Source organism: Castor canadensis, chromosome 4 (genome assembly GCF_047511655.1).
Source record: "Castor canadensis chromosome 4, mCasCan1.hap1v2, whole genome shotgun sequence".
NCBI classification, from domain to species: domain Eukaryota; kingdom Metazoa; phylum Chordata; class Mammalia; order Rodentia; family Castoridae; genus Castor; species Castor canadensis.
Window position 1 is genome coordinate 104083945 of NC_133389.1, and position 207858 is coordinate 104291802.

At 42.4% G+C, this 207858-nt stretch overlaps 1 protein-coding gene and 1 pseudogene across 1 annotated transcript; one reads left to right on the forward strand and one right to left on the reverse strand.

Annotated features, from left to right (window-relative positions):
• Nucleotides 1-36136: 36136 nt before the first annotated feature.
• On the reverse strand, nt 36137-37010 carry LOC141422371 (protein tyrosine phosphatase type IVA 1 pseudogene; annotated as a pseudogene).
• Nucleotides 37011-52963: 15953 nt separating this feature from the next.
• On the forward strand, nt 52964-201378 carry Kif5c (kinesin family member 5C). Its single transcript, XM_074070719.1, has 26 exons — nt 52964-53474; nt 101873-101963; nt 109147-109220; nt 115718-115822; nt 119885-119933; nt 120208-120263; nt 121118-121205; nt 125322-125446; nt 127984-128088; nt 128410-128558; nt 139227-139375; nt 149941-150116; nt 154862-154930; nt 156508-156714; nt 158790-158936; nt 165106-165294; nt 168835-168952; nt 170956-171032; nt 172127-172236; nt 174167-174268; nt 174489-174549; nt 180509-180580; nt 182762-182866; nt 184943-185159; nt 186280-186393; nt 197672-201378. The coding sequence occupies exons 1-25, from the start codon at nt 53349-53351 to the stop codon at nt 186384-186386; spliced, it is 2874 nt and encodes a 957-aa protein (XP_073926820.1). The 5' UTR covers nt 52964-53348; the 3' UTR covers nt 186387-186393; nt 197672-201378.
• Nucleotides 201379-207858: the final 6480 nt, after the last annotated feature.

Here is a 207858-nt window from a genome sequence, read left to right on the forward strand (position 1 = left end):
CAGTTTTTTTTTTAGCAAATATTACATTGTTTGCAGCTTATGTTTGACACCATTTCTTCTAGATGTGGCTTAACCATGAGTTGAATTTATGAAAAATGTCTTTGTTCACTAATTTCACCTAATCTCATTATTTTCATGTATTTAAATTAGCTAGACCTAACTCATGAGGCCACAACGATAAGGAGGATCATGCTTTGAGGCCAGCCTGGACAAAAGTAGCAGGACCCCATCTCAACCAACAAGCCAGGTGTAATGGTGAATGCCTGTGGTTCCAGCTACACAAGAGACTGTAAATAGGACAATTGCGGTCTGAGGCCAGCCCTGGGAATAAACATGAGGCCTTACCTGAAAAATAAATAAAGCAAAAAACAGCTGGGAGTATGGCTCAAGTGGCAAAGTGCCTGGCTAGCATGAAGGAGGAACTGAGTTCAAACCCCAGTACTGCCAAAAATAAATGAATTAGATTCACTTTTCAAATTATCAATTTCACTAAAAAGTGATAAATGTTTGGAGTTGTGAGCTCCTGCTAATGACCCTCAAGAATCTTCATAAAAGTATGGCATGGAACTCTAGAGCAAATGCTTTCTTTTTCTTGTTTTTATTTACTATTTTTTTCAGAATAATTCACTTAGCATTTTATTCAGTAACTCACTGTGTTTGAGATGCCCTGTGGAATTGTTGGGGATCTAAAACACAAGTGGTACGGCTCCCGAATGGGGAGGATGGGGACAGGAAGCAGCTGGCTTTGGTCATCGTCCCAACCTGCCATCTGCCAGATGTAAAGTTGGAGTCCTAACACAGCTTACAGCTTAACAGAAACACACTGCAGGCCAGATTTGGCCAGAGGTTCACGCTGTTTGTCATCATCATCGCCATCGTAATGTGCTCACACGCACAGGTACATCTGGGAACGTCCCCAGCATGGAATTAACAAGGTAGAAGATAAATGCGCGGGAGGAGGGGAGCGTTTGTACTCCCACCGGTGATCCTCGCTGTCCATCCTGCCCAAGAGAAGGTTAAACTTTGGGAGTTTTGTCAGCCTGAGAGGTGATAAAGGTTATCCGTGTAGGTTGATCTTCTTTTATAACGAGAAAGCTTATCTTTTCACATATTTAAGGGTCACTTTTGTATCTCTTCACCAACTTTCCCACTGACCTCTTGGCCCTTTTGCTTTCACTTAGCACACTGTTTTTAAGGTTTAGTAGTCAAAGCTATATTCCTTTTTGTGACGGCACAAAGTATTATTCTACTGTATGTAAATATCACAGTTAGTTTATCTGTTCATTTGTTAAGGGACATTTTGGGTCGTTTTCACCTGCAGGCTGTCGTGAGTAATCTGCTCCCGATGTGGGTGCGTGTGTCTGTTTAAGCATCTGATTTTTCATGCTTTGAGGTACATGACTAAGAGTCACTTTTTAAGATCATATCATAATTCTAAGTTTAACTTTTTGAGAAAGCACCAAAGTATTTCCTACCATGGACAAACCATTTCACATTGCCACCAGCAATGTACGAAAGTCGCAGTTCCTCCACATCCTCACCAACAGTTATTTTCCTTAAAAAAAAAAAAAAAGTGTAGCCATCATGAGTTTCCATTTCCCTGGTGACTAACGAGGTTTTATAACTTTTAATGTGCTCATTGGCTACTGCACATCTTTTCTGGAGAAATGCCTATTCAAGTCCTTTGCCCATTTTCAAAATTGGATTGTCTTTTTAGGTTGAATTGTAAGAATTCTATATACATTCTTGTAAGTGATATGATTTGTAAAGGTGTTCTCCCATTCTGTAGCTTCTTTTTTCACTTTCCTGGTAATATTGATGCCCAGAAGTTTTTAATTTTGAAGTTCTATTTATCTGTTTTTGTTGTTGCTCATGCTTTCTGCATCATATCTAATGATTCTTTACCAAGTCCAAGGTCAAGATCTTATCCTCTGGTTTTAAATAAGATTTCTATGGTATTGAACGCATTTGCTTAGGTCATTTTGAGTTAGTGTTCGTATAAGGTGGCGTTGGAACCACTTCATCCTTCTGTATCTGATATCCAGTCATCCCAGCAAGGAGGCCAGCTTGCTTCTCACACCCTGACAAAAGCGTGTGTGTGGCTGGCTGCCTGCTGTTGCTCTTCCTCTAGTTACCATCAGGTCACCCTTCCACTTGGTGCCCACTCTTGCCCTGCCCAGCCTGGGGACAGCTTTGCCTCTGCCCTTGGTTTGAGAGCCTTGGCCCCCCTAACACCCCATCCTCCTCTCCACCCCTCCATCAACTGAGAACCTTTTCTGCAGCTGTCACAGGGCCAGGGCTCCTGGATCCCATGCCAAGAAACATCTTGTACTCATTTATAACCACAGTGCCTGGAACATCTAACCTTGAGGACATCTGTGAAACACACTCAAACCCAAGGCTGGCTGCTCAGGGGTGGGTGCTCAGCACAGAGGCACTGGGTCCATGGTGGAAACCCCTGCTCTGCGCCTCCTTGCTGCTCCTTGACTCGGCAGGGAGCACCAGCAAGGGCCAGGATGAAGAAACAAGGTTTTTCTGGGCAGGCTCGGGTGGCCTGGTGGACTGCTGCAGCCTGGACATGCCATAGATTGCTTCGGGGCCTCGCTGCTATTGCTGGGCTCTGGGAAATGAGGTGGAGTTCTTTGTTACCCAGTTGCTGGAGCATGAATTTTTCTTTTCAGTCTTGTCCACATCTTGTGTCTACCCTACTGCCTTCTTCCAGATCCTTATCCTGATGCACATGTGACAACTGGGAGGCACCTTGCAGGGCTGGCATGTGATGATCAAAGGCCTGGCCCTGGGCGGTGCTGGCCACCTCACCAAGCTCTGCCCCAGCCCTAGATATCTTAAACTCTTGTGAGTTCTGCTTAATGAACACTACCATGCACTACTTCTGGTTTCAAGTTTCTGTTTATAAATTGAAATGTAAAATTCATTTTCTTGGTCATACTGGCCCCACTTCAAGTTCTTGCAGCCTCAGGTAGCAAGGGCCACTGTACTGGAACTGCAGGTAGGTCATGCAGTTGGTGACAAAGCGATGAGATCACCGAGCAGGCAAGCTTTCAGCATCTTACTTCATTACCCTGTGTATTAACCATGCCTTTTGTTTTCTGTAGGAAATAGAACTCTGAGGCTCCAGAGATAGTCCCATGTCGCAGAGCCTGCCTGGCCAGTGCAAACCAGCCACGCATAGCCACCCACTGCCGACTCTAGGAGGCTGTCATACTCTGGTCACCTTCCTCTGCCCTGATCACCCCTAGGCCAGGAACCAGACAGCTAAGGGGTCCCCTGTGCCCAGAACAGATGGAATTATTCAAAGTACCCAATTCTAGGCTGCCAACCCTGCTCCACCCACTCCAGGTCACAAAACTCACAATTAAGTTTCTTCATTTTTTTTTTTTGTCTTCTGGTTCACCTCGGTGGGTGCTTTTTCCTGTGGTCCCGTCTTGCGTGCCATGCTTTCTGTTCTAGGGCTGTGTGAGCATAATGAACTTCTTCCCTCATGACGGTCATTTCCGTGTCTACATGTCTTTCCATATCCGAAGACAACAAATCCCAGGTATCTTCAAAACACCCTTATCTGGGGCTCATTTCCCTTTTCATCTACCCAACCCTGGCATCCTCCATGTCTCCTTTTTGCTCTGGGGATGAAGTTCTTGTGTGTTTAGGCTCCTGTTTCCTGAGCAGGCTGACATGCACAGTAGTACAGGTTGTAGAAAGCAGCCAGGTAGGGCTGGTATTCAGCCTGCCCACACCGTGATGGTCTCGTTCTAAGAGTCGGTGACTCTGTTCCTGACATCCTTCTTCTCACCATCCCATTCCCCTACCTCCTGAGCATCATGTGGCCTTTCTGGACATGTTTGCAGCCCTGATGTCTCTGAAACAGAAGGTCCCCCTTATGTAGCTGCCTTCTTACTGCACCTAAACACTCCCTCCTTCCACAGAGAGTGGCCCGAGCAGCCCTGGAGCAGCCACGTGAACTCAGCAGAGATTTGCAGCTCTGCCTCTGCTGCTAATGGAGTTTTCTCCCCACCCCCACCCCAATATACTAGGGAGGCCATGATTGAACACAGCTTCCCTGCTGTTCCCTGCCTGTGATTCACTAGGGCTCAAATTTTCCAAGGACTCTCTGGAGTCAGGACTCCATCAGCAGTTCTCAAACGTTAAGGGACATCAGAATCACCTGGAGATCTTGTTCAAATGCAGATTGCTGGACCCCAGCCCCAAGTCTAGATCGGGCTTGAGTCTGCATTTCTTGCACAGATGCTGATGCTGTTAGTCCAAGGGCCACACTTGAGAGCCGCTCGTCCAAGTGTAGCATTCACTACTACCTGAGGGCCCCTGGCCCCTGCCTCCACTCCTGACACTCAGGTGTCTCTGTTGTGTAAAGCCTGGGCTGAGCTTTCTGGAGAGGTTCTGTCCTGACGTGGATCATTTTGTTTCCCCAGAGCAAGTCTTACATATTGCTCTGTAAAAGCTTGTTGGCCAGGGGCAAACATTCAATATTATTTTGCACACTGCGTTTTTGACACGTAAGTGATGACAGTAATTTTCAATGTTCCATAATATTCATGAAATTCCTCCTGTCCCCCACCATCCACAGAGCAAGACCAGGGTTTTATTTGAGAATAAGGATCACTGGGTTCATTGCTATGAGCCATAAACATGACAGGGAGAAAAATCGAGAAAGGTCTTTTTTAAGAGAAATCTCTCTGCTTGACTCCGCCTCCTTTCCTTCCTGATAAAAAAATGTTGGCTTTTCAGGAACCCCATTTCAGCCTCTGAAAGCCACAATTATGTCAGTGGAATACTGCAAAGAAAAGCGGGGGCCCCTCCCCCACCAGTGCCAGTGCGGGCTTTCCTTGGAAACCTCATTAAATGACAGCAAGTTGAAAATTGTCAGCTAGAGAGCAATTGGTATGCAACATTGAGACCCCTCTGCAATCATTGATTCTGAGTTGTGACTGCCTGCCTGCAAGGACACCTTGGATGGTTCCCCAGACTGCTGCAGCGTCCAAAATTGGACCTGCTTTCGTGAGCTGACGTCTGGCTATACTGCCTCCTGGGAAGGTGGGGGTGGAGGAGAGAGCCAATTTTAAAGCGCTCCTTAAAGTAAAACCCAAAACATCTCCAGTCTGCACAGTGAGAAGTGCGTCAGCCAAGCGTGCTGTCTCTTTGCGCAGCCTGTAAGTGATGCTGAGATATGGCCTCAGGATGGCTTGTCTTTTAACTCTTTCTGCACTGTTGAGCAGGACGATCTTTAGTAATCAAACCCTGAGCAGTACATCTAGGGACTCAGAGCCTTTTTTTTTTTTTAAATCCTTAGACATTTCTGGGTTTTTTTTTTATTATTATTCATATGTGCATACATTGTTTGGGCCATTTCTCCCCTTGCCCCCTGCCCCCTGCCCCCTGCCCCCTCCCAGCCCCTTCCCTCTTCTCCCACCCCTCGCTTCCAGGCAAAACCTGTTCTGCCTGCTTCTCCAATTTTGTTGAAGAGAAGACATAAGCAATAATAAGAAAGACAAAGCGTTTTTGCTAGTTGAGATAGGGATAGCTATACAGAGAGATTCCTAGCATTGCTTCCATGCACAAGTGTATTACAACCCGAATTGATTCATCTCTACCAGACCTCTTCACTACTTCCCAGTCACCTTCCCATAGTGGCCTCTGTCGTTTTAAGATTACTATATTAGCTTCTCTGCAGTGGGCACATCAAATACTTTCAAGTTTTGGGTTTCCTACCTTTCCCTATTCCTTCTGTATGTGCTCTCCCCTTAGTGTGTGACCCAAGGCCAACAACATTGCTGCATTTGTTTTAGATCTAAAGTCTGCATATGAGGGAGAGCATATGATTTTTGGTCTTCTGAGCTTGGCTCAAGAAAATGTTCTCCAGTTCCATCCATTTACTTGAGAATGACCATGGCTGAGTAGAATTCCATTGTGTATAGATACCACATTTTCTTAATCCATTCGTCAGTGGTGGAGCATCTTGGTTGTTTCCATAACTTGGCTATTGTGAATAGTGCCACAATAAACATGGGTGTGCAGGTGCCTCTGGAGCTGGCAATAAAAGAAATGCAAATCAAAACCACCCTAAGATTCCACCTCACCCCTTTTAGAATAGCCATCATCAAAACACCACCACCAGCAAATGTTGGCAAGGATGTGGAGAAAAAGGAACCCTTATACACTGCTGGTGGGAATGCAAGCTAGTGTAACCACTCTGGAAAACAACATGGAGGCTTCTTTAAAAAAAGTTAAACGTAGATCTATCATGATCCAGCAATCCCACTCCTAGAGATACACCCAAAGGAATGCGACTCAGGTTACTTCAGAGCACGTTTTGAATCAGAGCTTCTGATCATGAGAATCAGTTGAAGCACTTTTTAAAAATATTCATGCCTGGTTCTTTCCAGACCAGTTAAATCTGAATTTCTGAACTTGGGACCTGGGCATCGGTTGTTTTACTCACCTGTACCTTGAGTAGCTCAAATGTTCAGTCAGCATCAATACCACTGCTAAAAGGCTGTCTGCCACTTACTGGCTGGGTGATACTGTGAGGCAGTTTACCTCCTGCTTTCTTACTGATCCCATGAGTGGATTTGCTTCCCCCAAGAAGTGTGCTGAGTATCAGGGTCAATGGACAGAGAGAGCTTAGCACAGCAGAGGACCTACAGTAGTTCAATAAATGGTGTATTCTTCTTGAGTTCGGCTTACAATTGAGGGAAGGCCCTGAGGTATAGAAATCACACGAGAAATAAATTAAAAACAGGGCTGGAGACGTACTTTAGTGACAGAGCTCTTGCCAAGTATGTGTGAGGCCCTCAGTTTGATCTCCAGCCCTCCCTCCCACCCATAAGAAGGAATGAAAAGAAGCCAATGCAATAGCAGAAAGTGTTTATAATACATACATTTGATGGAGAATCTGTGCTACATTATAGAAATAATTCCCATAAATCAGGGATAAAAAGACCATCAACAAAGGGCCAAAAGACTTAGACACATCACAAAAGAAAAGACAAAATTGGCCAATAAGCACATGAGAAGATGTTCCCTATCGTGACTCATTAGGGAAATACAAATTAAAATCACAATGAGAATCACTCCATGCCTATTGTAACATCTGGAATTCAAAGGATTGAGTCATGAGGATGGGGCAATTAGAAAGTTCATACATTGGGAGTAGAAATGTCCAGTGGTATAATCACTTTGCAGAGCTCTTTGGTAGTTTCTTATGAAGTTAAGTATTTAGAACTGAAAAACTCAACCCAAATTCCCACCCAGGAGAAATTCAGACATATGTCTATGAAAAGCTTTGCCTGCCCGTTTATAAATGCTTTATTTATTATAGGAAAAACTGGAAACAGTCCAAATGTCCATCAGTTGGTGAAAGGATTAAGAAATTTTTTTGTTTTTATTTCTTTTATTTTATTTTTATGCAGTACTGAGGCTTGAACTCAGGGCCTACACCTTGAGCCACTCCACCAGCACTCTTTTGTGATGGGTTTTTTGAGATAGGGTTTCGTGAACTATTTGCCAGGGCAGGCTTTGAACCGCGATCCTCCTGATCTCTGCCTCCTGAGTAGCTAGGATTGAAGGCGTGAGCCACCTGTGCTTACAGGATTAACAAATTCTGCTGTGCTGCAACTCTGTGCTAAAAATGAATGAACTACTGATACAAGAACAGAAATGAATCTCAGAAACATCATGTTGTGAAAAAGAAGCCAGAAACTGAACAGTTGATTCTGAATGATTGCATTCATGTGAAGCCCAAAACAAACAAAGCTCTTCTGCTTGAAAAAAAAAAATGTCAGAATGGATGAGGAGGAATGACTGGAAAGACAGTGGGATGAGAAACTTCCTTGTGGGTGGAGATGTCCTATTTCCTGTTGTTGCCACAGATACACAGGATGTGCATTTTGTTAAAATTCACCAAACTGTACAATCAAGCCTGTGCATTTTATTGTATATAAATTATACATCAATTAGAAACAATGTTTGAGGAAAGAAAAATCTCACATGAGTGATTCTCAGTACTTGGGTGTAAAGAATGGATATGGGAAGATGAATGACTGCTTGGCTGCCAAGTTCACTACAGGCTGCCTTCCTGGATCATGGAAGTGTTGTGCCTGCAGGAAGACATGAAATAGGTTGAACATAATGTTAATAGAGGATGTGTGCCTCCACGAGGAGTATGGCCTGCTCTCTACTCATCTAAGACTTCTTGCCAGGTTAAGAAATTTTTTATTCTTCAAGGTTTTTGCAAATGAAATCTTTTAAAGGAGTAAAAACGTTCCATGTGGATTTTTGTCTTGGAGCTTTACCTCACAGCCTGATGTTGTGATGTCTTGTCTTCAAATAACCAGTGTTAAGGAACAAAGCAAGAGTACCAGCTGGCTAAAGATCAGGTAATCTGGGCATCACCAAGGGTGAGAACTTCAAGTATAATAAGTGATAATAAGAATAAAATAGCAATGACAATGGAAATAGATCTAATTGGTCACCAATGGAAGATACAGAGGAATAAAGTCATTATTTTGAAAACTGGTAAATGAAACAAAAGAATTAAACATAGATCTAGACTTTTCTTTACTAACTGTGCCACAAAGCAAAACAATAATAGGTAGGAAGTTTACTTTCATCAAAGTGTTCCAGCTATTCAATGAAGAAAGAATAGTAAATTTTGAACATCAGAATTTTAGATATAGACATTATGCATAATAGGCTATTTAGCATCACAAAAATAAAGACAGCCAAACATTACATGCCTCATTATGGAAGTTCACACTACCTTCTATCAAGTCATCCTACCAAAAATATCTGGCCTGACTCTGATCAAGCCTACAGGTCTACCAATGCAAGGACCATCGGGAGGACCTTGTTAAATGCCATCCATGGAATAAAACCAGCAAAATCCAAACTTGAGAAACTATAGGACAAACAACCTTTTTTTTCCTTACAAATGAATTATAGAGGTTAAAAAAAAAGAAGAAACCTAAAAATTAAAGAGATTTTAAAGACATAAGAACCACTTGCCATGTGTGAACTTTGTATTCCAATTCAAACAAATTGCAGGAAAAAGAAAACATTAAAGACATTCATGAGAACGTAGGAATTCTTGTTATTTGCTATACATATACAACATTGTGTGCATATAGATGTATCCTTTAATGTGTAAATACTCACACACATATATACAAGGGTCCATATATCTTTTTAAGATATATTGCAGTTTTTACAGATGAAATCTAAGACATCTGTGATATGCTTCAAAATAACAAGAGAGGAGTGGATGAATAGGGGTAGTGATGAAACAAGATAAGCCATGAGTTGGAACACACGCCTCATGGTTAAGGAGTTCACTATACTCACTGGTAAACTCTTGTCTGTATTTGAAAACCTCCATGATAAACAATTTCTCTGTGTGTTTGGTGCTGGGGATCAAACCCAGGCCCTCGTGTATGTAAGGCAAGTACTCAAGCAACTGAGATACTTCTCCAGCCCCTCTCATGACAAACAATTTTAAAGGGGTTGTAATGAGACAAAATTTTGATACCAGCATATCCCTGTTGGGCATATAGAAGTTATTAGTGCTGATTGAGTCTCAACACTGCTAGGAAAAATGCTTAAATATCATTGTCAAAAGTGAAACATCATATAAATATGTAATTTTCAAATAATTCAGGGAGAGAAAAGATCTAAGATACTTGAAATCCAGTAAAAGGCAAGTACAGGAACAACACACAACACAGTGAGAAAGTTTGTTGTTTTTGGCGGTGCTGAGGTTTGAAATCAAGGCCTTGTGCTTGCTAGGCAGGCACTATACCACGTGAGCTATACTCCCAGCCCTTACTGCTGTAGTTCTTTTGAGGATAGGGTCTAATATTTATGTCCAGGCATAGCTGGGATGACAGGGGAGCATCTCCACCCAGCTTTTTATTGGTTGTCATGGGGTTTCTTGACTTTTTGCCCAGGCTGACATTGAACCATGATCCTCTCTCCAATAGATCTCTGTACCTCCTGAACAGGTAGGATTACAGGCATGAGTCACGAAGCCTGGCAAGAAAGCTTTCTTGTACTTAATTAATTCCAAGTGACTTCATCTGTGTAAAAAAGACCCTGGGTGTTATAAATGCTTTGAAAAAAATGGAAGCCCAGACCCTTAATTCCAAGGAGAGGAGTGGGAATAACGGTATTCTCTCATCTTACTTTATATGCTTGCTTGAGAGCAAATCTTAGGTGTCATCTCGACTGAATTAAGGTTCCTAGAGATCTGGTAAAGCATTATTTTTGAGTAGGATTGTGAGAGTGTTTCCAGAGGAGACTGGTGTGTGAGTTGGTGGACTAAGTGGGGAAGATCTATCCTCAATGTAGTTGGGCACCATCAAATTGGCACTTGGCCTGGTAGAACAAAAAAGACAGAGAAAAGAACAATTTGCTTTCTCCCTCTTGGAGCTGGGACACCTTTCTCCTGCCCTTGGACACAGAAAACATAAGTTTTCTGACCTTTGGACTCGAGAACATACAACAGCCTTCAGATTCTCAGGCCTTTGGCCTCAGACTAAGAGATACACCATTTGCTTTTCTGGTACTGAGGCTTTTCAGTCTGGATTGAACCATGCCATCAGCATCCCAGGGGCCTCAGGAGCTCCATATTACAGCCTCCATAACCTTGTTCCATTCACTAATAAACCCATGTCACCTATCTGTCATCTGTCTAAATATTCATCTATCTATCTTCTATTGATTCTGTTTTTCTGCAGAACCCTAATACAACATAACGATATTTGAAATTTTAATATATGTATTAGTTTTGGGAACTTTATTAAAATATGAAAAAAGTGATGAGAAATTTTAGCCACTCATAGGGACTGGTTAGCCTTGAATTTCAAACTGAATTTCCTAGAGTAGGGCCCATGTGCCACTTATGTCCTCCACCACAAAAATAGTATTTAGAATTCCCATTTCCCAAAAACCCAGCACCCAGTTTCCCCTATTGTGAGTATTCATCACAATTAATGAGCAAGTACTGATATATTATCGTTAACTAAAGCCAATATTTTACTCAGCTTGCCTTACTTTTTACAAATGTCCTTTGTGTGTGCTGGGATCCTGTCTGGGATATTGCAGGACATTAGTCATAATGGTTCCTTAGAATCTTCTTGGCTACGACATTTCTCAGACTTTCTCTCTTTTGGATAGCCTTGGCAGTTTGGGCATTGATCAAAGTATTTTGTAAAATGTCCTACAATTTTGTTTCATGCTTTTCTCATGGTTTCACTGTGATTAAGGGTTTCTGAGAAGACCACAGAGCTGAAGTGCCAGTCTCAATACATCATATAAGTCAAGGGTATCAACTATCAGCGTGACTTATTACTGATGATGTTAAACTTGATCATCAGAAGTGTTTTATGCTATGTAAAATTGTCCAGAATATATTTTCAAAAGAGATTCTTTAAAATGTTTATTAGTAATGTTACAGTGCCTTTTTAACAAGACAAAAAAAGAAAATAAATACTCCATTAAGTCTGATGCAGTTATGATAGTTTGTGCCTTCACAGAACCTAAATATTAAGGAAGAATTTATCAGGGTGGGAACTGTGTCCCTTAACCACCCAGCCTGACCCAAGCTGTTTCCTGTAGGCCCACAGCCTCTACCCCATTGGGACATGAAATCCTCCAGCATGGGGACCATGTATTTGGATTGATTTGCACCTCAGCACCAACCTAAGCTGCTTAACCCCCTACACACAGTAGGTGGTCAATATATGCCTGTGAAATGGCCAAAAGGTGCTTCACCTATGGTCTGGAAGGAAGCTTCCTCTCGGTGCTCCTCCCTGCACTGTCAGGCACATTTTTGCAGGCAGGGGTGAAACTGAGCCTTTGTTGAAAGACCACAACCAACTACTGGGTGTTTACTAGAAGAAAGAGTTATCCTTGTAAATGTGTAGTTTTAGCAGCTCAGGACCTCAGCTCTCAGCTCTCAAGGACCTGAGCGCCTTTCTCAAGAGTGTGACCATCAAAAGAATAAGATCACTGTCTCCAAGACTCCATAGGAGGACAGAACCCTGACTTTGATTATTACCAGCCAACAAACACAGCTGATCCAGTCTACATACACCACCCAACCCTTTGTATTTTTTTACTTCTCTGACTCAGATCCCCTGTGCTCCTCCTTAGTTACTTTAGCTGACTTTAAAAATCACTGATTCTATATCCCTATTTGCAGATGACATGATCCTATACCTTAAAAACCCAAAAAACTCTACTCAGAAGCTTCTAGACATCATCAATAGCTATAGCAAGGTAGCAGGATATAAAATCAACATAGAAAAATCATTAGCATTTCTATACACTAACAATGAGCAAACTGAAAAAGAATATATGAAAACAATTCCATTTACAATAGCCTCAAACAAAATCCAATACCTAGGTGTAAACCTAACAAAAGATGTGAAAGACCTCTACAAGGAAAACTATAAACTTCTGAAGAAAGAAGTTGAGGAAGACTATAGAAAGTGGAGAGATCTCCCATGCTCATGGATTGGTAGAATCAACATAGTAAAAATGTCTACACTCCCAAAAGTAATCTACATGTTTAATGCAATTCCCATCAAAATTCCAATGACATTCATTAAAGAGATCGAAAAATCTACCGTGAAATTTATATGAAAACACAAGAGGCCACGAATAGCCAAGGCAATACTAAGTCAAAAGAACAATGCTGGAGGTATCACAATACCTGACTTCAAACTATATTACAAAGCAATAACAATAAAAACAGCATGGTACTGGCACAAAAACAGATATGAAGACCAGTGGAACAGAATAGAGGACCCAGATATGAAGCCAAACAACTATAACCAACTTATCTTTCACAAAGGAGCTAAAAATATACGATGGAGAAATAGCAGCCTCTTCAACAAAAACTGCTGGGAAAACTGGTTAGCAGTCTGCAAAAAACTGAAACTAGATCCATGTATATCACCCTATACCAAGATTAACTCAAAATGGATCAAGGATCTTAATATCAGACCCCAAACTCTTAAGTTGATACAAGAAAGAGTAGGAAATACTCTGGAGTTAGTAGGTATAGGTAAGAACTTTTTCAACATAACCCCAGCAGCACAGCAACTAAGAGATAGCATAGATAAATGGGACCTCATAAAGCTAAAAAGCTTCTGCTCATCAAAAGAAATGGTCTCTGAACTGAAGAGAACACCCACAGAGTGGGAGAAAATATTTGCCAGCTATACATCAGACAAAGGACTGATAACCAGAATATATAGGGAACTTAAAAAACTAAATTCTCCCAAAACTAGTGAACCAATAAAGAAATGGGCAAGTGAACTAAACAGAACTTTCTCAAGAAATTCAAATGGCCAAAAACACATGAAAAAATGCTCACTATCTCTAGCAATAAAGGAAATGCAAATTAAAACCACACTAAGATTCCACCTCACCCCTGTTAGAATAGCCATCATCAGCAACACCACCAACAACAGGTGTTGGCAAGGATGCGGGGAAAAAGGAACCCTTTTACACTGTTGGTGGGAATGTAGACTAGTACAACCACTCTGGAAAAAAATTTGGAGGCTACTTAAAAAGCTAAATGTTGATCTACCATTTGATCCAGCAAAACCACTCTTGGGGATATACCCAAAAGACTGTGACACAGGTTACTCCAGAGGCACCTGCACACCCATGTTTATTGCGGCACTATTTACAATAGCCAAGTTATGGAAACAGCCAAGATGCCCCACCACTGACGAATGGATTAAGAAAATGTGATATCTATACACAACAGAATTTTATGCAGCCATGAAGAAGAACGAAATGTTATCATTCACTGGTAAATGGATGGAATTGGAGAACATCATTCTGAGTGAGGTTAGCCTGGCCCAAAAGACCAAAAATCGTATGTTCTCCCTCATATGTGGACATTAGATCAAGGGCAAACACAACAATGGGATTGGACTTTGAGAACATGATAAAAGCTTTAGCACACAAGGGAGGGGTGAGGATAGGTAAGACACCTAAAAAATTAGCTAGCATTTGTTGCCCTTAACGCAGAGAAACTAAAGCAGATACTTTAAAAGCAACTGAGGCCAATAGGAAAAGAGGACCAGGAACTAGAGAAAAGGTGAGATCAAAAAGAATTAACCTAGAAGGTAACACACATGCACAGGAAATCAATGTGAGTCAACTCCCTGTATAGCTATCCTTATCTCAACCAGCAAAACCCCTTGTTCCTTCCTATTATTGCTTATACTCTCTCTACAACAAAATTAGAAATAAGGGCAAAATAGTGTCTGCTGGGTATTGAGGGGGTAAGGGGGGAAGAGGGAGGGGCAGAGTGGGTGGTAAGGGAGGGAGTGGGGGCAGGGGGGAGAAATGACCCAAGCCTTGTATGCACATATCAATAATAAAATAAATAAATAAATAAATAAAAAATAAAAACCTAAAAAAAAATAAAAATCACTGATTCTGGAGGTCATACAGCTGAGGCATATATTATTGGTCTCCCATAAGCTTTCCTGCAGCGTACACCACTGGCATTGGGTTATGAGGATAATGGATACCTTGACTACATTTTAGGGGTTTGAAGACCATTTTTGATGATACCACCACCAATTCACTTGGGCCCATGCAAGTGTCTAATGTGTGACCTTTAACCTCAGAAGGCCTAAGACTCCACCTCAGATGGCAATGCTGCCATTTTCTGAACTGGTATCTCATGAAGAGTCAAAAAGATTGATAACACATGAGTAGACTGCTGGCTACTTCACCTTAATCACCTTTCCCCATGCCTTAAATCACAATGCTTTTCTACCCCAAATTCTATCCTCAGTGAGGAAGATTCAAGACTTGGGTCTTCCACCTCCACGTGTGGCCGTTTTGTGAATGAACTCATTCTCTTGGCAAAACTTGGTGCTTCAGTGATTGGCATAGTATGGTGGCAAAATGGGCCTGATCTGGTGATAAGGGCATCTCAGAAAGAGGGTGAGAAAGGACCTGGGGACAGAATTCAGGCTTTGGTTGGGTAATTAGAGAAGGGTCAAGGATGTGAGACCTGGATGCTGTCAGCAAGTAGGACAGTTCTATGAATGGGAATTAAAAAATTGTATATATTTGAAAGGCAGACTAGAGACAGGCTAAAGCTGTAATTAATAAAGAAGCAGAAACAAAAGGGAGGGAGGGGAAGAGAGAGAGGGAGGGAAGGAGGTAAGAGAAAGAGAGACCCAGAGAAAGGGAAGGAGGGAGAGGGGGAGGGAAGGAGGAAAAAGAGAAAGAGAGAGAGAGAGGTGGAGAGGTTTGGCATTTCGTGATTTCACAATGAGCTTGCTGTTGTCTCACTGTATCATGGTATCAGTGATCATGTTTGAGGTTGTTGATTTGTGAGGTCATTTACCTTCAGCAGGAGAACAATGTGGCCCAGCTGTGAGCATCAGGGGGGCATCTCACAACAGAGGGGCCATCTGTGAATGTCAGACCAGATGGGTGTCCGGCTGCTTTTTCTCTTGGTCACTTGGGTGCTCTTCTTCTCTTCAAAAGCTCTACATGGATTTTCTCCTCTGGTCCTTACAGCCACCACAAAAGAAAAATATTTATCTTTGTTTAAGCTTCCTAGAACACAGAGCCTAGATCAGATGTTAGCTAGAACATGTTTATGGGAAAGTGAGCCCAGAAGCAGGAGAGAGGGGGCAGAGAGAGTGAGATAGAGAAGGAGGACAGTCAATCCAGAGACTGTTAATGGAGGATGATGTTGCAGGCAAGAGAGGCCTGGCTCTCCAGGACACTAAGGAGCACATGGAGCTCCCCCAGAGCTCCTATCTCAAGCTGAGAAGGTTAATTACCTCCCAACTGACCCAGCAGCTCTCTGAGGCTCTTGGTTTCAGCTACTAACTGACCACATTAACTCGAGCACTCATCCCTCTGCTTGAAGGAAGCTCTGCAGCACAAGGCCAAGGCATCCTGGCCAGCTCTGGCTGGCTCCTCTGGACAGAACAGAGGAGCTCACCAGCTGCAGCTCAGTAACAGACTGCTCTCAGCATCCACAGATGGGGACTGAAGCTTAGAAGACGAATTCATGTATCCAAGGTCTCACAGCTAGGAGGGTGTATAGCGAAGATTGTCACTTAGATGGTGTGTATAATTCATCCTATTTCTTTTAACCATTATGGTCCTCTGTCCAATGTTTTGGCTGCACTTAGAGCAATAGTGAGTATTGCTGCTGCCTTATGGATTGCATTCAACACCCTCCCCTGGATGCGCTTTCTCTTGGTCCTGTGCCATTATTTCTTATGTGGTCTAGGCCCTTCTGCTTCATTCATCAACCTTTGAACCTCTACAAGCTGTTACCCTATGCATGAAGTGATCTTTCTCTACCCCTCTACCTCAGCCAGTTCTTTTTCCTGCTAAGGAAACAATTTCCGATATATCACTCATAGCTTGCAGTTTGGATCTTGAGTGTCCTACTCAGGCCCATATGCTAGAGGCTTGGTCCCCAGCCTGCAAAGCTACTGGAGGCGATGGAATATTTAGGGGTGGGGCTTAGTAAGTTAGGTCTTTTTTGAGGGAAATACCCCAGCCCCTTCCTGGCTGCCATGAGGAGAACAGTTTCCTCTGCCACATGCTTCACCATGATGTGCTGCCTCTCCACAGGCCCAAAACCATGGGGCCAGCTGACCATGGACTGTAACCTTTGAAACTGTAAGCCACAATAAACCTTTCCTCCTTTTGAAGTTGATTTACTTCAGGTATTTGTCATAGTGATAGAAACCTGACTAACACAGGACATGGGCTGTTGAGTTTGTGGGAAGGAAGAGGAGCTCACAGCTTCATTCATCAGGTCATTCTCAGGACCTCATTTGTCAACAGCCTGCTCCCCATTCACGCACATTGCTGACCATTGGTGGTATCGAACCTCATGCCTGCTTGACCTTGGGCTAATGGTTTATTCAACTGGCCTTTATTTGCCTTTCTATTTTAGATTCCAAACTTCTAGAAATCATGGGTCACCTCTGTGTACCTGTCATAAGAGTCGAGGGAAAAGAGTTTTGCTAACTGACCCTGAAGCTGGACAGGTTTTCTGGGTTGAATCAAAAGACAGTGGACAGAAGGGCAATACAGAAGGGCTATCTTCATGCAATAAAGGTGACTAGGTATTGGTTTGTACACTACTGTGTCTTGTTAAGTTTTTCAAGGTGTGTCCAGTTACCACATATTGTCCTTTCCTTTTTTTTCCTGCCAAAATGTGACCACTAGAGAGATGTGGATATGTGTGGGCAAGGAGAGGAATGGCAGCCTCCTGCGACACAGCCACTGGTCGAGAGGTTGAACAACGGTGGATTGTCCCATCCAGGGGCTTCGACTTGGATGGTTAGTTGGGCAGGGGAGAGACTGATAGCCTGAGCACTAAGGTGTTGCTGTGGTTGTCTGGAAACTTAGACAATGATATACCGCTGAACCTGCAGGTTGGTTCCAGGACTCCCATGGATATTCAAGTTCACTATATGAAATGGCAAAATATTTGCATATAGTCTATACAACCCTTCTGTATACTTTAAATCATCTCTAGATTACTTATAATACTTGATATAATGTCAATGCTATGTAAATATCTGTTCTACTATATCGTTTAAGGAATTATGACGAGAAAAAAGTCTGTACACATTCATTACTGAAACAACTTTTTCAAATATTTTTGATCCATGGTTGGTTGAGTCCATAGATGCAGGAGTTACAATAGGCAGGGCCAGTGGTACAAAGCTGTGTAAATCCTAACGGCTGAGTTTAGAATCTGAGTTCAAGAAGGAGGCGACAGAGAAATTGCAAGGGCTCCGGCCACAGCAACATGGAGAATCAGGAGCTTTCTAACCCAGTTCCACATGAGCAGCAGAAAGTGGGACACCAGGGCTGCACACACCGAACCCAGGGCAGAGGCATACTTATTCATGGTGGATCCTTTGCAGGGGTGGGGACAGGCTGTCAGGCATGTACCTGCAGTCAGAAGAAGAGCTCTGGGAACATTCTTGACTCTAACAAAGAGGGCGTGGGCTGGGCATGAAGCTGTGTCGGTCTTTGGTCTTCTTAGTCATCTGGTCTGACCTTCACGCTGCAGAGAACTCCCCAGGATGGAAGCTCTTCCTGGGTAGCTCACTGTGTGCAGGCCACACTTCTGCCCAGAGGTGGGCAGAGTTCACTGGAGGGCAGCTGACAGGTGTACGCAATGTGTAGAAGCCAAGCCTGGGGGGCTGAGGTAGAAGGGAGTGGATGCTGGTGCTCTGTTGTGTTCCAAAGCAATTTTGCTGATTCTCTGAGGCTCAGCTGCCCAGTATCCATTAGAGCTCAGAACCAAGACACCTTGGCTGCTTGAGCAGTAGTCATGGTATTGAAGAGCCAGGCTCAATGCAAGAAAGTGGGGAGCTGGCACACTGGCCAGCACTCCTGATAAAGAACTTGGAAAAGCCCAGGAGGTGCTTCAGCCTTGAACATTTTGTAATCAATTCTAAAGGACAGAGGATTAAAAAATGCATGAGAGGAAGGGAGGGCTGCCTGGGCAAAGGCATGGTGGAGGTTGTTCTCAGTTACCTCCTTCCTGATGCATCTTTCTCCACCCATTAGCATCAGTTTTACAGCAGAAGAGAACTGAGCACTAACTGTGTGCCAGACACACGTGCAGGCACTGAAGGTCAAAGAAAGAAGTGAGAACATCTACCCCTCATGGCAACCACAGGAGAGGCATGGATACCCTCTTACAAAGGAGCCCAGACCAGGGCTAGGTGAGAGAGTCAATGCTGCTGCTATTCCTATGTTGGCCTTGTGGCAGATGGACAGTGTTTTTCCTTTCATTTCAGTGCCACACTTGATTGGCAACTCCTGTCATGTGACTGCCTTTTCTGACCACAGCTGTACCCAGGGCCAGGGTCCTCAGGGACGGTTCACAACGTTGCTAGGAGCATTGAGCCTGGAACACTGGACAACTTGCTAGACTTTTCTGACCCTCAGCTTCCTCGTCTGTAAATAAGGCAGTTGGGCTTGGAGGGGATCCTTGTCAAAGGTAAAAAAGGTAGTATAATGTTAGCAGGTAGCAAATAACCAATAATTGACAGGCTCTGCTAGCTACTTTCCAGACACCCCCTCTACACCTGCCTCCCCCCAACAACAAATCAAATTAACTTGGCAGGCCTCCCAGGGGGAAACTGGTGCAGCTGGGTGATGGCTGTTGGCTTTGCATCAACAGGGTTGCTACAGAGAAGCAGGATCTGCCTGAAGCTCCTTGGGATTAAATGTCCCAATATGGCTAGGGGGGCTACCTTCTCATGAGTAAAGACAGGCATGGTTGCTGTGGTGCCTATGCAGGTGACTCTCACTGTCTGTAACCCCTGTACTTTCGGGATGCCTTTCAATCACAGCGGTGGCAACCGCCTTGGGCAACAATTCCGCCCACAGTGACACTCCTGAATGTCAAGACAGGTGGGTGTGCTCAGCCCCTGATGTGCTTGTGGCTAATTTGTCAATTTATTTTTAGTGTATTCCAGACTGGCCTTCTTAATACTGCTCCACACAGGCAAGACACTTAGCAGCTGGTTGTTATTCCTGGGCCCATCACCAGGTCCCATCACCTCAAGAGATGGACTGATCTCTTCCCTGTACCCTCCAAATTTAAAGACTTCTTCTTTGGTCTTAGAATTCCTTGCAAAGTGTTCTTCAAGCAAGTGTCTGGTCAATTAATTCCATTTTGCACCTGCCACCCCAACCCAATGTATTAACAATTTCTGTTAGATCTACTTTCAAAATACTTCAGGCACCAGACCTGGTCTTGCTGCCTCCCTGTCCAAGGACCTTCTCTTGTTTGGATCTCTGCAATAGCTACCTTGTTGGCTTCCTTGCACTTTCAGCAAACAAAATGCTACAAACTGTGGCTTTAACAACAGAAATCTATTGCCTCACAGTTCTGGAGGCTGGAAGTTCAAAATCAAGGTGTTCGCAAGCCATCTTCCTTCTGGAATCTGTAGGGAGAATCCTTCCTTGCCTCCCCCAGCTTCAGGTAGCCCCTGGCACTCCTTAACTTGCAGCTGCATAACTCTAAACTCCTGTCTTCATGTGACTTTCTCTTCTCTCTGTGTCTGTGTCTTTATATTACATTCTGTCTGTGAGTCTGTGTACAAATTTCCTTCTTCTTACAAAAACACTAGGTTGGATTAGGGCCCAACCTATTGACCTTATTTTAACTCGATTGCATCTGTAAAGAATTCCTGTCCAAATAAAGGACACTTTTTTATTGGGACACTCTGCTACCATAATTACCTAATATCCTTCATTTTCCACTCCTCTTTTTGTAATGCAAATCAGATTATGTCACTCCTGTTTAAAACCTTCCCTCATAGCTTCCCATTACAGGTGCCACAAACTTCACACTCATACTGCATTTTTTAACCATGAGCCTAGTTCGTAACCTGGCCCCTGCCAGCTTCTTCAACTCCATACCTATCATTCCCTGCCTGCTCCACTCATCTTCTTCCTCAGGCCTCAAGTCCATTTCTACCTTGAAGAGCTCCTCTGCCCAAGATGCTCACACCAAGCATCACAGAGTTCATACTTTGAGGCGTTCAGGTCTCTGCTGTCCACCCGCCACCTCCTCAGAGCAGTCTGTGTTATGTGTAAGATCACTCCCATGTATTTCCCTCACTGGCTTCATTTTGTTTATAGTGCTTATATCTCCACTGTGGCTTTGTGCACCTGTTCATGTCTGTCTCCCCTGCTAGACTGGAAGCTCCACGAGGACGGTTCTTAAGAACTGTGTATTAGAAAATAAACCACTAAGAAGTAGTGGTCACAGAACCAAAATCCAACTCTTGCAGAACAGTGAAGGCACTCTACCACTTGAGCCACTCCTCCAACCCAGCTTTAGTTATTTTTGGAATAGGTCTCACATTTTGCCCATGCATAACTGGACTGCAATCCTATTTATGCTTCCCCTGTAGGAGGAATGACAGGGGTATACCACCATGATCAGCTGTGGGTTGAGATGGTATCTTGCTAACCTTTTTGCTCAGGCTAGCCTTGAACTATGATCCTCCTTATCCTGTCTCTTAAGCAGCTGAGATTACAGGTGTGAGTCACCAAGTCCAGGTGGACGTTTCATATAAATGAAATTATATAGTATATGGAACTTTGTGCCTGGCTTCTTTTTTTAGCATAATCTTTAGAAGGTTAATACATGCTATAGAGTTTGCCATACTTCATTTCTTTTTTTGGTGCTGAATAATAAATTTGTAGATACACCACACATTAAATTTTTTTTAAATTTATTCATATGTGCATACATTGTTTGGGCCATTTCTCCCCCTGCCCCCTGCCCCCTGCCCCCTGCCCCCTCCCAGCCCCTTCCCTCTCCCCCCACCCCCCTCACTTCCAGGCAGAACCTGTTCTGCCCTTTTCTCCAATTTTGTTGAAGAGAAGACATAAGCAATAATAAGAAAGACATAGCATTTTTGCTGGTTTGAGATAAAGATAGCTATAGAGAGATTCCTAGCATTGCTTCCATGCACAAGTGTATTACAACCCAAATTGATTCATCTCTACCAGACCTCTTCACTTCTTCCCAGTCACCTTCCCATAGTGGCCTCTGTCATTTTAAGGTTATTATATTAGCTCCTCTGCAGTGGGCATATCAAACACTTTCAAGTTTTGGGTTTCCTACCTTTTCCTATTCCTCCTGTATGTGTGCCCTCCCCCTAGCGTGTGACCCATGTCCAATAATATTTCTGCATTTGTTGTAGATCTAAAGTCTGCATATGTGAAGAACACACGATTTTTGGTCTTCTGAGCCTGGCTAACTTCGCTCAAGATGATGTTCTCCAGTTCCATCCATTTACTTGTGAATAACAAGATTTCATTCTTCTTCACGGCTGAGTAAAATTCCATTGTGTACAAATACTACATTTTCTTAATCCATTCGTCAGTAGTGGGGCATCTTGGATGTTTCCATAATTTGATTATTGTACCACATATTTTTAGAATTTTTCTTCTTGGATCAGTTTAAGCAGTTTGTGTTTGTATAGGAATTTGTCCATTTCATCTAAGTTATCAAATTTGTTGGCATACAGTTGTTCATAATATTACATTATATTCTTTTAAGTTTTTGTTTTTGTTTTTGTTTTGTACTGGGGCTTGAACTCAGGGCCTGCACCTTGAGACACTCCGCCAGCCCTTTTTTGTGAATGGTTTTTTGAGATAGGGTCTCACAAACTATTTGCCTGGGCTGGTTTCAAATTGCAATCCTCTTGATCTCTGCTTCCTGAGTAGTGAGGATTACAGGTGTGAGCCAGTGGTGCCCAGCTCTTTTAAGTTCTGAGAAGCCAGTAGTAATGCCCTCTTATTTCATATTTAAATAATTTGAATCTTTTTTCCTCTTTTTTATGGTCATTCTGGCTAAAGGTTTGTCAATTTCGTTGGCCTTTTTGAGGAACTAACTTTTGGTGTCATTAATTCTCTCTACTGTTCTATAATTCATTTATCTCTGCTGTAGTCCTTAGGCCTTACAAAATTCAAATTTTTTTAACTTACCAGAATTTGATCCAGTAAATTGTAGAAATGTTACTCCTATATAACTCTATTTCTTGTTCTCCATTTTTGGGCTATGATTGTTATACATGTTATCCTCTATAAATGTTATAAACCCAACAATGCATTGTTGAAAGTGTTACCTTAATAATTTTGTCTACTAAAGTGGCTGTGAAAAGAGAGGAAAGCAGGTATATTTTTATAGTTTGTGATATTCACCTTCCCATTTACCTTTCTGGTTCTCTTTGTTTCTGAAATTTTGAGTTAACTTCTGGTATAATTTCTTCACTCTACTATAACTCTGCTGTTACCCACATCCCCTATGTTATTATTGTCATTTCTATATTTTAGAAACATATTTTATAGGTCTGACAATATAGTTATTTACAAATTATCTTATACAATTATTTCTTAAATCGGAAGAAAAATATAAATTTTTACCATATCTTATAATTACATGTTTGCTTTTACTGATGAACTTTATTTTTCCTGTGAATTTAAATTTCCATTTTGCTTTACTTAGTTTTGGCCTGAGAAACTTCATTTAGTATTTCCTGTATGACAGATCTGCTGGGAATAAAATCTCTCTGTATCTGTTTATTTGTATTTTTTTTCACCTCCATCTTTAAAATGTACCTTTGCTGTTTTTTTTTTTTTTCCCTTCCTCAATATGTTGAAAATGGCATCTCATTGCTTCTGGTCTTCATCCTTCCTGCTAGTATGTCTGCTGTTAATGTTGGTTTTCTCTTCCTTGCAAGTTGTTTTTCTTACACTGCTTTCAAGCTATTCTTCATCTCTGACTTCCAGTATTTTTACTGTGCTATGTCTGCATGTGGTCCTTTGTATTTATCCTGCTTAGAATTTGTTGAGCCTCCTGGATGTATAAATGAATGCTTTTCAGTAAACTTGGGAACTTTTCAGCCATTAGTTCTTTGAATACTTTTTCTGCTCCTGTCAATTTTTCTTGTCTTCTTGTACTTCTAACAGACATATTAGTGTGCTTAAATAAAACCCATGTTTTCTGAGGCCCATTCATTTTTCCGCACTGTATTTTCTGGTTTGGGATTATACATTCTGTCAATCTGTCAGGTTCAGTGTACATGTTGGTTGTTTGGTCCAGGGGATGTTGCCTCACACTTTCCTTAGGCTTGGCTCACTTTTTCAGCCTTTTTTCTTTTGTTCCTCAGAATCAGTAAGTTTTTAACTGTTCTATCTTCACATTCATGGACCCTTCTGCCTGTTCAATTTGCCTTTGCCTCTAGTGAATTCATCATTTCAGTTATTGTACTTTCTGACTCCAAATTTATTTTTGATTTATTTTTAATGTCTATCTCTTTATTGATACTTTCATATTGTTAATACATAGTTTTCGTGACTTTTTTCATATTTTCCTTTAGTTCTTTGGGCCTCTTTTAAGATGATTGCTTTAAAGCCTCTGTCATGTAGATTTTTTTCAGGGACAATTTCTGTGGACTTTTTTTTTTCTTTGAATGAACCATACTTTTCTGGTTCTTTTCACTGTTGTTTTTGTCTTTTTAATCGTTGTAGACAGTCTGTGTGCTGAAGTGTAAACATACATTCTCTCTGAGTGTTTTCTGAGCCTGTTTCTTTCCCTGGTATGCATGGTGACTTAAATTTTCCATGCATGTGTGACTGCTATTGAATGTCTTAGCCATCAGAGTCTGGCTCCCAAAGGAGAAAAAGAAAAATGAAGGGGGCTAGGAACTGGCCCTTTAAGTCCCCTAGAAGTCACTTCCGCCAGAGGCAGGGTGCAGGTGCTTGCCACAGTTGGGAAAGCTGCAACAGCATGGTACCTGCTTCTTAGTCTGCATCTCTGTAGTCAGAGAGCACTGGTATCTGGAGGGCAGCCTCCTTTCTGCCCAGCCTGCCCCCCACACGCTGTGTGCAAGCTGCTCCAGGAACATGTGAGTGGCTGCCTGCCACAGGAGTGGAGGATGGGTAACTGCTATTGTGCTAACGGCTGAAATTGACCAAAATTAGCAGTCAATTAATTTACCCTCCATGTCTTCACCTGAAAGTGAAAAAAGCCTTCTACAGACTCTGGATTCCAAAATAGTACAGCAGACAGATTCTGAGGGAGTAATTGTTGACTGGGCATAGAGACAGATTTCTGGTGCCCCCTTCTCCAGCACCTTCCCAGAAGTCCCCTGGGAGTTAGTTTGAGGCCAGTCTTTGATGCTCATTCTGACCCGAGGAGGACTCTTCTTCGAGTGTCTTTCTTAGTTCCCTCTGCTGAACTAGTTAGGCTGTGGTTTTGCTTATTGCTCTTGTTTGTTTCGGAGACAGGACCTCACCAGGCAGGCTGTCCAGGAACTCACAATCCTCCTGCTTCAGCTTCCCAAGTGCTGGCATTTCAGACATGTGCCATCGTGCCCAGCTTGCTTATCACTCTTTCTAGAACATTCCTGTGAGAGTAAACTACCTCTCACAGTTTGAAGTAAAATCAGTTCCTTCTACCAAAGCTTTGAAGTTCTCTGTCTCTCTCCGTCTGTCTCTCTGGCAGTACAGAGGTTTGAACTCAGGGTTTCATACTTGCTAGTCAGATGCCCTTCCACTTGAGCCATGCCTCCAGCTCTTTTCGCTCTGGTTGTTTTGGAGATAGGGTCTTACTTTTTGTCCAGACCAGCCTGGACTGCCATCCTTTTATTTTACTCTTTCCTCTGTAGCTGGGATGACGTGTGCACCATCACGCCTAGCTTTTTCTATTGAGACAGGGTCTCAAGAACTTTTTTTTTTATCCTGGACTGGCCTAGAACCATGACCCTTCTGATCTCAGCCTCCATGTAGCTTGGGATGAAAGGTGAGCTGAGTTCTTTTTCTTATGCAAAAATCTCTGAGCCACTGCTCTGACAGCTGGGTAGGTAGTTGGTAGCCTCTACTCTTCTTGACTTGGTTTTGTACTACAAATGAGCAAAGTAGGAAAAAAAGTGATTGAGGCTCTGGCATTTTTATTTTGTCATGCTTGGGAGAAACCCTTCATCCTATGGGATAAGAGTCAGGTGGGGGGAGCGGGAAGAGCTCACCATGAAACTGGCCATTTCTACTGAGAAATGATGGTGTCCTGCTTTGCTCAGTGAACTCTGGTAACTTGATTGGGAGAGGGAGCACTGTCTTCTTGGCCACTCCTACTTGAGGCTTCCATTAATCAAGAAATGGGGTAAAGAGAAGGAGGGAGTGGGTCATAGTTCAAATGAAACAGAGGCTTGCTCTTTTTTTGTTGTTATTTTGTTTTTGTTTTTGACACAGAAGTTTGTTGTATTGTCCAGACTGATTTTGAATTCAAGATCCTCCTGCCTCAGCCTCCCAAGCACTGGGATTACAGGTGTGCGTCACCACACCCAGATGTGCTTACTGTTCTTACAGAGCCTAATAGATGTACTTGGATAAATGTTTGCTTGTTTGTGGCATGCCCTTAGGACATCTTCCAGAGACTTTAAGTGGGTGTTTTCAAAACAAAGGCTTTCATCAGCTCTGCTTGTGTTGCTGGAGAACAGATCTGCAGAAATCCTTGTACTATCAAACTAGAGATGGGTTCCACCTAGTCCTCCGTTTCATTCCTGGCCTATGAGGGATCTTCTTTGTGGCATTTTGCTTGATACTGTTACTTGTTTAGAAATCTTCAAGAATTCCTGGGCCAAGAGCCACTGGTTGAGATTTTGTGCCCATTTCCCCTTCTCCCTCAAGCACAGACTCTCAATATTATTTGGGGCCACAATATTATTTGGGACCCCAGCTAAAGACTCCAGCAGCTCAGTGTGGTTGTATAAATGAGTCTAGTTAATACATTGCAAATAAAGTGTTGCCTGTAGCTTGAAGGAAGCTGCTTAAGGGAATTATTCAGTAAGGAATATGAGCCTTTGCATTTCTTCTTGTCTAGAATATGGCCTTGAGGACTGGGGTGCTAGCAATCATCTTGACAATGAAGCAACCTTGAGGATGGACGTCACATACTGAGGCTGGCAGAGCAGAAACAGAACACTTTTTCACTTCATTACTAGCTCCTTTGTAACCTCCTGAAGCTACCATCCAGTGCTGGATTGGCCTTCTTATAAAGACCGTAAATCCTTGAGTATTCAACCCTCTATTTTTTCCCCTCAAACATTACCTTTCCTGTAAATCTTGCCTCATCCTTTAACAAATAAAAATGGTTTCTTTTTCCCTTGAATTTTCGTAACACTTACCCTTGACACCCTGTGGTACTGATTCATAACACTGTCCCTTGTTTGAATGCTATTTGGGTTTGTGCTGTAAGGGAACCAGATGGTTGCCTAATAAAACCTAGCCCAGATCCTCTAAGGCTGGCTAAGGGGGAGGAATGGCTGAGAAGGGAGAGTTGGCTGGACCTCAAAGCCCCGACTCCTACTAGAATTCACTTTCCTCCTGGGGCTTTCTTACCAATTGCTGTTCTCACCTACAGGCGGCTGCAGGGGCCTCTGCTTTACTTTTGAGTGTTCAGCCCAAAGGTGAGGACAGGCAACCTTTTGCTTAATTCCTTTGGCACAGCTGAGAACAGGCTGGAAGATTATTTTTAAGTTTAAGGTTATCAACAGCTCAGGATAACAAAAGGGAAGTAAAGGAAGAGAGAAAAACAGCACCAGGCCATCTATCTTACTAGTCATCTTTAGCTTGGGGGTCCCTCTGCATCCTGACCTGCCTTCAAGTAGCAGATACCATCAGTCCCTTGTCATCTTTAGATTCCAGGAGCAAAACTATCCTGACATAGTCATTACATTACCCGAAAACCTTTGGAACAGGAAAGCAGGGGACACCTGTGTCTATTGTGCCTATGCTGAAACCTGGATCCTAACAGCTTTGAAAGCTTGATAATTAAGAAGATAAAAAACAAACAGTTCCTGTCATTTCCAATCTGCCTGTGGAGTAACTGTTTTGGTCCTGGAGTTACACTAACCGGAAATTTTCGTTGAGCACTTATGAAGCAAAGATCCTCTCCTGTCTGAGACTAATTTGAGTGGCTGAACTGAGAATTTGAGACTCCCAAATGTGGTGTTTGGTGGGTGCTGAGTTGCACCTTTGAGTACCTTGATTGCTTTTGGAGAAAATGCTCTTTACTAAGGAGGGGAAAATAATAAGGGAAGAAAGCTGGGCCGTGGCCTTGACCTTGGCCTGAACCCCTCTATTAATCAAAGGGATAGAGGCCAGGAGACAATGAAACGGGTTTCATAGAAGAATTTGTGGCACTGAGAGACTACGGTAAATTTTCAGGACAGGTGACAAAATATGGTTGAGGGTTGACAATAATAATTAATAATAATAATACAAAACACTTCTATAGTGCTTATTCCCTGCCAGGATGGCTCTGACGCTGTGTGCATTTATTTCATAGTAACTTTAAGGTAGTACAATTCGTACCTTCATTTTACAGATGAGGAAACTGATGTAGAGAGAGCTAGGTGGCCTGCCTCAAGTTCCTCAGTTATGAAGAAGGGCAACCAGGACTTAAACCCAGCAGTCTAGCTCCACAGATCAGCTCTTTACTCACTCTGTCCACTTCAGGCAAGTGTCCACGTCTCATCATCTCCGCATTAAGGCCTGAGTGCCTCAGTCAGTACGAGCTGCTATACCAAAATACCACAAACTGGATAGTTTATAAGCAGTAGAAATTTACTGCCTGAGAAGTCCAAGATCAAGGCACCAACAGATCCTGTGTCTGGTGAGGGCCACTTCCTCATTCACAGCGCCTTGTCTCTCTGTGACCTCACTGGAGGAAGGGCAAACAAGCTCTGTTGGGCTTATCTTACAAGTGCAGCAACCCCACTGCTGAGAAGTCTGAGACCTCATCGCCTTCCATGGGCCACACCTCCTAACCGCACCGCGTTGGTAATTAGATTTCAAATATGAATCTGGCGGGGGGATGTGAATGTTTAGACCATAGCCCTGAGTACTGAGCTCTTGTCAATGGCACTCCATCTCCCTTACGAAGCTGAGTATTGCTGATGAACAGAACAGTGTGCGATTGTCCTCTACTCATTTTCCATCTGGTCACCTCCCTGAACTCTCCTAGTAGCTGTATTTGCTTTTTAGCTAACTCTCTTGTGATTCGTGGTGGAGGAGGAGAGAATCATCTTTCCTGCAATTATGTGTAATTTTGTTTCCTCTCTTTCTGTAGCTATGCCTCCATTTTTGTTTGTTACCTGACCACATTGGCTCTAATTTATGGAATAATAAAAATGGAATGGAGTTTTCCAGTGGCTGTTAGAAGGATAAATATGAGATAAGACAACACGGGGACAGAGTGAGTCACAAAGGAGCAATTGCTATCGTTTACTGTGACATCATATGGTACAGACCAGGATAAATGCTAAGGACATGCGGGGAAAGGTGTTTTAGATAAAGAATGTACTGAATTTATGATGTGGGTGAACAATAAAATAAATACATCTTACTTGAAACCTAGTGATTTGCATGATGGTGGCAATCTGTAACAAATGTTACTATCTATTGAAAACATATAACTGGTCATCCAAAAGAAGGTAAGAGGAAGTAAATGAATTACAAGTCTCCATTTAGGACAGCATTATCATGTAGGTTTTTTGTTTTATTTTGTTTTTTGAGACAGGGTCTCACTGTAGAGCCCAGACTGGCCTCGAACTCATGAACCTCCTGCCTCAGCCTCCTGAGTGCTGGGATTACAGGTATGTGACACCAAGCCTGGTTCCAGGTACTTTTAAAAATCAAGTCTCTATAGTTATTCCCTCCCCATCTGCCTGCTCCAGACCCATGAGTTTCCCTTTCCTTCAAAACCACTGACATCCTTCCCAACTCATGGCTTCCATGAATTTTGTTACTTTATTCTTCTACCTATCTTGGTTTAATAGCTCCTGCCCAGGGAGTCCTTCCCAATAGCTCCAGCCCTGGGCCCAATCCCACCATGCTACTCTTGCATCCTGCTCTTGCCTTTCCAAATGTTCATCATGGTTGCAGTTGGTATGTATCTGCATGATTTATGTGGTTGTGTAGTGTTTGTTTCCCTTACTAGACCTTTTTTTTTTGTCTTTTCTTTTTTGGTGCTGGGATCGAACCCAGGGCCTCACGCATGCTAGGCAAGCGCTGTACCACCGAGCTACATCCCAGCCCTGACCTTTTTTTTTTTAGCTGTACTGGAATTTGAACTCAGGGCTCATCTCATGCTTGCTAGGCAGGCGTTCTTACCACCTGAGCCACTCCACCAGATCTCACTAGCCCTTGAATTTTTGTGAGGACTGCTTATCCCTGGTGCATGATGTAATCCACAAATGCTATTTTAATGTACCCGTGACCATCGAAAATACATCTTAGAGAATCTTGTGTAGGCTTTCCTAGTCTACACAGTAACATTTTATGCCTGGAGTACCTTACATACTCTTATCATCAACCCTGTGAAAAATATAGTCAGGGAACTATTTTTTTTTTTAAGACAGGGTCTGACTATGTAGCCCAGGCTGGCCTCAAACTCACTATGTAGTCCAGGTTGGCCTTGAATTCTCGAACTTCCTACCTCAACCTCCCGAGTGCTGGGATTACAGGCATGTACCATGATACTTGGCTAGACATGGAACATTTCGATGGTGCCTCATGACTGTGCTGTATTTTCAATGGTATCATTTCACTTGGTACTCAGTTGTACCCAGTGTGAGGGCTCTGAACATGCTGTGTGTAGTAGATTTGGGGAGCCACAAGTTGGCAAAACAATTTACTGATACAGAGAATGGGAAAAAGCAAAGATGTATTAGGACACCATTGAAAGGGGATAGAATGATGGGAAGCTATGCAAAAGAGCATGGTACACCAAGGCAGGGTTTAGAGTTAGTTTCATACAAGTTAGGCCACTTTTGATTGGCCATCTCCATTTTTGTGAACCTTACTGATTGGTTATCTCTTTCTATGATCATGGTTTGAATTTCTCAGCCTCCCAGGGGGCTGGATCCAGCCTCATATTCCATATATTCTTTGGTGTTCCTTTCTCTGCCATATTTCCTTAAAATGAGGGCCTCCCCCACACTGTGCTCTTTCTACATACAGGTCCTTTTCTCTGGTGACACTCCAAGGGCCCAGAGTCCCTTCCCTGCCCTATGCCTTCCTCCTCCAGCTGCTGCGAACAGCTTCCAGCTTCTCTTTTCTCCAGGGAATTCCCCCCCTCCAGAGAACAGAGAATGGTGTCTCCTGTCTGGTAAGGGGTAGCACACAGCACTGACTGACTGGCCCCAGAGTAGAGGGCCACCACCCCTGGCCTCAAGGTGGTGCAATTTATGCACTGCAGTGTCTTCCTGACCCAGGCTGAAACCAGAGTCCCGCAGAGCCCCTTGCTTAGCAGGCTCTCTCTCTCCCTCCCCGCTTTCACTCTGTTCCTCACTCCTGCTTCCCTCCCTTCCCAGTAAGTCACTTCCACAGGAATCCCCATCTCTGTCCCTCCTATGCAGGAGTCCAGCCTAAGACTTGTCCACCTGGCTGTCTTCTGTCTTCCCTACAAAGCTTTCCACCCCAGGAGAGCCTCCTCTTCCCCGAGGTGCTAAGACTGGTGAGTGCAAGCAGCATGGCCCCCAAAGGAAAAGCCCAGGGGCCAGGGGCTGGCAGGTGTGGAGGAGGCTCCACAACAAGGGCATTTATGACAGTGACTCTGCCAGTGCCCCGGGCTGGCTCTTCTGAGAAGAGGTGATATGCACTCCTTAGCCTCCCTGCAAAGGGAGGAAGGGAGTCTCGGAGTTACACTGGGTGTTATCACAATGAGACTCTACAATCTCAAGTACACTGCCACTGGACCTTTTGACGTTCAGGCTTCCAGAGAAGCCAAGGAGAACTGGAACCTTCTTCCATCTGCCTAAGACTTGCCTTCCTCTTCCAGGATGTTAATTGTGGGCCTATCGCCCTCCCCCAGTCCCAGACCCTACCTATCTCCTGCCAGGGCATGGCTTCACTCTGTGACTGCCACAGGTCCACTCCTCTAAATGTATAGAGGAAAGGCCAAAATTCACCTCAGAGCTGCACACATACAACTCTTTTCCCCATCTTTCTTCCTCCATCTTTGTTCCTTTGTTTACTAAACAGTAAACTAAAGGAGAGCACGAGCTGTGTCATGCTTATCTTAGCTGTCATCGTAGCAGGGATATAACATTGTGTCTTGAGTCTGAAGAGTCCTTAGTGGGCTGGTGGAGTGGCTCATGTGGCAGTGTTTGCCTAGCAAGCGAACAGCCCTTAGTGATATGTGGTACAGTTTCTTAAAGCACTAACTCAAGCCAAAATATATAAAGATAGGTTTTGCTTATGAGAATCAATTTGTATTTATATTTTAGGACAGGGAGATGTACAAGTATCCTCAAAGTCTATTAAACAAGATGCCCTTTTTAAAAATCTGCTCTTAAAGCTTGCCTGACATTTTATGGTAGGAAGAGAGTAAGCTATGATGAGAGTCCTCCAGGCAGAACCAGAGCCTTTCACACAATTTTTTGTTCCATGCATGGAAAACCTCCAAATCATTTCTATTTAATTTTGGAATAAAATGAGCCTTGGTCCCAATGCTCTTTCTCTCCTGATTGTTTCTGGTCACAGATGGAGACTGCAGAGAAGTCACAAAGCACATGACCTATTTTCTGATAAAGGAAAGTGGAGTTTACTCATGTTTTCAACTTAGAAAAAAGAGTCAACTGCCTCTTTCTTTCCTTCCTTCCTTCCTTCTTTCCTTCCTTCCTCTTTGCCACCCTCTCTCCCTTCCCTCCTTCCTTCTTGAGGTGGATGATTGCATGATTGTCTCCTATAAATGGCCTCCAGGTGTTCACACATGTCTTAGTCAGCTTAGGCTGCCATAACAAAATGCCTTGGACTGGGTGACTTCAACAGCAGCATATATTATCTTCTTACAGTTTTGGAAGCTAAAATACCAAGATCAAGATTAGTTGAATTTGGTGAGGACTTTCTTCCTAGCATGCAAATGGTACAGGAGTCTTTCTTTCTTCTTTCTTTTATAAGGACATAATCCTATTGGACTAGTCACCCAGTCTTGTAAACTCATTGAAATTTAATTGACTTTGTCTCCAGATAAAGTCACATTTTAGGTTAGGATTTCAACATATGAACTGAAGGGAGAGGCACAGTTCAGTCTATAATAATACTTTGGCAGATAATTCTTCAATCCCCTGACTCTGTCCCTGGTCCCAGCAATGTGACCCAGCTTGCCAGTGGTACCAAATGTGAGGCAAGCGGAAGTGCAAAGGGTGTGTGCACACTTGCACTTAATCTCTTGCCCGGCTGGGTTTGCTCCCTCTTGAACCTCTACCTCTTCCTGACAATGTCTGGTCTAGCCTGCTGGAGTGAAGTGATGCGCACGTAGAGAAGACTCCAGACCCTGTTAAAACCAGCAGGTGACCAGCTGATCCCCTGAGATGTAAGCAAGCCCAGCCAATGTCAACTGAGCCTGCCCAACTTCAGCACTACTGACCAGCTGCCCAGAGGATGGGTGAGAAATAACAAATGGTTGTTGGTTTAGACCACTAAACTTCACACTTGCTAGGCAAGTGATTTATCATTTGAACCACTCTGGTAGCCCTCTTTTTCATTCTTTAATGTGTATGTGCACTTCTTCTGTTGCAATTTAAGAACCGAAGCATATCTCCCAATTTCCTTTGATTCTTGATCACTTGAACTATTTGTCCACAGTTCCTGCCATCCTTTTCTAACTTTTACCCTCTTTATGTGTTTGCTTTTTTCCTGGCCCTTATTACTGCTTGACACATCATGTCCTATAGCTATTTACTGTGTAACTCCTCCAGTAAGCCACATGAGGGCTTGGATTGTGTCTGTCTTGTCACTGTTGTATCCGTGGTATGTACAGCAGTGTCTGGCACTTAGTAGGCACTTTATAAATATTTTTGGAATGAATGCATAAGTAAAATTTTCCAACACTAGAACAATGAATAACCTCTATCTTGTACATATATGTGTGTATATCTGTGTCTACATTTATATATATATATACACATACACATTTATACATATAAACACAGTGCTTGTAGCATGGAGTAAATACAGTAAATCAGAACCTAGGAGTTCATTTTGATTCTACCATTTTGCTGAGGTGGCCAAATGAATGTCAATAAAAGTGGACAGAAAAAGTACAAATTGTTAGTTTTCATTAATCAGAATTAGGAGGCTGAATGTTGCCAAGATGTGTACTGTAGGAGTAAGCAGTTCTTCAACTAGGATTTGAGACTGATTTGCCAAATGGGTTCAAGCTGTGTACTGCCCACAACTATGTGCTTATACTAACAGAGTCTGGAAGCTTCACTGGTGACGACAGGCTTGGGTTTTTTAAGTACCATACAAATTCATCTCTTTTCTGGGTTAGTTTAAAGTGTCTTATTCAGTTAATTTCTTAGTAATTCAATTGTTGTCTTTGCTCTCAAAAGGAATGGGTCATTTACAGAAACAATAAAACCACATTCAGCATCCTTAGTCATCCACACAGCAGCTGGACCAAGTGAGTCAGCTGGCTTCCAAAGCAGAGTCCACTGGCAGCAGGCTGCCCAACAGCCGTGTCGGGGCTCTATTAGCCCTGAGTGTTCCTGACTGCTATTCAGGGTGTGCATGGCAGGGTGGGGTGGAGAGCGGTTGTCAGGGAGGAGGAGAAAGTGGGGCATTCCACTCTGGTAGAACTGAATGTGCAATGGATCACATCACAAAGGACACACAGCACTCAATGTTGGGACGTTGGCATCTGTCTGAGACAGAATTGCAGGGGAAAAGATGGGGTCGTTCTCTTGGCCTCCATTACTTGCCAAGTTTCATTTATAGTAATGTCATTGTAACAGGTACTTAAACTGCCTTTGCTGAAAAACGCTGACTCCTTACGTGGGCCCATAAATTAACTAAAAGCAGCATAAAAGCTTGATATCCCTGTCTCCACTTTGGATCTGCCTCCTTCACTCTGAGTCTCTCTCTGTCCTGTAATCACATTGGGTTTCAGGAAGGACAGGACTGATCTGATAACATCTTTACAATGGAACTTATCCCCGAGGAGAGGAACACCAGGGCCTCTGCTGGACAGATCTCCTGCCAGACAGCAATGACTCTTGCAGTAACAAGGCTCTGCCTGACAGATCATGAGACAATGAGCTACCCAGACCAAATGTGGCCTCCACCAGAATTTATCTATGACTGGGACTGTAATAATTCTGCGTGCCTCTCCCTCTATCCCCACATCTTCCCCCTCTATTTAAACCTATAGTAAATGTCTGTAAGGGGAAGATGAGTTGAAATACATACTTTTCCTCTTCCTGGGAAATGCCTGTGCTGCATTAATTAGATCTTTCTCTGGCCTCCACCATTACTTGTCTCTTTCTTTGCAGATTGGGTGAGTGACCAAATCTGACCTATGGAATCTAAAACTCCTTTTTTTTTTTTTAAATGCATTTCATTATTTATTTAGATGTTTAAGCTCTCACACTAATTTTTTACAAGCTGGTGAACACTGACAATTTATTTCTCCCACAGAACTATAACCACACATTCCCAGACTGTTTAAATATATGGTTGAACTAACATTAATACATATCACCATTTTATCAATTACATAATAAAACAAATTATCAAGTATCCAAATATTAAGTTACACAACTCAAAAGGCATATAAAATATTAGATGTCTGCCCAATTCATTAGCAGAAGCCCACTTCTTTTTTTGCAAGAGAGGTTGGGGAGGGAGGAAAAGAAAATCACAATTCAAACAAAAAATAAGTTGGTAAACAACTTCTGATGAGCATGAAAAAAATTACAAGAATTTCAGAAATGTTATGATTAAGAATTGTTTAGCTACAATAACAAAGCGTCTCTACCTTTAAAAAATATTTACTAAATTAAAGATACTCTACATGTTCTGCACAAGACAGAGGCAATGCTACTAAAAATATTTAATAGCCCCTCCCACTCTTTCAGGCTCCCCCTAAAGATGCACCTCAGAGTGCAAATATTAAATTAACTGTAGGGCTTTTTGTCTGGAGACATTATTAAAAACATGTGCTTCTGTAACAATGAAGATTTTCAAAATGAAGGTTTCCCCTACTGCAAAAACAAGACATACAGAAAGACATTAAATAATCACCATGAGACTTGGTAAAATTTAAAAAAAAAACCTGATGTTTGTACTGGTACAAACATGGGAGACGTAAACATAAATGAGCAGGCAAATAACCGTATAGGCCCTACACGTTTGAAATGACTGAAGGGATAAATCACATAAAGTCTAGAGTGCTGTTAGTTCCTGGAAATTTGGTTCTGTATGGTACTAAAAATATACAAATATTGTGCTGGATATTTTGGCCTAATCCCTCTAAATCTCTTACATATTGATAAAATTCTGACATGGGGATAGATTTAATGACAAGGCAATGATTTCAGGAGAGGTCAGTTGGGATAAATGATAAGCACATTTCAGATGCTCAATAGCAGGAATCTTTTGCTAATGGTCATAACCCAAACCACTCTTGTCAAGTGTGGCCTGGTAAAACTGCTTTTCAATACTCCTGTGGAAGTTCCACTAGACTTATTCACCAAGCCAATGTCCACTACTACGTACGACAAATTAGGTCCATCTCAAGTTCCATTTGCAAGGCGATGGCATCAGGCACTCCAGTTTTATCGAATGCAGCAGTTGTTTCTATTGACCATTGGAGTGTTTGAAGCGCAGCCGCATTTTAGGACGGTATTTCTCCAGATACAAAAGTTGCTTGCTGTTAAAAGCTCCTCGCCGCTTCTGTCTAATGAACTGCACTGCATCTTCATACTTCATTCCACCCTCAATTAATGCTGGGGCAATGAGCCTGCAACACAATGCACAGTATACAATAGCCAGGTTCTTCACGAAATTTAATCTTCACAAGACTTAACCAGTCATCAACAATCTGGTCGGATGGTGGTGCACCATCATCAAAAGGCCAATCGACAACATGGATGCCTTCTTTTTCCACAAGAGTAGTATCATAAGTTGCCTTACAAATTCTTACTTTTGTAGTAACTCCATACTTCTTAAATTCCTCTATAAATTTGTTCAAGGTTGCATTGGTTGGGTTATTGTGTAATAAGGAATCTCATGTTCTTGTACGTGACTTCCACAGGAGCAGGGTGGTTTATTCGAGCCATGTTAATTTAGTTAAAAGCACTCAAGAGGGTTATGAAAGAATTTAAAAGTTGAATACAGAAATGATGCAGAAACTGAAGTCTACTTCAATATACTCCACTTGAAATTCTCAGTGCTTTGCGTATGAAATTGGGAGCAGTGGTAAATGAAATAACTCCTAAGGAGAAGCAGCAACTCTTCAATCCAGTAATACTGAGGCAATAAAAGGAAGGGCACTGCGGTTCACCCCATCCAGGTCACAACGCTTGTAAAAGGCTTCGCAGATTTCAAAACACTTCTGTGTCCAGGTTAACCAGTCTCACGGGGGGTTTTGGTGAAGTAGTAATGAGTTCCTACAGTTCACTTGTCTGCATACAGGTCGTGCTGTGCCTAGCAGTAATCTCCACTGCCCTTCAGAAACTCCATAACTATGTGACCAGGAACACCACAGAACTGAGGAATACGTCTACTCATTGAAGATTGTGTCCCGAGGCGGTGGTGACACAGGCGGCGGCGGCAGCTGCAGGGCAGAGGGCGGCGGAGTTCGTCGCGAGGCGGCGGCAGGGCACCAAGACTACCGTGCAGTGACCCTAAAACTCCTTAACACCATCCTTGTTTTCCCAGGGCTTCCGCTTTCCTGAACCTACCTGCCCATCCTTCCCCATCCCAACTCACTTGGTTAAGCAATTGCTTCTGCCAACCGTGACTGTTGAACATGATATTGACCTTGGTCAGAGCTGATTTGTCCAACGTTAGCAAGTCCGAGCTTGAGCTGAGTCTGTGCATCCTTCTCTGGAAACTGAAACAGGGAGAGAGCTTTCAGAATTCTCCAAGTACTCCGACATACGAACTCTTTTGAGCTGGCAGAGCTCAGACTTCTGTGATAAGGCCCGAAGTAGGTAAGGAGCCCAATTTGCAAAGAGGGAAAATAACCAAGCATGTGGCCAGCAAGGAGCAAAAACACTACAAAGAGAAGTTTCACAACATTCAGGTCCCCGATTCCAGTTCATTTCTGAGCTCAATTTAAGTCCAGCCTTATAACGCTACAAGAATAAATCTTTTTCTGCCTTTTGTTTTAGATAACATAAACAGATTGGAGCCCAAAGAATCCTAACTCACAATCCTGTCTTGTGAACCTCCATTGTTGCTATTCCTGGCAACTCCAGTTCCATGACCTAGGAGAGATGATATTTGGCTCACAAGCTCAAAGGCCTCAAAGACTCAAGGAGCCCAAAGCCTGGAGCTAGTCATCCCAGCCTCCACTGATAAGACAATGAGGTCAAAGAGAGAGGGCCAGAGAGCTCAAGGAGAGAGTGAGGAGTCTCCATGTTTCTATTCCTGGACTCCCAGTATCCACTGGTGCTTCTAACTGTGCGTAGGACTCCTCTTTTATCTGTGTTCTACTTACAGGCTTTCCCTGAGAGTGAAGGGCACCCAAACTCTACGACCTGTTGTTCAAGGCTCCCGATGACTTGGCAAATTCTCCAATTATATTTTCCATATGTCTGCACATAATTTTTCAATTCTTGTCCCCTGAAGCTACACGTGCTTGTGTACCTAGTGTCACTGCCTCATTTGGCAGGAAGTCTATACCTACACACTTTTCAGGCTTAGATTTATGTTGCCCTCCCAGAAACATTCTACAAATATACCCTCTTGCCAATAGAGAAGGCTGCGTTCCTATGTACTTTAAAACATGGAGGAACTATTATTTTTTGTCATCTTTGTCAATTTAACAGGCATTTCCTTGGTTACTAATGAGGCCAAACAGTTTTTCATGCATCTCAAGATAATTTGTAATTCTTTTGTGTATCCTGTTGTAATGCCCTTGGCTAGTTTCCTACAGCACATTCACAACTGTCACATTGATTTGTAAGAATTCTTTATTAAAGATATTGACTTTTTGTCATATATATTGCAAAAACCTTCCTTAGCTGATCGTTTCATTTCTTATTATGTATGGTTTGATATAAAGGTTGTGGTGTGTAGCATATTGCTTTTATCCTTTGATGGTTGCTGTCGTGGATTTTTGCTTAGACTGGCTATTTCTCTTAATTTCTCTATAGCTTACTTTCAATTTAGACGGAAGGGCTTCGAGGAAAGGATCCATTTTTCTTCAAAGTTGTATTTCTTGACTCTGTTGACTGACTTATTTCCATGGAAGTGATCTGTGAATAGTTAGTTGTGGCAGGCAGCTTTCTAAATGACTCCTGATGATCCAGGCCTCCTATAGTCACGCCCATGCGTGAACCTTTCCCTTTGTATGTTGAAACTGTAGCTTCAACTGGAACATGGCAGAAATGATGGATAGAATCAAGCTGTGAGAAAAGACTAGGTGCTGTCTTGTTCCTGCTCTCACTTGTTCTGATGATGCCTACTGCCATGTGAGGCCCAGGTGAGGAGAAATTGAGGGCAGCCTGTGGCCAACAACCACATGTGGCAGCTTGCAAGTGGCTCCTTCTGCGCCTGAGCCTTAAGGGGACTGCAGCCCTGCTGCATGACAGAAAACCTGAGCCACAGGATCTAGCTAAATGGTGCTCAGATTGCCAATTTTGTAAAATAGCAAAGGCTATTTTAAGTGTTGGAGTGATTTGTTATACAGCGATTGATAACAAATACAAATGTTGAAAAAGCTTCTAGTCTTTGGGTACTTTTCTTGACTTCTGTTGAACAAAGTCCTATGGCACTTACTGCTTCAAAAAGAAAAGGAGAATGGTTATGAGATTCTTCCATCACCCTTGGAATATGTCTGTGACATATTTACAAGGAATTGAATTGCTGAGGATGCTACAGTGTATCTCCTTGTGGAGTAATAAAATACATGCTTCTATTCATTCTTCCTTCCCATGGTCTCAGAAAAGGATGGAGAACTGACCAGAACCTCAGCCTATTTTGTTTCATAGAGCACAGTGATGGCTTTGGGGCTGCAAACCTGGAACAGAACTGGACAACCATGGACTGACTGAGCCAGTAAGGACAAGTCTCAGGAAATAAGGACCAGAAGAGAGGAGTCACATAAGGTGCCAGAAGTGGCAGTATGATGCAACTAGGACTTCAGAGACTTAAATTCTATTGGGTGATTTTAAAGCAGCTCAGTGTGGGACATGCAGTAGAAACCCTAATCTATGTTTCTTCCTTCATTTTACCAAAGGTTGCGGTATGTACATCAGTGCTTTCCTATGAGTGGATTTCAAGAGGACCCATCAGTGTTGAATTCTGTATCCAAATGGGGCTTGAATGAATTAGACACAATTTCTGGAAGATGAGGAAATAGCTGAGGTTGTAATGGTAGATGGATATAGGGTTTTTAATCTTTCCTTTGGGTGTACTGGGATTTGAATTTCGAGGCTTGTGCTTGTTAGGTAAGCACTCTATCATTTGAGCCATGCCCCCAGTCTTTTTTATGTTTTAATTAGTTTTCAGATAGAATCTCATGTTTTGCTGGGGGCCAGCCTTGGACCAAGATCTACCTCCTATGTAGCTGGGATTGTAGGCCCAAACCACTATACCCAGATTGTTGGTTGAGATGGGAGTCTCACTAACTTTTTTCTCTGGACTGTGAGAAATTGTGATCCACCCCCCCCCCCCACTGCCCTGTGCTCATTCACAGGTGCCTCACCCTATGCCCAACTCATAAGAGCTTGACTTTTCTCTCTTCTTTTCCTCTCCTTCCTTACATTCATAGCTCCCTATCTTATTCTTCCAGATCCCTGACTTTTTATCTGCAAGAATTAACACTAAAAGTTTAATCCAGTAACATGAATCTCAGTCAATGTGTCAGCTCTCCAGGAAGAGAAAAATCTTTCTCCTTCAGATCAGCTAATGTCAAACTAACAGGATGTGAGAGTCTTTGCTTCTCCTTACTGAACTGGGTTATCTAGACGTCTTGAACTGAGACAATTGCTTTTACAAGACATCTAGATTTTCTATTCCACAGTAACAGATTATTTTGCAAGTCTTAAGGGAAATTTTTAACATCTTTAAAAACATCTCATCTGCTTGTTTGGTTTTTAATCTTCAGTTCGGTCAAAAATTTTTTTTTTGTAATTGTAAGAATAGATTTGCGCCTGGGCAATCAGAAGTGATTAGACCCACACCGTAACCCACAGATCCCAGGGTTTGAGTTAAATGGTATCCCAGGGACTATAGAGGCTGACAGGAAAATTGAAGCAATTATCTACATCACTCAGGCAGAAGAATTTCTGAGGCTTTTTTCCTTGAACAATCCAGATAATTGCTTCAATTTACACTTCTTACTGGCAGTAGAGACAGAGACAGAAACTATTCTCTAGGAGTACTTGGCTGAATAAAGGGAGAGTGCTTGGAAGTGATTCTGATAACTCAGGAAGGAAAAGGTGCAAAGAATTCACATGGCTTGATTTCTATCAGGCTCAAGAGCGTCAGAGTGAGACTGCCCACTGTGGCCTGAGTGAGTCAGCTAATTCTCCATTTTCTCTTTCATCTCAACAATGAAACTTTAGGCTGGGCAAGAATTGCTGGTGAAATTGACCAAAGAAATTGTGGCTGGGGACCTTCAGGTCCATCCAAGTTCTTTCCTATGTATTAGCTGGTGAGTTCTTCACTTCATTAATCCTTTTCAAAGGACCTGCAAAGCCTTGCTGTGAGAAGTTCAAGTGTGGGTAGACATCCTCTTGGTACTGCCTGCTGTTCCTGTTAATTTAACCATGAACAAAAATCAAGGCAGTATGACCTTGTCACTCCCTGAAATAAAATTTCCCTTTACTAGGACCTTTGGGACTCATTTTTGCAACTGAAAAATCCACATTTGTTGAAATGTGACTTGCTGTAATGATGGATGAATGCATAAAAGATATTTATTGAGTTGCTACTTTGTGCTTGGCATTAACCAAGGCCTTAGAATAAGAGTGTTGACTTTATGTTAATATAAACTTTTTGGTCTTTGGCTCATGTTTTTTGGGGAGGGCTGATTGCTGTAATTGCTTCATTGCTTTTTCCAGATTTTTATGTCCAAAGCACTGTTTCGTTGTTTTCAATTCTTATATATCCAGAATAGATAATATTTTTAGCACCATTTCACCAGATGGGGTAAAAAACCAAATATGAAGAGAACTCCTCTGGCTACATTTCCTAACGTGTTTTTTAGTGGCTGATCTGGAATGAAAACCAAAGGTTCCATCTACAATGCAGCATCTTTACCTTGAGGCTCCTGTCTTCACCCATTTGTCCTTGTACTATCATGACTACAATGCCTGTGGGTTGCTCATTCAGAAAATGTTCATCAAGCATGTGATTAATGCATGATTCCCACATACAGGAAAAGAAGCAAGACCCAAACACACAAAACGCATCGCATGTGAAGAACATGACTGTGAAGTGGAAAGAACGAGAAAACAGACTCATACCCAGTATGAAAGTTAGTGGCAAGGCAGCCAATGACGTCAGAGGGACATGGCTCAAGAAGACCAGAGCCATATGGGCTAGAGCTGTCCAGGGAGATTTAAAAAAAAAATACACACAACGTAAGATTTACCATTTTATTTTATTTATTTATTTTGCAATACTGGGGTTTGAAGATCTGCATGCATATGCTCCCCCCTTCTTTTTTTTTCAGCACTGGGGTTTGAACTCGGGGCCTCATGCTTGCTAGGCAGGTGCTCTACCCCTTGAGCCACTCTGCCAGACCAAAAGTTACCATTTAATCATCTTAAGTTCCACATGCAGCAGCATCAAGTACAGTTGCCATGTGTGCAACCGTCACTGCTAACTAGAACTTTTGTATCACCGCAAACAGAAGCTCCGCATTGGGAATTTTTAATAGAAATGGAGTAGGATCATAAGGGATCGCTGGGACTTAGAGAGGCACAGGGGAGAGGGAATGTGGAGGGCATGTGAGAAAGCGAGGGCCAGGAGGAGTGCTGAGCGATAGGCTGGGTAACCCGAGTCTTCCCTGCATCCTGGCTGGCTCTTTCCCTTTTGCTTCCAGAGTCACCTTCCTCTGATATGTTTGGAAGAGAGGTATTTGTCTTACATCCTCCTCTAAGGGAAGGCTACCTCTCCTCAGTGGTTGCCTTCCAAACCCTCTCTCAGCCCTGCCCTGGAGAGTCTACTCTGATCTTAGCGCTGCCATTTCTCCTGGATTTGGTCTTCTATTACATGCTGCTGCTGCTACTGCCACCACGCAGGGCTCGGCAGGTGGTCCTTCTTGTCCTTGCCCTGGGTTACAGTTCCTCCAGACATCTTTGACATAAGACTGAGGGGATTAGAGTGACTAAGGCACACTATATTTACAGATAAAATGCCAAGGCAAAACCCCCTGAACAATGAACAGACACTTAGGCGATGAATGACGGGAATGTAAAACTAGTCATGTTAAGGGAGAGTACTAGTGGGGAGGGTAAAGGAAGAGGGTAAAGGAGGGTGAATGTGGCTGATGTACTTTCGATACGTGTATGAATATGAAACTTTTAAACTTGTTGAAGTCATTTTAAGAAAAGGAAGGGACAAGAAGGTGAGCAATGTAAGGGATGAACCGAACCAGGGTACATTATATGCATATATGGAAACGTCACAACAAAATCCCGGTACAACTATTATAAACTAATAAAAATTTTTCTAATTACTTTTATGTTTATTTATTGTTGTGCTTGGGGGGGAACATTGTGGCATTTACAAGAGTTCTTACAATGTGTCAAATATATCATACTTGAATTCACCCCCTCCACCCCCTCCTTTGTCCCTCCTCCCCCATCCTTAGAATAATTCCAACAGGGATCATTTTTGCATTTATATATATATGTGTTCACAGTATTTGTACCATATTCACCCTTGTACACCCTCTGCCCGCCACCTCCTCCCTCCCACTGGTACCCACCCTTCCCTGGGCAGGACCTGTTCTGCTCCCCCCCGCCCCCACCCCTGTTCTCCAATTTTGTAAAAGAAAAAAACATGACATTTGTGCTTGTTTGAGATAAAGATAGCTACACAGGGAGTTTCCTTGTGACATTTCCATGTATATATGTATTATAACCCCAATTAGTTCATCTCCTCTGTTTTTCTTCATTCTACCTTAGTCCCTTTCTTATGGTAGTTTCAACTGGTTTAAAAATTCTATACTCATTCTTGTATAAAGAGTACATCAACCAAAAAAAAAAACCAAACCAAACCAAAACTAACAAACAAAAACCTGTTGGATGCAGAGTCTCACTGATGGAGAATTTCTCCATGGAGGTGCTATGGGTTTGGAGGGGGATCGCCTCCCAGGCTTCATTGTTGAAATGTGATCCCTACTGTAAAGTATTAGGAGGGCAGAAACTTAATCCAGCTGTGGTGTTAGGAAGTGGGGTCTGTGGAAGGCACTGAGGGTTAGATTCAGTCATTAGGGAGGATACCCGGTGACTGAATTCTGGTGGCTTTAGAAAAGGAAGCAGACATACAGAAGCACTCTGCTTCTTGCCATGTGATGCTGGCACAGCCTCAGGACCCTGCCAGCAAGAAGGCCATCACAAGATGTGGCCACTGGACCTTGCACCTCCACAACTGCGAGTGAAATAATAAAGTTAGCCACCTTAAGTACTTTGTTATGGTAATGCAAATCAGACTGATGGGAAAGACACTTGAAGCTAGATTCTAATTTTAGAATCTTTCCCCAGAACTAAGTGACCAAGACCCAGCAATCCTCACCAGTACCTTTGCTGAATCTTATTTATTGACTGAATTGAATTGGAAGTAGTATCTAGACTACTGCCATTTATAAAAATGTCATGTGAGCCATAAATGTACTTTCAATTTTTCTAGAAGCCAATATACAAAAGGAAAATAAAGGATAATTTATTAATTATTGAATATGTTTTATTTAACCCATTATATGTAAAGTATTTTCATTTGAATATGCAACTGATAAAGGAGAATTATTAAGATATTTTACATTCCTTTTCACACTACCTTCAAAATCATGTTTGAGTTTTGCACTCACAGCAAATCTGATTTTAGCCACTAAGTTTTCATCAGAAATAGTTAATCTGTACTTAGGTTTCATTACATTTACAGCTGAAAATATAGATTCACATAGCAAGTTGTTCCAAATATTCCAAATACACTTAATAGTTTCCAATAACCGAATCAAGTATCAGTTTCCAAAATTAAATTTCAATGAATTAAAATTAAGTAAAATTAAAATTCAGCTCCTTGGTCGTAATGGCCACGTTTCAAATGCTCTGTAAGCCACCTTTGACACAGACCTGGAGAATCTAAGGTCAACATCATCAAATGTTAATTGCTACACTTACTTGATTTGCTGTCAGTCCAAAGATGGTTCCATGCTAGCCCAGAGATAAAAGTCCTTAGCTTGACCACCAAAATGTTTCATGATTGGATCCCAAATTGTGTTTTGATGTAATAATCTCTCATTAATTCCACTCTGGTCACTTAGGTTCCCTAGCAATTTCTGAGCATATAAACTTAATCTCACCTCTCTACTGTGTCTCTTGCTGTCCTTCCTAAATAACCGTTTAGGACTTTTTCAGTGACAAGCCAGAAACAGGTGATTTTAAGAACAGGCTGGTTCACAAAGAAGAAATCTAGAGTAAGATGGGCTTTGGTATTGGACTATGAGCACATGATAAAAGCGAGAGCACACAAGGGAGGGGTGAGGATAGGTAAGACACCTAAAAAACTAGCTAGCATTTGTTGCCCTTAATGCAGAGAAACTAAAGCAGATACCTTAAAGCAACTGAGGCCAATAGGAAAAGGGGACCAGGAACTAGAGAAAAGGTTAGATCAAAAAGAATTAACCTAGAAGGTAACACCCACGCACAGGAAATCAATGTGAGTCAATGCCCTGTATAGCTATCCTTATCTCAACCAGCAAAACCCCTTGTTCCTTCCTATTATTGCTTATACTCTCTCTACAACAAAATTAGAAATAAGGGCAAAATAGTTTCTGCTGGGTATTGAGGGAGGGAGCGGGAGGGGGTGGAGTGGGTGGTAAGGGAGGGGGTGGGGGCAGGGGGGAGAAATGAACCAAGCCTTGTATGCACATATGAATAATAAAAGAAAAATGAAAAAAAAAAAAGATGGGCTTTGGTTTTGGCTGATCCCAGTGATCAAGAGCATTCTTTGCTCTGTTGTTCCCACCTTGGCTTCTCCATGGAGTCACAGAATGTTTCCAGTAAAAACTGGTGCTCAATGTCATTCTCTAGCTGGGGAGAAAAGGATTGGGTAAGAGAATTTCTTTTAAAAAATTTAGCAAACTCTTCCTTTTGTCTCCTTGACTTCATTCTTCTTGTATCTCAACCAATTACCAGAAAAGTTGATGAGATGGTCATGCTTAACTCATCCCTACACTTGGGGACAATTCCCCAAATTATGTTCCTGTTACTCAACAGATAAGGTGAGGAGTCAGGGAGTCAAACCCCAGTGACCAAAATACTTCCCTTTCACTTTTTTCTTTTTATGTTTTTTGACTGTTGTGAAATTGACCATTTTAACCATACAGTTAAGTAGCATTGGGTACATTCGTATTGTTTCTTAGCAGCACTACCATCCATTCCAGAACTTTAACAAAATCTTCCTTAACTGAAATTCTCTAACACTGAGGATGTTAAGGAAAACCAAACTCAGCTTCTGCTATCATGTCTGTGATCCTAAAGTATGTGGGAATTTCTCTCCACCAGGAAGCAGCAGTCAGTTCTGCAGTCTCAATTCAGTTCTGACACTATCGACCTGGAGATAGCACCAGATCCCAGAGGTTGGGGGTTCAGTTTTACCAGCACTGCTTCCACTTCTGATACCCTTTGCCAACAGTATGTTGTTTTATGTGTGCTTCAAACTGACAAGCTATGCATCAAAGAATAGTCATCCCCTCCTCAGATTGGGCTACTTTGCTAAGAGCAGTTCACAGAACTCAGGAAGACATGTTTACTACTTTATTGTAAAAGATTTTTGAAAGAAGATCGATAAGCAGTTAGATGAAGGGATGAAAAAGGCAAGGATAGAGGGGGATGAGACCAGTTCTTTTTTTTTTCTTTTTCTTTTTGGTGGTACTGGGGTCTGAACTCAGGGCCTCATGCTTGCTAGGTAGGCACTTTACCATTTGAGTCAAGCCCCCATCCCTCATCACTTTAGTTATTTTTCTAAGAGAGTTTTGCCTTTTTATACAGGCTAGCCTGACCACGATCCTCCTGTTTACACTTCCTGCCTAGCTGGGATGGCAAGAGCATGCTACTATGCCCAGCTTTTATTGGTTAAGATGAGGTCTTGCTAACTGCCCAGGCTAGTCTCAAATTGAGATCCTCTTGACCTCCACTTTCTGAGTAGCTAGGATTGCAGGTATGAACCACTGTTCCCAGCTGAGTTGAGGATCTTAGTCCCAAGAAGTTGGGGTGTACCACCCTCCTGACACATGGGTGAGTTCTTGCTCACCTTCCTGTAAGCCTCCAAGCTTCCATGCATGCAGTTGTTTGGAAGCTCTTTGAACACTTAAGTTTTTATGAAGTGTTCATCGCACAGGCATTATTGAAGCATGCACAGCCATAGCGAAATGTGATTTGAGGGAAAGGGTATGATCTATGCTAGTAGACTAAGTGGGAAAAGCCAGCAAGCCCTGTTTGTTCAGATTCTTTCTCTGTGTGGTGTTCTTTCCTCCAAGGTACAAGGCAGGACGCCCTTCTGAAATGGGAGTCTTATCACAGAGGATTTCTTTATGGACAACTTCAAGACAGAAAGATGGAGAAGATTAAGCATATCTTTAGTTTCTGTGATCCACCTTGGGGAAGGCAATAATAGTTTCTAAGAGTTACCTTGGGGAGAAAAAGGAGCAAGTAAAAGAACAGAAGAAGGTCAGAGAGAGATATCTTGCTTTCTGAGGTCTTCTGAGGCTTACAGTGCCCCAACATTATAACAAAAGACCAACTTTCTCCTTTATCACTCTGAAGCTGTTCCAAAACTGCTTCAGGATTCAAGGACAAAAGAAAATAACAAGGGCTATGGGAGTTATAAGCCAGAAGCTGTGAAGAAAAATCAAAGAAAATATATCATAACATCATACTTACCTGTTAAAGAATAATTCCCTTTCCGGCCTCCCTCAGCCACTGGCAACCAACACCGTAATTCCTGTGTCTATGAATTGACTATGTTAGGTACTTCACTAAGTGGGATCCTGCAGTTCTGTTGATCCTCCCAGTCCATGGCTTTGCATCCATGGACTCCCCATCTGTAGATTCAACCAGTTGCAGATGGAAAATGTTTGAAAAAAAACCTTGAAAAAAATGTGTGTATATCAAACATACAATTTTTTGTTGTTATTATTCCCTAAACAATATAGTCTAACAACTACTTATGTAACATTTACATTATATTAGGCTTATAAATAATCTTGAGATTACTTAAAGTACATGGAAGGATGTGAGTAAGTTATGTGCAAATACTGCTGTTTTCTATGAGGAATTTGAGCATTCTTGGTTTTTAGTATCTTAGGTCCTGAAACCAATTCTCCCACAGATACTGAGGATCAACTGCATGTGTTCTTTTCTGATTGGCTTATTTCACTTAATGTAATGTCCTCAAGGTTCACTCATGTTGTAGCACGTGTCAGAATTTCCTTCCTTTTAAAGGCTGAATAATATTCCGTTCTATGTGTACCTCATTTTGTTTATCCATTTATTGGCTGATGGACACTGCATTGCTTTCACTTTAGGGTATTGTGGATAATGTTGCTTTGAATGTGGATGTACAAGTGTCTGTATAACGACCTGATTTCAATTCTTTTGGGGGATACACACCACGAAGTGGAATTGCTGGGTCATATTGTAATTCCATGTCTAATTTTTGAAGAGCTGACATACAGCTTTGCATAGCAGTTGAACAATTTATGTTTCCATCAATAGCAAACAAGTTTCAATTTCTTCTCAACACTTGTTATTTCCTGTGTAGGTATGTGTTCTGATAGTAGCCATCCCCAAGGAGAGTGGAGTCTCCTTGTAGTTTTCATTTGCATCTCCCTGATGATGCTCACTAATTGATGTGTTGGCTATTTGTGTATGTTCTTTGGAGAAATGTCTATTCAATCCCTTTGCTTATTTTTAATCAAGTTGTTTGATTTTTGGCTGTGAGCTACAGGACTTCTTTATATATTTTGTCTATTAACCCCTTATCATATATATGAGTAGCAGTATTTTGTCTCACTCCATGGTTGTCTTTTCACTCTGTTGATAGTGTTTTTGATATGTTAAAGACACCTAAAAAACTAGCTAGCATTTGTTGCCCTTAATGCAGAGAAACTAAAGCAGATACCTTAAAGCAACTGAGGCCAATAGGAAAAGGGGACCAGGAACTAGAGAAAAGGTTAAATCAAAAAGAATTAACCTAGAAGGTAACACCCATGCACAGGAAATCAATGTGAGTCAATGCCCTGTATAGCTATCCTTATCTCAACCAGCAAAACCCCTTGTTCCTTCCTATTATTGCTTATACTCTCTCTACAACAAAATTAGAGATAAGGGCAAAATAGTTTCTGCTGGGTATTGGGGGGGGGAGCGGGAGGGGGCGGAGTGGGTGGTAAGGGAGGGGGTGGGGGCAGGGGGGAGAAATGAACCAAGCCTTGTATGCACATATGAATAATAAAAGAAAAATGAAAAAAAAAAGTTTCAAATTCAGGGATAATTAAATATTTTCTCTTGTCTTTTGGCGGCCCTTTAATGTATTTGTTTTGAACTCCACTGATCCTGTTTCTTCTATTAAGTCTCTCAGACACCACTGAACACTTTGTCCCCTGTACTCTGACTTGTTTCTGAGTTTTCTGAGGGCTTACCTATTTTGCAATTTCCTCTCAAATGGGCATACAATGCTAACCACCTTGATAAAGGTTCAATTAATAAATCTAAATTTACAGAGTAGTAGCAAATGTCATTTGTTAATAGTGAATGAAGAGTGAGGCCAGTGACATACAGGCAGATATCTGTCCACCCCAGGTTATCCATGGTTCTGACCTCCTCTGATAAACCAGTGTAGGTGGGTTTCTGGGTCTACTCTGATGGGCCCAGAGAACTGTAATTGGACTGTCCTCTATAGCATACTATGATGTTTTAGTGTGTTTTCTGTTGCTATAACAAAATACCTGAGACTGGGAGACAATAAAGAAATAGGTTTATCTTAGCTCATGGTTCAGGAAGTCCAAGAGGATGGCACTGACTTCTGCTTGGCTTCTGGTGAGGGCCACTTGCTGCTTCTTATGTGGCAGAAAAGCAGAAGAAAGTGAGCACCTGTGGAAGAGATCACATGGTGCGCTAGGAAGCCAAAAAGAGAGTTGAGGCAGCTGCACTTGCTTTATTATAAACCACGTTTATGGTGACCAGACCAGTCCCTTACAGTGAGAACTCACTTCTGTGAGAAATGCATTAATCCCTTGATGACCTAATCCCTATTAAAGGCCCCACCACCTCTCAACATTGTTACACTGAGGACCAATTGCAATAGGAGTTTTCAAAGAGACGAACCACATCTAAACCATAGCAGAAGTTGATCTCTGAGTCAGAGCCTGAGAACTACTTGTGAGAAAACAAATGAGAAAGTGGCACTGGGGCCCTTTAAAACCTACTTTCACTGCATCTGAGGAGAGGAAATCAAATTCATACTGCTTCCAATGGTTCATAAAAGTTCATTTAATGGATCTGTCTTCTCAGCTAGGCAGAGCACTAGTATTCCCAGGTATACCTGTATTTAAGCAACAGGTATGTTTCTAAAGTTAACTAAATGGCCAATTATTTTACAATCATTTATCCAACACCAAGTAATAGCAATACTACCTAAAATTTAAGAGCTTATACCATGTGTATGCCAAGCACCATGTAAGGTACTTTAGAAGCATTATTTCTTTTAATTTGCCCAAAACTTCTGAGATAAGATTGTTATTCCAATGATAGAGATGAGAAAACTTTGTCTTAAGGACATTAAACACATGTGACGGGCCATATATCTAGTAAGTAGGAATCACACCCAAGTATAACTTCATCTTATGGTGGGTTCTTTATTCAGTATGCTATCTTCTTCTATGTACTCACTGCTAGAGACACAAAGGTGAGAAAAAGTTCACTGTCCAAGTGTAGTGATAGATATATCACCATGTGGTGTTCGGGAGCCAGAGAGGGCTTCCTGAGGAAGAAGGGTTGAGATGCGTCTTGGAGGAAAAGGCAGTTCTGGAAAGGCACAGTAGACACCCACTTGTCCTGTCACCATGGCACCACTCTCTTGTGAAAAGAGCATCTTTATGCTTTCAGGAATCTTCCCTACTTAGAATTCCTTCATAATCTTACAAAGTCTCTGGCTGTGGTTGATTGGCCTACAGATATACAGCAGCCTAACTAAATCCAGGCCATTCATAGACTTTCTCTGAGATTTTCCAAACCCCAATTCTGATAAAACATCTATCCTTCTCTAGTGATAGAAATTGAAGAATGAAACTCAGAGGCTGTTGTCGTCTAGGTTTTCAGATATGTGGAGGATTCATCTTCAGAACAAGATAGGCCAGTCCATAGAGAGAACAGGCTACCAGATAGAGTCCTGGTAGCCTCCCTTGCTACAGTTCGGCTGTTGAATCACGTATTGAATAAGCAAGACCATTTTGTATTCAGGTAAGTTCTTCTTTGGTCTCAGTGGCTCTAGTCAGGTATCCATCACATTCTACCACAAGAACCCTGATACACTTACTAATGGGCCTGAATGGGTGACTCCAAGAGAGCAAATGGCCTAAATGAAACATTAGAAGAAAGCAGAGCAAGAGTTTTTTTTTTCTTTTATTATTCATATGTGCATACAAGGCTTGGTTCATTTCTCCCCCCTGCCCCCACCTCCTCCCTTACCACCCACTCCGTCCCCTCCTTCTCCTCCCCCCAATACCCAGCAGAAACTATTTTGCCCTTATTTCTAATTTTGTTGTAGAGAGAGTATAAGCAATAATAGAAAGGAACAAGGGTTTTTGCTGGTTGAGATAAGGATAGCTATACAGGGAGTTGACTCACATTGATTTCCTGTGCGTGGGTGTTACCTTCTAGGTTAATTCTTTTTGATCTAACCTTTTCTCTAGTACTTGTTCCCCTTTTCCTATTGGCCTCAGTTGCTTTTAAGGTATCTGCTTTAGTTTCTCTGCGTTAAGGGCAACACATGCTAGCTAGTTTTTTAGGTGTCTTACCTATCCTCACCCCTTCCTTGTGTGCTCTCGCTTTTATCATGTGCTCATAGTCCAATCCCCTTGTTGTGTTTGCCCTTGATCTAATGGCAGAGCAAGAGTTGAATGGAAGAAGTCACAAGTAGCTTGGTATTTGTCAGCTGTAAATACCAAGACAGGAAGTGGCAAGAGATAAGGATAAATGAGTAGGCAGAGATATATGAGTTCTCCTGTCCTGTGGAGAACTCTGGGCTTGATTTTGTATAGATTCCATTCATTCTGTAGGATTATCAATAGCATTCTGTGGAAGATATGCAAATTGATCTGTGGTTAACAGAAACTGTTCATTAACAGTCCTTTGTTTAAGACAGGGTTTCCCTGTGTAACCCAGGCTGGCCTCAAACTGGTGATCTTACCATCTCAGCCTCTGGAGTGCTGGGGTTACAGGCGTGTGGCCACACCCGCTAAGAGATTCTTAACTTGGGATTCACAGTCAGGACTGAGTTGTTTCTGAAGTCTCTGGAATATCATGCTCAATATGTGGGTTTGTATGGATTTATTTGATTTTTGGTTTTGTTTTGTTTTTTTTTTTTTGTAGCAGAAAATGTCCTTATCTTTATCAAATATGAAAGGAGTCCTTGACCCCAAACATATCATGAATTGCTGTCTATGACAGGCATTTCCAGGTATAACTGGCTTCCAAATATCCATGAAAATCTCATTTCTCTCCTGTTTTCCTCAGAACTCTTACAAAACTCTTCAACATAGAAAATGCTTAATATAATTGTTGGGTTGTACACTATCTAAGAAGGGATTCTCCTGTAGGATTAGGAAAATACATGAAGACACGATACAGACCTACTGATGTGTAGAGATTTTAAATAGGAATATTGAATAATATGACCTACATTCTCTTCTTGGCTTGAGCAGCCAGATGAGACCTGCAGCTCCAGGAGGTTGCAACTAAGGTAGCTCTGTCCCCACAAGCCAACAAGCATCCTTGCCTTCCAGGGAGAACGACTACAAGTCCCGGGATGCGCCGGGCTCAGAGCTGGGGCTGGGAAGGGCGGGGCGGATGGCTGCGGTGACGTCACCGACCCCGGGCGCGCGGGCGGGGTGGAGGGGCGGGCCGGGAGGCGGCGGGGCGCGCTGGTGCTGATGCAGGATGGCTGAGCTCGCAGGAGCCCGGGAGGTCTGAGCCGGGTGAGGCTCGCTCCCTGCGCATCGCCCCGTCCGCCCTCCGCGTGGTCGCGGGCAGGTGGGCCGGGAGCGCAGGGCAGGCCCAGGGCAGGAGGTCTGGAGGCGGCGGGGCCAGACCCTGATTAGGCTGCCCACCTTCCTGGTCTTGGAGGTGCCGAGCCCGCGGGGTTCGCCATGACCTGCTGAGAAGCGTGGTGGGAGGCTGCAGGAGGCGGCCTAGTTGCGGGCGGTGCGGTCCGCGGCCTCCTTCCTCGTGGTGCCCAGCCCCGACCCCCCCACCCATCCCCGCGCCCCCTCCCTGCCGCCGGCCGAGATGGCGGATCCAGCCGAATGCAGCATCAAAGTGATGTGCCGGTTCCGGCCTCTCAACGAAGCGGAGATCATTCGCGGGGACAAATTCATCCCCAAATTCAAAGGCGACGAGACCGTGGTGGTCGGGGTAAGTGTCCGGGCAGTCTGGCCTCCCCTCCTGCTGCACGCCGCAGCCCAGCGCACCAACGCCCCAGGCACAGCGGAAATATTCCGGCCACCCCTCCGGACATCCCCGCGGGGCTGTCCTCCCGAGTGGGCAGGACGAGAGAGCCCTCATCCCTCGCCCTACCGTCCCTTCCCCTGAGGGTGGAGGGGAGACTGGGGACTGCTGGGCGAGCCCTGGGTGGCTGGAGTGGGGGTGGGAGGCGAGGACGGGCTGGGATCCGCCATTGTTCGCGGGGTGGGGGTCCGGGTGGACCTATTGTTCCCCACATTCGCCACCGCGTGGGTAGTGTTGCCCTCAAGCCCGGGTGCCCAGGCTCCCCTTAAAAGTATAAGTTCTGCAACCCACAAATGCTTCCAGGCATTGGTTCAGTTTGTCTCTTCTCAAGACCTCAGCAAAAAAAGAAGGAAAAAAAAAAAAAAAGGGAGCAGGAAAAATTCTAGCTTCGGCTCAGAGCTCCAGCGGCCATGTAGACGCAGTTTCACCTTGCTCCAAGCGGGGAAGGTGGAGGGGAGGTGTCGCTGGTGGTCTTGGTGTTCCCGATAGCCTGGTGTCTCTCCTGTATCCTGTTACTCCAGGCTGCCCTAGATCGGTGCCCTCCCTGCTGGGATGGCCTCCACTCCCACCCCCTCCCCGCTGTCCGCGGACCCTCTGATGTGCTCTGTGCTGGGTGGAGGGAACTGTGGTCACATCTGGGGAGCGGGGGAGCCCAGAGCGGAGCCAGATAGCCCTCTCTGTGCCAAGAGCAGAAGTTACTTTGTGTGGCGAGGGTCACCTCTTCATCACCCTTCCCCACATTTCCTCTCCCACCTTCTCTCCCCCAATTTAGCTCCCTCTCTGCAACCGGGACTGACGGTGGGGGAGGGAACGCCAGTGGCTTTTAGTTCTTAAAGGAATATGTCAAATGAAATAATCCAGTCTTGTCCCCGGTCCCGGACTATGTGGCTCATGGTGCCCCCTTTGTATGCAAGTTGTGTGGGGAGGGAGCAAGTGAATGCGAGCCTCCTGGTCCCCACTGACACGTTCCTGGCTGCCGGCTCCAGGCTGCTGATGCAGCCTTCCAGTCCCCAGCATTGATTAAGTGATGTCATCCCGATCACTGAGCATGCTCCGACTAACTCTTTTCCCCTCCATTCCCCTAGTGACTGGTGTATTTAGGTCAAGTGATTGACAGGTGACAATTTTCTGAGGGTATTGCTGAAGAGCTCCAGGCCTTTCTTAAGCACGAGAGCCCATGTTTTCTGGCTCAAGCTGTCTCCAGGATCTTTGCCAAGGTTGTCTGCCGCAGTCCCTGAGAATGGGCCCCCTGACCAGCAGGGGCTAGCTGTATTGGTATGCAGGTGCTCTTCTCTCTAGGGGCACTAAGGCAAGACTCTGGCTTTGGGCTTCATCCTGTACCTCACATAAAAGGGCAGTTCCCTTTGACAACTCCCTCCCTCCCCATTTCCATAGTCACCAGGAAACCCTGACCTCCAAGTGCTATGTGGATGGGCATTTGTTCTGAGACCTGACTGAAGAGGCCAGGAAAGGGGTTTTCTCTCTACTTACTGTTCACTGGCAGAGAGGATATATGTTGTAATTGTTGAAGAGGAGGCGAAGTCTATAGTTAATGGAATGTGTGGACTAGCCACATAGCCATGGAAAGTACCTGGAGCAGATAGTGGCTCCCACCCAGGATCTGTCCAGTCTGATCTACAGATCCCTGAGCCAGGCTGTGGTTCACACAGAGTGGGAGTTGCTGGGACATCTAGTCCCTGCCCCTTGTCTTGTAACAGTTTTTTAACAAAAAATTGTGCAGCACTGGTATATATTCTGATGACCCTGTTTTTTTCTTCCAGAGGTTTTAAAGAGGCTGAAATTCTCCTCTTCCTGCTTCTTCTACTTCCCTTCCCTCCTACTCTTCCTTTCCCCTCTTCCCCTTCTCCTCTTCTACTGGGACCAATGAAGTAGAGTAATAAGTCATCTTTGATCTGTGTGCAGAGATCCTTAATGTTAATATTACCCTTCTTTAATATTATAACATTACCTTGAGCTTATGTTTATTCATCACCCAAATATATGTCATTGACTAATTAAAATATATTTACCTACAAATAAGAAATTTACAGAGGAAGCGTGGATGTGAACTCACACATTGCTCCTCAGTTGTGGAGTGGTTTTGGCTCATCCCACTATAATCCTTATTATGAGAGTCTTTCTTTTTTTCCAAAGATAAACTTTTTATTGAGATAAAGCATTCATGTAGAAAAACAGGACCATTAAGTGATGACCTTTCAAAGTAGAAGCTCCCTATAACCAACTGTACAGATGAAGAAACAGATATTTTCAGTACCCTAGACATCCCCCCCGGTGACCCTTCCAGTTCTCCAGTGACCAGTATTCTAAATCCTGATGCTATAGATTAGTTGTGCTTGTTTTTTTAAACTTTCTATACAGAAGCCATGCAATCTGTTTTCTTTTGTTTCTTGAAGTCAGCATCATACTGGTCAGTTCATCTTTGTTCTGTAGTATTTTGTGATATGAATATTTCACAATTTATCCATTAACTGTTGATAGATAATTGGACAGTTTCCACTTTAGGGCCAGTTTGGATAGTGCTGCTGTGAACATTCTTTTACTCATCTTTTGGTGAGTGAGTGTGTATACCAGAACACTGCCAGATTCTAAAGGGTTTGAGACATGTGTGGACTTGTGCTAGGACCCTTTCCGATCTTAATTAATAGTGTGGCTTTAAATACAGTTCTGGAAGCCTGTATTATGTTCTGTACACTAGCTAGAAAGGCTCCAAGTCAATTCAGCTGGGACTAGCCCACATGGCTCAATTGTATGTGGAGACTGTCTCAGGTGGCTACAACCTTCCAGGGGCGCACACTGGGTGAGGATGACCACAGAATCCAGACCCTTTCAGAAATGTAGTCCTTTTCACTCTTAGCAGAGACAAGTGAAGAATGAATTTTGGTGGAGTTAGCTGTTAGTCCAAATTCAAAATCCCAGAAATCCTTTATTTTTGAAACTCAGTTCACTTTTTCCTTAAAGTCCTATTCAATTCTTATGGAGGTAGATATCAAGAGAAATTTTGCTGGTGGGGTTTCTAGATTTTTTTTTTAAGAAAACGGGCTGTCTTGGATGAATCATTTCTACCATTTTTTTTGTGTTTTTTTCAGCTTTCATGAAAAGCTTTTCCCCGATCTTTCCAGTCACAAACTTTGAACTCCTGACACATTTGTTTTGTATACAATCTCATATTTTTTTCCTTAGATTATTATTAGTTCTGATGACATATCTAGTGATTGTAAGCCACGTGTACAGATAAGGACCATCCTTGTTTTACTTCTTTGTACTTAGCCATAGAAAGCGTTTAGATATTTTCGATCTGTGTTGATTCTGGAAATCTTTACTTTGATATATTTAACCTATTTCATGGAGTTTTGCCTGATTATAGGCTGTGGGGAGTAGTTAAGAAAACAATTTTGAAAAGAAGCACCTTTCCTCTGAGCAGGTTTGATAAGAGAATATCTGTTATACTAAAAATGCCATAAGACAATTGTGAAAGAACTACATTCAGGTTTGTTGAGGAGAACTGATGTGGTGAGCTAGAAGTGGAGAGTTGGGTGGGTTAGTGATTAGAAAAGTGGCTCCCTCCAGTAACACATTAATTTTTCAGAGAAAAAGGTTGGATTGATAGCACTTCCCAGAGTACATCCCCGTTAGCTGCTCAAAATCCTGGCGTGTCATCCATATCTGTGGGCTCTGCCTTTTGGTTGTGAAGTGGCTGCATTGATGGAAGATCTCTGACTTGGCCAGTTCTAGGTAGTTGTTTGAGACTGTCTTTCCTACTTCAGTTTCTTCTGGGGTTTTTCTCCTGTTTGCAAAGTCCTGAGAATGCAAGTCCTGTTCTAGGTGCTTTCTCCTCAGACAGTATAAGTTCTGACCTGTCTGAGAGCCAAAGTAAAATGTTAGCCATAAACCCTGAGCTGGTCAGTGATGAGAAAAGTGGCTTTGGTCACCAGGAAGCTTAGATCTGGACAGTGGTGGACAGGGAAGGAAGAGGTGGGACAGAGATCAAGTCCAGGCTTGAGTTAGTGTTTTGGAGATTAAGGTCTGAAGAAATGAAGAAATATGTTTGTGCCCTAGAACTTTTCCTTTGGTCAGCAGTAACTACTGGTGTTTCAGAGTAAGAGCATAAACTTTTTTTTTTTAATTTATGTTTGGTAATATCACTTTTGGAATATAGTTCTATGGTTTTGATAAATAGAGTTTGGTAACTTTCCTTATTAGGTTTTTTTTTTTCTTTTCCTTTTTATGGTGATAGGGGTAAAACCCAGGGTCTTGCACACATTAGGCAAATGCTTTACCACTGAGCTACACCTCCATTTGTTAGTTTTCTATTGCTGCTGTAGCAAATTATCACAAAGTGAAAGACTTAAAACAACCAAAATTGTATTATCTCACAGTTTCCATAGGTCAGAAGCCCAGTGGCTTCTCTGTTTTGAGCTTCAAAAGGGCACAGTTCAGGTGTTGGCAGGGCTATGTTCTTTGATGAATGGCTAGGAGGTGAACACATTTCTTTGCTCATTCAGGTTGGTGGCAGAATTCAGTGCCTTGTAGTTGTAGGTCTGAGGTCCCCTTTTTTGCACTGAATGTTAGCCAAAGACTAGTCTCACTGTTGGAAGCCTCTTTCGGGTCCTGGCCACCTGGCCCCTTCCTCTGTCTCAAAGCCAGCAACTTTGGTTTCACCCTCGGGCTCTGAACCTCTCCTGCACTGACTCTTCTGCCTCACTCTTCGTTTTGAGGACCCATGTGAATACATTAAACTTTTTCCCCTGATAATCTTGAGTTAATCTTATTTTCAGTTCAGCTGGTTAGCAATCTTAATTCTCCCTGGAATTCTGTGCGCAAAAAATCACACTTACTGTGCAACATTTGTGGACATCTTCTATGGTCATTGTTCTGCCTGCCATACATGACCCAAATCAGCATACAAAATAGTTTCATCACTCCTCAACAAACAAGTAAAACCCTCCTGCCATCCTCTGGCACCCACTCACCTGTTCATCCTCTCTGCAACTTTGCCTTTTCCAGATTGTCATAAAATGAAATCATAAATGAAGTATCTTTTTGAGTCTGAGTTTTTTCACTTAATGATTTTTTGTGTTTACTTATGTTGTATGTATCAATAGTTTTGTTTTTTTTTCAAGGTGGTTTTCCATTGTGTGGATATGCCACAGTTTGTTTATCCACTCACCTGTTGAAAGACATTTGAGTTGTTTCTAGTTTGGGGTGATTCTGAAGAAAGCTGCTATAAACCTTTGCATACATATGTATTTTGTGTGAGAATAAATTTTTGTGTCTTTTGGGTAAATGCCCAGAAGTGGGATTGCTAGATCATATGGTAACTATATGTTTAGCTATATATGAAACTGTCAAACTGTTTTCCCAAGTGGTTGTACCACTTTGCATCCCATCTAAAAGCAGTAACATTTTAAGCCAAAGTTTTAAATAGTTCAGTCAGTCATTTTGTGTAAATGCATTCTAATCTAGCAGCATCAAGATGTGTTAGTCCTTTATTCCTCTATGCCTAAATTCAGAGATGTTTCTATCCCTGAAAATAGATTAGTGGTTTCCTGTAAGTGTACCTTAAATCCTGGAGTGAGTGAACACAGGGAGTTGCTATATTCTGGCACATGTCCCTTGGACTACTCACTACAGCAAGCACACAGGTGGGCTACATAAATGAAAGGGTAGGTAGAGGTAGCTGGACTACATGGACAAAACTGAGTATGGATTCACTAGCTAGCTTTGGGACTTTTTTTTTCAAGTTCCTTAGCATTTCTAGGCCTCACCTTTCTCATATTTAAAATGAAAGGAATTACTTAGCTCCCAGGGTCGTAGAGTGAAATAAATGAACTGGCTGAACAGTGTCTGGCACAGAGAAAAATGTTAATTAACTCCCATGTTTCCTATTCCCCTTATGATTGTTCTCATTTCCAGAATTAGCTTTGTCCCCCAAATCACTGCCCTACTCTGACTGCCCCCCAAAAACCCTTCATGCATTCCCATTTAGGGGCATTTGTTCACCCATTCTTCTGCTTGGAATAAATAGCCGCTTTTCATCTTGTCTGTGACATTGAAGCCAAGCTCAAGTTCCACTGAGTTATAGACTACATTAGCTGTTCCTTTATCTGCAGTGATCTTGTATAAGCTTGTGTGTGTGTGTACATATGTTGTATGCGTCCCTCTGTGTGCATGTTGTGTGTTTCTGTGCGTCCCTTCCCCGTATAAATTATAAGTTTCTTGGACAGAGTTTTTTTTTTATTGATAGTTTTGTCTGCTTTACTGTAGTTGTACAGTTGATTAGTAAGTGTATCTTGATTGAAGATTCATTTTTTGCCCCCCTGCTTGGCATCAAGTCTTTATAAACACCAATTTCAGCATTTCCTTAAATAACTCAGGTATCACTGGAGATTTCCCTCGGCCTCCACCTGTGCTTGTTTGGCTCCGATCCCCAATTTAATGATAATGTTTTCCATTCTCAGTTCTTCTCCCCCATTTAAAGTTAGACCTCCCCCACCTGTGTTTTCCCTTTAGTCCATGCCTTAGATTTCTCACCTGTGTCTACTTATTAAAAAAAGCAAAAACAATGACCTATTCCCTAAGGGTTTCTCTTGAGTTAAAGAAAAATAGCTCCTTGACAGCTCCAATTTCATCTTATTTCTTCCAGTTTTTTTTTTTTTTTTTTTAGTCTTACTTTTGTGGTGGAGAAAGCTCTCCCTTTAACTCACCAACCAAACTTCCTTTAGTAGGACTTGACTAGTAAGTCTATGGTTATTTGTAAATACCATGGAAAGCTTGAGACTCATCCTAGCATCATGAAGCACCAAACCTAGGTATGAGTCAAACAGCCCAGGATGAACTCCCAGCTCTGCTTATGTTAACTTTGTGGACTTTGGGAAATTGCTAAGCTGTATCAGGTTCAGCATCCTCACCTGTAGACAGGGGTAACAACAGTCCCCTTTTGGGGTATCATGGTGTTTCAACAGCTAATGCACATAGAGTGCTGAGCACAGCAAGCTGGCCCACAGCAGATGTTCAGATGTTTGCTATTACAAGGCCCACGAGTGGCTGTGGGACTGACGCCCCTTGGGAAACCCCAAACTCCAGAGGTTCTCTGGTGCCCTCAGGTTGGACCCCAGGTGTTCTGTGGGGCATTTGACACCCTCTGTACTGTGGGCATGCCCAGCTCCTTAGCCTCCCTGCTATGTTTCATCTTTCACTTCTCCAAAAGGTTAGGAGACGCTAACTCATGAGGGTAAGCTGCTCATACTGTCCCACGTGCCTGGGGTGATTGCTCACAAAAGTCCCCTGCATGGCAGGCATCTATTTGCCTTTCGATTCTCCTCCCTCAGTGCCATCTCTGAGACCTTTTTGGACTAGCTGTTCTCTCCCACTTCTGCCAGTGGCACTTCTGCCAGTGGAGTAGAGTTAGTCCTTTCTCTGTACCCCCTGGTGGTGCATTTCATTAAATAAATGTTTGGGTTAGGCCGAAACCCTTTGTGGGCAGGAGACTGTGGTCCATTCATTCCATCGTCAAGGCCTAGAACAGTGCATGGAATAGAATGATTGCTCAGTATAAAATAAAATGTCTTTGGGAAGAAAGGACAGTGCTGAGTCTCTTTGGTTGTCAGAGCCTGAGGTTTTTTGCTTGGATTGTCACCTTGACCTCTGTCCATCTCTGAAAACTTGTCTTTCCTACTTGAGGCACCTTCAGGGTTTTGTGGTTATTGCTTTCAAAGAAGTAGTTTTCTTTTTGAACTGGGTGTGATAGTGCACACTTGTAATTCTAGAACTCAGGAGGCTGAGGCAGGAGGATTGTCTGTTCGAGGCCAGTCTGGGCTACATAGTGAAACTGTCTCAGAAAGCCAAAATCAAAATAAAATACACAAGCAAAAGAAATAGCTATTTTTTTGGAAGGAGATTCTAATATCTCATGTTTATTGAGAAAAATACAGGCCATGTAGAAAATCAGGAAGAAGATAAAAGCCACTTAATATTACTAACCAGAAACACCACTCTGTTAGCATTTTGTTATCTATCAGTTCTTTTCTATTCTTACCACATATACTTTGTTTTTAAAATGAAGTTATGATTTTATAAGACCTGGTATAAAACTCATTTTATTAGATGGTATGTTTCAGACATCAGCATTTTTAAAAATAGCTTGTAATTTCATCATATGCCTAATTAATACTTTGTTTCTTACAGATGGGCATTTGGGTTTTTCTGGGGTTTTGTTCAATATAATAAACAAAGATGCCACACACATTTTGTGTGTATTTGCCTAATTACTTTGTTAAACTATGTTCCTTGAATTAGGTGTGCTGGGTAAAAGATTATCAATGATCGTAAGGCATTTACAGATTTGAAGGAAGCAATTTAGAGTTAGGGAATTGTCCTTTGTTCTATAGACTCACTTCTCTGCTTACCTGATGGAATTGCTGCCAGTTTGTCTCATAGGCATCCATGTCTGCGCTAAATTAAATTCTTACCAAGAGAGTGTCTTCGTCATGCCCTGTTAACCTCTCGATTCAGAATTCCACTTTGCCTTCAGACTTTCAATATAAACCTTAGGATTTCGTGTGCTGTCTCTTGTCAGTTTCAGTACCCCAAAGATGTTGTTTCTTGGAGGTGATCAAAAGCTAAATCTCTCTCTCGAAGCAGACAGAGACAGAGGCCAAAATTTTAGTTAACGAGAATAGGATGATGCCCCTTGACTTCTTGCTGACATTGAATGGCCTGTGATAGCTCTGGGCAGTGGGGTGCTGCGAAGGGACAAAATACGCTCACAGAAAAGCCCTAGAGAGAGGTGCTTGTTTCCTTTTTCCTTGATTACTAGGTGCTCTTTAAAAAATTAATGTAAAATTTCATATATACATGAAAGCAGAAAGAATAACGAAATGTACCCCCATGTACCTATCATTCCTTTAAAGTAAAATCTCACATATAATATCATTTGATCCAAACTTCAATATGGATCTCTAAAAGGTCAGACTTCTAGATTATTTTGTGTGTGGCACTACCAGGATTGGAACTCAGGGCTCATTCTTGCTAGGTAGGTGCTCTACCACTTGAACCACACTGCCCACAGGCTTCTATTTTTAACCAAAAACCATTACCATAACTCAATTATTAGTACTAATTCCTTATTGACAAGTTTCCATTGCCTCATAAATTTCTTCTCTTGGCTGGTGTGTTCAAGTCCAATGTCAGGTCCTTTTGATTTCCAGTGAGGAGAAAGAAATGACTATGCACATTAACCTTGAGACAACAGGAGGTAGCTTTTGTTGTGATAGACTCATTATCCACTGCGGGCTCATTGTGGCAGTAACAATACACATGGAGCAATCAGGGCTAATCAAGATTCCTGACCTATCTCCCCTAATGGTCATCATGTCCCATTTATCCTTTTGAATCAACCAGTGCCAGCCTTGTCCTGTCACCCAGAGGCTAGCAAAAGAGCTTCATGCTGACATGCTGTGTGGCTTTTCCTTGCTGCTGCTCTCCCTGGCTTTAGTCAGCTTGGGTAAAGTAGGGAAATAGGCAGATGTGTCTCATTCATCTTCCAGCTTCTGTATCCATCCTTAGTAGGTCAGCACCAGCTATGTTTGGAGTGATTGGTTCTCTTAGGTGTGTCCGGGTTGATATTCCTTGATATGAACTGAATACTGGAAAATACATCTGTGAAAACAGATTCAGTGCAACACAATAAGGAAGAAGAGTTGTAGTTGTTTTTTTGTTTCTTATTCCTTTTCTTGTTAAAACCAAACCAAACCAAAACACAACACCCTTTGAAGGGAGATGGGGTTGGATTAAAAGTGCAAGTGAAAAGCAGTAATTTATGTGTTAACACTTTGCAGGCCACCGTCTTACATTTTGCAGTCCAATAATATTATTTTAGAAGCATTTTATTTGTAGATCTTGGTTACACAGCTCAGGACTGACAAATCTCAGGGACTCTTCTTTTCTCTGACTCTTTCACAGAGACTGCCCCCATTTCCACATCTCCAATTGACACTCTACTATTTGAGCCACTCCACCAGCCCTTTTTTATGAAGGTTTTTTTTTTTTTGAGATAGGGTCTCGAGAACTATTTGCCCGGGCTGGCTTCGAACTGTGATCCTCCTGATCTCTGGCTCCTGAGTGTTAAGGATTACAGGTGTGAGCCACCGGTTCCTGGCATCCAGCTCTCCTTTTGTTTCCTGAGGAAGCACAGAGCCGTCTGCTTCAATTCTCTGAGGAGGGTGAATCATAGTTTTTCTCAGAAATGACCCGTCTGGCATCTCTTTCCTCAGAGATTATTGATTTTCACCTGGGATCACGGGTAAATAACAGCTCCCTGTGGCATCAGAAACTTTGGATATTCGTGGGGGAAGGGACTTCTGTTTCCCTATCATAGCTGCCTTCTGCTCCAGAGAAGGACAAATGCCAGTCTGGCTGGTTTCTTTCTGTCTAGACCTCCAGTAGCAAGGCTGTCAGTACTTCCTGTGGCCGGCCTTTGAGCCAAGCTCTGCAGGGGCTGGCCTCCAGGGCTGGCCTCCAGGGCTGGCTTCCGGGGTTGTTTCTCTCATTTCTCAGTAGGCAGCTGTGTGGCTCACACATGCAGGCCAGCTGAGCCTGTGTCAAGTTCAGGACAGGTTGGGCTGCAGGATGGCGGGGTGAGAAAAGTAGGAAGAGCACGTAAGCCTCCTTACCAGGGCCTTTGGCCAGGCTTAGTATTGGGATGGTTGGGTGCAGGTGCCTTACCTACTAGGTGCTGGGATGTGGGGGTCACCACTCCTATTATAGGACAAACTCACCCACTCAGTGGATGGGCACAGGAGCAGAGGAGAAGGTTGATTGCTGGGGGTGGACCTGGCATCCCTGGTCCCTGGTACTGATGTCATCACAATCTCATCAAATCCTTCTTAACTACTAAGAGTTCATTTCTACAATATATGTGAAAAGTAGACTCAAGTAGGAAAATTTTGAGGTTTTTTTGGCAATTATTACTGAATAAAACAATACAACCTACTAATTATCTGTCCAAACAAGAAGGGAAAAAACAGCCAAACAGCACTTGCTTGTGCATATGCTTGTAAGATTTTCCTTAGTTTATATAGCTCTTGGTGAGGATTGGCTTGAGAATCTATTTCAAATGATATTTTCTTTTTTTTTATTATTCATTTACTCATACATGTGCATACATTGTTTGGGTCATTTCTCTCCCCCTGCCCCCCTCCCCCACCCTCTCCCCTTCCCCCTTCAGTTCCAGGTAGGTCCTGTTCTACCTTTATCACTAGTTCAAATGATATTTTCTGATCTACATTTATCTAAAAGAGTTTGCAAAGGGAAAAATAGGCATCTATTTGGCACTTACTTCCTTCTATTAGAAACAAATCTAAAGTGGTACCCTATAGATTCATGCAGATTTAAAAGTAAGCGAGTTCAGCTATTACTACAAAAAATGGTTCCTGTTATAAAGGGGTGTTTTATGCACTGTAGAGTTTTTGGAGCTTCCCTTTGAGCTGCTCAATCTGGTAGCCACAAGTCACATTTGTCTCCCGAGTACTTACAATATGGCTAGTCTATATTGGGATGTTTGGTAGATGTAAAATTTACACCAGACTTTGAAGACTAAGAACAAAAAAAGGGATGTAAAATATTTCATTAATATGTTTCATATTCACTACACATAGCAATGATAATATTTTGAATAAATTGAATTACATTGGCTACTAGAAAATTTAAAATTGTATTTAGGGCTGGCATTATATTTCCTTTGGACAGCATTGCTCTAACATTTAGATCCAGCGTACTGATTTTGCATTTATTAATTTTAGTTCCACTTCTGTATATTGAGGGTCTACTGAGTGCCTCGCCTGGTTAAGCAATTGTTATGGATTAATAACAAATAACAGTCCTTATGGTTCAGTGTCTGCTATGGTAAGACATAATCCCTGGCATCAGCATGAAGGAAGAAGCAAACCAAAGCAATAACAGTAAACCTGGAATCTACTGTCCAGAGAGACGTGGAAAGAGTCTTCAATGAAAGCACCTCAGTTCTGTTGTGAGAGTGTCTGTCCTTCCCCTGCAGCTGGGTAGGAATCCGCTTTGCAAAGGTAAAATTTGCTTCAGTTTCTTTGCAATTCAGTGTAGCTGCTTTCCGTATTTCATCTTTGACTATTGTTGAGAAGAGATGTGAGAAGGACTGTGCACTGCCGTCTGACTCTGGCCTTTCCTCACCATCTCACTGTCCCCTTCCCTGCCTTGTCCCCTTGCAGATGTTGTGGCACTGAGGGTTACCACTGAGAACTCCTGGAGGGACAGGGCACCTCCCCTGCCCTTGTAATTAAGGACAGGCCACTTGAGGCAATGGGTTTGTGATGTGTTTGTGGTGGGTGACATTGAGAACAGTAAAAGGTCACAGGCACATCAGAGATTCTGAGAAATGACACGATGCCGCCCTGGTGCCTGACTCTCCCCAGCCAACTTTGGGCAAGGAGTCCAGGCCCATGGACCTCACCCTGCCAGTGCCTACAGAGTGCAGCTCCTGGTGTTACCTCCCTACGAAGGTCGTTTTCCATTTCCAGGCAAGAAGCACTGCAGTGATTGTAAATCTGCCACTTACCTTCTGTAACCATTCTGTCACTAATGCTGGGAATGATGAAATCTCTTGTCCTGGAAATGCATTTCCCATTAGCATGGCTGCCTTCTAATGAGATACCTCCACCCTACAGGACAGAAGTGCCAATTAAAAGCTCTGTGCTGTGGTGAGACGCCAAGGAGACTGGCCTTGTCCCTCACAGGTGCCTCTTTCTTGTCATGGCGTTTGTGTGGAAGGCATCACCTGCTAGGTGAAGGCTACACTGTGCTGTGGAGAAGGACCTTGATTCTGTGCTGAAAAATCTCTTTTCCCCTCCCCCACGCAGGTCTTTGTTGTCTGTGTTGGCACAGAATTGATTGTCCTCCTTTGTAAATGGTGAGAAATGCTGTGAGGGTAATGGGAAGGCACAGTGGTGGCAGAACCAGCCAGAAACCACCCCCCCCTCCACCATTTGTTGGAGTTTGTTGCCCTCCCTTTCTTGGTCGGTATTTGTCGTTTTCACAAATGTATATATATCCACGGTACACAGGCCCTCCTTTGTCTTTCTTTCCACCTAAATCTATGACCTTCATAGGTCATTTCTTCATAGGTCTTCGGACTTCCATCTTCCGCTCACTCTAAGTGATTGTTTATTGAACAGCTTCATACTTGGAGCTGTTTTCATTTGCTGTTTCTTTTTCTTTCTTCTTTTTTGAATTTTTGGTGGTACTGGAGGTTGAACTCAGAGCCTTATGCTTGCTAGGTAGGTGCTCCACCCTTGAGCCATGCCTCGTAGCCGTTTTGCTTTAGGGTATTTTTCAGATAGCGTCTTGCATTTTTGCCTAGGACCAGCCTGGGACCTGGATTCTCCTACCTAAGCCTCCTGTCCCACTTTTTTGTTGAAATGGAAGTCTCTCTTTTTTCCAGATTGACCTTGAACCACAATCCTTCTGATCTTTACCTCCTGAGTAGTTGGGGTTGCAGTTGTAGCCCCTCTGCCTGGCCTGTTATTTCTAGAGAATAAATTTTCAGAAGCAGATTTATTGCCCAGAATTGCTGTGAGCACTTTAATGTGATCCGATTAAATATTATCCTGTGCTTTCTTCCTACAGCCTCTAGGGATGTATGAGTGTTCCATTTGGCAGTGAGTCCAGTTTTGAAGTAAAGGCGATGAGTCATTTGCAAAAGTTATTTGTAGAGCAGTGTTCTGGGATTCAGGTGCCTTAAGGATTTTTTTCCTGGCCTTTCCTCTGATTTATGTGAATTTTAAGTGAATGGTATAACCAAACCATTTAGTGAACTGTTTTAATTTGGAATCTCACTACCAAGGTCAGACTAGTGTGTGTGTTGGGTCTCCTGGGCTCCATAGAGGCCAGAAGGACTTGGGAACATTGCTGTACCCCACCTCACATCTATCACTGGCTGAGGAATTGATTGGGTATGGTAATTTATACCTGGGACTAGCTTATATATTCTTAGATACAATTATTTCTGCTTTTGCATTGGCTGAGCTGTAGACCTTCTGTATTCAAGGTATACATTTTACTAGATGACCTGGATGTGCTCCCTTGTTCCTGGTGGGCATCACCTTCTGGGAGGTGTTATGACATCACCCAAGAGGCATTCCTCCATTCCTTGACAGTTCTGTGTCCTCCAGAGGACCAGCACTCTTTCACTCTGGAACAGCCTGCTCTCTAGGCCCATCACCCTGTGGGTGTCACTGCAGGGCTAGGTCTGGGTCAGGAAAACCTGAATTGGGTGAACAGAAAGAAAGTCACTGCAAAGAGGAAATCCAGACTGGTGGAGGGCCAAGGAGGAGGTATGGGCCCTTTGCTGGGTGCGTGTGTTCTCCTGTCCTCACACAGAAGCCATGACACACTTCTTTTCCTACAGAAATTCACTTTAAGTACAAAATGCTGCTCTCTGTTGCCTGGGTTTAGTCTCTCAAACACAGAGATCCTTCTGGTACCTTACCTGTCATGTGGAGTACTGTTTATTCATGAAACTAATTGGCTTGTGAATATTTTACCTATAAGTTTGGTTAAATCATTCCTTTAAAAATGATGCTAAGACAGGGTGGTCTTAAAAGTGGATGGGAGGAATTGAAATTTGACATTGCCAACTTGTTTGTCTACTGTATCCTGTAGCAGGTGTAGAGATATTCCCATGAGACATTTCTCCTATGTTGTGTCCTTTGGTATCAAACAACCTTCCTCAGGTTCCCACAAAGGTGAGTACTGTTGGCACTTGCTTCTCACAATTTTGTGGTTGGTAGTACAAACCAGAAGATTCAGTTCTCATCTATTCCAAGTAAGTGTCAACTGCTATGGGCTTTGGATTCAGCATCCCAAAGGACTAATATATCTTACTTAACCCCCATGGCTGAGGGATGAAGTTGTTATTGCTATAGGTTATCATACCACATTGGTCAGGTTTTAAGGACCTGACACACAGCATACTATGCATAAACTAAGTCATATTTAACATAGAAAATTTTTTCGATGATACAGATGGTCCTGTTTTCTGGGAGAATTCTACACAGTAAGGTAAAAAACTGTCCAATTTGGAATATTGCACATGCTATAGGCTCCTCGGTGTACAAAAGTAATTTCATATCCATTGGTCCTTATTATCATTATTCTTTTATTTTTTTCCAGTACTGGGAACTGAATCCCAGACCTTGTTCATGTTAGGCAAGTGTGCTACCCATGAGCTGTACTCCCAGGCTCTGTTGGTTCTTTCTATCATTTTGAGGGAAAAGGTGGTAGAAAACAATCTTCTAAAATGGCTTAACCTTGACAGAATTTCTTTAGTGCTAAGTTTCCTTCCAAAAGATTGATTTAGTCTGGAAAGTGAGGGAGGGAAGTTAGAGAGAAAGTGCTGCTCAGCCTGGGTAACTATATTTAAAGAATATTCTCCAGCCTTTTGAAGATTAAGAATTGCCTCCCTCTCACCCCACTTCTATTCTTGCCACCCACCCCCCGCACAACCTGAGGCATTAATGTGTTTGGGGTTAATATCAGCTAATACAATGTCCAGTGGCTGCTCGGGACTGCAGATGGTATGTGCTTAGTGCTCTTTGCACAGACCATTATGGACCTATTTCCTGAAGAGAATTGTCTTCTTAGCCTTACAAGGTTGTATTCTTTCCTAGTGCTTGCAAAACACTGTAGTTCTAACAGAGTAGTGGCAGCACTTATGTAAGACCTTTACGTATATTACTCCACTTATTTATTTTTGTGGTACTGGTGTTTGAACTCAGGTCTTTGTGCGTGCCAGGCAGAGACTCTACCATTTGAGCAATGCCCCTAGGCCTACTCCATTTACTTTAATCTTCAGTATAACTCTGTGAGCTAACTGCTGTTATTATTCTGCAGATGATGAAAGTGGGGCACAGGAGATTAAGTAACGTGCCCCAGGTCACATAAGAGTAAGCTGCAGATTTGGAATTCAAACCCAGGCAGTATGGCTCCAGCCTCCTTGCTTTTGACTGTTTGCTGCATTGCAGTTAGATTTTGGTTCAGGTGCACCACATTTTGTAGAGTTTTTCTGGGGCACTAGTTCTTTGAGATAGTACATGATACTACATTTGTCAGTCACATGTAAGAAGGGTTGCCCCATTCTCTGCCTCTTGGAGACCTCCCTTATTAACCAGCAGTCCTGCAATAAATAAAATATACACAGTCAGCTCTGTTGTTTCCTATTAGCAAACTTTGCACTGAGTCATAAGTTGGGGAGTTACTAGTGGAGAAGGTAGCTCTAAACCTGGGCTGGACTTAAAAGTGGACCTTTCCCCCTGTCTGGTGCTTGCCCTTGCCATTGATCTCAAATTAGGTATGAAATCCGAATTGGCTTCTCTGCCATTGCTGTGATTTCTATTGTGTTCTTTAGGATGTTCCCTAGAGCATGATGTCATTCCTCTCACCCTGAGGTGCGTTTGTTAGGACACCACTTAGGCTTCACTTCTTGTTTAGATAGACTATTAGTAATCTCCACAGGGCTGTTCGCGAAGAAAGGATTATGGTGCTTTGTAAAAATGTGCTTACCATGAGTTCTTCTATGTCTTTAAAAGTGAAGAGATTTATGTCTGCTTCTTGGATTTCTAAGTCCATCTGTGTGTGTGTGTTCGGCCATACTGTTAAGGTATCTTCTGAAAAAGCTGTCACTAACAGAGCACAGTGATGTGTGTGTAATCCCAGTGCTTGGAAGATTTAGGCAGAAGGATCGTTAGCCCCAGGCCAGTCTGGGCTACATAGAGAGATTCTATCTCAACCCCTCCCCCACCAAAATAAAACCCCCAACAAAATCCTGCCAAAACAACGAAACCCATAAAATTGTCAGTGGATTTTAAAAGATATATTATGAAGCTAATTTTATCATCTTCAAATAGTGACGGTTTTGTTTTCTTCTTTCTAAAACATACTTTAAATTTCTTTTTTCTTGTCTTGTTGCATTGGATAGGACTTCCAAGACAATCTAAAATAAAAACAGTGATAGTGGGAATCCTTGTCTTGTTCTTGATCTTAAAATGTTTGCTATATGTTTTTGGTAGCTGTCCTTTGTCAGAGTAAAGAAAGTATCATCTGTAGCTACTTTTGTTTTGTTTTTAATCAAGCTAGGGGTCTTAAAGACCTTGATTGACTCTTGCTTGGATTAAAATAGTTTTGGAAAACAGTTCCCTACTTTTTTTCCGTCTCTGGTCTCTCTTGAGCACTGTTGCTAAAATCTTCTTTCTGAAGTACCACTCAGATTATGCCATGTCAAAAGTGTTTAAGGACTCTCCTTTGCTCACTGGAATAAATTTCAGTTTCCCAACTTGGCTGTTGGTGTCTCAGCAGAATTCCCTTCCTGGTGTTGCCTTCGGCCTTGGTTATGCTACTGCATTGCAGGTCTTTGCCCTTTTGAAGTCTCACTATGTACCATATCCCAAACTCACTGGTCCAAGCCTTTGTTGATGAGGTTCCCTCTTCTTGGAGTGCTGTTCCACATTCATCTCAGTGTTTTGAAATACATTCTCACCCTTGAAACAGGGTAAGTTATTTCCTTTTGTCTTTGGTCCCTCCCTTTCTGGAATTATCCCATTTAGTCTAAGCTCAGATCAGGATTGGCTTGATTTATTTTCATATTCTCAGCATATGATTCAGAATGGGCGTATGATACTTGATAGAATGAACGAATGGAAGGGTATTTCTTGCAGAACTCACCTTTTTATTTTTACGATCATTTTAAATCTCATTATCTTTCCATCTCCATCAGTTCCACTTGAGGACTAATGGAGATGCACATTGTTTTTACCAAATTCACTGTAATTGGACCCACCTACAGATGCAGGCATTCCTTAGGGAGCATAATCCATTTATCCCCCGGGTATAGTCTGTATCTGGAATGTCCCCCCAAAGCTCATGTGTTATGTGCTTGGTTGCCAGCATGGCACTTTTGGGAGATGGGGGAAATTTTAAGAGGTGGAGTTTAGTGGGAGGCTTTATTTAGGTCACTGGAGGCATGCCCTTGAAAGAAATTGAAGACCCCCAACTCTTCCTGTCTCTTTTGCTTCTGGGCTATGAGGTGAATGGTTTTGTTGTGTGCTACCACCATGATATGCTACATCACCACAGGCCCAAAATCAATGGGGTCAATCGATTATGGACTGAAGCCTCCCAAACTGTCAGCCAAAATAGACCTTTTCTCTTTATAAGCTGATTATGTCAAGTATTTGTTACAGTTACAGAAAGCTGACTAATATGCAACTCACTGTCTAGTAGGCGAGATGGACAAACACACACACACACACACACACACACACACACTGGCTATACCACTGACAAATGATTGAATAGTTTGTTGAAGATGAAACACCTGTAAGGCTAGATTTTGCAAAGTGGTTTCATTTTCCAAAAAATGAGAGTTATTTTGTGTAAAATACATTTGTATTGTTTTGAATTGAATACATTTTGATTTATTAGTACAGAAATTGGTTGCTTTGAAGTGATTTCCTTTTGTACCCAAATGTAGGAGCCACACACAAAACACCTTCTCTTGATTTGCAGCTTATTAGTCTTATAAGATATTTTAATTTGAACTGAAAGCCAGCATCATAAAAGAAGGGTCCACAAAGTTCTAAATTGAAGATATTAATATAAATGAACCACACTTAAAATTCTATTGCTAGTCCTTGGCTCTGAAAGGGAAATGTCTATAATTTAACTAAATTGCCTTGAAAAGAAAAGAAATAAGAGATTTCCTTCCTTGGATGTCTGTTTCCTGGTGTTTTTCTAATAACCAGGCTACAGAGTGATTGAATTACTATTATAACCCGATAGCTATTATTTTCATTTCAAGAGAGTGTGGGCTAATTTTAGCCAAAGCTTACATTTCAAATAAATTTATGTGTAATATATATAATAAATCAATGCTGAGCCAGAGAGCCTGAGGCTCAAAATTATTTTAGATCAACCAATGCATTTTTCTTAAGGCTGATCAATTGTTCATCCTAGCTTGACACTCAGGAGAATGGAAATAAGGGAGGGGAGAGGGAAGATTAAAGAAAGGATCAGAGTAATCACAAATGTTCAGTAGCTTCTTTACTGCCTTCCCTTTTTCTTTCATATATAAACATTACATATATATGTGTATATATATATATTTTTTTTTCTTTTTTTTTGGATGATTAAAAATATTCATGAAGGTAAAATTTGGAAAACAAATGGCCCATCTAGGATGACTCCTAACTGGTAGCTGTTAAATTATTCCAACATTTTACGTTTATAAATTCAATTCTAAAACATACAATCTAAAATCTATAACAATAATAACTTAAGAGATAGTCTAGTGAAATGAAGGAAGTCACCAATCAGCACTTTGCTGTCATGTGAGTTTCCTTTGGTCCCAGCTGTTATCCTCTTCAGGCTAGAAGGACACACTCTTCAGAAACGTGATTTAATCACTCTTGGGATGTTCTTTATGGTTTTATTGCAAACATTTTTTTAGACCCTAATTATATATTGCTTAATTTTGCTTGGTCTTGAATCTGTAAAACATCTATAAAGGTACTATGTATTTACTGTGACTTATTCTTTTAACTTTTATGTTTTATGTTGAAAAACATGGCTATTCAAATCCAATTCAGTATAGTAGTGTATTAGTCTGCTTGGGCTGTCAAACCAGGGTACCACACAATGGGTAGCTTAAACAACAGACATTTTTTTTCCTCACTTTTCTGGACCTGGAAGTCCAAGATCAAGGTGCTAGAGTTGATTGCTGGTGAGGATTATCTTCCTGGCTTGTAGACCTTCTCTGTGTCCTCACATGGCCTCTTTGCTGTGTAGTGCAAAGAGAGGGAGAGAGGGGGAGAAAATCTTTGATGTCTTTTCCTTTCTCTTATAAAGATACATGAAGCCATTGTGGGTTAGGACTTCAACATATGGGATGTATTTAGAACTTCAACATATATTGGGGCAGAAAGAAAAAGAACATATATTGGGATAGACACAATTCCGACCCTGACAGCTCAGGCTTGTTCTCTGGAGGTTACAGCCCATGATGGGTTGCCTGGCGTTTCCCCACGACCATGACCGAGCTTCCCCAGAGAAGCTCAGAGTGAGCCCACTCAGAGAGCGGCTTGTGTGAGCGGTGAAGGCCGTACCTGAGCTGAGCCTGCCAACGAGGGAACAAAGGGGCTGCCTAAGAGGCCTGCCAGCTCTCCTCTTGGGGTGGACACGATTGGACTTTGAAGCCTGAATTTTGGGAGACACTTCCCTGAAATCCAGTTTCTTCTGTCACAGTGGGGAGAAGGCTGCATAAAAAGAATTAGATAGCAGTGAGGTTTTTCTTATGGATTTCTCCCCTTTTGGAGTGTCATGTTTCTGATGTCTTACCTGTTCTGTTCAGTGAGAAAAGAGAAGTCCAGACAAATGCTTTGTTGAGGGATTGTGAGTGTCCTGAGAGAGAATAATAGGGTGGTACTTCCCTTATCTTGTTTTGCTGGAACTGTCTGGGATGAAAAGACAGTAGGAACTTAAGAAGCTGAAGCTGAACAGCCATTTGCAACTGAGTTACTGTTACCGATCGTTCTGTGAATGGCTAGCCTATTCCAGAATTCTGTGTTGAGAACAGTAGTGTTCCATTTTTTTTGATCATGAGACCAGGATCCATTTTACCAAGAAATCCAAGAAAAACATGTTATATTACAGTGTAACACAAAGACACATAGATAAACATGTGAAATGATGGTTTTGTGATTCAATACTTATTTATTTATTGTTATTTTTTGGGCAGTACTGGGGATTGAATTCAGAGCCTGGTGCTTGCTAGGCAAGTACTCTGACACTTGAACCACACCCCCTTTTTTGCTTTAGTTATTTTTTGGATAGGGTCTTGTATTTTTGCATGGGCTGGCCTCAGACCTTTATTCTTTTACCTACTCCTGTTAGGTGGCTGGGATCATAGGCACACACCACTGCACCTAGCTTGTTGGTTGAGATGGGGTCTTTCTAACTTTGCCCAGGCTGATCTTGATTGGCTCTCTTCCTCTTGAGCAGCTGGAATTGTAGGCATGAGCCACCTTGCCCTGCAAATACTTACTGGTAATATGAGTGATACACTCTGATATTTCATTTAATTTTTAAAATGCTGGCTATACAACTGACAGACTTGGTATGTTTCTTCAGCCCAGTTTTGGTCATTTTGGTGCCAGACTCTTTCATTGGACAGCACCATTGCTTTTTTGTAGGTAAATCACTTTGTTACCTACTCCAAATGCTGTCGATGTCAATTAAAGACTGTTTGTCACTGTCATTCCTAGTAAGAAGAACCTTTCATAAATAGGTACTTTAAGTCTTCCTGAGAGTATAAATGCACCAGTGGTGGTGGCATATGTCCGTAATCCCAGTACTTAGGAAGTGGAGGCAAGAAGATGAGTTCGAGGCCAGCCTGGGCTGCATAATGGCACCCTTTGTCAAAAAAAAAGAGTATATTTTTCTGAGCATGAACAGCTCAGTAAAGCTGTTAAACAAACCAAGAAGATTCAGAAAGTGCTGAGGTAGATTTGAAATATTCTCTGATTCAGGTATGCTGGCAGGCAATTCCTAAACCCAATTCATTCTTCACATCCTTCCACCCTAACTTAGACTTTCTACTTACTCAGTTGACAGATGAGACGGAAACAACTGAGATAAACTAACAGAGGGAAACTCACATACTTTTTTAGTCTCCAAGAGCAGGTAAAGAGCATGCCTAAGGCAAAGGCTGAAGAAAAGACATCAATGACAATGACAAAGAGAAAGTGGTGACAGATAGGCAGGCTTGCAAACAAAGGAACAGAGGCTCTTGCCAAGATCTTGCAGAGATCTGGGCATCATACTCCTGAAGTAGGACTTCTAGTAAGAAGAAGTGGAAGTGGAGACATGGGAAGAGACAGACAGCAAGCATACACAAAGTATATACAAAGAGCATGTAAAGCTTAAGGACAAAATAAAAACGGACAATGGTGCACTTATTATCCAAGTCAAGAAACAGAATACAGAGGAAGCACCTGTCTATTCCTCTCCAACTCTATCCTTCCTTTGCCCATCCTGCAAGTAAAACTACCTTCAATATTATTATCCATTTCTTTCTATTATTATTATTCTTAATACCTATGTATCTATGTATCAACCAAGGGCTCATAGACCAAATTCAATTCATGACCTTTGCATATATGGCCCTAGAGCTATGATGAACATCTGTGACCTATCTGATAAGAAACACTAATCCTGAACTCCAGTTTTTGTGTGTGTGTGTGTGGTTCTGGGGTTTGAACTCAGGCCATCCTACTTTCAAGGCAGGCACTGTACCACTTGAGACATGCCTTCTGCCATTTTGCTTTGGTTATTTTTATAGAGATGGGGTCTTATGAACTATTTGCCTGGGCTGGCCATGAACCTGATCCTTCCGATCTCAGCCTCCCATGTTATCTGGGAATACAGGCATGAGCCACCAGCACCCGGCTTTGAACTGCAATTAAGCAAAACAGTATCTCCCTGTTATTGATTGAATGGTGTCCTCCCCAAAAAGATATGCTGAAATACCTCAGAATATGACCTTTGGAAACAGAACTGTTGCATACAGAACTAGTTAAGATGATGTCAAGAAAGGTTAGGCCCTTTCTTACAAGAGAGAAGACGGTGAAGACAGACCACACTCCATGTCATCAACACCAGGTGATGATACAGGCAAAGACAGGAGTGATGCAGACACAAGTCAAGGAATGCCAATGATTGCTGGCCACCACAGAAGCTAGGAGGAAGCAAGGAAGGACTCTACCCAGCATTGCAGAAAGAAGTCCACCTTGATTTCAAACTTCTAGTTTCCAGACCAAAGAATAAATCTGTTCTGAGCTTCGCAGTTTTGGTACTTTGTTATAAAGGCCCTATGAAACTATTATAACACCCCATGTCCCCCTAAATTAATTCCATCCTTCTTATTAGATTTTGTATTACAAAAAATTATAGCCAATTACTTTGAATATTAATAAAAATATTATGAAAAGTAAAAAAAAAAAAAAAAAGAGTATAAATGAATTTAAGATGCTTAAATGAAAACTTCAGCATAGTGAAGTTTCAGAATCTACAGAACTGGTTCAGAGAAACTCTTACCACTTTTCCTAAGGTCAATCTTTTAAAATTCTTTTTGCATTTATTAGCTATGTGTATCTGTGATTTGAGTAATTCTTCCATTTGGGGGCTAGTTCAAGGAGGTGGGAGCACTGTCTTCCATTTTTTCTTGTGATTTCTTGGAGTATAGAATTCACCATTTTATCCTCAAGGGTTATAGTGGTGTGAACTTAATGCCAAATGCCTTCTATTTTTAACAGGAACTTAGAAAATACTTAGGATTATACAGAGTTATTTCCTTTAGAAATCAGAACTAATTATTTGTATTTAAAGCAATGTTTATTATTTGTACTGATTCTTACCCTCCATGTGAATAAAAGCAAAACAGAGAAAAAAATAAAATGCTCATTATAACTCATTAAATTTAATTTATAACCAGCACATGGTGGATGTAGTGTTTTTGTTTTTTGTTTTTTTGATTTTGGAAATTCACAACTCCCTCTTAAACTTTGAATTTCTTGAGGTGTCTTTGGAGGGCCAGAGGACATCAAAATCCCATTTCTCACCATTCTCTCATCCTGTTCTTCCTTATGTTATACTCGGCAGATACAATATTTACCTGTAACATGTTCCTTTTCTTTTTCATTTTTGGAACCCAAGTTCTGGACCAGCCACTATGCTAGTCACAGTGGCATATTTGTTGGGAGTGTATGGGATGCAGTTTAAATTAGCATTTTTAAACCAGGAACTTAGTCCAAAAGAGTTTGTATCTCCCTTCCACCAACTGATGGTGGTGATGTGACGTGAACACCTGACTTTGGTGTCCCATGAATTACCCAGTCATGAGCCCCCTATCCTGTGTGCTCCAGAGAGAGGGGTGCAAGCCAGTAGGGAAAGCATTGGTAGAGAGGGTATGGGGATCTGATTTGTATACTGTGCCTCTGTCAAGGCTTTGAGCACCTTCTGATGTGAACCATCATGTGAAGTACAGCCTCTCTCCTTGTCTTCCCTTCCCACCAGGTGTCCCATCTGCACTAGTCCACATAGGAAGGGAGGCCTTCCGCCATCTGTGGTGGAAAGTCCTAGATTGAACAATTCTATCCAGTCTGAAAAAGCCAGTTGCCAATTTCCCTGCAGTCGGAGGGTCAGTTTCACCTTAAGTGTTATCACTAGATCATTTATTAGAAACCCAAGGGCCCAGGGCCCTGAATCTGAGTATCTTCTGAGACTCAGTCCTGTACTCTCTGTGGAAGACAGAATAACGGTCCGTGTCCATGTCCCAATCTGAATATGTTATTTTGGAGGACAAGAGGGAATTCAGGTTGCAGATGGAACTAAGGTTGTTAATTAGTTGACCTTCAAATAAAGAGGTTATCCTGGAGTGTCTTGGTGGGCCCACTGCAATCACTGGGATCCTTAAGTGGGAAAAGGAGCAGAAGAGTCAGAAACAAACATGGCACCATGAGAAAGACTTGACAGTCTGCTGTTGGCTTGAGCATGGAAGGAAGGCATGAGGCAAGGAATGCAAGGGCCCTAATGGTGCCAAAGCAAGGGGATGGGCTCCCCTAGAGCCCCGGAAAGGTAAGCAGTTTTGCTGGCACTTTGATATCACTGGGAACTGGGTCAGACTTTGGACCTCCAGAACTGTAAGACAATAGATTTGTGTTGTTTTAAAACACTGGTTTTGTGGTTATTTGTTACAACAGCAATCAGAAACTAGTACAGCATCTCACTGCTTTGCATTATTTAATTCTTTTCAAAGCAAACACGTGTATTTACTAGAAATGAATGTAGGTTGAGAAAACAGTAATATTTTGAAGAGCCCATTTTTACCCTAACAACCAAAAAGCCAACGTTCCGAAGGAAATTTTATATGAAGTAGAGATGCTTCTAAAATAAACGACTTGTATAGGTACTTGTTATATAACATTAACCGAATCATATATATTTTTCAGAATTCACATTCATTGACCCATATAATTCTTCTAGCAGAGAAAACCTTTTAAACTAAAGATTCAAGTGACAAAGCATATAAAGTCGTATCCTACTGGTTGCTTTTAATTTTACTTACATTCCAAAGTATTTGCTGCTATATTGTTAAATTCCCTTGACAGTTCAGCTTTTGGGTAGACAAAAATGGGAACCAGGTAATATAAAGCAAATTAAGGGGATTTATTTTATTCTCTTGAATGAGAACATCCTGGGTGTGTGTGTGCTTGGCATAAGAAAACACCGGATAATTAATACTCCCCACTTACCTATAGGCTTCTTAAAAAGTGGACCTGCAGAGTTCCTCACCTAGGTAGTGGAAGTTTCTTCCTCTGAAACTGTGTGAGGTGGGATCCCTCTTGTCCCCCATACCCTGTGTATGGCTCCTGCTTTCGTGGCTGAACACAGGCTGTTCCTGGATCATGGAGGGAGGGGGATGACTTCAGGCCCCACGGGGAGCAAGGGGGTAGCAGCTGCTTCCTCCTGCTCTCCCCAACAAGCCTCATACCCATACCAATGCAGAGACAATTAAGGTTTGTAGCTGCCCCAGAATCAGACTGCCTGGTCAGCTTTATTGAACCATTCTTCTGCTTTTCAAGTGCATTGTTTGTTTGTTGGAAAGCTATTCTGCTGATTTTGTGATTTTTTTTTTTTGGTCCCATTTGCCTTCCATGTAGCTTGTTTTTAGTATTCCCCAAAAATGTCTGTATTTTGCCAATCCTTTCTTCTTTTCAGCCTTGAAGATTGTTTTCCTGATAATTCTTCTCCCCTCACTGGTAAACCCAAATTGCTGTAAACACTGTCCAGTAACTGCTTTGCTTCACCTTTTTTAATTTAGAGCGTACAGCCTAGTGATCTGGTCATACAGGGAATACCTTACCTGTGATGGTTTCATGCTAGGCCCAAGAAAATCCCCTGATTTTGTTTCTTTCAAAGCCTTGGCAGCTAATCTTAAAATGTCCCTCCTCTTTCCTTTCCATCAGGAGAAACAGACAGCTGACACAGGGACCTCTGCCTGTCTGCCAGGGGAACACAGTGAATGACACTTTCCTGACAATTACTGTCACTGTGAAGTGAAGTTTGCATTTAGTCAATTCCATAGCAACGTGGGTCAGGGGAGCGACACCTTTACTTTCTAATTATTATCTGTCTTCGGGAAAGCGTTTAGCAAATACTTAGGTACTAGAAATGCTTGACGACAAAAAAAGAAAAAAATGGAGCTTGTGCTTACAGCCTAGGGGGAGAAAGAGATCAGTCCAGAGGTTGTTGTGCTAGAGAAGTGTGGGTTGGGACCACAAGCAGGGTACCTGGTCTGGAAGGGGCAGGAGTATGGGGCAGAAACTCTGTTAGAGGACTTTCATAGAGGGCTGGACTAGCTAGTGAACTCTCATTGCTGGTGTCTTACAGGGACAGGATATCTTTATATCATTAGAAAATGCAAAATACTCGCATTGCCATATGAGTACAGAAAGTGAAAGTCGTGGTTGAGTGCGAATACCTCAGAGCTAAGCACTTACTGTATGTAAATTAAAAATAGACGAACACAAGAACACTTTCTGTATACTGACACAGTTGTCCACTCGGTAAATGTGGGGGATGGTTCCAGGACCCTTTCCCCTTCCTCCTCTCAGATGCCAAAATCTGTGGCTGGTCCTGTCCCTCCCATAAAATGAAGTATTTGTATATAACCTACAGACATCCTCCTGTATATTTTAAATTATCCCTGGGTTTCTTATAATACCTAATACAGTGGCTATATCCTGGAACTAGGTGCTATTTTTGTTGGCAAAGGAATAATGAGAAGAAAAATAAGTCTGTTTCTGTTGAGCACAAATACATTTAAAAAATATTGTCAGTCTGCAGTTGGTTGAATTCACAGATGAGAATTCACATAGGACTGACTATATGAGAAAAGATCCTCAAGCTACATTAGGGAAGAAAGCAGGGTGGCAGTAGGTGTGCCCTTTCCCTGCCAGAAGAGGAAAAGTTAGGCTGTGTGTTTGCTTCTGTACACATGGGAGCTCTGGGAAGACAGGTGAGGAGCTGGTAGCAGTGCTTGGGCTGGGAGGTGCTGAGACACTGACAACTGTGAAACTGAGGGCAGGGATGTGAAGGGATTTCTCACCTTACACTTTATGGCTTTTTAAAGATATTTCTCTATTTTTTTGGTATTTGAATGTACCTATTTCTCTTTCAAAAATTAAACCAAAAGAAAGCAGGTTGAGGAGGTTTTAAACTGACCTATGAACTGGTTTCAAATTGCTCTTTAAGACAGGCTGTTTACTAATTAAATGTTTTAAAGTTGTCAGTGCTCTGGCCAACTGGCAGGGCAGTAGTGCCATCCCATGCTGACACCTCCTAGGGGGCTTCTGTCCCCATACTGCCCCATCCTGTCATCCCTCTGAGGCTTCCTAATTCCTTGATCCAGGAAATACCCACATTTAGTCTCTTTGAGATTTCTGAGGAAACTGCTTGCCATCCCTAGGGTCTAGGTGATGTCCTATGTGAGGTGTATTTGCAATGACCACCTTTTCTTAAAAGGTCAGTATACCTGCAGAGGCCTGGAATTTTCAAGCACTGTTTTTGACTTACCTCTCCTGAGGGTGGGCTGTGCAGGTAGGAGACATCTTCACTGACCTGCGATCTAACAGTTAGGATTGGCCCCCTGTATATGGGAAGGCCTTTCTTTCACCTCATTTTAATGCCTTTGAACTGGGCTCAACAACTTTTGTGGTTGAGTTCTCCAAAGGAAGTGCTACTCATGAAACTTTGCATTGTTTCTTTGAGTCCTGGGTTGTCCTGAATGGTCCCATGGGGGCTGAGATGCTTCTGCATGCCAGGAAGATCTTTAACAAGCACCTTGTACCGTCGCCTATGTTCCTTTACGTTTTTCCTTTCAGATGAGGATGCTGTGAGTTCTCTTAGGGCACCCTATGGAGAATGAGAGTGTTTTGTTTTGTTTGGGTATTCTGGCAAAGAGCATTTCACAATGCTGTGTGCATTGTAGCTTGGATTCTTTGAACCTTTCTCTGCAACACACACAGTTGTATTGTGGATTATATTCTTAGCTGTATCAAAAGAACCTAAGTAAAAATAACTTGGCTGTTGCTCAGCTTAGTCCCATGTCTCAGCCCCTGGCTGCCTCCTTAGACCTTCAGCCCACAAAAGTCGAGACTGACAGTGGCTTCATGGAGCACCAGGGGAAGAATTGTAAGGCTGTCCTGGGGCTGCACATGGGCTCTGTGGGCATCGGTGTTGGGATTGATGAGTGTTGTCTGTATGGGGTCCAAGAAAGAAGAGGGGCCAGGTGTTTGCCAAGCTAGCAAGACAGTTCTACCCTAAACATTTTGACTGTCTTACGGCATCTAGTGGTTTTTGCTAAGTATATGCTCAATAAATATTTGCTCATGTTGCGTTAAGTTTGAATCTGGAAGCAAGTCTGCCAACCAGAGCATGGCTGCGATACTGATGTTCCTGCCAGCAGAGTTAATTGTTAAATACAAGGCACTGTCACGTCTGCTTCCTGTGCCCCTCTGTTGCTGCAGTTTGATTTCTGTGTGGTGGATGTTGGAGATCTCCCGTAACAGCTCCTCTGCAGATAAGAACACACCATTGTCACTATTTTTAGCAGCCCTGGTAAGAACCTGCAAGAATTGCCAAGGCCGTCACCCACATGTGGTTTATGGTTTGACGCAGTTGTATAAATGACTAAGTGTATCAACCAGATCCCATGTGCCCAGGTACTGTTCCAGGTGTTTTACATATATTAAATCACTTAATTCTCATAAAACACTGACAGTTATGAATGTTACTATCTTGATCTGAGCTCAGAGAGTTTAGATAGCTTGCCCAAGGTCATACAGCTGCTGAGCAGTCAAGCCAGGTTTTCAGCTTTAAGCAGTCTGGATTTAATTTCTCTAACCCTGAGGTGCCCTCAGCATTTCTCTGGGACTCAGAGGCCTGTATTTCCTTGGGAAGTTGCATTTTTTTCCCCTGTTTCCCTAGTTGTAAAATGAAGGGTTGGGCAGGATCAAGTCCTCTCTGATTTGATTCTGATTTGATTTGATTATGTTGAAGATAACTTTGTGCCACCCTAGTACCCACTATGAAATTTGACTAATAAAATATGCATCTGCTGGAGGTATATAGATCGAAGTGTAGACTTGAAACTTCTCAGCACACTCCAGAATTATAGCTTGTCAAGAGCAAAAGACTTATTTCCCCAAACAATTAGAGGACACCAGTAATTATGTTTAATTATACATTGAACAGTTTTCCTGTTGTGTCAACCCATTGTCTTAATTGTGCTTAAGAGCAGCAGGCTATTATTTTGAGGTTTGTGAGGTTTAAAATTGCTTTGTGTCTGAATGTCGGGGACGTAGAAGAGTTAAGAGCACGGGTTTAGGAGTCAGACAGACTTGGTGCAAATCCTGAATCTGCCATTTATAAGAAGCCCTTGGCAGGTTCGTTAACTTCTCTAAACATTGTTCCCTTGTACTGGGAATAATAATAAGGCTGGCAGCATTTGTATGAAGACTTTTCAGATCTTGGCTACCATTTTGTTTATTGTTGTTGTTGCTATTGTTTGTTTTTGAGACAGGGCCTTGCTATGTTGTCCAGGCTAGTGTTGGTCCTTCTGCCTCAGCCTCCCAAGTGCTGGAGCTCCAGGTATGTGCATGCCATTCTTTGTGTCTTTGCTTACTATTGGAGGCCTCTGGACACATTTCAGGTTCTAGCCCCAGTGTGTGACTGCAGCCTGGGTGGGTTGTTGCTGCTCTGTCCTAGTTCTGACATTTAGGGTATTCATTATTAACTGTGGTTTCAGTTTCATGTCTTTAAGCTTGTCTTCTAAAGACATGTGGAATGGAGCTAAGAAATGTGGTCAACCATTGAAGAGGTTACCATTGTTAAGTCCTTGGAAGAAAGCCATGGGGGAATGAGAGCTAACCCTGGTACGCGGTGGGACAAGGATCTTGGCCACTGGTCATTTTAGGCAGTACGTAGACATGGCTTAGATAACACAGGAATCATGCAGGGAAAAGTTACTTTGTTTTCATTTCTCTTTCAGTCCTTCAGGTTCTATCAAAGGGAAAGCCTCAGCTTGTGCAAGTCTTCACTGTAATTCTTTGGGATTTCTCTGGTAACAAAAGGAAAGAACGTATCTTGGGCTTGTAGTCCTTGGCAGGCAATGGCATTTAGCAGGAATTCATTAATGTTGGTTGGTTTTCATTGTATCTGTTTTTATTGCTTTCCATTTCTAGCATGCAATGCTAATTTTTATTTGTAATAATAATAATATGAAACTTTCACTGAAAGTATATTTAAGGGGATTGGGGACATATCTCAAGTGGTAGAGCATTTGCCTAGCAAGTGCAAGGCCCTGAGTTCAAACCCCAGTACCACCAAAAAAAGGAATAAAAGCATATTTCAGGAAAAATACTAGCTTAAAGATAGAACAGTACATAGCTATCGCAGAAATTGTAATTGTGCTGCACAAATCCCTGAGTTGCAAAACAGTGGTTTAGAGAGGGAAGAGGAACAAAACCCTGGTCCTAGGGAAGGCCAGCCAGTGTTTAAAAAGAATAGAAATTAGAGAAGTCAGAAGAGTGCCAAGACAATGCAGCATACCAGGAGAAATCTAGCAGAAGGGGAAGTGGGCAGCAGGGCCCTTGCCTTGGACAGACCAGTCAAGGAAGGTAGAGTCGAGGCTGTGGGGTTTGCCAATGGGTGCCCTTCATCACTGGCGTTGGTTCAGCAAAAGGCCTGGCACAGTGAGGAGTGGGTTAGAGGAAGGGTGAAGGACTGTGTTCTACTTCTCCCAAGGGGTTTGGTGTGTGATGATGGCACTGTGAGTTGAGATAAAAACAAGGTGGATGGGTGGTTTTTTGGTTTTTAGAACAACAAAAATGTAGGCGTGTTTTTGGATAATGGGGAGGAAGATGACTAAGATGCATGTGAGAAGGGATGGAGGGAGTCAGGGTCAAGGAAGCAAGAAGACTAGTTCACCTAGGCTCAATGACATGGAGGGAAAGAGGAGACTTTTCTGAGGCCAGAGGGTAGGGAGGCAAAATAGAAGGGAGACGATGTCTCTTTTTTGAAAAAAAAAAAATTGATTTTGCAGTGCTTGGAATTGAACCCAGAGGTGTGGTAAGCATAAATTGTATATACCAACCCCCTTTTTTGGTGTTATAAGACAGACTTTTGCTGTGTAGTCCAGGCGGGTCTGGAATCTGTGTTTTCCTGTCTCAGCCTCCTGAATGCTGGGATTATAGACATGGCTATCACGCCCAGCTACTGAAGTTTCCTCGTCTACAAGTAAAGTCTGCAAGTGCATTTTAGCCAATTCTGGATGTCTGAATAATTCAGCAGAAAAGGAGAGAGGAGTGCAAGGATGAGTGTCTGGAGGGAAGCAAATGGCTGTGAAAATGGAGACGGATATGTCTAGGCAAGTACTGACTCATTGATTATTTGGAAGTCCCAGGGGAGGGGGCGCTTGTGACTGACTGACTGTTTTACTGCAAGAAGGGTTTGACATACAGGATGCAGTATTGCTAGAAAACTGAGAAGGATGCTAAAGGGAGTGGCTGCTTTTTAGCCCATTCAGGGGGATTGGTCTAAACTCTCCCTGTTTTGGGCCTCTGCTGCTGGCTTCATCCAAGGAAGTGCTGTAGAGAGAGCCTTTCCCCTAACAGTGGCTGATCAGTTTTATCTGGGGAGAAGTAGAGTCACTTCCACCTGGCTCACAGAGAAATGGCCTGTGAAGGCAGCCTGCTATTGTTCCACTCAAAGCATCAGCTTTGTTGTGAAGGTCATGGGTGGTAGGTGTGGAATTATGGCCAGAGGAAGGACCCAGCTCACTGCACAACAGGCTCCAAGTTTTGCTGGTTAACCCAGGAGGCTGAGGTCCCTTCTTGTCTAGCTTGCTGTACCCAACTGTCCTTTGTACCTTCCTCCTTGGAGCATGTGGGAATAGAGTCATTTGGAACAAATGTAATCTAGGAGGAAAGGAAAATCATTTTCTGTGATAACTTCAACCCCGGTACTTCTTGACTTCAAATCCAAGTCTGTGGAAGAGTGGGGAGAAAGTGGGGAGAGGAGGATTCACCTGAGGTATTGATGATGTGAAGCTGGGTTTGTGGCCGAGGTGGCCCTAAAAAAGGATAGTGAGAGGGACAGAGGGGAGAGCACTGCTTGCCTCCTTGTCCCGCCTTGCTCAAGGGCATTTGAAGGGGTTAGCAACCTGGGACATATGTCTGACTGGGCCTCAGCAGGCTCTTCCAGGCTAAAAGCAATTCCTGCCGTTTGGTTCACCTGGCAAGCTCTGCCAAAGGGTGGGAGTCCCTGTTGAAGTTTTTTGGTCATGTTTTTTGTGTCAGATCTTTCCAGCCTACTCAGGTGCTGTTGCCACCATTGTCATTAACAGTGTAGACTTGCCTTGCTTTTCTTTTCTTTTAGTGCTGCCCACTATGCCAGATGTGGAATTGATTAGGAAAGGTCATCCTAGTATTTGCAGAGTTGGGAGTAGGCCTTTCCAGGCAGCTCAGATGATTGCTTTCAGAAGTATTAACTATATGCATTTTCCAAAGAAATGCATTAGGGATAGACTCGGTAGGGAAGTCCTGGCCCCTTCCATGTAGGTTGTTGCCATTCAACTGGGGATAAGATGTACTCTCAGAAAAGAAAATCACCAGAAAGAAGGCTTTAACACAGGTGGGCTGAAAGACAGAATAGGGTTGAGAGGAGGCATCTGTGGTTCTGCAAACAATTACAGATACTAGAGGCCCCAGGGTCCAGCATGAGCCCACTGTCTGGGCATTCTTTGTCCTGTCTTCACGTATAGAAGGGTGAAGTCTTTTTTTTCTACCTTCAAAGGAAATGGAGAGCAGAAGTCTCAATTTAAAAATATCCTGAGTATTAGTCACTCTACAGGATTCCTCTTCTCCATCTTATTTCTAACCCTTTAGTCATTGTAAAGGCCTTAGCAGAATAGAAGAGGGGCTGAGAACATGGATTCTTGCTCCATCTACATTTAACAAGGTAACCTTGTGCAAGTCATGTACACCCCAAGCCTCAGTTTCTTTAACTGCAGGATGGGCATCCTGACATTACCTACTCCATGCAGTCATCTGAGGATTTGGTAAGATAGTTCCTGCACCACACTCCTCATTGTTCCAGAAGCTATTAAATGTTCTTATTCCCTCCTTTGGGTTTAGCATTGATCATAACTATAGTGAAATGCTGAGCAGTGCTGCTAACATTCTGAATGCTTGCTTAAAATAGAAAAGAGTTACTTTATGTGAGACGTTGCATTTTTTAAACTGACACTCTTTTCTATTAGACAGTACTCTTGCAGAATAATAAAATGGAATGAATCTGTGAAGTTACCTACATAATGAGGCCAGTGTGGCACAAAAGTAGTGAAGTCCCTGGAAGTACCTGCCACATTTTCCCCTGGGCATTTATAGAGCTTTAAGGTATGTGGGTAAGAAAAACCACCTGCCTGTTTTGCTCCCTCATTCATCCCTGATCTTCTGGTGCTTGGGGCTGTGTCTTTCTCACTGTCACCTTCCTGGAATCTAGCAAGTTGCCTGTCACGGGGATCATCAACAATTATAAGTGAAATAAGTGAAGGTAGTTTGACCTAGAGAATTTTGATAAAAATGGGGGAGACTGAAGTTAAAGGGTGAACCCGGAGTGACTTCAGGAGTGGGCGTGGTCAGCTCATGCCACTCTAGCTGCTGTGACGCTCACAGTGAAGTCTTTGGACTTGGTACCTGGTATTGCTGAGGGAGCATGGACATTAGCGTGTGACTGATCTGGGCCCCGGTGTAGATCTGCCACCTATCAGTGGAGGGACACCTGCTGTCTGCATCATATCAGAGGTGAGAGCACCAATTGCATGGAATTGTGGGGATGAAAAATGGCAACGTGAGGTGCCATTGGGTTCTCTCTCCCCTACTTTGTTCAGATGACTCCACGGCTGGTATGCTTGAACTTGAAGGTCAAAGGAGGAGAGGATCTCTGGAGAGTGTTTTGAGAATAAGGATGAATGGTTCTTCCTGGCTTGGCCATCACTGCTGTTGGTCTGACTTCAGGAAGTGATATGTGGCCTGTGACTCAACATGGAGACCAACGAATTCCACTCACAGACACTGGCAAGAACTTATGGTGTAGTTGTCATCTGTGTTTGTACCATGGACTGTCCTCAAAGCTCAACCCTGTGAATCCACTCTCCTCTGTTCATCTCCATTGCCTGCTCCTTACTCCCAGCTGCCCTAGGTCCTTTTGAACTTCGGTAGTAGGCTCCTCACTGGTCTTCATGTGTATTTGATCTCTCAATCCCTTCTCCAATCTCCACCTGCCATGTTTCCACAGAGCAGCCAACCAGAAACCAGACCAGGCCATTCTTCTGCTGAAAGTGCATTAGAGAAGAAATACTTACTACACTACAGGGCCTTCCAGCATCGGATCCCTGACTGACTGTTCCCCCATCACTGCATACCATCCCATTCCTTGCTCTCGCCACATAGACTGGCCCAGTTTCTGACAGATGAAGTGCTTTGTAAGCCAAGGTTGCACTGTTCTGGTTACCCCTGCCAGAAGCACTTCATCCTTTGCTCTTATCATGGCTGGCAAGCTTCCAGGCCTTGTCTCTGAGGTTATCCTCAAGAGCCACACCCCTGATCCTCACTGCAACCTAGCAGAAATTGTCTTTGTTATAACTGCCTGTCTCTCACTCAGTTAGAATAAAAACTTCATAAAGATCAGCAAACCTGTGTATCTCATCCCTGCTCTGTTTCCACATGTCTGGAACAGTAAGTGGCACATGGGAGATTCTTAATCAATATTTGTTGATTAAAGCAGTGAGAAGAGAAGCCCTCAGTCTCTAAGACTGTATGACATATGTGTAGTTGTGTGGGACTGAGTGCCAGCACTCAAGAGGGTGTGATAATACTGCATTGAACCTGAGAAGGAGCGCTCTGTGCTCTGTGTGTAACAGAGACAAGACTGTTTCTCTGGTCATAAGTGAGGGGGACTTAGCTCTGATGCAGAAGTGTTGTATTGACATGAAGTGAATTAGGTCTTTGTGGTCAGGAGTCTAGAACATTGGGAAACTGTGAGCTCTGAAATCAGACCATCCTGCCTTACCCTGTTTACTACTGTGTCAGTATTCATAGTGTCTCTGAATTCTGATTTCCCCATCTATAAAATGGGAATATAAAACCAACTCTGGAGCTTTGCTGTGGAGATTCAAGGGAGTCTACGTTTGGCACATGGACTACTTATAGGCAATGTTTATTTTGGAGTGAAAAATTAAAATGCTATCAATTAAAAAATGATATCAGAAATCCAATTTAATTAAACCAATTATATATTTAAATACTTATAATAATTATCATAAGTGCTGCTGGGACTCCAAAGATGGGAGAGATGGGAAATGTCTTTAAATAAGGATCTATAAAAATTATGATGTTAATAACTTGCTTTGCAACTCATAAACTGATTTTATATGCTTTTAATAGTTGCCTTGTTACTGAACCCAACCAAGTTTGTTTACTCCCCACTCAACTAGGGGCCCTCAAACAGGGACAAGTTGTTGGAACAAGGAGAAAGATTTATTTAGAATGCTCCAAATGAGAAGGTAGTGGACTAATGTATGGAAATGACCATCTTAACTCTTCCTAAGTTTCAAGCTTTTAACCTTAGACAAGGGGGAAGAAGAAAAGGGCTGTTGACTGGAGACCTCTTGGCACTGCCCCAGTGGTCTGCAATGGAAGATTGTGAAACATGGTAGTTGGATGCATATAGTCAAGGTTACAATGTCCTGTAAATCTTAAATATCTTAGTTTTCCTCCTCTTGGTGTCATCAGTTCTGTTTCAGTCACCTATCAGACACCTGCATAGGTCCAAGTGAAGAGTCAGTTGTTTCAACAAAATCAGCCTTCAAGTCACCTAAAAGAAAGCTAGGCAACAGCTATCATCATAGCCCATGCATCAGAGGTGTTATCTACAGTGAAGCTAGTGGGAGACTGTTCAGCTTCATGACCACCAAAATTAGTGATTTTAAAAGCCAATTAAAAGCAAGTGAAGCTAGAAGGTTTATTTAGATTTTCCTTTAAAAATGGTTCTCAAAACCAATGTATGAAGCAAATAGGGGTTTTGCATCCCTATGCAATCCAGAGACATTTCTGAACCTGACCTTGTCACTTATAAAATGCAAAGAGTGACAGTTGCACTAAAAAGTAGTTGTTAGTAATCTATATTATGCCCTGGTAAAGCAAAGGCTCAGATACATTAGCCTTGTCTCACCCTGAGCTCTAACCCTGCCTGGGTCCTGCAATTTTTCCATGACATGCTGCTTCCAAATGACAATAATCTGAGGTAGTTTGTGATTGGAGACCTGGATGAATATCAAAGTGCCATAGAAAAAAGAAAAAGAGGAAAAGGAGGAGGAGAATTAGGAAGAGAAAAAGAAGGAGAAGGAGGAGGAAGAGAGAACATTTATTTGGGAGGCTGAGGAGAAGTCTTTATCGTGGAGGAGCGCGTATTTGGTATGAGTCCTGAAGAACAGGTAGTGTGCTGATACGTGCTAAGGTCAGGGTGTTGAGATGGTATTCCAGTTAGAGAAAACAGCTTCGAGCGTGGTGCTGGAGTAGTCACTAGGGCAGGATGCACATGGAAGGTTGTTACTTGCTGTGTTGTAGAAGGTGCCTCACTAGGGGGCCTATATACAGTAAACATTCTACATCCTAGCAAGTTGTTAAGCACCTTTTTTTTTTTTTTAAAAGGAGCTGGGTCAAAGATAGATGGATTTGGCAAAGGATATGGTACATTGAGGGGAAGAGAGACAGTGAACCACTTAGAAGGCTCTTGCAGGAGTCTGGATGAAAAGTAGTAAGTGATTGAGATGCAAAATAAGAGATATGAAAAAATAAAAATACAATAACAACAAAAAACAAAACAAGAGATAGACCAGGGAAATGAAGCACCACTCTGACCACTGAAGGAGAGTAGTGGGAGAGATGGCTCTGAGATTTCAGCCTACATGGTTGGGAATAATGGTAAACTCAAGAGGAGGAAGAGAAGGAGAAAGTCATGAGTGCTCTCTTCAACGTACTGTTGTCTCTCCGCAACCATGAGGGGCCAGTTCCAGTACACCCTGTGGATAACAAAATTCCTGGTGCTCAAGTCCCTTATATGAAGTGGCAGTACCTAATGTAATTTAAATGCTATGTAAACAGTTGTTATACTATATTGTTTAGTGAATAATGAGAAGAAAAAAGTTTGTACATGTTCCATACAGAGGCAATATCTTTTTTCAAATATTTTAAATTTGTGGTTGTTTGAACCTTCTAATACAGAACTGTAGTTATGGAAAGCCAACTGTACATTGTTTAGGGTAGTTGGGATCATCCAATTATTTTAGTCAGTTAATAACATGGTTTTCGCTCTCAGAGTTGGAGGCAGATTTTTGTGTCTTCTGCACATGGCTTATGGCTGAAACGGTATGAGTCTTAAGCTCTTCCATGGACAGAGTACAGAAGAGAAGGTGGAAGAGAAGACCAGAAAGGAGAAGAGAAGGAACAACATTCTGACTTTGGAAATTGAAGGAAGGAAAACTAGTTATAGAGGAAGAAAAGAAGTCAGAGATGAAAGAAGCAGAGCTGGTGTGTGCAGTGTCCATGAGTTTCAGCAAGGCTTGGTTGGGGCATAGTTCTAAATGGTCTGTCAAATTTGAGGATATTGACAGGCTCTCAAAGGATCCTAGAATTGAGGATTAGGAGGCCAGAAAACTCTTTAAGCAACTGAGAAGGGGGAAAAAAAGAAAAGAAAAAAGATGGCAGGATGTGATGTAGAAGAGAAAGTGGAGTCAAGAGAAGCCTAAACTTCCAAGAAGTTAGAGAGCAAAAAAGGGTAGAGATGAGGCAGTTGTTAGAGGAAGAATAAAACAGAAAATAATAGAAGACTTATTATGTCCAAAGGAAGGAGATTTTGAAGAGGGAGACGGTGGGAGGAAGCATGAGATGAGAACTGAACACAGGGCTCTCTCTCATGGGGGAAGGTATAGTGAGTGTTCTGGGTGTTTATTGAGCTGTAGTTGACCTAGGTAGTAGAGGGAGACCTGCTTGGAAGACTAGGCTTAAACAGTGATCTGACCTGTGCTGCACTGCTTGTGAAGGAGCGGCACTTATCTTTGGTACTTCTCCCTCATCATACTCATTTTTTTCTGCCTAGTTTGGAAAATCCCCTTCGCCTCTCAGAAAGTTTTCTCAGTTCTGTTAACTAATGACAAATGAATTGCCACTCCTGGCAGAAGACTGGAGAGTTAGCCTAATGGTCTAACTATGGTCTGCTTTTTTTAATCTAACCAGTTAATGATTCAAATGGTGGAACTTCGAGTCCGAAAGGAGGTTAGGGTAGGCAGAAGGCAGTTGCTGGGACGATTTGTCTCTCAATTCACTTGGGCCAGTCTACCCAGTTCTGATATCTTAAACACTGCAAAATGTGGTGCCCAAGTGACCAAGCAAAATTAAAAACCTTTTACAAGATCCAAAGCTCATGTGTTATCTGTGCTTAAAAGCACTTCTTTTAGTTTTTCTGAATAGAAAGTTATGGCTAAATTCAACACCAAATCTTTTCAAAAGTTTTTTTTTTTTTTTTCTGGTGCCCCAACTACTTCATCTGCCATTCGGGCATGCCACCAATACCTGTGGGTCAAATATCCTGTGTCCTGAGAGGACCATGTCTCCCTGGACCGGGATGCATGGCTTTATGCTGCCTGTGTCCGGCCTGTCCTGCCTAGGCCTCATTGGCTGTCAAAGTCATGTGTAGAGTTTGCAGCCAGTGGCTTTCCCCTGAAGGCGCCATGCATTAACATTGAGTGAGAGTGGCTCCTTAGACATCAATCATTACACAGCTGTCCTGAACCTAGGGACTACTGCTGCTTTGGGTTAATGGAATGATTCTCTTGTGGGGCATTTTTTTTCTGTGATTTGTGGGAGTTATCTGTAATAGGGCAAAACAAGCTATTGCACTTGGAGTTATACTGTGTCATGTTCTAAACATGACATGTTCTGTTATTCTAGCATGCTAGAGCCAGAAAGATTCCAGCTTTCATTTTCTAGAGAGGAAAACTTAGGTAAGTTGTTTAAGGTCACAAGTTTGGCCGAATGTGTGGAATTCTTAGAACATCTGCAGTTGAGGGAAATAAACATACAACTGTTCTTGAAGGAACAGATACAAGATTCAATATGGTGTTATGGATAGGAGACTTGGCTGGGAACCAGAAATTCTGGATCTCTCTCCACTCAAATTGTTGCCATCCACATAGCCATGGGAAGTTATTTTCCATTCCCCAAAAGGGAAGCTAATGTTCTTGCCCATCCCCCAAATCTTGAAGAATAAAGGAGACGAGGGACCTAAACATACATGAAAGTAAAATTGCTGTCCAATCCATGGGATAATTATAATATAATTATCCATGGGATAATTATGTAGGCTGTTTCCGAAGATTGAAAAAGTATTAATGGAATATTAATTCTATTTGCAGTAATTATTCTCAGTATGTACTTACCAGATGCTTCTATATGCATCACAGCTAGCCAAGTGAAAGTCTTGGCAAAAGCTCTTATATTTTGTCTTTAGAGTAAGGGGAAGAGAACTCTACATGTGCCACCCTGTGGCTTTCATGTTGGTGGTGCCACCACAGGCCTCAACCTTACCTGAGAGAGGTTTGTCGAATGGCGGTTTGACCGGAGTATACAGGGCTGCATCAGGAACCTGTGTCCAGGGAGCCGTGCCCCAGAAAGAAGGCTTACATTATCCTTGATATCGTGCATTTGGCAAAATAAATTCTTCTTTTAGTGAAATGACTTTTTCACCTTCTTTCCAGTGAGGAAGATATAATTATTTTCAGACTTGACTTGGCACCAAATCTACTGAATAACTATTGCAGCAATTTGTACTCCTTTCTCTGAGCATGAAGAATGTGGTGCCCTCCCTAGTTTGCCTTTAAACTCAGGCTGTATGTGCTCAAAGCAAAAACCACTTATGAGAAAACCACAGAACCCCTGACCCGTGCCGCTCGTTACGATGATCGCATGTTAGAGCCAGAAAGATGCATCTCACACTTTCAGAGAAGAGGACTAGAAAATACATGACATGGATAAGGGGCGAGTTCCTGGAGAAGAACTGGTTGCCTTGACCTTTTCTTCTGTACCTTGGGTTGTGGCAGTTGAGGTACAGATGAAAGGGGAAGAACTTGGGGGTGGGAGAGAAAGTTCTTTTTATTTTGATATGAAATGAAAATCACATACAAACAAGAACTTTATTTTTATTTATTTATTTATTTATTTATCTTGGCAGCACTGGGGTTTGAACTCAGGGCATCACACTTGCTAGGCAGGTGCTCTACTCCTTGAGCCTCTCTGTCAGCCCCCTTTTTTTTTGTAATGGGTTTTTTCAAGATAGGGTCTCAGGAAATTTTTGCCTGGGGTTGGTTTCGAACTCACTCCTTCTGATCTCTGCCTCCTGAGTAGCTAGGATTATAGGCATGAGCTACTGGTGTCCAGCTAGAACTTATTTTTGAAACTTAAGTTCCCTTTAAGAGAGATAACACATCTGCCTTCTATCACCTGTGAGCTAGGTGCTAATCCTGAATTTCTTCATTATCACTCGGGCAGTTTGCCTTCCAGATATTTTTCCCTATCTGTCTGCAATCTTGACAGTGCCTATGTGTGCACACAGCGGGAATTTTGGCAGCAAGGAAAAGAATTGTAGCCTGGTTTCCTGCAGGAAGAAGGCTTACAAGATTCATTCTTGTGTGCTGCCTTTGTTCATTCTCCCTCTGTGAAGTGGTTGGCATTGCCTTGGCAACTCCATTAGGAGCCAGTCACTGCTTTGTGGATGTCTGTTTCATTGCAGACTCTCCTGGGAGCAGCCTTGGCTTTGCCCGGAACTGGCACCAGTGCCTTCCTTGGGGCATAGAGCCAGCGTAGGGAGGGGCAAGGGGGTATCTGGGGCTCTCTTGGGCTTAGCATCTATATCCCGTCACAGTGTCTTTCCATCATAGAGGGGACAGGCAGTAGGGGGGAGACCAGAACATGTTGCCAGTGTGAAGTCAGCATGGCCTAGCATCTCTGTGTGAGGCTAAACTTGAAATTGGTGAGCTTGGGAGAGGGTAGAACAGTGAAGACAAAGAGCTAAGAGTCACTGCTAGGTGTGGGATAGTTTGCCCTAAGAAGCAGAGGTTTGGTTTTTTTTTTTTCTTGTCTTGGGAATTTGCAGGCCAGATTCAGATAGATAGGGGTAGGGGAGGGTGGAAAAGGGCGTAGTGATGTCAGAAGACAGGACTAATCTTGGAGGTGAGAGATGAGAATGGTCGGTGCCAAGTAAAGTTTCTGACACATGGGAGAGATACAGTACATCTCTTCTGTACCCTGCACCATCTGATGGTGTCCTGAGGTCCTGCCTCGAGCCTCCTTTGCACCCAGCGTATGGTGCATCTGCCCTGTGCCATCAGGTATAAAGCAGGTGTAGACCAGGGCCTTAAGGAGCCAGTAGTGCTCATTTATGGAAATTGGAAATTGGTAATTCTCTGGGAGAATGTGGCCTTGTGAGCCCACCGCCTGGCAAGTGACCAGTGCACTTTTAGGAAGGAAGGCATCACTTCTTTTTCCAGGGCACTGTCCCAAGGCCACAGGTTGTTTTTTTTTTTCTTTTTTGAGGCAGGGTCTTACTATGTTGTCTAGTGTTTGGCCTCAAGTTCTTGGGCTCAGATTTCTGGGCTCAAGCAGGAATCCTGTGTCAGCCCTCCTGAGCGTTGGGACTACAGACAGGCACTTCTGCAGTCAGCTTACCTTGTTGAATTTTAACAAGGACTTACAATTCCTTTGCTTGGCTGGGCATCACCCAGAGTGATGGCCCCATGCTTGATAGTGATTCCACAAATCCAGAATCTCTTTGGACCTACTGAATGAAAGACCCTTAGGGAGTATAATGTCTGGGATTTTGCCTTACTTGGGGTCCCCCAGAAGCAGGCACAGAGTTAAGGATTGACGTGCCAGCTGCTTTGGAAAGTGATTCCAGGAAACATTGAAGAATAGTGAAGTGAGGCAGGGAAGCCAAAGAAACTAGGACTGTCAACACAGAAAACCACCACGGGCACAGGGAGCTTCTTCCCACCAGGAAACTCTGTGGCCAGTATGGAACACCTACTGCAGTCATCCTCCGCCCACTTTAGTGCCAACTCTGGGCAAGGGAGCTAAAGTGGTGACCCCTCACTCACTCACTCACATCAGCCACGGGCTGGAAATACTCAGCCTGAGCCCGCATTCCCTTCTGGCCTCTGCAGAGGGCCGGAGGGCTCCAGTAGCCAGGCTCTGCCTATCCCACAGGCAGAGAGGTGCAGGAGCTGGCTGTGAGCCCCAGGCTGGCCTTCAAGGACTGAGAGAAGGTGCAGCATCTCTGTCAGGGTTGCAGTGGGTATTTTTACCCAACTCTCTGGAAGGCTTCAAAGTTGTAGTAGCAAAGCTGGTGAGTGGATGGGTGCCTGATCCAGACCCAGCTCCTCACCTTTCCTGAATGGGCTTTGTGGTTGAACATGGAAAGAATACAGCGAGTGGTCCTGAAACAGGAACACTTGGAAATTAAATGCCCATTCCTCATATTATGGAGCTGAGTTCAGGAGTTGCAGACTTAGTGATCCGGAGGAGCCTGAGATGTGATTCAGTGTTGTGAGGGCACCAGGTAACAAGTTCTGAGTTGTTACATTGTGAGCGATTCACTTTTCTGTAAACCACTTAATATACTATATGATTCCATTTGTATGAAATGCTCAGAACAGGCAGAACTGTAAAGACAGAAAATAGATTAGTGGTTGCCTAGACCAGGGGAAAATGCAGGGATGGAGGGTGACTGCTAATGGATACAGGGTTTCTTTTTTTGGATGATGGAAATGTTCTGGAATTAGATAGTGATAATGGTTGTTAAACCTTGTGGATATTCTGCAAACTACTGAATTGCACAGTATTCTTAAAGGGGTAAGTTTTTATGTATGTTTGTTTTGGAGACATGATGACCTGTGTAGCAGAGGCTGGTCTTGAATTTGCTATGTATCCCAGGTTGGCCTTGAACTGGTGATCCTCTTTCTTCAACCTCCTGAGTGCTGGGATTACAGGCATGTAGTCAATTATAGTTTAGTAAACAACAAACAAACAAACCCTTCTGGAAGAATATTTGTGTTGATAAAAGTAAGTGTCAACACTAACCCAAAGATTTCTGCCTTTAGTTAATGCTTTGGAAATATTGTTTCAGGTTATGAAGGCCTACATGTTCATGAATTTATCTTATTTAATTTCTTTTTATGCAAACTATTATAATGCTTTACTTATATCCTGACTGTGGACATCTTTGGAGTCGTTCAAGTCAAAACAAATCCTTATAGCTTTGAGGAAGCAAGTCTTTTTCTGTTTCAGATAGGAGGAAAGAAATTTGGATGGTGAGCAGTTAGCTCCTAGACAGAAGCAAAGCCATCATACAGGCAGCTGCCTTGTCTGTCATATTCTGGAGATCAGCACCAGACCTAATGCTTCAGGAAAGCAGATTTAAAATCAATATAAGCACACAGCTTTCTAATGGTTATTGGTAGTCAAGTTGCATGCAGGTTGGTGATCCTCTTCCAGGGCTCATGGAAATGTGTGTTGTGTGTTGCTAGCAGGTTGAGTGGCTAACTCCATGTTCATATCCACAGAGTGAGTTTAAATTTCTCTGTGAAAATTTTAGTTTTAAAAAAAGCTTTCCTGATATATCTTTCTTATTATCTCTTATGTTTTCTCTTCCACAAAATTGGAGAAGAGGGTGGAACAGGTTCTGCCTGGAAGCGGGAGGTTAGGGGTGTGGGAGGGGATGTGTGTGGCCCAAATAATGTATACACATGTAAGTAAGTGTAAAAACAATAAAATAAAAGGAGAAAAAAAAGTTTTTCCTATTTCTTTTCCAGTAGAGATAGAAGAAACATCATTCAAATCATTGGCAACTTTTGGTCACAATGCTCGGTTGATCTTAGAGGTTGCTCTTGGATTTCTTCTTGATGATCCCTTCTTGGTGATGATTGATTTACTTTCCTCAGTATCCCTGCTGGTACTCATTTTCTGAACATCTCTGTGTCTTTTGCTTTCCTTTGCCTCCTGCAGTAGACATTCCTTCCAGTCTGGGGAACAGTTGTTGGGTAACAGGTCAGATGTATTAATAGGCAGGCCATATGGTTCATAGACATTTTGCTCTCAACAACTTGATAGGAATTCTGATGGTATGATTTTTTTTGTTTTTAATTTTGACTATAAAAGTATAAGAACCATCTGCTGTTATTTTTTGTATGTGATCCTAGTAAGTTATTAATTTTAGTTACGTTGCTTCTATGCAGTTAGCATTGCTCTTTGTGGAGGCTTCATGACAATGCTGGCAAATTTATTTTCTATAGTAATGAGTGGTGGCGTGTGTCTCATCCAGTGTCCCTACTAGATGCCGCAGGTTGGCCTATATACAGTTAGGGCCTGCGTTTTACATGGCTTCTGTTTTAGCTGGTTAAATACTTTAATTGTAGTGGTCCTTTTGATTGGTTGAGAATAGGTTACATGCTAATTGCTGTGACACAAACCAAATAAGGTTATATGATAGTGATGCCAGTTTGGGGATACTTTAGTTAGGATCATGGAACCTCTTCGAGGAGGAGAAATTTGAGATCAGAAGAATGATAAGGAGATAGTCAAATGAAGATCTGTGGTGAGCCAAATGAAGATTTGGAGTGAGAGAAATCTAAGGGGAATGAGAGGTTACGAGCAAAGACCCTGAGCAAGGAATGAGCATGGTGCAGGAGGAAATCCAGTGGCCCACACTGTAGTGAAAGAAGAATGCAGGATGCTGAGGCCAAAGAAGGTCTAGTCCAAGTATAATGGGAGTCATGGCAAGGTTTTCAGTTAGAAGGCGCTATCATCTGATTTTCAGTTTTACTCACTCTGGCTGCTGAGTGGAAACAAACTGCTAGGAGCAAGAATGGTGAAAGGGGACCAGTCAGGAGACTCTACCTGATTTGTGGAAGGGAGTGGAGAATGGTGAGCTGAAGTTGTGTGGTATGGATGGTGACAAGTGATAGATATTGCTCTATATTTTGGATGTGGGATCTGTGGAACATGCTGAATGAGTAACTAAGTGATTGGTGGTACGGTTCTTATTAGATATAGAGGCTCGATGGTTCTGTTTTGGTTAGTTAAGTTTGGGATGGCTCGTGGTCACTTAAGTGGGAATGTCTAGTAGCCATATGAACCTGAAGGTTAGATGAGAGATGAAAGCTGAAATGTTCATTTAAATTATATAAAGGTTCAGAGTACAACAGAGAACAGGCTCATTTAGAAATCTGAAAGAGACTCCAGCAAAGGACACTGATGTGGGTAGCCAGAGAGGTTAAAGAGAACCACGTGCTGAATGGACGCCTGGAAAGGAAATGTGTCCCTAGATGATGGTGCATGGTGGTGACATCATCCATTTCTAAGTGCTAGTTTCCAGCACTTATATAACAATGTTGTTAGAAAAGTTTGTCCCACAGCTATAACTCAGTTATAACTAGAGTAAGCTGGGCCCAGTGCCTGCCTATAGAACCCTCAGCCACCCTGGCCTCAAAACAGGGACAATCTATTCTTGAGGGCTATGTGAAAGGGTTGCTCAAGACTTGGTCAGTGTTTGTGAGATTTTCATACAATTTTAACGTGTGTGTGTATTTTAATGGCAATTGTATATACACCTGGTATAAGTCAGTTCTCTGAAAATATTCAGTAAATTCTAATTGATCTGTTTTAAGACTCTAAGGTTTCTAAAATAAAAGCCTATAACTAACTCAGTGCATGAAAGGGCATATAAAAATGTCTACATTTTTAACTACTTAATGTGCTATTCTTGACAAAGTAGGTCTCATAACAAATCACTTTCAAAATTGTATCTTTTATTAGTGTCAGTCTAGTCATAGAGATTTGATGGCAGCTGCTGTTTGGGAGTTAACTTTTGGGTCATGGAAAAGTATTATATTATGTTTGTCACTTGATAAATAGTATTATTTCAAGAGGAGTAACGAATTCTTGTTCAGTACCTCTCTTAAAGTGAAAGTGTAATGTACTCCAATAAACATCTTAAATTGAAGGGCAAAACTGGGTATCCTATCTTTTTGTACCATACACTATAATTTAGTAGGACCTTTTTTTTCTGCTGTATTAAGTACAATCCAAAGCAGGATTGTGTTGTAAACAAGATGGTTTATTTGGGTGATTCTTGTTAAATTTAGAGAGATAGTAGGTTTGTTTTAAATGAAGCAAAACTGCCTCTCTTTCAGAAGGTTCGATGGATGACAAATATTTAGGAAAACTGTATTTATTCTTATCTTTTACCTTACTAACATTTGGTTGAATTTTACGAATGGATAAAAACTAATGTGAATGTAGCGGGCTGGGAATTAGTGATAGATTGTGGTAAGGAATACTTTTTGGTTACTCAATCAAACATTTGGTTCATTAATTGATGGGACAAAAACTGGGAATGAAGCATCAAAAATGATCCCTTTGCATAATTTCAGCAAAGGGACTCTGGTTTTGCTGCTGTGCATAAAAGCAAGCTTTTAACATTTTATTTATTTATTTATTTTGGTGCTTTATAGTACGTGGAAATTCTTCATTTTTCTAAGATCAAATTGGAAGTAACTGGTATACCTGGTTGGCTAAAAAGACTGGAGCAGGCATACAGCTGAAAGTCTGCTCTGCCCACAGTGATAAATGGAAATTGTTAAGCCAGTCTGACAGCTAGCTCTGTGCTTATTTCGTGTGAAGGTTACAGGATGTAACAGCCTCGCTCTTGGATCCCTAGTGAGCAGTTATCTTGTCAGGGAGTCAGACTGTCCTTGGGTAGCTCCAAATCTGCTTGTAGGAGGTGAGGGTGGAGGTAAAGGAGACTCTTGGCCCTGCTTCCTCCTCCCTTGCCTGCTTCTACCCTCCCCTCTGCTGTGTGGGGAAAACAAAGATGAAGGACCTCCTGGGCAGATCAGGCTGTGGGAAGGACAGGATCTGTCTCTTGCCTGGGCACTATAGAGGTGATGTTTGGCCTTGTGTCTTGCCCACAACTTTTCCCCCTTCTGTGCCTGGCACAGAGAAGTTCAGAGAGTGACTGGGCACCAGGGCCCATGTGGCTGAGATCCCTCCCTCCCATCTACTGGCTATTTCCTTGAATTGCACATGGTGCAGCATTGAACCAAACCCCAAACAAAACCCCACACCCTGGTAAATGTCTTGTTGTACTGCACAGAGAGGCTGCTTTGTCTCAGAAGCCTCAACCCAATGATGAAGGCATCACTTATGCATGCAAAGGAAAACACTTGAAGTCTTTGGGACAAAAAAACCTCATGCTATCAGGCTACTAAGAGCAACTTCTTAAATCTGACCATGTCATCTTCCCACAAAATAAAACCCACACAGGTTACCTTGGCTAGCAACACCCTGCATGAAGTGGTTTCTAACATCCTTGCCTGCTTCAGCATGTGCCACCTCACAGTTTCTTGAACATGCCAGGCCCTTTGCTACCTGCTCAGCCCTCTGTTGGAATGTTCTACAGCTCTTCCTGAGCCTCCATCTTTCTGATCCTTCCATGGTCCTCTTAACTGTAGCTTGTTTACCTAGGCCTTCCTTGCCTGTTTCGTCACCTTCTCTTCCCCATCATTTTATACCTGGGCGCTTTGCATTTTCTTGTTTTTTCTTATTAACTGTTGGCTCTATTTAATTAAACATTTCATGAGCCAGTACTGTTTTATGATTTGTTCAGCATCTAGTCCAGTGTAAACTTTCAATAAATAAATATTAAAATTAGTGAATGAAGTATCTGCCTACGTTTCATCAAAAAAGTGTTTTAGATTTAAGAATGTATTTTTTCCTCTCAGATTCCTGACAAACAATATACTACAGTGTAATGTAGTTCATGCTGTAAAAATGCCCTGATAAGGTAAGGAACTGCCCATATGAATAGGATTGCTGGTTTAGTTGTCTATGGCCTCACCACTAATTTTAGTGCTTTTTATTCCTAAGCTTCTAATGTGTTTTTTTCTGCCCTTTTCTTTCTTTCATCTGTTTTTTCAGCAAGGGAAGCCGTATGTCTTTGACAGAGTGTTGCCACCCAACACAACCCAAGAGCAGGTTTACAATGCATGTGCGAAGCAAATTGTCAAAGGTAAGTGCTATTTCTTTATTTCCTCCTGGGCCTTTCAGAGTAATTGAAAACCTTAAGTGATATTTGCAGCCCGGTAATCAATGTGCCTTGACTGTAAGCAGAGGACTGCTAATTGGAAACACTGAATTCCAGCCTTGGCTCTGGTCCTGACTTGCTATGATGTCAGGCTACTTATTCAGTCCCTCTGTGTGTCCTTTATTTCTTTTGTTACCTTTTTGGTAGAGTTATTCTGTTGTCTAAAAGCCTAAAAGCAAAAGCAAGGTAAGCTATGGTTACACTATTTCCGGAATGGTTTAAAAATATTACAGGTAGAGGACTTCCCTTTTTTTCCTTTGAAGGAGGAAATATATATTCTTGATGCTCCAGTTGTAAATCCTTGACTGATTTATTTTATGTAGCTGTCTCCTTTTTACTAATATCTGTCGGAAGGAAGTCTTAAATGTGGAAAGTTTATCCATCAAGGAATTTTCTACAGTGTTGTAAAATCACATTCCCGTGTTGGTTATTGAGCTGTTCTGTGCTCTTCAGAATTCCTTCATTATAATTTCATCTAACCCACTTTCAGCCATTCTACCCAGAACTTGACATTTGTTCCTCCAAACCAGTAGCCTCCAGCCTGCATTTATGTCTGAGAGATCAGTCCTTTTCTCTGGGACTGGCCTTGACCCTGGAGGATTTGTATCAAAATAACAGCAGGGAGATGAAGCAATTTACACATTGCTTTCCCTTGCCCTTTCAAATCAGGGGCAGGTTGGCTCTTGCCTTGGCGGACCTTGCCATCTGGATGGAACCAGGGGACACCTCCTGCTACTTTGCTTTTCATCATCACGGATTTGAATGCTAGGGCCATTGTGCTTTCAGACATCTTGGTGCTGCCACCTGTATAAGTAGCTCAGCATTCAAAAAGTTAAAAAAATAAAAACAAAAAAAAATTATCAAAAAACACCTCCCTCCCCCGCAACCTTGCCATTTTAGATCTGCTTGTTTTTAGAAGCTGAGCTGACTAACCTAACTATTTGAAATTCATGAAAATCAGCCCTGGGTACATCTGTTAGATTAATTCTGACCCTGGACACCTGCGTGGGAGACACGTCAGCATGTAATGTTCCTTGCTGAGATGTATGGTTATTCACATTCTTGTTGCACACATCAATTAATTTTGAAGGTCTTCACAGTACGATTATTATAGAAAGCTGAAGAGAAAAAAATAATGCCTGATTTTGAGCTCATTTTGAATTCATAGTTTGGTCCTATATCTGGTGGTAATTTTTATCTTTTCTCTACTTTTACTCTTTTGCTTCTCTTTTAATCTAAATGTGTTTCCGCTTTTTTTTTTTTCAAACATGTCTTCTTCCTTTGTTCTTACTCAGCCCTCCTTCCCCTCTATTATTGGGCTTACTCATTTTTTTATTGAAGTAAGATTAATCACATACATACCAGAATTTCCTTCTTTTTTCTATCCCCTTTCATTATCAGAAGCAAATAGTATTTACCACATGCTGTGCTAAACATGAAGGCCATTTGAATACATCCTGCCGCCTCTATGCCAATGTAATTAGAAATGGATGCACTCTACTAAAAAAAATCCTGTGATTAAGAAACAATAGTACTAATCTTTAAGTTTTTATTCACCAGACAATTGATTTCCTCTCAATGTTTGGATTTTTCTACAGTATGAAATGTCATAAATACGCAGTCCCACCACAGTAATATGTATCATTTTTATGTTTTTATGTATTAGCTAAAAGTAAATAATAAAAAAAAAGAAATAGGGAGTCCCTAGTAAATTCTTGTGAAGATGTGATCTAACTTTGGATAACTTGAGACCCCATGTATGTGGTGAGCCACAAAGAAAACCATTTCGAATAGTATCAGGCTTTGACATAACATGATAAACAGACATTTCTAGGGTGCCATAAATATAATATAAGCATACTTATTTGGTAGCAAGGAAGAGTACCTTATTCTCCTCTAAAAGACATTGTTAAGCCAGGTGCCAGTGGCTCATGCCTATAATTCTGGTTACTCAGGAGACAGAGATGAGGAGGATCAAGGTTTGAAGTCAGCCCAGGCAAATAGTGCATGACACCCTATCTCAAAAAAAACCCATTACAAAAAAGGACTGGTGGAGTGGCTCAAAGTGTAGGCCCTGAGTATAAGCCCCAGTACCGCAAAAAAAAAAAAAAAGACATTGTTGGAGAGTGATGAAGGCCTGATTGAACTGATTGAACTTTAAAAAATCTCCACTGAGGCTAGCATGAGAGAAGGTGGCCATGCCCCTTTGCATCAGCAAGGTAAAATGTAGGTATGTAAGCAAGAACTCCTTGGAATACCTTACTGAGAATGGCTAAGGTATCTCTTGCCATAGGAGCCTTACGTAAGTCAGGATTGGGAGGTGGTGGTGGAAATGTTTTTGTTAGAGACTGAGACTTTAATTAAATGATTCTGAAGGTTGCCATGATACTGTGGTGGACTGGTGGGTTTTCCTTCCTAAGTCTATCTAAAGCCTTAATGGTTCTGAAGAACTGGAAGACTCCATTTAACTGAATGGTTTTATTCTCTCTGTTTTTTCCATCCCGTATAACTTCACTGGGATTTTTGTAGAGTCCTGGCATCTCTCACGCTCCCATGCTTGTCTGATGTGTTTTTTTCAAAATGTTGACTAAAAGAGCATGTAGAATTCTCCATTTCTCCAAGAAGAGGTTGTAACGTCTGTGAGCACTGTAAATAGGAAGGCTGCTGTGGATGCCTAGGAATTAAGCACCATGGTTACTCGATAGTATTGAAGTCCTGGCAACCACGTCCCAGCCTGTGGAAGCCACTCTGAGCATTTGTCTTGCACATAGTCTAAATGTGGACTATCCTGACACTAGAGAAGGTTGCTTCTGGGTTCCCAGTTTGGATTTCTTTAAACTTCCTTCATTTATTTATGCAAGTGCATAAATAAGTCAGTGTGGTAAGCACTTCCAGGGACTGGAGTCACCAAGCCAAGTAAGATTGTCTACAAGGAGCTTTGAGTACAGAGAAAGAGGAAGACACATATGTCACTATCATGCACAGAGGCATTGTGTGATTTAAGGATGGACATGTGTAAAAGGCTAGGGGAGTACAGATTTTGATGGGTGGGGAAATGGAGTGGAGTATTAAGAAGACTATTTGGAAAGGGTGGGTCCTGAGAACTGTATACTCTATAAGCAGAGGAAGCAGCAAAAGCAAACACACAGTTAAGTGACATGGTTGGGCACTTTGGAGGGGCACAAGGTGTACGGCAGCGAGATGAGAAGCGAGGCTGCAACAATTAGGCTGGATCTGAGTTTGGTGGCAATTGTAGACAGTGGGGATCCATTGAAAAGTTTGAAGCTTAGGATGAGATACTCAGATCTATTTTATTATTATATATGACCCGTGAAGAAATGGCTTTCTGTAGCTATCATTACTTATCATGTACTCTGTATGGACTTTACATGTTAGTACATCTTAAATATGAACCTTATGAGGTGTGAGCATTATTATACCCATTATACCAAAGAGGAATTTGGCCAAATCTGTTGGGGGAGTGTGGCTGGGACTTGAGTCTGGTTTATCCGACTGACTTATATTCTTCTGAACTACCCTTCCCCTTTTAAGCAAATCACAAAATAATTATTTTATGAACTGGTGCTTTCTGTCAGGCCATATGGACAATTGACTAGTATTGTGAGAGGACAAGAACAGGAAAGGGTGTGGGAGGAGAGTAGAGGAAAGAGAATAGCAATTGTGGTTCCAGAGCCTTGTGGTAGCTGTGGCTCTTTGCCAATCATGAAGTGCGTTTCCATTCTGAAACACACTGTGCCTTTGCCTGGGCATGGAGGTGACTGCTGTTCGAGCTGTTCTGGTCCAGCATTCTGCTTGGCCACTGGTGTCCAGCTAGACATTCTGTGGCATGGCCTACTTGAGTAGTTTGGTTGGCTGGTAAGAGCCTTAGGATTCCAAGATGAGCGTAGCTTTTCAGCCACTGTTGTCAGAAACCGTAGTGCCCCCGAGAGGACACCATTTCTCCTGGAAAGGCGTAGGAGGCCACGACAGCCTCCTTGGGAACACCAATGATCACATCTTCCCCAAATTCTTAACTAACAATGGAACTAACTTCTGCTCCAGCAAGACCTGGACTCGGAAGTGTCCAATGCCTTGGATGCAATCCTGGGCTTCTGAAATCTGTAACTGGAGGCAGAGAGCATTTCCAAGTGTCCCATCCTCTCCGCTCCTGTTGGGAGGGAGAAGGCCTTCAGATTTGTGGAAGCTCACTTGGCTTTGCCTGCTGCTGGATGGACGGGTGCTGGTTGGTGAGTTGTGGCAGGCTGTGTGGTGTGAGCTGAGATCACATCACGCCAGACCCCTTCACAAAGAAAGGTTCTGTCTGGCTGAGTGTGGCTGGCATGTAGAAACAGTCATTCTGTTTTAGTAGAGACTAAAACAAATGCACTCCTTGAGCCCAGGAACTGTCTGCCATTCAGTGTGATGAAAGTGCCTTTTTGTGGGTGTCTCTGTTGGAGGTGGGCAGAGCACTGCGTGGCTCTGCACAGTGTTGAGCACAGGTTGGGTCTCACCTTCCTGCATTCTGTGCTCCTTCGCACCCACCTTCTGAACTCACTGTTTGTTCCCATGCCTCTCCTTTCCACTTAAAATTAAATATAGACTGAGCAAACATATGAGCTCCCAAAACCTGGAAGAAAACAGCTAATGCTGGGTTAAAAGAGTTTTGTTTTTGTTTTTTTATCTTCTTTTTAAATTACTGTCTAGTTCAGAATTGAGTCCATATAGGGAAACCTTAGCTCCGTTCAACCTTGAACTTGGGAGAAGTTCTTTAGCAATGAATCAATTGTAATATGAGTGTAAATACTCAGGCCAAAAGGAGTTTATTCTAATGGGGTTGCATAGGTTTTCTTTTTCTTAAAAAAAAAAAAAAAAAAAGAAATTGTGCTTAATTGAAATAGTAGTGAGGAATAGATTCCTAGTACAGTCCCATGTGTTCCTCAGTGTTTTTGTCCAAAACAAGAAATGCTGCTCCTTCCCATAGACATGACCCAGTCCTTAATCCCAGGACTTCTGGGAGCAACAACTACTTAGAAGCTAGTGGGAGTATGCATTGTGTTTGATGAGAGTGGACTTGGGTGGCCTCATGCAGATGTCAGGCCTCCTTGCTTCCTGGCAGAGGAAGATGCATGGGTTGGGCTCTGACCTGAATATCCTTTAGGATGTGACAGTTTGCTCTATTCCTGGGGACTCCTGGATGCATGATTGCTTTTAAGGTGGACAGTGGAGGTAAGGCAGCCACCCTGTTAAAAAAGAAAGGGAACTGGACCTTGGCCTTGGAGCCCTTAGCATTGTGGAGCACCTGGACTAATAGGTCCTCAAGCCCTTCATACACAGGGGCTTAAAATAAAGAGGGCCTTGGGCAGGCAGAGTGATTCAACTGGAGAGCGCCTGCCTAGCAAGTGTGAGGCTCTGAGTTCAAACCCTAGCACTGCCAAAAAAGAAAAAAAAAAAAAGTCCTTTTCAGTTTGGGGGAAGGTGTTGAATTTCTAATAAACAGAAGGTTTGTGTTGTGATTGTGGCTGACATTCCAATTGCCTAGAATTGTTTGTGTTGTGAATATAGAATTTTAAAAGCACAACTGAAGGGTGAGAACTCTTTCCTTCTGGTCCCTCAAAGCACATCATATTTGCAGAAGTATAGAGGCACCACCATCTTCAGGCTTGAGGAATAAAAACCTTTTCTCTGAGCAAGTTGGCATTTTCATGGAAACTGAATCTTGAACCTCTAACCCTAACACTCATTTCTTCAAGTTTTTGCTTTCTGCTGTTACCAGGGAAACCAACTCCAGAAGCCATTTCCAGAAGTCTGATATGTGGATATGTGTGAACATGTGAATAGTCCACCCCCTCCCCCAACATGGCTTGATGCAAACTCTTAAGGGCTTCTAGAATTAAAAAAACTCAACATTTAATTTTTCTTTATTTTTAAGCTTTCAGAAAGAAAATCCTTTCTTTTCTGATCCCAGTTTTCACATTCCAGCAACCTCAGATCAGTAAAATGCATATGAAATCTTTTTTTTTTTTAAAACTCAACAAAGAAAAACAAAAAAAAACCAGCAACATAAAATTCAGAGTGTACCTCCCTGCTTCCCAATTTGCAATGGATGGATGGAGCTGATTGCAGGGCTTGCTTTTCTCACATGGCCTTGGAGAGGACACCGCATGGGGCTCTTCTCTCTGCCCTCACTGTCCACATGTGTGAAGACTTCCTCCCCTGGTGCGGAGTGGCGGGCCGGGTATATTAATTATGCATTGTTTCCATTTCGGTGATGTTTGTGTGGATGAGCAGGAAGGCAGGAGGGAATATATTTTAATCACCTCTGCTGCTTTGAAAGAATTCCCACAGACAATCTTCAGCACTTCAGCAGAAAGCAGCCCTCATTGCACGCCTCCCCCAATCCCTGTGTGAAACGGAAGCTGGCCTGCCGTGCGTGTGGGTTTGCACAGTGTGTTCATTGTGTAATTAAAAGAAATTCCTGATGCTGATGGACCTGGGCTGCCTTGCTAGCACAAGTACTGAAAAAACAGAGGCATTAAATTTAAGTGGGGGCCCTGCTGGTTTCCCTGCTGAATGGATTGTCACCGTGGGGTCAGTTTACAGCTCCCCACCCACCCTCCCTGTTCTGGATTCTGTTCTAATGAGGCTCTGGTAAGACCTCCATGAGAAAACTCCCTTAGGAGCTGGCCTGGTCGAGGTTAGCTGACCCAAACCAAGCCTTTATGTGAGACATTGCAGTCTAAACTGTTCGAGAAGCTTAGCCCATGGATAATATATCCTTCCCAAGTGATCTCAAGATCATTGTATAGAAGAATAGTTAAATATACTACTAAAAAAGTTTCTGCTTGATCTTACTGGGAAAAGTGTATCTCCTTCCTTCTTCATTAATATGTTCTGTAGAAATGTGAGTTCATTTCTTTCTATTTGTGGAATAGTGGAGGTGCTGGTTTCTGTTCTTATCTCACAATTCTACATAAAAAGCACATGGAGTTAGCCCATGTCATTTGTGTGAAAAATGAGATGGACCATTTGGAAACTAACTTTAAAATATGCAACCAACCCAGCATAGGATCAAAGTAATGACTTAATTTTATGTTTTTCTTGTTTGAAGATGTCCTTGAAGGTTATAACGGGACCATTTTTGCATATGGACAGACATCGTCAGGAAAAACTCACACCATGGAGGTAAGCTTGCAGATGCTATCATGGCAGGCCTTGATTGGGTAGAGCTGGTGCTCCTAGCAAAACTTGAGGTGTGCATGGCAGGATGGTTAAGTTTGGCCAGCTAATTATGTCTTTGAGGAGTTTTAAAGTAGCAGTGAGTAATATAGTCTCAAGAGTTGAGTATGAAAAATATCCTTGGTTGATAGCTCTGTCCAATTATAACAATAAATTCTGTTAAAAAATAATCACCAGTCCTGGGGGTATAGCTCAGTGGTAAAGCACCAGCTTAGCATGCATGAGGCCCTGAGTTGGATCCCCAACGGCACACACACACACACACACACACACACACACACACACACACACAATCTGTGAGTAGACAGTAGTTTGCACATCCTTATGGACTACAGCCCAACCTAACTAACAGACCTTCTATAGAAGTTCTTTGTCCTGGGGAGGTGAGTTTCTTTAGAACAAATAAAAACGGTAAGTCACAAATTTAAAGGAGTTGGCTTATGGACTAAATTCAGCTCATAACATACTTTTGTTTGGCTCACACAGTGGTTTTTAAGAAAAATTGCAGACGGCTTTTAAAATGGAATGACTAATTTGATTCTAATTTTTCTGTAGTTCTATTTTTTCCGTGTTCTTAGGTTAAACAGTCTGAAGATCAGTAACACTGGGTGAATTTCACTTTAACCAAAAATACAAGATTCCCTAGAGTAGGGATCTTCATTGTCTTGTCCATTTTTTTTTTTAAGTGCTAGGGTTGAACTCAGGGCCTTATGCATGCTAGGCAAGTGCGTGTCACTGAGCTACACTCACAGCCCCCATCATCTTTCTGGTAACATTTCTTGTATATGGAAATGTGCTGTCACTGAGCAGAGGCTCCGTAAAGTATGTGTCAGAATGGTACTGGTGTGGTGGTCCTGGACATCCGATGCGTGCATATGGGGTGGGGTGGGACCCTCCAGTGGATCCCAACCTACGTCACACCCAGTGAGAAGGATCAGAACCTAATTTAGCATCTTTCCTCTTTAACTTATACACCTGGCCCTACAGGCACTTGAGTATGTGACCACAGCTCACTTTGTTGGTCATGAAGCTCTGTGGCTTCAGGTTGTCTTTCAAACAAGGGACATCTCAGACAGAATTGGGCCCCTTTACTGCCTTTTTTTCCCGCTTTTTTTTTTTTTTTTACCAGAGACTCATGCAAGGCCTTCAGGACTGGATAAGTCTTGCGAAGGCCAGGCCCACCTGACAGGTGAGGAGAGGAAGAGAGAGTGCTTATTGTAAGAAACCTTACAGAGCAAGTTTGGGGGATTTGGTTTACAAACAGCAGGGTAAGATGAATCCCTAATCCTTCATTTTCTAAGGTTTTTTTTTCTTTCCCATTTACGAATCCCTCCTGGGAATAGTGCTGTGATGGTTGCTGCAGAGTAGGTTTAGCTTATGAATCATTCCTATTGAAGAAGCGATTTCAAAGGCGCAAGGCTAATCCTCAGGGCTCTGACGTTCTGTGCACTGACTTCAAAATGGGGGTGTGACACCGGGGATCTCATTTCAGTGGTGTTGACTCACTCTTGCACATTTTGCTGAAGACAAAGTGGTTCAGAGCCTGTGAAGATTAAAGAAGCACCAGGCTTATTTGCCACTTCGTCTCAAGCAGGACTGTTGCCCAACACATGAGCTACATCTGCTCACCGCTTCTGCACCTCATGCTGCACAGCGGTACATCTGGAAAGCGTCTGCCCTGACATCTCAGTGCTCTGCCCTTCGCCTTCCTCTCTCACTGTGCCTCAGACCCTTGACCCTGTATACCGCAGAAAAGTCGAGGTTATAGACTTCCTGAGCCTTACCCACTCCAGTATCTGTGGACAGAACACTCCTTCTAGGTCATAAGGCGAGAGAGAGAGAGAGAGAGAGAGAGAGAGAGATGGAGAGAGAGATGATGTGGTGTATGTGTCATCAGAGCATCCATCAGTTTTGAGGCTTTTGGAAAATTATCAGGCTACATGCAGTACAAAAGAAAAAAATATCCTTAGTATTTAAAATCCTCTAAACACTTAAGGAATGCTTACAGAAGCGTCTTCGTAAGCTTTGGGATTATTTCATCTTTGGGAAATGTAAAGTATTGGCTAAATGTCAGAAGTTTAAAATGTAAGACATCAAGAGAGAGACACTCCCCAGAGTGGACTCTTATTTTGAGGGGAAAATAAATGTATGTGGAGTGAAGGGACAGAGGTATGCCAGCCCTTTAGTACCAATGTGGGTGGCATTTTGTTAAATTAGAGACTCTTGAGCCTTTGGTACCTCACAGTGTAAACTCTCCTTGCTTGGGAGACCTGATGGGAACTAAATTCTGTACAGGTGTCACGTCCAATTGTCTAAATTCTGTCACCTCTGTATCTTTGTCAGTTGATTGTCATGAGTTGCTTTTCATTATTGTGACTTCAGAAGCTCACAATGCCTGTAGACAGAAGGAGATGGTATGGATGTAATTCCTTTCCTTTGCCACCCAGTCATCTCCCTGAACCTGTTCTTGTGTAGGGTAATTATAGATTGGAGAAAGGAAGGGAATATTTTAAGAGAAAAGCAGAGGAAAGGTGGAGCCCCAAGCTGAGGTTATAGAGACTGCAGGAGACTAGAAATCTAGGGCCCTGGAATGCAATTAAGTGAGAAAAGCTCTGCAGGGTCTGCATCCTCAGAAAGGAGGATTTTATGTGTTTGGAATTATACGTTATGATCTTTCAGAGTCATTCAGAAGAGGATGTTAATTCCCCGAGTGGACAGAACTGTCACATTTTAAAGCTGTTTTTCATTTTAATCTCCCTACTTTGGGTCCGGCATCCAGCATTGTTTCCATTATCTTCCATTGAGAGGAATAAACAAATAAGCCTACATAAAATTGAAGATTAGCTTCTCATGATGGAGCATTTAAGGCAGATTTTCACGGGACAGTGCTGGTGCTGAGCTTGGCAGGCACCGACATGTGAGGACTGTGGACTTGTCAGTAAAGTACCCAGGGTGCTACTGGGGAGGGTACAGGGGTGCTGGTTATAGCCAGAGTGAGGGACCTGTCCCTTTGTTCAGTGTGATGCTGGGAAGGGTATTGCCTTCAGCACACTAGGAGGGAGTAGTGCAATCTTCAGTGCTGAGCCAAGTGTGCTGAGTGCTTGTGTGCTTATGGCTGCCTGTTCTCCTATCTCAGTGCTTGAGAAAACTCTGTCCTGAATCATCCAGGAGGCACTAGCACTGAAACAAAGAGTCTTGTTCAGTGGGCGATGGCCTGGGTCATGAGCTTCTTCCATACCTGCTCCTGGAAGGTCACATTTAGTGGGAAATGTGTTGGGAGAGAATTGTAAACTGCTTCTCCTGTTTGGTCTCTGGGATCAGCAAGAGGAGGAAGCTCATTTCTCTTGTGCATCCTCCAGCCAGGATGCACTTTCACTGCTCTGTAAATGGACACAGCTCGTTCCCAGTTCCTGTTCTTTGCCGCTGCCAGTTTACCTTCTCTGCTCATATCCTCTACTATGCTTCATCTTACTCATCATTAAGATCTGCTGTCTCCCAAGGAAGCCATCTCTTATTACCTCAGCTTGGAAGGCCCTTACTGTTTCCTAAATTTCTAAAGCTCACAGCTTCTTTACCACTGTTTATGACCTGAGGTGACTGTGCATTGTGTGTCTGTGCCCATGCATTTCATCTGCAAGCAGTCAGCATAGACTCAGTGAAGATGTTTGCACACATACACACACACACGTTACATATGCATCACACATTCCACACACATACATATTCCATGTACATCACACATACAGATACACATAACACACAGTCACACAGACATTACATATTCATCCCGTGTACATCCCAGATACTCTACATGTATCACATACATCTCCTATATAGATAGCACACACATATACATAGATATACATATCACACATGGGTATGCTATACATATATCATACATGCTTCACACATACATATATCTCATATACATTATACACAGAGATACATAGCACACACAGACACCCCCTCACATATACACACTGCACACATAGACATATACACACCCCACATACAGTAGACACCACAAACACCCCCTCACAATGGCCCATAATTCCCTACACCACAACTAGACACACACTCCACACACATCACACCTACACACATATACACACACCACACATGTACCCCACATGCATGTATGCACACACACACACACACACACACACACACACACACACACACACTGCTTTGGCAAGCTCAGTTCCAGCCAGAAATCAATTAGAAGATGAATCTGTTGAAAGAGAAAGCATCTAGGGAAACAGATTTGAGTCAGTTGTAAATGATTTTTGGATTACCAGTCATTCTTCTCCAGCGTGGACCACTGAGGAGAAGCTAAAGGATTATCATGAATTATTCAAGAGCCTTGGAGGTTTGGGTAGTGAGGTCTTTTGACTGGCTATGTGGAACTGTGAAATTTGACTGGCAGGAGATCTGTGTTTTCATCCTAGGTATCATTTCTTCCAACAGTCTTCACAGTTCAGAACATGTGGCCCGAGGTCTGATATGTTGCGTGCTCGTGATGCCCTATGTGATTTAAATGTTACCAAGATTTGAGACTCAGTCTCAGTTATTTGGTGCTGTCTTCCTAGGAAGGTAATAATATAGTTATGGTCTGGGGTAGAAATGTGTTTTCCAGTTCTTCAGGTCAAATAAGCACCAATAGTTACTCAGTGAGCACCTGCTATGAACTGAATGTTACAATGCCAACATTTACTGAGTCCTTCCTGATCTCCAAGCCCTGTATATATCCTATTTACCTTAAGCTTTGCACTAATTATATACAATAAATATTGTACTAAGTCTCCCAAGTGTTGGAGGAAATACATGTGCTCTGGCCATCCTTATCTTTAGTGTGTACATAGTCAAACTGAAAAACAACATAAATATATCCATTGATTTACTGTTTTTAACAGATGATGGAATTCTAGAGAACTATCCTTTTTCAGTGTTTCTAGAGGCCAGCCATACCTGGCATCTGCTTTTCTGCTGTTGTTAATAGAGTGGATGGTCAAGAGTCAGGTGTGCAAAGGAAGACTTGTCTTTAGTGTCAGGGTTCATGTGAGTTCTAGCTTTTGCTAGCTCAAATGTTGATTTACAAGTTACCTTCAGAGAGGTACTGTGTGGTGAAGACCAGGAGGAAAAAGAGGATTAACTGAGGAAAACAAAGCTGATCTTCCAGGCCCTAATTATATTTGGAACGGGATATGGGTCAACATGATCAAGGTTGTTGGCCATCCAGAGGAGACTAAAGAGAAAACATGAGTGCTCATTTGACGGTGGGCTTAAAAGAAGATTCTGGAAGTTACACACCTAAGGCCACACTGAGGCCATGGCTTGGTAGGAATTGCTGGCAGATTTTATGTTCTTTCTTTCCCTTCCTTTTCTCCTCTCCCACCCTTTCTCACTTCCTTTCCCTCTTTTGCCTCCTCTGACTTGTTTTCCCTTTCCCTCTGCTGGGGATGATCCCAAGACTTCGTGCATACTGGGCAAGCGCTCTACCACTAAACTAAAACTCTAGCCCCTGTGGGATCTCTTGAAAATATTGAGAAGATGCAATTTCTGGGCCTTAAACATGGATTTAGTAATAGTCAAATAGCAGAATTCATTTATCCCTCTACCCCTTAGATAATGTAAATAGAAGTAACTGGAAAAATGGGAGAAAAAGGTATGTGATAATATCTTAAATAAAGTAGATTTGAGTTTTGGAAACAGCCAAAAATTGTTTGGAACAATTCAGGCTGGGAATTAAAGATCTTAAAAAGAAATTGATGAAATGGATTTTCTTGATTGGTCTGTAAAATGATACTGAAGGCATTTTGAGAATAAAGTTTTTAGAAATTTTTGAGCAATGATTGCTTTAATGAAATTAAGTCTATCAATTCTCAAAGTGGTTTCATTCAAGGTTAACTCACTTGGGCTTGCAGGTGCTAGTCAGTTAATAAATACCACAAGTAAAACCTATATATTCTCTTTCCCTTTCTTCTTCTTCCTCCTTCTCACCCGCACACTGCTCACATACACCCCTGCCTTGCTGCCCTGAATAGCCACAGGAGGGAAAATTGTGGGGCCCTCAGCACCTGCTGGATAAGAAGAGGAGCATGTTGAGTTATTGCCAGCTTTTGGTCTATTGGCATGTTGGTAGATCCCAGGAAACTGACAGCCTGTGTGTGGAACTCCCTGTTCCATGGAACTCTGTTTAAGAAACCTAGGGATGGGCCAGGACTAGTGCCCATTTTTAACCCTACCCAAGGATCATTTCTACAAACCTTTGTTTATTGTGTGGGACCCAGGAAAACATGATCCACAGAGTCAACTTAGGTTTGGCAGATTAAACTTGACATTATTACAAAAAAGAAAAAAAAAAACCAGGGAACAGTCCTTTTCCTCTCTCCCATATATTGCAGCACTCTTTAACTGTCCATCTTAATTTTTTTACCCACTAGGGGAAGCTACATGACCCTCAGCTCATGGGGATCATCCCGAGGATTGCACATGATATCTTTGACCATATTTATTCCATGGATGAGAATCTGGAGTTTCACATCAAGGTAAGTGCTAAGAGTGAGTACCAAGAGAATACACTGAGCTCCAAATCATATTTCTCAGACTTCCTCCTTATAAAGATGTAAGAGATGGTCTTTCTAAGTCAGATGACATTCTTGTGGGAAACAGTGCCCTGTTAATTTAATGATGTAGGCCAGTACTTACTCATCTGGATGGTTTGCTTAAAATAAAAGTAAGGATGGAATCATGCAGATAATTGTCTGAATTCTACTATTTACCCTGTGGATTTCTGTAGCTAGGACTGGAATATGTCTGTGTTTGGGTTAGGATAGCACTGCCTAAAGTGTGTTTCATGGACACAGTCCCTAGTGTTATTAATAGGTGGGCTAACAGAGAAAAGAGTCATATGGTCAGATAAGCTGGGAAAACACTTTGTTGCACAGTGTTAAATTTATCACAAGTTAAATATGTTTTGAGTAATATGACTGCAAAGGGCACATGCACTATACCATATTACCCTGTATCGTTAAGGATGCCTTTATCATCCCCCTTTAGGGAATGACAGACCCATGTTTTGAGGAGCACATTCTGAGAAGTGTTCCAGAAAGGCATTTGCCTCCTGATCTTTTCTCTCCTCTTTTTTGTTTTCATTTTAAACTAGAGCCTCTGTTCTGGTTTATATTTGAATTAAAAGAGAGATTTATGACTCTTAAGTCATAAAATTCAATGTTGGATATATTCATTAGAACTCCTTTGTTTGCAGATTATTGAAGACCACTTGTTTAAGCAAATAAGAATCTAATAGTAGGCATGGTTCAGGGCTGTGGAGAGCAGGAAATTTGAACCTTGCTTTGCTTTGCTTTCTTTCTTTATATATTTTTTTTAACTTAAGAATTGAGATATAGTTCATATCCCATAAAATTCACCTTTAAAAATGCAGAGATTGGTGGTTTTTAGTATATTTTTCAAATAGTGCAATCATGATTGTTATCTAATTCGGGAATATTTTCATCATCCTCTAAAGAAAGTCTATACCCACTGTAGTCCCCGCTCTTCTGCCCTGTTGCTGCTCTTCTTTGTCTTATTTTAGACCACCTTTCTCTCTGTTTAGTGTGGAGGGGGTTAGGCAGCATGGCAGCTCGGGGTTCACATTTCCATATTTCTAATCCCACCTTCCTTTGGGAAGGGGCTCACTGAGCAGATGTGCTCATGCCCTGGTGTCTGGGTCTCCATCACTATGACTGGAGAGGGGTTGATAAGGATGGGGAGGATATGGCTGTTCTGAGAAGTCTTAGAGTTGAGTAGATCAGCCAAGAGATTTCTCCAAAGGCTGAAGCCTTTGTGCACCAGACCCAGAGGTTTAGAGATGAGTAAGCTGAAGTTCAAAGACACAGAGCTGGCTGGCCCAAGTTATGAATGTCCCTACTAGATTCAACCTAACATTCAGTACCTTTTGCTTTATATTAAACTTCCTCTCTCTCTTAAATTACATAAAAAGAAGGCTAAAACTGTTTGCCCAATTATAAATTACATTCAGCAAAACACATTTCCTTACAGTTCCCTTTGTTGGCCTCTCCTTGCCAGGCTTCTTTATATGTAAGGTTACAGAAGCTTGTTGCTTTGATGGGATCAAGATTTAGAAGCTTAGTGCTTCTTTAAGGCTGTTTGCATTTAAATACTTTAAACTACTGCAGCGTTCTTACATGATAATCCTGAAATCAGATGTTAAACCAATTACTGCCCTGGAAATAGTGTCTTTGTGTTAGAATCTTATTAAGATAAAACAACCTTGCATGGAGTAGAGGAGGAGAGGAGCACTAGTTTCTAAGTCTCTAGAGCTAAAATTTTGTAGATCAGATTCCTGTTTTGCATTTGTAGCTAGGTTTACTCATTTCATAAATAATAATTATTACAAGTGGACGAGTTAGCTGCTGACTACTATATTGGAACTGAGTAGTGACAGGCTAAATAAAAAGAAAGAGGGTCGATGAAGGCAGTTTTGAAAAATCTCCTTAAAATTTATCCCACAGAGATTTTAAACATTATTTCTGAACATGCTATGGCTTAATGCCAAACAATGCCTATTTATTTTTCTTTTGCCTGGTCTCAAAAAGTCTTTGAAATGGCAACATAACAAAATTAGATACCCTACCCAAAGCAGAAATTAATAAATCAGAATTCTGCTTCTACTCATATTAAATGTGATCAAGATTCTAATTGCCAGATTTGTCAGTATCTAGTTCATGACTACTTTTCAGGTATAATTAATTTCCTCTGTAATCTGGGGAAGTAAGACCAGGTGTTTAAGGTAGTGTGGAATAATCATAATGAAAACCAGATAATCCAGAGGGGAGCTGGCTGCAGGGAGGCTGGGTCAGAGATGTCTGTGACTGAAGGCCAAACAGACTTCTAACAACTGGAGCAGAGAGGAATACGGCAGTATGAGAGATCAGAGAGCAGTGAGGGGCTGAGATGGCTCAGCAGTAGAGTGCTTGCCTTGCATGTGTGAGGCCTTGGGTTTGATCCTCAGGACTGCAAAAAACAAGAACAAAAACAAAACAAAAACTTCAAAAGAACTGGAAATTGAGAGTGGTGAGTTGTTTAAATGTCAGGTACGTGTGTCCCTGAGAGACAGAGTTGGGCAGATGTTCAAGTAGACAGTGACATTTGACACATAGGCAACTAGGAGAGAGGATGCCCAGCTTCAGATTCCAGGGTTCAAAGCCAGAATCCAAATCTCCCAGGAAGTTAGGTAGTTCCAGATGGAGGCACCCAATAGATAATGAACCAGGGCCAAGTCTGGTAGGGACTAGTGCTGGTGCAGGGACTCCTCGTGTGTCCCTAGTTAGAGGCAAGACTGATCCAGAGCTGTCATATGGGGTAAAGTTTCATGTGTGCAGTCACAGTTCACTTTACTACTCTGCACCGCAGTCACGGTGGCTTAATGATGGGATATTAATATTCTGAGAAATAAACTGAAGGGTAATTTTGTCATTCTGTGAACATCATAGAATTTCCTCACACACACTAAGGAAGCTATGGTGACAATAGACAATTTGACTCTAAGGGACCACCACCGTATGCATGCTCCATTGTTGACTGAGACATCATTATGTGGTGCAAATTGTGTTTTCTTTTTGTCCCTTTCCTTGTTTAGATTTCAAAGACATTTATGAAAATGGGGGAGAGAAAAGTTTATCTGGAGGCAGAATTCAGATTTAAACAGAGTGTAGAGTCCTAGAGATAGTTTTTGACATCATGAAGTCTAATGACTTTATGTGATGGAGGGAAAATCGAGGCCTAGGGTTCTGACTACGTGTGCACTGAATCTCCAAAACCACATGTGTAGTTGAAGCAGTTTGTAGACATCAGCTAGCGTACGAATTCCTTGTGGAACTGGGAAGCTCCTAGGTCTTAGTCTCTTTGATTCTGATCCTGGAGGATTACAGTAGTGTTCAGAACTCTGCAGTTTAAACAAATTCTGTGGGTGATACTGATGCAAGGATGCTGGGGCTGAGGTTTGAGAAAAATTATTTAGACAGCTTCTTGTTTTCCTCTCATAGTCAAATCTTTTATTGAACCTGACCACCTTCACCAGTTCTCTCTTACCTTTCTGAGCTCTTGTAATTCCAGATACCTTGTCCTTATCTCCTCCCTGTTTGTCATGTGCATGTGGGGGCTGTGCTTTAGGTCTGATGAGACTACCAGTATCATGCAATCAAATGAGGTCTACTAAGTTTTGAAAATTACTTGCAGAGGAGGTTTTTTTTTGTAGCTATTGTCATAAGTAGAAATTTGCTTGGTGTTTATTTAAGGTACAACCTAAAGTCCTCCTGTAAGAGGCTGTCTAACACACTCCCATGTGGGGCTGGGGAGTGGTCTATGCTGAGCAGAGATGTGCAGAACAAGCTGACCAGCAGGAAGCAGGAGGAACACAGGCAAACCCTCTGTAGCTCTCTACTCAGGCCTCTGCCCCTTCACTTGCCTTCTTTTCTTCTTATTCTTCTTAGCTGTGCATGACAAGAAGCTTTTTAGAAGTTCTAATAATGATGTTTTTGAAATACAGTGTGGCATTTCTATTTGAATTTCAATTTGTCTTTAACCAGGTTTCCTATTTTGAGATCTACTTGGACAAAATAAGGGACTTACTCGATGGTGAGTAACCTGAATACTTGTCTTGATTTGCTCTGTAAGTAAAGTCCAGGAAGGTTGAAATGAGTTACAGGACATGTGCTTGAGAAAATGATGAAAATTTACATAGATGTTTTCTTGCCTTCAGGCTATGTACTCATTCTCAGCCACAGTTTAAAACTTGCAAATTGCAAAAAGATTAAATTTGCCTGTCTTCTCTAGCAGCCTCAATTTTTTTAAATACAGGGTCTTTAACTTTTCTTTTCTTCTTTGCATGTCATCGTTATTCTCTCTGCAGTCTCAAAGACCAACTTGGCTGTTCATGAAGATAAAAACAGAGTTCCTTACGTAAAGGTATGAAGATGACTTGACTGGTGATGCTGTTAATTTCTCTCCAGTCATTATTGTAATAATTACTACGTAAGATGCCCAGAAGATTTTCTATAAAAGGAATATAGATGTTTTACCATGTTTTTCATATTTAATATTCACCTGGTTGAAAAAAAATCAACATTTAATTTCTTCAGTTTTATCTTTCCTTTATGTAAATTATTACTATTATTTTTGGTTCTAGGATCGCACCCAGGGCCTTGTAGTGCTAAGCACATGCTCTACCACTGAGCTACACTTCTAGCCCCCTTTATGTAAATTGTGATTATTTAATATTGTTTACATTTAAAAAGGCTTTGACATTGAATGCAGTAGTTTATATAATTTGTTCATAGCATTATGTCTAGAACTTCAAAGTGTCCGTTGATAGGTAAAATGGACTGAAGGCGTGGCGCAAAGAGTACAGTGCCTGCTTTGCAAGCATAAACCCCAGTCCTAGTTCCCCAGCTCCCCCCAAAAAAGGTAAATAAGATGGAAAGCAAAGCAGTGCTTTGTCCATTACTTCTCATCGATTTTCTTCTTTTGTGTCTGTTTTCTGAAAATATTGCTGTTGAATTTGAGCACATACTCAAAGTCTGGGAAAATCCAGCATTTCTTTTATGGTTTACTGCTAGGTTGCTCCAAGTCGGTGCAGACTTCGCTCTAATGTAGAATTCAAGCCCTAGGCAAGGAGGAGAAGTTGTTGGATCCACATTGTAGCCTTTGTGCTTACCTGAACCTTTAGCAAGAAACAACAGGGAAATGTTTAGCTGCTTCACAAGATTGTCCCTTTTCGACTGTTTAATGGCCAACCTGACCTGATTCTGCCTTTCTTGCAGGGGTGCACTGAGAGGTTTGTCTCGAGCCCTGAGGAGGTCATGGATGTGATAGATGAAGGCAAAGCAAACCGACATGTGGCTGTCACAAGTAAGTGCGGCAGTGGTGTTAGCTTCTTGTGATGTAGGATAAAATGTCACCTCCTGACTAGGATGGGTGGATGATGAGGTACAAATGAAATAATGCTAGGAAGGAGGCTGGTGAGCAGTGGCCCAGGCAGAGATTCCTGGATACATATGGCACGAGCGCGTGCGTGCAGCTCATGGGCCAAGGTGCCCTTGATTGTCCACAGACTCTGAGGCCTTAGAAATGTTGGGTGGGAGTCCTGGACCCTAATAACAACCTCAGGCTTCGCATTAGGAAAACAAGCAACTCCCAACCAAAGAAGGGGAGAAGTCAGCTTCTCAGTTTATCTATCTCATCCATGTTACTGTTCAGGTGAAAAAAATCCACGCCACGGAGTTCTGCGTGACTGTCATGCACAGACTGTTAGACTTGTGCCCTCTGTATCAGGGAAAGAAAGGCAAAGTGGAAGTGAGAAGGCAGTGCTGGGAGCTTTGGGAAGCCCTCGAAAGCTGGGTTAAAGCAGACACGTTCAGATCTGCTCATTTGCTCTGCAGTTACTGCCTTGGCGCGGGCGCTGCTCTTCACGTGTGGCGTTAGAGTGAGCATGAGGTTCCTTATTCAGAGGGATGTGCACGAATAAGAGTGAGTTCATATAAACTGGAGATGAGTGTGGCAATATGGGCACCTTAACATGTTCAAGGTGCTGTCGATGAGAAGGAGGGTCAGCTTGCTCTGCGTGATCGTGGGAGGACCACCAGGATGCGGAAGCTTGAGGGAGGCAGGTTTTGACCTACCGTAGGCAGAATGCTGTAAGCCTCACAGCTGCCCAGGGAAACCCACTACCTGAAAAGGTAGTGCGTTTACTCCCTTGTTGTGGAAGAGATTCAAGAAGTGTTTGGTTGGCTGGTTTAGGCTCTTTAAGTCTCTTATATGTGAGGTTTTATGATTCTGTGATCCAGAACTGCAATTCTTAACATTTTTTTCTACCCCAATAATTAATCAGACACTTATATACAGTGTAGGTCAAACTCCACTTCTGACTCTCCTGCTTAAAACACACACATACATGAAAGAAGTCATTCACTATGCTTTTTAAGCTGTTATTGGTCATGAATTATTCATGATGTGCTGGACCACTTATTTTGGCCTCCGTACTCAAAACTGTTGGTCTGGGGCCCTGTATAATGGTTCCTGCCTATAATCCAAGCTTTTTGGGAGGCAAGATAGGAGGATTGTGACTTAAGGCCAACTTGGGCAAAAGTGGAAGGCCCTGTTGAAAAATAACAAAAGCAAAAAGGGCTGGAGGTGTGGCTCACATTGCAAAGTGTGAGGCCCTGATATCAAACTCTAATACTGCCAAAAACAAACAAAAAACTGCTGGTCTAGAACATTACTGTTATTATTATCATTCTGCCACATTTTTTAAGTGTGGTAAAATATACATGACGTAAGATTTGCTGTTTTAATCATCTTTGTGTGCAGAGCTGTGTTTTCACGTGCATTTGCACTGGGTACAACAGTGGACTGACTGTCCATCACTAGAACCTTTCATCCTTCCCAGCTGAAACTTTGTATCTGTTACCCCAACTGCCATTCTTAAATGTGACAACTCCAGACAGGCATGTAAGTGGAATCCCAGTACTCTTTTCACTCAGCGTCATGCCTTCTAGGTCCTCACATGTAGTGTGTACTGACTTCTACAGCAGCTGCACTGCCCTACGTAACGTGCACACGAGTCGCAGTTTCTTCACATCCTTGCCAACACTTGCTGTTTTCTGCGGGTGGTGTGTTTATAATGCCACCCTGATGGGGTGAGGTGACACCTCTTTGTGTTTTTGATTTGCGTTTTGTTACGTTGAGCATCTTTTCATGTGCTTATTGGCTATTTTTATATCTTAGATGTCTAAATTCTTTACCTATTTTTTAATTGAGTTTTTTGTTAGTGATTTTCAGGAGTTCTTTATATATTCTGGATATTAATGCTTATCAGAAATATTTTTCCCATCTGTGGGTTGCCTTTTTACTCTGTTGATATCCTTTGATGCACAAATGTTTTAAGTTTTTATGAAGTCTAGTTAATGTATTTTTTCTTTTGTTGCTTGTGCTTTTGGTGTCATAGCCAAGAAATATTCCAAATTCCCTTATGTTTTCTTCTAAGGGTCTTATAGTTTCAGCTCTTACATTTAGGTCTTTTGAGATAGGGTCTCACTAAGCTGCCCAGGCTGCCCTCAAACTTGTGATTCTCTTTCTTCAGCCTTTTGAGTAACTGAAACTATAGGTGTTCACAATCCTGCCTGGATTTATGATCCTTTTTGTGTTAATTTTTATATATGGTCTAAGGTAAGAGTCAAATTTGTTTTTTTGTGGGGGGGACGAAGGTGCATGTAGATATCCTAATTTTCCCTTCATCATTTATTGAAAAGACTGTCCTTTTCTCATTGAATGATCTTGACCCTCTTGTCAAAAATTATTTCTGCTTGGACAAGTTCCCTTCTGGGTTCCCTATTCGATTCCACTGGTCTATACAAACGTCTTTTTTTTTTTTTTTTTTTTCATTTTTCTTTTATTATTCATATGTGCATACAAGGCTTGGTTCATTTCTCCCCCCTGCCCCCACCCCCTCCCTGACCACCCACTCCGCCCCCTCCCTCTCCCCCCCAATACCCAGCAGAAACTATTTTGCCCTTATTTCTAATTTTGTTGTAGAGAGAGTATAAGCAATAATAGGAAGGAACAAGGGTTTTTGCTAGTTGAGATAAGGATAGCTATACAGGGCATTGACTCACATTGATTTCCTGTGCGTGGGTGTTACCTTCTAGGTTAATTCTTTTTGAGCTAACCTTTTCTCTAGTACCTGTTCCCCTTTTCCTATTGGCCTCAGTTGCTTTAAAGTATCTGCTTTAGTTTCTCTGCGTTAAGGGCAACAAATGCTAGCTAGTTTTTTAGGTGTCTTACCTATCCTCACCCCTCCCTTTATACAAACGTCTTTATGCTAGCACTACATTGTTCTGGTTACTTTAGCTGTGTAGTAGCTTTTGAAATCAGTAAGTGTGAGATGTCCAACTTTGTTTTTATTTTTCATTATTATTTTGACCATTCCGGGTATCTTGAGATCCCATATGAATTTTAGGATGAATTTTTCTACTTTTGTGAAAATAATTAGTATTTTGATAAAGATCATATTGCATTTATAGATCACTCTAGATCTTTTAATCGATGACTATGGGATGCATTTCCGTTTGCTTGTGTCTGCTTTAGTATCTTTTAAGCAACATTTTGCAGCTTTCATGCACAAATCTTACATTTTCTTGGCTGAAGTTTATTCTTAAGTATTTTATCTGTTGTTATTGTAAGTAATCTGTTTCCTTAATTTCTGTTTCAGATTGTTCAGTTAGTGTATAGAAACACAATTGATTTTTACATGTTGATTTTGATCCTGCAGTGTTGCTGAATTTATTAGTTTTAACTTTTAAAAAATGGGATCATTAGTTTTTTTAAAAACATATACTCTGGTAAAATGGTTTTGAGAAATGATTGCTGGTGAGGGTTGAGTGAAGTACTTGCTGGAGTCTCTCTGTCTATTTGGTGGACAAAGGAAGGATTTCCCCCAGCATCCTGTTCTAAGGAAGCATATTTAATCTTTGAGAACTTCTGTTCATTTAGCATGGGTTACAGAGGTCTGTGTCTTAATCCTTCCTGAAGAAAGTTTTAATCCTTCCTTAAGAAAGCCTCTGATATTCCTGATAAGGCCTGGCTTACACACATGACTAAGATAGACTACCTTAGGTGCTAATCACCTTGATAAAGTCTGGGGGATTTAAAGTGGGGTCGGAGAGAAGCCGTGAGCTTCCTGGAGAGTAGGATGGAGAATTCGTATAGACCTAGAGAATCTGTTATCTTAAACTGCTGACTAAGAATTCTAGATTAATTTCTTTGCTGCCAGAAGATATTTAGAATTCTTTCTAGAATGAGCATTGTTTGTAAAATAAAACATTGGTCTCAAGTAGCTTTTGAAATTGGCTGTGCTTCCTTCAGAGAAATGGATCTATTAGGCATGATTGGCTGTGTTTTTAAAGACCAGAGGTTTACTACCTATGTTTCTGTGTTCTCTGTAGAGCAATAAACTATTTTCCTTTTCAGACATGAATGAACACAGCTCTAGAAGTCACAGTATCTTCCTGATTAATATTAAACAAGAGAATGTAGAAACTGAAAAAAAACTCAGTGGAAAGCTTTATTTGGTTGATTTGGCTGGGAGTGAAAAGGTAATTGGTTCTTTATTTATATTATCTATAATTTTCCCCAGTTATATAATATACAATCATATAATTTTGTGCCTTTCTGTTCCCTGGTTTTAAAGAGCTTTAAAAGCTTCCAGTGTTCAGCCAAGGTGTTATTAAATTTAACCTTTTTTTCCTGTTCTTTCTCTTCTGGTCCTGAAGTCCTCTATTTGCATCACAGGCAGGTTCTTTGGAGGCTCACACTGGTTTTTGCCTGGTAGGCCCTGTGACGACATCAGGCAGGTGTTCTGAGCCTAGTCTGGCAGAGACAGCTGTGCAAATGTGGGAGAGACATGAACTCTTAAAGAAAGGGAAGCTCCCCTTGTTGTGCCAGCCTCAGGCCGGAGGAAAGGGCTCTGCATTTGGCATGTGGCAGCCCTGTGTTTGCAAGTTTGTTTTGCTGATGAAAGATCTAGAACCTGGGGCTCTCTCTGTGTTCCCTGGTTCTCCTGACAGTGGGCCCTTACTGACATTGTTTCACATGGGTGGTCTCGGTTCCTTCAGGCTGTGAGGCCTGTTCTCAGTCAGCTACCCACATGCCCTAACTATTCTCTGGATTTTTTTAGGACCCTCTTTTGCCATCTGTACCAGGCACTGGCCGGGGCCACACTCCAGACTAAATAGGCTTCCCAAAATCTCCAACCTGCCCCTACCAGTCCCCTCCAAGGCACCATTGGTGGCTCCTGCTGCCACAGCCTGCCTGATGCACAGACCCCTGTAGATAGCATCACAGAGCCAGCCAGTGTATGTGCACAATGCCTTTCTCCCATCATCACTGACATCAGCTGGTTGTTCCCATCAGGACAAATCTTGAGGCTCAGTCAGCCTCCCTAACTGCACAGTTGATCTGCACTTACTACACTGCACCACACTTAAGTATGACCACTAATATCCATGTAAGTAAAGCCTGCTTGGATTGGCCTCCCATTTGCATTTGCCAATAGAGGAAAACCATCAGGTGTTCCTGGCTGGGAGCCTAAATTTTACTGTGTGGGCTAGAACTAACTAGGCTAGAAGTAACAGAGTAACACTGTTTAGTTCCAGACTGACCATTAACCTGATTTCAGGGTCACGTACAGGTCCATACGAGGAGCCGGCTGCCCCCTTCACTCCTACTGAGTGCGGAGATGAGTATTTAGGGTCGAAATACATCTGGAAATTTCCTACTGCCCACAGATAGAGTGGAGGCCTGCCTGCCAGTGTCAGTGCTTGTTGCTAATGCTACTTATGAGGTGTTTGTTTTTAAACTTGTGTTCTTCTTATGATTTCTTTTATTCATGTCTGTTTTCCTTTGCCCTAGATGTGTCTATATGAATGTGTCAGGTGTGATCTGGTAGGACAGAGCTCTGGGCTTTAGCTCCCAGCTCCCCTAAATAACATTCTTCTTGTAGGTTGGCAGTGTGACATCTTTGGTGCTCACTTTCCTTGTGTGTGAAAGTAAGGTGATGGATAGTTTCTGCCTTGTATATTTCATGGAGTTAAGGTGCTCAAATATGATTGTATCTTAAACAACCACGGTGTGAACAGATTGTTATCATTTGTGATCCATCACAGGGCGCCTGCACACGCAATTCCAAGAGAGATGAGAATCTGTGCTCCTTGAAGAAATCTCCTCCTAGACGAGCATTCACATCTATCGTTAGGGTTTCTCCTTTATATGTGATTCAAGTCCATCTTTGTGCAGTTTAAGATTATTTCTCATGTCTCCGTTCTTTAGAGAGCAGCTGCTCACCAACATCAGTTGTCCAGGCAGGGGAAACATAAATCATGTTGAATGCTGCCCCCCCACTCCGTTATCACCAGCATCTGTAAACTGCTTTCTACCTAGAGCAAATGCTATAAATGTGAAATTACCAGTAATAACACAGCAGAGGAGGCACTGCACATGGCCCCTCTGGCTGCAGAGGAAAAAAATACAGATTTACAGTGTAATTGACTCCTCATGCCTCTCCAAGGCAAAAAAGAAAAGAAGTTTTATGCTTTCGTATACTTTTTGTTTCTGTTTTTCCCTTTGTTATGGGAGTGAGCAGGGAAAGAACAGTCTGAACAACCGCCCCTACCACCTGTGGTTCTTTGCCTGAATTTGGAGCTGGTAATTTAAATTTTCCCCACCCTGCCCATTCATTGTGGCTCAGGCAGCGTTTTCTCCTGATGCTTCCCTCTGGACTCCCTCTGGCAGGAGACTGCAGTTTAGTCTCCCAGGATCCAGCTTACCCATGGTGACAGCACTTCTGGAGCCTGGTTTCCCTGGATGGATGTCCCCCAGGGAAGCATCTGCCACTCTCCCACTTGAGGCATTTCAGCCATTCCACTAAAACCTAATTGAGAGGAAAATGACAGCTAGTAAGACCAAATCCCCAGCCTGGAGCTCCGGGGGCGGTTTGATCAATGTGATTCTTACTTACTTTTATTTTTTCTTCCTTTCCAGGAAGATGTACCCTTTGCCCTCATATGAATTAGAATTTTCCACTTTGTGCTCTTGCCGTCCTGTGCAGCTCACTGCTTTTTCTTCTCTCTGGTAGGTCAGCAAAACTGGTGCCGAGGGAGCTGTTCTTGACGAAGCTAAAAATATCAATAAGTCTTTGTCTGCTCTTGGAAATGTGATCTCTGCTTTGGCAGAAGGGACAGTAAGTGATCCAGTCCCCCTCTGTTAAATAGTATTATAAGAAGCCACTTTTTGGTTGGCATGTTCTCTTTGCCACACACCCCAGAGATTCATTTGTTTGCCTGTTTGGAAGAAGAGAGAGGGAATCCTGGCTGTGGATGCCTGTTGCTGGGCGAAAAGGATGAGTGGTGATTCCTATGACCTGGGTCCCGAACTGGCAAACTATAAACTTCAGTAAGACTCAAAGACCTGGCCACAGATTCTTATTTCGTGTGTTTCCAAGCTCAGCATCTCCATCCCTACTTACTTGTTGCTAAAACAGTACTTTTTTTCTCCTAAATAGAAAACACACGTGCCATACCGGGATAGCAAGATGACTCGGATTCTCCAGGACTCCCTGGGTGGGAACTGTAGAACCACCATTGTCATTTGCTGTTCTCCTTCTGTCTTCAATGAGGCCGAGACCAAGTCCACGCTGATGTTTGGACAGAGGTGTGTGTGGTCTCTCTGATCTTAGGCATGAGTGTCAGGGGGCTAGGCCAGAGGGCAGTAAAGTGAGGGGCCAGAAGTGCTAAATTGCATCTAGCAGGTGATCTGTAAACTTGAGACATCATTTTCTTCGACCAAAGGAATAATTATGTTTTTAGATAAGTGGCAGGAATATACCAGTCAAAGGTATGATGTCTAATAAACTAAGCAAAACACCCAAACTTATTATACATGCAAGGGTGGGAAATGGAGTGGTGTGTTTCTTTTCTCCATGGAATTGAAGTTAACTTCTGGGTTCATGTGATTTCAAATGTATAAATCTCAAGGTTGATAACCACCTTTCACTCCAGTGTTTGAGACTCATTGCAGAATAGCTCATAAGACAACCAAAAACTTAAATGAACGCAGAGTAGTGGCATAAATTGAAAAGGGAAGGAAAGGAACCCATACTAACCTTGATGGGAGGAAGTGCAGAGTGCGTGGGAGGAGGAAGTTGATGGCAGCCATTTTCTCACCTTCCAAAATGCCTAGGTCTCTTGTAGTGTTACCAGGTGGGCAGCAGGAACCCCTCAGTTATCATAAAGCAATTGTGGATTGGTTCTTACCTTCCTTTCCTTTCTTGCCATTTTCTTTCTCACCATCTCCTTCTCTAAGGCTGAACTACTTCAGTACTTTTTCCTCGGTTTCGGTGCCCAGGTCCTGTTTAATCAGCCATGGGTTTCTTGAGGTTAGTTCCCTGAGTGCTTGGGGCGCTGCGGGTTTGGATAATCTGAGCATCTATAGTACTCAGTGGGCCAAGCCTGGTGCTAAGGCTGGAAGATGTGGACTCCACAGCTGTCATTCCATTAAATTCTGAATACTTCTGTGGTCTCTAGACAAGTTGCTGGTTCTCTGTGGGCTTTAGCTGCTTCATTTGTAAATGAATGTCCCTCAGCTCCCCTGCCTTCTTCCTAGGAGTATGTGTTGTGTAGTTACGCCTGAGAAATAGTTTAGGACGTCTAGAGAAAAGGCCGATGGGGTGGATATTCTGTATGGAAGTTGTTATGGCTTGTTTAAACTGCATTAAACCCCAGTCATTTCCTGAGCCCTCAACACAACATAGAATTACACAGTTGTGGCACCTGTGGGATGTCTAAATAAATAATAATTACAGTGAAATGTTGTAGAACTAATATATCTTTTAAACTGGATTTGGGTCTTTTACTTCCTTCCAAATGACTTCCTTGATTAGACAAATGCTTTGGTCACTAAGTTGCAGTAGGATAATCCCACATCTCTTGAGGGTCCCGGGATACCTGTAAATCAGCGTTGGCTTGTGGGAAACAGACGGCATCCTGTCCACCACCCTTTCCCACCCAGTGTCTTTAACTTGAGCTTGAACAATTTCCTCTGAAGATATGTTTGAGCAAACCAGCTCCAAATGCATTTATATAGGGAATATTTCTTTAAAAGAGTTTTTTTCAATTGCAAAAAATATTCTGGATCTTTGTAAGCCAGGGTCATTGGGGGGCATTGAGCTATCTGACCAAAGATTCTGTTGTTAGTGAACATTTGCTGCTGTGTACAGGAAGCATATTAGGTATCAGCTCAAGTGATTGTTGTCTTTCTTCTGATCTTAGGCCATCACCAGCATCACCATCATTAGCATATTTTTTAGTGCCAAAATATTTGTAAGACATGTCAGTCCTCTTAGCAATTCTAACAGGTAGGCATTATCTCCCCTTTGTATAAAGGAAGAAATTTAGGCCAAGACACAAAGCCATTAGATACCATAGCTGAGACCACATAGACAGTAAATGCCTAAACATGGTGGATGTCCTAGCATGTAGACTGTACTGTTTAAGCCACAGCTTCTCACATGCAGGCTGCTTATTTGGGAACCTTTGTATTCATCTCTCTTCCACTGTTATAACAAAATACCTGAGATTGCGTGCTTTATAAAGAAGAGACTTATTTAGGTCAACAGTTTCAGAAGCTCAAGGGCATTATCTTGGTTCTGGGAAGGACCTCACGGTAGATGGCACTACAGTGACAGTAATACATGTGAGAAGGAGAGATCATGGTGATGCAGGAAGCCAGAGAGGCTTCATAGTACTAACCATCGTTTCCTGAGGACTATGTAAATTCCTTCTGAGGACAGTGTTCCCTAAAACCCAACTACCAGTTTCTTAAAGGCTTCACCCCTTGGTATGGGACCAAGCCCCCAAATACACAAACCCTTGGGGGACACACTCAAACCATATCCAAACCCTGGCAACCTGGATGAGCCTGCAGTAGTGAGCACAGCACCTAGGTCCAGTAAATCCAGTATTGAAGCTGAGTTCTGCCATCAATCCATTCTCTCCTTTACATCTCTTTCCTTAGCCTCAAGTCTCCTCACCTTAGAGATACTGTAATGCCTCCTGAGAATTTCTGAAAGGATGATATGAGTTGCTTCCTTTTTCATTTTGCCCAGTGGCTAGCACATCATAGGCTATCACTGGCTGTAAGTTGTCCATCTTAAACAACCATATGATATTGAGGTTTGGAAAGGTCATGGTAATGCATGAGACTAGACTGGATGTAAGGAACAGCACTGTAATATAAGGCAGAAGATGGAGTGAGTAGAATTAGAATTACAGTTCTGGAATGATTGGGTAAAGAAATACTGCTGATAGTTTAGGATTCCAGGAAATAAAAAGTTATGTCAAATATGCTTCCAGATGAAATAGGTTGGTCTAATTTTATCAGTCATCTTGATTCTGAGCTACCTGATAGCAGGGAATGAGCATCAGTTGTTATCAGTTTCCTACCAAGTCTTTAGCATGACTAGTGCACAGGAGTTGGTCAGTAAATAAAGGCTTCTTGAGTGAACCAGGTGAACATGAAGCTTATTGTGTGGATTACTTGCCGAACTGACATGACTGTGCCGAGGAGTTGAGTTGGGTTTGAATCTGGTTTGCTTTCCAGCCTATAATTAGAGGTATGTGAGGAGGTGTTCCCTTCTCTTTATCCCCAAGTTAGGTAATTGATTCTTTAAGGACACTGAACTTCTCTGTGGGGTTTACACCTGCTTTATTGTTGAATATATTCATTGAACCCAATTATACAGCAGACATGGGTCTGAACATTGGATTAGCCATGGTATCTGATAGCTAATGAGATTAAGCTCAGGAAAGCTACTGGCACATCCCAAATTCAGTGTAACGAGTGTTCATTATGTTCTTTTACAGGGTGGCCAGACCTTAAGGCAGCATAATGTACTCAGTCATTCCTCTTGATTCTCTCAAGAACATGAGGGAAGCCTATGTTTGTTGCTGGGCCGCACTGAATTGATGCTCTGAATAAAACAATGGTGTGTGCTTTCAAGTAGTAGAAACATGACAGAATCTGCAGGTGGCCAAGGGCATCCCCCCAAGAGCTTTGTCAGTATGAGCCAGGATTCTAGATTGGGTACTAGAATTTAAAGGAAAATTTTGCTGTGTCTGGGTTTTGGTTTCACTGATGAAATCTTGTTCTCTTGTTCGAACAGGAATGTCCTTTTAGTCCCCTAAGTGCCCAACACTGTGCCAGTGAAGTGATAGAAGCCACTTTCTGTGTTCCTGAGAGCTTTAAGTGAGTTGAGGTAGTCAACAGTCAAAAAACCAGACTCACATGCAAGCACTTTCGTTGATTTTCCTTTCTTCTGGCCTCCAGCATTTTATTTTTAAATTACTCTTCCGAAGTATTTTTGTAGCACTATTCGAAAAAGATATTTATAAGTTTTAGAAGTATGAACTCAAATCACCCAATTATCTTGGGAGTCTAGTTAATGGCCCTTGATTTGGGGTGGTGATGAAGGTAAGGAAGCCCCGAGGGGACAGGTCAATCTGTGCAGAAAAACTTGAGTCAGCGGGTCTTTGGCACCATGAGTTTTGACTGATACAGCATGAGTAATTCAAAGGCTTTATTTGTCTGTTGAATGTAGAAGGAGAATTGATAATTAGAAGAAGTAATATTCTTTCTTCTTTTTTCTGATGTGCATTGTTTAAAACAAACCATGCTATCATTTTATTAGTGCCACCTGACATTTTAGTTTCAGCTGGATTAGGCAGAACCTGGATAGTGTACATGCAAAATTCATGTCACAAGAGCGTGAGAACAAGTCACCTGCAGAGGCAGAGGGAGCATTTTTTTGGCCACACTTTTGACACAAAACCAATCTCCCCTGTTGGAGGGCCTGTTGCTGAGACATCAGTAGGGTTATCTCTTGGGAGATACTGTGGGCGGTATAATGTAAGTAGATGCCAACTCCTCACCCAAGTCATTAAAGTTTTAATTTCTCTTCCTGACCACCTCATAAGCAGGAAATCCTCCCCTGAATGGGAAGGGGCTTTGGAGCAGAGGTGCTTCCTGAAGAAGCTTTAAGTGTTACATGGGAACTGAGACTCTCAGATTAGAAGGCATGATGTCTGTTTTAGGCCGTAGTACCCAGTTACTCAATCAAACATGAATCTAGCTGATGCTGAGAAGGCATTTTGTAGACATGGTTAATGTCTACAATTGGTTGACTTTGAAGAAAGTAGATTATCCTAGAGAGTGAGGGTGGCCCTCATCCAGTCAGTTGAAGGCTTTAAGAGCAAAACCTGACGTTTCCCCGGAAAGAATTTCTGCCTCAGGATTGGAACATGGGCATAAAATAGGATTTTATGTAACAGGTTATATGATCTCTCTTTCTTTCTCTCTCTCTCCCTCTCTCTCCTCTTGGCCCTCTTTCTCTGGAGAACTCTTGGTAATAAAGAAGAATGTTGGACTGCCCTCTGTACCTTCCACAGAGAGAGGATTTCAGTCTCTGTCTCTCTCACACACCACTCACAGCCTAGAATCACACATTATAGATTTGTTCCATGCATTGAAGGTGCGAGGTTGCCTAGAGCTCCTCATTCAAATGCTGGTAAAACTAAGACCTGTAAAGACAGGTAGAGGAGATTGTAGAGGAAATAGGTGGGGATAGGATTTATCAGAAGGCAGAATGATTTGAGCTTCTGGTTGTAGGTCTTCCCTCTGATCAACAAGAGCTTTGGTCAAATGGCAAATTATGAGAATACCAAATTATGAGAATGCCTTCAGTGAATGGGGTGTGTGTGCCCAGCCTTGGTGGTGAAAATGGACACCCTTGGCCCTCTTAGAAGTCTGGGCATGTGCATTTCAGTGTATAAACTGGAAACTCAGTGATGGTGGGATTGAGTCCCTGTTGGGAAAGTAGTAACGCTGAAGAGTGGGGAGGTGGTTCTTTTTGCATCTCTCAGTGGAATATGTCTAGGAATCTATTTCTAATACAGCCACGTGAGTATCAGCATTGAGCAGGAAGATGTACTGTGACCCTTGTTCTTTTGCAGAACTTTGTCTAACTTCTGCAATGGGGGTTAACAGTCATTATCTTTAAAGTCTTCTACATACTTACCCTAGCTCCCTCCCTGGGGGGGAGAAGAGAATTTATACCTGGGCAACCCAAGTCATGTATTAGGGTGCTTGACCTTCTGCAGTAAGCCAAAACAAAACAAAAAACTACAAAACAGACATCTTGATAATGGCACCCACACCAGGGCATTCATTCAGTTTTACAAGGCAGATCTTTCCGTTAGTGTAGAAACTTAAGATTGAATTAAGGTTCTTCTCAGTAGCCCCTCAGTAGCCCGTGGTTGGCATTTTGCTGAGTACTTGCTTTGGTTCTAACGTGTGGTATTAACATATATATCTGTGTATACATATGGGACTTTGATTGTAACCTGAGAGTTTTAGAATGAAGACTCCAGACCTTTCTGTGCTCCTTTGTGAATGATTTGGTTATTTGGGATAATTAGATGGTCTCCCAGTAGTCGGTATGAGCAATAAGTAAGTGACTGAAGGAGGCTTGTTTTCCTGGATCAAGGAGAAAGTGTCCTAGAGCCGCCTGGCCATATTGCTGTTGCTGTATAGTGTTCACAACAATACTTTGGTCAAAGATAGACGATGTATACAATAGCGGTACCATGAGATTATGTGACCTAGTGACATCGTAGCTACTTAGTCTCTAAGCATGCACACTGATGTTCGCGCAGTGATGCAATTCTCAGAATGTGTCCTGTTGCTGAGCAACGCCTGACCTTCATCTAGACAAAATTACAGAAACTGCCTCAGGAGCATTTCTTAATTTCTGCTGTCTTGTGTTTATGTCCCTCATGAGCCATCTGAAATTCTTTTGGAAACCAGACTGAGTAGTAAAGTCACATACGTGACCTGTGCACAAGACCCTAAGATCCATGTTGAGAGTTTCAGTGTACTGGTGTTTATTGTGATTACAGGCAGAAAGTATGTGGAAAATACCAAAGTAAAAGAGCTAGGAAAAAAATTTAAAAAGAGAGATAAAAAAGACCAAAAAAAAAAAAAAAAAAGAGAGGGCTGAGAAACAAAAGCTTTTTGACTTGCTCTAAAGTATACAAGGCAAAAGCCAAAATAAAACAAACCTACACTGACAGCAGCTAGCTGAATATCTACGAAGGAAGAAAGTACATGTGTGTGTCGATTAGGTAGGAGCCAAAGAGCATCAGATTCCTTTATTCTCTAAATTTGCTTAAGTTCATTGTAAAAGGAGGAGAGATTATAGTCAGTCTACATCCCTTTGCTCCAAGTCTCTTAGGGAAATGACGGACAGGGACCCTCTTTATTTTACTTTGCAAGATTGCCTTCAACATCCTAGATAGGAGAATATTTGTTCTAATAAGCAAAACCTTCTGCTTGAGGCTCTGAGTTCAAACCCCAGTACTGCCAAAGAAAAAAAAAGAAAACCATCTGGACACAGAAATTCAGTATGTCTCTCAATTTATTTTATAATCTGGAGATTGTTGTGTTGATGTGATTCCTTTCTACCTCAGTTTATTTTCCTTAACATGTTGTTATTGACTATAACATGCAGCTAGTGAAAAGCATAAACCTAAGTGCACAATTTATAAATGCTTACAAATGCACACACACGTGCCCACCTCCTAGTAGCTTAGATGCCTCTTCTTGCATCCTCTTAGTTGATACCCAACTTTCAAGAGGAACTGCATCCTGACTTGGATCAATATGGATTAGTATTGCCTGTCATAAACTGTTTATAAATGAGACCACACAGTACTGTATATAGCTTCTTTCATGCATCATTGTATCTGCATTGTTAGGTATAGTAGTTTATTTTTCACAGTTGTATAGTATTCTGTTTGAATTTAGTATATTCATTCTACTGTGGTAGAAATTTGGATTATCTTCATTTCAGGGCTATTATGAAGTTACTATGACATTGGTTGTCAAACTTTTGGGTGAACATATGTGCTCATATCTGTTGGGTAGAGCAGAATTTCTGGGTCATAGTGTGTGAAATACTCAGCTTTCGTGGATACTATCAAACACTTTTCCAAATTGGTAGTAATGATTCACACTTCCTTCATTAGCAGCTCAGTGTTACAGTCACTGTCCCCCTCAACAGTTTAAAATTTTTTAGCTGTTCTTTTGGATGTTTAATGGCATCTCACTGTGGTTTTAATTATCATTTCCCTGATGGTTAATGGTGCTAAACACCTTTTTTGGCAGTGTTTTATTGGCACTTCTTTTATGAAATGCCTGTAAGTCTTTCCCTAGTTTTTAAAAGTTGATTTATGGGAGTTATCCCGGGTAAGTCCTTTGTCAGGTATATGTACTTCATCTGTCTTCTCCCTCTTTATGACTTACTTTTAACTCTCTTAACGGTGTCTTTTAATGAAGAGAGCTTTTAATTTTAGTGAAGTCAAATTTATTTTTTCTTTTATGTCCTATTTAAGAACTCTTTGCCTAACCTAAGGTCTTCAAGATATTGTCCTCTGTTTGTTTTTAAGTTTTATTGTTTTACCCTATGATCCCTCTGGAATAGAATATTTTGTGTGGTACTGAACCTTAGTATTATACACCACTGTTCTGTGTGAGTACTTTGTCATGAATCAAGTGACTCTATGTCTGAGTATCTTATTTCTGGATAATCCATTCTGTTTCTATTCCCAAATATCTAACTATGTAATAAGTTTTAATTACTGTGACTTAATAAGTATTGATATTCAGTTCTCTTACTTTGCTCCTCAAAACTGTCCTTGCTATATTAGCATTTTTCATTTCTATTATAAATTTTACAATCAGTTTGCCAATTGACATATACACACTGTCTAGGATTTGGGGGTGGGGGGATACTATTTAAATCTGCATAATAGTTTTGGAAGAGTTAGCATCCTTCCCTATCAGTGTTAGCTGATTTCTTCAATTTCTGCCTTTAGGAGATGTAAAGGAATGCCCCCTGCACCATTCGGGGCTGAATGGCATCTAGAGATCCAGTGTGAGATGTGGTTTTCCACTGTTGTGTGCACTTCAAATGGGCTTTGGGTTGCGAATTTTCTGTCTTCTCCTCTCATTCTTTTCTGTGCCATCTCTGCCCTGCTCTGCACCCTGGAAGATCCCTGGTTTGGACTGCTGCAGGGTTCCCTGGCCTCTGACCAGTTAGGTTCAGCCGGTGGGGAAGGAACACAGAGAGGTGATCAGGAGAGAAGAGAGTGAGGGTAGGGTATTTATTTACTGGTTTCTCTCTGCAGGGTCCTTCTGGAATGGCTTCTACAGTTTCCACCAAGCAGTCTTTCTTTCCTAGCTCTCGCCTTCTGGACCCCCTTCAGCCTATCATTAATGTGGGGTACCACGCTGTCCCTTGTTATGTCTAAGGACCGTTCCGTATTTTTGTTAAACACTCTCCATGTTAGGCAATTTGACCAGGTCGTTGGTTTCCTGCCAGGATCCTGATTGCTACAGAAATAGAAGGAAAAGGGTATTTTGGGCAGCTGTTAGAAGACCTTTGGGAAGCAGGATTGGTTGTGCACTGCCTATATCCTTGCCAGGTCTGCTTGCACAATGTGCCTCTGCTAAACCTGCCTGATTGTAGCATAGAGGCACAATCTTTCTCCTTCTGGTATCATTTGGAATCATCAAGGGACTTTTTATGATTTAAAAAGTAAGATTAGTACTTTCAAAGTGTACCCTTAAATGACAACAAGCATTTCAGTCATGAGTTATTTCTCACTTTTTGACTTACTAAGTTGGTAATGGATGCTGCCCTGTTTGTGCTTGTATGTAAGAAACATCCACAGCACTGCCTGAGGACATTAGAAGGTAAGGTGAGTGTAAAACTGGAACAGACTTTAAAGTACTAATAAAACTGCTGCTATTTAAAAAAGTAGAGTTGAAGCACTTCTGGGGACAGCAGCCTGAAGCTACTGTGAATGAGAATTACATGAATTCCTTACTGAGTCTTACATTGAAGTCATTTAACTACTCTTTTGACAGGTGGGTTATTTAGTTGTCTGCTTTTGGAATTAATTTTTGGAATGACATCTGTAGCGCTGATTTCTTGCACTGAAATAGAAATTATGTCCCAAATGTCATTTGATTACGGCAGTAATTAACCTGGATCACACATCAGATTGTGCTGGTAAATATGATAGTGCAAGCACTGTTTGGATTTTAAAATGAAAAAGTATAGCAAATAAAATGATGCCACATATTTTTCCATGGTGTTTTACCTTCTTAAAAAATAATGGTAAGTGGAATTCTTCCATGAGGATTCACTTTTTAATGTGACTTGGCTGCTTGTGTGTTAACTCTGCCTGCCTAGGTGACTCCTGCCTTTTGTTTGTACTGCCACCTAGTGAGGTATTGATTTGCTACTGTCAGTGCTCCCTTGGGTTACTGTCCACACACCGTCCCCATAGCATCATACCCCCTGAGCATATACCCCAGGAGATCATGGCACATCTTGTACTAGAAGTGGCAAAATGGTGCCCATTCGACATGTTTGCATTGTGCATTATTTTAAAAAAATTTTTTAAATTGGGAAATAGAAATTTTAAAAGTATTTATTTATTTTAGAAAAATGAGATGGTGGTTGTGTGTGTGTGTGTGTGTGTGTGTGGTGTGTTTGTGTGTGTGTGTGTGTGTGTGTGTGGTGTGTGTTTGTGTGTGTGTGTGTGTGGTGTGTGTGTGTGTGTATGCTCAGCAGGGAGCCATGCTGTCCCCTGGTCAGCCTCACTCAAGTTATGTGACCCAATTAACCTGTGAGACATGGGTTGACATGTGTTCAACATATCAAGGGTGGTTTTAGGTACCAAAGGGAGGAATAAGAGAAAAAAACTGATGTTCCATTTTGTGTTGTTGGTATAAGAAACCCCCAGCTTCAAGAGGCCAGAGACCTTGCCCATTTGTCTTGCTGTGTCCCTGGTGTTTCATAAGTGTTTGCTGAACTGAAAAGAGCCACCCAGGAAGATGAATTTAGCAGTGGTATGCAGGAGGATGCTGAACTTTGGGAAAAAGCTCTCATCTTGTGGGGAGACTGAGAACATAGAGTGAGACAGTGGCAGAGAGAACTGAGACAGAGGGGACCCTGAAAGACAATTTGAATAAAAGTCTATTGGATTGAGAGACTGACGAGATGTGAAGGAGAAAAGAGGATGAGTTTGGAGCTGCAAGAAGTAGCACCAGCTAGAAAGGTGGTAGGTGCCAGTTGTGGGATCCTGTGCTCTCCCAGTTCCAGTTTTTGCTTGTAAAAGGAATCTGAAGCTTGTTATATTGAATCAGTGAATGCCACTAGCCATTCTCAGCATTTCTCCCCTGTTTTTTTAATCCCAGAGCTAAGACCATCAAGAATACAGTCTCTGTGAACTTGGAACTGACAGCAGAAGAATGGAAGAAGAAATATGAAAAAGAGAAAGAGAAGAACAAGACCTTGAAAAATGTCATCCAGCATCTGGAGTTGGAGCTCAACAGGTGGAGGAATGGTAAGGATAAGTGGAAGGGAAGAAGGAGGAGTTGACCATGTGCTTTCTCTTCCTCTGACTGGCATCCTGGGAGGCTCTTGGGGAAGGGGATGATGGCGGAGCACAGGCCTTGAAACACGTTGTGTGGATAGCAGATGTTTTCTTATTTCCAGACATCCACCCATCCTGTCGTGTGGCTGATGCACATTGGTGTGGGCAGGTGACTATTTGCAAGGTGACCTGAATCTACCCTTTGTCTGTTACTGTCCTCTCTGGGAGCTCTATTTGAGATAGAGGACAGTGCCTGAAACTTTGTGGCTCAGATTTATAAATGAAAAGTGTCATTCACTTCAAGGAGTTTTGTCATTGACTCAGGTTAAAAGTCACCTCTGGCAAGTACTTGCCTTTTTTACCTACTTAATTGTCGTGCTCTGCTCCTTCAAAGCCAGAAATAGAGGGCTGAAGAAACCCTGTACTAAAATGGAGTCTGACGGGCCTGTTTCGTGACTAGTTTTCCTTTTCCCCTAAAACACCCTCTTTGATTTGTTGTACTGGGAGAAAATATCTCAGAGAACTGACGTGTGGCGGGTGGGTGGGCTGTGGGTGAGGTGTTAGGAGGGGTTTCTAGATCCAAGTGCAGACAGATTATTTTAGTAATTTTAGCATTGTGACAGAGGTTAGAAGGTAGAATTTTTTTTTTTATACTGAAATAAGGCAGGTTGGGTGCTGTATTTGCCCGGGGATGGTGGCTGTTGGAAGTCGTTCCTCAGATCCTCTGCCACCATGATCAGTATTTGTTCCAGGTGCTGCAGCAGACCTCAGCTCTGGGTGACCCTAGGAGCCTGGGGGCTGCTGTGCAGGCACAGGAGGTCATGTGCCTGTTTGTAACTGAAGAGTGAGCAGCAGATTGTTGGTGATTATACGTGTGCCATTGCTCTTTGCTAGTGAGGGTGGGGTATCAGTGAGCTACCGTTTAATTGAAAAACAATTATGTGGCAAACAGAGAATTCATGAGAGGATCAAAAAATGACCCAGTAGCCTAAATAACAGGATTTTTCTCTTTTCGGAAGTTTCTCGATGCACATGTGTTTTGAAAGCTGCTAGAATAATTGAATAATTCAGCACCTGGGGCTGGTGGCTGATTCCTCACAGTTTGGCAGGAGTAGGAGAGCCGGGAGGGTAGGAGGCAAGATAGAAAGTCACTCTGTGAAGTTTTGTTCTCTTTCTGGAGTCCTCTTGGGTCATTTCTCTGTTGGATGACTGGGACATTCAGTAAAGCCTTTTGGAAACATTGTGGAGTTGACAGTTAACCTTGTTATTTTCCATTCTTTCCTATATCTTACCAAGCTCTAACAATCTGATTCTCCATTCCTCACCTGGTGCTACCCTCTGGAATCTGCCCAAGCCTGCTTGCGACTCACTTGTGAACCCAGCATCTCTTTGTGGCGCTCTGCCCTGCTCTGGGCCTCCTCACTTGGCATCATCTTAACTGGTTGTCTCATTTCATGTGCCTTGCAAATCTACTCGGGAATTTATTGTTCCATGTGGTGAAATCCTACAGAAGCTCTTAGGTTACATAAGTTGGAGAAAGTAAGGCATGATTTCTGGCACATGATAGAACTGCAATAAATGTATGCTAAGCAAATGAGTGTTTAATGTGGGTGCCCAAGATTATAGAGTGGGCAATGGGATGTGATCTCTGCTCTGAGCAGGGAGGTAGACTCCAGTCACCCACGGTCAATATACTCAATACGTGTACGGTGATAGTTTGTGCTGAATACCAATAACGAAAAGTACATGGTGTTGAGTTACTGCAGCTGGGAACCTGACTTGATTGAGAAGCTAGTGGAGGCTTCCTTGAATAAGCAACAGAGAATCAACCTGGGAGAAACAGTAGTTAGCTGGGTGTAATAGGAGGTGAGAGGTGAGGGTGGAGGTTCAGATGGAGGGAACTGAGTTTACCATGGCCTTGAGGAGTTCAGGGAATAGGAGGACCAGTGTGGAGGTTCTGGGGTGGAGAGCATTGGTCTTAGATGAACTTCAAGGGGTAGGAGGAAAGGGTATGGGTAGTTCCAAAAGAGCTCCACGGGATTTGGATCATTATCTTGGTAGCAGTGAGAAGCCACTCTGTAGTATTAGGCTATAGAATATATGACAAGATCTGTGTTTTGAAGATCCATTGATTGTGTTGGAGAATTGACTGGGGTGGGCACAGAAGAACTAAGGTGGTCTTTTAGGGTTGAGGGGATGTCAGTTGAGTTGAGAGATATGACAGTAGAAGAGAGAGAAATGGATGGATGTGAGAGGTATTTGGGAGGAGGAATTAGCAGGATTTGAGGAGGACTGCCTATACAAAGAGAGAGGTGTCAAATGGCTCCAAACTTTCTGTCTTGGCCAAGTTAGATGGAGGACAGAACCATTCTCTAAGACCAGAAACACTTGAGAAGAACCAAACTTGGGGCAAGGGAGATGAGGAGGGAAAATTAGGGTTCCTGGGGGGAATGTACATGAGGAAATTTTAAGTAAGAAAGTAGGTCTGAGGGTCTGGAGCTCAGCAGCTTCCTGAGTTGGAGAAGGAAATTTGGGTACTATTGATGTTTAGGTAATGATTGAAGGCAAAGTAGGGAGGTCCCTGTGGACCCTGGAGAGAGGAGAGGGAAAAAGAGAGGAGGCAGAGAGTGTTGAGGGTCCCTGTCACCTGTATTAACGAATCACCATTAAGTGACTGAGATGGGAGATGGGAAAAGGACAGATTCTGCAGAGTGTGCTTTTCCTTCCAAGCTAACATTTGTATTTTAAAGGTGATTTCTTTTTTTTTCCTGGAGGCAGAGTTCTTAAATGTAGAAAACCTTTAGTGATATAGATTCCAAGCAGGAAGGGGAGTGATAAGGGCAGCGAGGAGATTGCCATGGTCTTAGACCAACCCTGAGTGCAGTTATCTCAGTGACTACTGCCTATCACATCATATACCACGTGTGCAACAAACCAAGGTGAGGTTTTTGTTACAGTCCTGGGACTGGGTGTTTAATCCACAAGCATTATCTCTTAGGCTGACAGGTTTAACAGCTCCTGCCAAGGGGATCAGCTTCTGGTACAGCTGAGATCTGACTTGACGTAGCCTGATTCCAAAGTTCATTCCCTTTCTGTTGTCAGGGCTAGCACAAGTGACTTGTGTTCAGGCCAGTGAACTGAGTGTGAAAGTGCCTCCTGAGAGATAAAAGGGGCTGGAAACCTTTTGGTGGTGTCCTTATTCCTCATAGCTGAAATCACGAGGGTCTAGTTAGTGTGTGTAAACTAGAAAGCTGGCATGGAGTAGAGTCAATGCCCTCCACTCGGATCAAAGTGGCGGGATATTGCTAGTGTCCTCCTGAAATATGGCTCACATTAGCTCTAAACTTGTGGGAGACAGCTACTTAATTTACCTCAACATTTCCTGGGTATTAAGGTTTCCCCATTGGGGTCTGAACAAGCTGCAGGAGACTTGTCCATTGGGTGTACCCTCCCTAGAAAGAGATTTCTTTCCTTGCATGGTGTGTTTGTAATTCAGAAGTTTCCTGGCTATACTCCAGCTGTGAGAGAGCAGGGATGAATACAGCAGAGAAGCTGTGTGCGTGCGTGTGCTCTCTCTTACTTTCTGGCAAAGAGAACACAGTGGCAATACAGATAGGAAGAAATCAGCTGTGAGGTGCAGACAGTGTATATAAGGAAAGGAGACATGTCTGATTCAATGGGTAGTGATAATGAGAGGACAGTGACCTCTCACTATCACTACCAGTGCCCTCCTCTCAGAGGACGGGGCATGTACTGCCCAGCGTCATTCCAGCATTGTGAAACACTATTCTGTTACAATCCTAGAGGCTGGTTGCACCCACCTCCCCACCACCACCTCCACCTGCACCAATTTTCAACCCATGAAGCTTACTGGGTGCTGTAGATTGAATGTTTTTGTCTCCAAATTTGTACCTTAAAATCCTAACTCCCAAGGTGATAGTTTTAGGAGGTGTGGCCTTGGGGAGGTGATTATTTCCTGAGGATTAGTGCTCTTACGAGAGTCCTGAGAGACCTTGCTTCTGTTTGGTATGTGAGATGTCACCTGCTAATCCAGAAAAGGGCCCTCACCAAAACAAGACTCTGCTGGCACTGTAATCTCAAACTTCCAGCTCCTGAACTCTAAGAAATAAATGCGTGTTGTTTAGAACCCCCTATCTATGGTACTTTGTCATAGCAGCCCTGATTAAGACAGTTGGATACTCCAGCATGCAAGCCAGGCAGTTTTCTCCTCTGGGCACAGCATGTGTTCTGCACCAAGCCTTAATTCACTTTTTTTCCCTCCCTTCCTTCCCTCCCTTCCTTTCCTCCTGTACTGGGGGTTGAACTCAAAGGGCCTCATACTTGCTAAGCAGGTGCTGTACCACATGAACCACTTCACCAGCCCCTTTTAGGTCAATTATTTTTGAGATAGGGTCTCGCTTTATTTCTCAGGCCAGCTTGGAGCACAGTCCTCCTATTTTTGCTTCCCCCCACATGGCTAGAATGACAGTCAGAAGCCGTCATGCCCAGATTTTACCGGTTGTGGACTGTTTGCCCCAACTAGCCTCAACTACAATCCTCCTGATCTCCACTTCCAGAGTAACTGGGATTCCAGCTTGAGTTACTGTGCCTGGCACCTTAATTCATTTCTGACATTGCTATTAAAGCAGGATAGCTCTGCTCGTGTGCATGGTGGCTTAAGGAGCAGGCACACCTTGTTTTTATAAAGGAAGGCATGAGGAGAGCCACCCCTAGCCTGACTCAATTCCTTAGTGTTCCAGTTAAGTTCTTGGGTTGCAAGCAAGAGAAAATGAACTTTCCTAACTTCAAACAAAAAGGAATACATGAGAAGAGGATGAAGTATTCACAGAATTCAAACAACAGGGGAAGAACCAAGCTGGGACGGACAGAAGTTGGGGCAGATACAGGCAGGAGTACCAATCAGAAGGTCTCATAGGGACCACACTTGGAGTGAGTCCTCTCTGGATGCCTTTTCCCATCTTTGCGTTACTACGTTGGAGATTCAGAGACCCAGGATAGAAGTGGGAACACTGTGACTAGTGGTGCCTTGACTGGGGAAGAACAGGGTACTTTGATGAATTTCTGATAAAGACTACGTGCAACTGAGGGGGTAATTTCTTCAAATGAAGTGGAAGTGCTGCCATGAGGATGATGTCCAGGGGTTGAAAAGCAGCAAATGTCCACCACAATCTACTAGTGACATCTTGTGGGCTGGAATGAATTGCCAATCTGTCATCAAATCCGGAGGCTGTGTTGGCTCCTGAGCCTGAAGGAAACTGGTTCAGCTACTTGCTTATCAGCAGATGGAATGAGGTAGTGACCAGAAAGTGGATTTCTTTTTAAAATATCTGTTGATTTGTTGATTATATGTGCGCAATCCTATACACAGGAAGAGATTTCAATAGCTGGATTCAGTGAATTATTGGCTTCCAGGACATCCCCATGTCCCCTCCATCCATAAAAAATATCTTGACGGGAGATTGGGAGAGAGGCTGCAGGCCAGGGCCATGGTGCTCGGAGATGACTTTGTCCATCTTCCTGGAACTTTTTTTTTTACAGGTCAGTTTTTACAGGTGCTCACTTCTGATACTAAACCAACAAAAAAAAAAAAAACCCACAAACTTTTATAGGGGCTCAAGTTAGAGAAGGACCTGAAAGACCAGATGTTGGGAGATCCAGGGAATGACCTGAGAATCTGGTGTATCTGTAGAGGCTCTTCTCTTGAATAATTAAATTCAAGATTAAATAATAGAGTGGATGTAGATTTACCTCATCTGTGGAAATAATGCAAATAAATGATTTTATCAGAGGCTGAGAAAGTGTGGAAGAATTGGTTATCCCTAAAGCAGATTTGTCCTCCAAGTCCAAGTAACTAGCTAGATTGGTGACCTCTAGTTCAATTTGGGGATTTTTGGAGCTTTGGAACCACTACAGTTGGAATGTTTTGTTATATATATTTTTTTGAGACAGGGTTGTGTTTGGTTGCTCAGGGTGGCCTAGAATTTGCAATCTTCCTGCCTAGCCAAGGGCTACCATGCCTGCTGAGATTTGCTCTTTTAACATTGTACCTGTAGAAGATGATGCTCCCCCTCTCAGATTCCTGATTGCAGTAGAATCTTGGAAACTGGCATCTTAGTTGAGATGTCTAATTTTCTAGGCCCTCTTTTTTTTCCGAGCGCAACTGAACCAATAGAAATACTGACTGCTGGGAGAACCATGTGGCCTATTCAAGAGGTCATGAATGTAAAGAGGGTGTGGAATCCTGGGTGAGCAGTTTATTAGAAAATTACTCTAGAAAGGATTAGAGAATGTCCTAAGCTGTTTATAGGATTTTTAGAACTAGGGTGAAGGATGCTATTTGTATGCAAAACAATCTCATAAAGGAATGATTTTTTTTTAACCTCACATTTATATAATGACATCGTGTAGCCAGCTGCTTCTACCCATCTGGCAACTTAGAGATTTCCTTTTAGTTCCTTTGATACAGAAATTACTTATGTTAGGTTTGCCACTGGGCCTATTTAATTGGTATTAAAACAAAACACCTCATTTGCCAGATCTTCAGTGGTTTCTGGTGGAAGCTGTGAGTGACCAGCAAAATTTTGCCCGGGAGTTGTCAAGAGAATGCAATTACCTTTCTGTGTTCTCCTGAGGCTTTAGGGACTCAAGTTAGGAAAAGGATAACTAGCTTGTTGCTATTCCATGTGTGAAATTTTAATGAATTCCTGGCAGTCTAATGGTTTCCTCTAAAAAAAAAAAATACAATAACAGCAAAAAAAAAAAAAAAAAGACAAGCACCAAGAAAAGCTATGTTAGAATTTTTAACTAATAGACCTAATGAGAATTTTTGATTAGTTTGTCATTCTCCTCTATCATAATTGATGGATTTCTGTTTTTTGTAGAAATGTTATTTATGCTCTCTGGAGGTTTTCATTTTATAATTAGAGAGTTCTGCAAGCCTTGTAGGTATGCTCCAAGTGAATGCTCCTGTGTAAACAAAAATCTTTTTAGTCCTTAAAGGTAATTACATCTGACAGTGGTAAATGCCAGGATGGTTATTTGAAGAACAGACAGGTTTCTGGTTGGGGGATGCCTTTCAATGTCAAAAAATCAGATGCTTTTCAGTATTATAAGCTATTTCCCTATAGACAGCAGGTATGAGCCTCAGGGGCAAAACTAAAGAGAAATCTGCTTTTAATAAATCAGAGGGAGAATAAAGATCAGTGCTAATCTTCATTTGGGGGGGTCCCTTTCTCCTTTTCCCCCCAGCAGGTTTCTGGGAGTTATTCCTCCAGGGTTTGTTTGCAGCTGTCTTCCTTGTTATATCAGTTATTCTATAATCACCTCAAGGGGGCTTCTCCAGGAGATGTGGTCCACTGCAGTACAGGGAATATTCTCAATTAACGTTTTGAGATTGCCATGGAGACAGATTGCCTGGTGTCAGCTCTTGCATGGTGTTGGGAATTTACAGTCCCCAGACATCTTTGTGAACTGGACAGTGTAGTTACCAGGGGCGCTTCTGGAAGTCATTTTCTTGGTCCTTTGAAGGGCAGTGGTGTTTGGGAAACCAGCTCTTGGTTCCTCTCTGGGCAGGAGCTGTGCTGCTTTTGTTCCTGCATGCTGCTGCTTTGTTCTTCTCCGTCTGAACGCCTGCTGCAAAAAATAATCCTGGCAGCCTGACCTTTAGAATATAAACTGGCGAGCGCGTGCTGTTTAGATGTCGCTTTGTGGGAGACATGTTGATGCTTTGATTCAGAGAACTGTTCATGAGAAACCAGAAAGTCTGCTATAGGCTTCAGATACTTTTGTTTTAATAATAATAAAAACATATCTGAAAGGGACTTGCATAACTACCTTGTGCTTTATTTTTGGAACTAAGCTCCAGCCACAAAGGTATTATGAAGATACAAGAAACATGAATCTCAGAACAAGTAAAAATAATAATTTAAGTGCTAAACCTCAAAAGTTATACATTTATCAGGAAGGGGGAGGTAAGAGACAGACTTTAAACAATAGCACCTTTGTACTTTCTCATTTACTATCTTCATAGAACTACTGTGATGAAGGCCTTATTATTTCTTCTCCTTTACAAAACATAAATCAGGAGGTTAAGCAGGACATGGGTTTATGATTAATCAGATGTGTGAAAGGGTGTGGTGTGGTTTAAGCATCCTGCCACAGAGTGGGGGATATTTATGAGAGTCTGTAGGTCACCTTCAAGGTGCTCCATAGCAATACTGGCACTTGTTGGGCGTCCATACCTAGGATATTACCTGTTTCTCAGTGATGCTATAATTCCTCAATAGAGAAGAGGACAGCTTTAGAGGGAGTCATACCTGTGAGTTTTGATTAGAGCAGGTCACTTTCAGGTCATTGGTGTTTATCCATGGCCCCTGCCTGCCCAGACAAACAAATTAAAAAAAAATACACTGAGCACCTCCTGAGTTAACCAGCCTCAGGATATCATTGCCTCTCCAGTTGTCTGGAACCAAAGAACACAGGGGATGTGTTTCCTGCAGATTTTTTTTTTTTTTTTAATCTTATCTCTTTTCTTGGAGTGAGTTGTCCTGTATGGCCATGGCCTGGCTGGTTTCTGGTCCAGTAGAATTAAGAATTTCGCCTCCATCATGCTTAAGAGAGGAGGTCAAGTTCATACTGAACTGGATTGCCCTGTTCCCACATTTCACAAGCTGTACCTGAAAAATTAGAGATACAGTCAGAACCAAGTAGATGCAGGACATTTGCCAAAGTGTTAGTGGTGAATTACTCTGGAAAAGAAACAGAATTAGAAGGGTAAGGAAGGAAGATTGAATTGTTTATGTTAAGAACATGTCCTGAATTGTTTGTTTGGTTAGAAAATATCCATCTGTTCATCCAACCATCCACCCATCTATCTTTCAGCTTTTACAGCTATGGATTTAGCAAGCTATAGAGAATATAGATCTTTTAATTACATGAAATTCAGTCTGCATGCTAAGGTTGTTGATGGATGTGTTAAGCCAGGAATTGGAGCTGAATGAAATATTGATTTGGTTCAGGTTTAGTTCAATGGCTACTATGATAGCCTGGTTTTGTTTCAGGTCAATAATTTTAGAAAAAGGCTTAGGCATAGTACAGTCTAGATGAAAAGGAGAAAAGGACCAATTCCATTTTGTATTCAGCAAAGCAATAGTTTATTCTAGGTTTTGCTTCAAGTTGTTGCTTCAGACAGAACTGTGATGCAAAAGTAAAACCATTGCTGTTAATTTTCCTGGATGTGGAGGCCTGTGTACCATTTTGTGATTGTCAAAGGAAGTAATGGAATCATGAGCAGCAAAGCTAAGCCTCTACAGTTCTTGTTTATGTTGAGATAAAGTATGTGCCATATTCAGGTGGTTCCTTGAGGCATGGTATGTACTCTTAATTAAGGTACAGATTAAGATCTCAACTCTTCCTTTCTTTTTTTTTTTTTTGGAAAAATTCCCTTTGGTTCAGGGCAGTTTTCCTGGGGAATTTTCACAAAATGGATTTTATGGGCTGATAACCTGGGTGAGGCTTGAAATATTGTTGATGCTCAAGGGCATGGTAAAACGAATGTGAAATTACTGATAAACTTTATGATGGAGAAGCATGTTTGGTTTGGGTTTGTTTTCCAAGAAGATACTTGAGAGATTCAATTGGACCATGTAGTTTTCATAGAATCCATTTCATGCACTCTGTCTGTGCAAGGTGGTGTTCTTGCTGGGAATAGCCATTGGCCAGCTTAAGAAATCGCACCTTTTCCTAAATTTACATTGCCCAATTTGGCTGTGCTCCCTTTGAAGGCCCTAATAAACTCTACTCTGCAGACTGAGAAGTGATATGGTGGATCTCTGCATGACATTCTACATTGGCTGTTTTTTCTTTTCCTAGGACTACCTGACATCACAAGAAATTATTCTATTTGAACTCTCCAGCAGAGCCAATTAATTCTGACTTCCTGGGGGAGAGAGTGAGCGTTTGCTCAGCTCTTGTCAATCCTCAGGTCCAGGCTGCCCTGCCTTCCTCCTGCAGGCTCAGAGATTCTCAGGTTGGAAGGACTGGGGCCTCACAAGTATTGTTTCAACAATGGCAATATGTTCCTTGATTTGGATATTTTTACTAATGACTCAGTAACATAATTAATTGGTAATTAGGATGCCGTAGAGGTCTGTTTCCCTTTGAGTCAGTCTCTAGAGAGAATATGATTCTAGTAAAGTCCCAAAACAAAGTATATGCAGAAATTTCAAGCATTGATAGAAGTTGGGTTAGTTAAGAGCAATGTGGTCAGTGGAAAAAGTTGATATATGGGATGCATCTCAAGGGAGGTGTAGTCTTCTTCCTCAGTCTAGTTTTGGTCAATTAACTATGACCTTTTTCATCAAGTAGCAGGAACACAGACTTTAACTCTATACGAGAGCTCTTCATTGTGCCCTTCTGTGTATTTTTCAACTGGAGTGACTATTTTTAGAACTCTTCCTGGAGAGCGACGTGCTCGATTTCTTTAATCCTCAACTCCCCTTTGCTGTGTTTTGCAGGAGAAGCTGTGCCCGAGGATGAACAGATCAGTGCTAAGGACCAGAAGAACCTGGAGCCCTGCGATAACACCCCCATCATAGACAACATCGCTCCTGTCGTTGCTGGCGTCTCCACAGAAGAGAAGGAGAAGTACGATGAGGAGATCTCTAGTCTGTACCGACAGCTGGATGACAAGGTCTGTAGCCAGAGGCTGAGGTCCTCGCTTTGGTGCAGACGTCAAGCCTCACAGAAGTGATGGAGCTGCAGGCCAATCTTGATGTACCTTATCCTAATACCCATCCTGCTCTGGATGGCCCAGACTCAGAGAGCTTGCGTTCTGTGGGATGGAAACCTTTGTGGAGGTTTGAGTTAAGAGTAGGGTGCTGGGATAGACAAAACAGGCAGGGCCTATTTAGAGTCTTCACTTCTAGAAATTGGAGGGGACTGATTGCTACAGGAGAACAGATGTATGGAAGTGTTTGTGGTCTGTGTTTAAGTTTCCCTTTCTTTACTGGGCCTATCCCTTTTTTCTTGGAAACTTGGGCAGTAATCCCAACTAAGGGCAAGGGTGCTGACTCCCAAACTCAAGTTTGAGTTTAGTCATGCAGATGTAAGTCCTTGGGGCCAGAGAAAGCAATTGTATCATAGACTTATTATAGCCTGACTATCTCGAAGCTCTTTTTTGAGGCAGATTATTGAATGAAATAGTTTGAGCATGCTAATTGGTGGTGTTCAATTTTATAACAAACTTTTAGGACTCAAATAGTTATAAATGCATAAGTTGGAATAGAGGAAAGGACCGTGAAGAGGAACTTGTAACATTCATCCCCAATAAAGTTCAATTTAGGAAACCTGGAGGGACAGGAAATGAAATTGACGTTTCATGTGATCTTGGCTTATTGCCTTTGGAATAGTCTAAATCCTTTCAGTTCATTTCATCAAGATTGCTGATATTTTTAGTCTGATTTGATCTTTTCTGCAGTGGTTCAGCTCAGAGTGCTTTGAGAACACCACTGGCATAGTTGTAACAGCTTTGTTACGTTAATGTTGCCATTAATTTTACACGCCTCTCACTTTGGGGTTAAGGCTTGGAGTCTGGTGTTACCTTTCCAAGCTGAATGTGACCTGTTGCCCTGAGAAAGCTAGTTCGGCTTGTTTGTGATTCTGGGAGTTTGCATTATCCAAGGCATTAAACCAGGGTCACTTTACCCTTCTGCAAACACATTAGCAAAATAGTCACAAGTGTGAGAACTGGGTCACTTGTCCTTCATGCTCTGTACATACTGTTACCCACCACTTATATGCAGGTATTTTACACAAAACCTCAAAGTAAGAGGGAAGGAGATCAATACTAAATTAATAATTTATGCAGTTTCTTGATTTCCCTAAAGAACTGCTATTGTTTAAATGGTGAAGGACCATATGCAATTTTCTCTTCATTTTATAATTGATAGGCTTTAGTAATGCACACAGTGTCTGGGATGAGGAGTGAGAACCTGATTCTGTGCTCTTTTTTCTATGAATAGATGTCTGCCATGGCTGCAATTGACATCACTTACCTTGGTGGCATGAGGAACTTTCACTGATCTGGGAGAGAAACTTCAGAGTCTCAAACCTGTCTTTTGAAATGTAGTGATGAGAACTGAGCTCAGAGACAATAACATACCATGTCTGAGCCATTCAGTTGGTGTAGGAGAGCTGGTCTGGAGTCTTGTCTCCTGATGGCCAGCATAGGGCATTTTCTTTTTTGACATTTCCTGTGGAATATGCCTTGAAAAACCTGGTAAAGCACTCAATTCGAGGTTAGCATTTGCTGAGGGATGTATGAGAGATTGGTGCCTCAGCGGCCCAGCCTTACAAACACTAAAACTCACAGTCTACATGTGATTATGCCCTATCAGCTGTCAGTCTTTCTTTTTCTTTTTCTTTTTTTGGTGGGGAAGCGGGATAGTACTATGTTTTGAACTCAGAGCCACGAAGCCATCATTCTGTGTGTCTTCTCAAATATTCTAGAAGATATTTCTTTGCTTCTAATGATTGTAGATGATTTTGATAGTTTGAGAATACAAGTTGGAATGTGGCATCTTCAGAGATTATTGAGTGGTAGAACTGAAAGTACCTGGCTCTAAGTGAGACATTAACTCAGGGTGGTTACATGACTTACCCAAGTTCACATCAACTATAGGTGGCAGAACTGGAATGAGGCCCGAAATCTTCTGACTCCCAGTCTGATACTCATTATTTTTTGGCTCCAGCCTTTTAACTAAGGAATTGGTCAACCCAGTGAATCTTAAGGTACCCAGAGAGAAATCCTGCACAGTTCCTCCAGGCTGCACCCTCTGTCCCTTTTTACCACCTCTCAAGGGTCTGAGGACAGATAATTTCTCAAGGCCATGCCAAGTGATGGGAGACCATGCACTGTGACATCTGATTTGTGAATCAGTAACACAAAGCCCCAGGCTGGTGTCCCGCCTGCTGATGGTGCTTTTCTCATCTGTGTTCACATCTGCCATTTCAAAAGGTTGCAATGGGGATTAAAATTTTCTAGTACAGAGCAGGTGCTCTATGCATATTAGTTCCTGCCTTTTCAGTCTTCTCCTCACTGGTTCCATTTTCTTGAGGGAGAAGCCACATCACATGTGATGCTTGAAGGGGTGGCTAAGAGCAGTTACAACACCACTCATTGACATTGGTGTTTTTCTGTCTCATTCTTTGCACTCCAGTACCACTCTACTATTGGAGATCTATAAGCAGAAATAAGTTTAAGTCAAACTATAAGTTGACTACTTACTACACTAGTAACCATTGCAACAAAACATCTTTATAATTAAAGGTTACCAGTAACCTTTTGACAACTGGGTGACCATGTTATTTCATGTATAAGAAAATCCAACTAAAAAGTTATTTTCTGCAAAATGCTTTAAAAACTTTTATCTTTGGGTTAGCTGTTTATAGTCAGCATCAGATAGAAGCAGGTCAGGAGAGACACACCTGACTGTATAGGCTTGCACAACATACCTTATTCTGAAAAATTTTTTTAAAATCACATTAGACTATGTTAATTCCTTAGAAGGTTGCCTTAGTGAAGGGTCAATGTAGTTTGGAAAATAACTGTACAGGTACTTAGTGTCATTTATAATGTCATCCTTGTTCTTCCTCCTTCATAGGTGGGGCTTGGGCCCTCTGTTTTTCATTGTACCTTAAAATTCACTGCGCCCCAGCTTGTCACCTGTTGGGGAGGAAAACGACATCTTTAGGCTTCTAAACGAGTTCAGTATAAGAACAAAGAGCTCACTCTTGTTTCTCTTATCTCATTTCTGACTTGGAGCAGTTTTCCGTTTGTCTTGGGGGAGAGATGGTGGCTCCCTGATGCTGAATTTCTTTTACGTTGTTGTTTAATATTTATGTGCTTGGGATCATAAACATACAATTGTTCCTAATAACTGACGTGCTAAGTTTATAAAGTATAAGAGAAAATATATCCTACAAAATAGTCTGCTAGTTGTGGAAGATTCTTTTTTTTTTTTTTTTTTTTTTTTTTGGGCAGTTTCACTCTGGTGTAATTTCTGTAATTCTCCTGCCAGAAATCTGTGTTGGGGAGGAAAATCACCAGTATTTCATAGAATATTGAAAACGTTGATACAAAAAGGTTGATGGAAATGGGATCTTTATGAGCAGAGGGAAGAGGCCAGAAGATGTTCAATATGCAGGAAAAGGAAATACAGAGCCTGTACTATTGACTGTAGAATGTTCTTGCTGTTTGGAAAGCACTAGTGACTCTTGAGTTAACCTACCTGAAACACATGCACAGATAGCACCAAACAGGCCAGGGAAGATCCAGGAAAAACTGAGGTTATGTGACCCAGGCTCTTGAGTTTACTCCTCGACCAGGCAGAAAACACAGTATTGGGTCTTTTCTTTTCTTTTTTAAATGGACTGTTGATGAAAATACCTAGATAGCACCTGGCACAAAGAAGAGTCTAATAACACCGAACTGGATTAGACTCTGCTTGGAATGAAGACCCGAGAATTGTCATCAAATAGGACTTTCCTCCTGTTCCTAAGCGAGAGAGAGAGGGGCAAACATGAAGCCAGGGTTGTTTTCCACACACTGTGCTTAAAAATTCCTTTAGTGCAGCAAAGGCTGAGTTCTTACACAGTTAGGTGTCATCGCCTGCTGCTTGCCTGCACTGGGGGTGGACAGTGACTAGGGAGAGGCAGAGATGTTTGTGAGCATCAGCAGCAAGTGTCCTAGCTTTTGTGACAATACCTAGTGGTAGAACATGAGAACGAGGAGTGTGGATTGGCTGTTCCACTTCAGTGACAGCATGGAGAGTGAGCATCAATGCCTGCACCCCCAGATGCCTTCATGTTTTTCTGCTTTTTTAATTGGTAAGAAAATTAACTTCCAATCAAGAGGGAGCAAATGTTTTTCCTAATTTTTTTTTAAGTAAAAGGTTTGACGTGGAAATATTAGTCTTTCCGATCTCCCACCTGGTAGCACCCCTGGTCACTGATGTATTTGACAAGATTTGAGACATGAATATATTACAGTACAGCTGGTGAAAGATTCATTCCCTTATTTTTTGAATTAGGAGCTCATGGTTAAAACTTTGTATTGGGAGGGATATCTCCAGGATCCCTTTCAGTTCCCAAGCCCTAGAGCTGTGATTTCTGGATAAGCATAACTTGGGATCAGTATGTAGGGTATTATATTTCCCAGAATAACCAGAGGTTCCATCTGCTGAGAAAGGTGAGTGAAGAGGTAATCTAACTAAACAAGGTCCCAGAGCCAGTGTCTCTGCACGCCATTCCTGTCATCTTGTTAGTGAGCTTTTGACTGACAGAGAGAGAGAGAAGAGAAAGAGACTGGAAACCTGGATATCAAAAATGACACAACTAAGCAAAAAATAAATAAATAAACATGATGTTTCCTTTTAGGATGATGAAATTAACCAGCAGAGCCAGCTGGCTGAAAAGCTGAAGCAACAGATGTTGGATCAGGATGAGGTAAAGAATGCGATAAATTCCTTTTTACAAAGTTTTTTTATTACTCTTTGTTGTTAAGGTTTGTTCTAGAAATTTGATTTGCAAAGAATTTTTTCAAAATCACTGAATGCCGTAGAAATTTCTTGGTAGAATTTCCTTTTAATGCCTGTTAAAAGGTAGTTTGGGCTGAACTTTGAAAATAAATATCCTACTTCCTAGAGCTCTGAGGTTCTGAGAGTAAGTAGCTGTTTGCTGTACTTGATCCTGGGAAGGCAGAGGCCTTTGTCATGGTGGCTGGGCAAGGATGATTTTCCCGCCTTGTACCCAGCACTACAGTGCCTTCCTAGTTTAGGCTGTTCACCATCAGCTGGATCATATTTTGATATAGACCATGTTCTCCTGCATGCCATAGGGAAAAATAAAATGATAACAAAAACTGAAAGTAGAAGATTGAAGAGAAGAAAGCAAAGAGAAAAGGGCCCCAGTGCTGTGTTGGGATATATTTGATACACTAAAAAGGAGTCAAACTGTTCTCTGTCTCCTCCTGATGGCATTCAGTTCTTTAGTAAATGTCTTTATTGTACTGTTTTGCCAAGTATTTTACAAACAGGAACCTAAGCAAAGGACAGCCAGCTGACCCATCAAGTGTAGATGATTAGTAATTCTCTTGCTGAGATCATCTACGTATTTTTCTCTTTTGTGCTTTACAGTGCTTTTTGCTTCATTGCTAAAGTGCTGCAGATTGGATCACATGATGCAGTGACAGCAGGTGGCTTGGGTTGACATCCCTAGTCCCAGACCTCCACAGATATAACTGTCTCTGTAACCATCTTCTTCTTTGTTCCCCTTTATCTCTCCAGTGTAACAATTATGGCTGCTGCCAAAATACTTCCCTTGGTAGGGGTACAGTCTGTGCCTTTGTAATCAAATGAACCATAGTTAATTGATTTCTATCTTCAATGTAGTTGAGGTCTTCCATTTGCTTAGTGTTTCCTGCCCTCCATTGCCATTCTGTTCCTTTGCGTTGCCAGCATTGGTATAGCTTCCTGGGATAAATTTCCTTTTCTTGCAGTTCAAACTCTAACATTTTTTTCATTGTAGGAAAATTAGAAAATAACAATAGGAACAAAGTTAATAAAAGCAACTACAAGCCCAGGCTCTCACTTTTAGCCAATGTTAATATTTGGGGGATATCCTTCTATGCACTCATGATATACATTAAGAAAAAAGTGACAGACTGCTCTTTTAATATGGTTTTGGTTGACTTTGAAATCAACCTGTTTACACAATGCAAAATCTTGACTATGTTTCTAAAAGCTATATAAGTATCATAACAGTGTGTAGTATTTTTTGATGTGTAGTTCACCTATGCCTTAAATATATACATCTTTAAACTAAAAAAAAAGGAAACAGATTTTAAAAAATAACATTAAAAAATTTAGCATCTATAACATACAGACGCTAACCTCCTGTCATCCTGAGCTTTACCAGCTGGTTTTCTTGTATCTGGTTTTAAAATTTCTTCATGTTGGGCAAAATGCAGGTCATAAACATTTGAACAGTAGAGCCATAGGTTCCATGTTGTTTCATTTCCCCAGCTTTTAGCTTCCACAAGAAGAGACTATGAGAAGATACAGGAGGAGCTGACACGTCTCCAGATTGAAAACGAGGCAGCCAAAGATGAGGTGAAAGAAGTTCTCCAGGCCCTGGAGGAGCTGGCTGTCAATTATGATCAGAAATCGCAGGAAGTGGAGGACAAGACCAGGGCCAATGAGCAGCTGACAGATGAGCTGGCCCAGAAAACGGTTGGAGCATTTGTGTCTAGGGGGTGGGACTTCCTTGGCTGCCTTTCCTGCACTTATGCTGATGTTGACAGACTGTATAGAAAGGCATTGGCTGAATGCTTATTTGATGTTAGACTTAGATGCGTTCTGTGAAGCCCCTCCAACAACTGAAATAGTTTATGGAACTGACTTGTCCACTCACCTTAGGATGCTTATCACAGCTGTTTTATTTCCAGAGAATTTATAACATCATCAGGGCTGCCTTGTAGAAATAGTCAAATAAGTGCAGACTTGAAAGCCAGAAAAATCCTGGTTAAAATTTTGACTCTATAAAAGAAAAAAAAATTGATTTCAGGACTCTTAGGCCTTGGTCAAGACATTTAAACTTGAGTATTCATGTCTTTATCTATAAAAATGGCAATAACTTGCTCCTTGCCTAGTATGAGGATCAATGACAGTTTATGTAAAGCACTCAGCATGGACTCAAGCTTAAAGTGCTGCTATTAGTGGGCAAGAGTGGGAGCCCTGCAGGAAATATGGACTTCATTCTTCTTGAATGAAATCCCTTCCCTGTCCTCAGCTTCTTGTCCTGGCTGTTATCTTCAGGAGCCCAGGACTCATCCGTCTCTGTTTGTTTGTTGGCCTGTTTTAAGCTAGCATTTCAGGCTGCACATTGCCTTATTTTCGGATTTTCCCAGTGAAAGCCACCGCGGCTTTTGCACAGTGAGTTAGAGGCAGGCAGCAGGGCCAGGGAGCATCTGGTGAGATGGCCGGTGTCTTTTTCTGATTGGAAAATGAGTGGTGGGGAAGCTGAGTAGCTGTAACCTGCTGCCCTTGGTACCTCTGCCCAATGCCTGGTGTCATGGGATTGTGGCCAATCTGCTTTGTGGCAAACATCCAGTCCTAGGCAAGGAGAGCAGATGGTGAGGAAGGTGCTGATCTGTCAGCTTAGAGCAGCTAGGAAATGCTACTCCCTCCATATATTCAGCTGCATGGAGAAAGACCTTCCTAATAGCTTCCTAAGATGGGGACCGCCGCTGCTTCTGTGGATTTTAAAAACAAGAATAAATAAGTAGCTAGCAATGCCAAAGAATATGAAACAATGCTTCCAGAAGTCACTTAGGAAAGGGGGAGACTTAGATTTTTCTCTACTTACTGTTTTCTCCAGGATTCTTTTAACTAGTCTTTGGTATTATTTTCTTCTTAAAACAATGAAACATTTTCTATAATACAGTTCTTATTTTCTGTCAAACAAAAGTATTATTAGACTGGTTTTGAGTCCTATTTTTAGTCAGATCATTAAAAATGCTCTAGTGAAATAGCTTTGCATGGGAGAATTGTATAAATTTTTCTGAATTAATCTCCATAGCTCTAAGGATTACTTCTTTGTTGACTGAGTTAATACCAAGACACCAAAAGATGACTATTCTATTGATGTGAGAGTTGGTTAAGAATACATACCTTTTGTTAACATACATAATGGATGGAAAAGAGATCGGCTCATTGAAGTTTGGCAAGAAAGTAGAACTTTTGCTATGTATGAAGTCATCTATTGCTAAACTTAACTAATTTCAATGAATAGTGAAGATTAAAAGACTTTTCATAGTTGTTCTCTAAACTCATTAATGTTCCTGTGGGCCATCATCCCAGACCCATCTATTACTATGATGTATGTAGGAATTGGGAAGTAGCCCTGGGAGAAGGTTTGCTTGAGAGGGGAGGTGGGAGGCATGTGGGTATGGTTAGATCCTGAACTAAAATAAGGTGGACTGAAATAGAACATCTGGTGGGTAAGAAATGTGAGTAAATGTTATAAACCTAAGGACTCCTTTTGTGGCTTTATTTTTAATAACTTATTTCACTGACCTGAAAATTGTCAACTGATATGTAGACATATAGCTTGTTGAGATGAAGTCCCTCTTTTTAATCAAAGAATGCAGTGCCATACTACAGTTTGCCTTACATGTACTCTTTTGTTGAAACCACAAGAAATGAAGAAGAACGCTATCTTACATGAGTCTGTTAAACTTTGTACTGGTGCGTGTATGAAATGGATGGGTGGCATTTTTAATTTGTGGTTGGAATTTGTCTTTCAGACCACATTGACAACCACACAGAGAGAACTGAACCAGCTCCAAGAGCTTAGCAACCACCAGAAGAAGAGGGCAACCGAGATCCTGAACTTGCTGTTGAAAGATCTGGGGGAGATAGGTGGAATTATTGGCACCAATGATGTGAAGACCGTAAGCCAGTCCTTTTTTTCTTTTTAATCCTACATCCCTGCTCTCATCATGGTGTGATTCTGAGTTGGCATGTTCTGCATGTATTCTTTTCAGCATCCATTGGTCAGCAGTGTGCTGTGCAGCTTCTCTGGCCTGGGAAATATTTGAATAAATAAAAAAAGAACTGATTAAATGACTGAGTGATTGTTGGGGTAAGGAGGAGAAAAAAATTGCCTTTCAAATCTAGGGAATGTCTTTGATTCTTGGTTGGCTTTAGATAAATTGGTTTATTCCTCAGAGTTATTTGCCAATGTTGCAGAAATTTGGAATTGGATAGCTTAAGCAGTAGTTCTAGTATCAAAATTATTTCCTCTTTTCCATAACAAACAATGCAGTGGTAACTCTCCAAACAGTCAGTGTACTTTTAGCTATTGGCTAAAAGTAATAGGATTCTAACAGTGGTTTGAGATATCAAGCCACAGTTAATTATCTGAAATGTGACAAGTCAGGAGTCTTGTGTGATCTGCATCACCTGGGACTGCAGACTCTGAGGCCCTCCCTCAGCCCTCTGATCACAATCACGTCAGCAAAGATTCCCCAGCTGATTCTCATGCGTGTTAAAGTTCTAAAAGCAAATTTGGTTCAGTGAAGTGGATAAGGCACAGACCCAGCCTTTCTTTCCATTTCCTTTATGCTGTCCTCAGCCTGTTTCCATTATATATCCTTACAATTTTGCCTCATGGTAATAAGACAGCTACTGTACCACCAATGATCACATCCTCATTCAGTCCCACCCAAAACAGGGTGGGCTGAAAAGTGTGGCTATTAACCAGAAAGGAAATACATCACAGAAGTCCCTGTGTACATACTCTTATACCTGATTGGGCAGAATTGGGTCACATGACCACCCTAAACTGCAAGGGAAGCTGGGAAAGCAAAAGAGAATAGGGTTACTACAATTAGCTTATATGAATCACAATTAATCCCCTGGGGTTTTACACATTGGAAGTAAGGAGGAAGGGAGAGTGAGGGTGATACAAGTTGTCTAGAAGTTGGGAATAGAAGGAAAGAGAGAATAAAATGTTATCATCTGAGAATGGTTGACAGTTTGCCCTGATGTAGCAACCATTGTTGTTATTAGCTAGAGAAATAGGATAGAGCTATTTTAAAAACTAGCTTTATTGAGGTATAAACAACACATATTAAGCTTCACATATTTAAAGTGTACAGTTTGACAATGTGTGTAGTGGTCAGCCTCCAAAGTGTGTGGGCTGCTTTTGGTCTCTCTTCTGTTTCATTGAGCAAATCTTTATGCTAACACCACAATGTTTTGATTACTACAGCTTCATAACAATATAGTACACTGTACAGAGTAGTAACTGATAAATCTGTGTTGATTCTATTGAGTTGGGGAATGGTGTTACCTTGCTTAACTTCTACCTTACAAATCCTGAAAATTGAATTTTTTAAAATTTAGCCACTTTGAATTCTACATCAATCTGCTTAGTGGGAACACTCAGGCTGTGAGTTGGAATTGTTAAATGCTGGAAAAGGCTCCCAAGTTTAGGCTTTCATTTCTAGACTTTCTGGGACACAGAATGCCACCCTGTGTCACAGGTCTAAGCTGAGTGTATAAGACCTCTCGTAAACTTAATCATTCTTTCATGGAACTGAATATTTCATGAATCTTTGTGAATGAATCTGTCTAGCACAGAATTCTTAGGTACGACAGAGTTAATCCTATTAAGTTCCAGTTTGGTGATTTTATATTTGAGGATTTAATTTTTAGAACCATATGTTGGTGTTGAACAATAAAATTCTGACATTGGGTTGATTAAACGGCCCTCACAATGTGAAGGTGGAGTTGATTTATGGGAAGTTGGCGCCTGCTGCTGATAACGATAAGGGAAGGTATTTTTATGCTAAGTTCTAAAATAGAGCTGATGAAAATGCTAATGAAATCAAAGAGTGTCTGGGTGCTTTGGCATTAAAGGGAGTCCTTACCTTTGGGAATGTGAGGTATGATTGAGATTATTTTTAAATACTCAGTTGCATGTTTTTGAGATTATTTTTGGATTCTAGACCTTGAATGTCCTAGTTAGTTTCATTGATAACTCTCACTTATAGACAATACTATTCTTAATCATTCTGTTTTTTTCCTTATAATCATAATTTAATCATTAGGGCAATGAGAGTTAACGAAGAAGCCCTAATACTTTCTATGCCTCTCTGGCTTCATTTTCCTAACTTAAAAAATGACAGATGAGCTCAGACAATCTCCTTTGTCAGCTCAGAGGTTACATGATTTCTGTTTGTTAGGTTTACCATTATAGTTACACAGATAGGGTAGTTATTTTGACATAGGAAAATGAACAGATCAATGAAATCTGTTTCAGTGATCTTGTATTTTATTTCTGAAATGCTATTCCGTTCTTACAAGGTCTCCTGGTAGGGATCTAGGGTAGAGGAATAGATGGAGTCTCCCTCAGTCCACAGTTCCGGAATATGACAGACCTGAACAGCCAAGGGAACTGAAAAACCCAAACTTCTGAGCTCAGTCATGTCTGGAATGTTTCCGGCAACCAGGCAACATTTTGTTTAGTCAACAGAACAAGACGAGCCCAGTGTGAACTTTACTTAGGCATTAGGGAGCCCCTCTTCCTTTCATGTACCTATGTCACTGGGCGTGCCTTAAAACAAAGATGTTCAGAAGTCTGGCCCTATACTGAACAGAGAGGTGAGCTACTATGTGCAATTATTACGTTTCGAGCTCTGTGGAACTCTGGGAAGGAGGGGAAGGAAAAGAGAATGATAGAGCGTCAGCAAGATCATAAAACATCACATCTGTGAAGGCAGAAGATACAAGGATTTGTACTGACAGCTGGGGAAACATGGAGGGTGGGAGGGAAAGAGAAAGGGAGAGCAATGGAAGGCGTTTAAGGGACCAAAGTAAAGTGCAGTCACAGCAGGGACACATTGAGGAACCCCTTTGAACATCGACTTAAATCTTCATAACAAAAGACAGGACTGTAAAATAGGTGGGGGGGTACTTGTGGGAGGGGAGAGGGTGAAGGAAGGAGAGTGAGGGTATATGGTTGATGGACTTCACATATTTATATGAAAAAGAACAATGAACTCTCTTGCAATTGCTTTAAGTGGGGCAGGAGGGTATCAAGGGGGAGAGACAGTGGGGGGTGACCTTACCAATGTACAGTATAAGCCCATTTGAAATTGTCACAAAGAATCCTCCCTGTACAATGAATATATCCTAACAAAACATTTTAAAAAGTAATAAAGTTGAGGTAGAGTATATGAAATGCCTAATTTTTTTTTTTTGACGGAACTGGGATTTGAACTCAGGGTTTCGTGCTTGCTGGCATGCACTCTTACCGCTTGAGCCACTCCACTAGTGTAATTTTGTTTTGACCTACACTGACTTCTTTTCATCTTGTTCTGACTTCCAAGCCTTAGAATGTGAACACTCATCTCACTTAGCTTTTACATGCCCTAGAAATAGCAGTAGTTCCTCACCTTGCACAGTTACCCTGTGCTTGAGCGATTGCAGTGGTGCTGGTGAGGTGACTCTTCCTGTTAGGCAGGTGGAAGGGGCAGGTGGATCTTCCCGTATGATTTCACTCTAGAGCGGTCTTTTCTGCTGGATCGTCACTGGTCCTGGATTACACGGTCTAGGACTGCTGTGGGCATTGCCGATCCCTGGGAGAGTTAGAAACATTTTACCTGGAAATTGGCCATTCTTTTTGAAATAGCAGTGTACTGGAGTTACTGGAAACTCTTGAACATGAACCTATTAAATATAAAAACTCTTTAAGGAACCTCACAGTTTAAAAACATTTGTTTGTGGTATTATTTTTCCTAGCAGGCATGGATTCAAAATCCCCTTTTAGACCTCCTAGGACAAGAGTAGGCTTTAGAAGTTCTGGTCTTGTTTGGGGGAAAAAAATCCAGCTCTCATTTTGCAGGAAACCCATCATTTTACACACACACACACACACACACACACACACACACACACACATACACACACACACACACACGTATATTTATTCTTTCACAGCCTACCTGGGATCCGGGCACAGAAAACACAGCATCCCACCTTGATAGACCTGGAGGAGAAAAGAGGTTTGTTCTCTTCCCCTGTGCCTGACCTGTTGGCTGCTATAGGCTGTGAATTCCATATGGAAGTGATGACTAATCTTTGCCTTCTCTTTGTCCCCTTTCTCTTTTCCTTTCACCCTTCTTTCCTTTCTCTCTCCTCACGCTGGCCTTATACTTGAGATCCTTCTGTCTTACGCTTCCAAGTGATGGAGTTGTAGATGAGCGCCACCATGCGTCAGCTGATGGTTATTTTTTATTTTTATTTGTGGTACTTGGGTTTGAACTTAGGGCCTCAGGTTTGTTAGTCAAGTGCTCTGCTGCTTCAGCTATGCCCCAGCCCTTTTTTGATTGAGCTATTTTCTGGATAGGGTCTCGTGTTTTTGCCCAGGTCATGCCTTAAACTACAATCCTCCTACCTACAGCTTTCTGAATAACTGGGACTGCAGATGCATACCACCATACCTGGCTTATTTGTTGAAACTGGAGTCTTGATGACTTTTTGCCAGGGCTGGCCAGAACCTCCATCCTCCTGATCTCCACCTCCCCAGTAGCTGGGATTGCAGGCATGAATCACTATGCCAAGTTCTTTATCTTTTTACAGAAGCTGGGTGATATGTGACATACACCTGATTGGACTTAGGAAGGTGTTTTTCACCCTTGTCCCATGCTGAGTCCATTGGCAGAACAAAACTGAACTTTAGTGCTGCAAGCTTTTCTCACTCAGTATTTCCATGCTATTGAAATAAAAGGAATGCAATGAGGATTGGTGTTGGAAGGCAAATCTTTGTCAAAAATACAACCAGCTTGGCAAGAGTCTTCATGAGGATAGTGACACTTGTAGATTTTCTTAGTGTTAACTTAGACTCTTCATTGTTTTGATTGATGTTGGAGCCATTATTAATAAGCTCTGATGTTGAATTCTTATGAGAGGATTGATGTCATGTTACATGTACTTTAGCACTGTCCAATTTCTTTTCCCCAACTCTCAAATGTTTACTGAAAAAGTAGTTATATGTTGAGTTAACAACAGCAGTAATGACACAAGTGGGCAGTGAGAGTGTACTGTAGAACTTCAAAAGCCATATATGAGTCATTGTCTTGAAAGGGTGGAAGCAGGGGTTCACTGGCTGGATTCTGGATGGTGCTCTTTGTCCTCTCCTAAGGTGCTAGGCTGCCCTCTGGCGGCTAAACAAAGCATGCGCACAGCCACTAGCTCTTTGGTCAATTGTCCCGAGCATATTTGCATCTCAGCAGATGGCTTTCTATCCCAAATATCTCACACCATTTTTGTTTCCTGTGGAGCTCTGAAACATAGAAACCACATATAGATCATGCAGGAATGCTGACTGTTAGACTCTTCTCTTCAAAATGTAAATTTAGATTGTTCTCAGGTGATCTTAAATAATGAGCAAGATTATCATCTGTTTGGAAGGGCAGGCATGAAAAGGCAAGGAAATATAGATTAGTACAATGAAAAGTCTGCGCATTGCCTTACATCCAGAGGAGACTTTGGAATGAATAGTACATTCCTATGCTAAGATTTTCTGAGGACTGTACAGAAAGTCCTTTTTATTTCAGTCATTGCATATAGAGGCACTCAAGGCATTAGGCCACTTCTCTACCTGAATAAGCAGACTATGGAGATCATAATGGAAATGTTGATTTGAGTTTTTAGAGGCACTAAGCGTCACCTTAATCCCTGTCATACTGGGTTTCATTATCATAGAGATGCAAAGTATAAGACATCAAACATCTTTGAAGTTACCTCCTTTTAAAAGTCTTCAGTATTTTTCTTATGCTGTCATATCTCTTATCTTAAAAATCAATTATAATGAAAACCCTGGTTAATTGGGGATTAGTAGAGGTTTTCAATGGGAAGTTTCACCTCAGGTTTCAGAGAACTTTGGGTTAAATGAATGTAGACAACTTCTCAGAGATTGTTTTCAGCTTGCACTATGAGTAGAGATGCTCAGCCAGAAATCTAGGGACATCTGAAGGATCCAGAGGTTTCAGGGGATCTGTGAACCTCTAGAAATTGTGGGTGGCATTTGAGTGTGTCCCCTCCTGTGCTCAGTTGGCAGATGTGAATGGAGTCATTGAAGAGGAGTTCACCATGGCCCGCTTGTACATCAGCAAGATGAAGTCGGAGGTCAAGTCTTTGGTGAACCGCAGCAAACAGCTTGAGAGCGCTCAGATGGATTCCAACAGGAAGATGAATGCCAGCGAGCGGGAGCTGGCGGCGTGCCAGCTGCTCATCTCGCAGGTGGGCCATCCTTCTCTCCTTACTCGCACCATGTCCTCTTGACCTGTGCCCTTCCTGGTGCTGACAATGACCCGTAGGGGTAGGTGATGCACTTTGATTTATCTAAGCATGACCTCCACAGGCAATGAGAGCCCAGGTTTATTCTTTTTTTGTTTTATTTTGAGACAAGGTCTCGCTGTGTAGTCCGGGCTGTCCTAGAACTCATGATCCTCCTGCCTCAGCTTCCTGAGTGTTGGGATTACAGCGATGTATCACCATACCTGACTCCCCAGGTTTATCTTAAGGTTAGATTATGTTGTATGAGTTACATAAATTTCCTTGAATCCCTTCTCTTTTTAAAGGATATATCTATATATCCCTATCTGCTTATGGATGCATAGATAGAATATATGATGTATGATCAGGATTGGGTAGAATCTCTAAAATTCCTATCAGCTAAGGCAGAATTGCTTCATCTTTTAATCTGTACTCCAGGTATTAATGAAGGAGAATAGTAGAGGGGGTGCATTCAAGTATGGTATATTTGATACATTGTAAGAACTTTTGTAAATGTCACAATGTACCCCCACCTAGCACAACAACAACAAAAAGATAGGAAAGTAGAAAAGGTGGCAGCTACTATTGTTATTCATAGTATTTGTGGCAACATTTTGAGTGTTTGTTATGTGTCGTGCTAAGTACTTTACATGTGTTTTCTTACTTGATCCTTAAAATATCCTGGTAGGCGGGTTTTATTGTTCGTCATTTTCAGATAAGGGTACGGAGACAGACCAATATTTGAATAGCGGTAAGAGCTGGGCCTCAGATCAAAGTGTGTGCAAACCCAAAGCCTGTGTCTTCAAAGGCTTTGAGCCCAAGGGTATATTGCATTTGCTCAGCAAGCCGCTCTTCCTCCATTAGAACGGCATCTTTGTTTCAGTAAGGTTGTTTCAGAGGACAACACCCCAATTTCATGGCCTGCCACTGATATCTAAGTTGGTGTTTGGGTTCGAGGATTTTGTGAGTGGTCTAGTTGTGCTCTGCTTATTGCCTTACCTCAGGCTTGAAAACAAAGCCATGGGGGCAGGGGTGGGGGGAAACAGATACCACCATGAATTGTGCATCAAACAATTCCAAGAGGCAGACAGAAGCACACTTCATTCTGGTTTGCCTTTAAGCATGATAGTATGTAATCATAAAAAAATCTCCAACCTAATCATCTAAAATGGATCCATAGGTTCCATTTTATATCTAATGTAATAAGCAAAAATGTATATTAAAATGTATTGAAAAGACTATTGAATGCTTGTATGTGACCATGAATGATGTGATATATTCATACATTGTTGATGAAAGTATAATTTGGTCAGTCCCTTTGGAAAGCTCCTTGAAAACACAAAACCATAAAAATGTAAGCATATTTTGGTCAGATAGTTTCACTTATTCTATTTACTTACAGTATTTTTCATTGGCAATGAAAATGAAAAATTTTCATTTCATATGGTATTATCATTTCTTGATTAAAAATACTAAAAGCTTATGTACAAGCTGTTTAATATTATTTTATATTAAAATGAAACAAATTACCCAAGTCTCTATTGATAGACATATGACTGTATAACACTGCTCTTATTTTAAAAATCCATAAAACTTAGCCATTTGGAAAGTATAATTACATAAAGTTAAGGGAAAATGAAAATGCTGAGTTATACGAATGAGATGTTTGCAACTTTGTAAAATACACATTCCTACCCGTTAGATCAGGGGGCGATAGTTGGTAAGTTAGAGTGGTTTTTGGATGAAATTTATACCACTTTTTCTGGATTTAATTTGTATCTTTATAACTTATAATTTTATAATTAAGTATCATTTATAAAAAGACACTTATAATTTATAAAAATTTTGAAGAAAGATGGTAACATTAGGGAACAAACCTGGTTTCTAGGTCAACTCTGAAATGACGGCCTGAGCATTGAGTAATCCTGCCACTAACATTTGGGGACTGAATCAAGGCACTAGTAGAGGCCCTGTGGCCTGCAGCTCAGTCTTCTCTTTCCAGCTGGGCACACCAGCTTCATGCCTAAGTCCCTTCTGCACCTCTGTGAACTGACGTGATCATTGCAACCGGGTCAACTAAACTCTGTGTGAATGCATAAGGAAGACATAGTACAGCTCTAGGGGCAGCCCGAGAACCGTTGGATAAGGGATAAAGGAGTTTCTCAGTCCCCAGTGCCCAGAGTGTGGTCTAAGAGTGGACATAGGTTCAGGCGTGTACATCCACTTGGCCTGTGAACTCTTTGCTCAGTAGAGTGGGCATGGCCAGAGGAGGGCCCAAGTGGGACTCTGTAAAGTGTGAGGCCCAGATCTCAGACTGACATTGACTTTGGCATATGAGATCAGAGTTAGAAATATTAGGATGTTTTAGGAAGTTGGAAAGCTCTTTCTACATTACCAACAAGTGCAGTTTCCATTAGGTTCTATTTGTGGTCTGTTACAATTTATATGAAACCAAAGATTGAATCATTATTTCCTGGGGTTCAAAGTTAATAGAAACCTTGACTCTTTATTTTCTGATGTGTTCTAAAACATCTAAAAGAATATTTCCAGCTGAAATACTGTCTTCTTTGTTTATGAATATCCTCTTCCCCAAAAACTACTTTATAGAATAGCTGCTCCAGTGGAGTTGCAATGTCAGAAAAGTTACGTCTTTAGTGCACATTCTTCAGGGCCTTCTTGCTTAAGTGTGACCACCTCAGATTAAGGGTGAGGGTTCTGCATATTTCCATCTGCCTAGAAAGTTCAGCTAGTGAGCTGCCATTCACTTACTCATTGATTCATTTCACTAATATTAAGTATCTACTGTATACCTCATGGAGCTAATGAGTAAAAAATATGGATGAATCACTCAGAAGCCAAATGCTGTAAGAAAATGTTGGGGCCTGAGTGATAAGGAGCTAGTGAGTCAGGATGTGTGTGTGGGGGTGGTATGTACTCCCCAGAGAGAAGAAAAGATAAAATGCAGTCCCCAAGAACAGGTGTCAGTGTGTTTGAGGGACAGAAAAGGAAAAGATGTAATATTTGAAGATGGAACCCAGAGGCGCATGTTCAAAGAATGAGGCCTTCAGGCCTGGACATTTCCCAGTCCCTTTGTCCCCAGCAACCATTTTTTCTTTTTATGGCAATGCTAGAGATTGAACTCAGGGCTTTGCACCTGCTAGACAGGCACTTGACCACCGGGCCATACTCCCAGCCTTCTAGCACATTTTTCTATGAGGAAAGAAACCATTGTGAGCTTTGATGTCCACATCAGGTGGATGACAAGAGAGGGACACGGCCTTGAGCAGTCTGTGAAGAATGAAGCAGAGAAGTGCATGAAAGAATCACAGGACTGTCTTGGTTCTTGATTCAGAATCCCAGGCAAAGGGTGGAAAATGTACCAGTTGGTGTTGCTACTCAGAAAAAGGTGTCCTCTGTTGTATTTTCCCATTGGTCAGTCCCAGGCAAGCCTGGATGACCACTTTCCAGTCATTCATTCTTCCTTCTGATCTATTTTTTTCAAAGCATGAAGCCAAGATCAAATCTCTGACAGACTACATGCAAAATATGGAGCAGAAGAGGAGGCAGCTGGAAGAGTCCCAGGACTCACTCAGTGAAGAGCTGGCCAAGCTCCGAGCCCAGGGTAAATACTGACTTCTTTGTAGGTGTCAGATGCTTGGCCTAAGTCAGATAGTCTCTAGTTGGCTTGAGACTTGATGTTTAGTTTTGCTCAATTAAATCATTTCTAGATCTACAGAGAACAGCAATATAACTGAAAGAAAAAAAGAAAAAATGAAGAAAGCTGAGAAACTGCCTTGCCTGTCTTTCCATCTTCCCTCTGTCCATCACTGCCTGGGTCAGAATCCTCCCCCTCCAATCCCACTGGCCTCCAGTCATTCACCAAGACCTGTCCCTTTGACCTGCCCAATGCCTGTTTGGTTCTGCCCATTTCTGTCTCTACTGACCCTGTGCAGGGAAATAAGGTTTGCAGTTACGTCCTTCTACCGAGGGCCCACCTTGGCCTGCCATGGTCCAGCACTGTGCTGCATGCCCAGGGATGATTTTAAAATTCAAATTCTATCTTGTGCCAGACCCCATGCATTTCACCATTCTGTGGAGTTCTGTTGCTTGTAAAAACTGAACTTCTACATGACCAACCTGGCAAACCCTGCCTTAGAACAAGCTTCTCCCCTTGATAGTGGTGTCTGACACATAGGAAGCATTTAATAAGTGTGAATAAATAGAAGCAGAAACTCAAGTGGTAACTGGGAATGCAGAAACTAGAACAGGATTAAAGTATGCATTGTGCAGTTGTGAGATCAAACATACATATTGCAGGAGGAAATGAAAAATGTTAGCCTTTCTAGGAAGCAATTTGAATAATTCTAACATTTCTTCACACCACTTGATCCCCAAATCTCAAATATTCCTTGCAGAATTTTAAATCAAAAGGAAAAGGAAATAAAGAAAGCCACCTAAGTGCCTACCAGTTAAATAAACTTTACTAGGACATTTTTTTTTCACAGTGGAGATGAAATGCATGAAGCTGTGCAGTAATGATTACTGTGCAATGTTAGGTTAACAGTCACAGCACAAAACTGTATCCTTCTTGTGGTTATAGCTACTCAAATTAAATGGATCCTTCTGTTCCTAGAAAATAATATTTAAAATAAAGATGGTTTTGATAGGGTAGTAACATGAGGGATGATATCACTTGCTCAGTAAGTACATTTTGTTTCAGATGCAAATTTTAAATTTTAAAAAGAGAACATACCCACCTTGCTATACCTTTGTAACATTTTCTTTGTGTGGTAAGGAATGAATGTCAGGAATAGAATGCACACCAAAAACTGGACACGAAATAGAATTTTCCCCTCCCTTACATGGTTCCTGCAGTGATGCCACTGACTAGAAATAAACAGAGGTGAGAAGACCTGAAATAAAATGGAACAGACTAGAGAGAAATAAGACTAAATGTCACTGTCCTGACATTCAGGCTACCCTGTACCCATTGCCCAGGGAGCTCTGTGGTCAAGAATATGCTGACAGGACTGCCACACAACAGCCCTGCCCCCATGGGTCTCCTGCTGAATCTTGGAAGTGTTACTACTTATTTCTGTTTCCCTTGTTCTTATCCTTAGATTGTTTTACTGCTCCACATTCTTAGGAAATAAACAGCTTACCCATGGGAAGTAAGTTAGCTCTTTCTGGAATTTTACCAGTGGCATGCGTCCAAATGCCACTTCACAGTCACAGGGTGCTTTACAAGCTGCAAAGTTCATTCATGTCCATGACCTCAGGGGTTGCTCACAGAGGCTGGGTGGCAAACAAGTCTTCCAAGGGATAAGAAGATTAGAGCCAGGATGCAGTTGGGGGGGCGCTGCTTCCAGTAGCACCTTTCCCCTGCAGTTGCTGCTTTCTCCAGGACTCTGGTCCAGACGATTTAAGTAAGGATGCAGGAGAGGTAGGCCTTAGCTTTGCCAGAGTGCTTTGTCAGCAGCCCCTTCTTTTACACCATGGTTTTTAATGGTAACAGCAGCTGATGTTTCACTCTGCTGCCATTTTTCTTATCTTTTGTTTTTTAAGTTTTGCTTTTGGGTATGAGTCCTGTCAGTTAAACCTAAAATCATTTTTAATTCAAAACAGAAAAAATGCATGAAGTCAGTTTCCAGGATAAGGAAAAGGAACATCTGACGCGGCTGCAGGATGCTGAGGAAATGAAGGTGTGTAATAAAGATGTGCACGCATTTGATGACTTTGGACCGGATTTTCTTATTCTAGAAAAATCTACCCTTTTCACACCTGTGCATGGCAGTGTATGAGGGAGACAGAAGGGACCATGACTGGGCATTCAGACTAGTTCTCAAAATGTGCCTGGCACAGCCATGAGATGATGATGGAACTGTCCAGGAACTGAGATGTCACAGAGGATGTCTGTGTTGCATTGACACTTTTGTCTTCCTTGTTCCTTATGAAGAGGGGATAGGCTGGCACCCCAGTCACTGCATGGGCCACGTGGTCAAGGTTAAATTAACTTCTGAAGAAATGTTCACCCCTCCTTGGAAGAAAACTTCTTTCTCTAACATTTGTAAAGAAACACTACAAATCTGAGTTTCCATCTTAACACACAGATCTTTATTGGTCACATTTTTTAAAATCAGAAATGGAAAATGCAGGAGACCAGGAAACAAGGCTTTTAGGTGAATAAAATGATGTGTGAGAAGATGAGGAATTTTGGTTAGTGTTAGACAAACTACTTATGCTCCTTGGGCAAAACCTCCCGGCTAAAGCACTGTTCACATGAGACTGCACTAGCCAGCAGAGCACAGTCCTGCCTCACCTGCCGTGATGTCTCCTCTCAGTGCTTTGGTGAGAAGTATCCTCTGAACATCATCACACATCTCCAGTGGCCTGGGCTGGGGGTGGGGGGCTGGTACCTCAGTTGGAAAGGTGAGGTAGTGAAGCTCACACAAGTTACATGGCTTGCGTGTGGCTACTTGGGTAGTAAGCGGTCTGCCTTTTGTTTGACCAAACTAGAAAAGCCATGTAGCTTGGGCAAGTAGTAGAAGGTCAAGAGCAAACTTCCTATTAAATCAATGGATTAATTTGTTCCTAGGGCCCTACTCAGTTTTAATACAGATTTGTGGACTTTGTTGTCCCAATAAAGCAAGCCTGGGTACTGGGGGCACAAGAGCCAGAAACACCCTTAATTTTGGGATCTGACATCCGAGGGAGGTAGGCATTAATCCAGGGCTTGTCACTGAGTTGGCTGAGTGTCAACAAGTGGATGACACATTTCTCCTGGCCTGGTTTGCAGAAGGCATTGGAGCAGCAGATGGAGACCCACCGGGAAGCTCACCAGAAGCAGCTGTCCAGACTTCGAGATGAAATTGAGGAGAAGCAGAAAATCATTGATGAGATTCGGGAGTGAGTTGCCAGGGGCTTGTGAGGAGTGGTGGTAGGCATGGCTCAGTCCTCTTGGGCTGGTCTGAAAGGACATGGCTTTTAGCCAAGGGTCCTTCTCTGGTAGCCCCATAGGCTCTATCCTCTGCCCTGGTGAGTCCAAAGGCTGGATGTGCTGCTTCCGAGATCTGTTCTACCATCTGGAGCCCAGCCTCCTGAAGTTCTGATGTGGCAGGTGGCAGGCGGGCACAACTGCTCCTCCTTGTCACTCCACTGTCACCACCACCCCTGCAACCTAGGGCAGGATCACTTTGCTGGTGACTCAGCTGGGCAGACACATACCCCAGGAGATGAGGAGACTGTCTATATTAAAGGACAAAAAAAGACCCAGACCCTGACCTCTGTCAGTTCTGATAGGTTAGTAAACACTCCAGAGAAGATGATTGTCACCTATCTCCTCCTCAGCCCAATACATACTGCTCACTGTGTGACTACAGCCACCTGGGCACACAATGGGTACTTCATAGGGACCCACACACCATCATGTGTCTGAGCTTGTGGAGGTGCTGGGAAACCTGTGACACTGTCGTCAGGGTGACATCATGGCAATTTAACTCAGAGCTTCTGGGGAGCCCCTGCTCCACAGCACCCTCTCCCTCCTCTGCCTGACCATCCCCTCATTGGCAACACAAGTGTCTCAGCCAAAGGTGCTTTCTGGGCTCTCTTGGAAGTTCTGAACATTTTTTGTACAGTGGATTCCCTTGGCACTCTCTGATCCCCTTTTCAGAATAATATTTTAAAAGCTCAAAAAAAAAAAAAAAGAGGGGCCGCACAGGATTACGGAGGAAACAATTATATTAAAATACAGTTGCATCCATTGCTCTCAGCCCCTCCCCCCCAAAAAAGAATAAAGGTTCCCACCCCTCCCACTTCCATGTGGGATGAAGAAACGGATTTCTAATGGAAGCAAGGTTGAGTTATCTACTTAAGGTCATATTGCTAAACAGGAATCAGACTGGAGTTAAGTTTAATTCTCCAGACTACTGATCCAAATCTCTTTTCAAAGTAAATGAATACATTTGCATTTTAAAGAGGAGAATGGTGTTGTGGGATGAGCTCTGTGCACAGTCCACCTAAGAAAAGCACCTGGTATCCTCTCTTCCCCTCTCCTTCCTGGCTTCTGATTAATTATTCATTATTCATTATTCAGCTGTAATAGTGGGGAAGAGGAGGGAGGAAGGTGAGCCAGTGTGTGTGTGTGTGTGTGTGTGTGTGTGTAAACTTCCTGGGCTCGTACCTATTGGACTCTGGCCTTTCCTTCATGTAGTAGAGAAGCTGTTCCCTTGCAGTCCCTTGGGTATGGACCTGCAAAAGGCTTTATGAGTACTGGGCTGATGTCAATGTTGACCAAATGCCTCCAACCAGATGGCGAGTTTCTATTTGCAGCAAAAGCCCAGACTCTCTACTCTTTGTAATTCCTTTCTCGGAACACCTCATCCAGGGTACCACAGAGTGGGAACTGCCCCTGTGTCAGGCAGGTCTTTGGACTTGGGAGATGGCCTCAGACCATTTAACCAGGGTGGGGGAGAGTGGCCAAATAAGGTTACCTGAGTGAGTGCCTGCCCTTGGTGTGGCTACAGAAGCAGAGTTAATTGAAGGGAGCTCTTTCTCTTTTTTAACACATTCTTTTCCCCCTGAAGCTCTTGCACACAAGCAAACCATCTATACATCCTCAAAGCCTTTGTTTTATGCCTCTTTCATGCTCCCCAGAAATTAGTTTTCACTTGGGCAGGGAAGAAGCTGTGAGGTTGTTCACTGATCCCTCAAAATCCTCCAGAATTGCTGCCTTTATTGCACACCGCTAATGAGGTTGGAAGAGAACCACAATTTTAGGCGGATGACTCAGAATTTCAGGCTGATTTGGAATATATTGCTTTTTTCCTCTCAATTTCAGTTTGAATCAGAAACTGCAACTGGAACAGGAGAAGCTGAGTTCTGATTATAACAAGCTGAAAATAGAGGACCAAGAGAGAGAAATGAAACTGGAAAAGCTCCTGTGAGTGTACTTTAAATACTTCCTGATTTCTCTCCTCCCTGGGAGCTCTTCAAAACCCTGCTTTTGTGATTTAGAGACCCAGATAGCCTGGCTAATTTCAAAACAGAGTAAAACTATTTTGTGCTTGTTGGTTTGCTTTGTTGATTTATCCATAGGTGCAAATAGTGTCAACCTAATTCTGATTCCACTGTGGTGGCTTATGATACACTTTGTTTTTCAGATTGCTCAATGATAAAAGGGAACAAGCCAGAGAGGATCTCAAGGGGCTAGAGGAGACAGTGGTGAGTGGAGAAACATTTCCCAACTCATTTTGCTCTTAAAGACCTGATTAGTTGGTGAGCTGTTGAATTGTTCAGATAAAAATTTTATCCATGTGCACCTTTTTTTTTTTTCCTAGCAGTTACAGTGATTAAACTCAGGGCCTTGGACTTGCTAGGCAGATGCTATACCACTTGAACCACTATCCCCACTACCCCACACTCCTGTCCTTTTCTGCTTTTTAGTTTAGTTTAGTTTTTTTTTTTTGAGATAGGATCTCAAGCTAACTGCCCAGGTGGCTTTGGACTGTTATCCTTCTACCTTCACCTTCTGAGTTACTGGGATTACAGTTGTGAACCACCATATCCAGCCTTTGAGTACACCTTTCTTGTGTATCATTTTAGACATAAAAAATTCTGTGGAAAGTGGTATTTGTAAAATTACTCTTGATCGAATCAGTCAATCAAACAATCCATTAGTTCTAGATTGAACTGACTTGCAAATCAGAGCTGCAATTTTATAGCCTCTGCACATTGTGGCTTACTTCTACTTGATTTTCAACAGACTTTTATAGAGCTCTTACTAATATCAATAAAGAATGTGGATGGCATCGTAGCCCTTGGGAAGCTTATCTTCAGCTGAGAGACACAGTAAGCAATAAGGAGGCAAACTGTGCACAGCAGCCTCTCTCCACAGGTGCACTTTCCACAGTGTCAGTTACTCCAGGTCAACACGGTCCAGTAATAAAACAGCAGTGTGATGAGGAATTAAGATATTTGGAGAGAGAGACCACATTCACGTAACTTTTATTACAGACTATTTTTATCATTTTATTATTAGTTATTGGTAACTTCCTACTGTGTCTAATTAAACTTTATCTTAGGTATGTATGTATACCTAAGATATACCTAAAACATAGTATATATGGAGTTTGGTACTGTTTGTGGTTTCAGTCATTCAGTGGGGATCTTGGAATGTTTCCTCTATAGACAAGTGGGAGCTGCTGAACTCTAGTACAGAGGGCAGGGGTTCAAGGAGGCCTGTGAAGAGGTGACACTTGAGCAGGGACTTGTAGCAGATGAAAAAGTGAGCCATGAGGATGTCAGTGGGAGAGTAGTCCAGGCAGAAGTAATGGCTGTGTCAAGGCCCTGGGGTGGGCCCCCATGTCTGGCATCCTGGGGTCAGTGTGGAGGTCAGTGTGGCTGCAGTTGAATGAAGGAAAGATAGAAAATGGGCACAGAGAGGAAAAAGCCAGAGTTGGTGTAGGCCAGGGAAGGGCCTGAAAACCCACATGGTTTTGGACAGAGAGAGTTGTGGCAGATCCACCTTGCCTTTGGAAGGGTTCAGTATTTGAAGGCTCCCTTAGTTTGCTGTGTCTTATGTCTGGATCCGTTGGCTTCATTTTTTCTGGCAGGTTTCATTTCAGCTGCTCTGCAGGATGGCTACCTGACTCTCGGGGCATAAGAGAGCCCTTTGCCATAACCACACAGCAGTGGTTTAATACACACCGTTCTCACATCATTGCCATTTGGTGAAAACACATTCAGATTTGCCCCTGCAGCAACAGCAGAGACGCATTCTGAACCACTCAGGTGTCATGTGAGTTTTTGTGGGACAGAGTCTGTCCCTGACAATCTGGGCACCCAAGCTGTGGACAGATGGCTGTTCCCATCCTGCCCCGAGGCTGTGTGCTGGCTTCTGGGCCAGAATTTGTTGCTCCTTAGAGCCAGGGAGAGGAAAGAGGCCACAACCACCAGGATGGAGGTCAGATGCCAGGCTGTTGGGAAGATGGCCTTTCAAGAGCGAAGTCTTCTGAGAGGCCCTGTAACAAAGCCAGGAAATTTCTTCATCTGCATCTGGTTTACCAGACAAGTGACACCCGTAATTGCAGCTAATTATAGAAATCCAGGAAAATATATTGAACGTTAAATTTTTACTGTATTCCCCCAGCCAGGGATGAGTGATATATCAGGGTGTTTTCTTCCTGCACCTCCACAAGTCCTTGTTCACTCCCTTGTCTGCCTCTCAGATGTGCCCTCTTACCGCTCCTCTGTCTCCCTCACACCCACAGCTGGCTCACGCACTTGTACGCACACATCATCACACATGCCACATACACGTCCACACAGCGCATGCTCTGCTCATGCTCTCACCTGTGTTCATCCATGCATTTAGACTGCCACTGTCATCCACACAAATCTTTATGATGCTCAAACACAGTGCCCACCTAGTAGTACTCGCGCCCAACATTTGCACAACTCATGACCACTTTTCCTGGTTTCGTGCACACTCTTGTGCATTTACACAAGTCACTTGCGTACTTTGTACTCACACTTGCTCACCTTCACTCATGCTCTTACCTGTTCCCACACTCACATGTAAATCCTGGCACAAACACTCACTTGGTGTGCCCTCCACACACATCCACACACAGGAACACTTGTGCTGCTGCCCTCACAGGTCATTCTTACTCACCTGCACTCATACCAGGCTCACTCACACTCATTCACATGCTTTCTCTCTCACTCACAAGTGCAATTCTTAGAGGATCTGTCACAGCCCTTTTGCCTTTTGTTGCTCGGGTATGTCTTGAATGCTGCATTTTCCTTAGTGGCCATCACCATCTGTCCACCTGTTTTTCTCCCTTCCTCCCATGAACTCACTCATAATGCCACGTGAATCTGGTTGTGTTTGCACACACTGTCTCTCACAGACTGCCCACACTTACGTGTCCATCCTGCATACAAGGACAAATTCATTGACACAGTGGCTCCTCATCCTCTCCCTCCCTCCCTCAGCACCCACACATCACACGTACACACACACATGCACGCATACACACATACACACGCATACACACGCATACACACGCACACACTTTGCAATCCAAAATTGGAATTCTACAGAATGTACGGTTTTAGACTCACATGTTTTCCCCCAGCCTTTTACTCCTCCCCAGCTGTAAACAGGCTCGCTGTCCTTGGCTGCCTGTTCTTATGGCCTCCTGGCACAAGACCTGCTTCGCCTCCTTGAGTTTTGGGGGTGGCATGGATGGAGCCTACATGCAGCCCAGGGGTTGGAGTTTGGGGAGCCCACTGCAGGGCATCACAGTGGGAAAGGCTGACTGGCCATCTCAGTGTCTCTGAGCCCTAGGCAGCCACTTTGCTTCAACAGGACACTGTACTGTATGGCAGGACCCTGCCTCCTGCCATGTTAGCCACCTCTTTAGTCCCCACCTACACTGTCCACTGGGCAGGAAGCTGAGCCTTAAACTTTTTCTTGAAATGAAGCAGCCTGTGGTGGGAAGAGACTTGAGGGAAGTAAGTCAGGGAATGGAGAAATGATGAATTCGATGGAGGAAGAATCATCACCACAGGAAGCCAAATGATAGTTACCTAACCATAAATGTGCACAAATATAAACTACTTTAAGTGTTTTTAACTGCCCCTCCCAAGCTGTTTATTGTTGAGACCACCTACAAACAAGAGAAAGGTGCCAAATTCAGGACTCTGTATTGTGTGGAAATGCCTCCCTGGACAAGGTACCATACCTTCTCATTTCCCTTTGGTGTGGGAAAATATTAACTGTGATTACAGTTCAGTCAGTAATGAGGTCACTGAGAGACGGCAGGCAGGGCAGTTGCAGTATTAAGGGGTGCTGGGGCTGAGCTCCCTCTGGCAGGAGTGTGGGGACAGCGTGTCTGCATAATTGTGAGCACTGTGCGTGCAGCCCCCACCCCCACCCCGCATCTGTGCCAGGAGGTGGCTCGGCTGTGGACAAGTACAGGGTGCACATTATTCATAATAACAGACCACTTGGCTTCTTGCAGAAAGCAATTTACCTCATCTGAGGATGCAATTGACTTCACGTGCTTCTTATTGCAACACAGAATTGAATCCAGTAATAAGGCCTTAAATTAACAGAGAACCTGTATTCCAAGAAATTTAGTGTTTCCATAGCTTCGTGGCCTGTTTCTTATGTTTTAAGGTGAGAGTGTGTGAGCTGCCTCCCTGGCATTCTGTGGAAGGATAGGTCCATTTAGACAGATCAAAAAATTTACATTGAAAAGTTTATCTTTCCTCCTCCTTTATAGGAAGTATTTTAGAAGGAAATAACATCTCTCTTGTAATAAATCCACCAGAACGAACAGAAGGAAAGATTTTGGTCTTCGGGCTTATTAGCAAAGGTCAGGTTTAGTTCAGGCCTTTGCTTCAGCAAAAAGTTCATTTGTAGAAAAAAAATGCCTCCAGGAAGTTTATTACAGTGAAAGTTACAACAACAAAAGGAAGTAATATGAACCTATTGGCTCATATGAAGAAATGGCTGATGTTTATTTATTTTTTCCTTCAACTTCACCATGGTCTTGGTTCTTTTTTATTTTTTATTCATTTATTCATATGTTCATACATTGTTTGGGCTGTTTCTCCCCCCCTGCTCCCCCCACCCCTTCCCTCTCTCCCCCACCCCCCCTCGCTTCCAGGCAGAATCTGTTCTGCTCTTATTACTAATTTTGTTGAAGAGAAAGTGTAAGCAAAGACAAAGCGTTTTTGCTAGTTAAGAATAGCTATACAGAGAGATCCCTAGTATTGCTTTCATGTACAAATGTGTTACAACCCAAGTTGATTCACCTCAAACTGACCTTTTCACTAGTTCCTGGTCCCCTTCCCATATTGACCTCTGCCACTTTAAGGTTTCTGTATTAGTTCCTCTGCAGTGGGGACATCAAATACTATCATATTTTGGGTTTCTTACCTATCCCCATATCTCCCGTGTGTGCTCTCCCCTTATCATGTGACCCAAGTTCGACCACATTGCTGTATTTGCCCTAGATCTAAAGTCCACGTATGAGGGCTAACATAGGATTTTTGGTTTTCTGAGCTGGCCATTCTTCATGGCCGAGTAAAATTCCATTGTATGTAAATACCACATTTTCTTAATCCATTCATCAATAGTGGCTGTTCCATAACCTGGCTATTGTGAATAGCGCTGCAATAAACATGGGTGTGCAGGTGCCTCCGGAGTAACCTGTGTCGCATTCCTTTGGGTATATCTCCAGGAGTGGGATTGCTGGATCATATGGCAGATCTATGTTTAGATTTTTAAGAAGCCTCCAAATTTTTTTCCAGAGTGGTTGCACTAGTTTGCATTCCACCAGCAGTGTACGAGGGTTCCTTTTTCCCTACATCCTCGTCAACACCTGTTGTTAGTGGTGTTTTTAATGATGGCTAAGGAAATGGCTGTTATGAAGTATGCATCGGTAAATTAATAATAATGTCTAGTGAGCACTTTCTATGTGCCAGAAATGATTCTATGAGTTCTCTAAGGATCATCTCATTTAATCTCGACATGGAGAAGGCTACAACTCTTTTTATCCTTATGTTACAAATAAGAAAACCGAGGCATAGAGAGTTGTAACTTGTCCTGAATGGCCTGGATGGAAGGCCTGAGAACTCCTTCAGGGATGAGCTCAGTGATTTAAAGCAAATGTATTTGTGGACTTAGGCAGAAGGGAATATAGAACTTGGAAAAATGAGAGAAATTTTGACTAACTTTTAATTTATACTTGTTGGTATTACATGTAATGTTTACATGATAAGTAAAAAGAAAACCAAAGGAAAAAGGAATCCATTCTGATGCAATGTAGCCTGCTCAGAATTTTTGTGAGATGACTTTTGAATTTTTGTGGTTGAAAACAAAATGGTTCCATTGAGAGGAGTGCTAGGAGTAGACTTTGATCTAGCTTAGTATTCATGACTGGGGTTCCCAGCTCCGCACACTGAGGTGCTCTTGATAGTGGCATGGGTAGAGGAGTGGGACATGGTGTGGTGGGTGAGTCACAGGAGCTTTGGTGGCACCAACATCAATGGTGGGTCTCAAAGGCAAATTGGATCTGATGCAAATCGGGTCTGATGCAAATGTGTCACAAATTCAATGTGTCTTTTCGCTAAAGTGGCATTTACAAAAAAAAATCTTCTCTTCCAGTCTAGAGAGCTGCAGACTCTCCACAACCTCCGCAAACTCTTTGTCCAGGATCTGACAACCCGAGTGAAAAAGGTGAGTTCCACTGTGTCTGAACAGGTCTGAGAAGAAAAAGGAAGATGGCCAGGAAGAATCATTTTCAGTTAAAATTTGAATTCTTAAATTAGGATTGGTTATGCTTAAAAATTAATTATTTCATGTCAGAGAATATTATTAAAAGAATGTGCTAGAGGCAAAAATTACTTGGGAACATTTTCCCATCTGATTTTTTTGCTTCTTAGTAAAAGGAAAGTATAATGCTTTCCCTGGCCTCCATTTCAAATGAACATGTATTTATCTGTCCCCTGCTGGGTGAAAGCCACTGGGCTTGGTGCAGGAAAATCCAGAGTGGGCTTGTCATCAGGCAGCATTGCCCTGCAATCTGGAGAGAGAAGTAAGGTGACCAGAGCCTGGTATTTGTCTGTCCTGAGGTCAGTAGGGGCTAGGGCATCCAATATCTTACTTCTCTTCCCAGTAAACATGTAATGGGTGCTCAGCATTCCTGTGTTACAGATGTGGATATAGGCTTACATGTTAAATGACTTGCCCCAGTTGCAGCACTGGAAGAACCAGAGATAGATTTGGAACCCAGGACTATGGGCTCCCAGTCTCAGAGCTTCTTCCGTCTTCATGCTGCACACAGTGATCCTGGAGAAACTCCATGTTGGTGACTCCCCAGGGTAGCTTGGAGAGGCTTAAGGGAGAGGAGTAATAAGGGAAGGCAGCCAGAGGGCTTCTCTTGCAAAATATTTACAAGTGATGGATGAGGAGCAGTGGGTCATAGCAGAGACACAATGGGAAAGAGGTCAAATACAGTAAGAGGAGGTCATTGATGGAGTCAGGTCTGAGGGGGACAGAATTATTAGCATGGATGAATACGCTGTTTGGTATTTGCTTAGGGGGGAGGAGTGGAGAATCGAGCTGGAAGCGCTTGCAGGGAACTCAGCGTGGAAGTGTGAGAATGAGGAGTTCAAGGAGCCCAGAGAAGCTTAGGTTGCTGTGGAAGGCATTTGCTGGGGATGAGCAAGGGGGTTCCTGAGCAGTGGTGTGAGGGTCCAGCCGTGGGACCATTTAGCATGGTACCTGACAGCATGGGTCTAGTGAGTTTAGAATCAAAAATGGGAGATTTCAAGGCCTGAGTGGTAATGGTCAGGCCAGTAGATAGTGACAAAAATACACAGGGCTGTGGGGCCTAGACCAGGTTAAGAGCATGAGGTCAGTGCAGAGGTGATGAAGAGACTAAAGAGAAGGAGGGCACCTGACGAAAGCTTATGACAAGAAAATGCCCTAGGAATAAGCTTTATTAGCCTAGTGGTCCTTTGGTCAGCAGCAGCTGCATCACCTGGGAATTTGTTTAAATATGCAAATTTTCAGGCCCCACTCCAGATCTGAGGATCAGAGAATGGGAGCCCAGCTAGCAATCTGAGTTTTAACCCTTTTCTGGAGATCCCTGTTTTAGCCCGAAGAGAAATGGTCATGAAGCCATCACCCTTCAGAATAGGGATGGTGATCTCTTCTATAATTGCATGAAGCAAACCTGTTTTGCCAGTTTTGAACTCCAGAATGTGTTTCCACATGTATTTCCCAATGTATCTGCGCCACCTAGCTTGTCAAAGGCGCGGGTTTTTTTGCCACTTTCAAGATCTGATACATGTCAAGGATTTCCCCACCATCTGGATGCTATGACCGGGTTGAGACTGACTCATTGAGTAATTGCAGAGAATTGGAAGCAGAAGGGACAAGCAGAGACCATTAGGACTTCCCAGTGGCAATGTAGACTCTTGTTTATTGGCTTGGTGGCTTATCTTGCCCAAATGGTTGAAACCAAGTTTGGGTGTTGGGTTTATTTTCACACTGATTCTTCTTAATGTTTTAAACATTTTCTTTAAAAAGAAAAATCTCTGTACTCCTACTGCAAGGAGAAGTGTGTTTCACTAAAGAGGAATCATCTTCATTTTATAAAAACAGATCTGAAGGTGTATTTTTCCCCAGTACTTTAAAAAATAGTTCTTCTCACTACATTTTTGGTATAAACTAAGAAAATTAATTGGAGCATTTGTTGAATCTAAACTTTATCTTCGTTTTTGGTCTACTTCTTGGTGGAATTGGGGATTTTTTTTTTTTTAAAGAATGTTTAAAATGCATCATGCACAGTATACTGGGATGAGAAGTTGGGAGTGTGATGGCCACCCCACTGACAGCCTGGTGTTTACATAGAGTGTAGAGCTGGACAGTGACGATGGAGGGGGCAGTGCTGCCCAGAAGCAGAAGATTTCTTTCCTGGAGAATAACCTGGAGCAGCTCACTAAGGTGCACAAGCAGGTAGGAGAGCTCTGCCCACTCCTGCTGCTTACCTCTTTCTCTTGGTAAGCAGCCTCATCAGGCTGGCTGCTGTGTGGAGAGAAGGCTCTGATACTGAAATTAAAAGGACTATGCGTTACCAGAGAACATGAGTGCTGGAAGGGTCTTTAAAAATTCTTCTCTTTGCTGGGCACAGTGACATAAATCTGTACTCCCAGTTACTTGGGAGGCTGACATGGGAAGATTACTTGAGCCCAGGAGTTAATCAGCCTGAGTAACATAGTGAAACCCTATCTCCAAAAACAAAAACAAAAAAATCCTTTAGTGATTTAGTGATTTCCTTTATACATATGAGAGTTTCTTCAATGGAAGCCAGATAGAGGATTGAGTGACAGCTCTCTAGGATTTGAGGAGTAAGGTATTTAGAGTCCTACTTTTCCTCCTGCCTTCACCCAACTGGCCTTATCTCCTATGAAGTCTCTGAGGCACCTCTGTGGACTTGATGCCTCCAAAGAATCAAAGAGGACTCACGGAGCTGGTTTAGGTCCCTTATATTTACAGTTGAGGAAACTGACTGCTTCATTCCACAGGTGGGAGAACAGGGACCAAAACCTGTCCCCAGTGCTCTCCCTGTTCCTGGAGATCATAGGTGCCCTCGAATTTGTCCATAATGACACAGTGACAGCCATGTCCAAATACACCAGTGATTTAGGCAGGTCATTTATCTTCATCATCTCTTTCTGAATGCTGGCATGTCCCTACTCCCTACTGTCTTTCCTCTTTAGGATTTTGGACAGTGTAGAAATCGTCCAGCAGTTGAAGCACATGGCCAAGGGGATATTATCTTTTTTAACAACGCTCATAAATGGCAGTTTTCCCCAGAGGAGGGATGACAGGTCAAGAAGGCTGCAGTCATTTTAGCAAATTGTTGATGAGAAATACACAACCAGCTGGGTGCTTCCTGCTCACATCTATAATCCTAGCTTCTTGGGAGGCTGAGATCTGGAGGATGGTGGTCCAAGACCAGCCCAGGCAAATAGTTCCCAACATACCATCTCCAAAATAACCAGAGTGAAGTGGACTGGAGGTGTTACTCAAGTGGTAGAGTGCCTGCTTTGCAAATGTGAAGCCCCGAGTTCAAATCCCAGTCCCACCAACCAACCAAACAAAAAAAAAAAAAAAAAAGAAAGAAATACACAAACAGAAACTGCCAGGCAACTTGAAATTGGGCTCTGCCACTCATTGTTTTATTTATGAATTCAAGGACTATTTATTAAAACCTGACTTTCTGCCAGGCAGTGCAGCTATTGTGGGGACAAACAAAGCAGGACAAACACAGCAGTAGGTTGCTTTGAAAAGCACTTCCTGATTTTCCAGATTTTTCTGGAGCTGCCTGGATCCCCACAATGAATCTATTTCAGTAGTATCTTTGTTTTAAAGATACAAAACCTAGGACTTGTAGCGCTCAAATGACTTACACCATGTCACATAGCAGGGAGATGACAGGCTTCACCTGGGGCCAGCCTGTTGCTTAATTGTAGGTCCTAGGTAAAAAGAAACAAGCAGTGCTTACTCTTCTGTTTCTACTGGCCTATGGCTCTGTTGCAGAACTGGGTCCCAACGCGGTGCCAGTGTAGACAGTGGTCCTGTAGGGAAGGGGCTCTTACAGAAACCTCCAGAATGTACATATTTCACTGAGTGATTTTGAATTGACTTTACATTTCTCAGCTTTCTCATGTTAATATCCTAGAGTAGCAAATCTCACACTTCCTGACCCTCTCCAACACACAAACAAAAGAGGAAGTAAATCTTGCCCCAAATTAGTTTCCTGTGACTGGAAATGGCTTTTAATTTAACACCCGCATCTCCTCGCAGTTCCTTACATATGATGAATCTGTGTTTACCAAATTAGTCTCAGGCCATGGGATTTCCTCCTTACTGGTCACTTAGTTTATTATGGTCATACATACTGTCAAAGACAACCTAGCAGGGATGATCGTTCAGCTGCTGGAGAGGTTTCTAGCTATCAAGTGGTTGTTCTGACAGCGAGCAGCACAGCCGCTCTAGTAAGTGGCGCCCTTTGCTTCTCCACCACAGCTGGTCCGGGACAACGCAGACCTGCGTTGTGAGCTGCCCAAGCTGGAGAAGCGGCTGCGCGCCACCGCCGAGCGGGTCAAGGCCCTGGAGAGCGCGCTGAAGGAGGCTAAGGAGAACGCCATGCGCGACCGCAAGCGCTACCAGCAGGAGGTGGACCGCATCAAGGAGGCTGTGCGAGCCAAGAACATGGCCAGGAGGGCACACTCTGCCCAGATCGGTATGTGGGCGCTCAGTAGCACCTGAGGGATAGGGACTACGGGGCTCCTGATCAAGGACTCCACTAATCTGAGAGGTATGATGGCACCTGCAGGGCTTAGCCCTCACAGCACCGTGTGCTCATTCCAAAGTGGAAATGTCAGGCGCCTGCCGTCCCACTGTTGAGACAGCCCCGCACACTGCGTTCATCAGAGCTGCCTAGCTGAGCCAGAAAAGCCAGCCAGGGCTGGTGGAAAAGGTCTTTGGCTGTAAACAGAGCTCACTCTTGGAAATATTGAAATATGTGAATATTCCTCAGCAGGACCATAAGGGAGCCGGTATGCATCCCCAAGCCGTAGGGAAAGCTGTCTGCAAGCGGAGGTTTGGAAGTAGCTGGGAAAGGGCGCGGCTGGCAGCAGTGAGCAGGGTGGAGTTACAGCTGACAGGGGGCCCTGGAGTTCAAGCCCCTTCAAGAACTGTATGGATTTTGTATTTTGCCCATGTAAGAAAGGGCAGTGTAGCTACTGAGTCGTAGGTGCCAGGTTACAACCATAGGAATAAAAGAGATTTAGGGATGTCCTCTAGAGAGTTTTTTAAAATTGAAACATTCCTAATAACATGTAGTATTATTTCCCATCAGCTGTTGCTGTGCAGATGTATTATGAACAAGCAGCTTCCTGTTTCCAGTTTTAAAATCTCATAGATTAGTGATTTGTTGAACTTACTAGATTTCTTCCCCTTTGAGAGTCTGCTGAAAACTATGGCTTCTCTCTCCAGAAAATTCATCACAGGTAGAATTCTGCCTCCAGTTTTAGGGGCTACACGGATCCCTGTGAAGTCCATGGAGGATTTGTGGATCTACCACAGATAAAACCCTAAGTCCTTTGCTTCTCATTTTTTCTTGTTTATTAAAAATTCTCTTTCTTATTTGAAAGCAAGCTGATTGACATCCGAATTCTCTGGATTCACTAACTATATCGCTAGGAGGGCAAGCCTCTTGTTTTCAACAAAGTCTGGTAGTGGGTAAGCAGTGTCATATTGATAAGCATTGTGACACTTGTCACCTGTGACCCTAGGTATCTGGATTGCTGTTTCAGTTCTTTCTTTCTTCACATTGTTCTCTTTCCTTTCACTTGACACAGCCAAGCCCATCCGCCCTGGACACTACCCAGCATCATCTCCAACAGCAGTCCATGCCATCCGAGGGGGAGGTGGTGGATCTTCAAACTCCCCTCACTACCAGAAATAAATACACAGTGAGTCCTGGCTGTCTGGGGTGGTTTGTCTTTTTCGGGTAGTGCTAGGGCTTATTTTGAGGAAAACCTTGCCTTCTCAGAGCCCCGGCTCTGCCATCTCACCCACATGCACGTGGACCTTTAGCGACTCCAGAACTTTGGGGGTCCAGGGCTTCAATATGGAGCCCTGGGTTCTTCTAGCTGAGCCATAGAAGCTGGTGAGACCCTGAGCCAGGCCTGGTCTAATCACCTCCAAGTGAAGTGTGGTGAGTGACTCACCTGAGCCTTCTTTTGTTTGCAGGGCTCTCCTATGCAGCTGACATTCAGAAGAGTAATAACTGTTTGTCAACTGCATTTACCCAGAGCAGAAAGGAGTGGGTGGTGGCTTTAAGTCTCAGGAACTAACTATAAAGAGCCAGATAATAGTCATCTCTTTAAAAGAGACTTACTATCTGGCCCCAACAAGGGGGGGTTTTAAAGAAGTGTGCTAATTTTAGGCGGGTCTAGACCACTTTTTCTTTGACATGGTAGTCTGTAAGCCTGTCTGTCTGCAACTCTCAGGCCCAACATTGCTCTACCAGCGAAAGAAAAAGTGACATGCTTTAGAAAAGACACAAAGGGGAAGGGCAAAAGCCTGTCCTTTGTGACTGAAGAACAGAAAAGAGGTTCCTGGTTGAGCTGGTAGACAGACAATAGCATTACTAAGCTGAAAACTTCCAAGGAGGATGATTTGATGGCTGTCCCCAGACAGGTCTCATTTGTGCTGCCCCAGGCAGTGTCAAAGAGTAGGCCAGGGGCTGGTCAGCCAAGAGGGAACAGGAGGGCAGGCCAAGGCCAGCTGCAGTGGGCATGATGTCCTCCAGCATCTGCTGTATCCTGGATGGATTGGTGAGAAATTGGCATGATAGCAGGCCACTCCTTTCAGATCTGACCTCTGTTTCCAATTGAAATAAAATGAAATCGGGTGTTATACAGTTGCTTTTGGTTGCCCCTTGTTGGAGTTGAGGCTGATACCTGAAGGGTAAGAACGGTCACACTGGGCAGCTTAGAGCAGAAAAGCCTGAAAGCAATGGCCTCAAATGTTGGTGGGAGCTGGAGCTCAAGGGTCGAGCATGTGCTTAGCATGCAAGAGGTCTGCTTCCTTTCCTAGCACCAAACATGACAAAACACAAAACACCAACTTTGATGGCTGTCAGTATCATCTAGCACCAGAGACCAGGCCCTGAGCATAGGCTAGGCCCTGGGCCTCCCATCTTTTCCCCAGGGACACTAGGTAGTTTTGATGTCCACCAGAGTTTGAGACCTACAATAACGGTGGTTTACACAGGATAGAAGTTTCTTTTTCATGAAAAGGAAGTCTGAGGTCCACCTGTCAACAGTTGGTAAAAGCTCCACAGTGACAGTGGAAACCTAGTCTCTTTTAATTTTAGGCTTATTGTCCTCAGCAAGGGCTTTCCCTCTTCAAAGTCACCCCATGGTCACCAAAATGAATTCTACTATGTTTCCAGCTGTCATGACCATGTTTCAAGTATAGCACTCCAAGGGGAAGCAGCAAAGAGGCAAAAGCAGCTTTCCTGGCTGAATTAATGTCCTTAGCTTCTCAGGAGCCCCTATTTGATGCTTGCATTAGCCAGATGGGAGGTATGTGCCACATGTAGCCACAAGGCAGGCTGAAAAGGTACATCATTGTTTATGAGGACAAAGAGAGTGGACATTGGGTTGGGCAACTAGCACTCTGTATGTACCAGATGCTACTGTGGACCAGTTCTGGCTATATACAATGTATACATGATTTCACTTGATGAAAACACATGGAACGGTGCATGTCTGGCTTCCAGTAAGTTCTTAATAAATACATTGGTCAGAAATTCTTGGGTCCAGAGGCTGTGCAGTATACAGTCACCTTCATTATGGGATCTGATAAACTCTGCCAAACTCACATTTCATGTATGACCTGGACCTGTGGCCAGTATGGCCTCTTCTCATACTGAGGATTGAAAGTCAGGACTTCTCGTGAATCTTTCACAATCTTCAGAGTAACAGAACCAGCCTCACCCACCAGGTAGCTGGTTTCTTTCTTTGTACTCAGAGTGTTGCCGAAGTTTTGATTTTATACTGGAAATCTGAAACTTCTTTCTTAACACACTTTATCCATCCATCTCTGTAGCCAGATACTTTTCTCATAATGTCACAAAATAAACACTAGTCAGGATGGTAGTGTGGTTGAGGGTACTGGTATTGGACAAGGGACCTGAGTTTTCAGATACCAGGTCTTCCACTTTCTTCAGGTTACTCTACCTCAGAGTCTGTTTCCTCATCTGTGAAATGGGGAGAATCTTCTACCTGGTCATTGGCATTGATAGGAGGCTTAAATGAGGGTCTGTTTCTAAGCTTCATGGCACATAAATAAGTGCTAGATAAAAGCGTTTGTTGCTAGTATAGATGAGCAGTGCAGAATTCTGCACATAGTCATCGGTTGTTAAGTGCTGGCTTGTGTTCTTTATTAGAAAAAGGAAAAACTAAAGTCTTCTTCCTATGCTCACGACCATGCAACACTTGTGATACCAGGGTTCTTCAGTGGGCACAGCTGGGAACCCTCTAATCCAGTTCAGTTTTGACACTAGGTACCTGGAAGCAGCAGAAGCTTCCAAAAGTTAAGGACAGGGTCCCACAAAACCACCTCCTCCCCCACTACTTCAGATGCCACTTGCAAGCCCTGGGTTGTGACCTGTGTTTCTGACCAACTTGCTATAAACCTGGGTTCCTACAACCTCCTTCTCAGGCTCAGTTTGCTCAAAGGCCCACAGAAATGGACTCATTTTACTTACATCTACTTGATTATAAAGATAGTACAAAGGATACATACGAGCAGCAGGTGGAAGAAATGCACTGGGCAAGGCACAGGGTGTGTGTGGAGCCTCAGTGCCTTCTACAGGTGCATCACCCACCAGGCTCTATGTGTTCAGCAATCCAGAAGCTCTCCAAACCAAGCCTCTGGGTTTTGATGGAGGGGTGATGGATTAAAGCATTGGCAACTGCTGCACCCAACCTTTGGTCCCTGCTAACTGAGGTGGGAGGTGAAAGTGGGGGTTGCAAGTTCCAGCCCTCATCACGTGGTTGGTTCTCCCGGCAGCCAGCCCCATTCTGAGGTTCTCCAGGGGCCCCAAGGACCAGCCATCTATTTAGAACACAAATCTCACTCATTCTTTAAGAGACTCCAAAAGTTTTAGGAGTTTAGAAACCACGGTCCTAGACCAAATAGTTATTTCTTACTATGTCACCTGTGACATCAGACAAGGTGCTTGATTGCTTCCAGCCTCAGTTCCTTATCTGCCAAATGGGATCAGGCATGTAGGGCCTGTTTTGCACTTGATACAAAAATAAACAAGGTAACTTCAAGTCATGGTAAATGCTCCGAAGAAATAAGAACAGGTTGATGGAATAGAAATGGGGGTCCTATTTAGAAGAGAGGGTGATATTTGGGTTGAAAACTGTGATGAAAAATGGCAGCATCTCAGCAACTTGTAGGAGAGGAGCAAGGATGCTAGCTAGCTCCAACGCAGGATTGAATGAGTGTGCCCAAAGAGTGAGGGAGGGCTGGTGAGGTGGAACCCCCAGGAGCCAGACTGTTGCAGTTAGGTGTGAGAATAAGTAGGGCTCACTGGGGGCCTACTGTAGGTGTCTGTTTGGAGGACACTGGTTAAGGCAGTGGCAGCAGACAGTGAGCAGTGGTCATAGTGGGCAATTGTGTTAGAGCTGGATCCAGCCCTCCAAGCTTCTTAATTAGGTGACGGGGAGGAGGAAGGAAGGCAATCAAAGGTAGTGCCTAAACTCGGGCATAGCAATTAGGTGAATATTAGTTCCTTTTAAACCATAACAGGGACAATTGGGTGATGGGTAGGTTTTGTGGAAAAAGTTTTGTTTCCATCAGGTTAATGATGAGAGGCCTCTTTGATGTCCAGCCAAGCTTCCTGTGCAAGTGGGTGTGTTGAATAGACAGTTGGGCCCAGGAGTCTGGAGCTCAGGAGAGAGGCTAGGACTCAAGACCTTACAGAGTGGTGATCATAAACTGTTTAAGACCTGGGGCATGGAGGAGGGTGCACAAGTCAGAGAGGGAAGTGGAGGGAGGAATGAGTTAGAACAGCCCAGGGACTGGCAAGTGGGAAGGTCAGAGAAAGGAGGTGGAAAGGAGAATGTAAGGTTACAGGGGACAGAGACTGGGTGGTGACCTTGGGTGGCTTCAGTGGAGAGGAGGAAGTGATTCTAATTAGCACAGGCTGGAGAGTGGTAGTGAGGTGGTAGGTCAGCAACTGCACATACAGTTTTATCTGGAGGAGGGTAGATAGACACGGAGAATGTGAGGTTGAGATGGGTGCCTTTCTCTTATAAGATGAGAGAGAGCAGCTGGTTTGCATGCTACTGGTAATGATCCAGCTGAGAGGGACAGAGGAGAAAGTACAGGTGCAGGGAGGAAGCAGTTGGGATGGGCAGCACTAGGTGTCTCAACATCTAGTGCTGCTCGTCCCAAACAAGTAAGAAGCCAGGTTATTAATTGGGAGGGCGGGGAGGTGGAGCTGCAGCCTTGAGAACAGAGAAGGGGTGAAATGGGCCCCAAACTTAATGTAGACACCCAAGTAAACATTTCTCCAGCTCCTTTATTCTCAGCACCCTGAAGACCAACTACTGTTCTTGGCAATGCTTTGCCAAAACTGTGGGGCCTTGTTGAAATGTGACCACCAGATGGCGCCAGTGGGGCATGGCTGAAATCTCAGCTATTAGACTTTGAAGGCCAAATCGTCCCTTCCCTCTCTCTCCTTTATATTTAGACCATTGTGTCTCAAACTTAAGTAGAAAAAACATACTTTTAAGTAATAAAATTTTCACAGATCCGCAGAGTTGGTGTAAATTTTTTATTATAATATTTAAATATTTTAGATAGTGTATAATTTAGATAGTATATATTCCCTTCTTACAGATCTTACACAACTCTGCAGTCAAAAAATTTAAAATTGGATTAAGATAAGAACACAAATAAAAATCCAAACCACTCACTTTAATGTAATTTGATAAAAGATGATCTTTGTCTGAAAATATAGAGCTAAGTGCAGCGTGTGACTCTGGTGTGTCACTTGTGTAGAGTTCAGCGTGCCTTCTGTGTCATGACCTGACTGAATTCTTTCACCCCCCTTTGTCTGGTAAGGCCACTACAGAGTCATAGCAAGCCCTTGTGTAATCTCTGTCTTCATAGGGCTGGCACACATCAGTTTCTTACTGAGTCCCTCTCTTTCCTCCATACCTCAAAGGTGATTAAAGTCATGAAAGGTATCAACTTGGTCACAGAAAAACAAATGAGAAGCTATAGTGTGTGGGAATGCCTGGTAACCAGCAATCAGCTTTTTAACCTAAAATGTACATGTTATGTTTGAGATTTTGGTGGCAATAAAAACACAAGATAGAAAATTTTGTGAAGTGAAGCCAAGACTTGGGATGTTTGTCACTTTGTTGATGTAGATGAAGACTTTGATATTTTGAGGGCTAGATGGCTATCAAAAACCCTGTTAAGCCTAGAAATCATAGCATGCTTAACAGTGTTTTGACAAACTTCAATGGAATATTTGTTAAAAATGTAAAAATCATAGTGGTAGACCAGAAAGTGTTTAGGATACTTGTGAAGAAGCAAATCTGGGTTTTCTGCTGTGATTTCATGTTTGGGGCATAAAGAATATGACTCGGGTAGGTGCATCTGTAGCTGGTGGCAGGACCACCAGATTAAAGGACATAGCCCGCAAAGGAGCCCAGGTGTTCAGTTGTGACCTCTCTATTTCTGATCTGTGTTGCATTCCATGGACCAGTGATCGTCTCCATAGGATGACTTTTCTTTGGGTCTTACTTCAGGATCTCTTGTGAATATATTTGCTAAGTGTTAATATGCATAACACTTATGTTTAACTCTTTCAATGGTGAGATGAACAGAGACAGGTAATGGGAGTTACCCATTGGCACCACTGTTCCTTTTGCTGCTGTAATGGTCAGCTACAACTGAGGACCTGAAACCCTGAACACTGCATTGCCTGTGACCTGCTCCATTCAGAACTTTCATTGGGCCCCATTAGGCCTATGAACTTGGAATGCACAAATCACGTTCTAGCCTCAGAAGTCTCATCACAGTAAGCTACACTCAAGCAGGGGAAGTCTAGATGTACGGCAGAGATAAGGCATTCAGTTCTTTCTAAGCTTGGGTGTCCTGGGCTCTGAATGCTTGTGTCCATTTCACACATTCGCTACCCACAACTGAAGCTCTCCGCTTTTGGTCCATTAGGCTGCTGGCTCCTCTTTTTTTCAACTGAGAAAGTGTAATGCTTCTCTGAACTCCACCCTCTGCTACTGCTTTTCTCATTCCACCCTAAGCAGAATGGAGTTTCTTATTCATTCTGGCACTTGGATACCACTTCAGTGAGGCCCTTCCTGTTTGGTCCTTGGTATGTCCTTGGGGTGTAAGCTGAATTTCTCAGACGCTCCCTTACCATGCTCTCACCTGTTTTCTTCTCTGACTCCTTGTCTTTCCATTTTTTTTTAAGTGGTACTGGGGTTTGAACTCAGGACTTTGCACTTGCAAGGCACTTGCAAGGCAGCTCTACCACTTAAGCTAGGCCCTAGCCCTTTTTGCTCTGGTTATTCTGGATATAGGGTATCATTTTTTTGCCCAGGCTTGCCTGGACTGTGATCTTCCTATTTTCAGCTTCCTGCCATAACTGACATTACTGACACACACCACCATACCCAGCTTTTTTCTATTAAGATGGGGTCCATGAACTTTTTTTTTTGGCTTGGCCTGGCCTTGAACCATGATCCTCATGATCTCAGCCTCCCAGGTAACTAGAATTACAGGTGTGAGCCACTGGTGCCCAGCTTTGTCGTTCCATCTTGCTACTGCTTGTTTGCTCTGTCTTTAATACCTGAATTCCATTTGTCTTGCATCATTCTTGGGGTTCACCTTGACTTTTCTCCCAGTTTTGATACCAGTCACACATAAAAGAACTTACATATACCTAAGATGCACACGTTGACTCTGTCCTCATCAGAAGTGGGTTCATGCCACTCATGGAGGGTGAGTGAAGAGTGGCTGGCAGGTTTAGCCTCTGAAGTAACAAGGCTAAGAGCCTCACAGACAGCACTGGCACTTGGGGATCCGTTAGCCACGTGTGGTTCATCAATAAACCACCGGACCATTCATCTTGATGCTTAAAAATCCTAGCAATTACTGAATTAATCACCAGGATGTGCTTATAGGGAGGACTAGCAGGTAGGGAGGCTAAGTGGTTATGGGCTCAGGATCTGAAACTGGATTTGGATTTGAGTCCTGGCTCTTACACCCCAGGTAAGTCACGTGTGTCTCTGGGCCTCTGTAAGATGTGGCCAGCACCTACCACCATACATACATTATGAAGCTTAGACAGTGCTGGGCACAGAACAGGCCCTCGAGGGACTAGCTTGTTATTTCTGCATAGTCTGGCTGGCTCTCCTCATTCTGTATTCCGGAGAGAAGGGGTGAACTGTCAGGATCCCCTATCAGCACCTGTGAGAGGTTGGTCCTGGACCAAGAACCCTCCTCTTCTGTGTAGTCGTTCTCAAATTCCTTTACCTTGGGACCCTTTACACTTGTTGGGTTTTAAAATTTTTCACTTTATACTTTTAATGGTCCTTTGATGAAAGGACTTTAGTAATTTGTAGGTTATATTTGTCTATATGTATCATAAATTAAAACAAGATGAAATGTTGCCAGGTTCATTTAAAAAGTATAAGCCTGCACGTTACTAAAAATGCCATCTTTAATGGAAAAATAAGTTTTTTTTTTTTTAAAAACTTAGCCAAATGGTACAGTTTTACATTTTTGTTTTACCTCTGTTGTTTGGGTTAACAGTGGACAGCTGGATTCTCCCAGCTGCCTCTGCATTCTGTCCGTGCTCTGTGGCTTTGGCTGACGTACATGGAGAGGAGTGACCTTGGCCACTCAGAGATGATTTTGGCCACTGAACAGTGAAGAAGACTGTGGTGTGGAGAAGTTAGGCGCATAGAATTATAGGCTTGTTTGGGAATGGAAGGAAATAATGTGAGAGAAGTTCTAGAAGACTACCTGATAACATGAGGCTCTTACAAATTTTGGCTAATCTTACATGGTTGTAAGGATAGGCCTAAAAACAGATGAAGTGGGATCGTGGGGGAGGAGGAGAGGATGGAGATGCCATGGAGGGAAGATGGAGGCACAGGACTTTGCAGCTAGCACCCTGAATTCAATGGGGGACTCATGCAGCTCCCACAAGGAAGAATTCCTGGCTTTGTTTCCGGTGCATAGGCTGCTGTATTTCACACTTGTGGGTTTTGTATTTCTCAGTGTCATAAATTCCGAGCAGTTCCTCCACAGCATACTGAGCCCGAGCTTCAGCAAGATGAGTCCACATTGATTCAGCAGTGATAAGTAAAGTACCACTGGTACTTATAATGTGGGGACTGAACTGTAGAAAGGCAAAAGAAAGATAAAACTGTGTACTGTTTGGATTAAACTTAAATCCACTGCAGGCAATTACAAAAGCCAAAGGGGAGGAGGGCTGGAATCTGTAAATACTTCTTGCAAAACTCTTGTATATAATTAGAAATAAAAGGTGATTTTATTTCCTCCTGTTGCTGGTCACACATTGTCAGTCTGAATTACCATCTCCAGCCTGGCAGAGCCTCAGGGCCAGTCCACTAGTAGGGTCATTTGGTCCAGTCCCCTGCCACTAGGTGAGTGACTTTTCTGAAGAGTGAGCGAGCCAACAGAACCTGGTGCTAAATATTCTCCAGATTCCCCAGCCTGGGATGGGAACAGTCAGAAATGGTTTCTCTTGGGGCTAAACCATTTGTCTTTAAAATGTATATCCATTTTCTTCCCTGAATTTGTCAAAGGAGATGGACAGCATGGGGAGAATGGGTAGGAGTTTCCTAATGAATCTATTTTTCTTGATCTGCTAAAAATGGTCAGGTCCTTAACTTGGGATCAAGAGTACCCACCTTGTCATAGAAAAGAAAGGTCCCTGAGTTGGTTATTCCTCTACTTTTCCTTTCAGCAAACAGTCACAATCTCAGTTCTGTCTCACCATCTTTGAGGTGATTAACTAAGCAGGTTGAGTGTCCTTTGTGGCGCCCATTTCTTTTTGATTGTTAGCCCAAACGTGCTACATCTTGCACATGGAAGGAATGGGGGATTTGAATGAAAGCCTTCTGTGGCAATCGTGTCACTTCATGGTCTGCTGGAGTTATTGAGGCTGTGCTGTGGAGTTTGTGTGCCTAATGCTTGCTGTGTCAACATGGGTTGGCTGCAATCATTGTGTCAAGCCATAATCCCACAACATAAAGTATGTGCCCAGCTCCTCCCTACCTCCAGGCATGCAAAAAGACTGTCCCCTCTGCCCACAGGGATAGGGTGCTCGGAAAACTGAACCCAAAGAAGTGAAATGGAATTTCAGTGCTGGTGTTCAAAAGGCATTCCCGTTACAATTACAACCATGGTTCTAGGTTTTTCATTTCTGGACCCAGAAGCACAGACTCTCAGCAGAAAGATTAAATGTTAAATGTGCCCTTCCCAGAGACTAATCTTTCTCCCTGTGACTTCTGACAATGGCAAAAATAGCATCAGGTAAGGTTGTTTAAGCCCCTTTTAATTGGGCAGCTTTGTGATTGTGGGAGATGATACTGTTGGAGCAAGAGATGGTGACCAAGTGAGTTCCCTGGGTATTTATTTGTGTTGGGGAGGAGTTGGTATTCTTAATAAGAATGTGCTGATATCTGTTTTCCTATTCAATTTCTGTTCTGTGTTACTTTTTTTTCTCTTTCCAACTGCTTTGCTCTAGTCTACTTTTATAGCCCCTATCCATACTCTGCATTTTTCTATTTATAGATAATTTACACCCTACTTATTTATACAAAATATATGAGGTTTCTTACAATATTTTAACATAAATCAAAGAGTGAAGAAGTTAAAAAATAAGGCGAGAGAGCATTATAGCAAGAATCTGAGACGTTAACCGCAGTTGAGCATCGACTTGGAAAGAAGCCTTCTAGAAGCAAAACAGGAAGAACAGGGTGTCAGGTTTGGGAGTTTTTTAAACTGGAGTGCTGCAGTTGGCTTTTCCTGGTGTCTGTCATATTTCCTATACCAGGCAATCCCTTTAGTTTCTCAAGGACAAGGCTGCACCTGCCCATCATGTCCTCTACCACTTCATTCCCAGAGCTCCATGAGTGCTGCTGGAAACCCACAGGTCAGCTCTTAGGCAGAGCCTGGCCTCCAGGTAGGGACGGAAGCTGAACTTGCATTGTCTTCTGAAAGTTGAGCTTACTGTAGTTGGGGCAGAGGCTGCAAAAGACCACTTAGGGCTGACCTCTGGGTTAGGGCTGATCCAGGCTGTCATCTTGGAGACCTGCCCCAGGCCAGAGAACCTCTTAGAAAGTGGAGTGGAATCATCCTGTCCAGTGAAATAAGCCATACTCAGAAAGATGAGTATCGAAAGTTCCCCCTCATGTGTGGAATCTAGACTTAACTAAAGAAAAAAAATGACATGAATGTAAAAGAGGAGGAGAGGATAATGGAGGTGAATATGACCAAAGTACATTATATGCATGTATGAAAACAGAACTGTGAGAACCCTTTGTAAAATTAACATACACTAATTAAAATGCTTTTAAAAGTGTGTGCAGTTGCGGGGTGCGGGGCGGGGGGGAGGGTGTTGTACTGGGGAGCTTCATTACTGCTTGGGGGTAAAACATCTTTAGAATTGGACATCTCTGTCCAGAGAGCCTGGGTGGGGCTGTGCCTGACCTGTATGGCAGTGCCAGGCCTTGGCAAATGAGCAGTATTGTTTGATTGTCCCCTTAGGGATAGGAAGTTATCTTGTGTTATTTGAGTATCTATAGGTTTAGCAGATAGTGACATTAAGGAGCGAATGTTGAGATTGTGTCAGGATTGTAGGTCGCAGGATGCTGTGTTATCCATGATGTCAGTCGCTAGCTGTGTGAAATCCCTCCAGATAACATTTTAATTACATGTTGAAATGATAACATTTTGAATCTACTGGGTGATGTAAAATGTACTAAAATTAATGTGATCTATTTTCAATTTTAATTCAGGCACTGGAAACATTAAAATTAAATATGTGACATTATGTTTGGGTTGGACAGCTCTGATCTGAACATCCAGAATTCTGAGGGGTGAATTTCTGCTGTGTTCTCTAACTCCTGTGTTCTCTCTTTGGTTCTTTTTCAACAGATTCGACTCTGCCGTAGCATGTCGAGGACTACATTAATCACAATTCCTTTATCCTCCTCCCCACCCAGTTTCCTTTTCTTTTACACTCGCTTCCCCCAGCCATCTGCAGTACACCAGTTTCAGGTGTTTTGAGCTGTGTAGAATTTCTGTGTGTACAGATGTGTGCTTGGACTTCTCTCTTTCTGAGAAACTGGAGTGAGATGGTTACAGAAGATCCACTTATTACTACTCAGAACCCTTACCACTGACTCGGCCTCCAGGATACTGGGTGGCCTTTGGGTGGTCCCTGGAACCTCCACTCTTCTGCAGTGCACAGTCCCATCTGAACGCCCTGCTGTGCCATTCCCTGGAGGGGAACAACCAAGTGCCGTGGAGGCAGGTGATCTCACACTCTGCCTCAACTGTCTGGTTTCCTGTAAAATAAACACATTACTTTATATTTTTAGGGAACAAAAAAAGTGCTGCTATAGGGTTCACAATTTTCATTTTGAACACTTTTCCGAAAACAAATTACCCCAGAGGAGCATTTTTGAATATTCTGGTCACATCTTCGGATCTGTAAAATATGCCTTTTAGTACGGCACCTGTTAAAATGCAAAGGAAATTTCCTCAAGGCTGAAAAACAATCTGACAGTAGCAATGTAGAATTTGTTCATTCAAACACAGCTATGTAAATGAAAAAAGTGATAAAATTCACCTCTGCGCTGCTTGTGGTTGAACCTGCAGCGACCTGTCTCTACTGGCCCAGTTGGTTCAAACATCATTCTTTCGCAAGCAAGGGCTGAATGCTGCAGAGTTGGATGAGTGGAGATGGAGCTGCCGCCCTCCTCGCTTCCTCCCTGATTCTTCCGGAGCTTGCATGGGACATGGCCCCTTTCTCTAGAGAACCATCTTATACTTGAAGAGTTGTTGCTAAAGAAACCCAGTATCATTCCAACATTTGAAAAAGAAAGCCCTTGGGGAAAGTAGTTGACAAGATTTGTGCCTGTCTATGAATAAGTTGCCATGATAAATTGTTATTTTTAACCCATCACTGCACACTGTTTATTTGAATTCTTTCTTTGCACCAAATAGGCTTTGTCTTCTAGGCACAATTAGAATTCAGTATAAATGAATTTTTTTTTACATTTATCTATTACTTTATTTAAATACATGGATCTAAAGCTGACTTCCTTACAGTTGTGCATATTAGAAGGATGGATTTGCAAGTAGTAAAGCTTTCAGGGAAACTGAAAGAGATTCAAGTCAGTCGATCTTGTATGCTGCTAACTTGTTTTGCCAAATTTGAGGGTAAATTAGTGACAACCAACCAGTCTCAGTGAAATCACCTATCCTGGCATTGTACATCCCCCAAAGTATGAGCTGACTCTGTCCTCAGGAGCTGGACTTTTTCATGGCTGTGGGAGGGGGATGAGGAGTGGGTCAAAGGTGGTGTGGGTGAGTATGTGGGGAAGGGGAGGAGGTGCACATGTGTAAAGTAATAAGGAGTGTGCATTCATTTCCAGATTCCTCTTGTATAAAATTTCCTTAACTAAGCAACACTGCTGTGACTTAATTTATGTGCTAAATGTTGCACCTTGTCTATGTGTGTTTTGTTTTGGGGGCAGTAAGAAGAGAAAAGAGGATGAATTCCATTGAAGTATTTATGTCATAGATAATAATTTTGCATCTGTTTAAATGTTTTCATTCTGTTTGTTGTGTTGCCAGTGTCTGCCCAACATAAGGGCTCGACCCTCTTGTAGTCTGATAGGAGAGTCCTTGTAGGGCAGGTATTGCGCACCTCATCAGGTAATAATGTACGCCTTGATTATAAGCTGGCTGTTGGTATGTGTGCTTCTGACTTTGGAAGCTAAAATTTTATTCTTTGAAAGATTAATCCTTTGAAAGGATTGCCAATTAAATAATTATCAACCACACTATGATTGGGCAACTGTATTACTTTCTGTTTTGCAATTGAACAAAGGATACTAGTTTTCTTTTCTTGGCCTTAATTAATATGATTTTAGACTCTTTCCAAAGTAATTTTCCCTGGGCACTTTTTTTTTTTTTTTTTTTTTTTTTACTTCTGAAGATTATTTTGGGCCTTTCATGTTTCAAAAAGAAACATTCATTGTAGTTCCACATTGCTTGATCTCCAGAAGGGCCTTGCAAATTTCACTGTACTTTTATTCACAGAGAAAGTTAGCTTTGATGTCTTTTAAAGATAATTCTGCTAGTTGCTGATCAGCCAGTCAGTTCACCTAGTTTCAATCTTTATAAGACCTCTAATCTAATTTTCCTACACTGTGACTAAAAAGTAGGCAGATCACTGGACTGCATTATATGCTTTTTTCAAATGGACTCCTAAATATTACTTTGTATAATAAGCCAGTTATTATAGCAGGACCATATACTCAGGTCACTTTTTAAAAATGCCACATTTATGCAATTTTCATTTTTTAAACACTATGGCTCCCTATACTCTAAATGTAAGAAGCACACTTCTGAACAATCAAGTCCAGGATTATTTTTTTTGTGTGTGCTGCTTTTTGCTAGTGCATATATGTATGTATTTTCTGAATAATTTTATATTTCACGCTACTTCTTGAAAGTTTACTCTTTGGTGCTGAAAGAAACTACCAAGATGATTTATATAAATAACCTCTACCTGCAGGGTGGTGGATTACTAAATTAGGGTAATGCCATTTTAGACACCAAGATTTGGGTTGGAACCTAAAATACCAAATGCATTTTGGTCTATTTCTAGAGAATTCTATGTGCATGTATCATCTTTTCAAATGTTGAATAGTTTGCTTTTGGTGAACGGCAGGTAGCAGACAGAACAGAAAAAGTGGCAAAGACCTTTAAAGGAACTACAAGAATATGACTAAGAAAAACAATTGTAGAAATATTGGGATAAATGAAGAAATAAAAATATTTGTCTAGAATATAGCATTTAGTAACTTTTTGAAGCCCTCAAGTTCCCATAAGGAAGTGATAGACCCCTGTCCAAGATAAGACCAAGGCTACACAAGGGGGAACTTAGCCCTACTTTCCTGCAGAAATAACTGATAGCAAGTAAAAGTCCTTAACAGTTCCCTCCTGAAAAGCAAGCGCCATTTGAACTCTAAGAAAGAAACTGTATTGGGAAAGTTTTTCATTGGCAGAAAGCAAGGGATAATTGTCTCACTCTGATTATCTTGAGCAAGCTAAAGGAACCATCATAGTGTAAAACTGCTTCATTTAACACTTACGCTTTAGGCTTTTTTTTTTCTAAAGTACTGGATAAGGGCCAGGTAATTGCTGAAGGAATCACCAACCCATGAAGTCTGCTTACTTACTTAAAATTTGTGTATCAATTTTAAATACTTGCCATTGTGTGCAGCTATAAGGGGAATAGGGCATTCTGTAGAATTACGTGTCTAGTTTGTAAAGTGTCTTGTGTACTGCAGATGTGTGTTCTCTGGACTTTATGTATTTTGTACAGTAGATTTCATTTTAAAAAAGTGTGGACAACATTGTTTTCATGGTTTGAGGGGGAGAATGGCAGTTTATATGAAGGAATGGTACAAGTCACCAACGATCTGGAAGTGGTCCTCCCCTGGCCTGTGGAAAATTTTGGTTATCTCCTGGGTCCTCAAATGAAGATGTATGGTTACTCTGGCAGACTGCATGTTGTATAATTTGAAAAATACTAAAAGTGGACAATAAAACCGAATTAAACTTTGGCTGGTTTGCTGCTTCTTTGAGTCATCATCAGGGCTCTTAGGATGTCATGATGTCTGTGTTGCCACCTTCTGGCCTCTGGCCTCAGAGGAGTTCATTTGGAGCTACCCTCCAAAGTGTAGCTCAAGCAAAGTCAACTTTGCCCTTTTGTTTTTCTTTTATTTTGCTTGAATATCTGCTAAAATGTTTTTTCATTGAGCAACTAAAAAAAAAAAAAACCTAGACATTTGTCCTTCAGCTCTGAAAAGATAGCTAAGGATTTTTTTTAAACTTCTTGTTTTTAATTATTTTTAAATTTTTTTTGAAGAGCTGGATATGGAACCCAGGACTTTGTGCATGCCAGGCAAACACTCTACCACTGAGCTACGATCCCCAGTCCTTAACTGTTTTAAAAGTGGGATTGAATTAAAGCTCAGTAGATCACTGTAACTGAATTTCTTCTGGCTTGAGAGAAACAGCTAATCTAATGGTAAATTACACACAGTCTTCATCTAATGAATTGGAGCCCTGCAGCTGTTGAAAGTCTATTGGTTTATTTTGAGAATGATTGGGACTTGTCTGTTCCTCTTTAGCCTACTGATTCTTACTGTTAAGGTACATACACATCCAGGATCTCATGAGAAGACATTGGAGTGTGAAGCTTTTTGGAGAACATCGAATGCCATGACACAGGATTATGTATTTTAAATCTAATTTCTTGACAAAGAGACTTTTGCTTGGGGTCGGTCACTGGAGTCATGACCACTCAAGGCATTATATTTGTAAAAATCCTTGTTCTCATTTGGTTTGGTTAATGGTGTATGAGAGCCAGACAGGAAGCCTCTTTGCTTCAATTAAAAATGGGAAGGGTGGATGCCAAATGAATGGTTAATAAGTATAACCGAGTGTATGGCAAATGGTGTGCTTCTATGGGGTTTTATCCATCTTTCTTGATGAAAGTTCCAAAGAACTCAGAAGAGGCAGTTTCCAGATATGAGATTGCTAAAGGTGACTTACATGATGAACTCCAGACATGGTGGATGAATATTCATATGGAAGCCTGTTTGTTTTGTTTGAGATGGAAAGCCAGTCCCCTGAAAGAACCAGATTACAAAGTCAAGTTCAATATTAATGGGCAGTGACCCCCACGGATCCCAGAATGCAGCGTAGCAGCTCTGCAATGCAGTAGGGCTGTGTTGACAGTTCGAGGAGTCTGTCAAGGTTTCCTGTCCTTCAGGCTCTGAACTGTGCTCTCCTTTGATTGGAAGCACAGAGCTGGAGCATCCTCAGGACAAAGTAGAACTGAAGCAGTAATCTGCAATGGCAATTACTGGTGACACGTGCAGAGCAGGCTTAATTCTGGCATCTGTGACAGGCTACATCTTGTAATTTGTCTTAGGTACATAATATGTTGAGCAGAAGTCAGAGGCATGTGTCCTGATGCATCAGGTGAAAATGTGGGATCATTTGACAAAAGGCCCCCGGAGCCGTGGGATTTTTATTTGCCTTAAGGCTTTTGGTGCTTTATTTATTTATTTTTATCCAATCTGCAAAGAAAACACCAATTCCTATGTGGTTAGTCAAGCTCAAAACCATTTATAAAAAAAACTTGCAGGCAATCCCTGTTGGAGGTCTTTCTCCTTGCAACACTCCAGGATAGCAAAGCCTGGAATTCTCTATCTGCTCTGCCTCCCCTGTGCAAAAGGAACTTCTGTTTGAGAGTCCCAGGTGACCCCCTCACTGCTCCCAGCACTTTCCAAACCCTCACCCTTCCCCACAACCAGACTTTGCTACCTCAAAGTCTCCTTCCTTGAGAGTGTGTGGAAGAAATTAGAAAAATCGAGACACTTGTTCTGGATGACAAGTAACAGCATCGGGAACTTGAAATACTCAGAACACTGCAGAAAGAGTCAATGAATTCAAAAGATTATTCTGGCTGTGTGCCAGACACTGTTTTAAGTGCCTTACATGTGTTAATCCATCTAATCCTTCTAATAACCCCATAAGGTAGGCACCATTATCTCTCCATTCCAGGTGAGGAGAGGGCACAGAGAGGTTAAGGAGCTCACCCCAAGGTCTCACAGCTGGCAAAACTATCCCCATAGTCTGATCGTAAGGTTTGTATTCTCAACAGCTAGCAGTACCCAGTACTGCTTCAGAACAGGGATATGCATGCGTGTGTGTTCATATAGAGAGTGATAACCAATCTCTCTTGTAAAGGATTTATGAAAAACTTTATGCTTTGCAACTTTTCATAAGAACTGACCTCATTATTACTTGAATATTTAAAACAATCGAATGAGTCTAGGAAAAACAACCAAAAAGGATGCCTGCCAGTAGGGGTGCTGATGATACTAAATTCTGGGCTTCTATAAAGGAAGGCTGCACCTCAGCAGGCCCCTGTCCTTGTCAGGATCTTATTCACACATGACACACTTAGAAGTGCAGCAATTACTCTGTTCTGGTTCGCCCACTGTGTGCTGCAAGAACTTTTGATCTGTGTTGATTTTTTTCTCTTCAGGACGTTAATTATCTCTGCATTTTAACATCTATAACCTATCACCCTTTGCTTCTTAAGTAGAGAAGCTATCAGCACTCCTGCCCATCAAGGAAGGTTTTCATGGTGCTGGATGGGTGTCCCTCATCCCCAGGGATGGGTGAGGCTTTGAGGAGGCTGCCCGACATCCTTGGTCCCCATTGAGAACAGCTGCCCTGTCATAATGATTAATGGGATCTTATTTTAGAGCTTTAAGTTTTCAAAAAAGTAAACATGCCAATCATACCACACATGCTTATGCAAGTCTAACTGCAGAAAGGGGTGGAAACAGAAGTGGGGTTCTGTTTTGAGCTCCATGCTTCACTGCACACTCCCTTACGAGTGCCTCTCCTGTCCAGGGATGTTTCTGATGGGCTACTGAGGATAGCTAGTGTAGCTGACAGGATGCTAACTCCTTCAGCCAGTGCCTGCCTACACCCCCAGCCCTAAGCCCCAGCATCCTTGATGGCTTACAATGCCCCCTTCTGGGATGGCCATGCAATAGCAAAATACTGCTGGAGTGCAGGCTGTCTGGTGATGACACTAGAATAATTCTACAAAGGAAAGGATGAACTTGGACCTGGATCTGACTCTCAACCTCCCATAGACCAGTTATGGATCCTGGTCAAGCTGCGTATGTGCAGAGACTCAGTGACCTCATGTGCACACCTAAACTATGGAAATTTAGCCCACTTCTTCATGGTGTGTTATAGGGATCAACTGAGAGGTATAGGAAAGCACTTTATAATAGTGTGACTCAAATCTAAGAGAATACTATCAAAAATTTCCTAGGAGAAGGTATTTTCATCTTGCCTTCTTCCTGTCACCACTAATACATGGAGAAGAGAAAATGTGAGGCAGTATTGGGAATGACTGCTTCTACCCAGTGAAATTTAATCTCCTTGTTACCCTGTACTTAGGGGTTTTCCTTTTTCCACTCTCTTAGCTGGGGGTGATACAACAAAGTGACTTACAAACAACACATTTATTTGTCACAATTCTGGAAGCTGAAGTCCAAGATCAGGACGCCAGCATGGTTGGGTTCTGGCGAGAGCCTTCTTTCAAGTCGTAGGCTCCTGACTTCTCATTGTGTCTTCACATACTGGAAGAGAAGAGAGCTCTCTGGGGACCCTTTTATAAGGACATTAGTCTATTCTTGAGGGTTTCATCCATGCTTGATCACCTTCCCCAAAGCCCCACCTCCAGGGTTGGTAGAATGGCTCAAGTGATAGAGTGCTTGTCTAGCAAGTGTGAAGCCCTGAGTTCAAACCCCAGTGTCAACTTTCCCCTCAAAAAAAGAACACCCCACCTCCTAAGGCCATCACATTGGGATTACAGTTTCAGCATATGAGATGGGGGACACGGTCTATTGCACTCTTTCCTCTTTACAGGAAAAGCTGCTCTCAAGCTATTGCATGTGTACAGCCCATACCATTTTCTGTGAATAATCACAGTGCAGAGGTTTGCAGGCTAGTTTCCTTGCTTTTCACACCAGAGAGCGCGTCAGGACACGAAGGGCTGACCCTGGATCATGAATCAAGTCCATGCAGTGTCCCATATGTGGAGTCAAAAGCCTAGTAATCACAGTTAATGCTGAGAGATGAAATTCCAGCAGGATCTTCTTGGGAGCTTAACACATTCCCCAAAGGGAGATTAAGAGAATACTCACGAGTCATTTAGTCAAGCTATACACAAAAGCATTCAGCTTCTGGCTGTATCTGGAAACAAAATGTTTTCTGTAGCAAGCCCAGTGATCTGAGAACCCCTCCTCACACCACAGGGAAGAGGCAGGTATTTAGCACGCCTGCTTGCTCTGTCTTCTAGCCCTGGGCCTCCTGGTCAGAGACATGAGAGACTATGATCATGACCTCTGCCTTATATGTGTTGTCTCCCTTCAGAACATAAACTAGGAGGCAACACAAATCCCAGGAGGTGAAGTAACTTGTCCAGTTTCAGTCATATTGCTTCTTTGAGCCTAGAGGTCAGGTTCCTTCTCTTAGTGTCCTCTCTGCTTGTCTATTTCAAAATAGCAGATCAGAGCTACTGTCAAAAGCCACTCCCAGTTTTCCCTATGAGGGGTAAATGAATAGTACCTTTTGAAGGGACTTTTACTTTCCTGTACTGAGCAAATAAATCGGGGGAGTTCTTAGGAAGTACATCACAAAGCATAGAGTACATGAGACATCTGGTAGATAATAGGAGAGTTGAATAGAAGAGGGACTTTGAGAATCATCTGGTTCTACTCTGAAATCAAATGCCTCCCCTCATGCCACACATGCTGCCAGCAGAATCCAGATCCAGAGCTGTCTCCTCTACTCAGTGTTCATTCTGTTCTGACCCTGGCCACAAAGATCAAAGCTGTAACAGCTAGCAGTGCGGAGGGTTAATGACACTGGGTGCTTTTCTGACACAATTTGTTTGATCAAGCATTGATATTGTGTGGAAATGTTTTGCCACAGTTGTTTGTTGCGTGTGTTCCTGTACCAGGGATCCTATGGTCAAGAGTAGCCTTTGGTGGTTTAGACACCGGAGTTCCCACAGCTCCCACTCTTCCCTTGTGAACCAAATGCCTCCAACATGTCACTTAAGCTCCTGGTGACATAAGCACCTAGTATCATGCCTGGCTTACAGTAATAGCTGGCACTACCTTCCGGGATCTTTTACAAGGAAAGGATGAGAGGTACACAGATGATGCAACTGGGGCATGGAGAGGTTTAAAGTGAGCTACCCAAGGCCATAGAGCAAAGAAGTGGTGGAGCTGGCGCCAGAGTCCCATGGCTACCTAGGAACACAAAGGAGACTGAGCTCCAATCCTGCTTGATACCTAGATCAGATCTTAGTCCCCGACCCAAGCTGCCTCATACAAGAGCAGCAAAACTCTGCGGGAGATGAACGCAAAGCCCTCTGCAAAAATGTCAGTGCTCCAGATACCTTAAAAGCAACTGAGGCCAACAGGAGAAGGGGACCAGGAACTAGAGAAAAGGTGAGATCAAAAAGAATTAACCTAGAAGGTAACACCCACGCACAGGAAATCAATGTGAGTCAATGCCCTGTATAGCTATCCTTATCTCAACCAGCAAAAACCCTTGTTCCTTCCTATTATTGCTTATACTCTCTCTACAACAAAATTAGAAATAAGGGCAAAATAGTTTCTACCGGGTATCGAGGGGGTGGCGGGGGGCGGAGTGGGTGGTAAGGGAGGGGGTGGGGACAGGGCGGAGAAATGACCCAAGCCTTGTATGCACATATGAATAATAAAAAAAAGTGTCAGTGCTCATTCATTCTTTTCTCTCTTTTTTCCAGTTTAATGATGCCTTTTTTGGTGTGATTTTTAAAATTTTCCTTTTTTAATTGTTGTACTGGGGGTACCTTGTGGCATTTACAAAAGTTCTTATGATATATTAAGTATATCATACTTGAATTCCCCCCCTTCCACCATTCTCCTTTATCCCCCCTCCCCCCATTCTTGGAATGGTTTCAACAGGTCTTATTTCTCCATTTACATACATGAGTACACAGTATTTGCTCTATATTCACCTTCCCATCCCCTTCCCCACATCCTCCCCCTCTCCCACTGGTACCAATCCCTTCAGGCAGGACCTGTTCTGCCTTCCTGTTCTCTGATTTTGTAAAAGAAAAAAAAAATGACATTTTTTGTTTACTTAAGATAGCTCTACAGAGAGTTTCATTCTTGTAGCAATTATTTGAGCACCTACATTGAACTCAGCAGAACTGGGCAGAGGTGGTGAATAAGGTAAGACAGAGTCTTCATTTCCTTAGATGCAAATTATAAACAAGTAAAAAAAAACCCATCACTTTCTAAAATGATTTAGACATCTAAGTGCTGTGAAGAAAATGCTGTGATGCTTTTGACTGGGTGGCAGGGAAGGCCTCTGTGAATGAAGGAGCCAGCTGTGGGAAGGTCTGGAGAATGTGGTTAACAGAAGGGAGAACAGGGACAAAGGTC

Excerpts from the sequence above, each read along its gene's own strand:
- Kif5c (XM_074070719.1), top strand. The coding sequence starts at position 53,349 with ATGGCGGATCCAGCCGAATGCAGCATCAAAGTGATGTGCCGGTTCCGG. Across the intron at positions 120,264-121,117 it reads ACAGAGTTCCTTACGTAAAG|GGGTGCACTGAGAGGTTTGT; the intron begins GTATGAAGATGA and ends CCTTTCTTGCAG. Across the intron at positions 158,937-165,105 it reads GCACCAATGATGTGAAGACC|TTGGCAGATGTGAATGGAGT; the intron begins GTAAGCCAGTCC and ends TCCTGTGCTCAG.